The following is a 288358-nucleotide window of genomic DNA, read 5'->3' on the forward strand; positions in this document are numbered from 1 at the left end:
AAGGAAGGATTAAGAGCTTGACTTACCGCTCCTTCCTCCTTTAAAAAGCTTCCTGAACTTTAACCACTTTCATTTACAGCACGAAAGCTTTCCTTCGAAAAAGAAAAGTTTTCGCGATTTTAATCTACCCCTCGGCGCAGCTTGAACAAAGACCTTAAACGAAATATATTTAATTTCATCATCGGCTTCGTTTTGTTATAACTTTTACGAAAATTCTTTAAAATGATTTAACCGTTGTATTCTTATAATTTATTGCGGACACAATAAGTAGATTCGTCCGCCTGGCACAAAGCCGAGCTATAAATGGGATCAGGAAGTCTCCTTAAAGCTCTTTTCAGAAGTGAAATTCTTTGGGACCCATGCAACAAGAAATCCCAAATTATGGATCTCGGACTTTTATTGAACTGTGGCAAAACCGTAATACTTTAAATGACAAAATTTTGATTTCACTCGGTTCCACATAACCTACAAGACCAAAATAGCCAATTGTCACTGAAACTGTCGCTGCTATTCACAGAACGGACAGTTTCAATTTCAATAATTTATTAATTGTTACATACGTGGTGGTCAGCTGAATTGGACAATTGTGAAATTATACTTGTATACCGTGTGAAGTTTAAATTTAGGACAAAATTAGTGAACAGTTTAACTACTAATCTATTTTTAGTTAGACACAATGCTTATTTAAAATAATTATTTTAAACTTTACATTATATAAACATAATTAGTTATAGTCTCGCTTGCATTGATTAATTACGAGAAACGAAAATCTCGGCTTACAGATTTAAAAATCTTATAAATGTATCTGCTTACAAAACGGCACATGCTATCGTTATTTGTGCCGTTAACTATAAATTTCGTATTAGGAATTACATCAATTAAATGTTCGTATTTCGCTAATATGATTAGCTTTTATTTAGATTTTTTTACATAAGTATTTATATTTTTAAAATATTTAATTTTAATCCAAACTGGATGATATTGATTTTAAAATTGCACAATATTCTCATTTGCTCCCTTGGTATCCATTATTGTCTTAAAATGCTAGTACGTGAGTTATTTTGCTGTTAGAAACATAATTTAACCGAAGGATCTTTTTAATGTATACTGAGATTATCGTTCTTATAATTTCGTTCATATAGTTTTTAACTAGAGTCTAGTCTAATAGATTAACAATTATTAATTATTATTTTAAAAAAAGCAATGTACCTTAATTTATTTTCATGTGATCGTTATGGACTTGTAGGGGATTTTTATAATTAATTAATTTTATTAGGTGTTCATAACAAATTATTGTGATCTTTACTTATAAAAATGGCAAAATAAAGTTGTTAAAAGGAAGCTACTGCTTGCTATATAATAATGTAAAATATTTTTCATAAAAATTATAACGTTTCTCTTTAAAAAATAATGTTTTGGCTTAACTGCGCACTCTTCTATTGATGGTGGTCCCCGGAGACTCGAAAGGCAAATTTTAACAATGGTCCAGTTCTTTAAGCTTCCTGGGGGATTAGTTGATAACCCTGGAACTGCCGGTTTGTTTGAGTTTTATGCTTGTTAAATCCGACATAAAGCACAATGGGTATCGCCTAAAGCAATCAAGCCTTTGCAACTTATAGGGTGACCGTTAGTAGGATGCATTTGACATATTGATAAAACGTATAATCCACTGAGTAGTACAGTACACAAAAACAGCGATTAAAATAAAATATGTATTTTCTGAGTGACATTCTGTTAATCAATTTGGATATTAATTGTTTTTAATTAACATGAATTAATAAAATAAAAAAGCTTAATAATATTGTGTTTTTTTTTATTATATTATTATTTTATTTTATATATTTTTCTGATATTTTATTGCTTGTAAAATACAATTATTATAGCTATTATTTAAACAAATTATTATAATAATATGGTAAGAATTGATAGTAACTGCATTTAATATTTATTATTATTATTATTTAATTTAATTATTTTGCTCTATAAATTATATCAACTCAAAAACAGTTATCTATAAGTGACAAAAAATTAATCAATTTTTGTTTCTTTATATCTGCTTGTTTACTGGTATTATCAATATTGTGTCGGATGGCTCAAAAATCCATTTTTCACAGTTTTGATATTTAAAATGATCTAATAGTAATAATTTTGCATTTAAATATAATCATTTATAAGTGGTAAAAAACATTATATTTATGTTAATTCAATTTATTCTCATTTTTCAGTGGAACAATCTGTATTACAGAGAAACGTATATTTATCTTATAACTTCGTTATATTTTATTTGTATCATTGTATTGATAAAGCATTATATTACACTGAATAATGTTAATTAACAGACAGTCTCTACTCTTTGCTTACCCAATTATTTCATAATTGTTTCACCCATCAGACGGTTTAATCGAACCGTTACCGGAAAGGAAGACGGCAAAATACTCGTATCAAGGACTGCTTGTAATAATTGTTCCGGAGTCCGTTATATAATATACGTACGCTGAACATACACACATCTGTCCTAGTATATGGTATAGCATATGTGTAATAATAGCGTATCCTGCGTCGTTTTGTCAACACGAACGTAACAAATAATCCTGGAGCGATCGTCAGGAGAGGAAATCCGCGTCTCAGTGCGGTCTGCGGTGTTCTCTAACTCTGACTGTAAATTATGTCCCAACGCCATTCACAAATATTCCTTTACTAAGAGAAATTGTATTTAAATTATTCAGACGCAAAGATCAAAGCTACCGAAGAATTAATTTAGCTGAAAAAATCACTCTTGGTACGTGCCGTAGGGTATTATTATATTAGGCCCATTGTAAGTGTTATAAACAGTATATTTACCGACCGCAAACAAAACTATCACATGACACAAAAACAATGGTTATATTATACAAATAAACATTATTATTTTAAAAATTTAGTTTATTAATATACCCATGCTTATTTGAGCAAAATATAATCCTTCTCTTGATTAAATATACATAAAGAATTTTATATACATACCTACTTAATATACATATATTTTAAAAGGAAATTTTTAATCCTTAAAATTAAAATTTGTTTTATTAAAAAAATTACATTTATTTCGGAATTACATAACATAATATTATATTAAAAAATGTAAAATATTTTTATTATTATTTTATATGCATAGTAAGAAGTTCCAATGAATGTTTTCACGGCAGCGTTCTGACTTTTCCGAAAGGGGAGGAGATCAATTGCTCTCGAAGTGATTTGAGGGCAAACTAAAATCTCTGCTTTTATTTTTTTTAAATTGCAAATGTTTTCTTCTTGGGTTGAGCCAATATGGCATTAATGTATTTGTATTTTTACTAACTGATGATACTTAGAGTGATCCGTTGGTTACTTTTTTTGTAACTGTTATCTTTAAGAACGCACACATTTAAAAAATATATAATAGTTTATAATTCAAAGAATAAAAGTCTCTCATATATAGACTTTATTTCAGTTTTATGTCTCACTACTTATTTAGTAGTTGTTTACCTTGTTGTCAGTTATTCAGTTTCCACCTGTCATGTTGGAACAATAGATTTACAATAAATACAAATAAATACTATTAATTAATCAATATATTAAACATCTGAAAAATTATAATGGTCTAAATTGTATGGTTATAAGTTAAAGTAAGTTTTTTTTAGTAAGGACACCTAATTATTTTATTGTATTTTTTGATAAAATATAAATAAAAATTTCCTTTAAATATAAAAATATTATCTTTAATATGCATGACGGCTTTTATAAAAAACATGGTTTTGTTAAAACACAGAGGTAAAAAAGGTAAAATATGATACATGGTTATGTTCAATGAAGCTTCAATAATATTCCATTCCACTACGAGTATTATTCACTATTTTTACACCCGTTGGAAAATTGGGTCAATTAAAATTCAACATTGCGATCATTTCGCGGCGAAAGCAATATCTCGGCGCCGCCAAAGGATTCTCCATCGTTGTTGCTCTCGCAGACAATGAGAAGGCGGTTCTTCTTTGAGAATGCCGAGAATACGGAGCATCTTAGTGGGAAGCACTTTTTGCCGCCAGCCATGAAATTGCGCCCCAATTTCCCCATTTCTGGTCCTTTTTCTCGACGACCGTAGCGTTCGTTCCCTGCTTGATCGGTTTGCGAAAAATGTTTTGGTTTTCGCTTGAATTTAATTTACATTCATAGTGAAACAGAGCTTTTTACTATAAATAGCAATATATTTACAAACACTAAAATGTTTTAAATGTTGCAAAAGCGACTACTACTTTTTATTTTTTTTAAATAATATACTATTGAAAATTTATTATATAAAAATGTTTAATATATGTAACTTAAAATATTCGATGTTCATAACAAAAACTTTGAATTTTTCTAACTATAAAATAACAATAAAATCTTACTTTATATGAATTAAAACAGATTTTTTTGATAAAATATTTTGAGAATCAAATACGATTTTACACGTTTTAATTTACGAATTAAATTTATTTTTATTTTTATTTAAATACGTTTCAAAACTGTTGCCAAAGTTATAAATATTTTTGCATTATATAAATATAAAGGGTATAAAAATGTTAATGACACATATCATGACAGTTTTAAAATACGAGAAAAAGTAAGTTATATTACCTGAACCAGCTCCTGTATGACGGAGTTCTCTTTACTTGCTTGAAAAAAATCGGTTATGAAATATATCGGTTATATTAAAATGGACAATAAAATTTCAATGCCAGCTATGCAGTTGTTTCAAATTGTCATAAGTTAATCACTATTATTTTACTAATTAAAAATTTTGTTTTTTTCCTGTACAATTTTATTTGAATTAAGTTGTGTCATAGTATTTCATATTCCATAATATACTATACACGTTTACTATTATTCCTTTATTCAATATGCTTGTTTAAAATGCAAATACTGACATAGTATAAAACAAAACATTTTTTTAATAATATTATTTATATAAAATCGAACTATTTTTAAATTTTATCATTTGAGAAAGGACTGCTATAAGTAAGCCGCTTAAAGATTCTATCAAAATTATCAAATTGTAATTAACACGTTATTTCTTCCTTTTTAATGATAGCTATGTAACCATTTACCAGTACTCAAAACTGTTTATTTTAAAAGTAAATCGCTCACCCCTTAAATATGTACATTATTAAAAACAATGCCCAGATATTAATAATTTCAAACTTAATTTATATAAATATTATTTAACATAGTAATAAATGATAAGATGTGTTAATCTTACATATATCTATCTAAATAAAAATTCATCTAAATTTGACTATTAATTTTAATCAATAATCTTAATATACTGTATTGTATTTATTAAATGCACAGCTAACATCATATATAAGTTATATACGTCAGAGATCCTCGGATCGCAAATAAATTTATCATCTAAAATTTATTTTTACATAAATGTGCAATGATTTATTTGAACTATAATGATGTTTTAGACTCAAAAGTATATTATTATAAACTCGTATCACATTTTCACACAGTTTTATAGCTTGCAAAGAGCTATTGAATATTCGTGATGCATTGTTCTATATTTGCATATTTTTATAGTCTACACCGATAGATGATTTGACTGAGTATCTATTTTATTTAAAATAAAGCTCAAAACATTTTATTAATTATCTTGCTTATGAGATCAGAATCATTAATTATAAAAAAAATAATATACTGATACTGTTTGACTAGGTTTTCCATATTTTTTTGCTCTTGCAACAATTAAATCTATTTTCAAGCTTGAATATTAAAATGTAAATATTATATTTAAAAAATAAATCAAAAGTATAACAAACATTTAATAAAAAAAACTCAAGCAATTATATCACATCAATACAGCGTGTTGTATTTGAGGCAAATGTATTTTGTATTGTTTCTATTTTTAATTCAAATTTTTAAAATAGAAATCCTATTGTATGATAATTAAATAAACAAGCTTATATTTTTAAATGTAATAATAAAGCAAACCCCTTTATTAACACATAAAAATAAGCTTCAGTAAAAATACAGTCGATCAATTCGTAGAAACGCTAATTAACATTTAAATAAAAGTCTCCTTGTTTTATTCCTTTAATTAAATAAAATACTCCATAAAATATATTTACCTACAAATACATAAATAATTCATTTATTTTTATGTTTCACTTTTACCTCTCGCACACGTAGATACATGTATATATATACATATATATACAATAGATATTCGGAAAATAAAATGTTAGTATATATTTTTATATTTTTATCATTTATTTAAATCTATCTTCATGACATTACAACCGCAAAGAAACTATATACCCGCATTTTATATATGCGAACACAAGGCCATAATGTATTCCAAGATAGAACCTCTACAAAACCCATAGGCTCTTCGAGGGCACTCGTTCATGAGCTTAGCGATGTCTCATCGTCTCCCTTATGATAAAATACCCTCAAATCCGCATTCCTCATCCCCCAAGTTCCGTCTGCGACCAATGGTTTTCGATAAGCCCTACGGCCATTTCAGCAAATTCCCGTATCGGTATCCACAGATACTCACACACATAGAGCAATCGACGGTACATCGTTTGTCAAAGGTTCGAATTATCGTAAAATAATAGATCATGTCACCGAATAGCGATATGAATTATGTGACAACGAGATTAACGTCACACGGCCAATTATTCTACATTTATAACACTTTTTGACATTAAACTACGAGAAAATGGTATTGTTTTTTATACATTCATTTATTTTTTAATCATATGAATTTGAAATGTAAATAATTAAAATCGAATTATATAATATTGAGCTATTTGATTCTTTTGATTTCATAATACAAATAATAAATGATGTTATACAATTATAATTGCAAAAAAAAATATTTTTACGCATTGAAAAAACTAGTCAAGTAATTGGGTTTTTAATTTAAAGAATATAAAGTTTCATGATATAATTCGATTCTAAGTTGTAAGCTATACTCATTTAAATTATTCAAAGACCGAACTAACCTTAAAAGTTATTGTATTTTTTGGGAAAAATATCCTTCCAATTATACTATTATTTTAATATTAGTTTTTTGTCACATCAATTAAACATTTACCTTATTAATGCAGTATTTTACGTTTAATTGTTACATACATATGTATATGTAAAAATAAAAAAAGTTTATACTATACTAGCTTTAGATTTAGGTTCAGACTCGTTATTTATTCATTGTAATAAATTTTATTATCCTGTTTAACTTATTTTAAAATTTGGCAATACGTTAATAAAGTAGCACGCAATCGGTCGTCATCACGTCACTGTTTGATTTTTTCAACAGTTTCAATAGCACGTATTGCAGTATAGCACGTAATTTGTTGTCAGTACGTCACTGTTCACTTTTTACTTTCAACTTAAAAGTAGAACTTGTACCAGCCAGAATGACATGTGCAAATGTCACTTCGCTACTGTTCCCCATTTGGGAAAAATTCTTGTGGCAGACAGACAGTATATAAAAATATATCTATAAATGATTTAAAACATTTTTAAAAATACTTATTTTACTAGAAAACCACTAGAAAATTCGTTAATCGTATAGTAACAATAAACAAATAAAAAGTCAAAAATTGTATCGATAATTATCATTTACCAAAATGTACACAGATTATTCATAGTTATATATTCCATATAGCAAAAACAATAATTCTCACCATTATTAAATTAATAAATGTGTTATTAAAAGTGACATAAAGGTTAAAAAAAAATGTATAAAAAGACGCTAAAAATGGTACCAAATTACTGCCATAAAACTTTGACATTTTTAGTTGTGTATATTTTAAATTTAATTTACTATTTAATTATAAATATTTAGTATAAATCTAGACTTACGCTTGCGTCAAGTAACTTGCTCTCTCAGAAAAAATCCTTAAATGCAGCCCAACCCGCTTTCTGCGGGAGAATCTTCAGCAGGGTAGACCGGCCAAGGACAAAAACTTGGCGGTTATACCCTGCTAAAAATCTTTTAATGGCGATTCAATAAGCGAATGGCTTACAGAATCTCTGGTGTCAGACCAAAAAATATACTAAAAATGTAAGCTGTGCTCTCCTTTCTGGTAAATGCCCTGTGTGTCTCACAACTACCATATTTGCTTCATAAGAAATGGAAGGAAATTTTAAAGCACAAATATAAATTGCTAGACCTATGTTTTTCATATTTTTATTGCGATTTTTATTTTTTAAATATGTTTTTAAATAATCGAGGAACATCGTTAACTCATAAGGTTGACGAACTGTAGGGTTAAAATAATATCATTGTGCAACAGCAAAAATACATGCAGATTATATTTAAATCAATATAACGTAAAAGTTTATTGTATACATGATAATATTTTATTTATAGACCAGAAAATTGTTTTTAGCCTAAACGATTTATAAAGCAATAAAAACACATAAAGGGTGAGCTCTTCCGCTTGAAATCTTCACATATTATTTTGTCTGAAATTGAACAAAAATGAACAAAACTATTTTTAGTTTGCAACTTTATTTCCATCATGAGCTATAAAGCTATGAAATATTTATTTAACTGTCAGAGACAAGACGCTATAGTGCAAAACATAAAGAAGAAAACTTTTATTTTTAAAGCCCGTCAGGAGTTAAGGTATATTTAATGAGCTTTTACTTAAGATCAAACTACATACAAAATTTACTAGATGATTTGTTAATATATATAAAATAATATTACATATTATTATCGATATCATAGATGTAAAATAATAATGTTTTAATGTAAAATACGAAACAATATTATTGTAAATATTTTCAATGTTAAATTAATTTAAGTAAAGCTATGCTGAAAAAAATGTTCCTGTCAACGAAGTCATCAAGGCTCGTGCATTATTTTTATGTACATACATATGCATGTGCATCAAGCTTACTTTCAGAGATAAGTTTTTGCGATAAAATACAATTTTTAAAATACCCTTGAAAAATAGATTGCAAACGAAAACATTTCCGCTTCAAGAAACGTAGACAAATATAGGAATGCTGATATTTATTCTTCACATAAGGGTCAGCTACTAGAACACAAATTTATTACGAATCGTGCCAATATTTATGCAAGCAGTTGCATATAAAAATAACCAGCTGTTAAAGTGGTTATGGATGTACCATCACAACTCTAATTATTCAATGGAAGCGGGTCAAAAAAAGAAGCGGAAGATTTTTTACTATCCTCCATTTCTGAAACGATATATAATATAAGCCGAAGCGCCACCTAAAATGAGGCACTAATGGTTCAGTAGATTTCATCAGTACTTTTGGCATATAACTACATTATAGTTTAGATCTTGAACTCACAAAGCAAGTAAGGGTAAAATCGACAATGATGAACTTGTACGAGCCAAGTCTTTCAGACCAACAAGTCCTGACTTTAGACAGCCAAGAAGCCTTTCCTATTCAATCGTTAGGTTTGGTTTAGCCCAGCTTCAATTGAAAGCCGCCAAGAGTAAACTGGAGCTTCAAGAACGCACAAGCACGAACGAGCTATATCTATTAATAAATTATTTTATAATATTTATTGAGCTTTATATTTTAAAAAAAATATTTTTTAATTAGTAAATAATATATTAAAATTAATATAATTTAATTTAAGTTATTGATATACAATTTGCTAATATTAAATTTATATTCTATGACAATAAAGCGAATTTCACTAAACACTAAAATGATATATTAAATCGAGATATACCAGCGACGTCGTGAAAACATTCAAAGAATTTGCCGTATATGCGACCAAAAGTTGCTGATTGATTAGTCGTTTATTTTACATTTAATTAACTACCAACTTTTGCATAATTTTTTTTTAATTTTATGCAAAATTCTTTATACGTAAAAATAATATAATAAAAAATATTATATACGTATTATATTAATTAGAGATGTCACATATTCCTAGATATAATACAGTGTTATAAAAGACATTGCGTAACATCAGAAACATTTATATTATAAAATAATATTATATTACATTTATGTAAATCAGACTGTCACTCAGATAATTACGACATTGTCAACGCTGTCATATAAAAACGCTCAATTTGATGAAATAAATGTTTCATAAAAATATTTTACGAAATATACGTTATTTAATTTGTAAAATAAATTACCGGCAAAAAACGCTAGTTTGCAAAGTCATAAACATTTTCGTGTTCAAACAGAGCAGAGCTTATTTGAGCATAAAATAGAATTTATTTGAGTATGTGCTTAAATTAATATTTAACAAAGAAATAATAAATGACATTTAAGCAACAAAAATACGTCCAAAACTAAAACATTTATCATAAGGAAAATTCACTGACAGGTCTTTGATGATTATATTATACATATCGCTGAGTCAGTTTAAAAATACTTATTTTTTATAACTACAATAACAATGGTAGCTTTATTTTAAGAACTCGTTTTTTATGTATTTCAGGCAGCCGTTATGTCCGAAACAAAAAAGCATTTCTGCGTGAATTTTAAACCGGCGAACCCTAATAAGGATATATTACCCGAGTAAAGGGAATGCTTAATATTTTTTGGAAGCAAAAACTGAGCAAAATAAATAAAACAATAAAGAATTCTGTAAAAAGTTTCAAGCTGAACAATATTTCATGCCAAAGTTAATTCCGTTCGCCGCTCGGATGCACCTCTTAGAGCGGCCGTAAGTTTCGGTCGGGTATTAACTTAGTGTAATAACCGGTTGGTGCATGTATGTGTGTGTTATGCAGGCCGAAAGTCATGCTAGCAGAGTAAAATATGCAGGCAACTTACGAGACGTACTTATTTTAACACATTCGCTAAATTCGACTCGGCTCAAAATTTTAACACTCGAAACTTGGAAGAAAAGCTCACTTCACAACGAAACGATATCCACATGTATAACTTTATTATTATTCTTTAAACAAAAAGAAAATAATATTTTATACTTACAAATTCTACAAAGAGGGAAATTAATAGTTTCGAAAAACGAAATTTGATATTTTCGCATTGTTAATTCAAAAGTTATACTTTTAAAACATATCGTTTTTTGTATTTTATAAAGAAAAATATTTTTCGATATACATAAATATTTTTACTTAACAGAGCTTAACCGTTACAAATTTCCGGAAAAAAATGCTTTTAATAAGGACTTTGTATATTATTATCCTAATATTCCATGAATTTTCACAATGAATATTAAACAAATCAGCACAAAAAAATTCGTAGTAAGACAGATAATATACAAAAATTAAATGATAAAAATTCACAAAACAGAATTTGGAGTATTTCTTTGTTAAATATTTTATATATGTATGTACATATTTTTTACAAAAATATAGAAATTTAATATATATAATATATTATTATGTTCAAACACATATGATATATTTCCTTGTAAACTTTGTCATCAAGATACAATCGTTGGAAGCTTTGAATACTATATATTTATATTGCTTTTTTATTTATTTAATTAAGAAGCAAGTTAAATAATAATAAATATATATGATTTATCGTAAGTATATTATATATACATAGAAATAAATGTATTTAAATCAAACCAATGATTTGTTATAACTGTTATAAGAAATAATATTATTATTTTTTGGATAACACTTACTTTACATTTATTTTGTATTTAATCTAAAGCATGTTTGCGTTTATTATTTTATATTACTTAAATTAGTTATACTTTTTACATATAAACATGTTGAGAAACTACAGATTATTGGCTAATATTTATAAATATGAATCCAATTAAATATAGCTTCGTTATCATACAGAAGACATTATATTCAATCTTTAGGGAAATTATAATATTGTACTAGTAAAATAAATGCGAATTATTAAAAAATTAACTTACTCCTTCACAATATGTTCAATAAAAACGATTTTAAAACATCAAAAATAAACATTTTAATGAAAATTAAAGGTAGGGTTATATCCTTAAAATTATGTATAGTGACTCATATTTAACTTTACCTGTAATTTTAATAATAATATTCAAGTATCTACTTTTTTATTCTTTGCAAAGTAAAATATCTAAAATAGTATTAGTGGCTAATTGAACATACTTAAATCTATGCAAAATACTCAAATAAAATAATAATTAATGCAAAGTTGACTAAATATATTTAATATTAATTTTTCTATATTTTTGATATATAAAAATAATGCGATTACTATTATTTATATTTTATTTATAAAACGTTTTACTACAATACAACTATATATATAATTTCACTAACTCAGATGGTTAAATCTCTATGTTGTATTTTTTAATCTATACTTGAATTGTGAAGCTTTAATAATTACTGAATAATATTGCGGTGCAAATAGGTTAAGAACTTCTAATATAAATACAATATGTTACATGTTTCACATAGACACACTTACACAAATCACATTCTTTTCTAACTTTCAAATATTTCCACACAGACAAACATACGAAGCGAGCAAGTTTTCCGGATAAAAGCTGTAACGTAGTTGGCGTCGTGAAGTTTTAATCCTGCCAGGATCTTATTGCGGCCGTATTTTTCGTTGCCAAACCAACAACTACTGCGGATGCTCGCAGTATATTGGCATTTATTTGGAACACTGCGATGTAATAATGTCGCCGAGCTTTAGTTACGTAAACACGTATTCCCGCTCGCCGAAGATTTCCTAATGAAAGAATTTAATCTTGCAGGTCAAAGCCAGCGAAGAATTCTATTCCGCAACATTCTTTCCTCTCACCTAAGAGAAGCGAGGAATTCGATAAGAACCGGTTTTCATTTCGTTTGGAGACGTAGCGTCGTTCCAGCTTGCCTTATTTTCCACGCCAGGGTGTCAAAGAAAGGCGTGAAATTTTCCGACCGGATTGTCATACGCGCCTTCTGTGGTTTTCCGACAAAGTAAATGTACAATTTAGTTTACGATACCTTTTTCTTGTTATCAGTTAAACACTAAAGCTGCGGTAATTCTTTCCGACACGTTAGTTACTAATCTACATACATACATACCATATAACGATATATTTCGTAGCGTTAAAAATAATATTTACATTTACACCTAATTTTAATTTATTTTTTAACACTATTCAATACATATATAACCACATTTTGATATCAGTAAAATTAATCATAAATGGCAAAAAGCGCGATTTGGTGTAAATCAAAAAGTAAATATATATTTTTCTTGGAATTGCAAAACTAAATTATATTAACATCAGTGAACAAATTTTTATTTTTACGCTTTTTAAAATACGGTAAAGTTTAAAAGCCGATAACCATTTATTTAATCGGTTAAGTTATAGTGTAAAAAAATATTTAAATAGACTCGGATACATCAAGATTTGACATAAGATTAATCCATAACCGTTGATCTGTTGAATCAAAATATTAGAAAAGTTTAAAATAACCCTTGCTTATCTTTTAACTTTTTATATGCAGTCAAATATATAGAAATCAAGCCCAGTCATCCAATATTAAAAACATTTAATAATTAACAACTATAAAAACTTGTTGTTGTGTTAAAGAAAGTGTCCGTTTCGTTTACCTATAAGACATTAGTATACCTTTTATACCATTACATTTTTGATAATCAAATATTTCATAATGTTTGTGATAATAATAACAAGTTTCTTATAATAGTAGATATATCCTTGTTCAAGGCGAGAATGTCCTCAGACACTCAATATCCGTCCATCTGTCTGCACAGTCAGGATTTTGCATAGACAAATCTCGAATATGCGGTGTGAGGGGTTGAACCACCCACCGCCCGCTCAGCCACATCTTGGGATGCTGTGAACACTGAGACTGAGATTTGCGGAAAAATGCGCCAGTTTGCATAAGGTAATGTATCTCCGCAACGTGTGAGACGAAGGCTTATATTTGCTCATCCAAATGCTTGTTTTTCTTTGGCGTAGTGGAATCCAAGGCACTTCAATCTCGAAAAATTACAAAGGCGAGCGATTCAATTTTGATTTATATATTATTATATGTTCGCGTTATAAGTTATTGCTGTTAGGTGTGCAAGTTCAATCATACTTGTAGATGAAAATATGTTCCGATATTTTGCAACGAGAACAAATATTTTGTGAATACTTCATATAATATTTATTATAAAAAGACTACACATCTCGACAATTGATGCAGTAAATTAGAAGACAGTTAATTTTTTGGCCAAATCTAAAAATGTTACCAATGCACTGTTTCATTTTTGATTTCCCTCGAGTAAATATAAAACCCATTCTTAAAACCTATGAGTATGTACTCACTAAGTATACATTCGTTAACCATTACAATTTACATAAATATTTTATATATTTATTTAAAGACGACAATTTTTTCAATCAAACTTATACTTATATGCTATTTATATATTAAAATAAAAGCTTATAACATATAATACATAATAAACGCTTAAAGTTTGATTATAAAAACTTTGCTAAGCTGTTAGAAAAAAAACACAATTTATTATCTTATGCACCAGGTTGTATTTGCTCTATTTTAAAATTGCTAAAAATTTATTCATGTATAATCATGGCACAATATTGAACCAATTCTCATTAATCTTTGATCCAAATCAATTAAACTGCCATGAATGTAATTCAACTGAGTAGAATCTAATAGGTTTTCCTGGTTAGCGGTGAATATACCTTACATCTTGCACAAACCTCACACGATTCAAAGGCTTGTTACTATTAAGGGCTTGATAAGTAATGTCATTTTCTTGAGTACGGTACATCATGCTGTCGATCAAGAGGGTTGTGTTTAAACCTATGGTTTACATTCATCGAGCTAGTAACTACGTTATATTACTGAAATGACCTGTTTGCGGTAATTTATATAATATGTTATTACAATTACTTGAGATGACACAATAATGAGTTCTTAGATTTAAGATTAGACCACAAAAATAAATTTAGAATATTTATATGCGACCAACCGTTAGCAAAAGCTCCTCTGGAAACTTTTATAATAACGGAGAAGGGTTGAACTTTTTTCTAATTGAATAAACTAAACCCAAAGGTATGTCTACACTGTATAATATATTTAAAAAAATCGAAATATAATTTTATAATAATAATCATGAAAATAGAATATTGTGGAAGAACCAAAGTTTAAAAAATACTTATTGACCGTTGTTTTTCTGTATTATCGTTTACGTCGTTTTTTACTCAGAGCAATTTTTAATAAATATCTCGATTGCTTTTCTATCTTTTATTAAAATAGGCTTTTTAACTTTAATGTTACATTTGTGTCAAAATTTATCACAATGACACTAATTCCTTTGAATCAAACTAGAGTTTTTACGTTTATTATATTTTTTTATAAACGTCACATTTTCTTATGTATATATTCTAAGAATATTTCATTTCTTTTGAATATACAGTATTATTTTTCATCTCTGCTAATAATTTTAATATTATATTTGCTTACTACATAGATAAATAACTATTTAAATATTTTAAGTTTAAAGCTATATTAAAAATAATATCTCTTAGAAATTTTCCACTGAGTTTCTAAAAATAAAAAATAAATATCCTTCTCGCAAAAGACCGCTAATGGTGATTAGTTGCGAGAGTACTTAGTAGCCTTCTTGGCATCATAAAATATAAGTCTATTGAAACAATATATAAGCAGCGCGTTAATAAACTAATTATGTTTAAATATTGAAATTAGTTAACATGTTAAATGTTGTATATATTAGTAGTTATAATACATATACAAAAAACTTTAAATATTAATTTATCTCCACGAGTGCTCTCTTGAGACGTGTTACGTTTAGTTTTATTACATATAAGCTAATTATAAAGCATTTCTGTTAATAATGAATCGTTTGTTACTGTAACGTAGATAACATTTTTATTGAAGCTTTTAAATTTAGACTGTAGAAAAATTCATATTTTTTTTATCATATGTAAATGAACCACTAATATGTATTCCATTTCCCGATTCTCCATAAGCATAAGCGATAGAAGCAGCAGGCCGGTAAAAATAAACGTTTATGTTCACAAAAATCACGGCGAGTGTAAAAAATAAGTATAAATTCGTGTCACCGTTCGTCCCTCGTGCACCAACGTCTTGAGGTCGTAAAAGACCCACGGCCGTAGCTTCCTGTCCCTTAGTCGACCCACAATTTACACGGTCGGCGGGTTTTATGGGAGCGCCACATACGAGCCAAGAATCTGTGCAAATATCCTTCGCCGAGTGGAAAATCATCCGCTTACCGTACATTTTTCCATTTACCCCTAAAACCCACGTCGGAGCGAGAAACACGGTAAAACCCGCTTTCGCATACCCGATTTCAAATTGCAAGCCTTGTCTTTAGGAGTGATCGGAACCATATCGAATAATTTAGTAGTGAAGGGATGCTGTAATCTATTATGTGAGGAGTTGTGAATCTTTGTGATGTAACGCTTACAAAGACATCCCCATTGTATATGTTTAAAAAAAAATATTAAAAAAGATTAGAGCAATTATTTTGTAAAATTATTGGCTGATTATTAAAATTGGATATAGAAAAAATAATTTCAAAACGTACTTTAAAAATCGTAACTAACTTGGGAGTAGACTCGAATTTTTATCTTATATATAATTATTCTAAGCAGCTTCCGGACGCGCATATTTTAAAATGAAACATTTTTTAACAGTGTATATAATAATACACGTAAACAAATGAAATATATATTTTATTATAATAACAAAAATAAAAATTGAATTTTTTCCGTTGCTTTCCGAGGCACGGGTAATGCATTCTCTTGTTTCGACCAATCAAAAATAAGCATTTAAATTTAAAACAAAATGGCTGACAGTAACGTGACAACAGTTCTAAATAACTATTATTTATTAATAAAATTTTGCTTCGCGACAGTAATTTTAATTAATTCGTAATGTGCGTTGTTCGATTTGACTAAATATTAATAATCGGATTGTGTGTGTAACTAGGGTGTGCTATAACTATTAAAATTAAATATATATTTAATGTATTGAGGATTAGAAGAATAGATTGATTAACCTATATAAACAATCATAAAACAATCTTCGTATTGAAATCTTCAAATTTTGAATTCCCGTCGAGAGGCTCCGAGGCCGAAAAGTGAGTTTTTTTCTTTTATAATACATAAACAGTTTATAATGTTAGATTTGACTGAACCAGATACGTTTTAAACGTTAACATGTAATATACACTTAGTACGTATGAAGATTTAGGTTAATGTCGATCAAATCATATAAATGCTAATAAAACGTATTTTTTTATCTATTGATATTTGGCGATACTATCTTTCACAATGACATTGATTGTGATGCAGTCGGTTATTTAACTGAAGAAGTTTAGTTAAAGCAAAATAAATTAAAAGCATTATTGCAGCATAAAAAATTCCCCTAGATCGTTTCATTCCGAGCAACGACTCGCAATATATGTAGTTTCTTGAATGTTATATAATAGACGACATTTTACAATGATTTTAAATATGTGATTGCATACTAGAGTCTCCAATTCGAGTAATCGAGTACTCGATACTCGAGTATTTTTGTCTATTTTTCAAGTACTTAATAATCGAGTATTTTGAAAATTACTCGATTAATACTCGAAATTAAAAAAATTTGAAATATTTCAGAAACAAAAATAACTTTAACTCGGTCCGGTAAAGGTTAACGTCTTGCTTTTATTTGGCGTTTATGCCCGAAGTCCCGAGTTAGAGCGGTTACTATCAGATATAATTTTTTCATAGTTCCATAGTTGCATAGTTCCGGTCGTCGGCTATGTTAGTGGGTACGACGGAGAAATTTCTTTGTGTTTTCTGTTCGACGTCCCGACTTATCTAATTTATGGCAATGAACAATATGAAATATCTAAAAAAAAAGTTTGGTTTTATGACTATGCAGTTGTAGCGTAAAGTGTTGTCAATTGTTTATACTGATCCCTCAGCTTAAAATATAAATCAAAACAATTGTGTGTTTTAAAGGCATTTAAAGTAAAGTCAGTTCTTTGCGAACCGTTTAGCTCTAGAGTAACAGGGATTCACCCAAATACATCTTCGAAGGATATAGATTTAAATTCTTCGCATTAATCAGAAGGAGTAGAATATTGTATATTGTTAAGAAAAAAAATCTATTCAAGAAGAATTACAAAATGCTATTTTGTCAATAGTCGAAGGAAATAAGAGAAAAGCAGAGAAGGGAATGAAAGCAGAGAACATAAAAAGAGAGTTCAAAAATTTTTATATTTATAAAAGCGAACAGATATAAATTAGAAGCCTTATCCAACGCGTTAATGACAATAAGACAACATCAACAGCAACGGAAAGGGTTTTTTTTATAACGGGAGTAATAAAACCAAAGGTTAGCAGTAATATTAAATTCGAGACACTTTTTGCATTATTGTTTTTAAAAAGTATGTTCGTGAAGTTAAAATATTTGTAAAAATTAACATACTAAGTATTTTTTTTATTTATTTATATGTGCACGAATTTAAATAATAGCTATTTTGGTACATTTGGTAAATACTCGAAAGTACTCGAGTACTCGAGTGTTTTAAAATTTTAACATTCGATACTCGAGTAGTTGATGGTTCGAGTAATTGGAGACTCTATTGCATACCTGTAATAATCGATAGCCAAAATATCTAAAAGTGAGTTATTTTTAATTCTGGTGTGGTATAATATGTATACATCATGGTTTTTAATCAATTTTTGTTCTGTGCCATCATTCCTCTTTCGGAATAGCCAAATTCAAGATATTCAGTTACATCAAACTTATGTAGTATGTTCTTTATAAAAAGACAGTGATTCATTTTTTGTTTATATCATATTTAAATCATAAACAGCATTTAACACTTTTTACGTATATTTACACTTTCTGTGTTTATAAATTGAATTACAGTTTCTATGCCAAAGTCGTTTATAATGCAAACGTACAATAAAGTAATAAATCATTACGATTATAACAGCACATAATTTGTTAGCAATAGAAAACGCCGTAAATATTATCTCAGGACAAATAAGACAGTTGCACCTTGAAGGGTTAATTAAACAGACTAATTCGAAAGGAAAATACGTAGTTCTATGTCTTTTGTTTACCTTGGCATATATTCTGTAAACGTAAACTCCACCCGCGATTTACACATGTCACTATAAATAGGACATACTACTATACATACGTCTAAAAAGTTCATTGGATACATAATTACTGTCAAAGCGACCCAGATTCTCGGGCAGCTTTTGCAGTATAAGTGCCGCATTCTTGCATGGAAAGAATTTTTATCAGTGGAGCGAAATACATATAGTAAACTACGACATATACCCACAGAAATTTTCATCATATTAAATTGTAAATAAGGGCAATAAATTCACAAGTTGACATCGATGACTTTTTTACGCTATCCTTTTTTTCTGCACGAATCGTGAATCCTCATTATGGTTATTTTGAGAAAATATGAGGCGATAATGTGACTTTTTCAGGTGTAAATCTTCATTTTACACCTCCTTCGCATCGTGCATCGTTAAAGGAGACGCTCTGAATTCTCTTTAATGTCGTAACAGTGTTTTTACAATTCCGCTCTTCTTATTGGCCCTTCTGCCTTCAAACTGCAAAGTTTGTTTATACTCGTTTTAAGTAGAATTTACATACATACACCAGCAGCATCCTTCAACATTCGAGTTCGTTTGAATGAAATATAAATAAATTTGTTACGCGTAATACAGAAGTTCTGTAGTCGAAATAGGCTCATTGTGTTATATAATATATTATGTACATTAGATTTAATACCCCAGCGGGAAATAGTGTTGGTTTTTCACAATGAAAAACCGACCCATTGTTCTGTCGATGAATGGCGGAAATCCTTTGGTGCGATCGTGTTATAATCTACGCAGAAATAAACATTAATACAGAGAATTATTTATTTAGGGCGAAATTGGCGATCTCCGCCATTTATATTCCACAATATTATACTATAAATTATGTTCCGTTTATGCCTTTGTTGGTAGCGAAATAACAACCCAGCCAAGATTTCTCGTTCATGACAAGGGATCTGAACAATATTTGACTCTTCTCTATTGTACAGAATTAACACAAAGCAGGATTTACATAACTTTGTCAGTGATAAGACCTGTCAATCGAACTGCGATAAATTAGATTAATATCGCAGCATCGTCTGCAATATTCCGGTGACGTAAATACAAAGATAAATATTTTACACAGCATTTTATTTTAATTTGCTTGATAATTATAATTGTTATAATGCTTGTATATAGTTGTTGTTTTTACTTAATAAATAAATTATATTTTTTTTAGCTATGATACTAGCAATCAATATCTCTTTGACTGCAATTTAATAAAAAAAACTATTTTTTTATATTTATAAAGCTCAATGTGTCTCATCTATATTATATATAGTACATAGTATTTAAGTATGATACTTTTTATTCTACCTGTGAATCCTTTAAATAACATTTAAAAACCGCACACAAATTTCTAAATTGCGAAACGATGCATATTAAACATAATTGTAATGGTAAAAATTAACGATTTCATAATGTTAAGTGATCCGTTAATTGTATTCGAAATTTGTTTTCCGCTTTATATTCAAAGTTTTAAGGGCGTAATTGAGAAAGTTTCTGTTTGAAAACATATTTCGAATGCTAGTTGTGCGAATTGTTTGTTTGTTGTGCGAATTTTTGGCGTTACTCTCTTTTGCGTAATATTCGTAACATAAAGATTAACAGACGTCTGAACAATTCGATAACAATATAATTAAAACAACACGAGCAAACGTATTTATTTTCATCAAATCGTTATATACATTTTCAACGCCATCTTATAATTTTTCGCAAACTATTACATATACAATATTAACATATGTAATAAAATAAAAATTTTAAAGAAATATAATACAAGATTCATGTGAGTGTTATATATTGATATAAGTCCTGTCTAGGTGTATCATAAGTTGTCTTTCAATGATAGGTTTGAATTTGGTCTTATAAACTAGTACAGCCTGCAAAGTTAAAATTCCAGCTGTTTCCTTTTTGCCTAAATATCGATTCTTAAAGTCAGCCGTCTGTCAAGACAAATTCCAATACATACAATGGAATTCTTTGTGGTTTCTAGTTCATATTAAGAGATATCTTTGTGAAGTGAAATTGTAAGATGAATTGATTTAGTCATATTAGTTTCTATTTGCAAATTAATGAGTCAAGCATGAACTTTTGATATATTATTTTGAGGTCTTTTCGATGCTATTTTTGGACCCATATCAGACGCTATTAGACGTATCAATTCTTATTGAGTTTATCAGATGAACATTTATTGTGTATAGTAAATATAGCAGTGGTCAAAATTTGTTCCAGTTTTGTCATCGTGAAGTGTCTATCTTTTAAGTAGGATGAGATTATTAAACATATGTTGTATGGAAGCAACCTCTTAATTTTTTAGAGTACTTTATCAAAGCCTGAGCTAAAAATAATTGTAAATAATATCTAATACTTTCGAATTACTCATTGATATGTTTTGCCAGTCCATATACGAAAATAATTATTTTTAATAGAAAATTAGTAATTTGGTAATAGAATAGGATTCTTTATGACCGGTTTGATATTTTCTTTGAAAATAAAAATATGATAATATTTTTGCCATAAATGGTGATATTTACTGGATTATCTTTCCCAGTTTCAGTATCGTTATTAATAGAGGAACCTTTCATTGAAGAGTAATTTAATCATTTGACTAATTATTTTCGCTAGATATTCTTTAATAACTTTTTCGCTATAAAGTCATAGTCTTATTGGTTTTATAATAATTTTGTGAGAACTTTTAAAATTATTTTCGTATCCTATAAAGTGAATTATAAAATAAATATTTTTATGTGATTCCTGATTCGTTTCGTTATATAATCTTATTGCTAAAAAAAACTATTTTCTTAGTTACATAGAAATAGGAATTTCTCTAGAAATTTGTCTCTTTATCTTATTAGTTTATTTTTTTAATTTAAAGTTTTTTCAGGCATATTTTCTTTCGATGTGTTTATCTTTATTTGATACACTTATAATTTAATTACTTATTTTATACTTGTGTTACATATATTTTTTTAATTAAATAGTTCTAAAAATAAATTCATGAGAAGTTCAAATTTCAAAAATATTAATTTCTAAGTCTAATTTTTAGCACTTAGCTTTATTTTTAAAGTCAATAAAATATTTTACCAAAAAAATACAAAAAATATTTCAAGTAATGTTTTTAATAAAAATAATAATACAGTATTTACTACATATTTTATTTATTTATAATTCCTTCTGCTTTATACCATTTTTATCTCTAGAAAAATTCTCAGTTTAGTTCGATGAGTGTTAAAGAATTTAATCTACTGGAAGCGCAAAACTATAAGTGAAGCATGAGACTATAAATGTTTCCGCCAGTGGGCCATTTAAAACTTCGTAAGGGGTTTAAAATGCTTGTTCGAAAATTAATCGAGAGACATAAAAGCGTTAGATATAAATTAAATTTTTAATAATCAGAAAAATCGTCAATTACATATATTATTTTATAATCAGCATTACCTAGTCATATTAAATAATTGTCACGCCATTCAATATAATTTTTACGCTAAAATCTATATTTTTAAAGGCAACAAACAACAAGATTACTTATGGCCAAATACTCATTATGGCTGACCACCCCAACAAATAATATACCTGCTGACCATCAATTATATAAAAAAAGCTTTTTGCGAATATATCAGACATTTTGATTCAAGTGACGAATTAATTTGTTTTGTGCTATAATCAACATAATATACAATAAAGATTCATGAAGAGGACTCATGTTTGGTTCCTAAGCAAGAAAACCTATTATTATATTTTTAATAATTATTATCTTCCGACACTATGGGCTTCCGTAAGCCGTCTCCTTTTTAGTACATAAAATTGCCATACTATGTCATTTTTCTTCTTAATAAGATCTAAGATCTTAATAAATAAACTTTCATTAAGATCTTGAAATTTGCAAAAATTCTGGTATGAGGAACGCTTTGACAATCCGTTAATGAGTTATGTTCTCCATGACACTTTGAATCCCTGTATAACTAAATACTATTTAAACATTATTATCGGAAAAGTTTAAAAATGGTTCTTAAGAAACCTTAATACGATGTTTGAGCTAAAGTTAAGGTACTAAGAAAATAATAATAATTCTTAAAATTAACCGTTTGCTCATGTACTCCAAAACGTAGCAGATTATTACTTTATCTTTTATCTATGCTTCTCTCAAAAGTCAAAATTTAGCACTAATAGATGTTTGTGAGTATATTACACCAACATAATTAATAAAGCAAAATAAGCAACTGAATGGCAGTGGTAGAACTGTCGATATTTAAATTGCTTTCTCTCAGATGATTCGCAAATAGTTGTGGCAGCAAAATTACTCTTTAATTATGTTATTTACAAATGTGAAATTATAAATAGATCATCCTGTATGTTCGAAATGAAATGAATAAATTTCTGAATAATTTTGAACCGTCATCCTAACGGCCGCCACTATAATTGAGAGCTTTAATTTCGTCGAGTGCGTAAATCATTTAAATGGCCCTCGAGATAATATCTGTTAACGGTTATAGGTGGAAATTGTACAATTCGTGCCGGGGGAAAGTTGCGACATTGTGCCGTTTTATCTTTTTGCGGTCGTTCGGGGACCGAGCGCTCTATCATTGTCCATTAACACTACAAAAGGTGCAGGGGGTCATTATCTTTGACAATGGCGGGCCCCAAGAGTCCCGGGCCGCGATTTTCTTGTCTCAAGGATGTATGCCCCCGCAGTTAAACTGTTTATTATTCATTCATACAAAAGCCGGCCCGGAATTAAGTCTCAGTCGGAGTTATCTTCCGGGAGATGCCCACTAACGCCGCAACCTTTCCGCTCGTACGACTTTTGCGGTTTGCTCGTATAATATTAAATGTGTTCTCGGCGAACAATTTTCGTATGGCGGTCGCGAAAGGGTTAGCTGGACATTTGGTAACGTTCCGAGAAATTAAATTTTAATGTATTTTTTTTTACCATTCTCACTAAACTCTCCCTCTTCTTTCATGGACGTTTAGAGTTCTTAGAAAACCACCAAATTTCACAGTTAATCTTAAAATCCGAAGTACTATTGAAAATCTTTTAAAATTTGCGATTTAATCAAAACAACTCGTTCAAGATAACGGGTATTATAAATTTAAATATATGTAGTATTTGTAGTCTTGTCTGAATCTGAAAGATTCAATCATTTTCGAATATGAGCCTGAATTCTCACTTTTGGACATTGTAACTGGACCGGGGTTAACGTGAAGAGGGAAGCAGCTACTTTATTGGCATTTTTTGTGTAAATGTATGTCGATGATTGGCATAGCTACACATGGTTTTAAATTTTTTATTTGCAAGTTAATGAGCTCAAGTAGAATTTATTGCTAATTGGTTTGAAATATGTTGGGTCAGCCTTAGAAACTTATTTTAATTGCCCTTTTTTCATTGCAATGACCAATTACGAATATTTTCAGATGTAATTTTATTTTTTTATTAAATATGTTTTTCCTTGCTAGAACATTTTGTTAATCTTAAAACTGTGCTGCTCTTTATCAATATAATATCATATATGTTTATTATTTTATACGTGCGTAAAGGCACTGAAAGCTCATATATCCTTTTAGTTAATCCCTCGGAATTTCTTCTCACTTCTTACTTGTTAAATAAATGCCTAACACCGTGTCTTATTGGTTTATGGCTTTTTTTTCCATAATAAGTTTTTCTCACGATCAATTTTAATAAAAGCGTTCCCTCTTTTTCAGATACTAAAAATCGCTGTTGGTAGCATTGTAGTCATTAATTTTTTTTTTATTACTTTATGCCACTCCTGGATACTGTTCAATTATTTGGCAAATATTTGATGCAACGACTATTTATATCAATTTTTGTGTAAAAAAAATAGGCAAAGAAAATCATAAAAATATATAATAAATAAAATCTACTGTATTAAAAATTGTCAGAATGGCAAGCTTATTAGACTATCCGATATAGGAAAAACCCAAGAGGCTACGCGACTTTTACTTCTTACCTTTTTATCACGGACCTTCCTCAATTACGCAATTATGCACTATTCTCCAGCTACATTTGCGCTGACGATATGGGGTTCTTAATTTATAGAAGGTCTCTGTTCAGCGTAATAATTGTTGTCTTTGCCAATTGTGGCACAGCTGCTTATGTAGAATTGATTACAGTAATAAATGTATTTCGTAAAATTCATCTTTTATTTTTTTTAATTCGCTTTAGTTAATTGCTCGCTGTGCTGTAAATGGGACAAAAATATACTTTGGAAAGTATTAGTTTTGATTTAAATTCACGTCATAAATGAAAATTAATCTCAGCATCAGTTACTTTTGTTACACAAAATAAATCAACCTAACATATATTATTATTATAAATTAACAAGTGTTGTTAATTGAGTAAAAATCGCTTCGCTTATATTATATATTCTAAAAACAGAACTTTTCTTTGATGCGTACATTATATTTATAACTGTTTTTCAATGCTTGTAATTGAATTTTTCATTTATAAATCTTATACTTATTCATTAACATTTATTTCCCTTTTAATTCAATGAAGCAATATTTATAAATAAAATATTTATCTGAATTACAAATGCTTTTACTTTAAAAAATAATAGGGAGAATTTTCAATGCAATTCCCATATGCCCTACTCATTTTATGCTGCTCCATTAAATAATGTTCAACTTTTAAAATATACGTTAATAACTCATTTTAAGCCATGCATACGTGTTTTAGTTTCCATTGTATGCGTACTATACATATCGGTATAAATACATTTTTTCACGTTTGCCGTAAAAGCTTTTTTCAGTGTATCAGTGGTAAAATTTATAATAGGACATTAAAAACGCTGACCACATGCACTATAGAAATTCGAGGCAGAATAGCGTGTTGCTAAATCATCAAAAATGAAATGTTTAAATTAAACCACATATAATTATGTATGAGTATATTCATACATAGTGTCTATAAATAAACACATAATACATTTTTGATATAAAATAGAATTCACGAAGGTATTTAAAAGCTAGTGATGGGCACAACATTTTCTCTTTACAAAGCATTTTTTTATTACCAAGTTAGCAATATAGTTATTTAATGAAAAAACGTATATAAAATATATACATCTAGATGAAACATATTATCTAAAAATATGTAATAAGAAATAAGTGCGTTGTTTTTGTCATTAATCTTTGTTTTTTCTAGTATTTACTTTAGTGTATATTATATGCTAAACAATACAAAATTCTAAATGAGATTTTTTTTTAATTAGCCGTGATAAATGCATTTAGAAAAACACGTTACAAAGTTATAATTGTAAATTGAATTTTGTTACAAAAAAATATTTGTTCATTTTATAATACAAGATTGATGAAATAATCTTTTGAAATATAATATTTATAAGCCATGTTTAAATTTCAAGTTTGGCTATCTCTCATAGTACATTATTAAATCAAACACTTTGCCATATCCATCAATATAGCCGTCAAAATCAATTCAAAGTTAATCGCTAACCTATGTAAGATGAGTTGTTTATATTTAAGAGAATTTGCGTTCAATTCATCTTAAATGATTTAAAGGTCACGTTGTAATAAAACTTTTTCTTTACTATTAAGTATTTATTGTGTTATAAATTGTATTAGAGATAATCGTATATAAAAGGAACGTTTTAAGCTTAAACATACTTCCAAGGTAAAGATTGAGATACTTTCAATTAAGTATAGTGCACTGTAAATTGTACACCGTTGCTTATTTTTTTACTTATTGCTAGTATTGTACACATACTGTACTTTTGAATTATTATGTATTGCTTCTAATAATATTGGTTATTTATTTGGTTAGTAAAAATAGGGCTTATATTTTTTTTTACTATGTTACAACACTGTCATTTTCACTGTTCTTTTTAAAACGCTCAGAAAAATATTAAGCTATCAAAATGTTATGAATAAGTAGATGCAAAACTTTTGTTTATAGACTTAATATCTAAAAACATATTTTCAAGCTCACCAGATGCATCGAGGTTATGCTAAATACAGATAAAATTTATTTTAAATAAGTTTTTAAATAAATTACTTTAAACAACTTTAATGAAAACATAATAATTTTGCTTTTTAAATTGGTTTGAGTGTAATGAAATATATATATGTTAATAAATTTTTGACGTTAAAAAACCAACAATAAAGCAAAAGCTCGTTCGATAATTATTCATATTACAAAGTTGCGAGGAAAAATCGCATAATTGTTTTACATAACCGCTTTTCACGTGGTTTTTCCCGAGCGGTCTTGTCCATTTAAGAGCTTTCCCTGATACTTTCCCGTCGCTAAAATATGCACCGCATAGTCCTGCCATGGCGACAAAGCTTTCAAGCTAATTGTGCAAGTTTCACGCCAAGTTTGACGCAATAAATACATCCCATTTTTAAATGTACCGACTGACAAGCCTCAGCGAGATCCAAAACCTCGGACTTTATTTCTTTCAATTTGCATTTAATTAAACTGGGAGATATATTATATATTATAGAAAGTTGCACTCGGACAAACAAGCTGCCCGTAAAAAGGGATCGCTACTTGTGCTAGCTTTCTCACTCCCGGGGATACTAATAAAGTTTTTCGCATTATTTTTTTCGACAAGCCTAATGCGCGCCCATCATCGCAAATTGCGACCTGGCGCGAATTAAGAACAGACCACTTTTCACCTCTGAACACCGGCGCTGAAAATAACCATATTTTACACCGGTGGGAAAAAACCGCTTTCTGGAGCATTAAAAATAATTTAAAACGTCGTCGTAAATAAAAATAAAAAGTTTTAAAAACGCGCCTATAAAATTACGCTTTCGCTAGAGCGATATATTAATCTTCATATCTAGAAAGCACTGATACATTAATTATTTAATTGTGTTATATTTCAACGTTTTCTTACGATCTAAAAATATTTTTAATATTATTAAATATTTAAAAGAAATGAGGTTTATAATCAAAATACATAATAAAAAAATCATTGAATTTTTTATTTTCCAAAATATGATAATAAACTATAACATATGTAACAAATATAGCTTTAAAAGTCTAAATAATATCAACAATTTTACTGATTAAACAAAATTGTAATAATAATGATCAAAATAATAATATCTCAGAAAACTAATTTTGCAATAAAAACAAAATATATAATTCTCTGGTAATTTTTTTTATATTACAATAATATTAATAACACTAATATATAAAAGTAATATGACAAATTTATTTTAATATTATATTGTAGCCCATCACTTAAAAAAATCAATGATGAATACGCAGAGTAGTATATAATTTACCTAAAAAATAGTTCATGAGCTAATCAAAAGTTGTATATATTAATTACTATAATTTACTGCTGTATTCTTTGAAAATAACAAAACACAAAATCCACCTAATCAAGGACAAATTAGTTCTTATAATTACGGATAAAGCTACCTGCTAAAATATTTCAGTCAGACTATGCACTTTTTAAGGGGTGCCCCATTATTATTTATTATTTATTTATTTTATTAATTTATTTAGCTTAATAGCTAATCTTTACATCTAACAAATTTAGTAAACATATATAAAAATATATAAAAAATACATAACAGAAAGAAAAAATGAAAATATACAATAATAAAGTCTTAATATTATAATTTATTTCTATATGTACGAAGGTGTTTTTTTATTCCATTTATGAAACCCGTTATATTTTTGCTGTTTCGGATTTCTCTTGGAAGACTATTATATAAATGAAAACCTCCGTACATAATTCCCCTAGCCGTACTCGTTTTCTTATACTTAATTTTCTTTAAATTTTCTCTATTTCTAGTATTATATTTATGTACATCTTTATTTCTTATTAAATACTTATTAAAATATTTTGGTAATATATTATTTTCTAACTTATATATAAATACTAAAACATTCATACTCAATATTTCTTGAACATTCAACCATTCTAATCTATCAATCATACTTTTACAATTAGTTAATCTATTTTTATTTAAAATTACTCTCATTGCCCTATTTTGTAATTTTTGCAACATTTGTTTATCTAATTTATTTAACATATTTAATAGTGTTGCACAATAATTAAAATGGGGCAATATTATACTATTATAATTTTTTTTTTTTGTATTTATACTTAATATATTTCTTAATCTAGATAATAAACCTATTTTTCTACTAATTTTTTTTAATATGTAATTACAATGTTCTTTAAAATTTAATTTTGTATCAACAATTACTCCTAAATATTTTATATTATCCACTATTTCTATACTAGAGTTATTTATTACTATTTTGGTACTATTATCTAACACATTTTTATAATTAATAAACATACATTTAGTTTTATTCTCATTTAATTTAAGTATATTATTCTTTAACCATATTTCTAATATACTTAATTCATTATTTAAATTATTTACAATTTCTTTAATGTTATCACCTATGCAATACATTAATGTGTCATCCGCAAATAGATGAATTTTACATTTTTTCACGTTATTAACTATATCATTAATATACAAAACAAATAACAATGGTCCCAATTTAGACCCTTGTGGTACTCCATAAGACACTAATTTCTCTTCAGAATATACATTATTTATTTTAACTTTTTGTTTTCTTTTATATAAGTAATTATTAAACCATCTTAAAACTATATCACTTATACCTATACTCTCCAATTTCTTTAACATTATTTTTCTGTCTATTGTTTCGAAGGCTCTCTTGAAATCCAAGAAAACTGCTCCAATGATTTTGTTTGTATCCTTAGCCAATAGCCAATCATTTATCACTACTTGTAATGCAGTTTCAGTGGAATGCTTTTCTCTGAATCCCGATTGTTGTTCACATATTATGTTTTGAGAAGTAATAAATTATGGCTAAAGCTGTATATGTAAAATAAAAACTTGTATAAATGCACTTTTTTATCACCTTCATTACAAAATAATTTTTATTAAAAAAATTAAGACAACAATTAGATAAATTAAATTATAATTATTTATAATTGAAGTAAATTTGATATTAAGACTGAAATAATAAATTAATTTTTATTTATCAATAATTTAATAGTAAATTTATTGACAAAAATAAATGATTACAATAAATTATAATTTTTTTAGATGTTGACAAAATTTTATTACGTATTTGCTATGTTTATTTGTATATATTTCCTATTGAAATGGATCGAGCTAACGAATTTTAATTTGTGAAAACGGCTCATTCTCAAGGATAAAAGGTCGAAACAAAGTTGATTTTTGGAAAGCTCAAAACCACTATTCGGCATGTTATCCGACCCTATTTTTTTTTTACTGAACTGGACCCGTACAACTGACCGACCGCTTCAACTTTGACAATGGCCGTAAAGATTTAATAGAACGTGAAAACTCCTCCCGAAACCCTCTTGAAGCGAAAATATATAAAATTCGGATTTAATATGCAAATGAGATTGTATCCGAGTTTGGAGTTTTCGTTCTGTAGAAAAAAAGGTTAAATTTAATTCATCGCAAACAAAAGAGGGAATTCTAAATGTATCAACAAAATTAAAGGATTCCCGTGGGCGAGGGGTGGATCCTGTGATTTACCGTCCCTATATGCAGGATCATCTATAAAACATCAATTATATTCCCTGCTGAGAGGGCAGACCTTTGAATTGATCTTTCTTTTGCCTAACGCCCCATGTAATATAAATGATGTCGAGGATCATGCGTTACATGGAATTTGTCGTTTTTGAAGGCTGTCTAGTCTCCAAGCGTTAATATTGAGAGAAGACGCGGTTGCTTGAATAATTGTTAAATTAGTAATGTATAAAGGGCATCCTTTAACTGTATGAGAATTTAAAGGAATATAATTTGCATGCAAAAGTAATGCTTTAATCAATTGTTGAATAAATATTTTTAATTTAATAATCTATATTTATATAAAATAAAGTATTTATATAAAATAAAGTACTTACATAAAAGCTTCTCAGATATATCACTCTATTTATAACTCATTGTTAATTAGAAGTATAAAATCTCATCTTAGAATTTACATATGTACATGCTTATACATATATTTATATAGTACATTTATGGCATTAACGACTTTCCAAGAAATTTATTCAAGCGTAATATACGTATTCCTTTATATTATACATTCCGAGAACTTGTCATAAATAGATTCGCCGATTGGATCATTCCAATACCGTCGCGCCAAATCTCCCAGGTAAGAGCTTTGGCATAATAATTTGGCACACGCGAACCAAATAAAGGCAGCGATGCGACTGTTTGAAACAATTGCGATAGCCTAAAGAGGATGGCTCTGTGCGCTTTCAGCGCCGAATGTAGCGATTACTATAAATCAGAGAGAATGGTTTTGTAGCACGAAATACCGCAGCCATTGCCGGCAACTGTAAGACGGTCCTCTGCAGGAGTGACGGCAGACACTTTGCGCTATCTGGCGCTAATATTTCTCTTGCGCTGATTACCACCAGCCGGAAAACCCTGATGGCTCCCCATTACGCCGACGAATTAAATGCCTTCACGTACGGAAGGCGCCAGGAATCGCGTGAGCGAAGATATGGGTTACCGCTAGCTATTCCAGGCTGGAAGCTAGCTCTTAAAAATATATTTAAAATTCTCAAATACATTATTAACAGTAGCGTAACTACCGCTTGGTCGGTCTTGGCACGCAACTTAGTACTCAGAATTACAACATTATATTAAAAACTATGTGGTATCAGATGTGATATATAACCAGGGCTGGAAAAATAATGCTTCTGGGTCTCATGACAAAAATGGCATTTTATAATTTAATTTCTTGGATAAATATCAATATGAGTTAATCCTTACTATGCTACAAATAAATATAAAAATTAGTTACCGTTGCGACATACATATTTCCTGAAATGTAAATCATCGAAAATAATAAATTAAAACAGTATTTAATATTTATTACTTTTGTGAGGGTTTTACTCTAACGACCAATCAATCAATCGTCTCAAAAGTTGTGTTATACACATTTAATTCACACAACAATTGGAGAGAGATCTTGTGACCAAACAAGAGCTATTAATTTAAAATATTGCATGGGTCACTTTATAGCTCATCTGTCCCGAGACGTTAATTACCCGTAAATACTAAGGATCGAAGTATCCGTTTTGTATCGATTGACTAACGATAATAATCGATAATGAACGATAATTTTCGATAAGATAACGATAATTTTTCATTATAGATTATCGTTCGATATCGATCATAAACGATAATGAATTTTTCTATTATCGATCTCAAACGATAGTGATCGATAATGAACGATATTTTCATTTGTTTAAGCGATATTTGGCGGGAAAGTACTAAATAAAACAATGTTAACCAATGGCGCCCTTTGACTTCACGTTTATGGCTGAACTAGTCCTGGTACTATAAAAAGTTAAAGATGTGAGTGAGGGACTTTCTGCTGATGATTCATTGTCCGCTCAAAAAATATTCCCATTTCTCTTATCTTGGAAAAGTGCTCGCTACTGACACAACAACTCACGAAAGAATTCACCACTGAATTTCAGAGACAAATGAAACGAGTTTTGCCGAAACCTAGTATTGAGAGCATCATGTACGTATGGCCAATCAACTTTACCCGTATTGTAAGGGATTACTTCTTACTTAGTTCAACAAGGAAGAGTCCACTCTAAGAAGATTTCTTGACTCACATCCATCGTCTCAAGAGGAACTCCAACAAGGCAGAATATCGGACTGGCATCAACTCCTGCCCTCGGCAACATGGATTTCATGGATCAGTTGGTGGCTGAAAAAGCTCAGTATGAGACTCTAAGTCGGGCAAAATCGGTAGTGGGACTCCTTCAAGATTTATATCCCGGACCTCCATCTTATAAAATTGATGTATTGACCTGGTGGAAAGACTACAACGGGATCTTCCCGTTGTTGGCGGCTGAATCCAGAAAATGGCCAGAAAAGTGAACGGGTTTTTTCTGCTAGAGGAAACCTTGTAACATCTCAGAGTATAAGGTTTGACCCGTCAAATGTTGAGAAGATCCTCTACATACAACTGAATCACAGTATCATTAAATACAACATTGAAATTCCAATTGTTGAAGAATTACCTGTCGGAGAAAGGGATGATGATGAGAGTGGACCATCATTTTTAACTCCAAGAAGTGGTGCTGGTTCTGCATTCAGTGCAGCAAGGAAAGACTCCGGCAACACTCTGAATGTGACTCCAAGAAAAGCTCAAAGACAGTTACCGAAAACTTAAGAAAACAAGTTACAAAGAATTGTGTATGCTCTAGATTCAGACTCTAAAGATGATGTTGTCAGCATTGATCCTTCAGAGACTATCAGTGCAAGCTACACAGAATCAGAGGCAAATACAGAAACTGATTAAAGACTTATCTTGCTCTGAATGCATCAATGCATCTTAAAAAGTGATTAAAATAAGGTGAATTTTTTGAAATTTTAATATTTGTGATTTTTTTACTTAAAAGATAAAGTAATATTTTTATTATTTAATGTTCTGGTTATTTTAATTAATAACTGGTAATTTCAGATAATTTTTTAATAATAATAATTTAATAAAATTTTGTTAACAATTTTTTTTTTATTACAAACGAAAGTTACAAAATTTATCGTTAATTTATGAGCTTTTACAAAATTAAACAATATTTATAGTAATAATAAACGATAATATTTATATTAAATGATATTAACCGATAACAAACGTTTTATCGATTAATATCGTTCATTATCGATTACGCGAACGGTAATATCGATCAAACGATCAATTTCATTATCGTTATCAAACAGTATCGATCTAATCGATAATATATTTTTTATCGTTTCGTTCATTATCGATTCGAACATTTCGCTCCTTAGAAAGTACCACTAAAAAACCAACTCTTTGTTTGGAAAGGATGCGCGCTAGACAATTAGTTATACCCAGCGCATTTAGTAAATAATGCCATTGTTCTCCTACCATTTGGTTATCATTGACCGAAGTTTCCATCTGGACCGTTTCTCTTTTAATGCGTTACACATTTCGTGGGTGTGTCCAAGAAGCGATGCAATTTCCCTGCAAACATTTTTATTTATGAAATCATTACTTGATCTGTTTTACTTAAAACTTTTGAATTTTATTAATGTAGATTAACTTTAAATTGTTTATATAATATAAAACATTTTCCTATTAATATATCTAATTTTTGGTACAATTTTTGTTAATGACATTTGATAGCTACCATGATAGGATCTTAAAGGACCATATTCCGTTAGAATTTTCCTGAGATTTAATTATTCTACACTAATTACGTCTGCACGATTATTATAAAATACAATAAACCTAACCCAAAGCATAATCCCAAAGCTCACGTCACATTACACTATTGTGGATTATTCAGAGTTCAATTACTAGGATTTGATTTCAATCTATACGTTATTATTACATAATAACAATTATAACGTTCTCAGTCTATGTGACCACAAAACCAATTTAGAGCATTCGCATGATTTCTCAGCATCCATCATTGATCGCCAGATTTGTGGTTTGTATTGTATCCAACTGGGTCTACGGTTAATCCTAGGTAGTTCAATCTGAACAACAACTACAAATCCGACGTTTGTAGAGAAGAGAAAGACAGGAAGCGGCAGATTCGAACGATGCCAACTTTTCGGTTAACTGCTTTTAAGCCGCGCTCGAGACGTGATCTAAATTTCAAACCTGAAAGCGCGGAATAAATGACATTTCGGCCACCCTGTACTGTCGGCCAGCCCGGTAGATTTTCGTGTCGATTTACGCAGATGAGAAAATCCACTGACTTTTCAATGTGGGCAAGAGGCGAAAACTCGGGCCGGGAACTTTGGCTTATGAACTTGTCAATGGGTTCGAATATTGCGTTTGTTGTAGCTAAAGAGAGATCGTAACGTTGATCCCGGTTTGAGTTTGCCGAAAATATGCCTTTTGACGGCTTCCAAACGTCAAATTGAATTTATCCAGGAACAGTGAAAGTCTGTCAATTCAGATTTTGTTTGAGAGTTTTTTTATTTCATTCATCAAAGTGCGAGAAACATCCATTAGTTACATTATTTACATCACTGTTTTTTTTTCTTTGTGTATTATAAAATAATTTTTTTCATTGAAATTGCAAATATATAATAATTATATTATCATATTGTACAAGACAGTAGTACTTAAATAGTGGTCGGCAAACAACGAATTAAAATGGTCTAAAAATATAAGTATAGTATGTATCGCAAAAAAAATAAAATTTTAATATAAAAATAATTTATAATATCTCCAAAACACTTTTATAAAGTTTTAGCATACTCACCATAGAGTCTATAGACTAAATTCTTTACATAAAGTTCGCGAGCGCTCTAAAAAAGTTTAATCGCACTACTGATAGAATTCTGACTAACTCATAACTTGACATTCAAACATTTTGATTTTAATGCAAATTACAAATTTTATTCGCCCGCTTAACGACAGCCTTGCAAAATTTAACGTCGTCGATAAGAGCCGTAAAACTTGACTCTGAGAAAATTTTAAACGCACTACTAATAGAACTCCGCCAGTTCCACAACTTTGTAATATTTATTTATTTTATTCTTTTTTACAAATTGAAAATTGTATTTTATGCAATTTTTGATGACTTTATAAAAATATACGTAACGTAGCTTTAAAATTTAAAGATAAGAATTATTTTTACCTTATTACTTTATTGGTAACCGTCAAAATGTATAATTGCCTAACTTGTGTTAACCATGTTACAGTCAAAGGAAAAGCAATGTTGTGGTTTAAATGTACAAGATTTAATGATTCGACATTTTGATAAATGGATGGTTTTTTCATCATTTTTTATATCCATTTAGTACTGAATGTTTGTCAAGTATATTAATATATTGTTTTGCTAATAAAATTATAATTTTATTATTAAATATCATTGTTTTTTTAGTTTTATGGTATATGTACATTGTCACGTTTTATATTATAACATAACTTGTTTGAAACGACTTCGAATTAACGTTGTTTTATTATTGTATACCCAACGGCTCGACTCTGACAATGTGTTATTGTGTCAATTATTAAAACGCGGATTTACGACCCTTTGAAAAATGCCCATACTCGACGTTTAATGTGATTCGATGCCCATATGTGGCACATGTGTCATAAAATACACATAATTTATTATACTATATATTATCCAATAAAACAATGATAGAAAACTTGTGCATGCAACATAAACTAGAAGCTGCATAATATACGATTCAATATCATTCAGAGTTTAGTTTAACTGTCAGTTGGTTTTTTGTTTACACGGAAACAAACTTAAAGTGTTTTATTTTTTTTTAACAATTTAATTTCTGGGCACGAAACCAAATTCTCCTCTCGGCCAAGGTAGAATTTTAAAATTCGAAAGCTCTTAGCGCCGTGCGAGATAAAGGATAAGAAGGGATGAAAAAATACGTGTATAATAATATAGTCAGTTTTGGCAGTAAAACAACAACGTTTTATTACAAAATATACATCGGAAATAATGTTATTCAAGAACTTTTTATACATCGCAATTATTTTACGAGAATTGATACAAATATATAATAATAAAAATGCTTTCTTTTAAATAGATATAAATTAATTATTTATTATATAATACAACACTTAAATATATCACTGGAAAATATATTTGCATATAACTTATTATACTCTTAATAAATAAATGTATTATATATAAAGGTGTTATTGTAAATATAAACTATATATAGAATGTATGCATTTAAATTATATTATTTTTTGCTCTTTTTATATAAAAATGTGGCAAGAATAATAGGCAAATATATGCTCTGATTAATATGTACAAATATAGATATTTATTATTTTAGTATATACAATATTTATATTCAATTAAAAATTATTTACGAAATTCGCTATAAAAATTCTAAACATGAGTGGTATAATTGTATCACGAGCTAAAATTTTAAATGTTAATAAAGAGAGCATTTTTCAGTAAGACAATAAATTTTAATGCTTTAAATATATCCAACAGTTCAATCCTACTTTTAAACAAGACAATTGATATTGAATTGAATAAAATTTGTACTTAAATTGAACGGAACACAACGTATCGTTTGCTTTCAATGTAGCAAGATTTTTATTTAAAGGTCTGGTGTGAGAAAGAGGTGTATTTAAACTTTTTAATAAGAGTTAACAATTAAGACTTTATTGAAGCGAAGCAAACGCTTCGTAATGCACGACTTTTTTAATAAATATTTAAACTTAGATTTTAGCTTTGTAGCAAATTTTGTGTATCGTTATTCATATATATTGCTACTATTATGCATATTTTAACCGGCAAGAATATGTATTCTTGTTTATTTTATAATAATTTAAATTAACAATATTTTATAATATTCTTTAATAGTATATACAAAAATATTCTAGATATTTATTTTTGGGGTGAAAAAAAATACATTTTTATACGCATTCTGTGATTGATAGGGTTTTTCCGCATACGCATTTTTTGTGAATATCCAAAGATAAATCCCAGCGTGTTCATATTTCTCGTCCAGATCTCGACTCTTTGAAACAAAATGGCGTGACACGAAATGAAACCTCCCACGTCGCATACAATTTATTTTATTTTCCTCGGAAGCAGAGGCTCGCCCTCGGGGGCAGGGCCGCAATCATGCCACGGCGGATATTTTATAATCCGCGTCTCTGCTTTCTGCGTGTCCACGACGATAATCCCTCTTTTGTCGTGTCGGTTCTGGCACCTAAGCCTCCGATTGTTATTGAGCCATTTTTTCCTCGACATTGCGCCAAAGTCACTCGAGGGTTAATCCACTACTTTGTCCTCGGCTCCTCGTCATTTCTTTCATGTGGCAATCGTTATATTTTATGGATACGATAATACCGCAGCGTGCCATCCAGAAAAAAATCCAGACCTATATTATGTCAGCCTACTCAATCCTTAACATCTGTATATATGTACATCTTATACAGCGATGGGTTAGATCAATTTTTGATACTGCATTTTCATTCTTTAGGGTTCGCCATTAATATAAACAATTGCTACTTTTACAACCATTAATGTAATTAAATACTATATCTCAAAATGAAATCCATAAAATAAAACAATAAGACGATCCTTTGGTTTCTTTGCCCCAATGATTGTGAAACATTATAGAAATTTAAGTAAAAAAGTGTTGTTAAAATATCAACCATTCCGAAACTGGAATTCTATAAACTTAATAAAGTAATAAAGATCTTATAAAGTACTTATATTATAATCAAATTCATTTAGCTATTTTTTATCCTCCAGTTGTAAAATAAATTGTGAGTACTTTTTTACATATGGTTTTAAAAACATAAAATAATAAATAATTTGACCTAGAGACTTTTGATAGTTATTGTAAAAGACAATGAAATCGGATTTAAACCCGTAATATTATTTAAAAGTACAGTAAAAATAGTTGATTAGAAATCTATGAGAATTCATCTGAAAAAAAAACATTTGATAATATAAATTTATTGAATATCTTAAAATATTGAAATAATTACCAATGCGCAGATTTTTAATTTAAGTTTTAAATAATTACCTAGATTTCATTTCCAAAAAAAAACTATTTTTATATTTTTAAAATCTAAATAAAATTTTAGAAGTACATTATACTTTATTACTTTAAAAAGTGATGATTGGATTTAATTTCAAAAAAGTAATTTATTGCTAGTAAGTTCCTAATATAAGTAAACAGATTAATCTTTAACATAATAATGAATCTCTAACAATTTTGGGTAGTTAAGTTAATATTTAAGACCAGTCTTTCTAATTTTAGTTAAATGAAATTTATATTTATCGCATTACAAATGGCTGATATTTTAAAGACATGTTTCAAAGTGTTTTTTTACACTTGTCAACAATATCACTCTTAAAAAAATAGACTAGTTATAAGTTGAGCTTAATGTGCGAAAATAACATTATGCAAAGTTTTTTAATTTAACACATTTGTGAAAAGCTCTGGCCCTTCAATCTTACAATATCGCTTATATTGTTCACTAGCTTTTTTGCTGTACCCTTGTTTTATTCCATTGCTCTGACGTGCTAATTTAAGTATCGAGTAGCGAAAATCTACAATATTAACCCATCTCACAAATTACAGTTATAATACACTATATAAATAAAAATTAATTAAATTAACAAATCTTTGACAAATTACCGAATCATCAGTCATACAAAAATATAATATGTATTATAAATCTTTCTCGTCCGAATAGTATATCACAGTTCTGAAGGCATAATTTCTCGCGTGTGTAGCACCATCGTTTCACATTCACAACGTATACCGTATCACGTGACAGTCTCGAGTATCCAAGGCACAAACTTGGATATGCGAGTGCAGACTCCAGGGAGATTAGCTTCGGCGCATCCGATGCCCCAGCTGATGATGCCGGCTAGGAAGTACCTTCCGTCTCTGCCTCGCACCTGTAGGGGACCTCCAGAGTCTCCCTGACAGGAATCCTGCCCACCGCGCTCGTGACCAGCGCACAAAAATATCTCCGGTATGAACTCGTGCCTACCGGCTCGCAGGAACATTGACTTGCATCTGTCGTTGGACACTATCGGAACTTGGACCTGGAAAGATAATACAAAAATATTAACTCGATAGTTCAAAATCTGAGTTATAAGCGCTTAGATAAATTGTTGCAGATTTGCAACACCATGCATTTAAGGTTTAAATAACATTATTTTTATCTTACTAATTTGAAGCAAAAGAGACCTAATTTTTTTTCTTTTCTATACAAAATTGAACAAGTTTTACTTATATTTTTTAATTGTAAAAAATATTTAAAGGAACACTAAAACTCTCACAATTGTAAACATGAAAATTCTTTAATCATATATTTTTTTTAAATGTATTGTATGTCAGCGATTCTCAACCTGTGGGGGGCGCCCCCCTTGGGGGGCGCGGCGTTACTACAAGGAGAGCGCGAGTATATTTAAAAACAAAATTAAAACTTTGTTGAAGGTCAAATAAAATAAATTGTATAATTAAAAAATGTATATATATATATTTAAAATAAGAATACAGTTTATAATTACATATTAACAATAAATAATTTATTATATTTATTATTTAAGTTTATTAGTATGAAACAAATACCAGTTAAATATGTTACTGTTATTAATTAATGACTTCCTTGAGCCTGTTTCTCATTGCAAAGTTTTTGAAATGAAGGAGTAATACCAGATATGGATACCCTAAGTTCTTTTTCTATATTTAGTTGTGATCTGTATTTTGTTTTCAACGAAGCCCCCGCAGAAAATCCGGTTTCGCAAAGATAAGATGTTGAAAACGGTAAAATTATTTGGAAAGCTCTTCGTTTCAATGTCGCAAACTCGTCATCAAAACCAGCCCAAATTTCAAAAATCGATTTCTTATTAAATTGTCTTTTGATTTCACTGTTTGTTGTAAAATCAATAAAAGTTTTCTCTTCAGAAGTCGAGAGACCTTGTGGAACATTGTGATATGGGTCCCTAACCCACTCGTAACTTGCTAGAAGTTTTTCTTCAGCAAAAAAAGTATTTTTTTTAATTTTTTGCTAGCATACTTAGATGTTTGTTTATAGTTAATAAAATCATGTTTATATATACTTCTTCGGTTTTCTTTGTATTTACAAATTCATTTATATTCGGAAACATTTCCAATTTCTTTTCTTTTAAATTTCTAAGCTACAAATCCAATTTTCTACAAAAAGCATTGACTTTATCATTTGTTTCCAAAATATATGTATTTGTTCCTTGAAGTTGAAGATTCAAGACATTTAACTTCTCAAATATATCGACTAAATAACCCAATTTCATAATAAATACAGTATCTCAAAACATCACGGCTTCTTGTCGATTTTCTTCTTCCAGAAAAATACAGATTTCTTCTCTTACTTCAAAAACACGTTTCAAAAACTTCCCACGTGATAACCATCTAGCTTTGCAATAAAAAAGTAATGCTGTATGTACTGATCCCATATCTTTACAAAGTTCAGAAAACATTCTTTATTTTAAAGGTCTCGTTTTTATATAATTTACAACAGTTACAACTGTAGATAACACGATATTTGTCTGTGGATCACTGTGGATCATGCAATGTGTCCAGATACACTGTGAAGATTTTTGTTTTACTAGTGTTTGCATGCTTTGAAATCTTCCAGACACTGAACGAGCACCATTGGTGCATATTCCAACACAATTTTCCCATTCAATATTCGCCTCGTTTATAAAATTATCCAAGATGGTAAATAAAGCAGTTGATGTTGCCCTTTGCTGTATCGGTTTGCCAAAAAGTAATTCTTCTACAGCTGATACACCATCACAAAAACGTACATAGGCTATCAAATGAGCATCTTTATTGTATCAGTTGCTTCGTCAAGTTGAATTGAAAACAATTTTCCACGCAATTTTGCAAAAAGCTGGTGCTGTACATCTTCAGCCATGTCACCAATACGACGAGCAACTGTATCATTGGAAAGTGGAATAGATTTTAATTTTTTTGCAAAATTTGGCGTTGGTATAAAGGGTAGGGATAGACGTATACATTACTGTGCATTTATAGCAAACAGTCGCATTTTACCAATAAAATTAAATGTACGAAGATCGGACCGTTTTTATTATGACACTATAATTTTCGATAGATCAAATAGGAGGGGGGCGCGAGAATATTTACGTTGGTAAACTGGGTCGCAATAACAGAAAGGTTGAGAAGCGCTGATGTATGTTAATAAATTATTTTTAGTAATTTACACTTTGAATTTTACTTCTGTTTTTTTTAAATGAAAATAATGCATGCAATTTTACAAGCATAAAAAAAATTTGATTTGCGTTAATTTATTTTTATTCTGTTTTTTAACTCACTGACAAAAAAGTAGTGAGTTAAAAAACAGAATTTTTTTTTAACTCACTCCTTTTTTATAGCGTCCAAAAATAACCAGTTTAAAATAAATATATACTATATACTATTACTATATAGTATCTATTTATTTTTTATATTATAAATAACAGGTGCTACTAAGCTTTCAACGCCGACGAGACGGAATTTGTGTTATAACAGATTTTATCTCAGACTCCGTTCTGAAAAAATGCAAGTCTGGTCTTTTAAATCTTCTTCGATTTATATTTAATTTAATTTTGGAATCCTCTTGATTTTCAGAGCTGTAAAAATTCTCTAAGATCACCCTGGTTTATAAAAAGGGTGACAAGTCACTGGTCAGAAGCGTTGCTTTCAGCATCTACAAAATTATTTAAAATTATAGTATCCAAATATATTTTTATTCTTTTTTTGTGTATACTTCTCGAACAGCAACACCTTGAGATCCATAATTTTCAATCAATTATAAATAAATTTTACAGTAATAATAAAATACGCGAAAAACATTTATTATATATACCGTTGTAGATTTAAAGCTTTCAAGCATAAGAACATCGATTCTAAAACATGCGCTGTAAAGTTTTCATCGCAGCCTTCGAAATTGCAAACTTAAGCGTGAAACACATAATCCCCGTGTTGTGTTATTAATAATAAATGAGATGCTGGATAATCTGGCTTGTGCATCACAACCTTATAAACACAGCTATGTCACGCTTTCGCAAGTTATATTTAATTATACCCACATAAATATACACATATCAGGCGAGAGAATAGTGTTGTGTGTTAAAACGCACACGCCTAGGTATAATATTCCAAAATTTATTTATACACTAATTTATATCTTGGTCACGTTTTATAATTACGCAAAATAATAGAGCGGAACCGGTCGTGGGTGGGGTGGGGTCCCTAGGCCCCAGCCCTAAATCAACGTTCTTAACTGGTCCCTCGTGACTCGGGAGGGTTTCGCGGAGGCCGCAACTTTCCCGTCGACCGTAAAACGGATTTAAGTAGTAAAAATTGTTGGACATAATTTGCGAAAAGATATTTTCCGCGTCGCCATACATTACCGCGTTTGTTTCCAGCGATCCGGCAATCTTTTATAATGTCCCCGAGAGAGTTTGCCCTCGGGACGCCGCCCGAGGGCAACGATGCTAACTACGATGTAATATAAAAGTTAAAGACAAACCGTAAAAAGAAATAAAGTCACTCGAATAAGAAAAAATAAACAAAGACTCGAAAAAATAAATCATATTTCAATCAAGAAATCTCATGGATTCTAAAGGACCACATATACAAGTATAACAATATTTTTAATGCAATTTAAACGCTATATTGTAATATCATATAATGAAAAACAGCTTACAAAGCATCTAGGCAAAGACTTTATTTTTAGAAAAAATATTAAATATTATTTCTACAATTAATATAGAAAAGCGAATTTAGGCATGTACTAATAGTTGAAGCAATAATTTTCTAATATGGTTTAAATCGCCATAACTAAGTAATATATTGAGTATTCATGCGCAAACTGTTGATTTGGAATACCACACGAATGATTTTCATCAACGCCGTTTTGAGATAATATATTACATGAACGCTGACGTGTTAACATTATTAATCAAACATGAAACTGTATTTGAAACGTTCATTACTGCAAATTTAATGTTTATTAATCAAATAATTAAGTCGTAATATTTGTGTTACAAAACAATTCTAATTACATCATATAAATATATTAATATTTTACATAATACAGTACTCATTACCAATAATTAATAAAAAATGTTAATAAAACGCTTAATTGATTTGAATTAGAGAATAGATGGCTATTTAATTAAACTATTATTGCACATATTTAGAACGACACAAAATTGAATTGCGCTAATTTTGCCCGCCTGTGCAATTTAAACAGAATCCCAAATAATGAGGTTCAAGCCTCATTATTAGGTCACATGACAATTGTGTTAGGTTTATTATTCACTAAATAATAATATAATAAATATTCATAATAGCCTCAATAAAAAATAAAATCAAAAACTACTACAATACAATAAATTGTATCTCTTGTAAGTGATTTTATTTCACGTTAATATTAATAGTTTTAATAATTCAATGGTAGATCTACAGACTTAAAACCCTGGAGACTCGGTTCTCGCAGCCTAATCGAATTTCACCACTTCAAATTTATATTAATAATACAAATAGCTGCAGAATTTATTTGATATTTTATATTGTTAAATACATATAAAATATACTCTATGAGGTAAATAAGCTTGTTATTAAAGTATTTTCAATACCTAATATGTACAACCTAGCACAATTTTAATTATTCGTCACGATATTAAAATTAGAAAAAAACTACGTTAAACTAATCTGAGATTATCGAGCGGAATTATAAATACATTATAATCACTTATCCAATCTCCCAGATGCGATAGGAATTTGAAAACACTAAGGTCTATATGAGATTTAAAAGTCAGGTCTTTGTTAGCAATTTTATTGTGCTGGTTAACTTTATTAATTTAAAAAAAAAACAGAAGTAACCACTTGTCATATTTTATATTACAGCGATACTTTTAAAATATCATTAATTTTAATAAAATACAAAAAAAAATCTACGACTACTTATTTTTTTAATAGTACATGTGTCATTTATATCGATAACATTTAAAAAATGGTACTTGTACTCGAAAATCGAAATCATAATACGCATTAAAACTAGTTTTAAATCAATAAATATATTTTTTAATATTATTTTTATTCACGTTTTAATGTCCTGTGCATTATTATGTTGACAAAAAAGGTATATAGTACCCTAAAAACTAAAATACAATGCGGTGCAGCCCTCAAGAAATAATAATTTGCGATTTGGCGAGAATACTGTTAGTCAGAGAACTGTAAAATGTTGGTTTAATCAATTTCTAACTAGCGACAATAACCTTGAAAATAAGCACATGGATGAGATCCATCTGCTTTTGATGAAAAAATATTAAAAGCAAAATTGATTAATCTAAAAACAGCTCTGTTCAATCCACATATTTAACGATATTTCCTGCAACCGTTTTACGACACCTTGATGCTTTTAAAAAGTTAAAGAAAATAGATAAATAGATAGCACACGATCTCGTCATTTTAGTATTTTGAAAATACATAAAAAAAATATTATCTTGCATACAAAACGATGCATTTCCACCTTCTGTGCTTGTTTTAAATTATCTGGCGCAAAAGTCGGACTTGAACTTGAGTTCAAATCAAAGAAACGATTATTGGCTTTTTCGCTTTCATTCGTGAAAGGTCAAAAATGTTTTAAGAATCATATTAACTGATCGCCGTCTTTTATTACTAAATTATTAATGTTGAGCTCAAAACTCAATATACTATGCACAATAATGTATCTTAAACATAATATACGATTACTGCGTATTTTGTACTGTACTGCGTATTTTTTCACAACAAAATAATAAAGAAATATTTCAGCAGCATCTAAAGTCGGTTTTGATTGGAATAATATGTTTTTGCATACTTAAGTTGTAACAAAGGATTCATTATACATTTTTTCCGCTTTATAGCCGTTTGTGAAGCGCGAATGCTTATTAACATAAGCATTTTCAAGACATGATGAATTTAACCTTACATTGCAAAGTAAAACTTGTCTTATTACCGACCTGTACTCGACAATAAAAGCATTTCGAGGAAATTTTTTTTCAGCTACATATTTGTATGTAAAGCTAAACAGCTTCACATACAAATATGTTTTGCTATAAATAAAAGGAGGAAAGGTTTTGTTTCTACTTGAAATTAAGTCCAATAAAAAAAAACTTCAGAAAACCACAAATATTTTTACTTGCTTGTGAATGTTTTTATTCAATACAAAATAGTGCTCTGATTTAATTATTATTAATGCATTCCTCATCAGAATTTAATTTGCTAATTCCGGTATAAATATATAATTTAGTAAACAATGGTTTTTAAAGATTTAATCTATTTTTTTATTTTTTAACCCAAATGAGAATTTTATTTTTTAAATTTAATTGATGTACGGAATAGTATAGTAAATGCGGAAAAATTGTATGCTGTGTTTTTCTGACCCTTCATAAAGAAAAGAAATATTTTGCCAACCGTCCAGAAAACCGGACAAATTGCAAGTAAAAATATGCCCAGCAATTTTCCAAAACGCTTTCAATCATATACGTACATGTTTTTCTTTTTGTATTTTACAAATATATAAATTTTCCGCTAAGCTTTCGTACTGTTCTATCTCCCGAATGCGACTAGCGTAAACCATTAACCCAAACAAGTTTTATGCTGCAGTGTATGAAGTTACGCACATAAAGCAGTGGTGGCGCACGTGCGGCACGGGGGCGCGGTTTAAAAATACATACATACGCCACGTTTGAATTTTATGCGGAGAACACACAAACGGCGAAATGTTAAAAGCACCCGCTGCTCCCGTGCGGGACATCGAAACTGTCGCATTGTTACGTTATTACCGTAACACGTAAATATGGCGGCGAAATATTAACAAACAACAATAACGCTGTCCGAAATTTACGACGCCGCCGATACAAAACGAACACGTCCCGCGGGACGTGTCCCGCTTTCCGGGACGTGGGCCGCGAAATTTCCCGCGGGACAGCGTAAACGCTCGGCTCGGTAATTAAAATATACTTAACGGACTAACGATCGGTTCTTGTTGGCTTGTTGTGACGATGATTAGAGATGCGTAAATTTTTAAGATTCTTGAATATTTTCTGGACGGTTTTTAGTGTCTCGCATATATAATATAATGGGAATTATATTGATTCGTCATAAATTACCGTCAATAAGAATAATGAATTTATTAAAATAATAATGTAATAAATACAAAAAACGTCACTGCAAGAGAACTAATTTCAATCGCATTTCACATGATGGTATCAAACTTAAAAACAACTTTCAGCATTGGTTATGCTGTTTTCTGTAGCTAGTTAGATGCCAAAATAGCTTTTAATAATAATAGTCAGTTATATTTGAGTCAACCTCCCTTTAAAACCCAGATATGCCCAATGTCCCATGGGTAGGTCACTAAACTTGTGTCACTGTTTTTTATAATTATGACGTTTTTATTACTTTTACATGAGTCAAAACGTGAATGAACTCATAAAAAGGGTCTAATAATAAATCCTAAGCAATAAAATCCGGAATATTGTTAAGTATAGTGTTGTTTGTCGTCTGTTGAAGTTATGCTGTTTTTTTCGCGTCGAAATTATTGATAATGAGTCGTCCAAAGTGAGTTTATTTTTATTATATTTTTATAAAATAAATGTTTTAAGTTTATTATTAGTCTAAGCAAATAGTTTCTGAAAGTATTTTGTTTATTAATACATCGGTTATTGTAGTAAATTGGTACCAAACATCGTTGTCCTACACATGGGACAGTGGGTAGGGGCTTTTTTATTTTTATTTTTTAGGAATATGAAATGACACAAGATCGTAGAATATTCGAGAAATGCAAACCAGGATAAAAGTATAATTAATATACTGCCTCCGATAAATAGTTGTGAAGATATAACTGACGAAGATGATGGAAATTTAACTGATGAAGATGATGGAAATAAAGATGAAAACACAATAAACAGTCTTTCTACCGGCCAACTATTGTCTGAAGGTGAACAAGTGATGAGAAACAATTTTAGTGATAGTGATAGTGATTTTAACGTTCCTTTTTCCATTATTTCTAAAGAGAAAACCAAATTAGCAAGAAAGAAGAAAAAAATAGTTGAATAGAAATTAGCTGATATTAGAACCTACATATGAAAAATGGCCAAATATGCACTTTTTAAATAATAATCTAAGTCCGATGGATATTTTTGTCTTATTTTTTGATGGTCTTATAATTAAATTATTTGTCAATGATTTTATACTAGGTATTCTCAAAAAGAGCGTAAATTTATAAAGGTATCCTAGCCAAATGACTTCAATCGATACAATGAATTTATGGGTGGAATAGATCGTGTTGATCAGAACGTAAGTTTATATAAAACATCTATAAGAGGAAAAAATGATATTTTCCCATTATTACACATGTTCTTGATACTGCAGAACAAAACGCATGGCAAATTTATAAAACAACGGGCGAAAGATCAGATCATTTGAATTTCTGTAGGCGAATTGTGACCAACATATTAGAAGGATATGAACAAAATTCACAACATGTAAAAGGACGAGTATAAACGAGAAACGAGAAAAATAATATTGACATACGATACGATAGAATGGACCATCTTATTATAATTCATCAAAAACAAACCAAATGTGCACATTGCCACTGTAAATGTATGACAAGGTGTAGAAAATGTAATGTTGGATTGCACACCAAATGTTTTATCGATTACCATAAAGCAAATTTTTAATTTTTTTTAATATTTTTATATATTAAAATTTATTATTGATAATTTTGTGACAATGTACATATTAACAACTATTAAATGTGTTGTAATATATGAAATATCTTAATTTTTTTATTATTTTTTTAATACCCCATTTCCCACTGACCTACAGGTAGGATGGCACTTTTCCGGAAAACTAATGGCGATTAATTTTTTTTTTATTTTTTTTATTGATTTTATATATCTATAAAGCAAATTCATTGATCAAAATAAAATTTTAAGAGAACAAAATTTCCTGGGCATATCTGGGTTAAAATATCTTGCTTCACTGCTTTTTAAGCAAAAAAATCACTTAGACACAAAAAGGACACCATAAAAAGTTTTAAAAAATCGTTTCACGTGCTAAATATCCATGAATGCTAAAATAAGTTTCTTGAAAAATCCCTATTGTGCACATTTATGACGCGCTATGTGCAGGTTTGTGCGACTCGGTGTCAAACATTAGGGTTTGGGGTTTGGGACGGAGCGAACGATATATTTATACCAATGTAAGATATACTGTGATTGCTTAAGCAGAAAATACGATAGGATGTTATCCCTAAATTTAGATTCTGAGATCATTCTGGTTTACACGACGTACGTGCTGGCTATCACATCCATATTCCACCTTTGCAGGATTCGAATGTGTTCAATTACTATCAAGAGACTGTTTTCTCCGATGACATAACCTTTGCGGATATTAGACGCCCATCGAAGACTTTTGTTTGTGAATAAGCTTGATCATCCTTAGTTGCCAAGAGAATATATATGAAAGGGTGCAGTTATAATATTTATTTATATAATAGTATTTTCTTATTTTGAAAAAATCAAATAAAAGTAACCATTAAATCCATATTTTCCTTTCAAAAACCATAAGTAACTTCTGCAATGGACTCGCTTGCGCTTGAATGGGGCTATGAATTAGATTTAAATCGAATTTTGTATTGCACCATAATATTAAATTGGTTGTGCAATACTAACAATTTTCTTATTAACTTTGAAGTATCGTAATAAAATATAACTCACAACGTAACCGGATAAATGTCTAAAACTATGAAAAAAGTTTCAGCAATATTAGTTAAATAAATCTTAAGTTATAGTTTATATTTTAAAAAAATACTTGTTATTGATATATGGTCAAATATTTTTTTTTTTTTTTTATTAAATGTTTATTTCAAAAATAATTTAGTTTTATACAAGTTATAAACTACATGTTTCTGGCTTTTAGCCATTATCATGTTTACAAGCGAAATTACAATAGTTTAAATAAAAATAGAGGCAACAATATGCAATATTTAATAAGTAAAATTTAAGGAGAAAATACTAAAACCTTTATACAATAAGAAAAAGAAAATAAAATAAATAAAATATAAGATACATAATTAAAAATAACACTTACGAACTGGGGCTATTGAAGTCGTGGTTACAGATTTGCTATCAAAGCATTATGTGCTTAGGCATTTTATGTTTATACTTGAAATTTAGTGTGACTTTGTCATAGTTACCAATTTTTGCAATTAATTTATTATTATGTTCACGCGAGATATTTTTGTAATAATTTATCGTATTAGTAATAATGTGATTTTTAATTGTAGGTATAGAATATCGAGTGTGGAGTTTCTTTAAATTAGTATAATATGGGGTGTTATAAATTATTTTTACAGCTTTATTTTGAATTACTTGTAACTTATTAAAATTATTTTTACACGTATTACTCCACACTGGGCAAGCGTATGTTAATATCGGTCGTATTAATTGTTTATATAATAAAATTTTGTTTTTAATCGTCAACGCGCTTTTTATGTTAAAAATGGGTCTCAGAGCTGAAATGGCGGCAAGCCCTTTAGACCGTACTTCTTTTATATGCTTTGTATATTTTAATTTAGAATCTAAGTGAAGACCCAGATACCTAACACTCGTTTTCCATTCAATGTTTTTGCCCTGCTCGGTTTTTAAAGGCGGAGGCAACGGTTGCCGGCGCATCGTAAAAATGGTCAAATATAATTATATGTGAGCATATAGCTATAGTAAAATTTTAGTAACTTAAGTACAATAATAGATAATTAACTTTAACTTGCAACTTTACCCTCATTCACATTGTATTTTACAATAATATTTTAATATCATGTACTATAAAACTTTATTTCATGTACTATAAACATGCATACGTAAAACATTGTTTAAGTACATACTTATCAAAAAATACGTTTCTCAAATTTCTACAAAATACAAAACCAACGTAAACCTCATCGTCATAGTGCTACATATATAGTAAACACGAAGCGATACACTAAAATGTAGAATATTCTTGTGAGCCGCCACACGAACGCAAAATATTTCAGAGCTTAAATTCCGCTTGAGAAATCGAAAATTTACACCAACGTTCATCGTACAATAAAAATTGAAGTAAACAGCAAATCGACCGCAGCGATCTATTTTCAAATAAATCAATTTCACAAATCCTCGTTTAGCTAAATTATAGAATAATGAATTTTGTGGAAAGCACAAGCGACAACTGAAGCTTTAAGCCTCCGGGTCAATTACTTAGTAGGCGAGTTAACGTCTCGAAACGCGAAATTTGATTTGTTATAGCAAATTCGTTTACAAATGTTCGGAATGATATTATTTTTTCATGTTATAGGTTAAGTTACGCAATAACTTACTCTTTACTAGGTTTCGTTTTGTTCTCAATTATATCATATTATTCAAGACAATGTTTTTTGCTGAATTCTTTTTGATGTTTTGCTTATGATAATATAATAATATTAAACTCTCAAGTCAACTTTTGTGACATATAGCGATTAGCAAACACAAGTATTGTAACTATGTTGTATTATCATATTGAAAGCAAAGCGTATTGCGTATTAAATCCGCTTAAATCGAAAAGGTATTTCGCTAGGATTATGTCGTGACTATATTAATATTATAAAAGCATGCTCTTTATCTGTTTTGTAATAAAGTAAAAAGCACATAACAATAAATTTGTTTAATTGATTTTTAAAATCAATTAATCAAGTATTGATTTTAAAGAACGGCTTTTAGCATAAAAAAATTCCCCATTCCAATTCTATCCACTGATTTAAAAAACATATTTTAATTCTTACATCACATTATTTTGCAGAAGCCACCATAAGTAAAATTAATTTAAATAATGGTATTGGATCATACATATGATTAATGCAACATTTGCTAAACATCACATTATAGACAAGTATTTATATTCGTCGGCTGAAAATATTAAGTGTGCAAAAATAGTAAAGTAATTACCTCTTGCAGTACTGAAGGTAGCGAGCCTCCCTCAGAGAGCCTCCCCCATCCGGTGACCGTAGCGTTCTCCCCGACCAGGAGATCGTCGCTGGCAGGAAGGCACACGGGGCTGATGTGGGGGGCGAAGGCTACCGGAGACTCCAGCCTGACGAGGGCCAGGTCGTACTCGTACGTGAAAAAGTTGTATTTCGGATGAACGGCTTTACGGGCGGCGCCCCTCTCCGCGTAAGGGTAATCCTCTTGAACGTTTGAAAAGTCGTACTCACCCACCCTTATGCGGATCTGCGATAGCAGCAGGCTGAAAAAAGCAATTTAGAACATTCATTATGTGTATCACTATTTCAGTCACTTTCCTGTCATCTATCAACGCTTAGTTGCTAAAGTACTAGACCCAAAAAAATTGGGTTCCAATTCGGCTACAACTTTTTTTATCGGTAGTCAAATAAGTATATATTATATTTTATATAAAAAAAAATTAAATAATAAATTTATATATAGTCCACCGTCTGCTTTTTAGTGTCAGAAAGTGACATATTTTTCTTGATCCTTATTCACTATCAGATTATTCATACAGATTTTTAGTACTAACCTCTAACAAACCTTCTCAAAAGAAGGTTTGTCAGAGGTTAGTATTAAAAATAATGTCAGACCTTGAATGCTCGGATGATTCAGCTGATTTATTTAAGCGATTGTAAAGAGTTTTTAATTCGAATATTTCTCAAGGGTTCAACTTGGTCCCTCTGCTTTTCTAGTTATTTATTTATGAAATAAATACAGCAATAAATTTTCTGTATGCTGATGATTTAAAATTATTTAAATTTATCTTATAAAATTATTCAAATCTGTTGTGAACTCCTGTGATTTAGATTCATAGCCATCAGATTATTTTTCCAATCTCAGTGGAAACATTTTGTCCAGAGAAACTTCCAATAAAGATCTCGGAATCACTTTTGAGAGCAAGTTGAATATCTTACTATACATAAACGACGTCTGCGGTTAATCTTCTAAGATGTTCGGCTTTCTTTTAGGAACCCATATCACTTTGATGAGTCAGTTATTTGCGTCCTATATGACACTTTTGTTCGCTGCATTCTTGAATCTGAATCTATAAATCGTAATTTCCAAATAACCAAATACTCTTAATTGAAAACTTTCAGAAAATATTTTTAAAACACCTTTATAAAATGAAATTTGGTTGCTGTCCATTTCCAACGCTCCCAAAAGAAATTCAGATGTAATGACGAACTGACAGCTCTCAACAGTTTCACGTTTTGTTTATAAAGGTGAAGTACAAGAGCGGTTTATTGGCTTTACAGACGTTAGCTATAATATTGTCACGTTGTAAATATAGTTGAAGAATTTCAAATTCAATAAAAATTGCTTGGACAGACATGATAGGGCAAGTATAATGAGCAGGCATAATAATGGTTTGCAAACCAAAGTACTTGAAGCTTATCCATTGGACATTTTTAAACATTGTTTTTACACAAATTCAGACATTTATTTTTTTTTATTTTTTGTTCAATCTTGCTAATTATTTTCAATAAACTTTTGCAATAATTGTTAAGCCCAGTTTTAGTAATTCATAATGCAGTATCATATTCTACCAAATATGAAGTGTCATTCCTGGTTTAGGGGTTGGAAAAGGTACTTGGTTTTTCGAAAGCCATCGTTTTTTCATGTCATATTATCATACACTATCCACTTATTATCCAAAAACGGATTGCGTTTTTTCCGTAACGATAGCGAAATGCACATGTTAAGCCGCTGATCTTTATTGTCACTGGATAGTGCTCGCAGGATCTAAATAACCATCCTGTTTATTTTGCCAATCCGTTTTAAATGTTACTATATTGTGGAACATGGAGATGCAAGTCTCTGTGATAATTCCTCGATGGTTTGCCAAGGCTCTGATTCCAATATAAATTTTAACAGATCATCGTTAAATATAAAGGATCAACCTGATTTAGGGGCGTGTTTCAAATCTCTATTGCCCGATTTTAATCGTCAAAAACAAAACTGAAATCTGTTTACTGTCAGAACCGCCCCATATTATTCACATGTTTTGAGATGCGACATTATACCCTTAACTGACTAAATAAACTTATTATAAAAATTGCCCTTTTATATTTAAGCACTCAAGCATAATTAACTTGTTTTCAACGTATATAAATAAGAATAGCACACAAAAGAAATGGAAGCTCGAGCACATTACGAAACTATAAAAATGACCGGCATTATATTTATGCTGAAGGCGTAGCGCATTATTCGTTATATATTTCAATGCTTTGCTAAATAACTATTCATGAGCTGCAAAGTGCATTTTAGCTTGAGAATTTTCAAATTTCTACATATATTTCTTATAAATATGAGAGAGACGTCCGAAATATGAGCTCGAAGAATGCTATTGTTGACAAATTCCCACTTAACTCACAACGACGATGAAAAATTATTGCACTCTACACAACCACAATTTATAATAAGCATTTATAATTTAAATTCCGTAAATGTATGTATATTGGATGTGAAACTAATAACTTAATATTTTTATAACATTAAAAAAATATACTTTACTGGAAGATGAAAATTAAATAAATCACCAATGTTTCTTAATATATTATTTGCCTTCCTAAAAAGCAAATTAATTACATGATCAGAAAACGCACAAAGATACGTAAACATAAAATAAAAAACATAAAAAAAATATTTGCAACTATAAGAAGCTTTAAAGATTATTCGAAGAATAAGTAATTTCACTGGTTTTTTTATAGTATCAATACGATATTTTCTATTAGCTGAAGTAGCTCATTAGTAAAAAAAATTTAATATCTTATTAATACGACCTAGCTTTATTTTAAATAATCAACCCGATCATTATCTGCAAGATTCGGAAATTATAATTATATATTAATCACTAATTGCGCTCTTCCAGCCACAATAAAAATTGAAAAACACTTAAGGTCCATATGAGATTTGCGCCCAGGTATTTCAGGTCAATATTCACCATCTATTGAGCTAAAGCTATATGCAAGAAAGCAGTTGAACCGGAATATATTCTAGTTAAAGTTATAAAGCTGCTTAATGATACTGCAGTATATAAACTGACAAAACTATAAAACGGCGATAATCATACAAAAATAACTAGAATCGATATTTATTACAAGAGCAAAAAACCCCACGCCGCAAAATGTACTTACTAATTATTGACTCAATAACACTAATGGGTTACGTTCTAATGCTACTTTTAAAAGGCAGTTATACTAAATGTTAATCGATTATTAGTTAATAACAATTTTATTTTAGGTGTGGTTTGGGAACAAGATAAGCATTATTTTGTACGTGAGTTTTACTACAAAATGTATGTTTTACAACATATACCTACTGAATGAATTTAATCAAGTAAAACACCATATGATAGTAAAAACTTATAAGCTTATATAATAACCATAAGGCAAAAATCGTAGTAGATAAGATAAAACTAATGTAATGCTCATTAAGTAAGGAGTACGACAGTAATATTTTCTATCACTCATGCTCTTTAATGTATATTATAAAATAAACAGCATAGCTTGAGCAATCATTTACATAATAATTTGTCATATGAATACAATATAGTACTCTTTTCAATATAAACAGAGAATCTATCTACAGAATACATGGTAAATCAATAAGTAGTACTACTTTAAATCTTGTGGTTTTTCCTTAATTGAACGCTCTGATAAAATTATTACTATTAAAGTATAATAATGAATAACAATAGTCAAATAATTAGATTATAGTTATTAAATTCCTGTATTATAAAAATGTATATATCACTAATTATAGTAGAAAAACTAATATACATTAATGTCTAATCATATTTATATAAAAAATATTATCAGACTCGAAACAAACATTAAAATGATTTTCACGGCTTTTTGCCATTAATCAAAAAACACTATGAAGACGTTTATTTATTTTGCAGACTGTGACACACAGCCTAAAAGGCGTTCATTATCGTTAAGGTTACAAAGGCCGTTAATGAAAACCGAGACAACCTGTATCACCTTATTTCGACTTGTTATTATCTGAGCGTTCGCCCGAAACGGAGATAGAATGGAAAATTCGTTTTTTGCTTACTCGGCGGCGTATATCAATGAATATGAATACAAATATTACGCCATTTATTATTCCATCTAGAAAGACTTGATGATTTACATCGCGTCATAACTCTTCGCCTGTGCTTTTTTCTCCCCGTAAAATATGTATGATGCATATTTTTTATAAATATGCGCGTTTTTCTAACGCAATTCCCATTGTGAAGGCTTTGGCGTAATTTATATAGCGAATGAAAGGTAGAGATTTTTACTGCGTATCTTATACCAGAAGCTTGTAGGATTATAAATTTACTGGTTTAGAATTATATACAGTTTTTTACTACACATTGAAGCACTCTTTAAAATATTTATAGCTGCATAATTTGATCGAAAAAAGTTTACTTGGAAGATTGTCGCTTTTAATTTATTAGACAACTTAGAAATATCGCACTGAAGAGATTAAAAAATAGTTGCATTAACCGTTGTTTCATTTGCATATTAAAAATTTAAATATTCTAAATATGCTGTAAAACTAAATATAATTATGTTTGCCTCGCAAGAACCTCATTATTATAAAATAACAAATATATAACTGTTACTAATCTTCTGTCGTTCACCAAAACGGTGACAACTTCTCTCGATGCCGGAATTCAAGTAGACGTCGTGTATACAGATTTTGAGAAAGCCTTTGACAAAGTTTGTCATACGTTATTATTAAAAAAATTGTCGAACCTCGGTTGCTCAGATAATTTAACTCGGTTATTTTCGAGTTATTTAAGCAATCGTAGACAGTTTGTAACCAATGGTGGCCGATTGTCAAAAGAATATTTTACCCCTTCGGGGGTTCCTCAAGGATCCAATCTGAGACCTCTGCTTTTTGTGTTATTTATTAATGACATAAATACAGCAATTAAAAATTCAAGTTTTCTTCTGTACGCAGATGATTTAAAATTATATAAATGCATTCGATCTGTTGCGGACTCCTTCTCTCTACAAAGTGATTTAGACTCTCTGTGGAGATGGGCTTCCGTTAACCGTCTGCCCTTTAGTGTCGGAAAGTGCCATACTGTGTCATTTTCTCGATCCCGTTCGCCATCAGCTTATTTCTACCATCTCGGTGGTAACATTTTGACTAGAGAAACTTCCATTAAAGATCTCGGAATCACTTTCGAGAGCAAATGGAGGTTCTCTCTACACATACACGACGTCTGTGATAAATCTTCCAAAATGCTCGGCTTTGTTATGAGGAATGCCTTTCACTTTGACGATCCGTCAGTTATTCGCATCCTCTATGACACCTTAGTTCGTAGCATTCTTGAATCGGGATCTATAATTTGGAATCCCCGAATAGCCAAATATTCCCTTTTAGTGGAAAAAATTCAAAAAAGGTATTTAAGATACCTTTACAAAAGGACATTTGGTTATTATCCGTACTTATATCCCAGCGCCTTTCTTTTAGGAGCGTTGGGATATGATTCGCTGATTTCTCGCAGAAAGCTGTATGTCGCTAAGCATTTTTTTAAATTACTAAAAGGTGCTGTCGACAATCCAGCTATTCTCGAGGAATTCCAGTTTTGGGTTCCGGAACATTTTCGAGAATCACGATCGAGACCTCTTTTGATGGCCGTTAGGGCTAGGACATCCGCACTTGCCGACTCGCCTATAGCTGTGGCCATCCGGCTCCTTAATACGCTGGCATTACATATCGACTTATTTAATGTTAGCTACGAGGATCTGATCCAGTTTATATCATTTAATTTTGATATTTTATAATTTTTTGTTATGTTTATTATTTTTAAGTATGTTCTATTTATGTATATATACGTTTTTTATGTTTTATAAATTTAAAATTTGTTTTCGACCATCGTGGCGCATTGGGGTAACCTGTTAGGCCACGATGGTCTTAATTTAATCTAAAAAAATAAAAAAATAAAAAATAAAATAAAATAAGTGTGTAGCCTGTATACATATATAGATAAAGTATAAAACTTACTCGTCTACACAGTGTCCAGCTGTAGCAATCCAATCGTGATTCAGCAAAGCACCTCCACACCTGTGAGTGCTTGAAAATCCGAAGAAAGAAGTCCTCCTCACTGATACCTTAAAGTCAAGAATAAAACAATTTAATTTATCACCTCTTAAAGCAAACACGGGTACGTTTCGACACCTTTGACTTTAGCAAAGCTCTACAGAGTACACAGCCACTTAACTAGTTCACGAACCGACGCTTTCGCACAAACATCTATCGCATTACACCAATCATATATGTGCACATACATACATTTTCATCATAAAGTTTATGCAGCGTCATCTGTGCCATATTTCTGCATGACGCGATTTAAATTTTAACGCAAATTACACGTCGTATAATAATGGCGCAATTATACGACTGTGTATGTATGTACGCCCTTAATGGATGATAATTTGTTGGACCAACCCTTAACAACGCTTAATGGCCGAGCATATATGCCGCAAACGTTTTACCCTACAAATTATATTAATTGACAAATTTATACCTTAAACTAACACGTAAATCCACTGCACACGACTCTGGATGATAATTGTCGAATGCTTTTTTATTTTCGCATTAATGCGTCGTTAGAGGATATGTCACGGACGTAAAGCTAAGGTTGATAATGAATTAAATTAAGAATAATATTCATTGTGATATACATATGTATATGTCAACATTTTAATGTCGCAACATCTATATTAATGCGGAAACGACACACTATATACCAAATACAGCCACAACTTAATGTTTAATACACTAGCGGTTCTTACCCTGTATTGCCTGGGATTAAGATTTAATGCAAATAAACCTGTGATTAGTTTGCGAAAGCCATTCATGTAATATTAACATAAATTTAACAATACGGTTTTTTAAAAAGAGTAGACATATATAAACTTGGTTAGAGTCGAATGAATAATTTTTTTAAATATTTGCAACTAATGGTTTTTAAATAAAAAACACTATTAAATCTAACAATAAAATAAATAATCACTAAAAAGCAAAACACCGGTTTATTTCAATAATAAAAGCTTTAAATAAAAATAATGTTTTTACTTTAGGTATTTTAATTAATTTTATATTTATGTACACGTTTCGCTGTCGACCTTTAAGCTTATGTTATTTACAATTTAAATACTTGTTGATATAATTTTAACATTTAATTGCTACTTAATTGATAAACTTAATTTTATCAAACAATTAGCTTTGTTGGAGTTGTTAAAACAATTACAAATACTTAAAAAGAAAATATTCTTTGAATAATGTTTTAATGGAATCGCTTTTTAATATAAAAAGCTCAGCCTGTATTATTTATAATAAATTGCAATATTATAGATTTTATATTTATTCAGATACAATAGATTTTATATTTATTTTAGATACGAAAAGTGTGCTAAGGAAAAATACAGTATATTTTATTTTTCAATTGAGAAATTTTGTTACTGAATTTGTTGGATTTTGTGATAATGAATCAATTTAAATCACGTTAAATTTGTCCTCAATTTCGGAACTCCCGACAAAACAGAAAGCAGCAAAACAAAATATAATTGGGAAATGTCTATTTTCATCCAGACGGACATTGACGCACGCACAAATGGGAGAAGAGAGAGAGATTTCGATTTCTCTGAGTGTAAAAATAATAACGTTCTATGTGTGTGTGTGTGCGTTATTGAATTATGTTGAAAGTGCTCGTTGCGAAATCGCCCCTGAAAGAGTGGAACCCTCTCCGGAGGGCCCCCGGAGACCTCTGTCTATAACAGATCCCCCACCGTCGCCGTCTCGCAGACCACTCGGCGGGATCCTCAACAATCTCATCAACACTACGACGCTCTGTTTTTATTAAATATTAAATTTTCACACCCTTTTTTGCCGGCGAAGCGTTGCGGCGAATTTCATCCCGGCTATGATTGTTTATTTGCAATAAGGCAGATGTGCACTTACATAACTAGAATTTTCCAAAAATTCTTTATATGAATATGTTTATTAGCAATTGAATTGGATATTGTTAATATGCAGACTATGTAAGCAGCAATGAAAGAAATTGAACTACAAATCAAAATTTGGGTTAGGCTTTTAAACGAAAAGTTTTTAAGGCGATTTTTAGAGCGACATGAAACTATATAAATTATATTTAGAGCTTGATTCGGTCAAAAATATAAAAATACAACGTTTCAAGTCGATCGGACACCTACCCGGTATAGTTTTCTTACAGCCTGCAAAACAATTAACTTTTAATATGACTGAATTTAAGAGGAGCTCAGGTTGACATCCAAACACTTTGCACCATCAACTGACTATAAGATATTTTCAATGAATGGATAAAATCCCTATTATTTTAATAAAATAAGATTTAATTAATTGTGAGTTACGGCCTCCAGATAACACAGTTTCTGCCTCAAATAATTCGTTATTTATTTACTACTCAAATTAATAATAAAAAATAGCAAACAGTTTCCGATCTATTAAATAAAATATAAGCTTCTTCTCATTAAACAAAACAGAATGTTTTATTATATAAATATTAGTTATACTGCTCAAAATACATTTTATTATAACCATAGTTAAATACAGCAATAAATTAAAGTATAACTCGTATATTATCTTTTTATTGCGTTGTTATACTTTGTATAAGTTTTATTATTTATATCATATAATATGTTTAATATAATAAAGATAAAACTATAAAAAACGACGCCACATACGCGTTTATCTTTCAAAAAAAGAAAGCATCTCTAGCATCTGTACACACAAGTTAATGAAAAATTTCATCCGTACAAGCAGACCCAAGAGAGTTAATTTGGTCTCTTTTATGACAAATATATTACGACGAAACCCCCGGCTGGGCCTACATATACGGGACGGACCGAAAGATTCAATCAGAAGATTATTTTCGTCAACAAAAAAACGTTTGGTTAACTCTTTCTTTTCCAATATTATCTTATTAATAAAAAAAACGACGTTAATATACTATGGAATATATCTTACTGAATATAATAAACGGACTATTTTCAGTGATTAAATCTTAATTAATCATGTATTACTTAATTATTTATAAATAAACATTATGATAATATATTAATATAAAAAATCTATTTATTGATTACTATCTATTCGAGCATTAAAGTGACACCTTATGAAAAAACTTTATAGTAATATTTCTTTATAAGAATTCCCTCTATTGAAATTTGCAGTTCAACAATTTTTAATATACCTTTAAAAGGATGAGCTAAAACACGTTGTATCTACGTAAATGAAGATCAATCACAGTGTGTGACATATTATACGACAAAAATGATAAACGACTGTCGATGAGGAATGGTGTACTCAGACTACGTAATAGAATTCCGGCAATCGGTTTTAAAAACGAGTAACGAAATGGCCTTAAAACTGAAAATAAAAACCGACGCATTGTATCGTTAACTCTTAATTTCTTTTTCATTTAGCTTTAATGTCTACCATTTGCAGGAAAAGAGACGCGCTTTTCGCTGTAACACCGTCGTTTTCGACACTAACAATTTTTATGTGCTTTCGTTTTCTTTATTCATCTTTTTATTTTTGAGAAATATTATTCCGCTCGGCGCAATAAGGTTGCGCTTTTCGGACCGCATTTTTAATTTTGAAGCTTGTTTTTACAAGCAAACGACGTTATTACGAGAATCAGCTATAAAATTCCTGGAATTTTTATATGAAACGGTTTATAAATATAGCTTTGGTTTCATTATTTCTTAGAAACAACTAGCTTAACTTTGACATTTAATTTATATAATTGATACTAGGAAAATTTTGCTTTATTTAAAATAGCTGATTTATGCTTTAAACAGCAAAATTTTAAATACTAAAATAATGATGAAGACATAACAGTAATAGTAATAAAAATAATTAAGTTTATTTTTAAATAATAAGATGAAAAGGTAAACGATTAGATATAATAATACTAATTCAGCTCAATTTTCATACATCATAATTTAAAAATAATTTATCATCATTTTTTTATTTATAAATCTTCCGTTGTAACCTGACAGACGTAAGCCCAATGCGTTATAACGGGGTCAATCTGTACCAACTGAGTAAGTCAATCAGATATAATGAATATCTACAAGTAATATTAACTCCCAGACTGAAAGTCTGGGAATCTGTGTCATCTATATTAATAATTATAAATTACTATTTGTAATATAATTTATAACCAATAGATGTCACTACAGCTAGGGCCGATTTTTTAATATTTTTTCAAGAAGTTTCTATTTTAATAGCGCATTTTTTTATAAATAAAAATTCGAGTGCCGCTGCCGAGGCTCGAACCCGCAACTTAAGAGTTACTAGTCTAAGACGTTACGGACTACGCTATTACCTAAATAAAAATGTCCGAACATCACGAACTAATAAAATTTGCCTTTTATATATCCAGTTAATTAATAATATAAAAATATAATTATTAGTAGCACAGTATATGTAAGTTATTTTTTTATCGTAATCTATGATTTTTATTAAAAATATATTTTATTTAATTCAGAAACATCCATAAAGTTTTCTGTTTAACACACATATGATTACATACATCAGTTATGCGAACAGTGCACCACATTTTGTCACAGCGTCAAAGCTTTTTTCGTTTCAGTTTTAATTTCAAAACGTTTTTGCGAAGCACGTGCGCCAGCTTCCAATATTAAACTTTTATAACAACGCTCCTTCTTGACAAAATATTAAAAAATTATGGCGACTGAAAATAATATATAATATAAGCAATAAACACGATATCGCTCTCGCTCATCGACAAAATATATATGTATACACAAAAAATACGACCGTTCGTTAATAAAACTTTTCCAATTTGATATTAGAGCGATAGGATTTAGGATTTGAAAATGGGTCGTCTTTCACCTGAAACGGAGGCCAATCACGATCGCTGAAAGCGCGTCATTCAAAACGTGAGTAAGCCGTGAATAAACCGAACCCTAAGGGACTAAGGTGCTTATCGACGGGGAAAGCCCTATTTAAAACCCTATCTTCTGACGACAACCTTCGACGTTCACTACCTGCAAAATACCGTAGCAACCATTGATATATATTAAATAAAATATTTAAACCCAAATTGAAAATTCAACCCAAATGCTCCACGTTTTGTATATGATAAACACACTTGAAACTTTATATGGTAATACTTTTCGCATTAACATGCCCAATTTAGATCGCTCTCGGCTTATATATGGCGTACATAGATTCTTCTTCAAAATGTTGGGTGAAATATTGAAAAAGTTCTTAAGCGATGTGTAGAATTTAGCCAAAAGCACTCTTCTAGCTACACACCAGTATTTATTATAGAAAAAATACAACAAATTTGTCTTACTGTTTTAAAATAAATGGAATAAGCTATACTTCTATACCATCATAATTTTATTGGCTTTCTAAATGTTCATAGACATGATAACCTTTATACAAAAAATCTGTTTTCAATATTTCACGCACATGAATACTCACAAACTAACACATAATATTATTAAATATTTAAAATATATATTTTTATGTACATTCCATAATAAAAATTCCAGCTTCCTATAACTATCGCTAAAAACATCAAGCTCGTTGAGAAGCTGGTTGGCGCTTGTAAGGAAAGCGTTCTTAAGCACGGCCGTTCTGGCCGCGACGGTGAAGAATAAAGGACGCGATCGCGACTCACTAGAGCACTCTATTGTCCGTAACTGAAAATTTGCGCTTTGGCGGATTGTCGATACCGCCCCTTAGCAACTTCAAAAAATGCTTTGCCGAGAATGCACAGAAATGTATCTCAACGCTCTTATCAGAATGACAATAAAACACAAATTTTGATACGACCCAAACCCTATTGTAGAACTATCTGAAAAAAAAAATTGAATCCTCTACAACAATAAGAACCAATTAGCTTTCCTGGTATTCCTGACAATTAATCGATATTAACGAACGAGCATATCATATAGAACGTATATCGACAATAAATTATTAAAGTGGCACGCGCTCCGCGTAACGAATCAGAGCAACTTTGATGATATGCGTACAAATTCTTGCTAAAACATTACTCTCAAGTCAGCTACGGAATTATTTCTGTTTAAAACCTGTCCGCCTAAACGATAAGAGAAATCCACTGGGCAATGGGATATGGAAAATGTAAAAACAATTGTAAATGATAAAAAATAGCCAATTGTAAATTGATCATCTCCACAGTGACTTCAAATTTATTTGTAAAAAAAATAAATGCGCATTTGCTCAAAAACTAAATCCGGATTTGTGCCAGCACACTTTTATGTCATCAGCATGTAATAAATATTTCGAGCTTTTAATTGCAGCATATATGTCGATGAAAAATAAAAAGCAGAGGACCAAAATTAAATCCTTGCGCTACTCCAGAATGAGCAAAATCAAAATCTCACATTCTATACTGCCTCTTAATTCACTCAAATAAAGCTAACAAGACCTTTTGAGAAACAAAAGCTGCTTAAATTCCGAATGAGAAGTTTGACAAACTTTGACAAAAAAAATTTTAAAATAACGATGCAGACTTAATCAATCTAAATTTAACAATTAAAGTACTTCTCCACCACCTTTGAAATATTTCAGTATAGGTACAAAGACTATTTTTAATTGAAGCAACTAAAAAATATAACAAGCTTTTTTAAACTCATGCGTTTATTTTGTTACACTAGATGCAATAAGTTTTCTAACATTTCTAAAGTAAGAAACTAATGATTTCTTTATCGTTCAGTTAAAATAGCTCAAATATTTAATTATTTTAAATATTTATATATTGCCTTTTAAAAGTATATTTTTAAAAAGCTTAAGATTGATATTAAATTTTCTATGACATACTTTTGAAATATGTTTTTTGGTCAGAAAGATAAGTAATATCTTGAAAGATCTTGAAATAGGCTTTCATTTAATTTTATATTACTTTTGTAGCATCAAGCGTCCAAACTTTTTCTGCTTAACTTTTTGCCTCTTCAAGTAACTGTCACGCCTATATAATTTATTTATTTTAGGTATTTTATTTTCTATAAAATTAAGAATATTATAACACTATATTTTGCTGAATAAAATTGTTATATAATCTAGTTAATCTTATAATACTTATAAGTGTATGATGTACACGTACAACATTGTAAATACTAATAAGAAAGAATCAACGCTAGGAATTGCCACCTAGCCACAAGTATTCCAATATTCGTCGGCAATAGCCTTTTTAATATCCGGCCTGGTCGGACGCGAAATTTTCCTTACACCTTTTTTCACTTAACGATTCGTCCTTCTTATTTTTCTGGCGGAAACGAAGTGGGCCGGAAAACGGACGGAAAACAAGCCGAACGAAGAAAACTAAGTTTATATAAATTTTTCGCCCACGTCGTTGTCGTCGTCGTCTGCGAGCGAAGCGGTTATGGAAATTTCACGATGAAACGATTATATTTTTCTCGTTTCGCTTCCCTTCATTCCGATCCGTCGTTCATTGTAAACGCGTACCTATGTGCGTAAAAAATCGATGGTTTAGCAGTAGCGCGTATATAATCCCGGAAGTGGGTATGTGCCCAAGGAAAAGTCGCAAAATATGCAAATCTCCGGAAAATATCGCACTAAGGATTCCCATTTGAAGCCTTCAGCCGGCAATATGGGATGATATGAGACATGGAGAACTCATAAATAGGGATTACGTAAATTGTAACATTTGGACAATACTTGGCAATAAATGGTTGGCCGGAAACAAATATCTAAACTTAATAAATATTATCCAATATCAGAAAAAAACTACTATTTAATAAATAAAAATATATAAAAAACATTAAGATTTGAAGTTAACCTATTTTATGTAACATTTATTGTTATACTTTTTCGTGAGGGGTTAAACATACCGTTCGATTATATAAAATTTAATTACTCGTTATACAAATGGGATACATTGAGTATTGTTTTTTTCTGTGTGAGTGGGATATTAGGGACAGGAAAAATTATTACACCAGGAAGGAGTCGCCTACCAAAAAACACCTAATCACTGGCGCAAAGAATGTTGACCATTTTCCTCTATTCAAATCTGAAGATATCCTTCTTTAACCCTTACACATTAAATTGTGTTTAATGAAAAACTATGTCAACAGCTTGTCTAAAGATGGAGATGAGATAAAGAAGGATCAGCGTTTCAAAAATAAAAGTAGGAATCTTTGTTGGACCACAAATAAGAGAGGTTCTGACTGATCTGAATTTTATTTATTTTAAATTGTCTTAAAATTTACGATGGCAGAATTTTTACCTAATGAACGATTTATAGGAAACTTAATAATATGATTTTCTAAAAAATATATATGCAACTTTGGTATCTAAAAACATTTGTGAAGTGGTATGAAATTCATTAGATATTCGTAAATGGCAAAAGAAATTATGATATCAAGAATAGTCCTGGATGCAAAGATAGGTGATGAAGTCCTGACTGCGTGAATTAAAGCAAATCACACTCAAATTATTCATTAGTTGGCTGAATAAACAGTGCATAGACACATTAAAAATATTGAAAATGCTTAAATACAATATTCCACGCGAATTGAGCAAAGAAAACAAGTACGCATATTCCTTGAACTTTTGAATCATGAAGCTGTATCGCCTTTTCTTTATCATCTGATAACCAAAGATAAAAAATGGGTGTTGTACGTCAACTATCGTTGTAGAAGACTGATTATTTAAAGATCAAGTAGCAAACCCTACCTTGTAGCCCAGGCTCAATATATTTTGAGATCGCATTAGGAAAATTTTAAACGTGGTCAAACAATAACACCAAGCTGGATTCTTTACACGAGAAAATAAAAAGGCCTACATTTGTTAATACAAGGCAAATAGTTCTACAATACGACAATGCGCGTCCCCATTTGTCAAAATTGCCTCTCGATAAAATAATGGAACTTCGCTGAAAGTTTTTATCACATCCATTTTATTCCCTACACCTTGCTCCTTTCTACTATCATATATGTCGATCGATGAAACGCTTCCTAGACTTCAAGATTTTATGGTTAAGAAATAAAAAGAATGAGAGGGAGGAGAAGATTATATTTTTAGAAAAAAAGTATATTTTAAATCATTAAAATTAAAATAAACATTTCAAAGTATTTTTCTTTGTTTCATTAAAAAAAATATATATATTATTTTGAGATGACTTAATACAAATTATAAATAAAATATGTTCTACTATAAATTTTTTTAATGGTGTATATTTATATTTTAAATTAAAAAATGTAATCAAAGATTTTTAAGCGATCGTCACAAGAATTCGATTTTAGTAGTATTAGTATTGTCTACTTCTTATGAATACACTGTATATATTTTTATCATACATATAAAAAATATAAAAAGGTCTAGGATAGAACCAAGAAGTGCTCCACATTCATGTTTTCAATCGAACTATGCGGTCAAACTTTTTTTGCAATGCTGCAAAGTGCCACGAAAGATCTCGCAGAATTTTCCGCCAGGACTCGAAATTAACATCGGCTGCAAAGTTGGAGGCTGTTACGTCGCTAAGTGGCAGCTGTAGTGCAGCAATGCAAAACATTAATTTCCTTTCTGTTCGCTCCGTTGAAATATAAATGTCAACAGGGAAACAACGCAAACTGCATTCGCGCAGATTCATTGTCAACCGGAGCAGTCAAACGCCGAGAGCAATCTCACATTCGAAGCAAACACACTACAGCCATACACACATTTATTATTTTCGCATAAGACCCCATTTGATATATTGGCCTTTGCTCTCTGTGTTCCTGATGACCTTTCAAACGTAGCAAAAGCGCTATTTACAGTTGTACTGTTGAAACAGTTTCCTTTTATGAGAAAATTCTAACCGTACGAATATGTTTTAATTTCTGCAGTAATTAAATACATTTAATAATATTAAATAAATATTTTATTTAATACTTCTAATCACTAGAAAATTTAATAAAGCGTTATTTATCTAATTTCATAAACATATGGATATATAATATATTAGTTATGTTTGGTAAATAAATTTTAAAAAAAACTGACATTATATCGATCGACTTTTAACTTCATAAAATTTATAAGTAATATATGTATTTATATATTATAAATCAGGTTAATAACAGAAGCTATAGGTGAGGTATATTAAGAAATTTTACGGTAAATTTATTTTATTACATCTTATGTAAAACATATTTATTGCGAATATAAAATGTATCTATTCTGTTTTGGGTAATTGAAATCACTCACGAATCAAAAATTAAAATAAATCAATATAATTTAGTTAAGCCTAAATAAATGTAATTTATAGTATGCTGATTTAAAAAATGATTATAATCATGTATTAAGTATATATTATGAAAATACGCAAAAATATATCATTCTATATTAAAGTAATTTTATTACTTCCATTAAAATAATCTAAAGCTCATCGTCTCCCATAATAACGAGTTTTTTACTCATTATTTTTATTACCCAACGTTAACATCCATTCAATTTCATTCGTTTAATATACTTATAGCGTATTTTTATTTCTCTCGCAAAATATAGCTGGTAGAATAATTTAATAATACTCATATTTCAGCGCACTTCAAACTAATGTCTTGAACGAACTGCCCTAACTGGCGCCTCACTTTATAAGTTAAACCCATTAGTTGCTGCAAGCAAACTTTAGTTACTGGAAACTTTGTAATTTCGCACAATATGTATAAGTATATTGAAAAAGTGTTGTACAAAAAAACTTAGATACATTCAACCTTTCTAAAACTGACATATATAATAAAATGTAAATACATATTGTTTGTCGCTCGCGACATCATTTATAATTCAGCTTTTACTTTCGCCTCAATTTTGTATGAAAAATTACGGAATCGAATGCTTGTCAAAAGCGTGAATGATTGATAAATGCCAGTCTATGATTTTAGACTACGTTTGAACCTCTCTCGCTCCGTGAAATATATTGACAAGGCTGCTTCAGAATTTTATAAATATTTTATATAGGTACTATACCCATTCATGTAAATTCAATCATTTGAATTCTTTTGTATATATTTTCAAAATATTTATAAAATTTTTCATTGCGAAATAACATTTAAAAAGCGAGCGAGAGAAATTTACAACTTCTAAGAAGGAAGAACATCACTTATACGCGAGGTCATGGGTGAATAAAATAAAAATATGCATTCCTATAATATGATATGAATTTCAAATATTACATTATAACATCGTTAATATTGAGTCACAAAAGACTTTATTAAATACTATCCTACACATAAAATGTTAATAGTTATCTCATCGAAACCGACCCACCATTCCAACAAATTACGTTTGCTATTCGAACTGAAACATATAGTAAAAAAAACAAAGCTATATAGAACACGTAAAAAATGAGGCAAATAAAAAATATCTGAAATGAAAACTATGCAAACCATCCGTTCGATACTGCAGAACATATAATAGAATTCGTTCTATTTAGTCGTTTTACCTTATTTTGCCCCAGGCGGCCGGTACAACTTTGCAAAATTGCGAACGATTGCTTCGGAATTCATTAATTAAAATTGCCGGCGTTATCTTTGCGAATGCAAAGCGGTTCACGTCGCCCGTACAAAAACGCTATCGGCTAAAAACATCGGAGAGGATTGCAAAAAATAAAGGGTAAAATAGCATAATACGGCGAGCGGAGTGCAGATCGCCGAAATAAATTTCGCTATTCGTGCACAATCCATTGTTCGTCGCAATTTACCGCGAATAATTCGGCCAAAGGAAAAATCGACTTCCGTTTCCGTTTTTACCCCTTTCTGTAAGCAAATGGCGAGCCAAAGACGGCTCGAGGGCAGAAAAACGGGCGTCTCTATTTACCAGTGCCGGATGCGCGGAAAAGTTAGCCATTAGACCATTCTGTGAAGAAGAATCCGTCAAAGGGCTTACTAAAATCATTAAATTTTACCTAATGACTCGACTACAATAGTCTGATTTGCGTTTTATTTAAATTTATTTTAAGCAAATTACAGATTCCACTTCTGGTCTCATCTTTAATATCAATCATTCAAAGAAGCTTTAACAAGTCGTTGAAGAGGATAATTGAAAACCAATTAACTGAAAAAACACCCTTATTTGTGACACATACCAAAAAGAGCAGCTCCAAAGGTATATAATACGAAGTCAAACGTTTTAACATTACTGTTTCCATGAATGAGTGATTATTAATGACTTTTGAAAGTTTGTGGTTATTGTGCAATATATGATATCATGCACGATTTCTATTATTTTTCTTACACTACCTTTTATATAGCACATATTTCGTAATTTAAAATCACTTATTACCATTCGCGTGAGATCAACATTCATCATTGCGAAAAACGCTATCTTCAAAATTTTTATTTCAATTTTAAAAGTCACTCTAAATTAAATAATAGCCCAACCCCCCGCCTTTTTTACACATATGATTTAATTTCTTATCTTTGTTATTTATAGATTTTGAACTTAATTTAGGAGATAGACTAGGGTTGGCGTAGAGTGTAAAGTGGCTCCTTTTTGCTACTGTAGCGACCACACACAGATGACCACGTTTGAAAGGGTCTCTCATGGTTTAATTTACTGTGACCAAAATGATCATCTATTAATAAGGAAACAACACAATAGCATAAAAGATTTTGAACCACACAGCCCTCGTTCAAATTACATAAATAACACGAGTTTTGTTCTTATATTAAAAATTCTCCGTCATTGAGAGAATATTTCTTTGTTGCGAAACGGTTACGGATATAATAAATCAGCGATTCCCGTTGCAATGCAATACGACTTTGGACGAGGCCCATCAAACGAGTGTCGCTTTCTAAAAGCGTATACCTATTTCGTTGTTCTAAGAAGCAACTGCAGCGATTAGCGGGATGATCGCTGCATAATTGCGATTGATCAGCAAGCTTTGCAGCCCCGGACTCTGATGAAGAGAAAGCAGTCACCAGCGGGATTCAAAGTCACCTGGCAGGCGCGCCCCTAGTGACTGACGCAAAGATACGACCTGAGACTCCCAAACATGCTCATTGCAGCAAGAAAAACTACCTCCAGACACTCGCTGCAGGCATCTACAAAAATTCTGAGGATCGTCTGCTGACATCATCCCTCCGCTAACTTTTCCACCACCGCTCGGAAAAACATTTTGCTATTTATTGTCTGTCGCAACATACATATGTAAATATAATCAAATAAAACTCTAACTAGGTTCTACTAAGCGCATCACTGACTACGAAGTCACACCCCAAGGGTTCATAAACCATAAAGTATGAAAAGTCTTGACTAATACTCAAGATAATTCTAGTAAAATATCTGAATGAAAAAATTTCATAGTGTCTGATGGCAAAGTGACTTTCTCAATAAAAAAAATGTAAAAAGTATAATTTAAACAAATAGAGCTTCGGCAACATATAGCCCTTGTAAACTGGGTTGACACATGCTATGAACTTGTTGGTCTTAGCTTGTTTATTGATTAAAGTATTTCTTTGCATAGTTAATTAAACATATGTATTTATTTAATGTGTCAAATTTGCAATCGTTGCATACGTCGGCGTGACGAATACACTTATTTTACAAGTCACACAAAACTAAAACTTTTTCATAAATCATTCTTTGCGATTAGTTAATTAATTATTCATTAAAATTAATTGCGTAGATATTTTTGTCATAATTTAATTATTAAATAAATCAACATATTTACGACTAAATAAATAAAGGTATGCACTAATTTAAAATGTGTTATTAGAAGGGCTTTTTGTTGTAGTGCTCAAAATCTATGTTTTTAAATGTAAATCAGATTATTAAATCTTTGTTTCAAGAAAGTCATGTTTAATCACAAAAAATAAGACATGCGTCAGAATTTGCTGTTAAAATCAATTAAATAAAAATTACAAAAATGTAAAATATGACAGCAATAAAAAATATTCACTCAAATAATTATGAAAAATGGAAAAAAATTACAATTTCTTGCTACTTTAGAGTTACAAAAGAGTGTAAAATGTCTTACGCTTTATAATCTCTAAATAGCCGATAATAAAATTATATTAAAAAATGGTTTTCTACGTATAAATAAATTAGGTAAAAAATATGAGCTTAATAAAAAAAGAATGTACCAAGAATAAGAAATTTAATAAAAATGTCATAAAATAATGATTTTATAATATAAAAGTAGCATATTAAAATGCAAGAATGTTTGTGGCTAAAACACCCGTATATTTTCAACCAGTGAAATGTATGACACGTAGGATTCTTACACGCAATATACGTTGAAGTGCTACTGTAATGGACTAGTTTGTATCTTTAAACTATTTGAAACCCCTATGACGCCAAAGAGAAGAGTTGACCGACTACACTCAGCAACTGCAAAATAAACGATAGAACTCGACCAAAGTTGCACAAGTATAAAAGTTTTACGAGCCTCTTCCGTGAACTACAAGTTATACGCCGCGGGGGGTTTGTCTCTCTGCTTTTTTAACCACCCGCTATCCCCGAAGCGGCCATAAATTCATTTCTCTTATTCAAATACCCATGTTAAGTTATTATAATGGTGGATGGAGCTCGTCAGACGACGCGGTAAATTTTCCGTTCGGTTTAGATTTCCTGGAAAGCGGCGACTTTCGGTTCAATGGCTAAAATAAGGTTTGCGCAGATAGAAATACGTATTCTAAAAATACGAATAAATTTCGCAGTGAAAACCGAATCGAATTGTGAATTTTTAACGGTTCGAAAATATGGAAATGCTAAAGAATAGCAGTTCCGCGAGCGCAATTAACAGAAAGCGTACACCGCAGTCCGAATGTTTTGATAAAAATGGCTAAATAAATATTAGCATTTTAAAAATACACTTATTTAATACTCATGCATAAAATAAATACAGTTAACATGTATATCATGTTGTTTTTACTTCAATATTGATTTATTTATAACATGATATTGTAAATATATAAATATATTATGTCGTAGAGATTCCTCATATAATAATTTAGCTTTTGAACGTGTAATACGATATTATCTGATTAACAACTAAGGCTTTGCATTTATCTAATTTTATATATTTAGAATCATTAATAATATCAATTATTAAAATTACAAAATAAAAAAACAATTCATATTCCTAAATATTAAAAGTGGAACCTGAGCTTTATTGTTTTTTTATTTTAGAATTTACTGCTGTAGAGAACAATAAAAATAATACCATAAGATGTTCCTAATAAATATAACATGTTACATTTTTATGTAAAATTTTATTTTTACATAAAAACAAGATTTTGTGTAGCTATTTTTAAAACTTTTTTCTTGTGGGAGTAAAAATTTTCAGAAGATCAATTACACACGCCTCTTCACTAAAACCCGAAATAACGGATAAGAGAAGCTTTGTGAACGAACCCAGATAATTAATTCATAATTAGTTACGAATATAGCATACAAATACTGAACATACGTTGAATATGTGCTAATGCTTAATGTCCAGAAAATAAATAAAATATGCAATTTAGAAAGAAATTTTAATTTTCGTTCCACTTTTTTTTACCAAAATACTAAAGTCCTAAAATTTATAATAAAAAAAATTGGGTTTGAGCCTCTTCTTTTTTTATATATATTTTTTCTACTTCTATTGTAATTCCGATTCGAGCATTCAATAAAAATAATAAACAACCAGATTTTAAACTGCGTCTTTCTAAGTTAAATTTAATAAATTATTTCCTACACATGAATATTTTATTTTTAAGTAGTTTGTGAAAACAATTGTATTAAAAAATATTCAAATTAATCTAAAAAAAAAGGATCATATAAAGAAAAATAAATTGCAAATATTGATCCTGATGAACAAATATGCACTTTTTTTCACAATGATAAATAAATATAATTCTTTATATTTATGTTTTTAGATAAAATCAATTTACTTATAGTTTTTGCTTTTACACACTTTTTATACATTCGATAAATTTTGTATATATTTTTATTAATTTTTAATTTGATCTAATATTTATAAATGGAATTTTAGATACAAAATTCGCACCAAAATAAATTATTAGTATTTATTTACAAAATTGTCATTTTTACGCTCATCATTATTGAAATAATATATATATTATTCAAACTAGATGGCTCATGAAAAAGAAGCGTTCTCAAGCGCTGACATCTTGGCCGTAACGGTTAGGAATAAGGGACGCGATCGCGACTCTTTAGGGCATTTTAAATCGCCAAGAATTGCTGCATTATCAACACCGCTTCTTAGCAACTTTAAACAGTGCTTCATTGAGTAGATGCTACGCTGAGAATTTAATAAACTGTATCCCAAGGCTTTAATCAAAATGGCATCCGAACTCCCTCTGTAAGGATATTTCAAAATTTTTTTCAACAACAGAGTACTTGAATTTACTTAAATTCCTGATAATTAAGCTATATTCGAGTACGCTACGAACTAGCATATTGTACAGAACGTGAATCGCCCATAAATTATTGAAGTGACACGCGCTTCGCATAATGAAACTGAGCATCGAAAGTTTTTACGATGTCTATATAAAATCTCTCGTCATCAAAGTAAATATTTCTGCTTAAAACAGATCTGCCTCAACTGTAAGATAATTTTTCTGGGCAAGTTACTTTAGAAAATATGACAACGTGACACTTGACAATGCCGAGAGGTAGTAAATTGTCGATCGAACACATCCACAATGATTCTCAATGACTCTTACTTTAAAGCGAGTTAATCCGAATTTGTGAAAAAAGAGAAGAGGACCAAGATTGGATCCCTGTGGTACTTCAGAATGAACAAAATACAGCGAAAAAGCTAACAAGACCGTAAAACAAACTTATTCGAATGCGTTTTTAAAAGTCAGTATGCACTACATCGACCTGTATTATAAAAAAATATTTTGACACGTCATTGATAAGCACAAAAAGTTAGTGACAGAGGTAAGACGTAGACCAATCCCATGTTGTACATATGTCTACTAGCGCTTCTCGACAATGATTGTCAATATATCTGTGAAGAATTATATTAAATAAAGAAGGAACGTCAACCAGTTTTGAGTTTTTGATACACGATTCATTACATTTTTTGTGAATCGGAATGACTTTCGAACATCTTTATAAATCAGGAAATGGAGAAGTCTTAAGCGACAAATTGAAAATTAATCGAAGTGGAGCAAAGAGATTAACCTGACAGTCTTTCAATATAAAGCCAGGAAACTCCATTCTCGTGGAACTGTGCGATTTCTCAAATATAATTTTAAATATAGCCTTATAAAATATTATAGCTAGCAAAATCTAAAATTAACCTAATAAAAATAAATTGTTGTATATATATATATATGTATATATATATATCAAATTGAGAATATCATGGAACATTTAAAAAAAATATATTATATTATCAAACATCTTAATTTTTAATATGCCCGAGCTTAGTTTAAGCGCAACACAAGATACTTATTTATTTTATCTATTGCAAAATACAAGCTTTTCATTTCTTACTTTATTACTCTTTGAGGTTTGAGGAATGTTATTATGTAGTAAAAGTAGGCTCTTAATAACATTTACATGTACATACATATCAAAAACCACAACACGTGTTATTTCACCATCATCATTATTATATTACCGTGTTTATGGGCAATGTTTAATTTTGCCATTATTGAAATATATACAACACATTATTTTTATACGCGCAATCCAAAGAGGAGCTTTTTATACGCGCATTTATGCAACGTTACGTACGTATCTCGAAGCGCTAGCGCACTGCGTAAGGGCTTTATCGCAAAAATATAGCCCGAAACAAGCGTTTCCATAAAGAGAATATACTTTTTTCATATCCCCAGTAAATGACCCGAAATAAAGTTGAGCAGTGCTGTATGTGTGCTGTAGAGCCAGAGCCGCACGAGCGGTTCGGAAAAGCGGCGAGAAACCAAAGCACAACATGAAAATGTAATAAAAGGCGCGAAATGTGTTGACGCCGCCGGAAGAAGTGAAAATAAAGTTTTTCTATTCGGATGCGGAATATTTTCTTATTTTCTTAAGTTTCACCCCTGGCTTTGACTCCCTTGCTCGTTTTGCACTCGCCCACAGTGAACCGAAATCCAAGAATAATATATGTAATCGCCTTGCTAATACAACTTGGCTACAATGTGTAGCCAAAATGCACACTATAACGGAACATCTTATTCATACAACATTGTGATACATAAATAATTGATTTCTAATATACACATGCGTACATATGCTACACATACAAATGAATAGATTATTTTTGAAAATCAGTTACAGCCTAAATCAATATATATGCATATAAATTGCTGTAAATAAAAATAATGGATAAACAATTATTTCGATATTTTTTTATATGAGATATTATTATGATTTTAGATAAAATATTTAATTTATTTATTATCAATCACTTTCTAGTATTTTAAATCTAATCGTATGATTTACATGGCATTTACATAAATACATAGACTCAAGTGTTTCTTAGCGAGCAAACAAATCCTAACGATGCTAAAGACTTATTAAAACATATAATCTTTTTTAAATCATTAATTTATGCATTTTATTGTCTAATCGAAACGAAATTTCAAATTAATCATAAAACACATATTATTAAAAAATAAATTAATGTTAAGCGGAAATCTATGTCGCTTTACTCACTACCTGACTTAAATGCAACTGTGAATTTATTAAATTTTAACCATTTAACTGTAAACTATTTGATATATTTATATAAACTTAATTTTTAACAGCTGTAAAGCTTTTGTGGTACGCAGACGTGTGCATACACATCTGCGGGTTTGTGCTGCAAATCTCATTACAGATACGCTAATTGCAGTGCTGATTATTATTAGATAACCTTTAAACTCAGCGATATTTACATAAAATTAGCAAACCAGAAAAATGATTTAGGTGTGACAAATGAACTGCTAATTAGTAATTTTATATGATATCTTATCAACTTGTACATATGTATAGCGATTCCCAAAACAGTTACAAAAGAATATATTATTGCTACTATATTTATGTGTAGTAGTATTTATTACTATAAATGCATATGTCTATATTTTTTGATTAGCACGTACGTAGAGCTGTATACGACCGTACAGGTCCCCAGGTTGCAAATGGGGAAAATTATTAGGAGTCAGCTATCGTGGCGACGCGGTAGCCCCTGACAAAGAGCGCCGAGAGCAAAGAATTGACGGGTAAACTCGTAGCAAAGCTTTTCTATGACGATTTTGGGACAGCGGCAAATAAGTACAGCTCTATCTAGATGGAATCGTCATTTCCTCTAGAGTAAACAAGACTCAAATGAAATTAAAAACATATAGAATAAGGCAATTTTGAAATTAAATAATATAAATCTGTGGAGATTTTTATTAACATTAAAAGGTAACTTGTCTAGGCTAAGGTAACTCTGAGATCAAATTCCTCATAGGAGCAGCAGCATTAATTGGTACTGTTGCAATGTTTAAGATAATCGACATAGATAAGGATTAGAAAAAACCATTCATAAGTGGAATTGTATCAAGAGTGGCGTTGAAACTGTGGTACAAAATATTAGGGTAAACCACTGTACTAATACTCGAGAACAACCACAGTATAACAACTATCATGACTGATTTAATTAACAACGTGGTCGCCAATGTATGAAATTAGACATTGCACTGAAAGAAAAAGAAAAAAATATATTCAGAAATTGGAATTTTAAAAAAAAACATTTAAATTTCTCAAGAAATGATAAGACATAATTTTTTATTCATCTTGAGAAACACTCATCAAAAACCCAATTATGATAACATAAAAGCGTGAACCTTATCAGTATGACGTAAGAATGCTGATAAATGCAGATATTTTGAGCCAAATGATAATTTCAAATTATAACAGGAATAATAATTTAATTTTACCAAATTTACACAAATATTTGGAAAAGAGTATATAATCATTGTTACATCCTGCACCAATAAAACTAGTGAAATAATTGCATTTCCTTGAAACACATCATTGTTGAAATTAATCATCTGACGTCAGGCGAGAAAAATATTCAATAAAGAGAAGAGCTCAGGATGTAGAAAATATTAAGAAAAATAACCGCCGAATTGGAAGCAGTTTCTTTAAATGTCTTTATTGATTTTTTTAATAACCTTTATTAAATTACACAAAGATTACATATCAAATATTTGCGTTAAAAATATTTAAAAAAATATTTTAAAAAATTAAAAATATACTAATAATTATTTTTTTAAATTATAACTATTATGTTAAATATTTTGACAAAATTGAAATTATTTTTATTTTGTAATCTGGATCCTTAATTATCACAAATGTTTATTGTTGTAATTTTTCTCTAATTAGAATCTGGTTTTGCCCCACTGTGTCTCCGTGCGAGCGAGACAGCTTCGTTCTTTGGCGAACTTCGGACGAATTCAGTTATGGCGCGCCGTTAACCTCTTCAAAAGCGACGTCGGCGGAATTTCAAACAAAACGATAAAAAATATTTCGCCAAGGCTTCCTTCTTCATTACCGGTGTAGCTGGCATAGCCGCGCTACGCCGTAGCCACGCTATCACGTACCACCGAAAGCGATAAAAGTGTCACGCGCCAAAATATCGAATATTGCCGCTCGCACACATTATCGCATTCGTTTCGGCTTTTTTGCGGAAATAAACGCTAAATTATGGCCGCGTTATTGTAACGTCGCCAAAGTTTTGCTGGCGATAAAAAATGAAATGTGAATGTATGTGTGGAAAGGCGACCGGATAATTATTTAACTTGATGCGTGTTAAAAGCGCGTAAATTACGCTCGTAACCGTATGTTATAATGCACGTCGATAAAGTTCAAAACGAGTTTCTGAACGTCGGTTAAATGATTTAAAACGCTTTTGCAGTAGTTAAAGTCGCTTTAAAGTTTAACTATGGCTAGTATAATGTGTGCCGTTGACGGGTAAAGCGGCTCTATAAAACTGCCAATAACACTCCCAAAAGTGTACCTAACGTTAGCTCAAGTTAACAATAACTATATATAAATTTAAATAAAAACTAATACAAAAGAAACTAAAAATCATAACAATTGTTATTTAAAATAATCACATCGGATATTTTATAAATCTATTACAATAATCAAATTTTTAAATTTAACTTTTTTGTTTTAAATCCATCACTGAATATTATTAAAATACTTTGTTAAAAAAAATACTAATGTAATGAAGCTAATATCAAACGTAGTCTTATAGCATTTTTGTACAATTGTATATTTTTAAAATCTCAAGCACTATTTTTAATAATATAGATACTGTATCAAAATATTAAAATAATAAAGCATTCATTTAACGTATTTTATGTATAAGTTTATATTGCATGTAATTTGATTCCATTATTACGTAGTTTCACCTGCGGAAGTCGACAAACTAATACATAGCTGGCAGGGGCGGGCGGTGAAATACTTTCCCACTCGACTCCTCGCGTGTTAAGTGACGTGAGTGAATGAGAGATACGGGCATGCTGACCGTATGCTCATATCTCTAAATCAGGGCTTCTTAAACTATGGGTCGCGATGCCAAATGGGGTCGCGTGATTTTAATGTCAAATATTTAAATACATCAATTTAAATTCAATGTATTTTCAAGCTGCTCATTATGATTATATAACTTTTACTCGCTGCATTATTCATCGGGAGGCCCTTGCAGCAAAAAAATTAGCACCAGAATCGAACGATGTGCTTTAGGATGCTGTTAAGATTATAAATTTTAATAAGAGCCATGCTCTTAACAGCCGATTTTTTTCAAATCTCTGTAAGGATACGGATTGCCACTAGAGTCTCCAATTCGAGTAATCGAGTACTCGATACTCGAGTATTTTTGTCTATTTTTCAAGTACTTGATAATCGAGTATTTTGAAAATTACTCGATTAATACTCGAAATTAAAATTTTTTTAAATATTTCAGAAACAAAAATAACTTTAAGTCGGTCCGGTAAAGGTTAACGTCTTGCTTTTATTTGGCGTTTATGCCCGAAGTCCCGAGTTAGAGCGGTTACTATCAGGTATAATTTTTTCATAGTTCCATAGTTGCATAGTTCCGGTCGTCGGCTATGTTAGTGGGTACGACGGAGAAATTTCTTTTGTGTTTTCTGTTCGACAGTCCCGACTTATCTAATTTATGGCAATGAACAATATGAAATATCAACAAAAAAAAATTTAGGTTTTATGACTATGCAGTTGTAGCGTAAAGTGTTGTCAATTGTTTATACTGATCCCTCAGCTTAAAATATAAATCAATACAATTGTGTGTTTTAAAGGCATTTAAAGTAAAGTCAGTTCTTTGCAAACCGTTTAGTTCTAGAGTGAAAGGGATTCACCCAAATACATCTTCGAAGGATATAGATTTAAATTCTTCGCATTAATCAGGAGTAGAATATTGTATATTGTTAAGAAAAAAAATCTATTCAAGAAGAATTACAAAATACTATTTTGTCAATAGTCGAAAGAAATAAGAGAAAAGCAGAGAAGGGAATGAAAGAAGAGAACATAAAAAGATAGTTTAAAAAATTTTGTATCTATAAAAAGCGAACAGATATAAATTAGAAGCCTTATCCAACGCGTTAATGACAATAAGACCAACATCAACAGCAACGGAAAGGGTTTTTTCCATAACGGGAATAATAAAACCAAAGGTTAGCAGTAATATTAAATTCCAGACACTTTTTGCATTATTGTTTTTAAAAAGTATGTTCGTGAAGTTAAAATAATTGTAAAAATTAACATACTAAGTATTTTATTTATTTATTTATATGTGCACGAATTTGAATAATAGCTATTTTGGTCCATTTGGTAAATACTCGAAAGTACTCGAGTATTCGAGTATTTTAAAATTTTTATATTCGATACTCGAGTAGTTGATGGTTCGAGTAATTGGAGACTCTAATTGCCACTATACAAATTTATTATTACATGCAGAAGTAAGATGGATATCAAAAAGTCAAAGTGTAAGATTATTGTTATTAAAAGATGAAATTGAAATATTTTTAACCGAACAAAAATGTTATCTTGCTGCTTTTTTTCAAAATGACCTATGGCTATTCAAGCTGCGTTATCTGCCAGATATTTTAGAGAAATTAAGCGATCTGAACTTGTCTCTTCAAGGAAACAATTGCTATACATTTACTTCGAATAAAAAAATTGAAAGTGTTATTAAAAATATCAACATTTGGAAAAGTAGGGTAGAAAAGGATTCGAAATGTTTTCTAGTATCGACAATCGAGAAAAATCATTGTAAAACTTTTTTGCGCTAGAAACACAGTTTCGTAAATATTTTATGTTAAATATTGATTTCAAAGACTTATCTTTGATTCAAAAAAACATTTTTGATTGGCTTGAGTGAGATTGATCACCTGCCATATAAAGCTCAAGAGGAATTTGCTGCACCTAACCTAACAGGAGCATTTATTGAATGCGTTATTTTTGATACAGCCAACCTAATGAATTTTTACAGCTAGTATTTATGTATTTTTGTTATAGTCTATCTTATGTTTTATATGTCTACTTTTGATGGAATGAAACTTAAATATTTTTTTGATACAAAAAATCTTGCAGCCATTTTAAAAAGTGGATAGAAGTTTTCGTCAATTATCGTGCTAGCGAAAAAATATACTTAATCCCTTTACATTGCTGGATTACGCACTAACCCAAACCACGTTTGTTAATAGCACAAAAAACGCATTCACTATTACTAATGGTACTAAAAAAGCACATTTTAAAATCTTGGCTCTGTAAGTTTTACTTAAGCTACTTATAACCCTGTTTTCATGTATTTAATATTTATTGTAAAATTAACACGTCATTTACAAGTAGTTGCTAAATACAACATAATATTTACTCGTTTAATACGTGTTACTCTATATACAATAATTAATGCTTTCTCAGTCAAAGTAACACGCCAAAATTATATTGAAACGCGTAAGCTAATTAATACGGTTTCGCAGCACAGCGGGGCGCAATCCAAAATATACTAATTAAATGGCATTGCCTTAACACTGATATTAACACTAAGAATTCTGATTTAAGACATTTTTGGAACAAGACTCCTTTGATGAACTGAGTTCCGAGATTTGTATTTATGCGACTTCATAACAATATAAATGTTCAGCCCGTGTTTTATATATCTACCCTAACATTGATTTTGCTACGATTATTTTAATAACCCCCGGAAATCCATACTTAATTAATTTCAAGATTTCATGAAAAATTTTATACACAAATTAACTTAGGCGACGTCGAACGTGTTAAAGGTGCAAGTCGTCTATAGAGCGGCAGGGATTTGCATTCGGAATGTGAGGCTCAGTTCACGTACTTCCCGGATCGTTACTGGCGCATCAGCTGAAGAACTGCACAAAAGACAACTTTTATATACATATGTATATCGAACAGGCAAATGGTATCGGAAAATAGGGGTATTTGTTTTTATTTAGACAGTGCGCTTTAATGGAAACGGAACCCAATACACTCAGAGGGCGCGACTTACGGCCGCTCTGTTTGCACTCGTGTTCGATATTAACAAAACAAAAGGGAATAGCAAACAAAATATCTGATATTGAAACTGTGATTTGTTGTGTGCTTTGTTCTGAAATAACAGCAAATAAAAACACCGTCGCAAATTCGCGTTTGATCATGCGAGCACTTTTCACTCGCTCGCCGTATTTAATATGTACATACGAGGAATAGAAAGATACATAAAATATATCAAGCACTTTTATTGGATTGACTTCTAACACCTTCAAAACACACATTTATTTAGCTTTAAATGTGCTTAGGAGTTTATTCATTCCTCATAATTTCACAGACTGCAAAACTTCTAATAACAGTCACATATAAAAAGTTCTACAAGAATTATGAATCATACATCTGCTCCTTAAATAAATAAACTACGATACTCTTAATTATATTTTACATCATATTAAGAAGATCACGGTTAATATTTATATATATATATATATATATATATATATATATATATATATATATATATATATATATATATATATATATATATATATATATATATATATATATATATATATATATATATATATATATATATATATATATATATATATATATATAAATTATATATATATTCTGGTACAAGATTATTTTTCAATAACACTTTTCTCATGATTTTAAATCATTCGCTCTTTGAACATGAAAATTTACCCGATAGCGAATCAGGAATACATTCAAATAACCAAAGCTTTATTGGCTGGATAAATTTCAATTTTTTCCCCACATTGACTGATGCACGTCGAGCGTGAAATAGCAAGTCTGAACAAATCGAACCAATGGATAATTTCACGCTACGGTCCGTCGCAGCAAAACGAGGCAGTTAAGTCCGAAACGGGAAGCACGTAGTATGTAGTATATATCTATACAATGTGTGTATGTTTGAACCGAAACGGTAACCATATCGGTTGTGAAAAGTCAACTGACCTACTTTTGACCCAAGACGTTAACAATTTTCCGAGCAACAACAAATTGCGAGCATTTCCCGCGAGCTTTGTATAATATAACAAATCGCCTTAAATTCTATATCTGTAATTGGAAATTAAGTGAATAATAAATTTAAATTATAAGTATCAAAAAATTATATATTTTGGCGAATTATCTGAATTAATATTATTATTTGCAGATAACTAAAAATAAATATTGAAAGCAATAAAAATAATCACGCATCACAGTCTATATTTATAATTAATTATTGCGAAAAAGAGAGTCGTCGTTCTAAGAACTTTAGCCTTCAGAACGATAGAAAAATGTGGTGCTTATAGGGTTATGTTCAATTTATAGTTTTTATACCTATATTTGTATACATATTATATAGTACAAATACTATATTTTTATTTTTGTAAATGTGATCTTTCTTGTTCACATATACTCTTCTATTTCAATCACGCACAAAACCGAGCAATAAAGAGGCGTATATATGTCACGTTTTTATATTTTACACCTTTTTATGGAACGACTAATTCCACAAATTATTATCTTACCACCAAATTAAATTTATTATATATATTTTTTATATTATTAAAATATCAGTAAATGGCAAATAAGATTAAAAATATAATAATATTTTTTTCTAAAAGTATTTTAAAATATTATTAAGCAGAAACACTATTCCTCATTGTTTCAACTATTTTTTAACATAATAGTTAAAAATATTGCTACAGTTAGGTAACAGTAAACTCACGCGTCATAATCTTTCGGGTGAATCTTAAACAGTGCTGAATTTTTAAATAGCTAATGAATATAAAGCATTAAATTAATACTTGAAAATACAATCTTTTCATAAGCAAAATATATTTTTAAGTATAAAAATGTTTTTATATATGAAAATTTTGTGATATATTATAAAAAAGTGAAGAACTAGTTTAGAAATTGCTATAAATTACATACAAGTGTATGTAATTTATATTATAAGGTTCTTAATATCTATTAAAAACCTAATTTATAACACTAATAATTTTTAAGCTAATCTGTGTCAAGTTTTTTGGCATATACAATAGTGTTCAAAAAATCCTTAGTCCTTTCAAAAATCATGAATAATTCTAGATAAATCTGTAATATTTGATTGGCTTTGCCAGAGCAAAAAAGTCTTTCAGGCAGTTAGAATAATCGTTCTGAAGTAATCTTAACGCTTTAATACTAACATATAAATTTGTTTGAATGAACCTGTATTTTTTATTTAAACTATTTTCTAATAATAACAAATATTTGCAAACATCTAAATGTGTCCAATAAGCTGGGACTGATTCTACGAATTGGTATTTGTGAAATATTTGACTAAATTTATGAATTTCATAACCATTTATATCTCCATCATACTATATTACAAACTAACACGTATGAAATAGGTCAGTTGACACTAAAGCTCGATTAAAATTGAGTGATACTACGAATGAGTATTTACAAAAGATTTGACAAATATATGTATATATAAGTTAATTACGCTTACGAGAAGCTTAGCGAAAAGGGTATACTAAGTCGCATAATCCGTTATTGACCGAATAAATGGCAATCTATACAAAAACTGTGCTGTTTTAGATTGAAAAAGAATGACGCTCTCTGATGATAGTAAAATAAATACATACATGTTAGATGGAGTGCACAGTATTCGTCGTCACAACGAAAATATACCCAAGCAAAACCAAGAGAGTCGAATTATATGGGGGTGCTTCTCATATTCCGTAATGGAAGTTATCCACTTCACTGACAGAATAATGAAAATGGTGGATTGAAAAACAGACCTTATTTTTTTTTCATCAATTCGATTTTAAAGCACGTAGGCAAAAATATTAATAAAATATTAATAAAAAAACATTTATGAAACTGCAGTCCAAATTTTAGCTCACGTGCTTTAAAATAGAATTGATTGAAATTAGACACATAATTTTACATATACTATAAAAACACTTTTTATAGCTTAATAAAATATTATTAAATATTATCTCAGTGAAATATTCACTAACAACAAGGTATATAAATATACTGTAAACACACTATAATATATGTATTTATGTTAAAATAAGCCATTCAAATATTTTTTAAGTAAATATTTTCACTCACAGGCACTGTTTTACCATCGACGAAAAATTGCCTCAGTAAGAATGCGACATTGACAAAATTTCATTTATCGAAGTTTTTCACTGGCGTGTGAAATTCGACACTGTCGTCAAAAGATTTCGCATTGCCAACGTTCATGCGTAAAACAAGAGTTAGGCGCAAATACAAAATTTTCTCCCAAATGAAATATGACAGCGCGTCACATTACAGGTAATCGCCGGGAATATTCGCCAACAGGACATCAAAGGACCCTCCTTCTGGCTCATATCTACCGAATAAATTTCTCGTCATGAATCGATTAAGCGACAAACGACTGTCGTTTGTCAGCTTGTCATTTCCCAGTACATCGTGTCATTTTATATCCTTACGTGCGCGGCCGCAATAGTTTTTACTACAGTTTTATTATTCGAGTGGCCATTTCTTATTCACGCTCACACACAAAAAGGGTCTGAAACAAGTGCGGAATTATAGATATCGCTTCTGAAAAATTCAAAAGGCATTACCTGCCACGGCCATCGCCCGAATGATGCATCTTTCCCTCCGACTATACGCGTTTCTGGTCTCGAGAACATGGCAGGCACTCCGCATTCTAGACAGTGAAAAAACAACTTAGTTTAAATAATATATTATATAGCATAGTATTAGTCTAAAATAATCAATATATAAATAACGTTAACCACAATGAACTATGTATATATTTTATCAAAATATTTCAATTAAATACAAATAAATTTCTATATTTTTTGCTTACTAATAAATTTAAAATATACCTATATCTTTGGTTGCAGCAGTCGTCATTATGGAACCTAAAGATGAAGGCGGATTGGGAGCTCCATTGTAGTTCACTGGTGCTACCGTCGATTGAACGCTCGACTGGTATCCAGATGATACATATCTTGTAGTAGTTGAAGGGGAAGGCGTTGAAGTCGGCGTGGGAATCGTCGATAGTTTCATCGGTTTATAATTCAAGGGTTTCGCCGTGTAAGGTTTCGGATGTGGCGAAGTCTTCATTGTGATCGGCTTTGGAGTGGTGGTTGTAAACTTCTTGGTAGGTTTTGGCCTTCCAGTGGAAGGTTTCTCCCACGATGCTGGTCTTGGTTTTGTTATAAAGTTTGCTTCGGTTGTCGCTTGCCAGTGTACAGTATTTACACTAACGCCTGGTCTCGCTGACCAGGCACCTATAAAAATTAAAAAATATATATTTATAAACATAGATTTACATAAAACAAGTTTTTATGCTTAAGTTAATATATAAATAACATTTTCATAAACTATTTTTTCGGTATACATTCATAACAATTTAAATAAACTTAATTTAAAGAAGCAAATACATATTCAATATAAGATCGTGTCAATTATTTTATATATATATATATAAATTAATAAAAACAATATTATAAACATTGTAAAGAAGATATTAAAAGTTTCTTTTGACTACTTGTATCTTAAAAATAAATAAATAAAATATTAAAATATAAGCTAAAAATTCAGTTTTTTAACACTTGTGCTAACATTGTAGATATGTTATAATGTATGTAGGTTAATAGTTAAACACAAATTAATAAAAATCTGTAAATAAATAATTAAATTTTTTTCATGCTTTAATTTATTATAGATTAAATCATTTACTTCTTATTTTTTTAAGATTTTTTTTAATATGAAAGTTATGATCACATTTTATTTAAAATAGCAATGATAATATTATTTTGTGTACTATAATTTCTTACTAGTTTTATCAATCCTAAAACACATTTGTAATAATATTTGCTGACAAATTACATTTTTAAGAAATCATCAATTTTTTATATTGAAAAAATCACAGGTTTTTAAAACTTGTGTAAATTATGTATTTATTTTAATAGGCTAAATCACAACTTAATAAAGCAATAGACTTCTTTAAAAATGTATGTTTGCTAAGTATTTTTTTTATTCACCATTTTTTAACTGTTATGCTTTATGCAGCTTAATAGTTGTATATAAAATGCCGAAATTATCAATATTTAGTATATATGACATGTCACAAAAAATAATAACAAAATAATTATATATCATTAACATAAAATAATAAATTTTCTAAATCACTTTTTTTAAATCACAAAAAAATCAATCAGTAAATAATCACAAAATATAATATTAAAACCCCTTTTTCCATTATATAAATTTTAATTTTAATTAACATATTAAAGTGTATCGTAACTGATTAATTGTGATAATATCTTATTTTAATAAAATAATCAACTATTTAATATAGATTATTTTTTAAAGAAATAAATTGATGATATATTACTTAAATAAATCTTGTGTTTAATAAGTCACTTTTTTTTATTTTAGTCAGTAATAATTAAACGGACAGTAATTAGAACAAATGTTTAATTACCTAAATACGTGGTCATTTATTACACAGTTTCAGTTTGACTTTTTATCAAATGGTAGTTATATTTTGACTAAATGTTGCTATTTTAACAAAAAATGACAGTATACTTTGCTTTAAATTAAATAAATTATTTGAATACTGTGATAAAATGTATCTGACCATTTGATAATAATATTACAAATCATTTTATTTTTAAGTTTTTAACTGTTTATTTACTACTGCATTAATATTCTAAATTAATATGCACGCATTTACTTTTTATTTGTCTGGCAAATAAAATAGTATTATTTTTCAAGTTTTCTAATAATTTAGAATTGCTATATTATATATACTCTTTGTTGCTTTTTTCACCAGTACAATGCTAGTTTCGTGTATAAATAATTAAAAAAAACTAAATATTTGCAGCGTTGTTTCGTTTTTCTTCCGCAAACCCATGATTTTGTTGTTCAGATATATCAGACACCCTTGTTATTTATTAACGCTCTTCTTTTAGCTGAATTAATTATCAGATAAATTCTACGAATTATAAATATTTATTGAATCCTATTTTAAACCTAAATATTATTTAAAAACAATATGTTGCATGTTACGAAAATTCTACATTAGAATAAAACATAAAATATTTAAATGTATTTAATACACAAAACAATTAAATTTAGACATATTGTTCCTCTCGCGCTAAATAAATTAACATGTTTATTTATAAGACATATAGCCTTCAAAAGTTAAATTTCATGCACGCACACATTACGCATGAATTTTATATAAGAGATGTATGTATATTGCGGTGAATTTTTTTTTTGCCCTGTTGAAACACAATAAACCCAACCGTAAAAAATAAAGTAGTACAATAAATTTAACATTAATTTAAAAGTTTAACACCATACTGAATTTATTTTGATATAAATATTAATTTTTACCTAATCCAATACTGGCTTGCGGCTCAATGTCGTTGATGGTTATGGAAGCGGCGGGTCTCGCCGTTCCCCTCTGAGGACCCGAATTGGGTCCTCCTACAAGACTAGGACTAGATGAAATTTTATTACTTGGACTAGTGGCCAAGAGTGGACGGTGGCTCATGTTTCCTGGACTAGTGGCTGAGAGAGGTCTTTGATAATTAACATTAAAATTATTTAAATTGCTAGGTTTCGGCCCCATCTGTGGCTCTGGATTCGGTCTCGATTGAATATGAGAGTTGCCATCTGTCGGCTTTGTTACGAACGTCGGCCTCTGGGATGGAGGCTTGCTTGGAGGTGGTTTCGTTTCGTTTTTGTTCGGCTCTGTGCTGCTAGATGGCTCTCGCGTATGACTTTGCTGATATTGTGGCCTGTACGGTCTTGTCGCAGAGGATATCGGCCTATAGCTGGTTACTGAAAAATAAAAATAAAAATATTTTAATAACATATAGTACTAACAAATATCCACATTATTTTTTTAATCAGTTTTTTTATGGTATTATTCATAATACAGATTTATTCCAATCCAAAATTTGAAAAAATTCGAAGCATTATGATTATAAAACGTATAATTTTTAATAATGCATTTAATTTACTTGCTTTGAAAGTAAAAACAAATTACTGTAAATTTATATTTTTATTTAATAAAACAATATCCGTTGTATTAATGGAAATATTTTCGTATAGTCTCAGTTTAAAAGGCAAAGGTTCATTAGCAAGTTCCTCAATTATTCTGTTAAAACAACGTACTTTGGTATGATTTAATATAATTAATCCATCCATCTGTAATTATTATTAAGCTTACATCACGATTTTAAAACAAAAATACTACATACTTCTAGCACAAAAGACCAGCAGTATAGTCGATCAAAATACCAGGAATGCCTCAGTTCGAATCCCATATGCACTCGAGTATTTTCTCAAATTTCAATCGTTTCTGGGAGATCGAAACTGGTCAATATTATATAATTCAAATTCCGGTGATCGAATATGATAGATTTTCTTTTAATTTGCTGACTTAAGTTTGGTGTCTCGCCCCTTATATTTACCTAGTTGTAACGTTTTAGGCTAACATCTATCAGGTTACAACGAATGATTTACAATAAATTAATTAATAAATTCTAATAGTTTTTTTGGAGCTACGTCATTTATAGTATGTTTATTTTTAATAGTCGATGGAAAATTTATTTTTTTAACCCGTGATTGTCACATGTTAAATTTCTGCATTGTGATTAGTTGTATGCCAAAAGGGATACACCAGTACGTGTAAGATAGTATTGGTTTATCGTTTTTATGGTACGGTTGTCAATATTGTTTTTATATACCATCACTTTCAATTTAATTTAAAAACATAAAAATATTTTCTGCAAACAATGATAATAAGTTTTGTCCCAGATATACTGTGGGCTATTGAATTCTAAACATTTGATGGTGTGACTTCGCAGCCAGTAAGACGCAGGTGGAAACTAATGAGTATTTTATTAGCCAAATTTACATATTGCGACAAACTATGATTGGCAAGATCATTCATCTCCGAGTGGTGGTGGAGAAGCTGGCAGAGGGATGAAGTCAGTAGAAGGTATGGCAGCGACAGTATAGCGGAGGTGTATCTCTCTCTGATGTGGTGCTCGTATGGTGGAGTCCATCTCAGGATGTGGCGAGCCGAATCTGCTAGTCTCTTAGAGTGACTGTCTGGTCCTTATTGGAGAACAACCTTATGTACCTTTTTTTCGAGGGCCTTTGTGTTATCCCACTTATTGATGAATGATAAATTTTGGTCAATGAATGTTATTATATATTTATATTTTTTTATTAAATAGTTATTAGCTATTTTTTTAATAAATATTGTGCAATTTTTATTTTACTTATATTTTTAATGTGTAGGATGGTTCATTGGTAAATAATATAGAGATAAAACAGATTTTTTAAATAAATCATTCATTTTAAAGCAATAGGGTATAGAAAATGCTCACTCAAAATACGATATTGGTACGGAGGCGTACCAAATAGTGCAATTTTAGCTGCCTAAGAGCTCAAAATCAACCCGTATACGATTTGTCAAAGTTTCTGGCCATCGAAAATATAAAAAGGTTTTTGGGAATAGACGTGAATTTCAGACGACTACACATTTGGCACGTACACTTCAAGGATACTCGAAACATTATCAATAAAATGTATGATATTTTTATATTAAACTACCATTTCTTAAGTATATAGAAGTATACTTGTTTATGTAGTGCTAATTTTTTTTTTTAATTAAAGAAAATGGCAAAAGCGTACCGCGATTGCACAAAATTTTTCTTTTGCGTTTTTGACTGCCAAGAATTATATTAAATTTATATAAACTGTTTTATATTTAGACTTTATTTAACAATGTTCTAAAATGTAAGAAACGCAAGATGCATATGAAATTCGCTCCACAACAGTCTCTGGTTTAGATTTTTCGGTACTTGCGCAGTGTTCTGAATATTCAGTGCATCTGGCAGCTCATCTTGAGATAATATTTTTTATAATTTATATACAATAGTAATATTTTGCAATTAAAATTGCGATATTTTCATTAATAAATTATACAAAATATTTCTTACTACGCTACTTAATGTACTTCAAATTTGTTTATAAATATTATTTTCTCATAGGTAAGAGAAAATATCTTCCCAGCCAGTTAGTTTGTTATGTGTAAGCATTTCCAATGGTCCATATCGCACAAGGGCCAATGTTTACCAAGTCGTGCGTTCAGCCCACATTCTACAAACGTGATGTTTATTTTATGCCTTCTGGTGTTTATGGGGTTAAAGGAAAGTATTTTCTATTGTACAAAACGACTGTTATCTTAATAAGAAAGTCGTAGAAAGAGACATCTAAAAAATAATAGTTGAAACATATTTTTATTACATAAATTTATGAGGCGTGAAAATTAATCGACGGTACTATCTAAATGCTGCTACATTACAAAAAGTCGCCACAGCTTTTGCTACTTAAAATAAAAAAGCTTGAATTGTGTTTTTAATATTTACATTAAAATTCAACACATTTATATTATGGTAAAAATGATTATGAAAAATTTACAATAAAAAACTAAATAAATATCCTAAGTTTATGTATAAGATACATTTATCTATAACTTTACTATTCATTTCATACTAGTAAAAATAATATCGTAAGAGGATTAAACTCGAGTCTCAAAAATTCAAAACTCTTATTATAATCAAACTAAATAAAATAAATAATTATGGAATCAATATTTATATATATATACATATAAAAAAAATCGAAAAATACTTTTATGAAAAATTATTCCTTGAATTTCAAATGCATATTTTCCCTTATTTAGATTTATTAGACAATCTTCGTGGATTGCATGTTTTTCTTATTTTCTACCTTAAATTCGGAAGTTCAACTCTATAGGTGTTACAGTAGAAATTTCCTGACAGTAAACCCATAAATAAACTTAATGGCGCTGTTACCAAGTCATTTCACGGTGCTGTTTAATTTTATGGTGCGTTTCTTTTACTTTACTCACTGGTAGTAGGACGATCGGTGATGATGGTAGTCGGTGGTAATTCCTGTCCATCGGCGAGAGCACAACAAGAGCCGAACATGAAACCGTCAACGCAGACGCCCACGTGTCGGCCTGACACTCGATTGCAGTCTTGCACAAACATGCAGGTGCCTCGAGTGCTTCCAACTACGCAGGGTTTTCTTGATATTTGGTAACCTGGAACAATTAAAATAAACTTCATATACTTTGAATGAGAAGACGTTTATAAAAAGAAATGCAAAATATACGTAGATCAGTCTAATAGAACTTTATTTCCCAATGATATATCACTTTATCTATTAACCACTTACTTCCCGTGGTGAAAAAAGTGTATCAAATATCTAGCAGACGAGCTTACTTTTGTATGTGAGTCTTGATCTTAGAAGATTGCACACCAGCGAGATAAATTAAAAGTTTTTCCTGAATCTGAATATCGACGTATTTTATAACAAATTTAAACATTGTTGATATTGTTACATGATTTAAATTTATTTTTTAATAAAAATTTAAACAGTCGGTATACGTAAAATTAAAGTAAAATTTTCCTTATCTCACGGATGAATATTGTGATGATTAATTAAAATCGAGCTAGGTCGTGTATATCTAGTATTGAAAGTTCTCTAATAATTATCTAATACAACTTATAGAGAATATCTTATTTGTATAAAAAAAAATGAGTACGTTTTTTGTGAAATCTGTGTTAGTGCAAACCTGAACTCCACATTTCAGTATTTAAAAAAATTAGAGCACAAAATTTACGATTGCAGAAGTTTTAACAAGTAAACAATTCATAAAAAAATGCATGTTTTATGAACTTCTTATAAAAAATGCCAACTATGGCCAATAAAAACATTTATGAAATTTCAAGATATTTATTAAATATCTACATATGTTGTAGATAATTTAAAAAAAATGAGAAACTAAACAGTGCATAGACACATAAAAACATTGGGAAGGCTTGGAGATAATGAGTATGGGTTCCTTAGGAATTGAGCAAATAAATTAAGTCATTCAAAGAGCTTCTGAATCTTAAAGATGACCGCCTTTTTTCGATCATTTGCTAACTGAAGATAAGAAATATATGTTGTACGACAACAATCGTTGTTAAAGACAGTGGATATCTAAAATATTAGGTATTAAAAAATCTACTGATGAGCTACCTTAGCTCATATAGAATATGGTATATGTATTAAAAAATATATTATTATAGTATAATTAAGATAATTAACAAAATATAAAAATTACGATCACGTCCTCTTCTAATGCACGTTAGATCCAGAACGTCCGCATCAACCGACTTGCTTATGACTGTTACCATCCGGATGCTTAATTAGCTGGAATTGCTTATTGATCAGTTTAATGGTATCTACAAGGAGCTTTGTATCATTTAATTTGAATATTTGTTTTTTAGTACTATGTAATATTTTTTTATCTTACTTGTATGTATTATATTTTTTGTCTGTTGCTATAATACAATGCTTGTTTTTTGACTATCGTGTTGCATCAGGGTAACCTGTCATGATAGTTTTTATTTAATTTAAATAAATATATATAGCAAAACCAATAATAAAGCAGACTAATTACCTCATAAGCTTTCTTGATTGTTATGAATCATTTTTTAAATAAAAACCATGACCTAAATAAAAGTAAATAAATAATTGTGTATTATAAATGCATTAAAAAGTTCATTAATACAACAACAACAATTACACGATAAGCCGATAAAGAATGCCATTAAACAATTTGATTATTTATATTTCTGGTCAGTTAAATTATTATCAATACTATATACATAATAGCGATTTAAAACCAGAAGTCAATCGTAAACGTATTTTATAGTTTTAAACGAGCAAAATATCAAAGATATAAATGTATAATTTTACAGCTACACATCATAAACACTATAATTTTGAATCATATATTTTATTGTTTAATTATATTATCAACAAACATCTAACGGTTAATTTTCACTGCGTTATTATTGCATTGTAAAATAATATTATATGACATTGCTTAATTATGCAGCAGTTTCCGTTTAATTAATCTGACGTTAATGTTGGTGGTCCTAAATATCACATTGAGTTGTATCGTACGTACTGTTTAACGTAAAAAGTGACAGGAAATAAAAAAGTGATAAACTGCTAAAACCCGTTCGTTTTATCGGAAGGACTTAATTGAAATCACTGGCCACATTCTGCAAGGGGTCTCAAACCTCTTGGGTATTAGCGATTGTTTCGATTTATGACTGCGATAAATTCGGGTCATATTGAACAACGGTAGCTGTTTTGCAATATTTCGATTTATTAATATTTTACAAAAAAAATGTAATAATATAATTTAGGTCGATTTGGATGAATGGGGCGACGAGAATCTGTAATATTCTCACGGCAATAAACGAATAAACCAGACCAGAACAAATTTGGGTGGTCAACTTTTTGATAGCCAATATTGGTAAAAGAGACGTAGGCGTTGTCATTTAGTATATGAGTATTTTAATTAATTAAAATATTTATTTAGAATAGTATATATCGCATAAAAAATAACCTGATTTTTCATACATCAATAGAAAGTCTCTATCTATGTTAGATTGACCGGTCGATATTATATTATAATTCGACACCGTTATATGCTGACATTTAACTTTTAGCCAATTCGTATGAAACTTTATTGTTTGTAGTAAGTTTAAATTATATCGTACAAGTCAATGGCCTCGTTGTTGGATGGCATTAAATTATAACACATAACCAACAGCCTCCAGCGAGACATTGCAGTAAATTGGCAAAAATCAATAAGCTATCACCAACTGGCGCTGTTTACAATGATATGACCGGAAGCCTCAGGGTTGACCGCACTATAATCGAGACGATTATATCAGATCAGGTGTAATCTAATCAGAATTTATGCCATTTACACTAGACGCGTAATGGTAACATTGACACTTTCTTGTTACGCGTCGCCTTATAATTTATACAGCAGCGTTTTGCATCGCTGGCTCTGCGCTGTCAATACTGTTTTATTAATATATTATAATAAAAATCTAGATAACCGCCGACAAACAGCTCATTTAATCCTATTACTAAAACAGTCGTAATATGACACCTATGAATAAAAAACTGATTTGCAATTCAATTTTGCATATATAATCATAGCCAAAGAAGTCAATCGAGTGGAAAAATCCAATTTGTCCCATCATATAATAATGAAAGACATACTGATTTTATCATCGGACCTAAAAGCGTTTTGTGTGGATTAAAATTACCATAAGCTTTAAAATCATGATTTTATTGACCATAAAATAGATAGACAAATAAAATTGGAGCTATCGATATGAAGCACCCACAACATTTTTAATTTTTATGTTTGGTAAAACTGTAAATTTTATATGCAACCCACCTACGCAAATTTTGGTATTTCAAACATATAGGATTATTTTTTAAATTTTCTGAATCATATATGTAAAAAAAAGACATACTTGAATAAATAAAAATATGAGCTACACAATATTGAGAAACTTGCAAGATAATAAGAATAATCTATTGTACTAATAAATGCTACAGTAACAACAAATAACATTTGAAATGCAATACAATAGAAATAGATGGACAACCTATGGGTATAAAACAAAAAGATACACGCTTTTCAAACAGTCTTATTCCAAATTAATATCATTAAATTAACAAATGCCATTTTTTATGCGGACTGAGCAAATGGTATTGTCTTAACCTAAAATATAAAGAATGAAGCCAGAATGTGCAAATGACACGTCGCTATTATTTATGATTTGGGAGTTCTTGTGACAGACAGAAAGGTCTATTTTCTGATTTATAGAATAAATAAGTATTGATGATTTATGCATATTTATGCAAGTAATATTCATTTACATAAGCAATCACAAGCAAATATGTAAATATGATTTCCTCTAAGGATTTAACGACTGCAATTTAGGGCAAAATTAAGCTTTTTGGGTCAATTCAAGATTTATATTTATTTATTTATACTGCAATCAATCCAATAATGAATTATAGGTCCATTTCATGTTAATATAGATTGTATAGCTGTAGAAATATCAATCTAAAGCGAGATTTAATTTTTTTATAAGTAAGATACAGAAAAGACCGTACAAAAACAATACAAAGAAATCTTACATCATAACTTTTTTAAGTTAATATTAAGTAAAATATATTTTAAGCAATGACTGTGAGATTTTTAAAACCCAAAATTATATAGATAAGAGGTATCAGATTATGTTTAATCAATTAATAATCAAGCGTACAGAAATTTGCTTTGAATCATCTGTCATACTATTTTTTAATATTTTTTTATACGGTTTTAAATTTTGAATGATATAAGATATATTTACATTACTTTTCTTTATTATATGAGCTTTAATTTAATACATTTGTCGACTACAATAATTATAATATTTTTTGCTCATTAGTTGTAATTTATTTTCGAGCTCGCCCAATCCAATCCCCTTGAACACTCTTTCTTTCTTTCTCTCCCTACGGGTTCTGGGTTTTGTCAATTAATTTATTTTTTTACCCTAATTTCAGCAGTTGTTTTTAAGAAAGAAAGTTAAGTGAAATACAATAGATAATTTTCCTATATGAGAGAAAGCGCGAGATTGAGCGAAACCACCGAAAAGGTTCAAGAATAAAACATAATCTTAAAACACCTTATTTCTCATAATAATAGTTTATATAAAGTTTAAATATTTTCGCTTAAGATTAAAAATCTAAGTCTAATTGCTTTTCACTCGACCACATTCAATTGATTTAACTGACTATAAAAGAGGTAGGTATTAATTTAAGTCTGTACCTTTAAAAAATAGGTTACACATTTTACATATTGCAAAACATATTATTTTGCATCATAAATTGATAAATAATAAAAATCATAATTTTGAGAAAAATATTTGAGAAAATTACACTCATATATAATATAGTATTTAAAAATAGATTTCAGCTACCTATAAGATAAATAGCTATTATGAAACGAGTTTTATTTATTAGTTTTACAAGACTTGTAACATACCATTTATTAAACAATAAAATATTATATTAAAATTGTCTGGTTTATTACTAAAATGGCACTAAAAATTCAATAGCTCTTGAAAATATATTTATAAAATCATATTCTTAATTAATTAAATATTCAATAGTTAAAAGAAATTGCTATTTTTTTCACTAGACTACTTTTTATAAAATTAAAATCGCATTAGTTATTTTTTCGTTAATATATAATGTTTAAGAAAACTAATAAATCGTCGATATTAATTCTACTTATTTTATTTAGTTTGTTATTTTCAATTGTGCTTAGTTTTATATTAACTATAGTCCACTTATTTTTGATAATGTGGATTCTTCATTTTGGTGAAACCATAAAACTCTAAATACAGCCATGGCCATAATAATTGGGCCCCTTTAAAATGGTGTGTAGCTCTTTACAAGTGCAAAGTCTGACCGAAATATTTTAGCAGCTAATTTAAACCTTAATTCTAAGAACAATACAAAGAAATTTATTATTTTTAATTGTTCATTTGAGCTTTATAAAAGGATTGCAGGTCTAATTGTTCAGTCAAGTGACCGTTATGTTCAGTTGCGTGATTTGCCGTTATAATTTTTTTAATTGAATAATTTAGTTTTAATATTATATAAACATTTAAAAGGGCGAATATAATTTTATTGCATATTATTGACTGAATATATCAGAAATTAATTAACACATTATTGTTCACAACACGCTGTTCAAAATGTTTTAAAACGGTTCAATGGATGTGATTCTTGTAAATAAAAGTCAAGATCAACTGCCCCTTAAAAATAATCGAAAAATGTCTTTAAAGCTGGCTGCTGAAGTCTCTACAAGCGGGGGGCCATCGTTGAGAATAAATCTCAACAATGTGGGACTCGGGTAGTGGTTTATAGAAACGAGTGGGCCCAAAAATCTGAAGATTGGGAGAAAGTCATTAAGTCCGATGAATCCAACTTCTAGGTAGTTTTAAACTAAAATATTAAAAATTGTATTTATTAAAAAAATTCTTAAGCAATAATTTTTTTAAATAATTATACATTTTTAACATTTTTTTAAGTTTTTGCGACTTCTTGTATAGTACACATGCATCGAAGAGCTGGAAAAGAATATCTAACTGATCGCGTAGTACTTAAAGTCAAATATAATGGCGGAAGCATTATGGTCTAGGGTTGCGAGGGTAGTATGAATAGTGACATTTATATTTGAATGTTGGAATACACTTTAATGGATTACTACTGGAAAATATTTCAAAGCACAGACCACACTACCATCCGATTCAAGAAAGAAAACTCCATGCCATACTACAAAATGTTTGGCGCTTTTAGAATGGCCTACATAGTCATCAGACCAAAATATTATAGAAAATTTATGGGCAAAATTAAACGAAAAGATTGCCCAACATAATTGCAAATCCAAAATTGAGCTGCGAGAAAAATTGCAGATTGAATGGAGAAAATTAGTTGACAGTTAGCCAAAAAGGGTTGCAGCTATAATTAAAGCTAACGATAGGACGACTAAATATTAAAAATAAGCAATGGTGAAAGAGTGATTATTTTAGTTAATTATTAAGATTTTTATTATTATTTTTTAAATAACTGAAAATAAAGCGCATAACTATTTTATATTTTAAGCCTATTATTCGAAATTAACTTAAAAAAAACTATTTTGCTACTTTATTTATATATAAATATATATGTATGTACATATACACCTATGTCTGCCACAACAAGCAGATGACTTGAGGTAATTAATATATTTTAAATATAAATACCAGTTTATATATATTAATCAATAACCTCATAGTTAGAAGTAGCTGGTAAAAAATGTTCAACAAACTTTAAGATTAGTGACATATAAAAGGAAATTATTTATAAATAAAAAATTTATTTTAAAAGATTTGTTTGTATATTATAACAAATTTCGAATAGTCTTAACTATGGCACAAATCTTCTTTTAAAAAAATGCAAAATACTTTCTTATTTATGGCTTCTTTAATTAGCGTCTATATCACAACAGGACTTTCACTGTTGATTATCCTTAACATTTTTTTCTACACAATAAAATTATCTCGAACGCTCTCTGTCTTTAATTTATAAAAGCAAGTTTTTTCAAGCACTCTTCATCTCGCACGCATGCAAAATATTTGCAAACAGGTGTTTAATTTTTATACGTCACAAATAAAAATTTATGGCCCATTTGTATAAAATATGGTATACTAATTAATTTCGTTCGTTTAATTTATGACGACTATATAAAAAAAATATTCGGAGGTCTCCGCTTTGATCGATGTTAATTAATCGCTTATAATCTGTTCCATTATGTATTAGTAATGTCACAGAGAAAGTGTTTATTTCGACATATGTTTGAACAACGATTGTTCTCTTCGTCACGGAACATCTTCATACGAAACAATCCGAAATCGCGGGATTCGAACCGACAATTCCCCATTGTGAACGGAGCTTTATCGCGGTACACACCGTGAACTGCGGCAGCGATAAATCTTAATCGCGTTGCGCGATTGTTTCAATACCTATTTTAGCTAACAATCGCTCGATTATTTCATATCCGCGTTTTAAGACGATATTGAATGACTACATAAAATATAATACTTACGATTCCAGCATTAAATTTTTACGTAACTCTTTTCTCGTTGTTACAAACTCACGAAACGCGTGCTATGATGATGAATGAAGACTGAAGATCACCCCACTCAATTATATCGTACATCTCAAATTTAAACATAATCTAACACAGTATTTATAGTAGTAATATCAATGCTAATTAAACTTATAGTAATAATACTAATCGATTTTTCACTACAGAAAACAAATACAAAGCCTAGTTACCAAATAAACAAATTTTACGAAATTATGTTAAAACATATGAATAAATTGATTTATAAATATTTGAAAAAAAATATTTTACTGAATTCATAGTTCAAGAACAAAATCAAATTGTACTATTATAATTATATCTAAACTACGAATTCTGCGAATACGATCTATATTTACTATACATATATTTATGTTAGTTTTATTATATAAATAACTTTGCAAGATTTTTAAACTATATGTACCTAATAACTGTTAATAATATACTACACTAAAACCTTGTTTTTCATTATGTTAAAAAACAATTATACAATGGTTATAGTACTGCAATTATATATTTTAATGAATACATAAATAAATTTAACAAACTATCACTAACATAATACGCACTTCGTAATTGATTATTTTACTTATTCTATACCGACAAACGTGTTTATTAAGAATTTTATTACTATAATAAAATACAGTGCCCGTTTCCTGTATAGAAATATAAGAGGTCAATAATTCCATACCAATGCTTAATATTTGCTAATGTTTTAATTTTAAGTACAAATACCAAATTGTGTCACTCTCTTTGTAAAATATTATTAAACTTACATCTTTCTCTATTTTCTTTCAATATTATTAACGCTTTATTATTAGTTAGTTATTGTAAATTTATTTTTCTTTCTTGTAACCTACAACTTTTACAGGTCTTAGTCTAACTACTCTAACTCACAATTACTTTCAACCGATCATAGTTCAGCGCTATGATATTCCGGTTTTTAGATTTTCAATTCATCGTTGAGGTAATCATTTTATCTTTTATGTTCGTCCTTTTAACCTATTTTACTATTGTTTATATTTAATTAACGTTTTAGGTGCTTTGAATGCTTTTGAGCACCTGCTTATTATTCGAGATCCGAGTAAGTGCAGCTCCCTTTTTTCTGCTAATATTTGTATCTTAATTTTTAATTTTACTTTACAAATTTATATTTATACCTAAGAATTTGAAGTCTTCAATTTTTTTTACGTATCGCGTTTTACCATAACCGCTGGTTTTATTGTAGGTGAGCCAATCATGTATTCTGTTTTGGATCCATTTAATCCGTACTTAGCTGCTTTATGTACAATTTGTACATACTATTTAAACGTGTAGTTTACTTTGGATTCCAGACGATGAGCTGAAGCAGATGATGCGAAGAGAGAAGCGGCGGCTTCTGCAATCCTCGAAGGTCTAAAATTAGATCGATTAGATAGTTCAAGTTTAAGAGCTCTTGAAGTGCCTAAAGTCACCGTTAGTTGCCCACGTTCCTGTATTTACACCCATAGTCTCCTTCACACGAGATGTTGTCTTCCGCCACTTTTGCTAGAGCAGCTAATAAATAAAGTGGAGTTTTCTGTTAAACAGATTGCTGTTGGCCGCCCGATCAGATTACAAACGTGTTATCTTTTCTGAATGCGTTTGCGATGAATACCATTATTTTTTCTGATGCATGGTAATTTGGCTATTCTTTAAAAAATGTAATTTTAACTTTGTAAGCCGGGCTTATGATTTTATAGTGTAATATTTAAATTATCAAACTGGTAAATTTGGCTAAAAGCTTTTCGACCTTTTTTAAACTTGTCGATTTTTCCTGACGTATTGAGCTCCAAAGTAGATGTTAGTAGTTGTGTCAGAGTAAATTTCTGAAGAAGTGATCGCCGAATTTATATTTTTAGTTCCCTTGAAAAGTTATTTTGGTTTTCACCCCTTTCGGTGAAACGGCCAATTGCAAAAAGGTTGTTTTTAAAAAAACATATTGCCGTTGGTCACTAGAGCAGATTACGAACGGCTATTTGGGTGGCAATATCAAATGCACGTAATTCAGCTCATTCTCCCAAAAAGGTTTTAATACCATAGTATGTTATTTTAACAAAGAAACATTTTTTGTTTTTAAACCCTACTTTTTTATTTTATTTCTTTAATTATTGGTACTACACTGGAACGCTAACGACTGTCATATATCAACAGGTGTACTATAATTTTAATTGCTTAACACATTTTATTACTACCGCTTTATTTTATGTTACAAAGGGGCAACGATTTTTAATTAATGTATTATTATAATGCTAATGAGAAGTTGTCTTTCAATCATATCTTAAAACAAAAATGTGTTATATTACCAAAATAAAACAAAATAACTAAATGCATATCATTCATTAATACGAGCAATATATTGTACAATAATTACAGATGAGATTTTAGATAGAATAGAGCAGAACCAGAAGCATAATGTGTGAAAATCAATATATTATCTATTACCAATATATCTAGCCTTTGAGTATATTAAAATGTAATATGTGATAATTCAACATAATATAATAAACTCAATAATACATATATCAGACTTTACACATTACTAATAATTATTATTTACGAAGTTAATTAAGAGGCTTTCTAAAATAGGTATATAAAAAGCTTTTAAGGTGACATTTCGATCAACGGCAAAACAATGAAAAATACACACTACATGTGCGATTTCTCTTCGGTGAAATTTCTTCCATATGTTACATTACAACAATGTCATGTCATTGCATGTCATACATGAGCGCATCAAAATTCGTCATACTTCCCCCCGTAATTACATCTCGCACATTTCCTCGTCGCATGTTCGAACAATAACGAATCGGTGAAAGTAACAGCACTTTATGGAATTGACACTGATCTATTATGTGAATACTAGGCATTGATTCATCTCCGATTGCGAGCAACGCGAAAAAAAACGACCGTCCCATAATACACGTACATTTTACAGAGCAACACGAGCGAATCTATAAATAGTCGTTGTGCGAATTGATATCACGAAGAAAATGTGTGTGTGTATGTATAATATAAACAACAAAAAATGTTCCATTAAACGTATCGGTGCAAAAACTTGCGACCGCAAGTATACAGTAACTTTTCTCACAATCAGCTGAAGCTGCCGACAAACTAACATAACACATATTTCTTAACCCATTTCCGAACAACAGACCGCAAATTGTTATCGGTGGAAGCAAAACCGGCTGTGTCTTAAAAGCAATGCACTTTATAGAATACACGTTAGTGTTCACACGATAATGTTGTTTTAAACAAAAGGCATTTAAAAATTGCTTAATTCACCACGCGATTATGCAAAAGCGTAAAAACTACTTTTGACATGTTATTTATAATGTAAGGAACTTATAAATCTAATGTGTGAATTTGTCGGCTCACATAAAATTTTAAGTAACTTCAATTACAATAAAAAAATATTTACAAACACCACAATTAAGTTTACAATTTAAAATGACTAAAAATTGATTCAAAGTATTTACTATAATTAAATTAACAATGATTTTCCACTTTTTTTAACGTTTTTATATCTGCATTTCTTATTAACAATATTAAAAAATTGTTTATAGTAATGTGTGTAAACTTGTTATTAGTAATGTATAGAATATATCATCATTTCGGGAGATCCTCAAGGATACCTGGGCTCATCCCGTTATTTATTAATGACATAAATACGGCACTTTTATTTTATATGCAAATGATTTAAAATTGTTGCGCACTACTTCTCTCTACAAAGTGATTTAAATTCTAGATGAAGATTGTTTTTCGTCTACCGCCTGCCTTTTAGTTTTGGAAAGTGCCATACTGTGTCATTTTTTCGATCCTGTTCGCTAAGTTTATTCCTACGATCTCCATAGAAACAATTTTGAAAGCAAGTGTAGATTCTCTCTATACGTAAACGACGTCTGCAATAAATCTTCCAAGATGCTCGGCTTTGTAATGAGGAAAGTTTTTACTTTGACAATCCGTCAGTTATTTGTGTGCCTCTATGACACTTTAGTTAGCAGCATTCTTGAATCAGGATCTATAATTTGTAATTCCCGAAAAAACAAAACTCCCTCTTAATAGAAATTTTTCAGAAATGATTCTTGAGATACCTTTAAGAGGATATTTTATTATTATCTGCTCTCGTATCTCAGCACATTTCTTTTAGGAGCGTAAGGACACAATTCACTGAATTCTTGCAGAAAAAATATAAATAAGTATAATTTGTTTGTGTAATATTTTTCTCTTACTTGTATTACATTTTTTGTTTATTGTAATAATACTATGTATTGCTTTTTGACCATAGTGACTTGTTATTTCAAGATGGTTTTAATTTCATTTAAATAAATAAAGATAAATATTTTTCTAAATATACTTTCATAATAAGCTGACTTTCATATTAAGCTAATTCATATTTTTCAAGCTATTCAAGTCTGTTTTTTTTATCTGCAACAATTATTTTGCTTAATGACAAAATATATTTAATTACATACACAAGCACAAACTGTACAAGTTATAAAATTACTTATTTTAATGTTTGAGAACCCTAGGGGTGTGACTTCGTACCCAGTGCGACGCTTAGTGGTACTTATTTGGAGTTTTATTGCATTATATTTACAATTTTTGCGACAGATGATAAATGGCGAGATGGTTCTTCGAGCGGTGGCGGAGAAACTGGCGGAGGAATGATGTCAGTAGATGATCTCCGGAGTTCTGATTGGTGTGGCAGCAACAGTATATTCTCCGAGTGGTGGTGGAGAAACTGGCGGTGGATGTATGCGCCAATGATCGTTTGTTTTCCGCGGGCGGCGGGAGTCTGCTAGTCTCTTTTTAAGTATCTGCCGGATTCTGCGAGTGACTGCCCTCTCCCCATCGAAATCTATGCTTAAGTATCCAGAGTTGCAAAGCTTTCTGATCAATCATAATTATGCAGCGATCATCCAGCCAATTGCTACGATCGCTTCTTAGAACGGCGATATAGGTATATGCTTGATGGGCATTGTCCAAGGTCGTACTGAATTGCAACGATAATCTTGTGGATCCGGTGGTTTATTATATCTTTAACAGTTTCGCAACAAATAAATATTCTCTCAATGACGGAGAATATTTACTGTAATTAATGAGGGTTGTGTGGTCCCAATCCTTTTCGCTATTGTCTTGTTTCGTTGTAGATGGATGATCATTTTGGTCACAGTAAATTAACGCAAGTTTTGAGACAAAGACCCTTTCAAACGTTGTCATCTATGTGCGGTCGCCATATTATCAATAACAGATTTTAAATCATGACTTAATTGTACATATAAATACTTATATTGCATCAGTAGCGATTATTTAATAGCGAGTAAAATTCTAGTTTGTAAATATGAATTGGTATAAGCCACATAAATTAAAATCTATAGATCATAAAATAACAAAATATACTTTACCACTTAACATTGTGTTAGATGGTAAAGTGAAAATTATTTTCTCTTGGAAAAAAACGCAAAATTGATTATTCTTATACTCTTAAAACGACTAATACAAAAATTTATATAGAGCCTTTTTTGTTAAAAAATAAAATTGTACTAATATTTTTAAATGCTTTATAACCACTGCATTATTATTCTACATGAAAAAAGATGCGTCTGTGCCAAATGTTTGAAAATATGCATGTTTTCTTGTAAGATTTTAATAGAGATAGGAAGTATTTGAATGGCATTTAATTTCTTACGATTTTCTTAAATACTTTAATCAACCTTATCTTTGCTTTGATAGTATCGAGAATTGGCATATTTTAAAAATGTATGGGCGCTTTCAACAGAGGTTATGCCATAAAATTTGCCAGTCAAAGAACTTCAATCATGTTTTCTCAATTATTCAAATAGGTTTTTCTTAATAATTCAAAGAGATATTTTGAGTTTGTTCAAAATATTAAAAATGTAAAGTACCATCAGCTGTTATGTGCATATTTTCATTACGATTAGCCATATATTCTATCGTAACTCGATCGAAGTAAATCGATCCGTTCTAGTCCTTTATAATATATCATCATTCTATTGAAGTTTGTTGTATATAACGATCATCTAGTTCTCTGTTTATTGATAATATAAGGATATGTAAAATAATTTACTATAATGTTTCAATCTCATACTACATATTACACATATTATTTTAATTATTAAAAATTCTAAAAAACACTGAAACGTGAAAATATAAATTCTCATATTGAGAAACCAAAATGGCATTCTTAACACATCAATGAGATAAATGTGTATTAATTAAAATAACTATGATAATAAATATATTAAAATGCATAAATAAATCTTTAAACCAAACTGATGCATTTCAAGCACGATACTAAAAAAACTAATTACAGATTTTGCATGATGCTGTAATTTTAATATTATTTTAACGCTATAAGTTCAATTTTATATAATTAATCATCATAAACGCTACAAGTTTAATTTTATTAAATTAATCATCATAAACCTTAATAAAAATTGAATATGCAGTGATATGTTGAGTTTTATATTACAAAGAAGTGAAAACAGACATTTGACCGTAGGTTTCTGGTAACGTATTAAGCCGAGAATTTTTTTAAACTGCAAATAATTATAAAACTGTGATTAGAACTAATAAATATCAGACTAGAACCATATATTTAAAATAACTGCCTTCTACTCATCCGACGTTAAATATTGTTATCATTATAAATACTATTCATATTCATAATATATTGCAATAAAATTAACTATATAACGTTACGCAATAACTGTATTATATTACATATATAACAACATAATCTCTAAACGTTTCACAAAATCGTTTAATACAATAACTCATTGTGCCATTGTTGTCATCGCTTAATTTATAGTTTAATTTTGTCGTATTGTGTGTGCGATACGTAGAAAGTCATAATCGTATGATATTATTTCCGCTAGTGATATAACGTTTTGCTTTATTTTTACGAAACGAAAAAAAGTCAAATTTGCTCATGCTAACACATCAATTTAACGATATAAAAGTTAACTGTTAGCAGTATGAATGAGGCAAGGAAAAAACAAATCGAACATAGACATATTATACACTATATGCGGTTAGACAATTTTATATTTGAGCCGATTCACACGCGATTGAAAATCGATAAATTGGGTTAAATGCTTAATTTTCAAACAAAAATAAAAGCTCGTAAATTTTGTTTAGACTATAAAATACTTTCTCTTGTGCTATGCATATAATTAAATTAATAAAAGCTACTAAATTTCGACCTAATGGGTGATTGTAAATTATCCATCTGTCACTATTTGTGCCGCGGAAAAAAATATCAAAAGAGACCCATTGAATTCATGAAATTGCCCTGCAGATATATTACTTTACTGTGGAATCTCAGATTTGGACGATATACAGTATGACTATAAAATATAGATAATGATTTTCAAATCTTAAATAATGATAAAAACACTTTTGATAAAAAAAAATAAACGGTATTCTTTTACTACGATTCTTCTTTAAATTGTATTCTAAGAAAAGGATATAATTTTTTTTTTAATTATATAATAATAAATATTTTTTGCCTACCCTGTATATAGAACATTCGCATTAAGCTATTAATCGCCAATAGATCTAACGTCCGATTGGTCTTGGTCGTTTTCAAATTAATCGGAACATTAAGATTTAGGGTGTTGATCATCAACGCAATGGGTGTTCTTCGGAAGGCTGTAAATTATTGCCGATAATTACCCCTTAGTCGGATAATAGTGAACAAAAAAATGTATAAGAGATTTGTAAGTACGTTTTAAGTGTCATGTACCTTGAGAAATTAATGGCGGCAATCAGGACATTAGCGGTAACATTTTCGTTATCTTAAAATATGAAAGGTAAACATCGCCGGATAACGGTTTCGGTAAGAAAAGAATTCGCACAAAATTCGACTCACGTCGCGAAAGGTTTTATTTAGTGGTTTTTTATCGACGTATCTTATAAAATGATTCAATTTATAAGACGTTTTCGTCTGAGTATAATTTCACAGTAGTATTGGTAATAATATCGTTGACATTTTATTATTGGAATTAACCGTAATTACAAAAAAATATGTTAAATTATTTTAATATTTGTAATAAGTTATGTATAGGTAAAATACTAAAATATCTAATAAAAACGTATGTTTAAAATTTATATAATTATTTATATTATAAATAATTAAATTATATTTTAATGTTATTCTAAGTTTCAAAATATTAAAGTACTTATATATTTGAGAAAATATTTAAAGACAATACGAATTAAGAATTATTCATGGGACTTTTTCTCAGAGTATTTGCCATCTGACTAATTTAAACGGTCGAAAATGACTCGTCGAAATTGCTCTTGAACTCCATTGTAAAAATTTTGATTCAATTCAACGTCGCCAACATAATTAACCGATTCGCTATGCTAATTTGAAAAACGAATTACCATTTATATTATGTGCAAGATGCAATGACCTCTGACTGTTTTAATATGATGCTGTTTCGTCTGGCCTCTTGGGTTTAATAAGTAACCACATAACTCTCAAGATTAATTATTTAAAATATTTAATGAATGATCATATTACCGGATTATTTTATTTTAAATTGTCATAAAATTCACAGACATATAATTTAATATATAATCCACACAATTAAACAATTTTTAAGAGAAGTGAAGAAAACTCAAGGCAAGAATGTGTTTAGTGACATATTTTATATTGTAATAAACTTATAATATCATCACTATCTAAATATAATATTTGCGTAAAAATTAATCAAACTTCATAGTCAAAAATAACCTTAAAGGTTAACGTGTTTTTAATTATCATATAAAATAACTACATGAAAAAAACTTATTTTACCGTAGGAATGTAATAAAATTAATTGAGGTTTTTCATTACAACTATAATTAGCTAATAATAAATAAATTTAGTATTTTTAATTTAAATAGGTGAAATCTGTAGTTTTGCAATGAACTGCAGTTTATCTATTAAAATTGTAAAAAATATATTTCATATGAAAATACGTACTGGTTTTTTTACACATGATATTCTTGTTATAAAAAATACAGGTCAATTTGAAGTGGCTAAATACAAGTTAACACGTTCCTGCCTTAGGGTTTTTTTGTGAATGATCATAGGATTTGTAAAATATAAGCATATAATTTGTAAAGCATGTGCCTGTTATAAATTTAATAATATATTTAATGAGTCTCGATACGGTTTTATTAAACTATATTATTTCAGCACTTTGATAGTACCTTAATTCTCTAAATGGGTTATGTAAGAATTTGGCTAAATAATATTGGCCTTTGAGGAGCAAGACAGTAATAAAAGTTTAAAAAAAGTCGTCGTAAAACTCTCATTGCATCATCCAAAAATAATATATATAAATTCATTATCAGTTGATCCAGTTTTTTTACTGCCTTAAAAATTAAAATTATAAGAAGACTTATAATAGACCCTATATATAATTTTAAGGCTCATTATTTGCTGCCTCTTTTTGAAAAATATTGCTTACTAAAAACAATTTTAGCTTGACATTAAGAGATTCGATTAAAATATAGTTGCGATATATTTTTCCAGTCTTTGTTATTATCTATATCCTATTTTTACATTTAATTTTAATTTTTTTTTAAATATATATAGCTATATGTTGAAAGTTCCTAGAGATTTTTTTATAATAAATTATAAAAGCAAAGCAACATTAAATGATTAGTCAATACCTAGTTATTACTTAAGAATTTTTATGAAGTCTAAAATTTTTTTAAAAGTTGTATGTCGCCATAAAGCTATTTTTTTATGAAAATCAATGATGGCGTATAGGATTTATAAGTGTAATTGAAGCTTACAACTATCAATTTAGAGCAGCCTATAATTTTACTAGCACCACGAATAAATTATATTTTTATTTGTATATACTAATGAAAATATATTTTCAATACTAATACACGTTCACTGTACCATATACAAAAAAAAATATGTTTATTTAAACAGTAATATATGTGTATAAATAATATTGTTTTATAGACAATTATATTTTTATAAAGATTTAGTACATCAATATAATTATTAAGAAAATAATAAAATAAAATTGACAATTACTTATTTACAATAATATAAAATCATAAAATAAAACAATCTTTAAACAATAATATTTAATAATAAATATTTCTTTACAAAAATTGCAATGTTGTATATTTTATATGCTATGATCTTTTATTAATTTATTTTTGAATAATGTATATTATTTTATATTTCAATAAAATCTAAAAAAACATTTTCACATGTATATCTACTAATAAAAATATAATTTTTGTATATTTTATATAATATATACCGAATCATCCGTTTGTAAACAAACACAGTTTTACCAACACTGAGAAATGCAATTTTTCATTAATTATTTAGTAAAACATATCAAATATCTAACTGAATTAGTGAAATTATACTTATACTAGTAAAATAAAAATAAAATGGATTCACTGTTCATTGTGAAATGGCTTTAAACGAACTTTAATTGTTTTTTTATTAGTCTATACTATATATGTTATATATTTAAGCACTTATATTATAATTTGAAATAAATAATAAAATTAAATATTCACCTGGCGCTCTTCCTTGGGCGGTGGCAGGCCACAATGGGGCAGTGCCCAGCGCCACCAATACCGCCCACCACCATGTCATCACACCTAGACCTAAAAATAAAAATACTGCACGTTAAAAAATAAATTCACAAAACACATACTAGTTAAAACTAAGCAATAGCAATTTAAAATAATTTTAATCATCACACTCATCCGCTAATATCGTTAATTGGTACATGCAGCGCATCAACATTTAGATAAAATCTTTACAGATGTTATCCCATACAACACGCCATTGTTATTACCATATCACACCGATTCCCACACGATCTACAATAGAAAGTGATACAACGAGAATAGGTCAATTTAACGCGTCAAAAAAATAAGCACGTAAAAGTTTACTTGAATTACGTGTAATAATGTATGAAAAAAATATCAAAAACGACAATTGACAGCTATCAAATTTTTCTGTGTAAAAGCGTGCTTTTAGCGTGATTTATAAACTGGTATTTTAATGTAAGCGTCTGGTAAATTGATGTATTAAATCTTGTCGAATGTGTTCATCCGTTTTGTAGTATAATCGAGAAACGAGCCTGAGATTGATGATACTTTAGATTTGGATCAAAGGTTAAATCGGTGAAGGAACTACCGGAACTAGACACGACACAAATAAACTATTCAATTTAGAGACGGTTAATAATATATAGATATTTTTATGATACAACAAAGTATAATCGCAATTAAATATAACTCAGTTTTGGTATTAACAATGTAATAAATAATAATCGAGTCATCTTATAGATGCTGTTGTGGATATTACACAAAAACCACATTCCTGTCAGTTGAGAATAGATAAACGCATTAATGCGATATAATTAATCATTTTGCTCTAGCTTTCAATGGAAGCTATAAAGATAGACGTGATTTATAGTGCACCTGATTTCATTATTAAATCAACGGTACACAGTGTTTTGTAATTTTTTAGTAATAATATATTTAGGTATCTATTACGTCTTAATTAAATATTTGTAAAATAAAATCAACTTTGGTTTTAAATATTTAAATGGTACTAATAAAAAATATTTTATTTATAAAGTGTTTCTGATTTATCTATATTTTTGCTTTCCTGATAAAATGTATTTACTCTCAGAAGGGATTCTCTAAGAAGTTGTTTATAATCTAATATTTTTTCAATCTGATATAATATATTAATTTAATACATATTTATTTATGTCATATTTTTTTACATATCAATACAACTTAACTATACATATATAATATAAATTCTAAATTATGCAAAAAATAAACCTAAAAAATAACCTTAAGCTTTCTACTGTTTGATTCTTATAAACTAATCTAGTTAATAAAATTAAATTTATACTAGTGTAAATATAATTTCACTGAAAAATACACATTCACTATAAAGTTGCAAAACGTCTATTTAATATTCAAATCCAAACCTTAGCTCAAAGTATTCACCAAACCTAATAAAAGATTTAATACTAACTATAGTTGTTGAACTTTCATTAGATTAATTCAGTTAAGTTAGGTTTGGGTTTGAACAGCTAACAGACATTTTAGAGCGGCATATAATTTCACTAGCACCTATCAGTGAAATTCAATTTTTTCAAGTAAAAATATATCATAATATATGCATCGGTGATTTTTTTATGCTGTCACTGTAACAAATTTAATAAAAAAAGTTTAAGTAATATTTAACAAAAATAAAAAATCGTTCTTAAAATATTATCTGCGTTATTTCGGAAATTTATGTAACTTAAAAAAGTACTATTGCTGTTTGCAAATATATATCTACTGGTAAAAATGTATTTTTTATCATTTTATTTAAACGTTTAGTATCTTTGTACAATTTTTTATGAAATTTCAGATTAGTTTTTAAATCAATCTGATTGTCTTCAGAACAACGTGGACCAGAAACAAATATATAAAAAATACAATCTAGTTTATTGGGTCAGTAATTAGATTAAATGCTTAAAGAAAAAAAAATAATAATAGATAAATTGACAGTTTTTAGTTATCAAAAATTAAATCAAATGTTAATTATTACAAAAGGGTCTATTTTTAATAATTTAAACGTTCGAGAAAATCTTTTATAAAATATTTGTACATTAAATTCACATATGTGACTGAACTATAAATATATTTTTTTTTAAATTGTTGCTATGACAAAGAATATATCTAAGTTACTGGTCATTGATAAATATTAACCAGCATTATTTTTTCTGTAAATTTTAATCATATTATATAAAAAAAAATACTTTTTTCTTATTTAAAATATTAAAAGCAAGAAAAAACGAATATCAAAAGCCTTTTAATTTAAATTGTTGCAATTCTTTTATTTATTATGTAATTAATTTATTTGTTATTACTCGTAATGGGGTGCTATAAAAAAGTTATATCAATGGAAATTATTATTTAAAATACATTAAAATATACCATAATTTCCCTAATAACACATAAGTCATACACCTTTATTTTATGCTTCAGTTTATTTGCTTTATAATTCCAAACCAACCACAAAATCATAAAAAATGACAAAGCATAATTCACTTTATTGTGCGTCTGGCATTACAAATTACCGCGAAAAGCATTGGCGCCTGAAATTCTTTGCAATAAGGATTATGTTTGCTGATTATTATAATTATCTTCTTGTAAGTTCGACGACTTTGATTCATTTTTTACAATAAAACAAACAATTACAATATGACCTTGAGTGCGTCCAAATATCGATCTCATCACGCGTCACTATACGGAATGATTGCAACCGCAGCATCCGTCATATTCCAATGATGTTTGTTTTCAAAAAAAATTAGAGACGGTTTAAAGTGAAAGTCTCGAATGAGTAAAATGGCATTGCTAATACTATGTTAATCATATTTACAATGCGAAGGCGCAACGCCGTTTTTACACAGTGGCTGGGCAAAGCGAAACACTGTAATTTTTAACGGTACGCCGATGGACTCGTTACGGGTCTCGGGGTAGACAACTTTAATTAAAAATAATCAATCAAATTTTACATAGTATGCGTCTAAGGAGGTCATACAAGAAAAGAAATTGGCAATCGGGGCCTGAAACCGAAAGTTGAGTGCCTGAGGTAAACACATGATGAAGTACTTTTTTTCAAACAAAGACTTCTCAGACTTTTGTTTAACCTTTTTTACATATATATAGAAAGCGATACATTTAATTTGGCTGTGACGAGAAATATAACTTACAACCTATTGACAACATTATTTATATTCCTTATTTGAAATATAATAATATAAAGACATGAACATTTATATATTAACAACATAACAACGAGTATCGGATGAGGTTTCTAAACAGACGATGCATTTTAGTTTTATAGCTTTTATAGTGAGCATTGTGTGTATGTGTATACGAATCAAAATGTTCGCTTTCGAATGATTTATATGAAAATACCGACATTGGATGCATGCATTATATTGTGGCTTAACTTACTTTCTAAAATCTGTCATTTCACCTAATGGACCATTAAAAATTATATCACTAAACCAAAGCGTTTAACCGCAGAGAGAGTGAAACTGTGTGTGCATTAAGAGATATAAACATTGATAATTACTTTAATATAAATGTATAGGATGAACCGGATTTTGGATAAGGAACTTTACCATTGCACAATAGTTTTTATTATGTGATTGAAGAGAAAGCGTCGTTATTATTACATATTAACAGAGCAAGCATTAAATTGAGATGCGTGATCACGCAAGGTCTGAACCTCTATAGTTGCAGTCTCGTCAGACCTTGGCCTTGGGGTTGGACCTGATTAGTGAAAGTAACATTGCCACTTTGCATATATACGTAGGCCGTGGGAACCTGCACCAATCGATATACTATTACCGCACAATTTGATAAGTAAAAATTGAACGATTATATTGATAAAGTATAAATCATTCATTGATGATATTAAAGTCCATATAAATCTTTAAATATCAATCATCAATTCGTCACCGGATGCTAAAAAAATACACGTATGATGAATGATTGATCGAAGACATCTTGCCGTCGAAAGGTCAATTACTAGGTTCATCTACCCGAGTTATAAGCTTGTGTACTCGTTCGAAATGGGAAATTGTGAAAACGACATGACTTCAGACATGCACCATCAATCAGTTCGAATATCGTTGCATCGACGTGACGCAGAACAAGGAGCCAAAGAGTGCCGAATGTTGATTTATTTTGATTGAACTTTGCGGTCGAAGAGACCCTAGCTTCCGACCACCGATGATGGATTAAGGTCTTCGGCTGTCTGCCCACTTTCTTTTGCCGAGACTGCGACCATTACTCAAGTCGCGGCTTGAAAAAAACTAAGGCAATTATGTCAGTCACATCATCACACAAAAAATGGCCATAAATTTTTACGATCAATTTTCAATAATCGCCTCCACAATGAAGACATCTGGATGTTTGTGACGAATGTTATTGCACTTGACATTAACGCCTTTATGATTAATAATAATAACTTAAAATATATTTTAATTGTTATAAAATAACAATTTTAATTTATAAACATAAATTTAAATAAATAATAGTACCTAAAATACTACGCTTAAATATTTACCGGCTATAAACGCGTCGATTACCGTTTAATAGTCACTTGAAAACACAACCGCGACCTTTTCAATTTATAATATTTACATACATTAAAAAGTTAATTTAACGCAAACATGCTCACGCCTTGAAATCGTTTAACCGAAATCACGATCGTTATAAATTAGTCTCATTCGCAACGGAATATTTACAAATACAAATAGTATATGGTTTAGAAACGAAAGTATGACTCGTCTTTCTCGTATTGACGAAATAAAAAGAAACGGTCTTCGTTTCGTCGCAATCACCATAAATTACCTCCCAGAGGGTATTACAACTCGAAGCCCGATCAATTCGTGGGTCGTTATTCGTGCATTAATAATAAATCCGTTGTCTAATTCCCATCATTCAACCGATGCGCAATTGAAGTCATCGAAATTATGTCAGTGAGCTAAGTGTAACTTGCGAAAGACGCTCACACTTATATGAATGAAAGAATGTCACGACTAATGGAGAGCAAGATCTTGATGTTTTTAGCAATAAAACAACTGTATTTGTGCTAATATAACATTAAAAGATAATCGAAACATTATTATAGATAATTAATCAAATAAAATATCGGTTTAATAGCTTTTGTATGGGAAAAGACATCAACGATCAGTTAAGCGCGAAACCTGCACAAAAAAAGAATACATTCAATTCGCATTAAACTTTTTTATCTGTAATATAAACATCTTATTAACACAATTCGCACATTATTATAAAAATTCCTATTGTTTAATGTAAATATGACAAATAAAAAATGAGGTAATAATAACAATGATATCAATAGTAACGTGCATCTTGCATTGGACTTTTTTTCACATTAATACAATGCGCTAAATCATATAAATCAACATTATTATTGAAAATAGTGATAGCAACAAAATATAATATTTTAAATAAATAATGTTATAAAATATTTAAAGTGTGCTAAGAAAAAATAGCGTTTTAGTCAATATTATTCATTTATAGCAATTTTTATTTAATTTTTAATTTTTTCCTTAAAAAAATTATCATGAATATATAAAATGCGTTTATTTATTAACAAACGCATTTTATATATTTATGAAACTTAATTTTATGTTATTATGTTAAGTGTATTAATAATAAAAATATGTATAAAAATATTACATAATTTTATTATTAATATAAAATTAAATGTAATATGTTTCGATAAAATTTTTTTTTGTTGTTATAGTAACGATTATATATAATAGAATAAATATTTATTATTTCATAAAATATTTAAGTGCAAATAAAATGCAATTATTATAAACATTTAAAAAAAAAGGGATAAAAAAATCTTCTATTTCTCTATTGTGTTAATTATTTTTTAATAATTCTTAATAAACTATATATTTACTTTTAATTTATTTTGCAATTTTTTTATTAAATCTTACGTTGTAACTTGACAGGTGTAAGCCAAATGCGTTACAACGGGGTAAATCTGTATTAACTGAGTAAGTCAATCAGATATAATGAATACTAAAAAAGTAATAACCATCAGACTGAAAGACTGGAAAATCGGTGACATTTAAATAGTTATGTGTAATATAATTTACAAACAATAGATGTCATTACAGTTGGGGCCGGATTTTTTTATAAAAGCGCATTTTTTTTATAAATAAAAATACGACTGCCGCTGCCGGGGCTCGAACCCGCAACCTCAGAGTTAATAGTCTGAAACGTTACGGACTATGCTATTACGTCCTTAATTAATACATCACAGCTAAAAATCAGATCTATATTGAATCATAAAAACCTATTTAACAATTATATAAAAAAAATTTAAATAATTTCACTGTCTTTATTAATTTTTAATAAAGACTACATTATTTAATATATATTAAGTGTATGATCTTGAGTCCAAAAACAATGTAAACGCTTCAAAATTTAATTATAAAATAATAAAAATCTGGTTCATTTAACAAAAATGCTTTCCTCTGTATCTATAAGCTCATTTTAATTTTCGTAATATTAATATTTAGTAATAATTTAAAGTCATATCGCACTTTTTCAAAATTTCCATAATTTTTTTGCTACGTATAAAATTAAATTTTCTTAAATACTATTTATTTTGGTAATTAATCAAATCTTTAATTACAAAAAAAAATTTACCTTATTAAAAAAATTAACAAATTATTTTTAAAAAACATTAAATCGGTACATAAAAATTGAGTTCATAAACATATAAATAGCTTTTTAATATTATTCCAATCAAAGACTTTATGTATCATTAAAAAAATGATCTGGTTATTTGCACCTACCATAGGTACGAATTAATGGCTATTATTTGCATCTACTATAAGTACAAAACGTCCATTTACTGTTTAAACCCAAACATAACGTAATAAAAGTTCTAAAACTAATTATAGTTTTTAAGCATCCATTTGATTAATTGGTTTAGTTTAGGTTTGGATTTAAACAGGATGTGCAAATAGCCATATCTTAAAAAAATGTAGGTGTCATTTGACTGATTTTAAAATAAACTTTTTTGTCAGGCTTATATTAGTAAATACAGCAAAAATATGAAACGAATAAAACTAAAATATTGCTAGAATTATAATATTTGCAAACAAATTGAATAAATGATCATTTATTTATACAAATTTATTTTTGCCCCTATTATGTAAATTAGCGTATTAAAATAAGATGTTCAAAATATAAAGGATTAACTCGATGAGTTTATGTAAGATAAAAGATAAGAAATTTATTGCTTGTAAAAGTGTTTTAGAATAATAAAAATTAATTAAATTCCAAGATTTAATAATCATTCTATACACAAAGTAATACCAATTGACACAAATGATCGATTAATATTAAGGGAAACTACGAATGATTATTTACAAAACATTTGATTAGGGTATTTGCAGTCGTATATCTGCCAAAATACCGTATTATTAAATAATGTTAAGTGTATAAATAACTACGATTAATGAAGATTGGGTGATACTACGAATAGGTTTATGAAACATTTAATCAATATATGAACTTGAATTACTCTAATGTAAGGCTTAAAGAAAGAGGTATATGCAGTTGAATACCTCCCAAAAAAATGCGTTTAACATGCATCAAATGGGCCAATATACACAAAAACTAGACAGTTCTAAATTACAAAAGAGTTATGCACTCTTATACGAGTAAAATTAATTTATACAGGTAAGATGAAGTGCATTAAGTTTGCCATCAAAGTGGCGAAAAATTCTCAAAATAAAATTATCTTTGAGTGCTTATAATATTTCAGAATGAAATATATTTACTTTTTCTACGGAAAGTAAAGATGAACAACTCATAGATTAAAATTTCTATGGCAACTTCATTAATGTTTCTGCACCCTATTATTGGGCGAGAATAGTTTTTTATAAAATTTTATAAAATTTAAGTAAGCTTATTGTAGATCTCTATAGCAAAATAAATTAATACATTGATATTTTTCTAAATATTAGCGAAAAAGTAAAGAATATCCATTTTATATAATCCGTTACTAAATAAAATATCACATTCAAGTAAAAGCAAAAAATACATGAATAAAAATGCGTTCTACTAAATAATAAATCAATTTGACTCATCATAAAAAAAATCTCAATGACACGCTTCAATTAAGTGTTGTCAATGAGAATCGGCCGATCAAAAAATATTTTACCTATAGTGGTACCACTAAAAATTAATCACGTTCTACACAAAAAATAAAACCAAAAGTTTATCCATTCCCTAAATAGCATCCGGCCGAGTCATGCCTTTATTTTGTATGTCTTTTTTACATTTAATTTGCGCTATGTGCATTGTTTCGCTTAGGAAAGGGGCGTGCTCGATTTAACTACAAATTGTCCCAGAATTTCAATTATCTGCGATGAATTGTGAGGGGAGACGTGACCACCAAGCTCCCAACAATGAGATGACGCCAACCAGCAACGACACGCCGTATCGTGGCCGACTTGGCCCACATACACCGGGCAATAAAACACGACACGGTCGATATTTAATCCTCAACACTCACTTTTACTATTATTATACGGACGTGAATCTTATCCGAAGCCGACATGTTTATTGTCGACGTGGACCTGCAGGGTCGTTCCGCGTCACGTTAACATCAACCGAAGATTCTTCCACGGCAGTTAATATTATAGTCATTTCTCTATATGGTAAGAATTGTGTTCTAACCATTATGATTATTAAAATTAAAAATAACAATATTACTGTACCGTAATCGTAGATGTAAAGAACCTAATACTATCGATGAAATCCTTACTTCGAATCATTTTTTTTTCACTCAACTGTATATGTATTCAGAACATAATTTAATATGGCATATGTTTTGCTTAAGTGTAAACTGAAGCATACGCTATAGTCCTTAGTAGTAGTTTGGATGTACTACCAAATTTTGAATGGCCCACCTTCAAATTGTGATGCCTAATCTAAGAAAGCATTTTTGAAATTTCAGTAGACTAGGATAGTAACAAAAAATATAAAATAGCACATATTTAAAGAAAATTTTAGACATACGAAACAAACTGAGTATATAAAACAGAGATTAGATCAGAGACCGTGTATGACGGTAAAACTTGGACTAAAATGCAAAGTTATGAATATAAGCTAGAATGCTTTGAAATACAAATGCCAAGAAATATAGCATAACTGGCCAATTTATAAAATGTCTCATACAAAAGATAAATGAACCAAAAACTAGAGAACCTAATCAGTCAGGAGACGCGGTACTATAAGTGCTAAAGATTTCGATGGGCGAGTCATCGCTTATACCTAAGGGCAGACCAAAAAAATGGATAGATTGTGTCAAAGAGGATTGGAAGAGGGCATTCAAATAATATTTGAGGATTGGAAAGTACTGATGAAGGACAGTGTGCGGTGGAGACAAATTGTCGAAGAGGACAAGACTCGATTCAGATTATAAAATTCACAAAAAATAAAAATATATATTTAAACAGACTTAATATTATATTATACACTCCAGATAAATTTCTATATTTAATATCATAAATAAATTATTACTATGTATTTTATTTGCAAGGCGTATTAGATCAGTTTACATATATCATATAGTTTTTTTATATGTAGATAATATTTCGTTTGATATTATAATTACAACCATTTACAAGATACAAATTACGACCTCATGAATATGCAATTATGTTGATTCAAACGTTTAATTGCCGGCTGTTCGATTCAATACTAAATCTTCTAAAGCTTTTCAAAATGCGTCATATCCATTATACGTGTATCCTTTCGCCGCGTGTCTGTGTAATAAAGTCAATGATTTTAAACCCATCATTCGAGAGCTCACAATTTATTAACTTAAACGTTTCGGGGTGGTCCAAGCATTGAAGCTGTAATTATTAACATGTTTTGTACACGGGGGTATATTATTTGGTTTTTTATTGTTATTGCACGTACAAGAAAGAAACTTAATTAATATACGTATAATGTATTATAACGTCACAGTTGAATTGCTTTTTAATGTGATCGAAACACTGATCGAGATAAATACAAAATAAGGCTAATGAATGTCGATTGCTTAATTAAACAATTAATTAAGTTAAATATAGTTGTTAAATAACGGGGACTGATTCTTTTGACTGCCATTCATTAGCATAGTTTATGCATAGTAATGTGATCATCAGATCATTTATAAAGTAAACTTTTTATGTGTGTAAGTATTGTAAACACATATAAAAAAAATGATATGTGTTTAATAAAAAATATTTTTATATGAGGTATTATAAAATAGCAATAAAGTTAATAAAACTTTATAAGACTCGATTTATTATACATATATATATATATTATATTAATCTAATAAAAAAATATTAATTATTTGTCAATTAATTAACTAATCCCAATAATGTTACTTTTGTATTAATAGATTAGAAACCAATAGGAATTTAATATATTAAAATTGCATCTAGTTTCTCGTGTTTTAAAGAAAGTCAACTTTAAATAAAATATTTTCCTTAAAGATCAATTCAACAAACCTCGATAAAAAACTTTTCCGTATCTTTTTTTAAACTTAGAACTGAATATATAATATATTTTTTAACAAAATATACATGACATATATTTGATTATGTATTTCTAATAGGTAGCAGTGAGAAAGTTATTTACACATTTATATAATAATAAATGTAAAAATTATACAAAAATTATGAAAACCGATCGAAAGCTCTTTTAAAAAATGAGAAGAATTAATATGTGACTGATTATTCTTGCATTACTAAGCAAAAAACGATTTAAAAAAGCAATGGTAATTTCAAAAACATTGCTTTAAAAATAAGCAAATTGTTAAACGTTTTTAGCTTTTTCTTTAAACCTATCTCAGCAAATAATACAATTTAAAGTTATGAACCAGAAATACATGCTGTTTACAATATATTTGTAAAATTACGTATCATTAAAAACATAATCATACGGAAAAGAAACAAGTTATAGAAAAAAAATTATAATGTAATTTTTTAATAAAAATAAATAATCTACTTGAATATTTATTAAAAAAAAATTTCTTGAAAACTAAAATGTTAATATTTAATCTATTTTAACACAATTTAGCTTCACAAAGATAAAATAAAAAATATATATAAATATAAAATATTAGCACTAGCTTTAATAAGCAAAATAAATACAATAACATTATACTTTACTTAAATGTATATATAAGCTTTTTTTACTTTTTTCTATTAGATCTCCTAAAATATTGTAGATTTTTTGATTTTTTTAATTGTAGCTTTTGTGAAATTATTGTTTTTTATAAAAAACAATAAATTAAATCTATTGAAATATAATATTTATTTATTACACATAAATATAAAGCGTTTTAGCCTTTATATTTCTATTCATATTTGTTATTGCTTATTTTTGTATAAAAAGTGCTACAAAAATAATTAATATATTTTTTTTAATTGTTGTTTTTGTTATATTATAATTTGATATATTTTATATAATATTAATAATTTCCTGAAGGACGACGACGAATAGTACGCATATGTATGCACATAAAAAAATCCACAAAAACCGAATAATGTATAATTAATATGTAAAATTTAATAAAAGAAAAATGTTAAAATGAATTATTAAAACATACTAATACAAAAGAGTAGTAAAATATATCAAAGCAATAAAACGCTTAATTTTTTCCGATAATTTACTTTAAATTCAATATAAAATAATGATAAATAAATGACAACAGAAACAATTTAAAAAAATACGTATAATTAACTCACTCCCAGTTATAACTAACAAATTAACAAATGTGTATAATTTAACTCACTACACAAAGGATAAAGCATTGAAAAACTGCGTAATCGCTATATTCAATTCCAAAAAGGAGAAACCAACGCTTAGTAGAAAATATAGCATCGAACAATTTAAAATTGAAGACGTGGCAACACAGTATAAACAAAAAATAAAAGAGAGTTTCCATAACTACAATAAAACAAACAAGAAAAACCTGAGGCATATTTGAATTATTGTAAAAATGTTACGTCAGCCGCAAAATTGTCATACAGCAATCATTATTAGAATCAGAAATAGAAACAAGGAATGGTTTGATACAGAATGCCAAGAAACACCTAAAGAGAAAACATGGTATATAAAATAATGCACCAAATAAATAATTTATTAGCATCTGTTAAAAACTTAAAATTACTACGCAGGGAGGAAAAAATATAAAACATATTTAAATACATGAAGAAATATACAGGGAAAAATAATGCTTAGATAGAGTAATGAAAATAGATTATTTTACTGTTAAATTCCATGTATAAATATAATGAAGGCACCGTGGTAACTGAAATAACAAAGATCTTAGACAGATGAATGGAGCCTGTTATAGGATATAGAGAGGAGCTCAAAAAAAACATAAAACACAATTGGTGGTGAAGTAAATAAGGCACTAATGCGTCTTAAAAATAATAAGTAACTAGTTACAGACAACTTTTCTGCATATATGCTAAAATGAGGTAAGAATATTCTTCTGCAACACATACACAAAATTTTAAAACATACTTGCCAATATTAAAATATTTAATATAAATATTATATAAATATTTTTATATATAATACGCATTAACAATTTAGTTAAACATAATTTACGCTTATAAAATCTAAGCAAATTGTATTTATATTTTTTTAAATATAATCGACTAAAATCAGTAAAATTTTAATCTTATCTTTGTATAAAAAATTATGTTATTCAATCTTATCTAAAATAAGCTTACCGGTTAAAACATTAGTATAAATTAAGGTGTTACATAACGGAATCTTTGATTGCCACTCATAACTATTCATCATTACATATTTTATTTATTTTTTGCTCTAGATTCGTACGTCTCAATCCGAGAGCTTAGACAATTTTCCGATCGATTTTTCTGGACGCAGCGTATAATTCTGACGTAGATTTCGTTTAACCTCGATCTCGCTTACGAATCGCCCAATTGAACGTGTGTGTGCACCAAAGTAGTATTATGCCAGGTGAGAGTGGAAGACAAAAAGACCGGTTCATTCAATTAGGCCGCCCGCCACACAAAATATGCGATGCTCTTTTTAATGCAAATCAAGCAAATTACAACGTACTGCAACGACGTTGGTGTGTACACAAAACGATTATTTGGAAAGTAACATTATATTTATATACGTACGTATATGTATAGTTTAACGGAGATTGCGCTTCTGGCCGGACGCTTTATGAGTGAAAAATTGCCTTTTCGATCGATTCGATCCGAGGCAGATAATTCTAAACGCATAAAGGTAATGATTTTTTCGAAAATGATCTTGTTCTTTAAATGAAATTCACTCTTAAACTAGTTATTAATACTTGGTGTGAATAATTTTCAGCCCATGTTTACAACTTATAAAAGTAACTTTTACTGTTAATTAACAATTATTTTAATTGTATTTTTCATATGAAACCTCGTCATTTATTTTCTGCAATAATAGTTAAAATGCTAATTTAATTAACGACTTAAGGAAAATTAGTTAAATATAATTTATTAAAGTTAAAACATATACATCAAATAAAACAATTATACCACATAACTATAATTAATTGGCAAATATTTTTCATTTATATTATGCATTCTGTTTCTCGATGTTTTTCTTTTCTCAAAAAATAAAGATTCCTGTTTTAACTCTCTTTTTCTATAAATTTTATTAAATGTAACATACAGTATGTAATTATAATATAAAAGACCACAACGGTTCGATTTACTTTCGAGCTTTCGTATTCATACTTGAAACACCTTTTGCTACTTTACATTTTTTATATTTTGATCAAGATAAATATAAAAAACCTTTTCTGATTATTGAAAATACAAGAATTAAGTTCGCCAACAGGCAAATTTTATTGCGTAACACTGTGGAAAGCCTCCATTCCTTTTTACAATCTGCCGATTCACACACTAATTTTTCTTATTTGATTATTAATATAGTTTTTAATTATCTCAAGCAAAAATAATGCCGACTAGAGTAGTTGAGAAAATAGTCAACAATTGCTTATCATTCAAATGCTTTCGACCTCTATTAAAAGCTACTGAAAAAGCATGCATATTAAACATTTACCACAGACCCATCCTTTCTTATGCAGAAGTTGTAAAACATTAAAAATCTCTGTACAAATTTATTTTTTAAAAGGAAGAGCTTTATAAAAATTCTCAAGAAATAAAAATTTTAATTTCGAAAAATAATTCCCTAAAAGAAACACTAATTTAAATGATATTTTTTTTTATTTTCTGCTTGTGGGAATTTTTATTTTTCCCATATATCATAGATTATATTTATCAAAATATAATCTATGCATTGTACGTAGAATTTAAAAAATATGTAAATAGAATTAATTAGTCGCAATTTAAATCTTGAAAGATTTATAAACTCTATTTGCGTTAACGCAGTCAGTTCGAGAGCTATCAATTTCGTCATTATTATTAATTGAGAAAGAGATGGCAAATTTGGGTTTATACGCTCCTACTATTAGCACACGATACGTATATACGTTCGATATACCCATCATTAATCAGCCATAAATAAACTTTAAATAGACGTGCTACGGAAAAATATAAAAAATACATAAAATATTTAATTTTTGAAATAAAAAATAAAAATACAAAGCTTAAAACTGTCTAAAAATTTCAACATTATCGATATTAATTTCAAGTTGTTTTTTTACGGAAAACTTTTTTTTTATTTATTTTTTAATTACGATATTTCTTATATTTTCCATGTCTCACAGATAAATAATTCATTGTTGTGATATAATTAAATAAAAACTAATAAATTAGAATTTAATAAATATTTAATAAAATCCTTTCCGCGTAAAAACTTTTAAAAATCTAACTAAAAAATGTGAAATATATATTTATGAATGAAGTATGTTTTAAATAATTGACATATATTTTTTTATATTAAATGTATAAATGCCTAGACGGTTATGTATTTGTATTAATGAAAAAATGCACATGCAAATGAACATTTTTGCTATTTAAATCTGAATATATTTAATTATTTATTACAAAATTGACCCCCATAAATTGACAGGTTTCCTTACTGCGTCATTATCACATTTATATAAAAAGTTTTATTCAACATTTCATATACATATTATAAATATCTACTATTATTATTGAAAATGCATATGAAATGTTCAGTTGTACTAATAAACATTATGGCTCGCATCTAAAATATGTGTGCATTATTCTTCATATTTTGTTCCAGCTCCTCATAACTTTCGTCGAAAACATCTTTGTGCCGGTCATGAATAAAGAAGGCGAGTGCGACTCTTTAGCACGCTCTTTAGTCCGCAGTTAAAAATCGCCGACCTTTTTTGGATTGTCGACACTATTGTAAAGAGAGCGAATCAGCATTTGTTAAAATACTCATCAGAATATAATCATATTATGAGTTCTCAATTGCCAAATTTCTGTAATTGATAAAAAGAAGAAAGAGAAGAGTAGCCAAATTGTATCCTTGCGGTAATCCAAATGAGACGATTACCATAGCTTACAATATGACGGTGGCGAAAACTTTTTTTAATACTAAAATGTAATACTAGTTTTATATAACTTTGCTTACGTCTGATTAGTTATATTATATAGCTTTGTTATATAACTTTTCCATACACCTAATATAATAAACTTACGTTACTTATGTCAATACATAAAGTTCATTTAGCAAACAATAGACATTCTTTCTTAAATTAGTTACTTTTTATAATTATTTTTCATTTATGTTTATATTAAAGAAAAGTTATATATTGTTCACAGACACACAACATATTTATGTATAGTACAGATAATTTATGATTACTTATCATTTAATTTAAAAATATTTATGTAATTGTTCATATATATTTTATTATAACATCCTGTTAATTAAATGCATATAATCTCTAAATATTGTGAACGCTCTGTAGCCGCTCCTCAGAGAATCACTTATACGTCTAAAATAAATCACAGCAAAACAAAGTAGGTTAAACTAGTTCTATCATAATAATATATTTTCAATGCAAATCGATTTTATTACAAGCAAACCATCCGAACAATCGATACAGATGTCGATTTTGCTTTCGTTCCGCATCGCCCACGACGGCCATTGTTTCTAATTTTGCTTTTTTGTGTTAGTGAATTTAGCTCCGTGCCCTTGATAATGGCTACCGTGCTTTTGTTAGTAGAGCCAAGGCTTTCACCTATAAAAAACGATATGATAATTTCAACGGGCAAAAATTACAGTTTCGATTGCAACGACCGCACGATTATTACCTAGAAAGTAATAAGATAGCAGCCGTCTACGACGTGTTAACCATCGCACAAACCATTTCATTAAAAATATTTCGTAACCCAGATATCCGACGACTAGGATTGTTTTTTTGTTACGAATACGTTTTGTGTATGTTTAGATATTTATTTAGAATTATATCTGACACACATCTGCGGAATTAAAATCATTGCGCAACGGATTTTGTTAAACGCTTGCAAAATACCTAATCAGCTCTTAGATTGTATGCTGCTTTTTTGCGCTATCATTGACCATGATTTGTTATCTAATTTATGATATTTTTTCTCGATTCATGATATTCTGTATTATGGTTTTTTGTGCGACTTTTCGACCCGATTTTACAGATAGTTTCGAGCACGAGCTTTATTAAAGTATTTTTTTTAATACATACAAAATGCAACTCATGCATTCAATAGGCGTTTATTATAAATAAAATTGATAAAAACTAACAGCATTCTTTACAAAATTATCCGGTAAATTCAGGTACTCAATCAACCTAAACGATTTGATTATTAAGTTTTTAAAAAAATTGCACCTGCGTTGAATATAAATATGATAAATTTGTGATTTTTAATATTAAATAAACCAAAATTTGTAGCATATTAAATCGTATATTCATAAAACTGTACGAGGCTTAAAAGTATATTATAGTCCATTTGTCAAATATCCGGATATTAGTTGCTCAAAAAATAAACATTTTTAAATTAACGTGTTGCATAAATCTAAAAAATATATTTTATTTTAATAGCAGTTTTTGATTTACAAAATGCCCAAATAATAACAATTGCTTTTTAATTTTCATTCTTAGCTTAATAATATTTGATCAATCAATAAGTACGCATGACTTTATCGAATGCAAATCTTCCACTGCAAAATAACAGGCGTTAGCCCAATGCGTTACAACAGCGTTTATACAATTAACCACTACAAAGTAAATAAAGAGACAATTGAAATAAAAGTCTATAAATCAGTGAACTACGAAACTACTTATTTATCAGTAGAGTCTCCAATTCGAGTAATCGAGTACTCGATACTCGAGTATTTTTGTCTATTTTTCAAGTACTTGATAATCGAGTATTTTGAAAATCACTCGATTAATACTCGAAATTAAAAAATTTTGAAATATTTCAGAAACAAAAATAACTTTAACTCGGTCCGGTAAAGGTTAACGTCTTGCTTTTATTTGGCGTTTATGCCCGAAGTCCCGAGCTAGAGCGGTTACTATCAGGTATAATTTTTTCGTAGTTCCATAGTTGCATTGTTCCGGTCGTCGGCTATGTTAGTGAATACGACGGAGAAATTTCTTTTGTGTTTTCTGTTCGACAGTCCCGACTTATCTAATTCATGGCAATGAACAATATGAAATATCAACAAAAAAATTTTTTAGGTTTTATGACTATGCAGTTGTAGCGTAAAGTGTTGTAAATTGTTTATACTGATCCCTCAGCTTAAAATATAAATCAAAACAATTGTGTGTTTTAAAGGTATTTAAACTAAAGTCAGTTCTTTGCAAACCGTTTAGCTCTAGAGTGAAAGGGATTCACCCAAATACATCTTCGAAGGATATAGATTTAAATTCTACGCATTAATCAGAAGGAGTAGAATATTCTATATTGTTAAGAAGAAAAATCTATTCAAGAAGAATTACAAAATGCTATTTTGTCAATAGTCGAAGGAAATAAGAGAAAAGCAGAGAAGGGAATGAAAGAAGAGAACATAAAAAGAGAGTTCAAAAAATTTTATATCTATAAAAAGCGAACAGATATAAATTAGAAGCCTTATCCAACGCGTTAATGACAATAAGACCAACATCAACAACAACGGAAAGGGTTTTTTCCATAACGGGAATAATAAAACCATAGGTTAGCAGTAATATTAAATTCGAGACACTTTTTGCATTATTGTTTTTAAAAAGTATGTTCGTGAAGTTAAAATAATTGTAAAAATTAACATACTAAGTATTTTATTTATTTATTTATATGTGCACGAATTTGAATAATAGCTATTTTGGTACATTTGGTAAATACTCGAAAGTACTCGAGTACTCGAGTATTTTAAAATTTTAATATTTGATACTCGAGTAGTTGATGGTTCGAGTAATTGGAGACTCTATTTATCAGTCATTTTAAAACCATTTGCTAGTTTTAACAGTGCTTTAATCCTTAGACCTTAGACAATTTTTTTCTCATTTAAAAAAACATTTTTTAATTCAAAATAAATTATCAATAGCGCATGAAACCGCGTTATGAAAAAATGTTTAAACCTTGAAAGTTTGTTTTTTTCTGAAGTGATCAACTTTAAAACATAAAGTTAAGCTACTTTTCTACATACTTTCTCATAATTAAAATTATTATCTTATGTATCTAATGCTTCCATTGCTTTTTTCAGTAAGTTTCAATTACTCTATATGTAAATGTTTATTTGTTATATATCAATCATTAGTTTATTTTGAAAAGACTTTTGATGTCATGTCTTAACTATTAAAAAAAATGGATAAGCTTAGGTTTTCCAATGAAATGATTATTGTTTTTCAATCATAATTCCAAACTCTACTTCAATATGTTTAATATGAACATCACAAGTCGTCTAAATACAATGCTGCATCAGGATTTCCTCAAGGTTTTAATCTTGGCCCATTAATGTTTCTTCTGTTTGTTAATGATAAATAAAGTTATTCGTAACTTAAAATTCTTTAAGGTCATTGCAAAAATGCGTTAACCTTAAAATATTACAATGAGGATTGTATAAAAAACTTCAATGTGATGTTAAAAATCTATGTGCGTGGTCATCCCCTAATAAAGTTTATTCATATTCTAGAGAAAACACACAATTTATATTTGATTATAAAATGGATAACAATGTGCTTTATAACATAGAAATGGTAACCGATTTGTGTGTCTTATTTCAAGTCATTGACAGATTTCATCAGCATATAGAAAACGTATGCAATAAACTCTCTAAGATGTTGGGTTTTGTCTTGCGGTTGGCGCATCATGTGCAATCTGCATCTTGTATAATCACCTAGTGCCTTTAAGTACGCTACAAATAATGTAACTTTTAATACAGATGTCTTAAATAATAAAATATTATATGGAATAATCGCGTCTACAAGTTTACTGGGGTACAATCCAAAGATTCTGGAAGAACAATTTTTTGTGTCACTTGCTTATTAGCGCTTACTCGACTACGTCACAACAATATTGTGCTAGGTTAGTCGAATAATCCGTTTTATGTTTGTGTATAAAATGATAAACTATTACTGGTTTTTCTGGTTTATATTATTGACTTAATGAATGAGCATCTGTGGTCTTAATAAAAAATGTCGACAAGTGTTTAATAATATTATTTATTAGAAAACTCGCGCATTGGGTGCCCAAAAAGGGAGCAGACACAACACTTATAATCAAAATATCTCGTTTTCAAGATCATCAAATTTCTTGAGATATATTGTGAAATAAGGATGGTAGAGTACAAATCCAAAATAAATACTTTGTATATTTACTTTCCGAGTCGCAAAAATCGTTGTTTGCTGCCTGTTTTAAAAACGCCAATAATACAAACCAACGTCCTATTTTCAAAATACTCGAGTCAATTATTCGAAAAGCTCTAAATCGGCAATTAATATAAATAAATAATTGCAGACCGACTTGTTGGTTTTTGACTGACCAACTTTCGCGACCGAATACGTATTACGAGACAAGAGAAAATTTTAATGGTTTTTGTTATCGTTTTTAGTTTAAACTTAATGACGACGCTTATACACATGAATAGCCAACTTCCGCGCCGAGGCAATCATAGATTATTCCACAAAATTGGGCTTAAGACTATGTGTGAATATCGTGCGTGTGCCATTATACTTATTATCAAACCGATCTGATACGATTTGTCGTGAAAAAAAATTGCCAATCCGTCGAGATGCCATTAGCATCAATTATGACCGAAATCAATTTTAGTCAAACCAATGTTCACAGTTAAGTCAATTAAAGCCGCGTTACGACGCAGTAACATTAAATTGCGGCTGGTCCATGAGACTGGTCATGACCACGGCCATCTGGTGTCAGTCAAACCCAGTCGATCGGTATCCGTCTATGATTGCATAATTTCGTACGAACCCTAGGGCAACGACCATAGCGATGCCGAATGGCACATGTTACACATAAGAGACTGATCGATCAATCTTAATATCGAAAAAAACAGAGGCAAATATACTATAATAATCTAATGGAATTGTACTGAAATTACAGTTACAAATTTTACTGAATCAATTAAACCAAATATACATACGTTTATGTATTTAAGAACATACGGATTTTTATTTAAGTATATTAATAAATTATTTGCCTTTTGCTGAAAAATATATTTTTTAAATCTTATAATATAAAATGTATTTGATTCAAGTTGTAACATTATTAAAAGGCTTAACTTATTACTGCGCACACATATATAAACATTTACACCTGTTAATAAGATATAAAATTATATAAATATACAAACAACCTTCGCTAAAAATCAAAAAATAAAAAATAAATAAATATAAAAACGAGTAAAAAAATATTAAAAATCCACATAAAAAAAATGTATAGTTTGCTAATACAAATACACAACATTAGCGTAATACAGTATTTCTTCATAAAAATTATTCGGAAAAAAAATCATAAAACATTTTATGATAAAAATAAATTTGTACGAATATATTCAAATATTATACAACTGCTGCTTAAGTGAGTGTATGGCAAATATTTGAAAATATGGATGCTTTCCTGAAGGCTTTTAATATATTAGGTCAGAAGTATTTGAATGCAAAAATATTAACGATTTTTCCCAACTATTCTAATTGGCCATATCTTGAAAGAAATATGAGAATAACCAGATAAGAAGAAACCGCTCTGCGTGTAAATTGGGCAGATAGCAAAAATGTATGGGGGCTTTCTATTAAGTTACGCTATAAATTTTGCCTGTTAGCGAATTTAAATATAGTTTTTTTAGTAATCCAAAGAGGTTTTTTTATCTAATATAAAAAAAAAATAGCGACTTATTTGATTATTTATTCAAATCTTTTGCATTTTTTAGGCACTTAAAATATTAAGAATGTCGTTCGTCACAGTTTATGAAACAACAAACAGATAAAATATAATAATTCTATCGCAATTATCTAGCGTCACGTGCATTCGTTTAACAGTTGGTACGGTAACTAACTCATCCAGTTAAACCGAGACGCCGGCGCCGCAAAGACCCGACCTACCACACGTGGTCAAGGTCCCATGCCTTAATCGGCTCACATTTCATATTATAATTAACGGTACCTCACAATTTAGCACTCTAACCGCCTGCTTACATAATATTTCAATTATCCGCTAATCGCTTGCGCGAATTAATACCAATACGTAATTCAATAATGACGCGTTGCGCGCGCCACGTCAAATTATGACATTGAATGGTTTTCATACTCTCTAATTTATAAATTACATAATTAAATAATAATTAATCCGTTAGCACAGTTCTCATCTAAATCGTTTCTATGGTGTGTGTTATGTGTACACATTTCGCGTATAGATAAACAATGGTTTGCCCGAGATCGTGGAATCAATCAACAGCTCGAACAACAATACGTGTTGTTACAAAATCTAATCTGCGATCGGGCATGTGCTTATTGAGAATCATCGCACAACACATTGAATAAGCTTGAAAATGTGCACAATGCCTAGAATAAGACGTGCAGCGAAAACCATCAGGCAAATCACTCTCATTACGCCTCGTACCTTTCTCATGCAAATAGAACGTAGCAGTGATTCTGAACATTTTACATATACATATAACTGTGCAATTTTGACATTTTTTACACAAAAAGGAAATAATGAGTCAATATTATAATATAACATCCAGAATAAGCTTATCTTATGGATGAATATCTAAGTGATTAATTAAATTCTAACTACATCGTTACTTACATATGTGCTATAAAGTAATATACAATAACCATTAACTGCTGCGAAGAAACAGAGTTTATAATAATACCATTAGCTAACATTGAAGGTCATATAAATTGGCTTACATAGAGCCTAAAGGTTTTGTGGGAGCATATCAAATACAATGTAATACTAATCTAAATTTTTCAGCGATCGACGCTTTTACAAAATTTTTAATCGCTGTTCCAGAAATCCAGCTTTAACACAATTAAATTTAAAAAAATCTAAATCACAATTGAAAGCAAACTAAAGGACAATATCGTAATTATATGGAAATGTATATGGTGAACAATTCAATGACATATTTTTATTTATATAAATTTCTAAAAATCTTTTTGTCAAAAAAATATATTGCTTTTTTAGATCTTGAATGTTATCCTGCACCCGATCTTAGCATATGTTAAGCCATATCCATTGCAGTTTCTCGCTTTTTCACTTTAAGTGCTAAAATTCTACTTATGGATACAAATGGTCAGATTACTATACTTATTTTAGGTTGATCTAAATATTAAAAAATTATATAAGGACTAAAACAGCGTAGTTTTTAATGTACTGGACTTAATAATTCAGAGCCTAGGGTTCAATTTTTATAATAATACTTTATTATTATAAATCTACAATACAATCGCTTGCCATTAATAAAATAATTACCGCTGATTATTTGACTTCAATCTATTGTTATCATAATGTCACATAAAACCTACCAACGACTGTTTCGCCCACAAAATACCACTTCACACTTATATTTTCGCTATTTGCGCTCATATTTTTATACAACGTAATCATAACTCATGAAAAATTAGTACAAAAATATGTACAGTAGACCCCCCAATAACACGGTAAATTAGAGACATGCTATTTGGGTGTGTGTAGTTGGGGGATGCAATACATATGAGGCACGTGTAGTGAGATATCCTCCCTTTGGCTCCCTCATACATAAAGTAACGGGCACCCGATTTACCGTGTTATTGGGGTTTAACACAAAAAAATACAATCTTTAATATTGTCTCACATTATTGCGTACCTTTCACGTATGATATGCTAATAAAAAATATATAAAAAAAGTTTAATGAAATATGGTAATGGTTTTCAGGCATTACATTATTTTAGCACACGCTCAACTCGAACAAACAATGAGGAGCATCTTGTATAACTTTGACTTTTACCGATTCTTTGAAATGAGAATTCTTGGGCCAGCTATAGTGGCATCATTTTATGACCAAGCGGCTCATAGAATCAGCATTTGTTAAAATGTATTTTTATTGTTTTCCCATATTCAACTTAGCTCTTAGCTATTTGCGGATACATATATTTTTAGCGCATTCTGTTCATGAGCACACTACACGAACGGTCCTTTCATCGCGAAAATGCCGCCCACAAGTATATGCCGCCCGGGGCGGTCCCCCTCTCTGGCTACGCTACTGAAATGCCTTATGAATTAAATTAGACGATGTTGTAATAAATACGAAATAGAGCAAGTATTTAATAATAAATAAATATGTATATAGATTTAGTACTATTTATAAAAAAAATTACATAAATCGCTTATTGATAATTTTATTTTCGTGAGCAATAGCTATCATTGTGTACAATCAAGTGCAAAATTCTGTTTTTATCACTTGGTTCAGTGAATTCATCTTATATCTCACGGCACAAAGGGTTAACCTTTGCGCCGCTATAAATAATATTAACATAGCAAAGCAATAAAATATGGCTTATTTTTTACTAAGAACTATCACATAGTCAAATGAAATTGCTAAGGATGTTTGGAGTAGAAGCTATGAATCTTAATATGAGAAGAAGAGTTGCTTAAATCGTTCCTTGTATGCGATATTTTCAATAAAGTATCCGTTCTCGTCGATAATGAAATAATTTGTATGCATCATCAATCATGCAGTGTGCACGCGGAAGTCGACCATTCCTGATCTCATTAACCGCGGTAATGCCATGATGCAACAGCTTCCGAAGACTGGTTGGCATCCCCGTTTTGAATACAGCAGATCGGACCGCAGAGCCGACCGCAGCCCGACATTATTATATTGCAGAAGTAATATCGCGATATTACTCCCTTCTGCAGCGAGCCGCCGATTTGAAACCGCTGACCTCTGCCCGGCTACCGGTCGCGTCCCAAACAAATTACACGTTTAAAACAAATTGTTCGCATGGTTCCGCTCGACCTCACAGCGAGAGCCTCATTTCGACCATGTGCAGTCGGCATACCGTAAATTCGTCCATTCGATGACACTAAGTCACGATGGAGTCCGATAAGTATCGGAGAATCTCTTCAACTAGACAACACATCTAAATAATACAAATTTATTTTTTTCTAAATCTGTAAGCAAAATACAGATTATTTTAAGTGTAACAATAATGTAACTTTTTAAGAAAATATACTATTATTTAATAGTATCATTCAATGTAAATCAAACTAAACCAAACAACTAACTAAAATCTAAACAACAACTAACTAAAGTCCATGCAATAACTGTCAATTTCAAGATGAGTTTTAATTTTTTTGTTAATATTCTCTTCTACTGTAATTATATATAATAGTAAAGAGGACAACTGAAATGAGTAATATATAAAATAAAATGCGCATTTATGTAAAATACATGTGCATTAAAATAAATAAAATGTGCATTAGCCTTGGTGTGGTTAATACATCAACTGTTAAGGCCAAAATTAATACATCCAAATACCCAGCTAAATTCATTACCCGGTTCCGGGTAATTTTTGTCTACTATATACTGATAGAGAGTTATAATTTATATTATTTAAATACGTATATTATAAACTAAAATATTTGATTTTCGTGTTTTGCTCAAATAGTATTTAATTATAAAATAAAGAAAAATGTCTGTATAAAAAATTAAAACTGATGTATAATTGTTAATATTTTATTTAATCGAAATATTAATCTACACGCATATTGTTTAAAAATTACAATAGATGTAGAAAACAAAGAACATTATACATGTATATTTTACTACATATACAAATTGCTTTACATGGATAATTTTTTTTTTGATTCCAAAGTTATATTAAAAATTTAATTTATTTTTTCTGTTATTTTTTTCTAAAAAGTGACATTTTAAAAATATCAATGCACCTAATATTTTATATTTTAAAAACTGTATTAAATTTTCTACGTCTGAAAGTACATTTTCTACATCAGAAATTATGTAACTAAATTAAGAATTAGGGTGAGTTAGCCTTTATTACAATGGTTTACTAGTTTACTTTTTCAAAAATATAGCACAAAAATGCTAAAATTCTAAATACATAAATATTTGCATAATATTAGGAAAATTTAAGTTTAATAAGTTTGTCGCTGAAATGCCGACATTTCCGACAGTAAAATATTAATAACGACGGCGTAAAATTTAAAAACATGTCTCCGACACACTGCACATTAATTTTCTACAGACATAATCGTTTAATATGCTAAACATATTTTATTTTCAGGCCAAATTATATATTATCTCAATGATTTTTTTAATATACTAACCCTTTTAAAAATTCTAGATTAAATGTCATAATTGAAGAAAAAATTAGAAACATTTTTAATTGGTTGTAAGGTGTTTGATTCAGGGACAAATAACATTGTTTTCAAACATATTTATAACGGTCAATTTAGATATATATTTAGATTTTTTTAATATTTTCTAGAAACTGTTTTTCAGTGAGTAAAATAATAAGAATGTATTTTTTCAGAGGAGAGGTCAGAAAGTCCGGATTAAAAACAAAAAGAGACTGATTTAATGAGCACAAACTTCAGTACGTGTTTTCAACAATACGGTGTATTTACGTGTATTTTTAGTATGTTGTTTAAGAAAACAAAATAGAAGCTTTAATTACTATTATTATTACATTGTTGCTAATTTGATATATTAGTCTACAGTAGTAGACGTGAGAACTACTTTGTGAGCTAATTAAAGCAGCGTGTTTCAAATATAGTTAGAGGTAATTGATTTTTAAAAAAGTTTCGGTTATACTAAATACTTTTTTTTTCAAAAACGTCCATACAAAAATATTCAGAAGCGTTTTATAATCGTTCTAGTGCCAATACTGTTGACAATTTAACACTTAAATGTACTGAATGTTCTTCTAATGTTTTTGCAACTCATTTAAAGTGAGTATTTTTGTCATTTTTTTGATATACATATATCGCTTTCAGTATTTATATGAATAAAGATTTTCTCGCCTGTAGTTTTATAGCTTTATTTTTTCTTTAACATAACATTGTTTGTGTTTATTTAAACAAATTATTATCGTACAATAATACGTTTGCTATCTCGAGATGAATCTATGATGTACAACGCATGATATAAGTTGTTAGAGTGCTCAGCATGCAACTTAAACTTAAACTAGATTGTAGACGCCAGGAAAAGTACGAAGCTGCATCGTACCCGCATGGCAACTTCTGGTTGGATGCTGGCTCAGCGGTGATTCCTCTCAGCATTGTTCGGATCATCTGATTTGTACCGCTATCATTGCGGCCTCAGTAATGGGAATTCAGGAATGGTAATTAACCACTCGACGCGGTGTTTCCATTCTATCGGCGCGCATCCACCTCGTTTGTCATGATCGAATGCTAACAATAAAAAACACTATCTATATACCTCGTTGGATTGGATTATTGGAGATGAAATAATATTTTTAAAGTATCCCATAAGAAGGCACGTAGCCAGGTATTTTTTCCACGAATGTGTGTAATTAAAACCAATAAAAAACGTCTTAAACCGCATATGGTCCAAAAAAATTTTGAAATTCGATAAGGCAGTGGTTTTCGCATGTTTTTATTTGCTCAGTTATTCGATTTACTTTTTCGGCACGTAACGAAAATTACGCGTTCCAGGTGTTTACGATTTATTTTAGTATATTTCAAGATTTTATTTTAAGTATTATATATTAAATTTTTTTTTTATTATTTAATAGCTTTAATTCGTAAATATATATTCACCGCTAACTGAAGGACTTAAATGTACCTTAACGATTAAATTCAATGATATTTTTCTCTAGTTTTTAAATATAGTAAATCAAACATATTCAAAACAAGTACTACGTCTAATATGGTACGTCTTAATTATATATCTAAAAATAATAGTTTCTGTCTTATTTTGCCAAAATTGAAATATAAAACAAATGAGATTACAACCAGGTGCATTACATCCCTTTGAACATCATAAAAATTAAAGGCCGAATAAAAATATAAAAGCATTAGAGTTTATGTGAGTTTTGAACCCAGATCTTTACTTCTTTACACCACTGATCTATTGATTTTGTATGATACTTATAGTACTAAAAATTATATAGTGACTTATAGAACAAATATTTTTTTAACAAGAAAATAAAGTAGGGCAACATATAAACTATTAGAATTTATTTTATATGCGGAGGTCGACTAAAGAGTCGTTTATATGTTACAACATTTTAAAATGTATCTATTTTACAATATATGCTATATATTTTAATAAAATGCGGATATCTATTTATCTAACAAATATTCAAGGTCTTAAAGATTCCAAAAAAAGACTTTATTTTAAACTTCACATTTTTTTTATTGAATTACTCTTTAAACTTAAAAAATAATTTGGTATTACTCAAATTTTTTAACGATACTATATGGCTTTTTGTGCCTTCTGGATTATACTCATACTATACCAATATAAAATATTTATTTGGTTAAACTAAAAAATAATATATTAAATATTTGGATTTCATCAGAACAATTTTTTCTTTAAATTTTACCAAGTTAAATTAAAGCATTAAATTGTGAATAAAATTACAGATTATCAAAATATAATACAAGCAGGTGTAAAATGTTAAATAATAAGCTACTTATACAGCTCATAGAAAATGGAATATTTCTTTTTAAAAAAGTGTCAACCAACTTTATATTTACATAAAGTTGCTTATCAATATTTCTAATATTTAAAAAATAAAATACTTCTGCAAAACGAATATTAAACTGCCATTTTGATGTACTTTAGAATCTCTTACATAGTCAAATTGTATATCTTATAAATTAGATGCAGCTGTGATAACATATATTAAGAAGTTAGGAAGAAAAAGAATGAAAAAATTACTCTGCAAATCGAGAGAAAAAACCTTTAATAGAACTTAATATTAATATACTCAATGCTTCTTTTGGAGAATTATTTCACGAGAATTTCCCAATAAAAATATCATATCGAGAATTCTCATTTCTCGAGAAATTTTATAAAACATTTTTAATCACATAAAATTAAATTTGTACTGATATTTTTAAATATTTACAACCACTGTCTTTTTTATTACGCTGCATAAGCAAAAGCGGGTGCATGCCTAATTTGCATACTTCTTGGAAGGTTTTAATATAAATCTGGAAATGACAAAAAAAATTACAAATTTGTAACACTCGAACTCGCCCAATTTTACTTAAGTAGTAAAAAAAACACAAAACCTTTCTAAAGGTTTCATGTCAGATTAAAAATATACATACTTTGACAGAAAATCGAAAGTATTTGAATGACCAACAATTTTTATTTTTTATTAATTTCTTTTACTCTAACCGGCCGGCGGTTATATCTTTGCTTTGGTGATCTAAGATCGACAGAATGCAAAACAAATAAAAGCTATGTTTATTTTTCGATATCCAAAAAGGTGTTTTTTATATTGTTTTTGTAAAGTAACACAGTTGTTATTGACAATCTCACGATTATTATTGAGAGCCGAAGAGGTCTTAAAAATTTATTTTAAATCAATTTGAAAATATTAATTCTGAGCTAAGCTCGAAATTTTAACGGGCAATTAAAGAAAAATTACATAATCGAAGAAACCAGACATTGATGGCAATAATTAAATACTTGTAAAATGAAGAAATCTTTCACCAACCAAAAAATATTGTTTTCTTTACTTATTCTTCAAATGCAGAAAATAAAATGGGTAAAGAAATTTTTCGCAGATTATTTAATGGCTTGATGAATTCGAAAGACCCTCACGACTTTCTTAAATCATGAAGAAATTGAAAATTTATCATCAGCGCAACAATTAGAGAAAAACATTTCTTTCAGCCTTAAAGAGAGTAGGTTAAGAAAACCAACATCTTACGGATTAATGGAGAAAGAATTCAAAATATTTTAATCGACGGGCTAGCGAACAAATAATTTACAGTGCCTAATTGAAGCTTTACTGTCGATTAAACCAATATCAACACAAAACGAAAGGAATTTTTCCATGGCCGAAAAAGAAGAACGAGGATGTTAAATTCTATATAGTTATTTGAAGCAGGACTTTTTGTAACTAAATTAGAAATCAGGTTGAGCGATCGCAGAATCAGTGGCCTTTCTCTTCCTGAATTTTATTGTATAAATTAATATTTTTGTGCTCGATTAATTTTATTCGTAATTTAAAAATAAAATTTTTTACATGCAATAATTGAAAAAAATATATCATATGACTAAAAATAGTATTAACCATCCTTTTTATTCAAGCTACAGAAATTATTAGATTCTAAGGCAGTGTCCCAAGTATCGAATATTATCTTGCTTTAATCCTTTCTTTCTATTATGCGTTTTCTAAGGTGCGACTGCTATATTTTATTAGCATTAGTGAGAAAGGAAAATTGCAAGTACATACCGCATTAAATATTTCATACTTATTATGAGCGTACATTATCCAATTATCTCGTCGAGTTCGAACCTCTCGCTGGAAAGTTCGTGGCGGCAATATCCGAAGCACACAGTTCCGAACTATCCTTGTCATCAATCACAATTACCAGCGACAGGCTCTTTGTATAATTGCAAGCTCTATTTATTTGTACATGCGAGACGCGAGTTAATCATTCGCGATTGTTGGCGGTGGATCACGCCATTATCTCTACTTTTTTCACCATCTTCACGGGGTGAAGCTAATCTCGGAGTATGTGGGCCAACATGGGAATTGTCCGACACGATTCTCGGCCGTCTAATGTTCGGAAGAAAGTGCTCAGATAATTTCTTACGAAGGTTGTGTGTGTATCTGCACAAGACCGAAGCGAACGCTTTTAAGCTGCATGGATAAAATCTAATAAATTGCGCTTTCTAGCTATATTTTTAATTACGGTTTATACTACTGATTTACCTTATAAAATTCATATGAGTACTGATAATAAAAAAGACGATAAATATTAAAGATGAAAGGCGTTCAGGTTCAGTGGCACATTAGTTTCTCCGTACTTGATTTTTAACATATACGGAATTAAATTAAGTATGAGAGAAGATGAAATAAACTTATTTTACTAGCTATGTTAAAAAAGTATCAAACCTGTATAAGGTGGAAGGTGAAAATATTCAATTACTGTATCATAATATCATTCCTCATAACTTGTACACACACTACACTAAGAAAGGTAGTCAAGAATGCCCGCTTACAATAAACAATCGCTAATTAAATTCTTGACCCTAAAGCACACATTTTATCGTAGCCGGTAGTTTAATTGCGCAAAACGTTGACATGGCGACCGCTTAAAACGAAGAAAGTAAAACGAGTACTAATTTTACGTAATTAAAAAATACATATATTAACATTTTATATACATTAAGAATATAAAAAAAAAATACAAAATATTTGTTTTTATGACAATTTTGCTATATACAACTAATAGGTAAATCTTTTTTTTTTAACAATTTTTTTCTGAAATTAAAGGGCGTGAATTATTATATTTTTTCAATCTAAATAAGTAAAAGTCTGCATTATTCGTTAAAAATCAATGCTAACTTATTTCGAGGATGTAAAATATTAAACGAACAATTACTTTTAATGCATTTCTATGAATCAATTACATCACGTGATTTACAAGACTTTATCTTAACTTTTAATTTTTAATAACATTGCAAAAGTAATTAATCTGTGACATTTATAATATTCACCTACGATTAATTATTATAAAGAGTTTCTGTTTCAATGCAAAAAAAACAGAACTGTATTAAGTATTAAGTCAGCTCAAAGTATAGGAGTTTCATCATCTATAGACTTTTTTGTTGCCGTAATAAACAAACTACATTAAGATAGCAAAACTACTACATTAAATAAATGTTTTGCATTTTCATTTCAAATTTAATAAAATAATATATAAATACTTTCAATTAAAAAAAAAAAAAATATATAATATATATATATATATATATATATATATATATATATATATATATATATATATATATATATATATATATATATATATATATGGTTCATTATGTCGTCTAAAGATTAATAATCATATATATTAGTATATTCCTCTGCAGGATATTATTTTAATGTGAATAATCGATTATCGGCTTTTTGTCACTTTTTCTGTGCTCAACCGGGTTGCGTTCCCGAGCAATGAATGTGAAATTCCATGCTTTTATCTAAAACTTGAGTTTTGCATACGTTTATATATCATTTTCTAAATGAATCTGTATTGTCATTTTTGTATAAGTAACCATGTATGTATTGTCTAAACTAAACAATGTGTAAAATAGTTAATATAAATTCTTTGACACGATGATAGATAGCGAACAAATAGTACAAATCCTAATTTTTTAAATATCTGAAATAAAGCAATACACTATTTGTTTTAAAAATTTAGAGCTACTTTGTTATAAGGATCAACCTATATTATGCAATAAAATAAGTTGTGCGTCAAAACATTGATATCAAATTTTAATTTTCGAACAGACCGACGTGAGTTTATAATATTGTAATTTCCGATGAGTTGTTTTCTAATTACAGTAAATTAATCTTAGGGACAATCAGTTAAAGTTTCTGGGGTAAACTGGAAGTTATTGTGCCTTTCATGTACTTAACTATATGTGGGCACTCCCACAGAATTATTTAATTTTACCCTAGGCAACAAAACAATAAAGCATTACAATAATAATTTTCTGGATTGTACTTATATACAATGAAAACAATATTTGTAATAATTCAAAGCAACTATTGTATGTATGAAAAAAATATTGATACTATTATATATTCAATCGTATTGATAAATAACATTGCATCGTTTATATTTATTTATTAAGTAAGTAAATATATCAATTTTCAATTTCAAGTCAATTAAGCGTTTTGAAAGAAAAACAATTAATATCTTAAACCTTTCCTACAAATGGCAAATTTTAGAAGAAAGCTCCTAAAATGGGCATACAAAATTTGCTTTGTTCTCTACTTCTGACGAAAAATCAGGACTGTCAATTGAAATAATAAATTAAATTTCTAAAAACATATGCATTTCCTGTCCTTCAAATTAAGTCTTTAATTTAGAATAAATAAACAAATAAAACAGCAGCAGTACAACGCACTTGGTTTACAATGCCGCTCCAGAAGCGTATAATTCAATAAGTAGCAGTACTAAGAGATAAGAAACACCATGACGATTGTAATTAGTTCGTGGCGTTTACGATTTATCACGTTGAATGTTTTTTTTATTAAGTTTGCAATAATTTACTTTAAATTGATATTGTATAATTGCGCATTAATTGTTTTATATAAGGACATAATAAATTTAACGAACATGTATGATATTTCAATTGTACGGATGAAAAACTAGTACTCATATTCATCGACCACACGCGAGTTTATTATGTTACACATTGTTATTTTTTACAACACTTAAAATTGACAATTGGGTCGCGTGCAGAACATCAGCTATCTGCTCTCTTGGATTTATGTGCATTTTTGACCATAATTTACGATGACCGAACAATAAGGGAACCCTTCGGAGAGAGATGAAAAAGTTATGAAGTCGTAAAAATCCACGTTAAGCACATACATACATATATAAAAATGCCAAGTTTATTTGCAGAATAAGGAAAACTTCAAAAACGAGCGCGTACCGCTCATTACATTTTTGGCTGTTTCGAAAGTGCCTTTTTTGGTCGTATATTTTATTTTTTACTCAAATTACATACAGTATGTATGACCTTAAATTTCGGTTGTCGTCTTTATTTTAAAATTTGCAAATTATACACCTGTTTTGAGGCTTGTTTAAAGTATGAACCTCCTTAAAGGCATAGCACTGTGTATATCATTAAAAAAAACTCAGGGCAAGAATATTTTCAACTGATTATTAAAGTCGAAAATGTATGATAATGAAAGTAAATGGAATAAGGTAAAATGTTAAATAAATAAAAATAACCATATAATAGTGAATGTGAAATTAAAAATAAAATCTTTATATTTGCTACTTAAAATATGCAATACTTGCTTTAACATCGCTCAAAGATGATTAAAACAACTTACAGTAAGACATCAAATATAAACAAAAAAAACGTAATTATGGGATGCAATATACTTTAAGAACAACAAAGCACACTTTAATAGTTAAATTATTTATTATTTTATTTTATTAATTTATTTAGCTTAATAGCTAATCTTTACATCTAACAAATTTAGTAAACATATATAAAAATATATAAAAAATACATAACAGAAAGAAAAAATATACAATAATAAAGACTTAATATTATAATATTTTATTTCTATATGTACGAAGGTGTTTTTTTATTCCATTTATAAAACCCGTTATATTTTTGCTGTTTCGGATTTCTCTTGGAAGACTATTATATAAATTAAAACCTCCGTACATAATTCCCCTAGCCGTACTCGTTTTCTTATACTTAATTATTTTTAAATTTTCTTTATTTCTAGTATTATATTTATGTACATCTTTATTTCTTATTAAATACTTATTAAAATAGTGTGGTAACATATTATTTTCTAACTTATATATAAATACTAATACATTCATACTCAATATTTCTTGAACATTCAACCATTCTAATCTATCAATCATACTTTTACAATTAGTTAATCTATTTTTATTTAAGATTACTCTCATTGCCCTATTTTGTAATTTTTGCAACATTTGTTTATCTAATTTATTCAACATATTTAAAAGTGTTGCACAATAATTAAAATGGGGCAATATTATACTATTGTAAATTAATTTTTTTGTATTTATACTTAATATATTTCTTAATCTAGATAATAAACCTATTTTTCTACTAATTTTTTTTAATATGTAATTACAATGTTCTTTAAAGTTTAATTTTGTATCAACAATTACTCCTAAATATTTTATATTATCCACTATTTCTATATTAGAGTTATTTATTACTATTTTGGTACTATCATCTAACACATTTTTATAATTAATAAACATACATTTAGTTTTATTCTCATTTAATTTAAGTACATTATTCTTTAACCATATCTCTAACACACCTAATTCATCATTCAAATTACTCACAACTTCTTCAATGTTATCACCCATGCAATAGATCAATGTGTCATCCGCAAATAGATGAACTTTACATTTTTTTACGTTATTAACTATATCATTTATATATAAAACAAACAACAATGGTCCCAATTTAGACCCTTGTGGTACTCCATAATACACTAACCTCTCTTCAGAACATACATTATTTATCTTAACTTTTTGTTTTCTTTTATATAAGTAATTATTAAACCATCTCAAAACTATAAATATATATATTAGTAAATTTATTTATATTTAAATACACTTCAACTGTTTTATGAATTATATAGGTAAACAGTTGAATATGATCGCAATTCAAATTAATTGTTTTTTATTATAAATAATTATCTAGGTAAACAATAATTAAGAAAAAAAAATGTTTTTATGGTATAATATATTTTTTTGCTTAACCAAAATATTTATGTAAAAAAAATATATGTATTTAAAACTATGAATACGTGTCTTTGTTGCTCTTAAAGAGCTGATAAATTTTGGGAACAATAGAAACACGTTTTTAAATGACAAGTATTTATATTTTTTAGTGCTAAATTAGCTCGAACATCGACTCTGAACTTGATATCGAATTGACCGGTAGATTTCTGGGTAAAATGCGGCAATAAACGTTTCCATAAGCGCATTGTTATGTTGTGGAATTAACGCGAATCGAGGTCGTACAAATTGAGTTTTCACTCTGACCACTTAATGAAAAGTAAGAGGCTACACAATGGGCGATTATTTTCCCAAAAAATGCAAAAATCGCATACACAATCAAAATGCGATCAATGCTGTAAAAGTAATTTGTATGAGAAAACAAACGACGCGTCACAATCTGTGTGGTATTCTTTATGTTTATTTTTTAATTAGTCGAAAGAAATTAATCGTTTCTATACACGGAATGATTAATGATAAAGCATGAGAACAATATATAAGGATATAGTTGTAATTTTCTCATGTTTCTCGGTTTATAAAACGTCTGATTCATTTCTCTTGATAAATCCGTATTTGGTTTTGCTTTCGTTTGATGCTATCATGAGTGATGATGGAGATTGCGATCCGCTGGTTGAGAATAAAACCGGTAACGTTATGCATAACGTCGTCCAATCCCATACTAACGCCATTAAAGAGATCGTTAAATACTATTAAGCTTGACTGTTGTGGACGGGAATAGTTGCATATTAGTAATGATACTTGTAATTGAATGCGATTAAAAAAACTGCAATGTCTGTTAAGCGCTAGAGTTAAGTTGTGCTCGATCATTAATCGGATCTTGCAAATTAATTTATAGAGAGTGTGAAATTAAATAATTTAAAAGCGGTGATTAAGAATATTAGATGTACTGAATCAGTTGTTTTAAAATAAGAGGCGTTCATCTTAAGGGTCTAGAAGGTCAGAGATTTTTTGTTATTGGATCGTATCGCTCATTGTATCGGAGACAATTGCACCTTTATCCGGGTCGGCTTTATTGCTTTTTGTCGTCCGCTGCGTTTGATCCAATCATCAACAATGAGGTTCGTCTTTTGTTCAGCTTTGAACGTATCGATTCTCTTTTCTGTATGGAAATGACATTCACACGAAACTCTCTCCCCCTTTTCTTGTGATTACTTTTTTCTTAGGCGCCCGCCGGGCTCATTTTGACCTTACATTGTTCCACGAACACCCACCGTAACCAATATGCTTTACGGTGTACGGCAATAAAAAGAAAACAAACTTTTAACAATGTACAGTTTGATGCATCGAACCTTTGAAACGAGTCTCTTAAACAACCGTACAAGGTATACAAATACAAGATCACTTACTTATAAATAAAGTTTGTGACTCAAAAACGTTGTGAATGTCTTATTTTCAATAATAATATTTCTAAAGAATGAGTTATAGATATTGAAAGGTACATATATAAAAATTAAATGAGTATGAAAGACTTTTTGCGAAAGTCTAATGAAGAGAACCAATAATACCAAAACCAAAATAACTGCAGCAATAAATAACAATATTGTAAACAAGACAATTACCAATGAATACAGCTGTCAATCCACTGAGTATTTTGCATATTTTACTCGAGGATTTACTGTATTTCCATATAATATACAAGACGGGTTATAAAATTTCAATGAAAAAGTCATCTAACTGAACACTCACGTTTGATAGCCAGACTTCAATGGTTCTGACGTTAATTATATTGATATTGTGCAAAAGAATTTAATAAATCTAAGCCTTATAATAAAACTAAGCGTGAATAATTTATAAAATTCAATATTGAAAACAATTCACACCATATTAACGATGCTAGTTTTTTTTTTTAATAAAACTAGTGTTAAAGATATTATTTTTATAATAAAACAGTCAAATCGTAAAACACTTAATACTAGTAGACAATTATGGAAAAAAACTTACTCTATAAAATATTACGTGAACGAAACACTAGCCACTGATCAACTGTTTTATTTTTCTGAGTTTACTATTGTATAACTCTTTTGAGACAAGACTACATTTAAATAAGCAAATAAAATATGAAATTTTATTATTGTTAATGCTAAGAATTTTATTTAGAGTAACAATATAATATAGAATTAAACATTCACTCAAAAATATTCTTGAAATAATATATATAGTGTTTGCCAGATGCTATTTTTCATAACTGAATTTTAATAGTAATATTTAATATTTAATTTACATAAATTTCACGTTATTTAAATCTTATTTAAATCTCACAATTAATCAATTAACACAGCGATAATTACATTAACTTTGTCCGTATATCGAGAGCTAAAAAAATGGGCACTCGATAACAGTGAAAACTGTACTCGCCGACCTGAATATTCACGTTGGCGCGTTGTCTAATTAAGAAAGTAAGTATCTGATTAGCGAATGCAACGCGATGCATCCAAAAAGTGCATTTCTAATCGGAAAGTCTGCAGAAAGGACCGTCTGTTAAAGCATTATGCAAACAGGACACGTAAACGCAAAACGGATTTATTCATTTACGACTCTCGGTCTGTGACTTCTCGGTAATTCATTAGGCACCAGTGTAAATTTTCAAATAAAACATGGTGATTTTACGCCTGATTAAAATCCTGATTCACAGCTTGAAAGATTTTATTATTATTAGTTTTGCACAAACCACTAATGTTCTCACGTTAAAAGAGAAACGTAGGTGTGTGTGCTTCAAACGTTATATGTCACACAATGCGCGAGCGAAAACCGGTAAATTAAAGAAATTACAATTCATCCCATAGAGTCATACCGTTCGTTTGACATGTGCAAACATTCATTTAAATACGCACAAATAAAATTTGCATTCTCATTGTGAATATATGTACCAGAAGAAAGTTAGCGCGGAAGACGACACCCTTGATTTTGCATAGCGTAATGTTAAATTGATTTCACTTGCACTTACTTGTGCAGGTTAGCAAAAATAAATTTGTATATTCATACAAACATCTATTGACACATTATATATTTCAAAACTCTCTGCTAGATATATGTATATCTGTAATGTCTAGAAGCAGTATCATTTTTTGCTGATTCTTTACTATACAAAATATGGTTCCACGACAAAACGTTCAAAAGTTTAAAACCGATTTTTTTACGAAAAAAACGTTTAAGAATCTAATTAAACATGTGGTAACGAAGAATTACATATTGTTCTTTCACAGATTAATAAATATATTTATCAGATAAGCTAGTCTAATCAAAAATTATTTATAAAGTACAAACTTTAAATATAACGTTATTAATTTGTGAAAGAAAAATGTGAACATCGAATTCTTAAGCGTTTTTTTTTTTGTAAAAAAAACGTTTTTGAACGTTTGAACATTTTGTTAGTAAACTTTCTGTTACGTAAACATTTTGTAGATAAAAATTATGTTGCGTGTACGTTTTGTCGTATGAATCTTTTGCTTGGAAAAATTTAGATTTAGCGAGGGCATCGATAATCAAAACAATTATATTTTATTAAAAAATCAAAACTACCACTTCGCTTTCAACTTGAAATAAAACAACTCCGACCAGGTTTTGCAAAATCACCCAAATTCCCAAAAGTTATTTTATTTAATTTATTTTTATTATGAAATCTTCCGTTGTAACCTAATAGGCGTAAGCCTAATGCGTTACAACAGGGTAAGTTAATCAACTGTAATAAATACCTACAAGTAAATATTAACCACCAGACTGAAAGTCTGGGAATCGGTGACATCTATATTATTAATTATAAATTATCATGTGTAACATAATTTATAAGCAATAAATGTCACCTGAGCTGGGGCTGTTTTTTTTTTAATAATAGCGCATATTATAAAAAAATCGAGATCCGCTGCCGGGGCTCGAACCCGCCACCTCAGAGTTATTTGTTTGAGACGTTAAGGACTATGCTATTCCGTCCTTTTTAAATCTGATCTTTGAAACGAATTAAATATTGTAGCAAAATACATAGTCGCTGTATGACATTTTAGAAACGATTTTTAGCCACTATTATCAGAATTTATTACATAAATATGAAAAATAAAAAAAAAAGTGTTCATAAATATTTTGTCTTTATATTGACTTTTTCTACTGAAAAATAGAATCATGAGATAATATTCTTATTCGCATCAACATCTCAAATATAAAATAATTTTACCATTTAAATGTAAATACAACTGTAAATATATCTAAGAAGACAATATTGACTTACAGAAATGTTTCAACTTGATATATTTTTTTCTGATAAATTAAAGTTTTAACTGAATTTAGTTTTGTAATAAAATCGAAAAAACTAGTTTACATTTGCAGTATGCTTAAAACAGATCATTTATTTTATATTTTGATCATAAAAGAGTAAGTAATATATGTTAAAAACTAATAATATCAAATATATCCATTGAGAACTAATAATAAATATTTTGTCTCGATAAAATCGCTGTTATAATGAAACAGATTTTTTACTATTGCTTTTTAAAACCTAAATAAATATCAGTAAAATATAACTATTTCTATATTTTATTTTATATAATGGTTCGATATAACTAAAATTAAATTTTTCTGAAATATTTTTTCTATAAGAAAAAAATGGCAATGAATTAAATTTTATAATTTGTTTTAAAAGTGAAATTATTTGCAGTGAAATTTTATAAAAATTTTAACAATAAATATTATGTTTAAAATACAAACAATTAAAATTAAATTACATAGAAAAAATGTTACATTATATACAAAACTTTGTTTCTTCTTATTATATAAAGCAATATAATAGTTTAAAAAACTCTTTAAATTTATTTTGAAGTCAAAACTTTTGACTAATATTTAATTATATAGAACTATTAAATTTAATAAAATAAGCCATATTATAAAATATATAGTACCCTATAAATACAAATATTTTTGAATCTTCTCTTGTATGGTTATCCGTGATATGATTAGCCAAAAAACTATTTTTGCCCAAAAACAATATGTATGTGATAGCTCTTATAAATATATACTCTACAGTCATAATACGTTTTAAATAGTAAAATAATACTTATAAAACACATGATTATCAAATCGCGTCTATAAGAACAATAATTTCAAAGAGACTGCTTAAATTTATTTTGAAGTCAAACTATTATTTTAATTATATATATATCCATTATATGAAATAAAATGGTATAATATTTAAATTATATAGTATTAACAACTCAATCATACTTAGGACAAATACTTTTGGACTTATCTTCTCATGTATGTTTATCCGTAAGTGTGCTATAAAGGCACAAGTTGTATTTGATGTATTTATACGAACGTAATGCATGGGAAAGACATCGACGATGGAGTTAGCACGAAACCGAACAAGTTAACATCGAAAAGAATTCTTAGAATATTTGCCGATTCAATATTGCAACACGGCAGTTTCCCGTTATATAAGAACTGATGCTGTGCGGATGTTGTAGAAAAAGCAATAAAATATATTCATAATTTTATCAATTACAGATTAAGCATATAATTTTATTTTTAACGAATATTGTAATTATATACATCAATGAATAATATATAAATCTAACGATGGATAAATAAATCAAATATCCAAATAGTGATTAATTAAGATCACAATTCCAAAACTGCACATATCTATTTCATTAATATATTATCTTTTTTATCATCAGCATCTTTTAACGACATAGTAACTCAGCCGATTGATTACATTACAGCCGCTCTAGTAATTACAAACATGCAATTAATTCCTTCCGCGAAGATGGAATCGTTTCATTCAGGACTGAAACTTTGAGCATTACCATGTGCGCACGATTGCAATCGACCTCTCCTCTCTAAGTAATTAATCGCAAGCTGCTTTAGAAGAAACTCAAAATCATGAACCATGAACCACGGATAATCATAGTGGCTGCGTTTGCGAATCAAAACGCAAAATTATATGCTAATCCGATTGTGCCATATCGTTCGTAGCGGAGCTTTCACTCTCATAATTTTTCACACCGTCTTATGATTGATATATTTGTGCCGACGATTCATTATTTATATTACGAGTGGTAAAAAAATAACAGATGTTTATCAGATGCAATTAAAGTCACTTATTATTCGTAACTGCAACGAAAACCAAAATCTACAAATAACATCTGTATAATATATATGTATATCATTTTGCTGATTTAAATGTAGAATGGTTCATTTTTTATGCTTTTCCATGACTTTTTATGATTTTTACCACATTAATTTTTATTTTATATGAATTAACTAATATTTTAAAATAACTAAAATTGAATTTCAACTATGAAAAATAGCATATGATTGGTTCATAAAAAATAACGTATTGATTGAAAGCTGGATAAATTATCTCTAAGTGCAACTCTCCTTATTCGAACTTCACTCATATATCAGATGATAAAAAATAGCATACCTCTCTGCGTCCGTATGAACAATCCGGACGAGTTGGCTCGTGACTATAATGTATTATGGATAAGTTGATATAAATCAATGCTTAAAATAAACGCATGATGGAACAGGAACGTTGTGGTTTGCGGCGGAGAGCCGACGTAGTGAAAGCAATTTTCACTTGTGTCATTTATTTAATGGAACGGAATAAGATGAGCACTATCCCGGTTGCAATTATTTATTAAATTACGAAACAAGCTAACGAACCAAAGACGACTGACTAGGTACGGTAAAAAATTAAAAACGCAAAAAGTACTATAAATTTCGAGACTTTTATACGACACGTCAATTATGGCAGTAAAAGTCACGATTTATGTATGTTAGTAATGTTACACGTTTTTTGCTATAATAACAATACACCGTAACGTGACAGTTAAATATTATACAACATTTAAATGAAGATATACGGAAATAATGGAATAGTGGTTTAAAGAAGAACGCTATTTTATATTAAGCGCACAGTAAACATTTTTTGATATTATCATTAAGTTTGACTATTGATTGTTTTTATTATAAAAATAATATTTTAATATGCTATTTTTAATTCAACTATATATTTTTACCTTAACAACAAACCTTATATGACTGACGACATATTTATTAAAAAGTAATGTTTTAGAAATACAAAGTTTTATATATAACATTGACAAAGTAATCGAGCTCATAAATAATATTATATGAACTTTATATATAGCTCAAATTTAATGATTTAAATACACTTAAATTCTGATCTATCAAATAAAATTATATTTTAATGGATCACAGCAGTGAATATTAAGATGATCAATCTAAATCTAGCTAGGTCGTAAATAATATGCCATAAAGTTCTCTACAGAAAGATCATTTCCTTTTCAGATCTTTAAGCAATAATTCCTATCATTAATAGTAATGAGATTTTAAATGAGAAATATTGGTTACTTTGCATCATATTTTATGTCTGGCATACTTTTTTATATAAATTATAAATAACTATTGTTAAAAATTTTGCTTACATAAGTGAACAGGCAGATGTTCAGACAAACGTATTTATATGGATAGTTTATATAAAAAAAAAAACAACCACACAATAGATCAATGGTCAATATTAATGCTTTTAAATGAAAGGTTAATGATTAAAACTTTAAATGATCACTTATGATTTCCTTATATTTAATAAATATATTTAGAGTTTATAAATTTAAATTAAACCTATATATGCCATGATATTACTGTATTAGTTCCATATATTGTACATACATATGTACAATTTAATAAAAATACGTATTTTGTACATGTTGTACCATGAAACACTAATCCATGCATATGAAAATTGAATAAAATATTTTAATTAAGAATTTACAAGTTTTAGATTATTCTTTCTAGTTAAATAAAAGATGAAATTTCAATGCTATTCATTGACAAATTAAACAATGAATTTCATTAACAATTTCTGCTTTCACACAGAAAAAACAAATCACTTAGTGGGGTCAAAAAATTACAAAGCCATTTTAAACCCACACTGTAAATGAGGGCAAGTAAACTTTACTTTCTGAATATCCCTTCTATCTAATATTTTATAATGATTTAATTTAATATGATGTAATACTATTTGATATTGTGATAATATAGCACATTCGAATAGTCTACTTACCTGTTTAAAAAACAATACTACTGTAATACTTCGGAAGCTGTAAAATGTCTCGCGGTTTCTAACATAAAATATTCAAACAAATCATCGTTAACCGCGACCATCCCAAGCAGCCAAGATTTAATGTAATCGTTTTAACGATTAATTGAAACGGAATTAAATTGCACCAATTCACACAAGCCATACTTCAAAATAAACCCATTACAATTAACCTTGCGCTTTCTTCGTGTCAGACTCGAACAAAGCAAACGTCTTGTAATTGCCAGCAAGTTAGCATGCGAATAACAAGTGTTGACGTGTCCGATATTAGTCGTTTCCCATCATTGTAAGCATTTTTTTAAATTTTTATGTATGACCATTGTTTTGGAGCTTTCACGCCTTTCACCCAATATAGTATGCAATACAAAACATGCGATTTTTATCCCATGCAAATTCGCATTGTATTTATGATACATAAGATTAATGGTGTATCGTAGATGTCCGACGCCTATGATAAGTGTAATAGCTTTCGATTATAATATTACGGGCGTTTATCATTTTAATATTATGTTAATTCAACTACCGGTTTTGAGTCGCATGCCCACAATCGATTATTCGATAATTAAGACTTGATTACAGCCCCCGGACAGGACTTGATTTCTCATTAAAATATTGCACAAATGTGTGCGCGATAAATTGTGCTCAATGACTAATTCGACACATTCGTATGCCATTATGGATGACAATAATTATACATCAACTGCCTTCATCGGATAAAGCAATAAATAACGCATTAACATGATACTTTTATTATTTTTAATATAATAATATATATATGCTCTTAGGAATCTCTTTTTATAGTGAGATTATTACAGCAAATTATTGATAAACCTATTTTTTTAAACTTATCCTAACATATATATTGTCATGTTTAAGCGTTAATTCTTGGAAAACTAATTTTATAAAAAAAATATATCTAAGACACATATAGTTTTTATTTTTATAAAACTATATTTATAGATACGCTGATTTTAAATATGTCATCAGTTCTCCTAGACAATTTTGTTTTGAAAACTATTTATTCATCTCTACTTTCATGTTAGATTTATAATTTTTAACACCTGTGCTTTGCCAAAATAATAATATAAATATCCATACATTTGTATATATACTAAATTAAAATAAGGCATTTTGATTTCTCGATGTTTTTTATTTTTCCAGAAATCAAAATACTTCACGATTAAATGCCTCTTAAATTTTTTTATAAATAAAAACTAATATATCAACAGTGTGTGATTAAAATGATAAAGCATATTATTGTAGGTATTTTTATATAATTAATGGATGATCGTTAAAGATGATTAATTATAATAGACATGAATAATCAGAAGACCAGAATAGATTAGATTAATCACAGTTCGTCCAGTTATGAATGAACTTTAAATTATTAAATGTATACACGAATTGTAAAAAAAATGTTAATAACATCTACTACTACTTTACATTTTTTATATTCCGAACAAGATCAATATAAAAAAAATATTTAAAATATTCACAAATCGAGATTTATGTTTCCGACAAGCGTGGAAAGTAAATCTGTGGAAAGCCCCCATATATTTTTTCAATCTGCCGATTCTCACAAAAAGCAGATTTTTCTTTTCTGATTATTATTAATTCTTAGACTACCAAAGCAATGATAAGTCCGATTAGAGTAGTTAATATTTTTTTGCCATTCAAATAAGTTCGACCTCTATTAAAAGCTTCTAAGAAAGAATGCATATTTTAAAACATATGTTACGGACTCATCCTTTTCTATGCAGTGGTTTAAAAACATTTTAAAATATTCCTACAAATTCAATTGTCAACAAAAAAAAGCTCCATAAAAATTCTCGTTTTTCTATTGTTCTTGAAAAATTCTCGTTTTTCTATTGTTCTTGAAAAATTCTCAAACTTTAATTTGTTTATATTAATTGCTTTATATAGTATTTCGTGTAAGTGTGTTAAAAACATATATACAATACTTGTTTGATAACAATTCTATTCAATTCAGATTTATATATGTATATGTTAAGTTATACATAATTTAAATATGTCTATCTATGTTTTTTCTAGCAATATTGATTTTAATTATTGCCAATTTCATTGCTTTACAACAGTCATAAAATAATAAAAAAATATTTTTTTCATTTTTTTAATAAGCCCAACATAAAAACATGTATAGCATAAAATTGTAATTAACTAAAATTTTAGATAAATAATACACTTAAACGCCTCACTTTTGAAAAATGTAAAAAATAACTAAAAATACTGACTTATATAGTACATAAATTCCAGAAAACAAATACATAAAATAATTCAGTACTAGAGTATTAATTAACTAATACTACTAAATTAGGTAGTTGACTTAAGAGACATATAAATTTGTCTATTAAATCTACAATAAGCACTTAAGAGATTTAATTAAAGCATTTATTGCTAATAATGAATGTTAACCAGAGCTCAAATAAAACTCATAGTGAATCATAATATTTTCATTATAAAACATATCATTTACTTAATAATTTTATAATTTCCAACGCAATAGACATCTGCATTATATGTCCTAATTATAGAAAATATTTGCTCTACATTAATAAAAACACAACAAATAAAAATTAAAACACAATAAAAATACGAATAAAACATTTCATTGAGACCATAAAAATAGTTGAAGCGTAAACGCAACGTTTTACAACTAACGATAAAATTTATGGTTCGGAAATTACCAATTTCTAAATAAATTTATTACAAATAGCACTATAATATACATGTAAATAAACTTCCTACATATCGAAAAGTTTCTTTGATCGCTTTTTAATTTTTAATTAATTAATTTAAATATTTATAATATACATTATCTACTTGCGTATTATTAGCCTTGATGCATTAATACCATATACAATATCCATCGAAGTGTAGTGAGTAGTATGCCGTTTGAGGCGAACAACACTTGTTTTACTTTTATCCGGTAACCACGTGACAAAACTGAATAACTGCGCGTAGCAAACGACATGTCTGCATGTCCTATTAAAAGTTGATGATTGACATTTGTACATTTACTGCCGATGATCGGTTGCCGAGTCTTCTAAATTCAACCCAGATCCGATTCGGTATTAGTATAGTGTTTTTTTATCCTCCTTTCCTTACTTTGTAACGGTCTTTGGCAATAGAAAAATTGTCACGGCAAAATTGTAGCCAATTCGCATTATTTTGGATGTAAATCGAAAGTTTGAGCACGCAGTAGTGGTAATAAATTACATACCACAATTAAATGTTGAAAAAACTAAAGTAAAAAATAACTACGTTGAAGACAATGATTTTTATGCTTTCAATTATTTTGTACAGTGCTGTTCAATTGAAGCTTATATTAGAATCGACTTTAAAGATTAAAAAATCTAAAGCAAAAAGCTAAATAAGTCTAAAGAAAACCGTACCTTAAATTTGTTCATTCAAGTTAAGAGAAATGGTTCTTTTTTAAAGTTATCAACACATATATTATCACATTATTAGTTGAAAACCCTATATATGAAACAAAGAAGATGTTAATTGCCATTAACAATGTATTGAAATAAATAACAATTTGTAAGTGCACCTAGTGAAGTTTAATAGTGAATATTTAATTTATTTTTTTTGAGAAAATAGCTATAGCGAACTTCAAAACTATAGTGTACAAGACTATAATATTGTCTATTCAACCGCAGATAAATGCTTTAAAAATACCACGTTCTACTAAAAATATCTGAGAATATTTTTATTAGTGAAATGCATGATATTTTGCATACTAAATGCAATTTTTTTTAATATTTATTCTAGATTATCCGTTCCAACAACTGGATAATCACAATTAACAACTGCTTACTAAATAATGAGACACTAAACTGAAATCAAAGTCTGTAAATCAGTGACAAATATATTATTAGTTCCTCGATGCCCAAGAATTATTATCTCGAGTCTTGTATACATTATATTTAATTTTTTAACATGTTTTAATTAATCGCAAGTCTAAATATTGTTAGCAAAAACATTTGCTAGTCAATTATTATCTTACAATTAGCTGGTTTTACTTGACTACATCATTCAAAAGCTTATGAACAATAAACTGATTTCAACTTTTAAAAGCAATTTAAATTCAGTTGCATTCATTATTTGTTATTTGGACGAATATTGTTGAATTTTGGACAACAGTTACAATTAAGGTTTTCAAACCAATTCGAATATTAGTTAATTTGCCATTAATATTTTTCTTTAACTTTTGAACCTATTGTGAATAGGGATTCCAATCCCGGGCCAAAATTTTGATCCCGGGATTTCGGTATTGCAATTAGTCGATCCCGGGATCCCGGGACCAGTCCCGGGATAATTTTCATGTTATTTTATCGATAAAAATAATTTAAAATGAATAATACAATATATTTTTACATCTGTTTTTTTATAACGTACAATGTATAAAGTACGTATAATTTTAGTCTTGGACTTAAAATAAAAAATAATATAATAAAAATAAAAAAGGGAAGGTCTTATATATTTATTTGAGAAGAAAAAAATGAACTTTTGACAATGTATGTACATACCTATGTACATTCATAGACAATTAATTGAAAACATTATTTTGAATAAAACTCACGAAGTAACATCAAAGCATCAAGTGTTTTATCATTTAGCCTTGATCTGATTTTGGTTCCTAAGCAGCCTGCTGCTGAAAAAGCACGTTTAGACTCACAGCCTCAAAGATTCACAGATGACACGTGCAATTCGCGCAAGTTTGTACACGAAATATAACGATGTTGTCAATAATAATTCGATTGTGCTTGATAAATCAACCAATCCGAAAAATTCGGGATTATGTTTTATAATCCCGGGACTCATCGGGTATTGAAAATCGTTCGGGATCCCGGGATCCCGGGATTCGGGATCCCGGGATTGGAATCACTAATTGTGAATAATCAATCACAAGTTTAGAAGCATTTTAAAAATGTAGCATTGCTAAAGTTTCTTAAGTAAGTACAAATTTTATACAAACAGTAAGTCAAAAACAAGTAGAAGAAAAGAAACATTCAGAGAGATTTCATAAGAACAAAGTTAGTAATAAAGACTTGAAATTGGAGAGTGTATAATTTATATAATAGTAATGAAATCAGATATCAATCTCTAATAAAAAAAAAATATATTAAAAAAATCGCTTGCGTACATTACACCTTAAGATAAAATGCGACAGATTTTATTCATGAAAAAATATCTTATCTATCTTTCAACTATTTTTTAAAAATCCAAGTAATTCTTTGGAATGACACAGAATTACCCATTTAATTAAGCCTATGCACAATCTAACTCGATTTTATTTTAATTATTTATCACCATTTTCATTCATGAGATAAGTAAAATCTAGGAAAGCATAATATGCGTAATTTATATCTTTCAGACACTATAGAACTTGAAAAACACTAGGGTCTACGTACTATTCAAATCATATTTGGTGTATTAATCAAGTCAATGACTCTAAATTCAAGATTGACTTATGGAAAAGCAGTTAACTTTAAGGTATTTAAAAATTACCTATTTATCCTTCAGGCTCATCCGTTAAATTTAATAGTCAAATAGATTATTTATACATATACACTGTTAGTAAAATACTTTACGGCAAGAATATGTTAACTAACATTGACATAGTTACGAGATATTTATGTTATTTGCCAAATTTCATATTTTATAATGAAATTTTTATAAATTAAATACATATTTATATTTTTAATTGACAATATGTTAAATGCTATAGATATAGTATACGAGATACTTATGTTATTTTCTGAATTTTCATATTTATAATAAATTGTTGTCAATTAAATACATATTTAAACTATAATTATCTATATAGGTATTTTCAGTTAAAAACAATACCAAAATATCTTGATCTAGCTTTAAGCAGAAATTTATTGTGGTCAATTTATTTTTATCTAACGCTAGATCAAGATATTTTGGTAATGTTTTGAACTGAAAATACTTATTTTGAGCATTATATAGTTTAAATATGTATATATTTATTAATACAAATCATCAGTTAAATTTTAAAGTCCATGAATAAATTATTTTTTGTAATAAAACTGTTGTTAATTTAACAACTACAGCTGAATTATTGTGTAATGACTTTTGTTTAATAGAGAGTAAAGGCATTTTAGTATTTTCTTTAATTAAAAAGACTGTGTTTTATGTATATAGCTGACATATTTTTTTTTTTAAATGCATTAAATATCCATAAATAGTATTATATTATATTTTTGAATTTTTTGACTGATTCTTGAAACAAATCAACATTTTTTTCTAAAAAACAGACATACGTCTACAGAGTAGCCTTCATTCCGAATATATTTGCCCGTTTTTTAACTATTCGTTACCCAAATAGTTAAAAAGTTAGTATAAGCTCTTACTATGATTTTAATATTTTAAAATGCTAAAAAATACAAAAAATTAACCAACTTTTAAAACACAGATGTTAATTATTTATTTAAATCTTTACTTGTAACAACAACACGCGTAATCATTTTTTCTTTGCTGTACCATTGCATTATCTAAAACACAGTTGTACCCTATTTTGTTTTGCGAAGTTTTGACTAATAGCCGCTAAAAAAAATAATCAAAAAATACGTTGTTATTGCTGAAATTCAAGAAATTACTAATATATCCGAGATAATATTGTGCAGCTGTGGCTGATATGTATTAAATTAAATCTTCTAAATCAATACAAATAATGTTTAATTTAAATAGTTTTTCCAAAGTAATCATTACTGTAAAATATATAATTAAAATTAAACTTCGTACTAATTAGTATAATTAGTGCTGAACCTATATGTATTATTTGTTTTCTATTTTTCGTAGCTTCACGAATATATTCGAATATTTTATCGATAACTATTTGATATTCGAATTATTGAAAATAATGATTATTTGGAAGCTCTACTGCAACTCTTCAAAAAATCGCATAAAATTTATCACATATAGTTTTTGTAAATTTTCTATACTAATCGCTATATGCTATTAGATACTGAATTCAATAATTGTTAGTTCAACTAAGTGAGTAATGATATTTAAGATAAACTTATTAGAATAATAAATCTGCTAATCGTTGGTTCTATATTTATACAAGGAAATTTAAAAAAATCTATTATAGGATCAGTCGTAACGTGAACATTGACAGAGAGCAATTAATGGAAAGATCCTGCAAAAAATATAAATCGCGATGAGAAAATCGTGACATAATACGCTTTTTAAGATCTTAAGTAAATATTCTCATGTTGGAATATAAATATGTGAAGGTGATGTCTTGAGCAGGACTAAATATTTTTTTGCTATTCGAGTTATTTGATTCTGACGTCATATAATATTAGATTTTATAGTGAGAAGTATTGTGATAGACACTCCAGATTTTTAAAATAGTATAGTAATGGTTGCCGACTCCTGTGCCAGGTATCATGCGTCGATGCGTTATCTGTCGGCCAAGTCTCGGAGAAACATCTCGCCGAGAGCAGATGAATGCCGTCGACCCCATTTCCATTTCGCGCTGTACAACACTTACGGGCCACCTTATACTAATGGCCTGAAAAATGTCCGACGCTAACATAAACCAAACACTTTTTGCACCGACGTGACAGGCCGACGTACTAGAATTGGAGCCGCTGCCGCCGCGAGATGTTTCCGCTTCCGTATTGACAAAAACAACGTCAAACAACGAAAACTGGTATGGTTTGGTATTCCTTGTCGAACACAGATCATTAATATGAAAACCAGGCAAATGCAAAGTTAGTTTGAACGACTGAGAAAATCTCGCTCCACGGCCATGTAAATTTGTATTAAATCAACACTGCTGCTGAAATTGAGGGCCAATTTATTTCTGTAATAGCAATAACGTTATGAAGTAGCAAACTGTAACAAAATCGTAAATTTGAAGTGTAAAGAGGTGATGTTTATGATTAAAAAATGAGTGAAGAGTAATCCGTTGTTACTTATGAACTCATTCATATAATAAAAATATTATTGGTTATTATTTTTTTTTAACTAAAAATTGTGGTGCGGAAGTATAATTATATCCCAATGTGGAAGGTGACAAGACTACAGCGCGCCCATTTCCCTAGTCGCCAGCCTCCCAAATAGGAAGCGGCAATTCAATAAGAAGAGATCTTCTCGCCTGCGTCAATTTATTCGATCGCACATGCGAGTGCAACGCACATATGCGTCCGAGACAATAAATACTTATGTGGCATGTCCATCGCGGGTAAGCTACCGGTTTGATAATTATTGGCTCGTTTGTTTTGTTTCACCGTGAGACTAGTTTCTCCACATTTCTTTCTTACTTAGCCACATTTTTCACGTGCGAATTTCGCTCAATTACTATCCGTGTAATGTGTGTACAACGAGTCGGACGCGAACGATAATTAACTTGGCATCAACGTCAAAATATTTGCATATGCCGAATATTATTTATAGCCACGCTTATATGGAGAGTAATTCTATGTTATTAATAAATGCTAATTGAGTTAAAATTCGTTTTCGTACATTAAATAAATTGGGATAGTTAATCTAATAAAAATTATGATCTATCAATAAGTTTATATTTAGAATTGATGAAAATGCTTATTTTGTATGAATTGTTTTGACATAAATATTGACAAGATATTGACAATATTTAATTAAGAAAAATAAGTTTGTATATCAACCTTTCTAGTTATTTAATTCTTTGTGCGGTATAGCCGTTCAGGTACGGTGGTGGATCTTTCACTGTTTTGAGGTACCCCAGATAGTTATATATTTACATATATAACTAAAGAAATAATATATATTCATATATTATTTTTTATTTGTTCTATTGTAAGTTTTATAAAAATAATATCAATAAATTAAAGAGTACTAAATAAATTAGCATAAAAATATTTAATATTAATTTTATAAAAAATATTAAAATCCTCTAAATTAACATAAAAAATTTTCACAATAAATTAACAAAATTAAATAATAGAAAAGTGGTAAAAACAAATTAATAAAATATACTATTACAAATAAAAATCTCTGATTTTTTCTATTATTTACTATGAATGCAATATAAAATAAAAATAAATAAATAATAATAGAAATATATATGAAAAAACACTCACTCCCAGCTAACAAATTAAAAAACGTGTATGAATTAAAAACTCACTACTCAAAGAGTTAATAGACTAATTATTAATAATATTTTATTAAAACTAAATTAATTCAACTAAATCTATAATAAAATTGTGTGTTTGCTATAATTGAGGTATGAAAATTGCACCCCAGATCATATGTCTAAGATACTTCATCTTATTCCATTTAATAGTTGAAAAAAAGTCTCTATTTCGTCTTTTCATTAAAGACTCTCTTAGCAATGGAACTTTGAGTAAGCATCTCTAAAGCTACATCTCGAACGCTTCTAATCTATTGATTGTATTATTTTATTTTATTAATTAAATCAATGTCTCGCATCCATAAGTGCTTGTTTGTGAGAATAAACCAACTTTAACCTCTTTGTCAGATACATTTAGCTTCATCCTCCCAATTATATTTTTATTTAATTTTATGGGCGCAAAACTCACTTTTCATTTTAAAAACGAAATATTTTTTATTTATTTTAACAAAAAATTGAGAAATTGATTATGAAGCAATACAAAAATGAGCAAAGAACAAAGATTGTAAAATTTTATTTGGAAAACCACGATTCAATTAGGCTTAAAGAAAGAGCATATTGTCGACATTTTAATGCCAGAAATGGACCCTCAAGACCAACCATTGGAAGTATCATTCAACGTTTTCAACAGCAAGAGATAATTTCTAACTTTCCAACGGTCTGAAAGAAATTAGCCAGCTATTGAAGCTGTACATAAAAGTACTGCAAGAAAACCGCTAACATCAACTCGAAGTTTGGCGTTTTCCGCAGATCATTGCAGTATTTTTTTAAGGAATTACAACAAACAAAAACGGACTTGCTATCCATTCAATCCAAAACCATTCAACTTAAGAACAGACTTCACGTATGTGGACACGTTTTCCAAATTTTAAGTCGTTGTTTTGAAATTTACAATGCCGGAACTGCAGATATTTCAACGACATATGTTTCTACCAATGCTTTTCAAATATTTTCGCCAATAGTGTTACTCTAAAGTATTTTTTATTATTGATATTTTGAATGTAGAGCATTGAGAATGCGTAAAAATGGGACAAACACAAGGCAAGATCAATTTCGGCTGTTATTTATTTATTTATTACTTTTATTTATCCTGATTGAATAAATTACTGTAAGCGAGAAAAGGTAATGCAAATAATAAGAGAAGAGACCCTCTTAAACTTTATTGAGTTAGCAAGCTCGCTCATGCGAAAAACAATACCTTTTATTATTGTTGTTGTAATTTTATTTCTGCAATTACTGGATCGCTGTTCGAAAAAATGCAATCAAGATGTGCAGTGGCGCTCAATTTATTAAATAAAAAATGTATAATTCAAGAAAATTTCACATACAAATACGTATGTTGCATCAGACATAGTTAGTTTATATAAACCTATGATGCCCTTTTGAACTTTCCACTCCACAGACACAAATCGACGATCGAACGTCTCTATACACTTCATTATGCAATTGTAGCGGAATGGGCGTGCAAAATTATGGTGCGACGTCTCGTTTTAATTTATGTCTTATTTATAGCATTGTTATCTGCGAGAGAGATCCGTACGTCAGTCTAGCAGTCGATCTCTAAACGCCAGATCTTATCTCGGAGGCTGCCTTACGAGTTTCAGCGGAAGCTGTGTACATCTTCGCGGCGAGAGCAGATTCCACACCCTACGGCCATATCCAGATTACTCCCAGAGCCCGAAGGTCAGGATGTATTATCACTTTCCACTGCTGCTATCGACAACATCTACAGCGATGTTTACTTACGATGCAGAATATCGCTATATATACACACTTTGTGATTAATCACTTCCTTATTGTTTATCTATTTACACGCAAAGGTACAGTTGTAACGTCGAAGAGACGCCTTCAATGTAAACGTTATAAAATATTAAAAAATAAATAGCTATTAAACATACATAGATAAAAAGTCGAAACGACTGACGAATAATTCAATAATGCACTATATAACTCATATGTGTCTTTTTTTAATAAAAAAATAGATTTTATATAAATTATATTTAATAAGACCGTGCTTTCCAGATAAAATCTGTTAATGCTTGTGTTAATTTCTCGTGATATATTCTGTATCTGCTGATCCACTTATATTCTCAACGGTCTATTTTCATTCATAGTTTCAAAAAGTAATGAATGATATGTCAAACCCGGCGGTAGTATATAATAATTACGCACGTATGGTTTTAGCTATTCACGTCTTTAATTAAGCTTTATTATAACGGAGCGTGTCGGTAACCCAATAAGAAAAACTCACCGTATAATTTAATAATCATACACATCACACATTGTGAAATCATGTTATTATCGCGCGGATCATATACATCATTAAGTGCCAATAACTTTTGACGATAACAAAGCGAGATCGATATACGCTCGAATTTTTCAATCAATTTTTTTAACGCACAAAGGGGAACGTACATGACCTAATGAATGACCATTCTTTTCACGTACCATAATCAAAAGTCGTGATTCTCTGAAAATGTGAACAGTTAACTCTCGACGACTAATTATGGGGGAGAAAAATATTTTTTTTCGACGCGAAATCGTGTCAAAAATCAAAGAGACAATGCTTATCGAGCACACAGTAATCGAACTCGACTCAAAGTTCATAATTTCACTGACGCTTAGTAAATGTGTCGTCTCAGTTTTTTTTTCTTCTTAGTTACTCTGAGTTTGTTATTGACATGCAAATATTTAACATACATATTTTTTATCGACACTCGAGATTGAGCTGTATTGCATATCGCGCAAATACTGGACGTGTATCGAAGCACAAACGATCCGGAAGCGCATCTTAAAAAATACAGAGAAAACAGAGAGATTTGTCGATGAGAAAGGTGAAAACTGGATGAATGAAACGCAAAATAAAAACTCGTATGAAAGCGAGCCGACTTATATCCACAATTAAATAAAGAATCGTCCTTTTATCACCAACTATTCTCACGGTAATAAGCGACAGTTAACGGATCGTTTAACGAAATATTTTCGAAGAAATGGCTCCATTGTCAGATAGTACCTACTATATAACGTAATTGATGGCAAATTGCGCGCAGAAAAAAACCACGTCTAACACACATAGTTTATTCGAGACGAATGACTGGCATATATTTTACAACGGCCGCCGTACGTACGATATTAACAAGTGAAACTAAGGTCGTTAGGCCTGAGACAAAAAGAAACCAGCCGTTCGTTCTTATCGACCGAAATGGATAATTTCTATTAATTTCTCTGAGTCGATTTAAAGTAGGCCGCGGCCAGGCGGGACGATTTGCATCTTAACCGGGTAATCGAATTAATTACATAATTTGGCAACTGAACCATATACGTGCGTATTATATGTTTGCAATAAGTGAATGTAATGTGTCGGAATATATACTTAAAAAGTTAAACATAAATAGTTAAGTCTAATAACAAACGTATCTTATAAAAAAAAAATCCGATATATATTCTGTATAAAATATTCATAAATAAGATTTTTTTTTAAAACTTTTTGAGTATATTCTGTATATTTCTGAGAATGAAATTAACTATACTAAACTAGCTTATTGTTACAAAATAAAAAGTAATCAAACAACCAGTGGTGCTATAAAAAAAATTACACTACATAAAGTAAAATTGAATCACGTGCTCAAACACTTATATGTTTGTTTACTCTTATTTATATGAGCTTGCTATCACTTTTCTGATATCATATCTGAATTTGAAGTATCGAATTATATAAATCTGCATATGTAAAATGTGTTTATTTTAAAGACTAGTCTAATAGTTCGTTATTTGGACTAAATTTATTTTCATATGCAAATATAGTAAATAAACCATAAAAAGTAATATGTCTCAAATAAATTATTTTGTCACAAATATAAATTTTATTCATAATAAAAGTTATAGAAAAGTTTTCATAGAATTTATATAACTTTGATATAACTTTTTTAATATCATGTCTGAATTTTAATTATCGAATTACATTAAAATGATTTTATTTTTCAATCATATCTGCAAATATAAAATATATTTATTTTTAAGACCAATTTTATAAATATTTATTTTCTCTACATTTACTTTATATATTTTACTTTTATATAGATTCTGATAACAAAAATAAATATTTGATTTAAAATGAAAATTTTGGAAAAGTTAAATTGAAAGAAAATACATTTGAATGACAGAAATAACATCGGAATTATTGAAAAATAAATTGATAATATATTTAAATACTAAATTAACCAAAATATTTATATTTTTAATACTGATAAAAAACATTATATTATCATTAAAAATATTTTAATTTTAAAATTATTTACTTATTTTATAAAAACAAATTTAAAATCTGCCATATGGACTATGTGCATAATAATAATATTTTAGTATTTTATTTAATAAGATTATATTATATTCGACAAAAGTATTGTATTTTTCTTTTTGGAAACTAGTCTTATGCAAATATGGTTAATAATCCAAAAAAATAAATATGTCTCATATAGATTTTGCTGTCACAGCTATATATTGAATATGTAATGTAAATTTTGGAAAATTTTGTCAAAATAAATAAATATAAAAATAATCTAAAGATACCCTAATTTATTTTTTATGTAAAATAATAATTAATTATCATATATATTTTAATCAAAAAAATATTTTTCTAATCTTAAGTACTTCATAAAAAACAATTTATATTCTGCCAAACAAACTTTGTGCGTGACAATAATATTCTTATATTTTAATAAATAAAAATATTAATAATAGAATTATTGTATTATTTATATAAAAATATCAGCACATGTATTTTTTTTATTTGCTAGTGGAAATATAATAAATATTTAATATGTCTCAAATATATATTTAATTCATTGTAAGTAATCTTGCGTAAGAATAATATTGTTGTATTTTATCAAATAAAATAATAATATTTATATATAAATATATGTATGTGTGATCTTAATAAATTAAACAAAATATAATATTTAATTTAAGACTAATTGTAATAGATATCTATAGTATTTTTTTATGTTTATTGTTAATATCATATATAATTGATTAAAAAAATATTTTCAGCAAATATACTTTTTTTATAATTTTACTATCGATTGATTGCTAAAATTAAACTATATTTAAAAAAATATAAAAGTAAATAAATATTTATTATACATACATTTTTGTTTAATTTATTTATATAACAATTTTAACCTTTTTCAGTATAATAATGATAAATTATAGCATTTATAAATAATTTCACATAAAAGTTGCTTTAAATATTTTATTTATATCTATTCCTAATTTATTGCCCAAAATCAATGCTGTTGCAAATTCAAAGCTATTTTCTAAAATATTTATTAAATTGTAAATCATAAAATATTTGCGTGTAACGCATGAAGTTAGTCGTGAGCGAACTAATAAATATTTTAATAATCATTCCTTTATCGATTCACCAAAATAAAACACTAGTAAAAATATAATGCATATAAATATGTATGCGTTTTTTTGGGTTTTAAAATAATATTAATCAAAAAAATGCATTTAATGCTAAACTGACACTCTTAAAATGTAAATGGTCAAATTAATCAAAAGTGAAAAAGATAATAAAAGAAACGCTTCATTAGTTTTACTTTTGTTTGATAATGTATTATAAATATTTATGTTTCACCCATTTTTTTAAGCTTATTTAACAAAATTCCATAACAATCTATCATTCGTTTCTCTTATGTTTGTTTATACTGCTGTTTTTTTCATTATGGTAATCACTATTTTCTAGTATCGAATCAATGCACAGTTATTTATGTATTGTGTATACATATATCTATCTATGTTCACATATTTCTAATTCACTAAATATTTACATTTGTCAAGCTTCTTTACATATGTATACAGTAACCTACGTATCTATCATACATAGTATGTATATAATAACGACAACAATATCACAAGTCCGTTATCTAAATTGCGCGCAAAACTTTCGTTGCATAAAGCGAATCTTCATCCGGTAAATAATTGGCTTGCGTGTTTATCCGACGAGATTTTTAGTTTCTATACACATTTTTTATTTGATATATAAATCGATCAGCCGACTTTCTCGACTGTAACACGTTTTACGGCTAAAACGCTTTTTTTGTTAACGTATGTATCAATTTTCACACATTAAACTGAATGGAATGTATTGTGAGCTTAAAGTCCGAGCAGTGAGATTGGAACAATTATGAAGATATTGCGACACATTATAATTAACTCACTTTCCGCCACACTTTACGCTAACACTTCCGAGAACGCGTTAATTTGACGCATAAACCCAAGAGTTTAACTGTACACGCGATAAATGGTAAATAATTAAATCTCCATGTAACTGTGTTTAATGAAGAGATTGTGGAAATCATCATCAACGAGCGCATTCGCGTCTTTTTTTTATTTAGATATGTGATATGCATTAAATGTAAAAAACATATTTCATTTTATTTGAGAACCTACTTCTGGGTCAATATTAATAGTATTTTAATCAAGTTACATTTATAACGTTTTTTTATTATTAATAACAATGCTGATATTTTAGTTTATGTTATATCAACACAAGTACTTTTAAAACTGTCACTCTAGAAATTGCTGTATTAATAAAATTGCATTTATATTACACATAGTAAACCATAAATATATATCGCTATCGCTATATAATATTTTAAAATGTGCCTTTAATATATTTATGCAAAATACATATGTCAACAAAAAGCAACACAGCACAGGCTGTTAATAATTGAGCCACCTAAAAATATGTGCAATATGTTGTACAACAAGTTTATCATAATAATTAAACTCTAAATATTTTTGTGCAATTTTTGATTTGTTTCATTTAATAAGCTATTCCTAAATACGCCATTTTTTTCATTTATACCATATATAAAACAGCAATAAAATATGAATTTATGCTACTAAAAATGTTTTACAATTTTTTATCTAAATTTGTAATACATTTGGCTACTTTTAAATGAACCACCTAAAATCACAATTATGTGCTAGTTTGCGCCACTCAAGACATTCGTGATAGAATGATAAAAAGCTATTTAAATTATATAGAAGAAAAAAAATGGAATCAAGAATCTATGTATGTTTTGTATAAAATGCTTCACTATCTATCTCTACGTCTCTATGTTTGTTATGAGCCACTCGAAAGATTCGTAAATCACTATTTGGTGTATAATAATAATAAAATATCTGTTGATAATTTTAATATAGAAATAATTGCTAAATAGTAGCAATGAAAATTTGTAAAAAAAATGTTCTATTATGATATAAACATTATTTGGTATTTTATTAGGAATTTTCTAAAGAAACAGAGATAAAGATTCTTTAAAGATTATTAAATGAAATTTTATACCAATGTGTATGATTTATAAAATATTATAGCATCCCTAGGATAATGCAGGAATGAAAAAATGTAGGTTTTCTGGTGTGAATAAAGAAAAATAAAAATCCAAATTTTAATGTAATGAATTTTCGTATTTTATCAGCACAATCATGAGATTGTATATTTATGTAAATCTACGGCACAATTATGGGGCTAATTTTAAACGCACCTTTTAAAATATTGATTCAATTTCCACTGAGCTTTAGTGCTTTTCGATAAGCTCGTTTAAAATATACACTGATTCACTCTATTTTGTAATTAACGTTCGATCATACATATCGATAGCGGGCACCATCGCGCCAGGATTAATCTCTTTCTCTCTCTCTCTCGTTCTCGAGTGCGGCAATTATCTAATTTTCCGTAATGCGTTCGGACGCCGGCCGGTCGGCAGCCGCTAATTTCGTTCTCCCGGACGAATCGAAAAAACTGAAATTGCGACCGAGAGATGAGTTTCGCACGCGATACTCGTATGAAATGTCTCGGATTACGGTTGCGCAAACCGGACTCACCTTTTACACGGAGACGCATGTGAATGCAGGCAACTCCATGGCCCTAAAGCCGAGGTCCGTGGAACTGGCGCCGGTCCGTATAACAACTCGTAGAAAATAATATAAATACAATAAACAATCTCGATGGAAGGAAAACTGTTCACTGGAGAGGAGATAGAAAACGGTCACGAAGCACGGTCACCGCGGCATGTTTGTGGGCACGTGCCCTGGACTCCGGCGGATGGTGGTGGCGGAGGTCCGACCCGGAGCTCGGCTGAGGCCCGACTGAAGTTGAGCAGAGGCGCGTGGCCGCTGTCAGCCAGTCGACCACCGACGCCGACGCCGAAGAGAGTGAAAGGACGTCGACGCCGTCGACGTAGGAAGCGCGCAACCCGCGACGAGCTGGCCGAAATCACACGGTTTACAGTGTTTCCTGTGCCATTTTCCCGAATCCTATTTTAATGAGCATAGAATCACTGCTTTTTTAAAACCTTCGATGCTACTATATATTAAAAATATTTAATTATTTAATCTTGCTATGAAAATTTTAAGTAAAACATTTAAATTTAAATTTTCATAATAATTCGATTCGATTTTTCCTTAAAATTGGGCTATTTATTGATTGAATTTGAAACAGGTAATAAAGCAGCAGAAACTGTTTGCAATCTAAACCATGATTTAGGTGTGCGTCATGTTATAAAACGTACAGTGCAATGGTGCTTTAAAAAAATATGCCAACTCAAGAGTCAAATTCGAAAGCTTGCACAAAAGTTTAACATTAATATTGTAACAGTTTTTAACTATTTATAAAAACAAGGTTACGAAAATTGTCTTTTTTATAGAACAAAAACAAATATTGATAATAAAACAGAAGCAATAGTATTGTTACTTGCGATGAAAAGTGGATCTTTCAAAACAACATAAAGCGGTCTTCAAAACCAAATTAAATAAAACTGCGGTCTTCAAAACCAAATTAATCCTAGCAAAACTATTACAGCTAAAGTTTTTTGTCATGTGATTGTCAAAATGTTCTAAAAACGACGTCATTTAATCCTCGAATGGATTAATCGAATAAAATTATTTTTACGATAATGCACTAACACTCATACTACAACACCGGAATACATAAACATGTTATTCAAAAGCAGAAATGTGTTAATTAGCTTAAAAAATGAATTCGAATATGAACTTTATAAAACAGTAATTTTGCTAAAAAAAACCATATCACCAAAAATATTATAAGCTTATAATACATGTACATCTCATAAAAACCATTTAAAAACGCTCTTATGTGCATATTAAAAAAAATGTGAAATAATATTTGGTTCAAATAAAATCATTACATCTGAATGTGCTAATAGAAAGCATATTCTATTGAAGCTTTAAATTAGGATTGAAATAATTTTAATTCTAAATTTAAAAAAAATGTCTTTAATAGATGTAATGTTCTTAAAAAATACGATATATAAACCGCAAATGCTATTAATTTTATACAGAACTACTAGCGAGAGAATAAAAACAGGTTTAACCCTTTAGCGCGCAAAGGGCGAAAACGGTCGATATATCGACCGACGACATAACGGTCTATAATTCAATACCTATTCATAATAAAATCTTCCTTAGCATCCCAATATGTCATCGAGGAAGCTCTTTCGTTGATATATCGACCATATGAAATTAAGTTGTTGCTATAGGCCAAAACACGATAAAATCAAAAATCAAAATAAAACATTACAAAACTCTAAAAGAATTATTTTTTAACAATATTTCTTTATATGTGTATATGTAATATATTTCAAACAATAAATTATATTTGTGTGCCAATATTTGATCGTTCATTATATAATAAACAATTTTTTTAAATATCACCCTAAGTGGTCAAAGGTCGATATATCAACCGACAAAATTTTCGAAATTTGCAAAAAAAAAATTATTTTTTTTAATTTTTTTTATTAAAATTATTTTTTTTATATATAATAAAAGTTCTAAAAAGTAATTTTTTAACCCTTAATTCCAAAATAATTAATTTGCGTGCTAAAGGGATAAAAGGCAAAAAGTTTCGAAAGACAGCAATAATTTTAAAGAGTTTTGGCTTGCCCTAAGTTCTTAGATTCACAATATAACATATTCATAACATATTTTTTAAATGATAGTAATTAAAGCTCACATTCAAACACTTATTTTAAGCATAGGTTGTATTTTTTCAAATAAATACAACTATCAAAATATATATCAAACTATTTAGTGACCGTTAAAAAAATTATAAAAATTCAAAATAAATTTTTAGATTTAAGAAGTATGTATGGTTTATTTAACATAAACATAATAAAAAAACTATGAATAACTAAATATGATTGTTTTATTATATCGCAAACCCAAAAACTATAAATATAATAAAATTATAGAATACTAAAAATCAATAAAACCAAAGCCAAACAAAAAAATATATCTAAACTTTCAAGTGAATAAGAGTCAAGATTTATTAATAGAAAAATTATAGAAACTTGTCTAAATACCTAAAATTTATTTTTTAAATTAGAATTAAATTATTTTTATATAAACCAATTTGATAAAAACGACACAGGTAAAAACCTAATTATATTAGGAAGAAAATACTTAGTAATTCATTCTTTTGTGAAATTCATGGATGTAAAATTAAAATAACAATCGGTTGTATTTAGATACATACATATATTTATTTATTTTCGTACATAAGCATATCTATGTATATAAATATATACATAAAAATAGTACGATAATATAGAAAAATATAAAAAATATATTTTTTATATCAAAAATTATTAATCAAAATATATAATATAATTTATCTTATGTATTAAGAAACATTTATTAAAATTTAATATCTGAAATTTATTGCCACATTTTTTTATATATATAAGTGTATTTTTTGTGAAAGGGATTAATGACATAAATAATACTAAATTATTTTAATTAATGTGCTTTTTTTTTAATTATCAATATAATTTTTAATTTTACTTTTATAATTGCTTAAGATTGGTTATAACATTTTTTGTATGGATGTTCATAATATTAATAAATTTTACAAATTTATTTTTTATATAAATAAATATGTCTAAGACATAAGGGTTGACTCTAAAAGTCATATTATTTTTACTATGTAGATGACATTTATGTTATATTTAATATAGTCCTATAAAATCCTAAGAAAATTCGAATCAAATATTGTTTCATATATAAAGAACAATTATTAAAGACGTCTATTGGAAAAGTAAAAGCACAAAAAGTGTCATAAATAATGTAATAACACTATCATAAACTATTATATTTTAAATATTAGGTTAAAGACCAAATAACCAGCATCAATTTGTATACGAAATATAGCGTCTAGAATCATAAATTTTATAAGATATGTTACATTATCTTAATACATAATAATACAAAAATTGTATACTAGTTGTCCTAATTTTTTATAGACAGTTTGTTATATATTTCACATTTAATTTTCAATATATTTTTATTTTATTTATAAGTTTAAGTTTCTGACAAGTCTTTATTTAAAATTAGCTAATTATTACTTATTTATTTTGACAAAAAAAAATAGAAAGCAGTTGAGATAACATAGAAGGGTTTTGACATATTTTCCTCCGCATATTTTCAAAAAACATAAATATGTCAAATTTTACATTACCTACATTAAGTTAAATAGCTTATATTAGATACTTAAATCCTATAAAAATATATGAGAAATAGGAAACAGCTTTTTTTTTAATTTCGAGAAGCATGGAAATAACAGCGAAAAATGACGATAAGACAAATTTAATATATACTTATTTGGTTTACTTTTTTGCATAAATCATAGCATTGATATGTCTAATATTTTTATGTAAAAAAAATATATGCAAGTACTATTTTGCATATACATCAAAATCTTGTATTTTTGTGATATAACAGTAATAAAGATTTTAATCAACAACAGAAAATGGATTAAAATATTAATTATGTATAAAATATATACTACTTACTGCTAGACATATTAATTAGAATTTAATATGTATTATAAATGTCGAATATACATCTGCCGAGTTTCGTGTGACATCTACAATCGCACGTGAAATTATGATTATTTTTTACAGACAGCTGTTATAATGTAGTGCGAAAAAATACATCATTCATCGGCGATGAAGTGGGGAGCACATAATAATTTTCACATGTAAACGAGGTTATTTAAATTAAAATTTCTTTTGGAATTACTAATAATATGCTTGACTCTTCATTAAAATTATTTTTTTTAGATTATGTATACGAAAATAAATGCCATTGCAATAATTATATATATAATTTTGATATAAATATATGTATATGCTTCAATGAAATGTTATAGTATATTAATAGTATATTTAAAAACTAATTATATTTTTTTCATAAGAATAAAAAATATTCATGGTTTTTATGCACTGAAAATTAACACTAAACGCTGATTCAATCTAACGCATTCATTAATTTTACCAGCACAAGCATCGATAAAGAGCGTCAGATTAGAAAGTTATTTTACTGCAATTTTTATGGTTCTAGGGCACTGTTATTTTTTTATTCTTTACATTATAATAAATTAATAGTCCATTTACGTTGCACCGCACTCTCATTACTCTAAAGACAATTAGCACCGACGTTAAATATTCATCGGATCGAAAGTCAACTCTCGCCACCGGCGATAGTGAATCACATAGAAGGGTAATCCGTCTCGGATATTAAATTTCGGTTAAGATGATGAAAAAAGCATAACAAAAACCACAAACATCACTGGGACATGTCGATGAACACTTTCGTGCTTTGATAGGCGATGCGTGTCAAGCCAGGGGAAAATGTAAATTCGAATACTGAGCAATGAATTTCAACTGTCCCGACCTTGAATTAAGCACTATAATTTGCCTAGGCAAGTGGACCACTCAACGGTTAACGAATGGCAACCATAAAGGGTCACCGTCGCTACTTCCTTAGTAAACTGGCTTAAGATTTCAACATTCGGACTACGTTTCATAATAATTGATATCGGTTTTATTACCAACAGCGAGCAACGATTCTAGGGCGCATCCGCGATTGATTTGCAATTTTTATTTTGTAACATTTGATATTTAAAATGTATGTCTTTACACAGTTGTATATTCCAAGTATGTTTCATGTGTAATAATGATGTCAAGACTTGGATTTTCCAATGAGATGATTCGACGTTCTTGACCTAAATATATTTTATTTCGTGTTTTTCCGCAATGAAAAAATAATAACGAATTACATCATATAGAATGTATAAGTATGAGGTGGGAAACGTGATAATAAGGTTCTTCCTAAGTCTGACAAAAAGTCGCGGTCTTTCGAACAGTTTGTCAGTCAATCAGTCATGATTTTATTATATGTATATCTAAATATAATTATATTAAAAATGGTTTTTATTGGAACTATCCTATACCTATAATGTGTAAATAATCAATTTATCCAATATATTTATTTTATTTTATGAAATGTTTATACTTTTATTTTTATTTAATAATGACTAAATCAGTATAATTTTATATATATTTAATGAACTTGTTTACCATTTTTAATTAATATATGCTGCAAAAAAATATGTTTGTTGTTCTAATAATTACCATTTACAATGCAAACAATTTAATGAATGAAAAAGAAACGACACAAATAAATTTCATTTTTAATTGTTTAATCGTCACTTTCACACCATATTTATCTAGTTAAATTTCAAGCGCAAATTGAAAATAAAAGTTGAATTTACATAAGAATTAAAAATATATTAAATTAAACAATATAGTAGTAACCTATAGTATAGCCTTTCCAAAAAAAATAGTGCCTCGCCCAGACAGTCGGGCACCATCATGCATAAACAGTTGCTGCGGATTCGCCGCCGAAACACACCAAAGTCCAAATTGGTATTCAAAGTCGTTTCTTTCGGCGAAATCCGTGACACTATGCGTAGATGACAAAAGAGCCGCGATTCGTGTCACGCGTCATCATCCTTTTTCCGCGGTTAATGTTCGATTGTGCCTTTTGCCGTGCAGTGTACGCGTCATCAGTTACGCGGCACAATTATCGCTGATTAACTGTTACAAGGCAACTTGTGTTTGCATTCATATGAACACGACCATAAACGTTACGCAACTAAGCACTCGTATGCAAATTGAGAACACCCAAACAATGCCTGCCACAAAGGCAGAGAATGGCCCAAAAAACACACTTTGGTAAACATGATGTATAATATTAAGAGCTCATACATATATACAATCATATACTTTATGAATATACCTAAGGAATAAGACACTAATGTTCCTATAATTTGTGATACATATATTTTAATTACGCAGATCGAAATTTAATAAAGTAATTATTCCAACTAGAACTTAAAATTTTGTTCATACAAAATTTTTAATTGTGGAAGGTCAAAATACAACTGTTGCAGTTACTGACTTTTCAATAAAACAATTGATGTTAAATACAGCTGCCAGTCAAAATATCATCTTGCGTATTTTTACTAATTATTATTTTTTTACAAGAAAGATTCGATCTACAACTAACCTAAATCTAGAAATCCATACTAATTTGACTGAAGCCCTATTCTATTAGTATATATCTCATAAAGCAATTTATTTTTAAATAAAATACTTAAAATATTTTAACTATGATCTAAGTTTTTTATATAAATATTATCGAGTAAACTTATTGTAACAATGAGAATTGCATATTTAAATTAGTAAATATTAAACTAGCTCTTTAAAGTAAACCAAAAAACAAGCTGATTTTTTTTGTTACGAAAACAAACACTAAATATAAATGAAATACAGAAATAATAAATGAACTTTTACGAAAGTATTTGATTATTTCAATAAAGCAAGTATTTTAATACATTTTTGGTCGGTATTTTAATATAAAGGTCAGTATAAAAACTGTCGATATAAGTAATTAATGATCAGTATATAAAATGAATGCCCAGTATTTATATTAAATGGTCGGTATTTTAAAAATGATTTGTTCAGATGATCAATATAAAATTCTTGCCATTATTTAATTGCCCACATTGTAAAGCGTTCACGTTTCGGTAAATAAAGGTAAATAAACACATTATTAAAATTACATTATCAAAAAAGTGAAAATTAATCTCAATCATATTATTTTTTTCGTGAAAACAATTTCTACTAATAACAAATATATTACACGAAAAATAAATTATTTCACTAAAGTTGAACAAATATTATGCACACAAAAAAAATATTATCAAAAATAATATGTTGCGAAACGTCCATTTGCCCTGTTTAAACCAAAACCTAACTTAAACAAATTTACTTAACTCAAAAAAATATATTTTAAAGTATTATATTTTTAATGTAAAGGATTAAAAATTAAAATATATATCTAATCAGTTTCTAGAAAACTCGTTGCACATGAAAGAGTAATAAATATATTTTTATAATCACGGCTATTAACTTAATTTTTTTAAATACTGACCATTATAATATTTATACCGAGCAAATATTAGATTTATATTAACCTATTAACTAATTATACTGACCTTTACAGTAAAATAATATTAACCATTTGCTTGATAAACTATTAAATATTGAACTAATAAATACTGACCATTAAAATATAAGTCATTCAAAAATGACCAGTGAACTGACAGTAAAATTACAACATCTACAATTAAAACTATATCCATATAAAACAATCGAAATTTTTCAGTTGCAAATAATTGTATAACTAAAAAACATACTCAAATGTCCAACTTAACGTTAAATGGATTATATATTTTTAATCATTTCTTCCAAATAAATAAATAGCTAATTTTGTAATTTTTATATAAGTGAATATGATTAAAAAAAATGTTTTAATAATATATATTTATTTCATTATTTTTATTTTAGTTTTTTATTACAGATTAAGAATTAGGGACGCGATCGCGACTCTTTAAGGCACTCTAAAGCTAGCAACCAAATGTTGCCGAGCGTTGACGGATTGTCGACACCGTTGAAAAAGTGTTTCATTGAATAGACGCTATGCCGAGAATTTAATAAATTGTATACCAAAAAAGGCACTAGGATACAAATACGGATACTAGCCGTACACTCTATTTTAGAGATATCTCTTTTATATAATTTACAAGAAGGATTACTTTGCCTTTTTTGTAGTCAATGAATCAATATTTGAGGATGCTACGAACTAGCGTATCGTACAGAACACGAATCGCCAATAAATTATTGAAGTCAGTATAACAAAGTCGAGCATCTTCGACGCTTTATTGCAAGTTTTATTGATGTGCATACAAAATCTCCATCTCTGTAAAGATGGGATTAAAAAAAATTAATTCTATAAAAAAATTTTGAACTGGCAAATTTTTTATTAAATAGATAGTATACATTTTTAAATTAAAAATAAACAAATGTCTTATTATTTTAATATAAATTGCTATTCAATTCGATATTTTAGTGACGCATTTTTTCTCAACATTTCTACATTTAAACCGCTCGGATGAATTTATTATAATTATCATCTAACTCTCCCGATACTCTGAAGATTTAGAGCATGTTTAAATTGGTTCATATATCTTATTAAAAAATTTTCCTCCTATTCCTGCGGCATTCTCGGAGACTACAAGCCTTATCATGTTGTCGCTTTCTCTCCGCAATATATGTCCGAAGAACTGGACTTTTGAACGCTAAGCTATTCTATTATATAGACATAGATTCTCTTTCTATACAAGAGACACCGATCATCATTATCCAGTACCAGTCTTTCTTAAGCCTTTATTTCTCAGATCATCAATAAAACAAGAGTTTAATTATAAAAATGAATTCATTTATATATGAACAATCATGATATCCGAATAATATTTGCAATTCGTTTTCGATTTAGACTCTCATTATTAATACATTTCTTGTAAATACATCTAGTGTGTCTAATGTTATTTTTTATAGTAAAAAGTGAAAGCCATTATTAAAATTCTGTTAGCCGTTCAAACCACCCGCGGCTTCTGACAGTTCCGAGGTGTCCGCCTGAAGGTTGAGATTTATTAAAACGTCACGAACAATAGTTTTCGGTTTCGGCGTCGCGAAAAAAAGTAAACAGTCATCCATTATGCTGCCAGTCGATATCGTTGTTTATCTTAATAATAAATTTGCCAAAATGTACCGGCCGATTATTATTAAACATTTCACTTCGACGAAAAAAAATTATGAAAGTGGAAAGAACTTTACCACGGTTGCTTTTTTATCCACCGCTGCAATACGCTCGGTCCATTATATTCGCATAATACGTTTTCACAAATCACCTTTCGCTATGTAAAAGGGCAAAGTTTACATTTGGGACAATCGACGGGATCGTTTGATCTAAAATCATTAAAATATGCAAATGTGCTTTCAATACAGTATTTTGATTATAACAATAGATAAATTAAAAGGGGTGTCAAATAACAATAACAATAAAAGCACGATAGAGAATTGGTTTAATATAAATTATTCTTGTGTTCTAAATAAAACCATACAACACTTTTGTAAATGTTCGATCAGAAGTAAAAAATATATTATGGTAATCCAATTGTTATTTAAGATCATTGTAATTATTGTAAGATATATTGAATGTTTTAAATTGATAACAATAGTTAAATTATAAATGTGATATAGAAAGATCAAACAGAATTATTAACATCAATAAAAATAGCCGAAGTCGTCTAATCAAAGCATTCCTATGTACAATTAATAATATGTGCATATATTCAAAGCATGTAGGCTATACAACATATGCTAAAATTATGGTTTAACCATCGCCATGAATGCAAACGATTGCGGTAACCTCAGTTAAAGCTTTAAAATAAATAGTCATAATATAATATAACAGTTTATGAATCTAACAGCGATAAAAATATGAGAACGAGACTAAAAATATACTGTTAAGCTTCTCCTTTCCTTTCCTGTACGACCATGAATATCAAAGGACCAGTAAAATACTTGATTAGAATCCCTTATAATTCGTCTTTAAAATTGTTTGACAGCAAACAGGCTTACCCCCAGCGTCTGTACATCACAGAAGCTAGCGGTATAAGATCGGGAGTTTCAGATTTATTTCAGTTTAGTTGCCATGTTACAAATTAATTAAAATATAAACATCCAGGAATAAAATCATCGTGCTTGAGCTTCAAACTCACTACTTCTCGCGAGCCCTACTCTTAGAGTGAGGTTACTCACTCGCGCTATCGCACGGCAAAATATTTTTTGGGAGATAATTATCTGGTTTTTACTCAAGATCTCTACATCTCTTCTAATTATCTTAATTACTAGCTAATGTGTTCATTTATGATACAGGAGTATTAAATACAATATATATAAGAATTTTTTGACCATAATTCCAAAATTATTCTTAAAACCATCTTACGCAAATGGCGTAAAAATTTTAAATTATACTTTTTATCGATCGTACGATATGATTAAGAGAATTTTAAATTGACTTTACTGCTATAATCACATAAAATAATAAAAATATCCTTGACTTCCGATCGAACTTGACGTGCTTTTTGGTGTAGTTTTTTTTTATTTCAATACCGGTAATACCAGTATTAGGACAAAAGCTAACCTTAGATACTACCGGTATTACAAAATGAAATACCGGCAATACCGAAAGCATTTTTATTTAAATATTTTAATTTTTTTAAAAAAGGCTTAGAACTTTGAAAACGACGATGCCCATAATTATTTAAAGCAGAAGTGGAGAGTAAAATGATTGTTTTTGTAGAATATGCACCTAAGTCATATTTTAGGAGTAGGATAGCAAAGTAGTGATATTATCTCAAGTCCCACCGAACGATATCACAGATAATTTTTGCAAATTTTTGCAAATTTTTAAATTTTAATTAAACATGCTCGATAGGCGGAAGAAATTCATTTGCTCTATTTCAGACTAGTCTAACTGTATCTAGCAGTTTTAAGTAACAAATAAATTACCTGTCGACTTCTTTCTTATGATAGGGATAGCTGGCGAAGTGAAAACAAAAGTAGGTATTGCATACAATTTTTTATCTCCGTTTAAACATATTTTACCCAAATAGTTCACGGAATATGCATCAATATTGAATATTAGCAATAAGTAAATCTCAAAAATTATATTTAAATAAAAAACGTATTTGCAAAAAAATTCATTGGAAAATCATGCAATGTTTTTTTTCTGTTATCAACTAAAATAGCTTGTACTAGACGATATAATTAAAATATTTTGACGGGTGTTTTTTTACATCTAACTTGATTTATCTTTTATTTTTTTTAAGTAAATAAATTTGCAGAATTTTAACTATTTTTTATTGCTATAACAAATAAATTATTAAGGCAAATTCCCTGGGACTAAAAGGTTTATGCAGTATTTACGTAATTTTTATAATATTCTACAATATATACCTTAACATTTATAACTAATATTTAAGTAATGTTACTTTGAATAAGAGTAAAAATAAATCAAAAAAAATATAATAGAGATATTTATGAATAAATATTAAATGTGCAATAAATAAAATAAAATAATATAAATAAATTACATAAATATTGCAATCTTCTATCATATAAATCTCTATTTTTAAATATATATGTTACATTTTTAACAAACAGATTTTTAAATTGACAAATATAATGAGGATGTATTTTATTAAAATAAACTAGCAAATGGTGCTATGGCAGATGGGTATAAAAATTTTGGAGGCATCCAGAAGCTTCGATTAAAGATGATATTTTGTCAAAGACAGCGTTATTCTAGAGTAATTGTTCCAAAATAAGAAAGATGTGGCACCCTTATCATCGAAACAATTTTTTTTAATTAATGAAAATGTTTTAATTAAAATAATTTGTAATTAAAATATTTAATATACCGAAACAATAGTTGTCTAAAAGTTCTGGTATTATTGCAATCTATGCAACGATTGCGCCTTTGTTTTGATGTATTTTATATTATTTATTTTAACAAATAATAGATACTGTGTTTTTATAATAAACATGCAGATATGTGAGATAATATATGTTTTTATTTATCTAATAGTGTATTTTTATAAAATGCAACAATATTTTAGCAGTTAAAAAAAACATTGAGTTATGAAAAAATTACATAAAAAACTTTCTGTTATTGAATAGGATACAAGCAATACTATAAAAATACTGATTAAAATACAACATAGTTTTAGTGCAAGCAAATAAATTATTAAAAAAAATGCTAAAGATAGAAGAGGTGATTTTTTTAATTACAAATATTATAAATAGTGTACTTCTCTTTAAAAAAACGGTTTTGTACAATGCTAATTATAAAATAGAACAAATGTTTTATTTAGCCAGCTGTGTATATCTTCAAGCAAAAGTTACACATACCAATTCAATGTAAGGTGTACCCAAAGGTATATGGAAAAGGTTTATCGTAAATCAACACACTCACATGGCTTATTGATGATGTCGACGCGATTAAGTGGCGAAAAAAAAGCAAAATGCGGTTTCACATATAAATTCTTTGCTGATGACTTAAAAATGTCGATACCCTTTTAAGGAAAGATTCTTGTTCGCTTTCTGATTCATTCGAACTTGTATGGTTTTACTTTCGTTCACTTTCGAAACACATTCGTCAGTTCAACTATGCGTTCAATTAAATATTCGATATGACTCAACAATTCGCGCTTTATTAATTATCGATATTGGTGGGAATATTTTTGCGGGTCACGATGTTACAAGCCGGGCTTAAGTATTACATCAGATATGTTTGATTAATGCACGGTTCGCGCTAAAGATACTAAGAAGATTATGTACAGTCAAACTCGGCTGTAACGAAAATCACTGGGTAACATTCCAAAATTTGTCCTTCTGCTTATCTCACTCAAAACCCTTGAATAACACATTATAACTTTATGATTTTTTAGATAACGTTCTACGGCAACACTTTACGATAAATATACAAATTACAATATGACTTTCCAAACTTTGCATTGCTTTATCTTCGATAATTATTTTTCCGAACGTAATTCAAATAATTGCGTATCTATAACAAATGGCTTCAGAAACAATAATTGTAGCAATCAATGTAAAAGTCGATTAAATGAATTTCTCAATTTATGAGATGATATTAGTTGCACCACGTTCATTTTTCTCAACTGACAAGATAATGGCCGAAAACGAAACTGCCAGTTATCCAGTAGAGTTTTTAATTCCTTTAATCCAAGTCCTATAATACTCTTGATGGATTTACCAAAAGTATTGGGTTTTAAAGACATTGAACACATGTGTGATTTGAGGCAACGATATTGACCGGCACTTTTAAAGGCAATTCATTCATAAAATCTCGTTGGTTTTATATTAAGTGGTTTTAATTTCTAATTCATATTGAGAAGCAATATGTCATGATGACACCACGACCTTAAGAGATGAATGCTTTTCTCGTGGTCAATTTATATTGCAATGTCACGAGTGGAGTATCCAAAACGCAAGCGAAGTTGGGTACGAATAAATATCTGATTTTTATTATAATATTGTACTTAACATACCAGTACGTTTTCTCTTTAATAGAGCCAGTGAAGATCATCTTCAATCGTTAATGGGACGCTACAATCACCCGTTTTTCCGATAATCACAGCCATAGATTTTAAGCATAGAAAGTGCATTTTCACCTGACATGGGGCTGCTTCGCCACAAATGCACTTTCTTCCGTCTGATGATAAAGATTTTTTAATAGAGACGTCGCGTCAGACCTCTGTTGAACACTTGCCATATGCCTATCAAGTCATAGCCCTGTTACTGGGTCAGTCGCTTTCGATTTAACAAAACCACAGCTATGTGTCTAGATAGATAAGGGAACGAAGATCACGTTTTAGAGAAACCAATATTTGCTTACCGACAAAAAATAAGATCTAACGTGCATTTTTTACATTAGAGCAGAATTTTGCTCTTAGATTATGCTTTTTATAATACAGTACAACACTTTTTCGTTTTAATTTCTAAACGGTGAATAATAACTACTGTTTTAAATCAATTTCACCATGGTGTTTACAATGTTTTTTAAGTGTCAATTATTGTTAATACTGAAATTTATTACTATATCACACTATGTAGTTGTAAATTGTATAACAAAGCGCTCTAGTGTGACTTCTAGAGTCTCCAATTCGAGTAATCGAGTTCTCGATACTCGAGTATTTTTGTCTATTTTTCAAGTACTTGATAATCGAGTATTTTGAAAATTACTCGATTAATACTCGAAATTAAAAAATTTTGAAATATTTCAGAAACAAAAATAACTTTAACTCGGTCCGGTAAAGGTTAACGTCTTGCTTTTATTTGGCGTTTATGCCCGAAGTCCCGAGTTAGAGCGGTTACTATCAGGTATAATTTTTTCATAGTTCCATAGTTGCATAGTTCCGGTCGTCGGCTATGTTAGTGGGTACGACGGAGAAATTTCTTTTGTGTTTTCTGTTCGACAGTCCCGACTTATCTAATTTATGGCAATGAACAATATGAAATATCAACAAAAAAAATTTTTAGGTTTTATGACTATGCAGTTGTAGCGTAAAGTGTTGTAAATTGTTTATATTGATCCCTCAGCTTAAAATATAAATCAAAACAATTGTGTGTTTTAAAGGCATTTAAAGTAAAGTCAGTTCTTTGCGAACCGTTTGGCTCTAGAGTGAAAGGGATTCACCCAAATACATCTTCGAAGGATATAGATTTAAATTTTTTTCGCATTAATCAGAAGGTGTAGAATATTGTATATTGTTAGGAAAAAAAATCTATTCAAGAAGAATTACAAAATGCTATTTTGTCAATAGTCGAAGGAAATAAGAGAAAAGCAGAGAAGGGAATGAAAGAAGAGAACATAAAAAGAGAGTTCAAAAAATTTTATATCTATAAAAAGCGAACAGATATAAATTAGAAGCCTTATCCAACGCGTTAATGACAATAAGACCAACATCAACAGCAACGGAAAGGGTTTTTTCCATAACGGGAATAATAAAACCAAAGGTTAGCAGTAATATTAAATTCGAGACACTTTTTGCATTATTGTTTTTAAAAAGTATGTTCGTGAAGTTAAAATAATTGTAAAAATTAACATACTAAGTATTTTATTAATTTATTTATATGTACACGAATTTGAATAATAGCTATTTTGGTACATTTGGTAAATACTCGAAAGTACTCGAGTACTCGAGTATTTTAAAATTTTAATATTTGATACTCGAGTAGTTTATGGTTCGAGTAATTGGAGACTCTAGTGACTTCTTAATCAACTTTAAAATGCAGTTGCAAGCTTTAAAAATATGGATTAAATTTCTCTCTATAAATACAAATAAATGTAATGTTCTTTTTGTCTATAAATTATTTTTTTTTATTTTTTTATGACAATTCTAGCTCATAAATATATTTTTCTCAAAAGTTAAATTTTAAAAGCAATATTTAAGAGCATAATAATAACAATTTTATGATTAGATTTTTATGAGGATGTAAAAGACATATAAAACAAAATATTTTTAAGAATTTATCTTTACATATTTTATTTCCTTTAAATCGTGAGAGAAAAAATGACGAGATTGTGCAATTATATTGACGAAAGTAAAGTCACTGTAGCCGGACATACAACTCGCTCGGTCGACAAAAGAATAATCTTTCCGTCGACCGACCTCAAGAGTCAGCTGATCTGGTTTCATACCAAATCGACCATTCGCCGCTCATTACGTATACACTAACGACGATCGTGCTGTTGAATCGCTTTTTCTGACCTGCCCAACTAAGAATGATTCCCATATGACGCAGCTAGTTCAGCATAGACGTTACAAATCCTATTTAGCTGCAACTTTAACACCCACTAAACGAATCAATTATGAGGAGGAACAATTCTAGAATTGGTTATAAATTTACTTATGCGGCATACAATTCCATTACGCGTCTTTTTTACTGAACACTACAAGTGTTTATTTATCATGTTTTCGATTTCTAGAAAAATAATAAATTTACCGCATAGTATTACAATGAACTGAGTACAAAAAATATATTTTTACAGTATAATTATTTGTACGCAGAGAATCTTTTACTGATTTAATTTGCAACAATTTGGGTAAATATTTATGTATGTAAATTATATCATATTATAAGATAGTTGATATTAAAAATATAAACGAACACTAAGAATGGTAAAATATTATTAAAACAGACCAGTACTTAACTATTACATTTAATTAACTTCACTTTCCATCTCATGGTATTTTCCTTCATATTTTACAAATAATGATAGCATCTAATCTATTTCCATAAAAACATTAACTTTTGTATAATTTAGCCGGCGAACGAATCCTAGCCAAAGAATTAATTAAACTTAATTGTTTTCTGACCGGCAAATGTTCGAGATAGTCCGAACGAAATATGTTTATATATGTCATTGAACTTATATTATCACGCAATGTTTTTGAAGTATTAATCGGAAGTACTTGTTTTTTCTCACTACCTACAGCTATAAATTCAGCGGATTTCAACCACTACTTGTTGTAATTAGTTTAAAAGTATATTCATAACAAAGTATGTGTATACATATATAATTTATGATTCCATCACTGACTCAAAGCAATAACTGACACTTTTACTTAATATACTAGTATAAAATGAATGTACGCATATACTAAGAATATGTTTAATATATGCGGCGAAAAATTATGTGGCAAGAACTCAGTGCATTCTGTTCCTTAACACATATCATCCTGATTTATGTGGCTTTATGTGTAAATTCATCACATCTCGAAGTTTTACTGTTATCATCACAATAAAAATTAGCATAAAATCCATTGTGCATGTACTAGTATAATGCATTACCTCTCTCTCCAATGTAATGTATCGGATACATCAGATTCGTTTGCGATATCAACAAGCTCGGCCCTTCCACATTATTAATGCTCGACGTTACCAGTGCGCCACCGTTGTTTTCTAAATTGATCACGACGAATTAGTACCTTAATGTATTCAGCCCGCGTTACAGCATACATTTTACGCTCGGAGCGATCGTTGAATCAATTTCTAAACATAGGTAAACAGAAACGCCTTTTTAATTGGCGTCAGCGCTGATTAACAGTCACGTGCCACGCGAAAGACCACATCCGACCAGTTGAGGCAAATGGTAGCCGAATACGAGATCAGTGTGCCATTCGGAGCCGTATACCGTGACTTCTAACCAGAATCATTGTGGTGGTTCTAACTTTACTTTTACATAACGGGTCCGGCAATTCACCACGTGCTGGCGACAGTTCGCCGAAATAAAAAATATACACAGCGAGGATGGTTCGCCGATTGCCGTACACTGCGAGTAAACAATTTCCTGGGGAATCATGGCATCGAGATAATTTACAGCCACTTTGGGTCACCGATGTGTGGTCATCTGATACCACAAAATATGTACATTTGGATGTGACCGAGTTGAGCACCAACACGGAAACTTTACTTGCTATCCTACACTCTAGTAATTAATTGGCGCTCGTTTGGTTCGCTTTTGCCGAAACTGCAAATGTGATTTAAACTATTTGAAAACTTTGCTATCAAATGATTAAATTTTCTATTCAAATATTTATTAATAAATACTCGATAAATTTCTCGGTTAGGGCTTGTATTATATAGAAAATTAATAATGCTTATTCACCAATATATTTGTATTCATTTATAATAAGTAATAGCGAATTGGTAAATGCATCAAAGAGCCAAACACGAGAACATTTTTAACTATCAAGTATAAATTGTTTTTAAGGTACCATAATTAAAACATGGCTGTACAATCTTACCAATGAATATATCTTATGATATAGATTCGTATTACATTGGTTGCACTGATGCAGTCGTCTCAAAAATTAAGTTGATTCAGCGAAAGCTTGGATTAAAGTCAGAAACGAAGTGAAAGTTTAGGTGGAAGTTCCAAATAGAAGTGAAGTTTTAATAGAGGTGTTCACACAGCTTTAAAGCTATATATAATCGTGAAAAAATAATGATATTGTTGGTGATCTTAATCTTGAAACTTGTGTTAATTGCCGTGACAAAAAATGATCATTCATCAACAGTTAAGAGAAACAAGGCATTATAGTGTAAAGGATGGAACCACACAAAAATTCTCCGGTGCCTTGACAAAATATTTCTTTGTTGCGAAACGGTCACGGGAAGCAGTATATCATCGGAAGAAGAAAAAACGCAATAATATCGTTGTTGTGTGTCACTTTTTAAAGGCGTATACATATTTCCTTATTCTAGAAAGCGATTACAACGATCGGCTGGATAATCGCTGCATGATTGTGATTCGTTAGCAAGCTTTGTAGCCCTGAATACTTAAGGCTGGTCTCCAGTGAGGAGAGGGCAGATTCAGCGCGCCTAGCAGACGCGCCCCCGCTGGCAGATTCGAAAACACTGCCCGCCCAGGGGCAACATACGGTCATGAACGCTCACATCCTGAGAGGGACTCCACCATACGAGTACCGCAGCAGACAAAGATCAACCTTCGCTATACTGTCGCTGCCACACCAATCAGAACTCTAAGGATCTTTTACTGACATCACCCCTCCGCCGGTTTCTCCACAACCGTTCGGAGAAAAACGATTTCGCTCACTATAGCAACCCGCAATATATGTATTTTAACAAATAAATTATTACCAGTTTCCAACTGCGTCTTTCTAGCTACAAAGTCACACCCCTTATGGTTACTAAACCTTGAAATACCAATGTCCTTATTGTTCAATACGGATAATTTGGGGTGGAACTGGAATCTTTGCTTTTATCTGATAAAAATAAATTATATTAGGCAGGCCAATAACGTATAGATTTGTAAACGGTGATTAAGTAATAAAGTGTGTGCGGCTTGGATTGCATTTAGCGTTTGTAATTAGGAGTGCACATTGCTTCGTTATATTATATGGGTAATCACCATAGATTTTAGGGCTAATTGCTTTCAAATAAGATGCATATCTGGTGTTCTATTGAACTTCGCTTCATTTAAAAATGGCGCTCTGTTCCTTTGCAAATGCAAGGTACATACATAAATCCATTCTTTTTATGACCCTGATATCTAATTAAAACGCGACGACTATGGGTGGTCCCGACACATATATTTCATAACATATAATATAAAAGTAGTAGAAAATCGTTTCTTTAAAATATTTGTTATTATTTTGTTCTAAATAATAAACAAAAATCTGATTGATTCAATGTTATAAAACTTTAAGTTGCTGTATTATAGTTGTTTTTTTTATAGAAAATTAGAAAAAATGAAACTGGTGTTATTGTTTTGCACACACAAAATTAAAGATCTATAATCTAAACCCATAACATTTTTAGAATTTTTGACAATATTTGAAATAAATAATTGTTAAGCATATGCCACAGTTTATAGTAAAAAAAATAATTGTTTTATAAAATAAAAGCTTATAAAAGCGTTGGTCTGATTCATATTGTTGCTGTTCTTCTTTTACATTCCACTCTCAACAACCTTATGTTTTAATACAATTTATGTATTTAATCTGACGTTATAGCTAACTACAAGCGGTACATAGTAGGTCAATAACAATATATTTAATGGAGATATTTAACGATATCATGGTAGATTTTTACATTAACTCGTGGTTTATAACATTTCTGACATAATATGCAAGCAGAATTGAAACCATGCACAATAAAATCTGCCAGAGCTTCTGTATAATTTTAACCTATTCGCGTTGCCTTTATTTGACAGCTCTTAATTTGTGGCACTGCTTATACAAACATATGTATATCCAAAAACAAACTAACCAGCAATAAGAAATAACATTAAGGCAAAAAATAAATATTTTATAACGCTTCTAAAATTAAACTAAGGAAAGTTAAAATTTATTTGTTTTAAGTCATAAAACTAGCTGTATAATTTGTACTGTATGAGTATAACATAATATAAACATTATTAGTTGCAGTTCTATACTTGCTTCATAAAATCATGTTAGATTGTTCCAATAAGAATATGGATAACAGTAAAACATATTCATGTGAAGATATTACCAGATAAAAAATGCTAAAAAAATAATAAATATTTTTATATTAAAATTCATCTTACATATAATATAAAAAAAAATGAACAACTTCAGCGAATATTTAATTTACTGAAAATTCATATATCATTCTAAAATTTAAATAGCACAATCTGTATTCCAAAAAAGATAACTGCTTACAAGAGACTTTAAACTCAAGACCTTGATTGTAGACATTTTAAGTGAATAAGAACTTAATATAGTTCGAAATGATCAAGAAGACACTAGAATTGGTTTTATAATAACAAAAAGTTTTAAAAGTATGCAATACATTTTACAATTATTTTTATTTAATGAAAATCGTTAGATTAGCTTAATTATTTTTATTATCTCGTATATAGCAAGTAGATATAATTTTGTGAATGACGGGTTTTAGGTGCTCCAACGGAATTAAATTACTTATTGGAGGACAGTTGCCCTTCCTTGAATTTAACCAGAAAAATGCTTGGCATTTAATGAAATACTATAAATCCTAATGAAATCGAAATATTAAAAAAAACAACCACTGACTGGTCAACTTTTGCCACCCCCTCTGGAAAAGTATGAAATGACGTTCCTGATTCTAAACCAAAACTTTTAGGGTTAAAAATCTAAAAAAAAAACTAAAAAAATAATCTCGAATCTATCATGAAAATATTTTTTAACGTATATTATTTTAGTAAAATCATATTGGAATACTTTTCACCGATAGATATATATATTTACTAGAGAAAATATAATTTTTCTGGCAGATGCTAATAAAACTATATGATTACAAATTTGTTTATAGTTAGTAATATACACATTTACATACTTTCATTATTATTTACATGCGATGTATAAGTGTTACAGTGAATGTGTATTTTTCAGCGAAGTTACATTTTCACTAGTTAAGTTCAAATACATTTTTACCAGTAGATATATATTTCTACTAGTGAAAATGTAATGGGCGCTAGTGAAATTATATGCTGCTTTAAAATGTCTATGAAACTCAATTTGCCTGTTGCGAAATGTTCATTTGCTGTTCTAACCCAAACCTATTCTTATGAAAGTTTTAAAACCAATAATAGTTTTACAACTTTCATTAAGTCAACTCCAAAATATTTCTCTCAGTTTGTCGGCACTTGGATATTACAATATGTTTTGAAAATATGATAGCTATCCTTATCGATATTACTATTGTATTGGTTAAAATGTATTCAAACTGAATTTCGGTTTGAATACATAGAAGAACGCAAAAACAATTATCTATTCTCAGAAGTCAAAAATTCACGTCAAAAGCAATAAAATCGTGTCAGCGCCGTGCAGTGGAAACGCTCGGTAACAAGCGTTCCTACTCGTTACCGAGCAAGCAATATATAAATGCAATAAACAAATATCCCTTTTTAGAAGTCAAAAATTCACGTCAAAAGCAATAAAATCGTGCTGTCGCCGTCGCAGTGGGAACGCTCGGTAATCTGGCATTCACATTAAGACTTTTATAATAATATTAAAAATTAAATGAGGAGCAATAAAACCAAATTTTGGTCAATGGGAGAGCGCAAAAACAATTATCACTTCTCAGAAGTCAAAAATTCATGTCAAAAGCAATAAAATTATAGTATTTTCATGGACTGTTAACAAAATAATTTTGATGTTTAATAACATAATTTAAAATCATATCTTCATATGCTTCGAGAAATATCATTCGACGGACAAATATAACTAAACATCAATTATGTAAATTAATATATTTGGTATTTCATATATCAATGCAATAAAAAAACAACAATTAATTTCATGCGATTAAAAATATATTGTGTGAATTAAAATAGTGACCAATTATCTAAATACTATTTACAATGATAGAGCGAAACGTTCGTTCTTTTGACATTGCATTATTGGATGTTTTTCTGGTAGTGGTCCCAACATCTGGAACGGGTGCGGAATATACCTTATTAGGTAAGAAGCCTAATTTTTACGATTAAATAAATTGGACACAGTGGATTCAATTAGAAAAAAAATCCGGTAGTGGTTAAAATTGATTTTAACAATGTATTATACATACAGATAAAAATTATATAATACTTGAAAATAGATGCACGTCTTAATCTCACAATACAAACATCAACACCTACTAACCGTCTGTTTGGCGACTTTTCCCAAAGCAAACTCCGGCAGTAGAGTCTGTTCAAATATTTATATTCTCGTTTGCATTTTAAAAGACTCTCTTAAACACTCGCTTTATTTGTGCGTTAATTCGAACGTAACTGCTCGTTATTAAATACAATAAAAGCTTTTTTAACTCCAGCGTCGCTCTATATCGTCAAAAAAGCAAATTAAATTTTAATTGGCATCTCGAGTAAAAAACTGAAAATGCTTCTTACGAAATTGACAAATCTGTCCACGGTGGATTAATTTGGAAAAAATCTGAGCACAGCCATAATCTCTGACTCAATAAATCTTTCTTGTAGAAATCAGATTTCGAAGTCCGTTTTCAGACCAGTCCGTTTTAATTCTGCACCCGTACATGGACGTCTTCGACCGCATCCGATTATTTATAATAACGGCACATTGTAAAATGCAATGAAATATTTATAGACATATTTACGACGGAGGCGAGTGCTGTCAACGACGGCGGCTACTTAAGTTTCATCGATTTTCATTAAATCACCATATTAGATTTATTACGTAAATTAATATGAGGGCGTACGAGAGTATATAACCTAAATTCTCTCGATTTTTATCCAATTACTTGTTGGTTTTCTTAACAGATACAATATAATATTCATGCATTGATCACTTATTTTATATTAATATTTTAGCAAATTAAATTAATGAATCTACCAATTAACAGCTATTTTATATAGATTGTATGTATATTTGACAAGAAAGATCCGCGTGGGTTGAAATTGCAATAATAATAATGCTAATATAAATAATTTGCATTGCGCATTGAGACCATACCCATAAAAGTGTTTTTTTATTTATTATGATATAATCCAAATAAATATAAAAATAAATTAGTCAAAACCTAATTTGATTATTTGAGAATAAAAAAAAATATTATATTATAATAAATGTTGCTATAATACGATAGAAACTGGCGCAGTGCGTTACAATGCGATAACAATCAAAATCTATTTTATAATGTATATTTCAGATACTGTCAATATGATACTCGAGTTGATTTTTATTGACTACATTATTTGCTACAATTTTCGTAGCAAAGTAGCATTATTAAGTAATTCTCAGCAATTAATACTTAAATCATTATTTACGAAAAGTTAATGTACTTATCAGTTGAGTCAGTGCTGCACTACCTCTGACTTTTTATATCTCGTTACCATTAACAACGTTACGCTTTTATGAGCATGGTTTTATGATGGCACAAACCTTAAATGATCGATAAAATGCTTAAGAAAAACCTAGTTCCGGAAGGTCAAATTCGCCAACAAACGATCAAAATATGTGTAACAGGTTTATTTATTTCAAAATACAATCTTCATGACCTTACAGATTACACCCAATGCGTCACAATGATCTAAAATAAAAGTAATATAATTAAATGAAACATGTTTTATTTAAAATGAATCTGACCAACTCCTCATAACTAACATTGAACAGATCAACGTTTACTTTCAGTTTATTGAGATGGATGGGTACTGCTATAAAGCTAGAAATTGTCGAGGATTATAAACTTATAAAAATCTTGCTAATATTCATACATCAAAGGTTCTAATAAAAATAAAGAAATCTTTTCTGGATTTTCTCAATCATGACAAAATATTTGGCCTCGCAAGAGTTTCAAAATATGGATTACGTTTTAAAATGCTACGGATTAAAATTTTAAAAATAAAGTGAATCACTGATGAATGCTGATCCAAGTAAAGCGCCTTCTTATAACAAAGAATTATAATCTTATAATTCTTGACACTTGACAATAGATAGAATTACTACTTTCTCACTAACTAGTATAAATCTCTTCATCCATTTCATTTTTTTGCCCAGAAAATAAGAAAAGTCCACTTGTAATTAAGATCTAGAAAACGACACGACATGGCACTTTCCAATACTGGAAGGTAAACGATTATCAGTAGCCCATTTTCACAAAAAATCCAGATTAGTCTGCAAGACAAGTTGGAAATCGCTCGGAGGCTTTTGATTGACAAACAATTGAATATTTTATAACTATGTATAGTATCGTTTATGAATAATAGAGACAATAGTGGTCCCAGTTTAGAACTCCAGAAGTAATCAAATATTTCTCTTATTGAAGCAGGACCACAGGATATCTACAGAAGAAATGGATTTGGATAAAAATTCAATTCATAAAATTTAATTTAAAAAACAAACGGAAATTTGTCAGGTTTTACTGAGAAAATTCGTAGTTGAACCAAATTGATATAAAATACTAATCATGGATGTTCAAGTATGACCCTGAGACCAAACGCAGACACACGAAAAGAAGAAGAACGCATGAGCAGGTTTAGCGTGAAATTGATTCTTATCATTTTTCTGCAACCTACAAGACAGACAATCAATCGAGCCTTCTATAAAGATGTCTTGAAACGACTGCGAAAACGAGTCCAACGGGTCCAAAGGGACATTGCAGATGTTTATGTGCTACATCACACCTAAAACATTATTATTTATTGAAAAATTGAGACTGATGAAGTAATTTAACATATTTAAAATGACTTACAGAACTGCTACTATCAATGTAAAAAAGTTTGGAAGCACTGAGCTACTTTATAATAAGTCTTAGGATACTCATACATACATCATACATACAGATATAAAATACGAAATAACTTGTTAACCTCATCCATTCATATGATAGTATTATATAATGAGGGAATGAATTAAAACACTACTCTCTTTCATCTTATTCAGTGATTCAGATATACAGTGTGCTTTAAAGCACACCATTAGATTCAGAGTAAAATTATATGACAGTATGCATATTAATTACAGGAAACCGAAGCGAATCTCTCGGACGCATGTTGCCGACTCTCGCCCGCGAGGTATTCGCTCTTTGAGATAATAATATAATAAAAAATAAGAGAAAAATAAAAGAAGACAATTGAAAAGCGTCGTGGTCGAGAGCTTATCGATCGCTCGATCGAAATCACGTGCAATCGGTATCAGCAGCAGTATGAAGAAGAAGAAGCGGATATTTGAAATAAAAATCCAAGTCACGAACGCTCGCGCTCGGACAGGTACACCTGTCACACCCGTGTGTATGAGCGATATGTCGCCGTGGAAATTAAATTAAAACGGCAAATTTATAAATATGACGCTTCAGAAAAACTACAGACACGCCTGGAATGCGGGCCGGAAGACGTGGACCAGAAACGGCGCTCTTTATGATTCAATTTAACGCCGAGCGAGACGTATATAAGTACTCGATCATTTGCTTGGTGATATCGTAATAATTGTTGAAATCGTTTCATATTTATTTTGATTGCTGAAAACTCTGTAATACTGATTAACTTATTCTCAAACTAATAATAAGACTATCGCGAAACGTTCATGCCAATCTAAAAATACTACATTATATATTAGGGCGTAAATATTTATAAAATATATTTGTATGGTCATGATTAACTACGATTGTGGCTCAAATTAAACTTATGGATAAAAATATAATAAAACACAAATAGCTCTTGCGTTAGAAAAATATACTTCATTGATATTTTTAGAACTAGTTACGAAATATTACAGAACTCAAATATATAATAATTACTGATAAATATTAGCTTTTTCAATAACATTTTACTAAATGTAAAGTTTCTTGCTTGAGTTATTGTAATCTCTGAGATTTTTTGTGATATCCAGAAAATGTCTAGTTTTTCCGGTAAATCTATTTAAAATTACACTAATGGTACTTAAATTTTTAAATATATTTGTATCTAATAAACATTTTATAAAACATTTTTGCCCTCTATATTTTTCGATTTTGAGACTCAATGCTTATTATATTACGTAGTCGTTTTTTTAATAAATAAATAGTCAGTGCTTTCTCCTATTTAAAATATCCATTAAAGCCATGATTGGTTCAAACGAAGTATGCTCATATATAGAGACTATAACATTATGCTTTCTTCGCTGATATGGAATATGTGTACATATGGGTGACCATGGCCTTGCCAAAAGCTTAAAAACTCAGCAAATTATGCAAATAAATTCCGTTACTATTAATTATCAAAAAGCCATATACGTCATATAAGTTTGGATAAGCCTTACCGAATTAGGACTTTATAATTTATACGCTATGCCCACTTAATATGTTAATAGACATATTACTAAATTTTTACATGGCTTTGTGGGTGTTTTATTCTCAGTTATATTCGAATTGTCATCTATATAGATGCTTTGAATGCTCAGCTTATGACATAGCGACATTTATTGATTATGAAAAAAGCATACTCCATTAGAAAATTTTTCGAAAAACGCAAAACAACAATTATTATGAATTTTCTGGTTTTTCTAGAATTCTCATAAAAAAAATTTTTTTGTTGAAAAATAAATAATTTATACAAGTATTTTTAAATTACAATTTTGAAGCCAAATAATAGTTTTAATTTTCTAAATATACAGCTGCATTCAGAGCAGGTAGTAATAAATGGGGCAGGGATTTCCGATTAACACTCCGAAAAGATTGTGCCACTATAAGTTTAATAACCCACTCTAGGAATTACGATTAGCAAACACTGCTTTGACTTCTTTGAACATTTGGTTCGGTCAAAATTAAAATGCAAGGATTAATGCTTAGGCCAGGATTCGTTCACCAGCTAAACAAAACAAAGTCAATGTTTTTCTATCACCTGCCAGATTATATTTTCACTAGTAAAAATATATATCTACTGGTGAAAATGTATTTTGATATCATGGCATATTTGAAATGGCATATTTAAAAAAAAATCTGGATAGATTCGAGACTGTTTTCTCTAGATTTTCTTCTAGGAATATACACATGAAACTGGATGTATTATTTATTTATTTTGCTGCATTAAATCCAGTTGTCAAATTACCGATAATACAGTCTATAAAAATATTAAATTTATATAATTCAGCTGGTGCTGTTGTTGATTTTTCGTTATTTCTTTGCTTCTTCCTTAGGTATTAGATCTGAATTTTCAGATCAAATACTTAAATTTACTGCTACTAAAAAATATTCGTTGAATATTTCCCCTCATGTCTAATATTTTTTAAGCGTTGAAAAAGCAATAAAGTCAACGTTAATTTGCAAACATATTTTAACAAAAACAGAGCCGCGTCAAGAAACTACAATCTGCCCTTTGAATAATAATGTTTATTGTGAAAGTACTATCTAGAAAGTGGGTGCTTTTGAAGGCAATGTTACGCTTTTTTTACTTTTTGTATGTATAAAAAGGGCTGAAGGAACTTGTACCTGAAATACATCAGTACATACATCTCAAACAACTTTAGTTCATACATTATTTGAGGTCAGTTTTTACTTTTTTTATACATATATTCTTGCTATGATTTTTCCCAAAATCAGGCCCCGGGAATTTCTCCTCTCTCCCCCCTCTTATCAACAGGCCTGATAATTACTAATATCGATATTTCAGACACGTTATAAATTGAAAAACACTGGGGTTTAAATATGCTACGAACCCAGATCTTTCATGTATTAGTTATCAACTTATAATATAGATCTATATTGCTGGTTTTATGTATACCTAGGATTGAGTATTCAGTGGCGTAGCTATGGGGGGGCGGAGGGGGCGGGCCGCCCCGGGCGGCACTTGCTTGGGGGCGGCATTTTCGCGATGGGACCGTCAAGTGTGGTTCTTAACCCTGAATGCACTAAAACATATATAAATCCACGAATAACAAGAGCTTAATAATAACCAATTTATTATTTTAAGAAATGCTGATTTTATGACCCTGAAAAAAATGTATGGGGGGGGCGGCAATTTTAAGGATCGCCCTGGGTGGCACATACCCTAGCTACGCCACTGTGAGTATTAAATAATCTACAGCCTCTATACCTTAAAATTATCATTGAATATCTCCCGTTGTGTATTTAGAAAATGATTAAAATACCTAACGTCACTCTGACAAAATACGAGAGTCCCAGTCTTTTCATTATCGGCGACCCATTAAATCAGCATCTGTAACAACAATGCAGCCAGATTGTTCCGCGCGTGAAATTTATGTTTTCGCAATTGTGCAAACACAAACCACTCGAGAAATCGCCATCAATAGCGCGGCGGCAAAACCATTCTACATAAAGTGTCGCTGTCAAAACTTCAAGCATTCCCGGTATATCACGCGCAATTTTGCTTTGACACTCTGAAAAGCCTGGAAACTGAACGCTGTTAACATCGAAGAGGTGCGATTATGATAATCGATGCTATAAATCTGCATTACTTCATCAAATATAAAAATAAAGCTTATAATAATAAACATATAAGAGACGAAACAAGCGATATACGAGAGATCAGTCTTAAGTATATGAACTTTTTGTGTTTTTTATATCAAATCTAAAGAACTATTGTTATTTTTATATTGATTACAACGCTTGCATTATTGTGGTAAAAGTCAGTATTAAGGGTTTGAATTCAACTACCAAAACCATATAGTTTGTTGCTAAAGTCTTTCATAACTTGAGAGGCAAACAAGACACATTTAAATCAGGTGGAGTACCTCAAGGTTGTGTGCTAGCATTGGTACTCTTTTAACAGGAAAAACGAAAGAAGAATCAACCAATAAACTGCAATGAGCTATTGTATGAGTTAAATTAATAAGTGGACTTAGATGTGACACATCAAATTGAATGATTATCAGTCCAGAATTTATTTGTTTTTTCTCTAACTTTTCGATAAGATTCAAAGCTAAAATATGTGTTTTAGTTACCATATTGAAAGAAAATTGTTAACTGTTTATATAATATATACAGTTTGAGCACCCCGGGAACGCAACGCAGCCTCCTCGGAGACAAATAAGGAGGACCGGTGGCCCGAAGAGGTCGCGTGCTGCTGGCCGATTAGTAGCGAGTACTGTTATCAGGGTCTACATACACCTGACCGCGCTTTTCACCTGCCCATCCTCGGACAAGTTTGCGGCCCAACAACGAATCGCCTCTCCTCGGAGTCGGCTGACCTCGGCTCTTATTTCTGTGTTTATTTATCGATGTGTCTCCGACCTGATCCACTTTTCGCGTGGACGTTCCGCAAAATTTATTGCTGCCGATGATGCACAACAATATAGAGATAAAAAGCTCACTATATAAAGAAGCAGCTACTGTGCTTCATAGTCGATTAGCTGCAATGTATCGCAGCTTCCCATAATGCGTCTTGCGAGCTAACCCTAATGAATTGCCTTTGCCTTTGTCGGCGATGCTTTTAATTGATCTTGTTGCTTACTAAGTTACTTGGACAAGACTGGGTTACATTACAACCCTTGCTGAAGCATAAAGTACTCGATTTATAATCTGCACCTTCCTTACAATACCGAGCAATATCCCTTTAATTATTGTATTTTCACAAAAATATTCAACCATAACCAAATAATTAATAAGCGATGATTATAATTTACAAAATTCAAAAGTATTTGTACTGATGTATTTCAAGTATAAATTCCTTCAGCCCTTTTTATACACACAAAAAATAAAAGGAGTGGAACATTGCCTTCACAAGCCTAGTTTGTCTGCATTTCAATATTACACCATGTTTTAAAAATATTATAGCTATCCTTACCGATATTACTATGGACTTCTAATATAAGAGGACCGATCAAAGTATATTCAAATCGAATTTTGAAAAAGGAGAGCGCAAAAACAATTATCACTTCTCAGAAGACAAAAATTCACGCCAAAAGCAATAAAATCGCGACGGCGACGGCACGATTTTATTTCTTTTGACGTAGATTTTTGACATCTAAGAAGGGATAATTGTTTTTTGCGCTCTCCTATTGACCAAAATTCGGTTTAGATGTGTTTTATTTACTCGTAATATTGTTATAAAAAGTCTTAATATAAACGCTTGATAATCGAGGGTTTTTAGCGCGATGGCACGATTTTATTGTCTTTGACCTTGACTGGAAATTCACAATATGGCAACACTGAGCAGCAAAGAAAATACGACTAATTATTAAGTAAATATTATATGTAGATATTTTTAATAATTTTTAATACCTAATTTAAATGTTATTTTAAGCTGCTATTTTTTTGTGAATAAAATATCAATATACTATTACTTATGCACGTTATTTTTTTTTGCAATTAATAATTATTTTCTTTAAATAAAAAGCCTATGCTTTATTAGTCTGCCAATGATTGAAAAAAAAAAGTGCAAATTAAGTTTTAATTAGTTTTATTTCTATAACTTATTTATTGCCATTTTTAAGAGCAATAAATTAATTGGCACGATTTTTAACACTTTGGTTGCCGAGCTTTTTAGGATTATATAATAAAAAAAGAGTATGTACCGAAAAAATATTGTTTAACTAATAAACAAATACTTTAAGGCCAAAGTAGTAATAGCTATATATTGAATATAAGCAACCAAAAAGACTGTGAGTAATATGAATAATACACAGGCTTAAAAAATATAAATGATTAATTTTTTTTATCATAAAATTCAATAACTTTTTGCCAAACAGTCAGTAAAGCTTCGATTTTATTACCAATATTATATTCGAAGAATTGTCAAGGATTTTTGTACAAAATTTTTTTAGCAACGCATATTTGAAAATAAAAAGATCCCTAACCGTTTTATTTAAAAACATGGGATTACGAGAGTGCAAAATGTGAGATTATTAACACATGAGAATATGAAATCTTTGATGCCCTTCCAGTTCTTAATCATCTGGCCAATGTGACGGCTTGGGGCGGGAACAGACTATTTGTTATTGAATAATAAATATCTATCAGATGTAATTTCTATATATTAATGCTACGAGGGTTAATGTACATGTCATGCTAAATACTGCCATTATCACCATTAGTTTAATACAATATGCATTGTCAAATAAAAACCAGGTTAATCGCAATTCACACAACAATATGTCACCAACGTTGAAATCGTATCAAGGCTGCCGTTATATAACGCGTTTTCGCTTTTGGGAAGAATTGGGTTAGCTTTCGTAACATGCATCACACCCAGACGGATGTGATTCATCATCGGTCGGTTATTGTCTCTTCAGCAGCGTTTACGAATTTCACTTTCGCGCAACGACATCTCTAATGTGACGCCATTTGAGGGGGCAGTCGCCCGCAAACAATCGGTTACCGGTTTCCCGACTGACTCATATTCGGAATGATCTTTTTTCGTTTTCATTTTACGTAATCCGTTACGATATGAGAAATTTCCAATGTTGCAATGTACTATGCGTATTATTGGAAGACCTCGTTATTATTGATATATAATACAATGAGATCCGGCATATGAAAAAACAATGACAAATTTTGCATAACGAAGTATGATACATATAATTGTGCAATTTACACAATACAATGTTATAGTAAATTATACAATCTAAACAATCTATTTCAAAAAAAAAACTTATTGAGAAATTATTTTGCCAACTATTCCTGTATCAAATAATCTATATTATTTTAATACCGAAATATCAGTATTTTTCATGTTAAAATTCTATTAAAAAAAAATAAGAATATTAATATTAGCGACGTTGAAAGTTATAAATAAATTTGTATTGTTTTAAGTTTTAGAAATTTAACACATATTTTAGCTTTTTTTATATAACGTCACTCTAAATGTGATAATATCCGTCATTTTGTTTACACGCCTTCAACCGCTCGTCCCAATTTTAAAATCTGACACCATTGTAATATTTACAAAGAGCACACTTAATATTGCGACACCGACAATTTAGACGAAAACATCACATTTTACATCTATCATCCAACAATCGCCAGCTCTCATAAAAAAAATACCAAAAAGGTTGCCTCATTTTTTTCTGCTCTTTCAATAGAAGAATAACACAATTGAATCACAGATACCGACTGAAACGTTTTATAGTAAAATAACACATTTGGTAATAATATTTACACTTGCTAAAGTGTACTATAACGGATACTGTGGACGTGTGTTACGTGCATTACTCTTATAAAAATTACACGGTTAACGGTTACTTTGCACATTAAAGGATGGTTTCGTATAATACATACAGCATACACTCTTCCTAACTCATTCTTAAATGTAGGTGGGACAAAACACGAACTCATGTTTTCCCCTGCCGTCGCTAGTCGATTGCATAGGATGATTGCGCGATATTGTATCTTTGAATGTACTCATTAAATAAAGGACTCAAACATATAATAAATCTGTTTTTTGGTAACTGATTAAACAGTTTTAGCTAATTTCAGCAGAATAGACAATATGTTTTTTAAATTATGATATCAAAACCTTCTAGTCCAATTCCCATTTTATTGTATGGCCACTACAAAAAGTTGACCGAATTTCATTCAAGGTTGCATTGTCTTTTATATATATAGCTCAACCGGACATCTATCCCGAGCAAGGGATTCAAAGAAAATATTTATTGTCGCCAATTAAATACCTCTTGTGAAGAACCAATTGTTATTAATGTTTTATCTGTCTTGGGGCAACTCATGTCAACAAAAATTATGATATCACAGAGTTTTACGATGTTGATACGGTACATTCAGAGCAAAATCTATTGAACATTTTTTATTTATATTTTAAACAGTATTGCAACTATACTAATTATATTATTTTTATCAAAGATACATAAAAAAAAATCAATTCAAGTCGCAAATTTCAGTGAATGATGACAGTAAAGTTTAATTTAAAAGTCATTATTATCAACATTACTTTCTTTAACACTCCCATCTTGTCATTTACCAATATGAAAATACTGGTATTGAAAATATGACACAAACGTGCTTTGAAGATATTTGATTTCAATTTAATTGAAGCGTTTGAGAATAGTAAGGCCCAACTAAATAGTAGTGAGAGTATGAAAGATTATGTGTTGCGGGAAAAGTATTGAGTTTGAAATTTGTCACGTAGTGTTCTATTCTAAATGTTGTATTTTCATCAAACATGTAACACAATTCAATATTATTTCTGTCCTGAACACCTTTATCCTTACAATTTTACAAACATAACCATTTTAATGTTTATAATTTGTTTTTAGCTACAATTTGATAAAAATAAGAATATAAAATAAAACGTTTGTGGTTATAATTTAAGAGAAAAAATTAAAAACCTTTTACAGTTTAAGGGAAAGAAAAAAATAGAAGAAGCAAAAAAATAATAATTCAAGTGATGATTTGAGTACATTTCATTAGAGAACTGGAATTATTGATAGCCTCCTAAGCAATATGTGCTTTGGCACTTTGTGCTTGTACTTAAATTTAAGGTTGTTTATATCACTGATACACGAGATTAGTGTGTTTCATCATAATTGTTGCGCTAAAAGGAGCACAAAACTAATTTATTTGTATCCCTTAAGACTTTCCGAGAAACGAAGATTTTTCTTCGACTTTCACAAATAATGTTGCGTATCCGAGGAGAAGTTACTTAGCGGTTTAATAACAGTTAAACCATAAACCTTATCTGAACAATTACAAAAACCTTGGATAACACGTTTCACATAAGATGACATCACCAAAAGTATCGATTTCGCTTTCATCGTAGGCCGTTGTGTATGCTAAAGAGTCTGATATGATCTATATTAGACAATAATAAAAAGTATGGTACCGCCCCTAATCATTGATATTGGTCAAAGAATTAAATACTGGAGAGACATTGGAATTTCCCTGAATTCTTAAGAGTATAAAAGCTAGAAAACTGCCGTACTTAGGGCCGGCTCTAGCGAATGCGGAACCTTACGCAAGAATAAAGCGCAAGCCCTCCCTTTTCCAAAAAATATTTTCCATATCAAAGTAATACATTTTAGAACTATATAATATATTATATAGCGACAAAGAAATATCTACATTATAGAATTTTAATAAACTTATTCCTCGGTAAAAAATATTGCTAACCTTAAAGAGGAGCTCGACTTAAAAGGTTTACGAATCGCTGCTGACAATCAACGTATGTTGAAACTTGAAACGCCTATTATTTCTGAAACATGGTAACTGTCAGAAGAAAACACAGGATCGAACAAATGCGTCTTAATAGACTATAGTTTTTTGTGCATTTTTTTGCTTTATTGCGACAAAGACAAACGTTGAGGATTGATTCATAGAAACGACACATTCAAGTTGTTCTGGCCTTTGTTTCTTTTACGCAAAAGGTTTCAAGCGCCCCCCAAAATTGATAATGGAGTTTAGATGGAGCGCGTGGCCGACTCTGTCTAAGTATATGAATATTTTTACAAAGATATACAAATTCTAAGACGTTAAAACCGACCCTAGAATTCGCACAATTTTGATATAATTGTGATTTTAGGAGAATAAAATATCGCCTTATTACAACTTTAAATATTTTTTTACTATAGTCATTTTTTAGCCTAAGAACTTGTTTTTTGCTTCAATCATCATATAAATCTCGCGCTTGACCTCTTTTTTCGGCACCCAACGCGCGCGATTTTCGGTAGACTAATTAAACTAACATGACTTTGTAAAGTTTAATTATAAAATTAATACTTTATATTTCTATCATAATGTAAAAAAACAATACTGGTATTTTATTTATAAAATACCGAAATATTGGTATTGAACATACATATACTAATAATAGTAAGTATATTATTTAATTCAAGGCTTTCTCGTACTTGTTTAGACAAAAACACGGTGGATTATATTTGTACGAGGAAGTCGACTTCATTTCCCGGACATATTCGCTATGGCTACGTTTATTTGGATCCCACATATGTACATGAGATGAAATCAATGATGTCGATACGTCCGCCCGGATGGCGAAGAAACTAGACTTGTATCATGTGCCGATAAAGTAGAAATTATATTTTATCTATCGACCTATATGTTATGGCAGAGAAAGTTGTCTTAAATGTGGAAAAATTAAATTGTATTTATACTAGCATATTTAAACGCGTAAGTTGTTTGTCGATATTATTTTTAAATTGCTATATGATGAAACAGTTCTTGAACAAAGAAGATAATCACAGCATAATACTAATAGCACATTTCATTTATTTCTAAAGAAATATATGGACAATATTAATTAGCATATTTCTTAGTTTTTATGTCTTACTAAATAACCTATATGAATCGAAATTTGGGTTAATGATTTTCGCTAATTTTACTAATAACACAAAGTCACTATAATAATACTGCTAATGTAAAATTACGCGCTGATTTAAAATATATGGTAATAATATATATTAAATTAAATTAAGACCATCGTAACCTAACAGGTTCCACCAATGCGTCATGCTGGACGAAAACAATAACTTGTATTATTTCAATACACAAAAAATAATACATAGAAAGAAGCAAACAAAAAATCATAAAATATTAAAATTATATATAGAAGCGGACCAACTTCTCGTAGCCGACATTATACAGATCAATGTGCAATGCCAGCGTATTAAGGCGGCGTTCTACGTGAGCGAACGCGAAGCGAAGCGGCGCGACGTGAAAAACAGTCGCTACCCCTTGTCCTACGTGTCCTACGTGACCAAACGCTCGAGGGTGCAGTGCGGCGCGGCGCGAAGCGAAGCGAACGCGATCAATTAGTCTGAAATTTTCAAACGCGACGTAGACGCGAACGCGATCAGTTGATATATTTTCCCACTTTTTTTTTAAGTTTTCCGATAAAAATCCGTTTTGTACATCAATGGTCAATGTACTATGTCGGATGAGCTGGTTAGAGAAAGATCGAACAGGTCAATGGCGAGACGCGAAGCGAAGCGTATGTAAGGAGCTGGATGGCAACAGCCATAGCCGAGCCGGCAAGTGCGGACGTCTTAACCCCAATGGCCATCAAAACAGGACTAGCTGGATTGTCGACAGCACCTTTCAATAGTTAAAATGAATGCTTAACCATATACAATTTTCTGCGAGGATTCAGCGAATCGTATCCCAATGCTCTTAAAAGAAAAGCGCTGGGATATAAGATCGAATAATAACCAAATATTCTTTAATAAGAAATCTTAGGAACATTTTCGACATAAAGGGAGTATTTGAGTATTCGGGGATTCCAAATTAGAGATCCCGATTCAAGAATACTACGAACTAAAGTGTCATAGAGGACGCGAAAAACTGACGGATCATCAAAGTGAAAGGCGTTCCTCATAACAAAATCGAGCATCTTGGAAGATTTATCACAAAAGTCGTGTATGTGTAGAGAGAACCTCCACTTGCTCTCAAAGTGATTCCGAGATCTTTAGTGAAAGTTTTTCTAGTCAAAATGTTCTCACCGAGATCGTAGGAACAAACTGATGACAAACGGGATCGAAAAAATAATACGATATGGCACTTTCCGACACTAAAGGGAAGACGGTTAACGGAAGCCAAACTCTATAAAGAGTCTAAACCCCTCTGTAGAAAGAAGGACTCCGCAACAGATCGAATGCATTTATACAATTTTTAATCATCTACGTACAGAAGAAAACTTGAATTTGCAACTGCTGTATTTATGTCATTAATAAATAACATAAAGAGCAGAAGGCCCAAGTTGGATCTTTCAGGAACCCCTGAAGGGAAATTATAGGGGTTCCTAGATTATTCTAGAGAATAAGTTAAATCGGCATACGATCATAGATGGACAGGGTCAGAGAGGGACTCCCGGAGACGATCACCCCAGCAGAGAGAAACAAACCTCCACTACACCGTCGCTGCCATAACTACAAGACATCCGATGATTATCCACTGGACATCTTTCCTCCGCCAGCTTCTCTACCAGCGCTCGGAGAAAAACGATACTCGCCCACCATAGTTTGTCGCAATATACATATCTAAATTATACAATAAATTATTACCAGTTTCTAACGGCGTCTTTCTGGCTGCGAAGTCACACCACGTAGCCTGAAAGAACAATAAAAATAATATTAGACGCAGGCCTAGATTTAGGGGAGCGAACCAGGCACTTGACCGGGCGATAGATTTGAGGGGCGGAAAAATTGATATAAAGAAAATATACATTTTAAAAAACAAATAATAAAATATAAAACATGAACGTGTCATACTTTGTCAACACTCCGCAGGTACTTAAGAAGCTGGGTGACCCTTCTATGACATTGACAAATTACTGCAGACCACTTAAAATTGTTGTAAACCACTTAAAAGTATGAAACGTTGAATCGGATAAATATTGTCAGCAAATTAATGCTAATAATAATAGACTTATAGTTAAACTCAGTGATTAAACTGTTAAAGGATACTAAAGAGTATTTTGAAAAATCACATTCAGATGATTTTTTTAAACAAATAATTATCGATGCAACATAATCGGTCTCTGAAATTAACGGTGAAATCAATTTTAACATTTCGAATAAATATCGCGTGAGATCAAAAAATAGACAGCTTAATATGAGTGTCATGCTTAGCCTATTAACGATCCAAAAGAAAAATACAGAAAAATAAACTTAAGAGAGATGACTAAAACATGTTAATCATTGCAAGGATTTGGAACATATTTTAACTGATGGGGAGTCATCTGATATATATTTATTTATCAAAATTATGATCATGGTGACCTCACAAGTTAACTTAATGCGTCACGATGGCCAAAAGTATAAAATATATTACAATTTTAAAATACCTACAAATTCATACATATATGCGTATACATACATACAAATACATATACGCACTCACACACACACACACATAAACACATAAAAGTAAAAGCATGAAAACAAGATAAAAGAACAGACAAATCACCTCAACAGGTGTGCATTGTACCACACGAATTGAACCAAAGCCCCATATGTGCACGAGAAAATGTCAATATCTCGATGCACAGTATTGAGCAGACGAACGGCCTTTGCCAGAGAAGAGTTGGCAAGTGCTCCAGTCCTAGACTTTACAGTCAAGAACAATGGACGCGACCGATAACTATAACCACTTTCCGGAGCCCACGTTTGGAGCTGTTCGAACACCGAAGAGTTGAGTACGATACCTTTAAACAATTTCAAAAAGTGTTTAATTATACAAGCACTTCTGCGAGTTAACACGAAACGAATCCCAGCGCTCCCAAAATAAAAGCGCTGGAAAACAGGAACGGATAATACTAAGTATAAAAATCGAAGGAATTTACGCTGTACTTTTTCCAGCTTCAATTCATTACATTGACTTATTACGCCTGGAATCTAAATAATACAGTTAGTTTTTAGTATGTTGCGGACTAGAACATCATAAAAAGTGCGCAATACTAAAGTATTCCTGAAGTAGTGCGCATTTTTTAAGATAAAACAGAGCATTTTTAACAATCTGCTGTGAGTCTTTGCAATGTGCTGGTTAAATTTACAATGTTCTTCGTAAGTCACACCAAAATCCTTAGTAAAGGAAGACCTGTCTAGAATATATTCGCCGAGATGGTAGGAATATTCCGCCGGCATCGACGACCTTGAAAATGAAGTTGTGTGATATTTCTTTACACTGAAAGGCAACCGGTTATAACAACCCATTTCCATAAAGAATTGAGATCTTCCTGCAGATCGAGGAAATCTGAAATCGACTGCACTTTCTTTAAAATGTTCAAGTCACCTGCATATAATAAAAAAAATTAAGCGACGCATTGCTGTTTCTATGTCATTAATGAACAATAGAAACAGCAATGAGCCCAAGCTAAATCCTTGAGGTACTCCAGCAGAACTCTTATATCGTTCTGAAAATGTGTTTTCATACTTGACGAACTGATACACCTGCAATAATTAAAAATGTATTTATGTAATATAATTTAAAATCATTTTGCAGATGCTGAAAGCAACGCTATTGGGCTGTAATTATCAATGTAAGACCTGTCACCCTTTTTATGAATCGGGTTAACCTTAAAGCATTAAAAAACTCTGGAAAACAGGAAGATCTCAAAATTAAATTGAATTAAATATATTTTAGCGACGGGATGGCGCCGCCAAATTTTGACCATAACAAATCTAGGCTCCCACAATATAGTGAAGAGGGTTCAAACTACCTTTCAGAATGTAGTCTGGGATAAAATCTGGTCCTGATGAAATAATGGACTTCATTTTTAATTTTGATTTTTATCCCCACTGAATAATTATTTATTCTTCTTCTGTTATTTTTTATATGGCAACATTGACCCGCGGCCATTTCGAAACTACGCAGGAATGGACTGGATCCATTGCAATAAGTGTTTTTCGCAACCTGCGACGTCTGGCGATAGTGGCCCTTTGCATCTAACGTCTTGTGGTCATATTTTCTGTCAAGATTGCCGACATGAAGGTTATAAAAGCGTTTTATTATAAACAAAATCCACACACATCAACATGTGCTCAATAAATTTGCAAATTTGATCGACTGTATTAAAATACGTATTCGCAATTACTCGAAAACCTTCAAGATACTCTTATTATATTATGTTTAGATATTATAAAAACATTCATCTGTTTTCTATATGACAATTTGATTAACAATATATTTTGAAAATCATTTTCAGGAATTAAAAATGGCAAATGTAAAATATGCGATAGCAAATGCAATTGTATTCAACTTGTACATGATGTATGTATGATTTATTATTGAATGCACATTCTAAAATATTAATTATAATTGGTAAATATACCATTTATTGCAGATGAAACCAGAAGTACGTGAATTCTTTACCGAACCAGATGAAATGCTCACTAAGCTCATTGACATTATTCAATTTCAAAAACAACACAGAGCCAAATTAACCGCTTATAGAGTTGCATTGGTATTTAGATTATAGTACCAAATCCATAATTGAGATTATTAAATTTATTTAATTACAGGAGTACAAATACAAACAAACCAAAACGCAAATGAAAAAATTGACTCAGGTGTCTCAAAAAATGTACAGCGACTTAATTCAGCTACAAAAGGAGAATAAAGCACTTAAAGCTGCTCTAACCCCTCAATCTCATACTAGTAATGAATCATTTATTCTACAATATATATCAAACTTATCAAGTATTAAACGAAGTAATGTATAATAGGAAAACCTTCCTTCGCCGCTCACTCCACACCCGTTCCAGTATTCCTTTCACCCACCGATAGCTCGATAATGACTTCTCAGCATCTAAAACATCAGGTTTTTTAATTACTACTCAAGGACCAATTAATTTAACCATTAAAATGTAACGATTTTTAGATCTTCCAATCTAAATTGGTGACGCCACATCGAGTTTCACGTTCACAACATTTAGGGAAATTCAAATCTAAGGAATATGTATGTATGTTTAAATGTTGACTATTTATTTTAAACTATTATAAACATTAATACTTTTATTTCAGTTTAATATAAATTCGAATAGCTGCAAAATTCCAGCGGCTTTGCTGACTCCGTCTTCAACGGCCAGTTCCAGTAACTCTATGTGATTATATATTTATCGACTAAATAAATAAATAATACTGTTCAAATTTAACTTAACTATGTATAATAATTTATCTGTACCGTTCTAACAAATAGTTTCATTAAATTTATATATTTCTGGTTATATAAATATAGTATTTTAATTTTAAACTGTGACTATTGTTTGTATTATTTATGCTCATGTTCTACTAATGAAGGTAGTTGTATAACTGAAAAAATGGTTTAAAGTTTACATTCAGAAAAGATGTTATTTTTGTTTCTCGTTGTGAGATTTTGGAAATCTGGCCATCCTCTAGATCGGAGATTGGCTAACTTTTTTACCCATTACTCCAAAACATATTGATTTACTCCGTTACCCCGTTGATTTGAAATGTATAAAATCATATATTATTTAAATTTGAAAAACTTATTAATCTATTTATAAACAGAACCCAATTATAAATATAAAATCAATTAATACCATCAGTATGAAACAGAAATTCGAGAAAACTTTCTTAAATCATTTTTGATATAATGACATCAAAATTGGGGCATTTTGATGTCAAAGCAATTTAATCTTTAATTTAGTCTTTGGGATCCAATCGATTTCTTTATTTTGTTTTTATATTCATCAGAGTGGAAAATCCTTGTTCACAAAGGTAACAACTTTTTGACTGTTTCCTCATTTTGAAAGCCTTTGCAGTTATTGACATTCAAAAATATGACAGATCTAGTTTGTTACCAAATTCAATCCATGTTTCATTATTGGTTCGAAGTTCATGAAGTGCCTCTGCCAATCCTTGACGCTCTTCTGGTAAAACAACAATTTCACATTCAAAAGGATCTACTTAATTTCAATTTTTAGATTATTCTCTCTCGTCAAAACAGGGAGTTATCTGGGGAGCAGGTAGGAGCATTCCCCCCCCCCCTTTGAATTTGCCCAGAAAAATGCATGTCTAATGACTTTCAACTTTTTCATATGTAGTTATATAGTAAACCCCCCAATAACGCGGTAAATTGGGAACGTGCTATTTGGATGCGTGTAGTTGGTGGACTAGAAAATACTCATATATTTTTTTGCAATACGTACATACGAATCAGGCGCGTGTGGCGAAATATCCTCCCTTTGGCTTGCTCACACATAAAGTAAAGGGCACCCAAATAGCACGTCCCCAATTTACCGTGTTATTAGGGGGTCTACTATACATACATTTACATACATATCATTATTTATTTACATTCGATGTATAAATATTGCAAAGAATGTGTTTTTTCAGTGAAGTTATATTAAGTCCAAATTTATTTTCACCAGTAGATATAATATACATTTATATTTTTTTACTAGCGAAAATATAAATTAACTGACTGTTCAAACCCAAACTTAGCCTAATAAAAGTTCTAAAACTAATTATTTTACTATATTATTTAGAATTTTCATTTGATCAAGTCCAAAATACAAACTATCCTTTGCTATCATTACCAATATTACTACAGATTTTTGATATAAAAGTGTTGGTCAAAGTATATTCAAACCGAATTTTGGTCAATTGGAGGGCGCAAAAACAATTATCACTTCTCAGAAGGCAAAAATCCACGTCAAAAGCAATAAAATCGTCACAGCGCCATCGCAGTTCGAGCGTTCCCCTGCGATGATGCCGACACGATTTTATTGCTTTTAATTATTCATAAGTAAAACAGAGAAGACAACTTTAGATGTAACCATCAATTTGCTCTAAATTATAAGATGCGGATATACATTCGATATATTTATCATCTCCTTTCTATACCTTAAACAAATTTATAGAAATTAGAAATGTCACTATATTTTTTTGTATGTTGAAATAGTGAAAATTATAAGTTATCAAAATCAATAGTTATCATTTACATATGTATAGCGATAACAATTTGAAGACGTCCATGCGCTGCGAGTGTCAGAATAACAATGAAGTAGTTGGAACGTATATGACAATTTTTTTTAAGCGGACCAATGAAATAACAATATGAAATAAAAGATAAGTCTCAAAGTGACTCTGTTAAATGAAACAAAGTATAGTTATTATTTACGATTGTTAACATTTAGCGTAGTATTAGTGTGAAAAAGAAAACAATACATACTTTTTAAATAATACGTTTATTTTACAACTAACTATAATAATTACGCACTAATTATTTTTTCGAATACAAATCATCTGAATCAGAATCACTATCCGACGATGAAGAACTTGTGTTTTCTGCCGACTGTTTACTTGTGTTTTTTAACATTGCAGCCTTAAGTTTCTGCTCTCTGAATTTATTTAAACAAAAATTTTAATTAGCACAACCAGTAAAATAATCATAGCGCATTAAAAAAACTTACGAATTGACAACTTCAATTAAATCAGACACAATTTTATCAGAGACCCAAGAAGATGGATCTTTAGTTGCCGCCTGTTGAATCAAATCGTCCACTTGCGATATTGGTCTGTTCAAAATCACTTGCAGAATCTCTTTTGACGTATCGGCGACTTCAGGGAAACCACAATTTGATAGATACGTTAATGCAACCTATAAAGAAAAAACATTTTATAAATATACAATTGAGTCATTATATATTACACTCAGGCCTCATATAACACGGTCATATGGTTCCACAAAAACGCTGTGTTATACGAGGTTTGAAGTTCATACAAAAATAGGGTTTGCGTTCCAAGAAAAAATCTAAATTAGTTAATACCCTTTATTTCTTAAATAAACAATCAAAAAAATATACATTTTCATGTTTATCGAAAAAAACTTAAATATGTAACATATAATAGATCATTCATTCATCATCGCTATCACTTAAAATTCTATATGATCGACTCTTTTTCGAGATTGGTCGTAAGTTTTCATCATCAGAGGACTCTAGAGTATTTTTGGATTTGACCTTTAAAAAATCTGTAATAAGCGATTGTCTTTGTCCATTATAGGATCATTTTCTATAAAAAAAATGTTCTAATTTATCAGCCAATTTCAAGCTATCATTTGTTGTTTTTAATGTGAAACATTTAACTACTTCGCTGCAACTGCTTTCTGAGTCATTAACTATGGTAGTTTCATCCAACATTTCGACTAATTCTTCTTCGTTCAACGTCGACCTTCCAATATTTCTCTGATATATTGAATATCCATATCATTAAATCCTTCTCCACTAATACCACGACAAATGTTAATTATTCTTTGGTATTCATTTTCTATTGGTGGTACAACATTTTCTCCAGTGACTACTTCTGGCCACAGCTTTTTCCAGCAAGAATTTAAAGTCGATTGATTTATTTCTTTAATGGATGCAAAGACCATATCGATACAATTTCGAATAGAAAATTTTTTCCAAGCTTGTGTAACTGTTAAATACTCATCTTGTCATAACGCGATCCATATATAATATATATAAATCAAACATATTAATTAATTTTTAATTGTTGTTTTTTTTTCTGAAACCGCGTTATATAAAACGTGTTGTACAAAAATATGTCATAATTCATCAACCGTGTTATATCAAAACTGTCTTATATAAAACCGTGTTATACAAGGCTTTGGTGTATTATATAAATATTATCAATACTTACAGCTGAATAACTTGGATTTCCTTCTTTCAAAGCTTTCTTTGCAAAATATATAAGCGATTGGGGAGAAGACGGAACTCCAATACTGCCACCAGCATTTGAAAGTAATTCAACGATTACGTTAGCGTCATTTATTCTTCCAGCAAAACTTAGCAGCATAACAATATCATTCAGCATGGAACCAGTCCATCTAAAACGAAACAAAATGTATTAAAAAATCTATATATACATAACCTTAAGTATAATTCTTCATAAAATAATTCATACTCAAATTGTCCTTTCTGATTTTCAGAAGCTTCCACATGTTTCCATATAGTCCATGCAATCTCGCCAAAATTATCTTTGACAGAAAACCCTGGTTTATCGTCGACTGACATAATTTGATTCTTAGCTGATGTCTCTTCTATAGAATTAAAATAGCAAATAACATTTTTTCGATAACAAGTCATTATAATATTTATGAAAATTTTTAATTATTACCTTTAGGTGTTACCATTTCGTCCAATGGAAGGTTACGAACCATCGATTGTAAGAAAAACTGCACAAGCGACTGTCTTACAGAATGACCAAATAGAACGATGTGTGACCATATTAGTGAATAATGCTCGCAAGCACCGCTGATATCAAGTGCTTTCACTACCTAAAAAGCAATAAGATTGTTTCACCTTATTTAATTTTAAATAGAAACTATGACAAGCACATTTTTGACATAATACTAAAAATCGAAGGGTCATCTTATGCTACCTGCTGCATGACAATGAACAGTTTTGCAAGAATTTCGAGCAACGCGAAATTAAAAGAAAAAATGTTTATTTAATTAAAAGGAAAAATATAAAAAATGTCAAAATTAGACTATCAATAGTTTTCAATGTGTGCATCAGCTAATGAGAGTCAAATTAAATTTATCGTATGGTTATATCAGGTTGAAAAATCTAAATAAAAAAATCTCCATTTATGTGTCTCTATTCAAGGAAAAAAAATCAATTAGTGAAATTTGTTTTCATATAAGACAAACATTCCATAAGGCAGCATAATAAGCTGTTGTTTTTGTGGGTATATACTACATAACTTGTAGTTAAACATCAGAAGTCAGAAAATATAGATTCCGCTCGATACGTGAATTACCATCAGCGAACATGACGAGTGAGTGCTATCTGACCTGTTGAGTGTTAAGTAGACAATTTGCTTAAAAGTAAACATAAGTTTTCAACTTTTTGTATGTAAAATATTACTTGTTTATTAGATTAGAATTTTGAATAACTCTCATATATAGAGATAATTATTAGTCCCGCGTTGACCAGAACTCCTCGCCGTCTTGAGTTTGATATATCATATAACATAACTATTAATAAAATTACCTCTTCTATGACTGATGCATCAGGCGTATATAAGTGTGGAACATAACTGTGGTACATTTCCATGAAAGATTCGATCAAATCATATCTAACCATTACAATAAAGTAATTGCGGTAATAAAAGTTTTCATTGTACACATCTCCAATTAGGTTATAGTTTTGTTCGTGTAACAGCAAATTATGTATCCTTTGGGCCAACACGATATCCTAAAATCGACGGTCTAGTCATGAAAATGTTAAAAGATAATGCAACAACATAAAATGAAAATTACTTGAGTATGGTAACGGCAAATTTGCATGGCGGTTGTAAAAAACAACATGTCTTTCGGATGCACAATGCTCCAAGATTTATTTTCAATTTTATCCATTATCGTGTTTAGAACATCAGACTTTTTGTTTCCTAAAAATTCAATATTATATTAATAATCATATGTAATAACGGAAATAGATTGAAAGACCATACTTTCTCTATAGAAAATTTTTAAGACAAAGCACCATGTCGCTAATGATGGTTCAACTTTGCATTTGTCCACCAATTCGGCGATTGTTTGTAAAGCGTAATCTTGAACCAAAGGCGAACCCATCAACTCTATAGATTCCAGAATGGCATTTAAAGTATTAGTATTTGGTGATAATCCCTGCAAAACAATGAACAAATAGTTGGAATGTAAAATAAATAACGAATATAAAATATCGATCGATTCTCACCTCTTCATTCATGGTAATCAATATATCGTTGATCAGCTGCCACTGCAGTTCAAATTTCTCGTTAAGGAAACCGACAATGGATAAGAGTCCATTGTAAGCATTGACACTCAATGGAATTTTCTGTTGCTTGCATTCGTTATACATTTCATAGGCTTTATCAGCCTGAAAGTGTTTGCACATTCCTTGAATCATAGCACAATACGCTGCGGGTGTTTTTTCAGACATACTATGAAAAACTTGGGCTGCCAAACTATCTTTCCTGTAATAATTTTAATTTAAATTAATCAATATACTACAATTAGCATCGTATTTATTTAAAAAATTAGCGGAGAGTATGTTTATAAAATAAATGGATAAACTACTGGGCAAAATCTTTAAAGGAGTATTAAAATGCTTATTTTTTATCGGTAAAAGTGTATAGCCTTTAATAAGGAATATGTTGAAATATGCAGTATTCATTTTGAAGAAATATTAATAAATGAGAAAAATGCAGGGCAATTCCTAGAACTTGGATCAATTTATGACATAATGTTCGCTAGACTACATTTCGTGTGTTCTTGCAAATTAACACTCATTTTATTTGAAAGGCAAATATATAGATATTAAGCAATTAATGTGTTTTGACTTTTAGCTTTGTAGTTAATTTTTTGTAACAACACTGCTGCAGCTTTAATTATTATAGATTTCTCTAAAACTGTTCCGAAAAATTGACATTATAAATGTCTCAGCTAAGACCGTTAGTCAGCTGATCCATCTCTGTTTCAAAATGTTGGCCATTCAAAAAAATAATAACAACGTTAAAAATAAATCCTAATGAAAAAATATCATAAATAACAAAAATGAGAAAAAGCTTTTTTTGATAATATATTATATGGGATATAAGTAGGGATTGCAATAATACCCGGATTTTCAATACCGGTATTACCAAGAGAAATAAGTCAATACCGGTATTATTGACATTATTAATATTTTTTTTACTAATTGGTAAAAAAAATCGAGTTGAATGCTTAATTGCTAAGTTTATACTGTAATATATTGTTGAATGTCGATATATGCTTGCGAATTTTGCAAAAAAATTTTAGGATTCAAGAGTTGAAATTTTTTTGAGGATATTGAATGAGTATTCTAACTATTGCCATCTTCATATATTTTTGTTGTAAATATAATAAACAAACAAGTCAAATTTTAATTTAAGTTGCCGATATTTTATTTGTTTATACATATTTCGTGTTTCAAACAATGAGAAGGTTTTAAACAATCTGCGTCACATTCAGGTACTTGTAAAAATATTTTATATGCTGATCCGTTATTGTGTTGTCTACGAGTACTAATAAAACTTAAGACTTCTTTATTATTCTTCTTTTGGAACAATAAGTCTAGAAAATCATCGTCTTTGATCGACCGCTTAGAATGCCTCCTAAATTTAGCACCACTCGCCAATTTATTGCAATGAAATATATTCTAATATTACTTATTATTTTTTGTCAGTTATGATTTTCCAAAAAAAACCTTATGAGAAAGATGTGCATAGAAAATTGTAAATCTGTTTGTCTAAAATGCGACATATTTTTTTTTAAAAACATATAATTATAGAAAGCAAAGATAGATACTATAAGAAAATACATATTAAACTCACTTCCATTTAACGATTCTTTTGTTAGTATTGATTCCTGAGCTTTGAAAGAATCTCCTTTCTTCGAGCAAATCTTCTTGCAATGGTTCTTCTTCGTTGTAAAAACACATCATTTCCAAAAACTGTTGTCTAGTTTCCGCACTAATACTTACCGGATCTTTAGCATCGAGCAATTTATAAACAGTCATAGCATCTGCGATGTAACGGTTTTGCATCACTTTTATCAAATCGTTTTCCGTTACCTGAATAAAATCCAATAATTTATCACAAATAATCAAAGAATTTCACATATCAAATTAAAGTACTAACAATGCTATCTTCGTTGTAAATCGGTTTTGGTATAAACGCTTCTATCGCAGGCTCCGCATTTTGGTACAAGCTTTTTTGCCTAAGAGGAGGATCAGATTCTGTGTATAAAAATAGATCCCTGTGTTCTTGTTTCACCCATTGCGCAGCTTTCCTTCCAGACTCTTGCGATAATGCATAAATCCTCTTCTTAACATTAGACAATGGATAAAGATATGGATCGTCGTGATACCTGTAATGAAAACGATCCATTAAAATAGCAAATCTTGAACCACAATTATATATTAAAAAAATACTTGTAATGAGGAGCTGTTGGATCTCTTTTGACTGTTTTAGCCAAAGCTTCTAAAATCTCCGTGGGCCCTCGAGGAATATACTGAGGAATTATTACATTGTCAGACTCGACTAGTTCTGATCCTTCTCCTGTAGTTGTTGAATATTTGGCCCTTGTCAAACTCGGAAAATTACCACATGTCGACTTTGCTAGTCTAATAATTATAAACGAAAAGTATTTATGTTAAAATATAATAAAAAATATGTGTATTTATTTTTATTTGTTTAAGATGCACATAAGATGTATTCTTAGCGAAGAAAATGTATAATTATATACTTTACCGCAATTTCCTTAAAATAATAAACGACATTATCAGGCAAATGCACTATTTTGTAAAATTTCAATATTCTAGGCGAGCATAACCTAGAAAATTGACGGTATTGGTTTTTAGTGTTGCCTGTAGAGAAATAGAGAGTTGTCAGAAAAAGTGATAATGATAAAAAATTTTAATAATTTATTTTGCAACAGCAGTTATCGAACTAAGTGTATCATACAGAAATAAACACGCTAAAGAATATTAATAATAATTTTAAATTTAAATACTAATATCTAAGATTTTGTACAGTTAATTTTCCACCAAATAAAAAGAAAATGCACAGCAATGTAAAAATATATATTATTAGAGTATCTTTAATAGGAAAGCATTGTTTTCAAAAACAACTGTATGCATGAATTATTTTTATTTCTACTGCGTAATTATTTGGCCAAATGTTTATTTCTTCAGCATAAAATATTTTTAACGTACATCAAACAAGCAATTTTATTTTAACTTATAAATATAATTTTTATTATTTCCTAAAATAAATATTACAAAAGCACAATAATGTACTCGGCGGTATTCATAAATTATGTCTCAGGTTTAGGGGGGAAAGGAATCTTTTGAAAAATATAAAATCAAAAAGGCAACAAGAAATTATAATTCAATTGAAAAATATTTATTTTTTTTGGATTATTGTACACTTTAAAGCAGGGGCTCCCAACCTTTTTGTATCCTAGAGCGCATTTTACAATATCAGTAGGGCGGCGGGCACCACCTGACTCGTCAAAGATTCCTTTTTTGCCACTTACAGGAGCAATAATAGGAAAAAAGTCGGCGATCTCGGCCGATTTCAGTTGTAGCTTCGGTTCAGACAACTTTGAGAGAGTGTAGTAGAGGCTTAACAAATAATTAAAAATAATATTAATTTTTAATTAGTGTTTGTGAAAAAAATTCCATTGCGGTCGAATAGTGGCGGGCGCACACAAATCAGTCCGCGGGCGCCATGGCGCCCGCGGGCACGGGGTTGGGAACCCCTGCTTTAAAGCAAGAGTGGCCAATAAATTAAACATTTTTCCGGCCTGCGAGACTCATCACAATCCACACATTTTGTCAAATTCGGAATTCAATTTTGGCGATGGGAGGCAACGGGTGGCAATTAGACACAGATTGAGCCGCTGTAGTAATGTTTTATTGAACGATTTGAAATTACATATTTATAAATATACGGGGCGCGCGACGACGCGCGTACCAACGCACAGAAGATTGCTAAGAGAGAGAAAAAATCCGTTACGCTAGTGTTAACAAAGTGCCGCTAAGTTTTGGCCATAACAAAATCTAAATTAATATATATATAAATAGGCCCCCTACACAATGATTGCTAAAATATTTAAATGCAATTTTAGCAGTGACTTGATTGTAAAATATTGTCGAAATGCTTAAATAAGTTATTATACGTTATCGATATATCTGGTGAGTATAGTGGATTTGGCCATATTTCATAGCCTAATTAACTCATTTTTTGTAAGGTAAATCGTGCAATTTATCACGCATTATCGTGTAAGAGAACAAGGAGAATTTAAACAAGCAATATAAAACAATTGTTCCATGAAACGAATTGCTTGTGCATTACTATTGGACAGATTAGGTGCGAGCGAGGATTGGTCAGAACAATGAACATCTTATGAAACAAACTATTTATTTAAATGCACATATCTCTTAAAATAATTCTCTATTATAGAGCACCTTATCGATTGTTCAGTGCGGAAATCGTATAATAAATAATAATTTTGTTTATTGATGGATATTTCGTGAGCTAAAAAAGATCATCTCGGGCACTTTTGTTCAAGGAAGACAAAGAAGCACCAATTTTTTTTTAAATTACCGAAAACAATATGCATACAACACACGGAGACAATTATCTATTTTAATAAAATTATATTTAACTGGTTGACGAGATACATAATCTAATAAATTTTGTTCTCTCATCTAAAAAATATTCATTCTAGTTTCCGATTTTTCTCTCTGGCCATATTAGTATTGACAAGCGTTCTGTAACATTTTGAGGTTATGTATATCAGTAGGATACTAAACCCCATGAGAAAAATTGTCTCATTTAGTAGACAATTTCCACTTCTTACAATAATAAATAGTTAGTACAATATCAACTATTTATGTTTCAAAAACACGAAATATCAATTTGATGAATGTGTGTTTGTTTACAGGTAAATTTTACTCGACAAAGCGTAAAATGGATAAAGCGTACAGAGACAATATAGTATGGGTAGATCTAGAAATGACCGGTTTGGATATAGACAAGGATCACATTTTGGAAATCGCTTGCATCGTGACAGATTTAAAGTTAAACATCATCGCCGAGGGACCTGATATTATCATCCGCCAAAACGACGAGATTCTCACATCCATGGATCAGTGGTGTATCGAACAACACGGAGAGGTAATAACTGCTTATACTGAATATCTTGAACGTTAAATTCATAATGTATATTCCTGTAGACCGGATTGACAGAGGCATCTAGAAATTCAGCAATCAATTTATCAACAGCAGAGGATCAAATATTAAGTTTCATCAAACAATACACTGTAGAAAAAGCAAATCCATTAGCTGGAAACAGTATTTACATGGATCGCTTGTTCTTGAGAAAGTACATGCCTAAAATTGACCAACATCTAAATTATAGAATAATTGACGTGTCGACGATCAAAGAACTGTGTAGGAGATGGTACTCCAAAGTGTACCAAGACGTTCCAGAGAAAAAATTGACTCACAGGTCTCTCGCGGACATAAAAGAGAGTATCGAGGAGTTGAAGTATTATAAAAGTAATATATTTAGAGAATAATAAACATTTATTTATTGCAACTTGTTTCTTTTATTTTTATATATACATATCTATAACATCTCCCAAATATTAAATCGGTTTTATTTTAAATAAAAGCTTAGAAACTATTAATAAATTATTATTTGAGTAATGATTTATAACAATTACAAAGCTACCACGATGGCAGTCAACAACGCCGTAGCTGCCAACATAACATAGCCGGTGTTATATACTCCTTTCACTGTCAAAAAGCTTCCGGTGTCCCATATGAGATGCCTTATTCCGTTGCACCAATGATAGCACAAAGGAAAAGCGAGGATAAACTTGGTAGCGATTAGCACAGAAGGCGATATATGCATTCCTTCCATCATAGTCAAATAATGATTGATGTCGTGAGGTAAAGCCACAGCTCCGATCCCCAATGCCATCATATTAACTGACAATGCTATTCCTAAAAACGTTACGATTCAAATTAGTGATATGACGTTATATAAAGTGTATTTAATATAAACTCTTACCCGTGAATCTATGAGAAATTGACATCATGGAAGTAACCTGCGGTTTGTAAATGGTCAAATGAGGCGATAGCGGCCTTCCTATCTTCATGTTGTGCAAATCATAATCTCCATGCTGATCTTCTGTGGCTTTACGTGCGACAATCGTAACCGATCGAGATGCGATTACCGAATTGAAAGAGTAACGTAGAGCCAACGGATTCAGAGAACGTCCTAACGCAAAGCTGAAATAACACGTGACACATATCATAAAAGTATAGTTAAAAAATATATTACATAACTAGAAAGAAGACCGTCACAATAAAACTGTATTTATCGTTTACGTTTATTGCCGTTCACTCATAATTAACGAGTTAAAATAATAGATTACCTTCTGCAAAGGGCAGACATCTTGACAATTATATATTCTGACAGTTCTCAGTTCAAGTGCCACCCAGGTCAGCCAACCTTCAAATTTTATTTACGATTTGTTACACTTTTTTCTTTTGGTCTTAACGCGATGTTTTAGGCGCTGTCATATTTAGATAAAATTAAATAATAATTTATTTAAATACAAAATATAGAAAAGTTTAAAATTAAAATACTTTATTTCTTGATATTAAAATATATTTATTTAATTTAACGTAGACAAAGATATATTACTTAAAAGTAGATGAGTTTTTATGTAAAAGTATAAAATATTAAACACATCCAAACGACTATTATATTAGCATTATAATATATACAACACCTAGGTTCCATAAAAACCTTTGTGTTTTTCAATTTTAATCATGATTGAAAATAATCAATATTAACTCCCACGGCAGTCTTTATAGTGCTGTTGACATGTGACTGAAAAAAAGAATGAGAAATAAAATCTGAAGAATTCGTTAAAAAAAGATGTTTAAGTACGCCGACACGCATGACAGAAACAGTGCACGCTAAATAGAGGCACAGTAGATAATTAGTTTTAATTTTATTTTTACTGTATTTTTTTAGAAGTAAATTAATTTATATTAAACGTAAATGAGACAAAATAATAGCAGTTTTTATTTTTTTAAATATCATTTTTTTCGAATAGTTATCAACACTTATTCAAAGAAGAATAGACCATTCGAATACTTATTTACATCAGTGTACATGTTCTAATATCACAAATATTTCATCTATAGAATGATCCATTCAAAAAAAGGACAACTTGGTCTTTCAATAGCATTGTGGGGGGCTATTTGTTTATTTATTTTATTAAGGCCAAAAGTTGCCAGCACTCTGGTAACACTGACGTGACGGCGACGAAGGACAGCACATTTCTTTTATATGACGTCGACTTATTATGGCCAAAAATTGGCGGCACTCTGTCAGCACTAGCGTGACAGACATTCTTTTTTTGGTAACTCCGGTGCGGGCCCACGCCCCGTTCAATTGCAAAACACCATGTATCTTCAAATTTCAATAAAAAATACTACTGCAGCGGCTCAATATGTATCTAATTGCCACCAATCACCTCCTGTCATCAAACATACTCTTAAAAAATATAAAATGACAAATTCAAAAAATTATCAGTACTTTTTTACTAACTTAATTTAACTCATAGGACGAGCAGTGCAGTGCTTCAAATATTACTCTGTAATAATATTGAGTTCTAAGGCACCTTTGAGTGTTGTGAATATCATTTTCAGAATAATAAATACCCACTATATTTAATTCATTTCTAAGAAAACTCATCCAGGATTCTAATCATTATGAAAGGGATTTAGTAAATAAATAAAACGAAATCTCACACTTTGAAATATAGGACAAATTCATAATGTACATAGTTTCCGTACAATTCGTTAAAATACGCACGTTTTATAAGTAACATCTTTTGGATATTATTTTACATAAATAAATAATCTCACTAAGTACACAAAATAATACAAGAAATGATCTATTTTTTTCTTTTAATCACATCAAAATCAGTAAATGAGTATTTGTTGATTGTGCGTTCATTAGTAAAAACTGAATCGGTTATCTCACTCATCGGACTGCCAGTATTCTGAAGCCAATGTTTCCTGCAATCATAATTGTGTTACAATTTCTAACTACAGACTAAGTAAATATAAAATTTTGACATACATCAACTTCATTTTATCTTCTGGGCCTTCGGCTTGTCCTTGAACTGTATCATGAGGTGTGTTTTTACACCAGCCTTTGATTCCTAGTCTTTTTGCTTCGTCAACAGTGTGCTAGACAAAACAAATAGTTTATAAATTACATATAATGAGTGTTCAAGGGTGGCATTTTTAACCAATACATATATAATTTTCACTATTTCGGGTATTCCTTCAAGAACAGCGGCTCTCAACCTGGGTCCACAAGAAATGAGCCCATATTTATACTATTTATATTTTGGTTCATAAAAAAAAATTAAATTATAAATTTTAATGGCTTTCAAGGGTTAAAATTTATTTTTAGTTTGTGATAATATACTTTGGGTAAAATATGGGATTTAGCGTCCTTTATTGGTTTAATTTGGCATCACTGCATTCTCACATACACACATTCGTAATTTGTCCCGCTTTAACCCGCTTCGATCCAATTAAAAGTTAATTTTATTTTTAAAAGTGATTTAAATAAGAAAGAAAGGGAACAAACAATATCAGATTTTTTTTATTTATATATGATTAAAACTAAAATAAATACAATAACCTTTAATGGTTTAATTTTTAAAAAGTTTAGTTTTTTTGTCGGTGTACTTCCTGAAGTTTATCAATTATTTTCGAATAATTTAAAGAAATACTTACTGTTAAATTAACTTTTTATATTATTTTCTATATTAATTAAATTAACCTTTAAAAATAATATAGCTTCGTATATCAAAAAAATTGTATTATATATAATTCATAGATGAAAGAGAATGTTGAAGAGGCAATTTAGAACCGGCCGCGGACTTTTCATATCGCACTTGCATGATTTTGTGTACAATAATTATTATCGACATGAAGATATATTCAAAAATTCCATTATAACTTTTAAACAAAATTACCAACAATAAAAAAACTCTTTATTTTATTTATTCTTCATTCACATGCTACGATTAGATTTAAAAGCTATAATAAAAAAGTGGGTTAAGCATCCAACTACGTGTGTGAGTGTGCAATGATGCCAACTAAACCAGCATAATAATGAAGTACGCTAAAACCCTATATTACCATACTTAATCGTTTGTTATAACGATTAAATCGACCAGGAAGTGGTTAATGAATAAAAAAAAAACGAACATATAAATCAGGTTTACTATATCATTCGTTTCATATTTGTGCATTATATAGAATGACGATATAAAAAACATTAGATGCGAAAACTAACCTTACGAAAGAAAACTCCCTGTACTTGACCGAATATTTCAAAATCGAAAGCAGTTATATTTTCCGTCATTTTAATTCCCGATCCAAACGATCTAAATACACAAATCCACGATAGCGAAGCTATCAGAATGTTGTGCTTTAGCATCCAAGGCGACCGATTATAGACCAAGCAAAATTTAACTTGACAGCTAAAAAATAATGCTGCCAGAATAAAAATAAAATTCTACTTTTATTCTTGTAAAATGATACTCTAATTAAATTGCATTTTATACAAACATAATGATAATTCGCTAAAATTTAAATATAAATATTTTAATAAAAGTCAGTTACGATTAAGTTTCATCAAATAAATCATCATACTATTGGGCCCTATTTATATTTATTTATTTTATAATGGAAAAAACTTGGCGTAACTCTGGTAACACTAACGTGACGATGGCAAATTCTTTTGGTGGGCTTCGACGGATAAACTACGGCCGGTGCTGCCTCGTCTACCGTTCATTTTCATATTCCAACATGTAACTATGTACTCTCAATAAAATACTACTGCAGCATCTCAATCTGTGTCTAATTGCCACCCGTCACCATTCAATAAAAATCCAATCGTTCAATAAAAAAATCCAATTTATAAGTTTTAATATAATTTTGACTAATATATATAGCTTCTTAATTTTAAATGTTTTTAAAATTAAAGTAATTTAAAATTATTGAAAAATAACCTTAAAAATGAATGCTATTCCCTCAAATAAATTATATTTTTCAATGGCAAATTTTTGCACTGCTTGGTCAATTTGGCCTGGATTTTTGCTAAATAAAATGCACAAACCTTTAAACTATCGGAAATAAAAAAGAAAAACAGCAATTTATTAGTAAACTATCCAAAGATTCCGCGCTAAGCCGCCAAATTGCTTTAACCCTTTGAACGCGGAAAGCGACTAAAGTCGCCAAATTGATTTTTTTATCTGTTTACGCAAAAATCAGTAAAAAAAATGCTTTACAAGAAAAAACTTTTTTTTGTGAATAAACATATAATATCATTTTAAATGAATAAAAATCAAAACATTTAAACACAGTATCAAGGTAAAATTTGCATTTTTCAAAAAAAAAAAACAATAAAATATAGTCGCATCATTTCCATTAAATTATATGTATTTGCAAAAATAACCAAAATTCCACCTCTATTTACCCCACAAATTAATACTCACAAACCACCTTCGACTTTTAAGTTGCCCCATCTATTATAAATCAATCGACTTAAAATATATATTCATATAAATTAGTCCGATTTATACATCTGAATTGTTCTAACATATCTATTTGGCTCGTGTCTTATAAGTTAGTCGAACCCTAAACTAGAGAAACTCTATTTTTAAGTATTGGGATGCGCGGACTGGTTAATAAAACATATCTGGATCCAAACACGTTTATTTCACTTTCTTAAAGATTTTTCGAACACACAGCCCCGTTTAACTGTGCCAACATCAGTTTTCGCTTCCTGTTCGCCCTACAGTAAGGGGGCGTTTGCAAACACAACATGTTAATCTAGCGTCAACATACCCCCTACATAATGACAGGCACACAGCGGGCTTTAAAAGTGTTTATCTTCACATTAAAACTCAACAACACTATGTTTAATTACAGGTTTTATACGTAACAATTGCAATTCAATAATAATATGAACAAAACAGGTACAAATTCGTCTCTCCATATTATGAAGTATCCTGCTGAGGAAGAATTGTTAAGGCGTGTCAATCAGGAGGAGGCTAAGGTTCGGGTTTTAAAATAACCGTTTTAATACTGAACAACTTTAGATCTCATGATATCTAATGATATGAGCATGGTGGTTCAACAACTTGAATGTATTAGATCCCCAGACAAATCATCACAGGTCTATCTATGGTTTTTTTGTGCCATGGAAAGAGCGTTCGAGGAAACGAAAGTAACAGAACACTAAAATATTTGTTCTGACTCCAAGTATGGTTGACTCACTTTAAGCCATTGCATTTGGCATGAGTTACCGAGACTGAAAGAAGTCAATGTGTTGAAACGCAAACAGTTTGTTGCTTTATGATGGGCTGACATACTTCGAACCATTACTCCGTGGCTTGGAAATGGTGTTCATCAACTGGTACAGAGTTGCCCAGATAGAAGTGAGGATCCTTTAATGTCAACGTGACGACAAAACATCCTAATTAATCACTTTCGTTAGTCTCTTGAAGGAATGAATGATGTGCTTGGGTTTGTAATTCCTCAACTCGACTGAATTTTTGATGTGATTATGATGATGGACCAGAGTCTGCATTGATTGACTGCATTTCTTTGAAACAGTATCGGTCGACTTGTGTGGAACAAGCACTGGCATGTTTTCTGCAAAGATGCAGATGCACAAACGTCAAGCGAAGATTGCATTAAAAATCACTATAAGTTTTCATATATTTTAAAAGATGGTCTTTACTTTTTAATGCTTTTCCAGGTGAGTTTTTAAATGTTTTGTAAGATAGGATTTGCATTTAAATGTTTTTTCACATTTTAAACAATCAAAGTCACAAACATCACTATGGGTTTCCATATGTCGTGTAAGATATTTTTTATAATAATATGCTTTTCCACATTTTTCACATTTATAATTACGAACCCTATTATGAATTTTCATATGTTTTGAAAGTAAGGATTTAATTTTGAATGTTTTTACACATTTTTCACATTTGAAGTCACGTAAATTGGTATGAGTTTTCATATGTTGAGAAAGATAGTCGTGACTTTTAAATGCTTTTCCACAACTACGACATTCAAAGTCACAAGTAACGCTATGAGTTTTCATATGTTTAAAAAGTGAGAATTTAAATTTAAATGTTTTTCTACATTTATCACATTCAAAGTCACAATCGTCACTATGAAATTTAATATGTTGTAAAAGATGGGATTTACATTTGAATGCTTTTCCACATTTTTCACATTCAAAGTCACGAACATCACTATGAGTTTTTATATGATTAAAAAGTGATAATTTCATTTTAAATGTTTTCTCACATTTATAACATTCAAAGTTATGACCATCGCTATGAGTTTGCATATGATATGAAAGACGTTCTTGACTTTTGAATGCTTTTTCACATTTTCCACATCCAAAGTCACGAACATCGCTATGAATTAGCAAATGTCGTATTAGATTTTTTTTATATTTTAATTCTCTACCACATTTATCACAGCCAAAAATACTACGAGATTTTATATGATGTGAAAGTTGTATTTTAGAATTCAGTTTATGACTATGACTTTTCATATGCCATAAAAGTGATTTTTTTGCTTTAAATGCTTTTCCACATTTTTCACACATAAAGTCATAAATATCGTTATGAACTTTCATATGTTTCGAAAGTAAGGCTTTTATTTTGAACGCTTTTCTACATTTTTCACATTTGAAGCCATATACATCGATATGAGTTTTCATATGCTGTAAAAGATAGCTGTGACTTTTAAATGCTTTTCCACATCTTTCACATTCAAAGTTACGAGCATCGCTATGAATTTTCATATGTACCGTGAGATAGTTTTGGCATTTGAATGCTTTTCCGCAAAGGTTACATTCAAAGTCACGAATATCGCTATGAGTTTTAATATGTTTTAAAAGTTGCTCTTGATATTTGAATGTTTTTTCACATGTTTCACATTTTAAGTCACGAATATCGCTATGCATTTTCATATGCCTTAAAAAGCTGCTTTTGAATTTAAATGTTTTTCCACATTTATCACATCCAAAAGCAGTAAGACGTTTTATATTGTATGAGGGTTGGTTTTTGATATTAAATTCATTGATATGCCTTTCCATATGCTTTGAAAGTGAGGATTTATATTTGAATTCTTTTCCACATTTTTCACATTCAAAGCCACAAACATCACTATGAGTTGTCATATGCAGAGTAAGATATTTTCTGGAATTGAATGATTTTTCACATTTGTCGCATTTATTTTTAAAAGAATTGTCCTGCATACGTTCAATTATGGTACATTTATCCCTTTCTAATTTCTAAAATCAAAATTTATTCATAAGATAAGTTCTTAATATCGAAATACCTAAAAATCAATTTGATTATTACTTTGTCGATGTTGAAAATTTGCTGAGATAAATCATCCAAATCGCAAGTATTAGCCTTAAGTATATCTTTAACATCGTGCGTTTCTGAAATCATATAATAAGCAATAATTAATATATATATACATATATATATATATATATATGTATATATATAATAACTTTTAACAGTATGTAGTATTATTAAGTATGATTAACCTATCTCAAACATGTCGTTTACATCGTCTATGTTTGTATCCTTGCTCTCGTATTCACATTTTATATTTAAGAACTAAAAAAAAACACTTATTAAAATCATATTTGTTAATAAATGTTATATATTACGTTTCATTACCTCGACTTTACATTTAAAAGTCTCCGTTAAAGCAAATGTTTCTTCTTCGTTTTCTATGTCAGCTTCTGTAAAGATGAAGTTTAATACTAACAAGAAACATCAAATTAATGCATGCCTTTAATTTAAATACAATAGATTTCGTTTGTAAGTTTTAATATAAATTATTTTTACGAAGAAACGATAATAGCCGACTATCAAAAATTTAAAAGAAAAAAATAGATACCGGTTTTGATAAACGCCATAGTAAATGAGTGTCAAGTTGACAACAGATGTCAAAATCGCTTATAACCAAATACCTATGTGGTCCAAATACGACGAATTATCGAGCTTGCAAAAAGTTCAGGATTATAAACCATTCATAGAATAATCGTTTGCGTGGAATGATTGTTTAAACCAATTTTATTTTTTATGTAAACAATTGTTTTTTTACATTTTTTTGTGTTAAGCATGTAGCGAAGATTCTCTATTCCCCTTCCCACAAAAAGTTAGCGCTTCGGTGCTGGCAATAAATCCAGTTTAAAAGCCCAAGTGTTTTATTTTTACCTTTTAAAGCAAGTTAAAGTTCTTGCGACCTTGACCCTCTTGTAAAGACCGTCTTAACGAGGCTTCGAAAGACCAGTGAAACTCAAAGTTTCCCTTTAAACTGTATACAGCTATAAGCACACTTGTGTGCGATCTGCTAACTCACCACATACGTTATTAGTTTGCATATTTTGTTTTTCTTCTAAAAAATCATCATTTTTTTCTGATTCTCAAGTTCCACCAGAACTTCGTTGCTTAATTGCATTGAAAACGAAATCCTCTTTTTTCAGATTAGATTAATATCCAATTATTTGATAATTTCGATTAGTTCGCTGATAACGTCATCAACTTCTTTAGTTAGCATACTATCTCCGATTTTTTACGTTAATCATCGTGGACACATAACTTTCCCTCCGAGCCCTACCAATATTTTTAACAGATTTGTAAATGTCATATTTTTTCAGAATTACGTCCACAATTTGACGTTTCATCAATTTCTCTAACTAGTTTCTTGAACGTAGTCCGTAGTTATTAATTATTAAATATATTATGGGAGCCTATTTATCCATTAATTTAATCATTTATTATGGGGAAAACTTGGCGGCATTCTGGTGACACTGGCGTGACTGCGGCTGAGGGCAGCACATTTTTTTACTGAACTTCAACGTGAATACAACGGCTGGTGGTGCCTCGTCCACCGTTCACTCGCGTATATTTCAATAAAAACAAGTAAACTAGTATAAACTTTTAATAAAAATATTACGTCACCATCCATTCGCGTAAATGTTAACCGCGACATATGTCCCGACTGTGCAGGGCCAGTTCTGAGCATACACAACCAATTCACTCGCATAGGGCATCATGCTAATAGTAAAAATTTAATAAAAACAGACGTTGATAATATTTTTATTCTAAAATGTGAAATTTCAATAAAACAATAAACAGTATGTTATTATATTTAAAATATTTTTCTTCCTCTTGAATAAGATCAGAAAAAAACCAGACTAAAAAAAAGGAATTTATACATGCTTTTTAATTCGATTTTAATATACCAGTTTTTACTGTGATAAATTAGATGTTGCTTGATTTTTCAATTCCCAGAAACATTTTCACCACATAGAAATATTAACTTTATTGATAAAATTTACTATTGTCCCAATACGAACAATATGCCAAGTTGTTTAAATTTTTCTTATCGTTCAATATGTCTAAAACCTATGAGTCTTCGTGTTAAAAAAAAACACTGTGGCAACCTTAGAAACCTTACCATAAAACGTAAGGCGAACCTTAGTATAAAATCCCGAACGTATTATCTGTGCCGTTTACAATAGATCCCGATTTAAAAATAAAATGAGATACATCACTAGTGCATTATCTTAATATTCCTTTTAGCTAGACGCTAGAACTCTGTTTTATCTGTACGTGTATAGAACGAAAACTAGTTTTAATACAAGTTAATTGTAGAGCGATGATTATGGGTGGTCGCTACAATTTAATCACCCAATAAATTATACATATTCCTTGATCCTTGATCTTGATGTATTTGGTGTTCCTAGGTTTTTTCTTTTTACACCTTTATCTGTCTTATACATATTGTCATAAGTGTATTTATATGTATGTATTAATGGATATTTTTATTTAATGTATTATTTCATTTTACTTATTTATAATTGTATTGTACCGCATATGTATATCAATCTAATGTCCCTCGACGAAACTAAAATATCATTATATATTGTAGATATGTTTTAAACAAATAAAAATAAATGTAATATATTAAATTACTCATGGCATTACGAAAATAATATATTCTCTGTTTCGTAATGCAAATAATGTATTCCTTTTAAGACACAATTATTTCACAACTTTGCGAATAGATTTATTCTCAGTACACTGACCAGATAGCAATGTGACCCCGAAGGGTTCAGTTTGTATCAATAAAACCGGTTATCAACGCACTAATATGAATAGTATATTTGATTCATTAACTGACAACGTAACAAGATTATGTTTTTAATGATGTAATATAACATTTTTACATATTTTTTACTATTTTATAATATAAATTATAATTCTTTATGTGTCAATGGTGCGTTTAACGAAAAAATAGAATTTATATTTTTCGTTATAATTATATCATACGACCTATATAAACATGCAAATAGATATAAATTGATACGAAATTAATAGATAAAATAATCAAAATATTTATTGCTTGTTAATTTTTAACAATAATAACGATTATTTAACGATTAACGTTGTCTAATCAAGATTCGATACATAAGCGCTTGAGCTAATATGTTTATTCGGTAAAATTATCTGTAGAAACTAGTGTCTCAGTGTAATAATAATTTACTTTTTCAAACAAAAATAAAAAATTTGAAATTTAGACTATTTATAAGAAAACAAAAAATAAAAGAACAGTTAGAATCGGAATTGTGTGAATTTCTACTACGTAAAAGAGAATCGACGATCTAGTTAAAACAATATAGAGGTATTTATAAATCAATTAGCACAGTCAATGGCGGAATATTTTGAGTAAAATAATTACTTTGTAGATAATACATCGATACATAAATGTAATCATTATATACATACACACTAAATTTGGTAACTAGTGAGACTAATACACTGCAAAAATAGATCTAATATAGATTAATTTTCCATCGCATTTTTTTTATTAAACCGTCATTTTATTTAAGGATGGGATATATGCTTAGCTATGTAAAATAAAAATTTTGAATATCATAAGATACTATTATTAATAAAAATAAGTAAACATACATATATGTATAGAAAAAGGATGAGCTTTGTTCTTCTAATTTGTCTATATTATGTTCTGTTTATGTCAACAGCAGCCAAGGGACGACATTTCAGCTTTATTTAAATATTTCTAGTTCATTAAGATTCATTGTATTTATTAAATGACATGCATTTTTCTGGCCAAATTCAAGGGGGAGGGGCAAATGTCCCCACTTGCTCTCTCCCCCAGATGCCGTCTCTTTAGCAGCATTATATTTAAATTCGCATTTAACTGAATTGGATGACGGTAATTCAATAAAAAAATCTTGCCACAGCCCATTGTAAAGAATCAAGTACGTGTATATTCTTGGCATTATCTTTAATTAATACCTCTTATAAATGCAATTCTGAATGCACGAACGTGCCGATGATAAATCAGGGCATCATTATTACGCTTTTCCAGTAAAGAAAAAAATAAAAACTGCTAAAAAATTCTCGATTTTCTGCAACACTAATTTCATAACAAACGCAGAAGTTTTTCAGCTTACATTTTCTTAAACTTGCTATAAAAAAAATTCATCACAACTTCATACGGTTCTTGTACATAGAATAATGTTTATTTAAAAAAAATTGTAAAATCAATCGAAATTTTCGTCGTTTTCAATGCAATGCCATACAAACAATCAAATGCATGGCTTCTGATTTGATCATTTGCCACAACTACGTATTGTAATGAGTGATTCAAGCTATCATTAATCTTTTTTTGCAATTAAATGTCGATAAATTACATAATGCATAGCCAATATATCTAGCACCAACTTATATTAACATTGTATTATTGCCCATTCTTGTTCCTCAAAGTCCACCACCATACCTATTTTTCTTTTGACCGGAATCGCCTCTCCTTAGATTCTCAAACGCTCATATCTTGATAATCCATGGTGTATCACGTTTTATATTGAAAATCATAAACTGCTCTAACTTTTTTAATAAGCCCCGCTGCCATAACAGTGTTGATGAGATCACAAAAATAACTGTATAACGATCATAACTTTACTCATGAATATCAGCTAATTGTTAAGAAAATGTCATTGACAGATGACCCTTAAATGCATGCAGAATAAACGAGTTTTATCTCACTGGACCAGATAGAATGGTTAAACCATACGCAATCTAGTATTGCCTGGAACGTTTATCAATTTTTCTGCCTCAATATTCCTGTGCTGAAGCATATACAGCTTACATACATGCGCTCGCTTCCTAGCTTCTTTGACGATCTTCATTTTTCAAGTACATGTGAAATCTCACTGTTTTATAGTATTGTAGTGTTTTCACTCTAGTGAAAGCACTACAATACTACGCAAAATAATAAGCACAACATTATTCTAGAATTATTATTCTAGTTATTAGTGCAACGTTATAAAACGAGCGATGGTTGTAAACATATTAAAAATATTACAGTTCCAGCTACAACGGCGTCAACATGATTTTATTGCTTTTGCCGTGGATTTTTGACTTCTGTGAAGTGATAATATTGTTTTTGCGCCCTCCTATTGATCAAAATTCAGTTTGAATATATTTTAACCAACATTCTAATATCAGAAGTCTGTAGTAGTATTGGTAAGGACAGCTATCATCTTTTTAAGATATACTGTAATATCCAAATGCAGACAAACTATAGAGCAATATGTGAGATGCGACGTCTATCTGTACTTCTTCTTCCGCTTATTTTATCCTGAGAGATGCGTTGGCTTAGTTTGTATTTTGGACTTGACCTAATGAAAGTTCTAAAACTGTAATTAGTTTTAAGGCTTTCGTTATGTTATGTTTCTGTTTGAACAGCAAATGAACGTTTCGTAACTATCAAATTGAGTTTCGTAGACATTTTAGAGCAGCATGTCATTTAAATTATATGTTCGCTAGTAATATATATATATATATATATATATATATATATATATATATATATATATATATAGTGCTATATAACAGGAAATTATTTTGAGAGATATGAACTTTTAAATAAATACTTTGCTCCGTAAAACAGTAATGCACCAACAATTCGTTTTATGAAACAATTATTTTTTATATAGATAGATTAAATTGTCCTTGTAGAAATATTTATCTACTTGTGAAAATGTATTTGGTCTTCACTAGTGAAAATATAACTTCACTGAAAAATACACATTCATTACAACATTTGTACATCTCATGTAAATAAATAATAATAAGTATGTAAATGCATATATTACTACATATGGAAAAGTTGAAATCATATAATTTTACTAGCACCTGTCAGATAAATTATATTTTCACTAGTAAAAATATATATATATATATATCTACCGATGATAATATATTCCGATATAATTTTACTGAAACGATTTATTTTTAAAAATGTTTTCGGAATAGGTTCGAGATTGTTTTTTTCTGAATTTCTTTGAGGGGTTGCTCGAGAATTTTTGGTTTAGAATCAGAGACGTTTCGATTTTATTAAGATTCATAGTATTTCATTAAATGACATGCATTTTCTATGATCTATGCGAATGTCCCCTCCTCCACCAAATGATGTCCATACCCCACGATCATTATTAGTGGTGAGTGATCAGATGGCAGGTTTAACGAGAATTTAACTTTTAAGTAGTTCCACAAAATAATAATAGTTCTTTCGTAACACAAAAGTTGATGATATTTGGGTTTTTCTTGTGTCTGTGGGCCAATAGTTGTCCAGTTGGGAGCTTCTGAAAGTTCTTGATATTGATCGCTTTGAGAAGTTTCCTACCGTGTGGAGTAATCAGTCTGAAGTGTTTTAATAAATTGGTAAAAAAAATGTTTTAATTACATAATTATATTGTTTTTAAACTTAATATGATAAATTCGAGCTTGTAGAATGTTTTAATAAGAGAAACATATGCTTCAATGTTAATTATAGATTGATTAAAAATTAGTCCGCACACGCTCGACACCACAGACGCGAGTCGCAGCGTCTGCTGGTCGCCTGAGGTTTTCGGTTAAATTCCGACCAATCGCGCGTCGCCATTTGAACGGCGTCTCCCTCGCCCCGCGCCCTTCCTGCGGTCGCGCGTCCTGCCTCCCGCAACGGCAACGGTAACAGCTCTCTTCGCGCGTCGCTCAGGTTCGTACCAAATCGCTCTCCGTATCTAGATACGCCTAAAGCCGCATAGAGCCGATTAGAATCGCCGAACGAACGCGCGATGGCGTCGCTTAGCTTTTGCCGCCTAAAATCTCGTCGAGCTTTTGAATCGCATCTATCTTGTTTACAAACAGTTGAATTCAATGTAATCAGCTTACATCCAAACATTCGGCCATTTTGCTTTTGAAATTATTAAAAAAAATATTGAAATACTATGATAGTATAAAATTAAAAAAGTTGCAACCTTGAAGCGACATTCCAATTAACCTGCAGTTATTGTATCATTTTTTAGTAGAACGTTCGAGTGCGAACAAAAATAGTGACCTCAATTTTAGTACGATAATAGAATTGTTTTTTTGCTCTCCGTCTATTTTAAAATGTCTGCTTTCAGAATGAAGCGACAAAGCAGGAAAACGAGAACCGCGGACGAGAGTCCGACGCGAGTGCGGACGACTAGATCTTCTCCGGCTAGATCTCCGGGAAGGCCTCGCAAGAATGTCAAATCGTCCAAGAGCAAATCGCCGTCGCGAAAATCTCCATCCCGCAAATCTCCATCTCGAAAGTCGCCGTCGAGAGCCGAAGCGCTCCCGTTGCGATCTCCGCCCACTAATAAAGCTAAACAGTCCGCTGTGGACGCGATGGACATTACCACCAGCAAAGCCATCGTCAAAGTCGTCAAGCTGACGAAAAACGAGTACGAGACTAAAAACGGCGTCGAGTCTAACGACATCCATTCGCGACTCAGGGAGAGACGACCCAAACTCGAGTACTATCTTCCTTCCAAAAGTGCACGCACCCGGGATATAGAAAACTATGAACAACTACTAAAAATAGCACACAGTACCGAATTGCCCAAATCGGAAGTCTCCAACGACAAGATAGATAACGATATGTCCGAAGACGACGCTCCGTACGCTCTGCCCAAGGCCAGGTTGCTCATTACGCCGGTGAAGGAATTGAGGTCGAGGGGTCCCAAATCGGGAAAGCTGTTGCATGTCGCGTCGTTGATTTTCGAAACCATATTCGCCTTCTGTAGTATTCTCGCCTGCAGCGGTCAAATGTGCAATTTTACAACAATGCCGGACTTGACACCGTACTCTAAAATCGGCGCTTGGTTTACGCTCAGATCGTTATGGCTGACGTTGGGCTACGTGGCCACAATTTTCTTGGCTTCGTTCTTTCCGTACTTTGGAAAAAAAGCCATTTTGCCCGGAAGTAAACGCACGTATAAAGCCAACGGGTTCTTTCTCTTCGCCGTCATTTTCACTGTGACTTTTGCCATAGAAAAATATATTACTTCCATCGCTGATATCGTCTATGAAGATTATGTTCAATTGTGCTTATTGTGGATCATCACATCTTTCGTCTTCTCCGTCGCTATGTTCGTCATAGGAAAAAACACGACTGAGGAAAACAGGAATCATAGAGCCGACGGCGAGAACAAATTATATGATTTTTGCGTCGGCAGACAAATATCTCCATTTGCTGGCAAAATTAATTTTAAAATATGCTTCTTTAGAATCGGCTTGATTTCAATGGTATGTATTGGTAAAAATCAAAAACAACAGCAAGTTGCTTTTAAATTACTAACAAATTTGCTACTTATTCTCATATAACATGTTGACTTGTTCCAGACTCTTTTCAATTTTATCTGGTTGTACTACTCGTTGAAAATCGGAGATCTCCCAGTGCTGACGACAGAGTCTTTGATGAATCTAGAGACTTACGTACATCTGATCCGAGCCTTCCAAATCAATAAAACTCTGGTCGTTTTTGCGTTCATGGAAATATTTTACGGATTGATCTTCCTGTACTTCGAGGAGGACAGCTCGTGGATGTATGAATTTACAAGCGAAGGAGTCGGATTCTACTTTATTTTTGGATACTTTTTCTATCCGTTTTGCTCACCGATGATCACCAAACTAATTATTGATCAGAATATCCAGTTGCCGTATCAATTGCTGACGTTCGTCTTGATTATGTATCTGATCGGATGCTATATAAATTTTGCATCAAACTGCGAGAAAAACTTGTTCCGGAAAAATCCACTGCATCCCAAAGTAGCACGTGAGTGATATTTTTATTTTATATTATGTCTTAATGTTATTTTTAACGGTATAGACTCATCGAAGATAGAAAAAGTCGGACGTCGCTTGTGCCGAATGGCTGTTGAACGCTTGATAAAACAAAAAATGCATTAGAATAAGAATAAATTACTAAATGCAAAGGATAAAAACTCGCCTAATGGGTCATATGAAAAATACTAATATTATACTATACTAATAAATATTGTTTCATTTCTTACACATCAAAATTAAGGTCTTTTGCTATCAAAGCATTTTGGATACTCTCCGACTTCTGTACTTATAAATTAATTAAATTATAAGCCTTGTTCGCAGAGATTTTGCATTTTTATCACTTTATGTTGTTCAATTTCATTGTTCGAACTTCTCAGGATTAAGAAATCCATCTGCAACTACTTAATTCTGGATGAAGTTTCTGACTGAAATGTCTGAAGGAAATGATTTAATTTCTCCATGTTCTGACTTACCATACTTTTTAGAACTGGAGGAGAAAATCAACGTACAGATTTACAATTGTTGTTATGCCAATGAGAAGAAACGTAATTTCTTAAAAGAGACCTTCTTAGCAAGTCTTTCGCGACTAATTTTGTTATATTAGTATACTGCGGTACCAACAATAATCATAAAAGTGTAATTAAAAATATCAAAGCGAGTGTGATGAGTTTTACTAAAATTAATGTATTTAAAAAACAACCCTATTGGAATAACAGTTAAAATCAGCGTTTGGTTTTACATGTTAACCGAGTTATGCCAAAAAGGGCGAAATTATGTCATTTAATTGAAATATATATTTATTTAATCAAAATTATAAAATGTTTTATGCAAGTAAAAACCCCTGTTGGGTTTTTTGTTCATCATTATCACTGTGTTAATTATACGTTTTATTGCAGATCTTCAGACTATGCCCACTCTCACTGGAAGCCGGTTGATCACTAGCGGTTGGTGGGGAATGGTTCGTCACCCTAACTATTTGGGTGATATTATATCTCAATCAATGTTCATATTCGTCTCGTATAACAACCTCACAATATTCTTTATCATATTCGAGGTGTTTTACTTAGCGAAACGAACAATACGCGATGGAAAGCGATGTAGCGAACACTACGGAGTAGCATGGAAACGGTACTGCCAAAAAGTGCCTTATGCCTTAATACCCAAAGTGTGGTAAAGGCGTTTCAGATAATATTTCTTATCTTTGTTTCCTTTTGAGTGTTTTTTTCTTTTAGCGAAATGATCAATTATGTATCATGTACATATCTTGTATCCTGCTACGTTGTGTGTGAACATATCAGTAATTATATTTTCTTATGACACCCTTATAATTATTTTAGCCAATGTATTATTAAGTAATTAGGCTAATGTATTATGAATACATATTTTTAATTTGATGCAGTATTGAAATACGGTAATTCATAACATTGATTAACTGACTTTATTCTTTTCTAAGTTTCTTTTTTGTTTTAAATAAACGTCAACGATGATATAAAAAACTCGAAACATTAACTCGCGAATAACCGAATAGGTTGTATTAATTAAAGCGAAACTGCTCCTACTTGTTAGATGTATAGTAATAAAATTATGATTTATTTACAGCAATTTACATTTCAAACGATAAAGTAATTATTATATGCAGCAAAACATTTTAAAATTCGAAATTAATATTTCCATAATACATTTAATTTCGAACCAAAAGAGTTTTACGGTATGAATACATCATCATGTCATAAGTATAAAAATCAAGCAATCCCAATATTAACTTTGTTTTTTATTACATTGAATATATTTGTGTTGGTAAATATTGTGTAACGCGGGTACTGATATTATCTACAAAGCTATATTGCTATATAGCTTTGTAGATAATATCAGTACCCGCGTTACACAATATTTACCAACACAAATATATTCAATGTAATAAAAAACAAAGTTAATATTGGGATTGCTTGATTTTTATACTTATGACATGATGATGTATTCATACCGTAAAACTCTTTTGGTTCGAAATTAAATGTATTATGGAAATATTAATTTCGAATTTTAAAATGTTTTGCTGCATATAATAATTACTTTATCGTTTGAAATGTAAATTGCTGTAAATAAATCATAATTTTATTACTATACATCTAACAAGTAGGAGCAGTTTCGCTTTAATTAATACAACCTATTCGGTTATTCGCGAGTTAATGTTTCGAGTTTTTTATATCATCGTTGACGTTTATTTAAAACAAAAAAGAAACTTAGAAAAGAATAAAGTATTCACCAGATTTGTAAGTTATGAGTCTTCAAAGAGAAAGGAAATATGCATATCTTTTCAAAAAATAAAATATATGTATTATTCGATGTTATTTAATATTTAATCTGTAACGACACAATCTTTGTATTTTTATATAAAACATTGTATGTTTTTAAATGGAGATGGATTAAAATACATTAACAAAAAAATTGTTAGAACTATTTAGAAATAGTGAGTCACGGGACCAATTACTTATTATATAATGAATTTATTTAAATAACATTATATTTATTATTTTTTTTCGGTCAAAATCAAAAGGAATAAAGTTTGATTTATTAACACTTATTTTAATTGGTATAAAAGTAAAGTGCAATACTTTAAAAATTATATTTTATAAATCACAATTATGGCCATATTAGTTTGATTAAAATAATTAAAGATGTATTGCAATTTGCATCTTGATTAAGACATGATGTATTGCTATGAATTTGTATTTTTATTTGTAACATCATTATGATCTCACCAAGTACAATGTTTTGGTGTTCGGGGCTCAAAAGTGTATTTATTTTATAAGTTAAATTTATGTTATATTTATCGATAATGATTGCCAATGTATCTTGATAGTGTTCATTTTTTCTTTTGATTGTAATAATTTTATTATTATTAGTAACTCTTCTAGTAATACAATTTTAATATTTCTGCCCAAATGCATTTTAGTACTGGTAAAAGTTTTTATACGCCTTTTAGGTATTCAATTAGAGCATAATATTTTTGTTCCGATCTCAACCGAAGTATTTGTTCTCATTATTTAATCTTGCCTGGTATTTCCATTTCTTAATGTATAATTTATTATTGATTTATTGCTAATGACACATACACAATTAAATCGGATACTACTTATATAATAAATTCTCATTGCTATTTTTAAATTATGCTCAATTAATTCATTATGTAATTTAGTTTATCTGGCACGTTTGCAGACATTAAAATGCTTGTTTTTTTAACCCTTTTGTGGGCAAATTATTTATTTCACAAAAGGGTTAATGTATCATGCATATAATTGTATTTTTAAAAGACAATTTGAAATTGTGATTACCACAAGTTATGGATATTAGTAACAATGAAAATATAAGTGTTATTATTGATTATTATTAATATTTACAATGTGGTGTTTCAAGTTTCATATTTTTAATTGAAATTGGTACAAAAATATTTCTTAAATGTTAATAATGTACTGATTATTTGTAATTGTATTTTAAAAGAATATGTAAATAAGTTTTACAATAAATTAATTATAATTTTTTTTCTATTTTATTTTTTATATTAAAGGATAATTGAAATATTTCCGAAAGACAGGTCGCTACCACATATGGGGTATCTCAAAACCTTGTTTAAAAGACACGTTCGTAATATAAAAATATATATTATAAATTAATATAAAAATACATTGATATTAATTTAGCAAATTAACTTTCACACGCCCATGTTATACCGCTTTATCAGAGAATTTTGCAAGAGTGAGATGGGTGAGTATATCTCCTTTTCTCTCGTACGGATTCTATTGTATGTGCGAGCGAGATGCACTAATAAGTCTCCTATCGGTAGATTTAGTAAAAAAAAAACTGTAATTGAACGAAAGATTTAAAAAATAAATCACAAAAGTAAGCGATAAAATTTTTTGTAAAGATTTTTGCCCCCGAAGGTCTTCCTACATCGTATTCGCCCAGTAGTACTCGTAATGTTGAACGAAAACGTACGTATAACTTTTGTTCTGTAATAAAACTACGCGTGTATCGTGTTTTGTTTGTCACAGAGTGTGTCAAATGCATAAGTAAAAAGATGCTATTGCTAGGCATTTAGATTTTTTTAATTTATTATTTTTGTATATTATATGTTTATAGATGTATTTTTTTATTATAAGTAATTCAAGTTAAATTTTTATTGATATGTTTTTTATTTTTTAATATTACTATTTGTAAAGAGGAAATGTAAAAAATATATTGTGTTTTATTGAAAGCGTTTGAGAAGTGCGCACGTGCTTGACGTCATCGAGCTTAGTGGAAATTGCGTTTGTGTGCGTACATAAACAATAACAAAAAGGCGAAGCGTAGTTTCGTTCTACGCTCGATTAAAAATATTTCGGTCTTTCGACAGTTAAGCAAATCAACTCTCCTCTTTTTTAAATTTAATTATACGCTGGTCGTAATAAACATTACTAAGACCAAATTTTATTTGACAGCTCAAATTTGAAAATGCCAAAGCGAACCGCTATTGTGAGTTGTAAAACATATGTTTGATTAAGCGAATTATTAAATAGCCCGAAATCTAGTTATATTTTTGTTTATATTTAAATCTAGAATATTTCCTTTCATATAACCTAAAATTTCAAAATTTTTGAGATATCTATTCAAATACTAAAAATAAATATATAATATATTTATTTTATAGAACCTAATAACACTAATATAAACCTTTTATTATTCTAGTCTAAAATTTTATCAATATGCAAGCTTACATTTGGAGGTGGTTTAGTCTACACCGGTTTAAGTATTCACAACAACAACAAAACGTTTTATGAAAACATCATGCCGATGATATCATACGTCGACCCTGAATTTTCGCATAAATTAGCAGTCAATATGCTCAAATACAATTTAATATCTAAACAAAAAACTATCGACAGTCCTGTTCTTGTAAGTATAAATATGTATTTTGTGTTCATAAATATTCAATTAGAATTTGTTTACGATTATAACGTTTATAGGAAACTAGACTCTTGGATTGGAATCTCACAAATCCTATTGGCGTTGCTGCCGGCTTTGATAAACAAGGCGAGGCCATCGTCGGTCTCAAAAACGCTGGATTTGGTTATGTTGAAATTGGCACTATAACGCCTGAGCCGCAACCGGGTAATCCCAAACCTCGTGTATTTAGATTACCAGAAGACGAAGCCGTGATAAATAGATTCGGGTTTAACAGTGATGGACACCAGAGAGTTTTGCAACGTTTAAATGAACTTCCGACTGAAATATTAACTGATACAGTTTTGGGTGTGAACTTAGGCAAGAATAAGACGTCAGACGATGCAATTGGCGATTATACAAAAGGAATCGAAGTATTTGGAGCAAAAGCAGATTATCTTGTGATCAACGTGAGCAGGTATAACTTTTATATTATACGTTGCGTATTAGAGAATGTAATGTAATTGATTATTTTATTCCTTATTATTTTAGTCCAAACACACCGGGCTTGAGAAATTTGCAGTCGAAAGATAACTTGCAGAATCTTTTGGAGTCTGTCGTTTCTAAGCGAAACTCGTTGAATTGTGATAAAAGGCCGTTACTACTTTTAAAGTTGTCTCCTGATTTATCCAAAGATGAAAAAAGAGACATTTCTATAATATTAAATCAACCTAAATGTAAAATTGACGGATTGATCATTTCTAATACTACTATACAACGTTTGAATCTGCAAAATAAAAAATATTCCGAAGAAGTAGGAGGCTTAAGCGGCAAGCCATTGAAAGATATGTCAACAACTTTCATTAGAGAAATGTACGAGCTGACCAAAGGTAATTTATATGTAAAAATAGTATCGGTTTGTGACTATACAATATTTTGTTGTACTCATTACATCTCCCCAAAGTTCACATAAAAGAAACATTCAAATCTACTTACTTACAAAAAAATCATGGCCAAGTCATGAAGCAATGTACATCTAAAGAACTTTAATATCTCATTTTAATACAGAATCATGCTATTTTGATTCTGAAGTACGCTTTTGTGTAATGATCCATGCAAAATTCAGTCCTGGTAGGAAGTTGTATTGGGTAGTTATATATCATCAGGGTCATAAGGTGCAACTGAGCCAATGTTGGAACAGAATGGAATTCAATATAATATACACTTATATCAGGAGGTCAGTTAAGAGAAGGTTTAAATAATTAAATTTATATTGGAGCACATTTTATTTGTGTTCGTTTCCTTATGTTATTATCGAAAATTTTGTTGAAGAATGTTGAAGAACCACTGCTCTAGAAATCAACAAAAAAAACAAAGAAATTTTAAATACATCACTAACCAATCATAAATAGTGAGAGCAATTGGACAAGAAGTGATATAAAAATCTTTAACTTTTGCTAAACATCTGGAAATTGGGAGTCCAGAGAGTGTAGAAAGCACACTGTGAATTCCCAGACTGAAATCGAAAAAGAAGTACATGAATATCTCGAAACACCTTTCCAGCTTAGCTCACAAATAAGATCGTTTAGAGTTCAAGAAATAAAAACTGTTTTCATAGAACACTACATAGTTCTCAAAAGCATATAAAATTAATTATTAACAACATAACCCAAAATCTCTAACCTTTTAATGTAACTGAATATAACAGTAACGCATAACATTTCAAACCAGCAATAGTTGTCAATCTTATTTTAATTTATTAACATAAATAAATAAACAATTGATTGAAACAAGAAATTAACAAAAAAGGATTAACGCGGGAAAAACTATGTAAAAATAAGTTTATTATTTATTTATTTATTAAAATTATAACCATCGTGACGTGACAGGTAAACCTAATGCGTCACGATTGTCAAAAGTATAAAATACATTACAATAAATATAAATATATAGTATGCATACATACAATTTCATATACGCATAAATACACACACACTCATAAATATATAAGTAAAAACATGAAAAACAAGATAAAGTTGACACGCAGCGGAAAAAATATCGACCCATCCTTAAAGGTTTTAACATAGAATGTCATAGAACGACTAGGAGTCAATGACTCACCGGATTCAGGCCAAAAAGCGTTTTGAATTTCTGGATATGCATTAAAAAATATATATATATATATCGAGCAAGCGTTTCAGGCGATGAAAGACTATTTAAATTTTCAGTTTTGTATGGATGGATTATCTTGAGTTATTGATATATACACATTTGGCGGTCATATTTACGCAGCATAATAGCAAAACTGAAATCTACTCCTTTGGAACGCCTCTGGAACATAAAATATTTCTGTTGGTTTTGGGATTGGTTCTATGGCTATTATTTGTAGTTATATGTTATTCCACACACCTTTATTGGCAAGTAGCTTTTGTTGTTTTGTGAGCAATTGCAGTCAAAGAGCTTAAAGTCTCTTTTCCACGTTTCTATATTTGTATATGTGTACAAATTGCTCTTTTAATAATATAGGTATTTCTCGAGATATTAAGTAGGAAAACCGACTAATAAGCAAGATTTATTTTAGATATTATTAATTATTTAACTCAATTTTGGTAAGATGGTAATGAGCACATAAAGATGTATTGAGTACAATTCCACACTTTATTATTATTACAGTTTAATTTATGTTATTTTAGGTAAAATACCCATTATTGGTGTCGGTGGAATTAAAAATGGAGAAGATGCTTTTGAGAAAATATTGGCTGGTGCTACAGCGTTGCAAATTTACACTGCATTTATATACAATGGTCCACCTGTAATATCACAAATCAAATCTGAATTAGCCGAATGTTTAATTTCAAGTGGATATAAAAATGTTAACGAAGCTGTCGGAAAAGGAATTAAAAAATAATTTATGTAGCACTTATAAATTACATTTATTTTTTCTACCTTTTGACTCATTATAGACTAAATGTATTAAAGTTATTGTACAGAGTAAAATTTAGACAAACTAGTCAAAATTTTATCATTAAGACAACATTATTAATTTTATAAATGTATTTTTTTACATTATATGTTTACATCTTCCGTACTACGATACTAAAGTTATTTTAAAACAAAATAAAATGCACTTTTAATAAATATATACATACATACTAGACTAACATGATGCAAAAATACATAATTATTCCACACTTATTTTGCACTGTGGTATAATTTTATTTATTTCATTGACACATTTATTCATGTCTTTAACAGACATCAAATCGGACAAAAGTAGCGTTTCCAAATTCTCTAATTTTGGCATGTTACATAATCCTGAGTTCGTTATATTAGCACATTTGCTTATTTGTAGATCACGCAGAGACTCTGCATATTTGAGCAAAGGGATGGCTCTATCGCTCATGAGATTACACTTGTGTAAAATTATCTTCCTTATAAATTTACAATCCTCTACAATTGAAATTCGTAATGTAATATATATATATATATTTTATTTTCACTTAAACTCTGCCATCTTATACTTACTCAAATGAAGAAATCCATGGTGGGTTATGCTAGAATCGGATGCGTCTATTTCCTCTATTTTTAAAGTAGAATTTTCAGTTGGTAGCGAATTATAGTCGGAAATCAAGCGTTCCCCGCCAACCCAGCGAACTGCACCGCCGTTTTTTAACAGCCATTCGGCACAAGCGACGTCTGGTCCGACTTTTTCTATCCTCGATGAGTCTATACCGTTAAAAATAACATTAAGCCATTCCCAAATGTGCCTTGATTGTGTTACAGATGGTCCTACTACGAAAGATCGATTAAACAACGGAGAAATTGCGTTTTTAAACATTGCTTGTTACGACAAGAAAACAACACTAGATCTTTCAAGAACGAATGGGGTTTTAAAAACGTCATTCGTTCTAGAACTGTCAAAGCTTTGTCTATGAAAGATGTATTGCTTATGGTAAGATCTAGAGAAGAAAAATTAAATGAATTTAATTTAATTTATACGATTAAATGCCATACTTTAATTTCACTACTCAACACTTAGTAAGAAAAAATCGTGTAATAAATATACTAAGTAAATTTATTTCTAAAACACAAATAATATAACTAAAATAAAAATCGCGTTGGAACTGGTATTGATAAATGTTTATAATAATATACTATTTTACAATATATTTTTACACGTTTATACATATTATATTAAGGTGACCAGATTTTTTAAATAATGACACTAAAAAAATATCATTTCGAAAATGTTTGTTTTTAGGGAGCTCTGAGTCACATTAATACACTTATGGGGGCCAAAATAGATTTGTTATGGCCAAAACTAGAGTAGCATTGGCGTGACGGTTTTCTCTCTCTTTCTCCACTGGCAACCTTCCTGGCTTTTTACAATGTAAACAACTGTAACCGTCAATAAATATACTACTGCAGCGGCTCAATCTGTGTCTAATTGCCACCCGTCACCCACTTTTGACGACGGGTGACAATTAGACACAGATTGAGCCGCTGCAGTAGTATTTTATTGACTTATTAGTACAGTTTACATGTTATTTAAGTGGGCGGTGCGTGATTCACGCACTGACATGCAAGCCCGCCAGAGTCGGCAAGAAAAGAAGTCCGTCACGTCAGTGTTACTAGAGTGCCGCCCCTTACAGGCTGATGGCAATAATAATTAGTGGAATTGTAATGGATCGAAATTTAGAATATCTCTTGCCGTAGTGACTGGTCTTTTATTATAAACCATCAGACTTTCAGTGTGTAAATAAACGTGTTTAAAGCTATACGTTGGTGCTTCGAAGCCATGTGAAAACGACCTTCAAAAGAGAGGCAAGGTCGTAGATGAACAGGAAGAACACCAACACCTCTTAAGGTTAGAAGTTAAAATTTGCCTCTTCGAGCCAGATTTACCCTCAGCATCAAAGCGCATCTCCTCTTCGAGGGGAGAAGTTAAGACAAAGCTTTTGCTAATTTTGTCTTATGTTCGTATTAAAATGCCATCAATATTATATTTTTTAATAAATCAAAAAGAGTAACGTAACTTGAAAATGTATCATTATGCTTGTCCTACTTTAAGCAAAAAATCATAAATAAATTATTTAAACGAGCAAATTTTTATTTTACAATAAATTTTGTCTGAGTTGCAAATATAATTTGATATTTTTATTATGCACAATAATATAAGTGTTAAGAGCAAAAATACAAATGACGTAAAAACAAAAGTGACAGTAGCAGTTCCTAATGAAGTTCTGAAGATGATGTCTGCTGTAAGAGCCTCGCGACACAACGACTCCAACGACTCATTCGGTATTACTTTTTACATTATATCCTTCGTTTAAAAATACCTAAATGAGTATATGTATACGTAAATATTATAGTAAATAAATGACGTCAATTCAGATTCAATAATAAATACTTATAAACCCTAATGTTATATGGGCTATTTCTTTTTTCAGATTACTTATTTAAATTTTTAATAATCGGCAATGCTGCAACCGGAAAGTCGTCGTTATTAGACAGCCTTAGTGGAAATAAATGTGATTATATTCTTGAATATGTTTAAATAAATGTGGTTCATTTAACACTTTCTTATTTATTTAGTCAATACAAATCGGTGTCACACGGTAGGCATTGAAATCGGATCCAAGGTTGTGAACATTGGAGAGAAATCATGCAAATTGCAGATTTGGGACACGGCCGGACAAGAAAGGTATCGATCGATGACGAAATCGTATTATCGTGGAGCAGCAGGAGCGCTCTTAGTTTACGATATAACTTGGAGAGAGTCGTTCAACGCTCTGTCAGATTGGCTCGTGGACGCGAAGGGTTTGTCAAATTCCAACATGATTATATTGCTAGTCGGAAACAAGAAAGACTTGGAGCAATGTAGAGAGGTAACTTACACCGAGGCCAGCCAATTCGCTGAAGAAAACGGTAATTTCATAATCTAATATTGTTTTTGAAAATAAGTTTTGTATAATGTTGAATTTTTCAGAGTTAATCTTTCTCGAAACCAGCGCCAAAACGGGAGAAAATGTAGAAGAAGCATTTTTAAAATGTGCGAGAACTATTGTGGAGAAGAAAGAAAGCAGCGAAATTGAACAGGGGATTCAATACAATAGCCCAGATTTGCAAAGACTTCGTAGGGATGTACCTAATCAGACTAATACGACTGATTGTGGATGTCGTTTTTAATCGTATATATATATGGATTCTTAAAGAATAATTTATTTCTGTTTACGAGGGATGTTATGAAGTTCTAGAAATTTTCCTATACATTTCGGTATAACAGAATCGTCAAACAGATTTATTAGGTCTTTATTTCCTCTTTTCATAAGGAAACTAATTTTGTTGCTCTTTGTGAATTAACTGCGTCTTCCGTGGCTTTAACATGTAAGCAAACCATGTAACAAAAATCTTAGAATTTCGTAAACATCCTTCCAGTTATTTTTTAGTAATGTATATATCTAATATAAAATTATTTTATCAAAATATGACAATATGTTTTATAATATTAATAAAATATTATTTTTTATAATAAAATAAGTTAACATATCAAATTTTTTTAAATATAAAAAATGTTTTCAAGTAAATAAATAATTTTAAAAAGATAATTAAATCTACATATGTATATTTCATGTTGCTACTTTTCGATTGACAAATTATATGTATCGTAAATAATCAAACTCGCTTAAGTCTTTTAAAATACAATTTTGTTTATTTAAAATAACATTTACTTTACTAAGAATTCTAAATATACTTATTTGAAGACAATCTTTTTTAACGCTTGTTGATTTTCATAATCGAATACTACAGACAGATAAGAAAGTATATTTGTATTAGATAACTCTGTGACTTGGGTGAGTTTGGTATTTGTATTTTTTCCCCTTCGATAAAAGTATTTTATGGCTGTGAAAATTATATATTTTAACAATATTTTATGTAATAATCATGCAGGAAATTATTAAATGTTGTATGAATGTCTCATTAAAATTATAACTTCCTGACATTTCTATACATAGTTGATCTACGAATAGTTTGTCTACCCATACATATGTAAAATATTTTATATACAATACTAAGTTTTACAATGTTTGTATTTTTATTAATAATCTAAATATTTTATATGAAAACAAATACCTTTGTGCGCTTTTTCTAATTTTATAATTCAAATTGATACTAAAATACTGCAACATTGTAGGAAATAATTATTTCAGGTTTACAAATGTGAGAATCAATATCAGACATTTACTTATTACAGAGTAATAAAAATCGTGAAATTGTTTAATAATTTTTTTTGAAAAATAATAATCTAACACTTTTTAATGATATTTTTGCATTATGTTAAAATTTTGGCTATATATAACTTGCATAATAATGAATTTTGTCACTAGAATATAGTTTTAAACCCAAATAAGTAATTGACTTTAAATATGTATATTATAATTTTATAAAATTCATTCACTAATTACATAGAATGTAAATATAAATAGTTCTTACAATTTTCATTACTTGGTTGTTCGCATTTAGATAATACCAGGAAATAGTTCACCCACACATAAAAAATAAATAATCTCATCATCCCACACTCGTAGCGGTTTTAATGTTTGCATCGCATAATATGCTACTTTTTACAAATAAATGCATTATTGAACTGTATAAAAAGATTTTTAGTCCTTCATAATTTTTATTTTATAAACTATTATGTATTACGTTTACTATAAACAAAAAATATCATAAAACAACCTGCATATTATTGTATAATAATATAGCACAAAAAATATTATAAAATCATTACTTTCGTCGAAGTTCTTATTTTCTGACTTTATACACGCGGAACAAAAACATTTCAATTAATGGTCAATCATATACAAAATTGTCTTAAATGTTGAGATTTTATTTTTCTACCCTAATAATCATCCCAAAAAATCTTTACTTTGTATCCAACCTTTTTTAGGCTGGGAGCTACTTTTTATTTTAATTTGCATGGCAATTGCACTGCAATAAGAATTTTACATTTATTTTTATACAAACTTCCAAAACAAATTCTAAGATAAATATGGATATTTTACCAGATTCAGTATTTTCCATATATGTATAATAAATTTTCCGCCTCTTTAATTCGGTCGCTATAGGCGGGCGCCTGCTCTGCCTGTGCTCATTATCAGCACTGGAAATATAGCAATCACTTGAACGTAAATTATTTTGCAATATGTATTCATTTTATTATATTTATCGGTTTACAATCATTTATATCGAACTCTTAAAAATTCGCAAACATCAAATATATTTTAGATTTATATTAGTATTGAAACAATACTGGATCGCCTACACCACATCAACTGCTAGTCCAAACATTTAAAGTAGCAATCGAGCTGCTAAGGCCCGAATGAATTCTCTGAAGCGAAATATTAGCTTTTATTTCCAAAACTTCTGCAGTCGGGAGAAGAGATGCTCTTCTAATTATTTATTTTTACTTTTAACCGATTAGGCGTACAATGATTTGGCAACGAAATAGCATTTATAAAAAATGTGCTCATTATTTATATGGGTCCTTGCAATTTTCCATGGTAGCTTGAACAACTAGAGAGGTGGTTTATCTACCCGTCGCCCAAAGATGTAAAGCGGTTTCTATTTTATATTCCTCATCCCTTTAGCATTTTTTATCAAGCAATTTTGAGATTATTGTTTTTAATGCAATATGTAAAACGCATTTCTTTATCGGTACTATTTTTGTTGTCCAATATGATGTATGAACTTTTAGCGAACTCTTTTTGTAATCGCCAATTTTGAAGTATCTATTAAACTTCTCGAAAATTTTCTTCTGTTATGGTAAAGTGCATTTTTATAACATAATTTGAGTCGATATTTAGATGCTTTATTTTAGTGACTCCGTTGTTTGAATGCATTTATTTGCGATTACATAAAGTGGGTCTCGCTTTTTTATGATATCCTTTGCCGTCGGCGTACTTAATATTACGTACGCTACACTTCCATGATTTTATGTAAAAAAGGATGATTTTATTACTGTTTGTTTACACATCTTTAAATATATTTATAATCGAAATTTCATTCCAAAGTTGATATTTATATATGCATACTGAGCAAAATTTAGATAAGTGTATGCCTGAAAATTTAACTTACTATATTTGCTAAAACCAAAATATAAAATAATTGGAAAAAAACATAATGGTGTCATAAAAACAACCAAATTCTATTAAGTATTGATTGATCATGTGACCAATTTCTTGCCTATTATTAATTGTTTTTATTGGTCTAGGTTTAGTGTAATTTTTCTATTGTATTGATATTTTTAATATATGCTTATTTGCTCTACATTTCTACATATATAAATAAAATATTAAGATATCTGATATTGATTCTATATTTCATAAATATTTATTAATGTACAAGTGCACTATATAGGTTGAACAAAAGGGATATTATTTTTCATAATTAGCTGTAAGTTCATTTTCTTTTTGCCCAACCTGTAGCTTGTCAATTAATATTTTTATTGTTTTATGTAGTATGTTTATTTTGCAATGCACTGTTATTTTGTTAAGGTCACATAATATGTAAATGAAAACACAGTTTTGAAATATAAACTTTTATAATATATTTGATTTTTTCAATACATCTCATATTCACTAATTAATTTGTTAAGTCACGTATATCGCCGATTAACATATGTTATGGTGTTCAACATTACAAAAGAAAGTACATATATATTTATATATTGCATTCGTTTAAAACGGCATTTTTTAAATTAGACATAGCTGAAGATCGTAATGTACAAATAATACATAAAAATATTAACAAATCAACAAAAGTGAATCGACAATCAAAAAAATAAGTTTGCATTAAATGTGCGTAAATAAATACTAAACAACTTCCGTTCCAGACGTGAATTTGATTCGCTCAGTCGTATAAAAAAGTGATAGTCAATTGAAGACGGTAAAACAACCAGCGCGTTATACTAACTGAAGCAGGAACTATGCAGGAACTAATTAATTTACAATAGCTTACGATATTTCAGTATAATAAATTTTCATGTTAAAATATACTGTCTTTTTACTGATCAAAAATAATCTTACGATTTCATATACATTCTCGTTTCGATGTTACACCACACCAAAAACAACTATACACAGTCGATAATCACTCAGCGTTGCGATTTATTTATTTTTATCTGATAAGATTTTCAACGCCAGTAATTAAGCACCTTCGTTTTCAAAACCTTCGATCCGTCACAATCTTACACAATAATCAAAGAAATTTCATTAAAGTATAAATTCAACAATTAGCGTCACTAGAGAAGAATACAAATTAAATATTCACTCCGTAATATCAAATATCATTTGCATCAATTCATATCGACTATTTAACGTTTAATAAAATATCACAGCACCAGGCTGTTTCCGTAATGTAAAATTTAACAAAACGAAAATTTCAATTTACCTAAAAAAAATAATACACCCAATCATAAAAAACTCGACTCACACTCACAAACACCGTCTGCGGGCAACTAAAATTTAGAACGAGGAAACGAATACCTTAAATGAAATTAAAAAAAAAACTAAATTTAGTTCTTCGTTTTCGAACTACTCTCGCTTAGAGATCCCTCTAAAATGCAGTCTATGAAGGAATCCAAATATCTAACGATAACATAATTATTAAATAAAAATAATTAAATAATAATATCACTACATATATTCATTTTAAGTTTTCTTTTTAAAATACATCAACACAATTTGTCGTCACCGAGGCCGGCCGAAAGCGGCGCTCATAAGATTAAAACAGCAAAACATCATCTCTGACGGCAGACGCGTCACCGCGACAATATCGCCGAAAGGTTTACATCGATTTTATTCTCTATTACATTTTGCTATTTGACTAATCGTTTTAAGCTATTGGTATGTTACGAAAAAATAAATTAACCACGCTAACGTTATTGCTGCCGACAAGCGACCGCGGCAACCAGCGCCGCACCTCTTCCGCTTCCATCCTCCGACAACATCAAATCAAACTGGAAACAAAGAGAAAGATTAACATTAGAAAAACAATAATATAACATACACCTTCTGCATAAAATCAGGTAGACCAATTTTTATGAGAAAATCGATAAAACAATGCAAAATTAGCAACGCCATTTTATAAACTATATGCACCATCATAAAAACGTATTGAAATATGTGGTAAACAATTCTCTAGAATATTCTATGAACAGCGAATTCTCTGGGATTTTTCCATAATTTCGTTATTATTAAATTTAAACTCCTTTAGATTTAGACGTCAATAATAATATGAGGGAGAACATATTGTAATTAAAATTCTAACCTGAGCAAAATAATATTTTAAAAACATAAAATCAGTATTAAAATGTTCATCAGACGAGACATGTATTTCATTGGATTCTGACAAAATTATGCCCGATTCTATAATTTGCATTGCATTGATCTCTTTCTTTATAATTCTGCTTTCTTTATCTTGATGATTTTTTCCAGTATTTACATTTTGTCTTAGTATTTATAAAATTGTATTTTATTTTTGACTCAACCACAAGTAGATTATAAGCTATAAGCTTTAATTATTCTTCAGTAATTTTTATTGGAAAGAATTGAATATAATTTCTAACTATTTAATTAATAAAATCATTACTGCAACATTTTGGAAATTATAAGATTGGTCCACAAAATTTTGATACAGATGATAAAAGTGAGCTGCATACCTTCAATCCCGGCTCCACCAGTTGTGAGATCTTTGCAACCATAAGATCGTGGAAATGAGGGTGGAACCTGTACACCGAGCCGTCAATGCCCACTGTCACATTAGGTTCGCTCATCTTATTAACGAGGGTCGCAATTCCAGCAGCGACCAGGTGAGCTGCACGCCTCGAAACACACTCGCAAATGAACCTTACATTGGCGCAATCTTGATCTGTAGCATGAGGAAGACCTAAAATTATATTAATATAAGCAATTATATAAATATATCAAAATCAACAAAAACTTTAAATAAAAAAACTTACCCAATTCATCTAAGACGTCTCTGCAATTGGTATAATCTCCTTTTTTGTCAGATTCGATTTCTGAAACGTATTTGGTATAGAAATTGCCCTTCAGACTCAAAAGATCAGAACCGGCACCTCCGAACAAAAGACCAGCTTTAGTGAATCGAAGGATGACCAGTCGGGCTAATTCTCCCATGTACATTCCGGATATCATCTTCTCTTGACTATAAATAAATATCAAATTCAGTTAAATAGAAAATAAATAAAGATAGTTTTTTAATAGATTACTCACATTTGCTTTCCGGGATTGATTGAACAGTTATCGACTTCCCTGTCGTATTCCGTCCTGATGAAATCGAGACTGCCGTTGTCTCCGAAAGCCCCCCATTCAGTATTAACAAGCACGTGATCTTTGGTAGATATGCCATCAAACATTTCGCAATTGGAAGTCTTTTCCACGTAGCATGCATTGCTTCCGGTGCCTGTATAATGAAACGGACTATTAATCTATCATCGACGTATTAAAAATTTATATAGCGGAAAAGGGGAACTCACCAACGATCAATCCGATGCGGCAATTGTGATTTTTCCAAGCGCATGACATCAGAGTTCCGGTAGTGTCGTTCAAAATGGCACAAACGTCGATCTGAACGTCTCCTCGTTTGGCAATCGCGTCTTTCAACATCTGAACGACGTCCTCTCCGATGACGCCAGAGCACTTGAATCCTTTGGTCCACCTCTCTAAGAGACCTTTGGTGAGCCCCAGTTGTTTCAGAGGAAAACTGAATGTAAAGCCTAATGGAAGTCGCTCCTTATAAACGTCATTTTCCTAAAAGATGATATCGAGTAAATTAAATTGAAAAATGGGTCAATGGAAACCATCAAACTCAATCAAATAATGGCCGAATATATCGTTTTATTTTGTAAAAAAATCTGAAATACCTTCATGAAGTTGGCCAAGCACTCAGCGATGTGATCGAACAGAGATACTCCAGTACCGATCATGATGCTCTGTGGTATAGCGTAAATCTTGGACTGCATGTCGAAATGGTTCTCGGCAAGCTTGATGATAAGCACTCTGAAGTTCGTACCGCCCAGATCGAGCGCCAAAAACTTTCCGCGCTCTAAAATAAATAAAAAATTTAAATTAGACATAGATACCTACATATTGCACAATCAATAAACTACTACATATACTAAGACAACCGTTTGAAGTTTATAATATTTTTATGTCAATACAGAAAATGCTTAGGTTAGCACAGTATTTTTTACAGCATTATTATAGTTTTTCAGATAACTTTATTTAAATAGTATCATAGCTTAGTTATGACACTATTTTATAGGAGATTCGTGTTTTCAAAACGTAAAGTATTAAATTAAATACATTTTCGCTTACTCTATTTGAGAAAATATAATCACAGTATCTTTCACTTACGATTATTATCGATCAGATATGAAAATTTAAATGCAGCGCTAGCGAAAGATAATGCATGATATCATCAACACTATTTCAGTTACAGGACATTAACTTATTAATATGTGTAGCACTTAGAATTATAAATGCTGGATATATGTTCGAGAAGACCGTCTGATGTTGAGCAAATTTGTGATTTATTTTTGTAGTAATTACGTTCTTTGATCTTCCGCCAGATTCGGTACTTAAAGAAAAATGCAATTAAATGTTGACGCCGAATTAATGAATTACATAGATATTCTTCAAAGCCTCAATGAGTGTTAATAAAAACTAATATTTATTGCATCTTGTATATGCATCATTTTGCTGCGATTAAACTTAAATATATTTTTACAACAAAGAATAACCCAAAATTTATGTAAACTTATGTGCTGATACGTAATTAGTAACTTGATTTTATCAAATGATAAATATATGTCTGGAATACGGTATTCTAAATTTTGTCATTAAACAAATCGGTTTTAACAAAAACAACTTACACATGCTAGAATAAAGCTAATAATGATTTGACATCACCACATAAATCAGTTAATTGAATCTTTGTTAATCTACGAGATTAGGAAAATCTAACAAAACCTAATCTGTGATGATTGATCGGAATTATAATTTTATAATAATCAATAATTTTTAAACATTTACCAGACACGATAGAAATTGAAAAACAAAGATTCATATAGTATTGACTGAATTATTGCACGAAACGAAAATTTCCCACAGCAAAAATTCTAAACATGAGTGATTGTTTGATTGTCAAATATATTTTACTTTTAATTCCAACTGCTTTGTGTTTTTCTCTATTTTTAAGTAAACATTTATATAATTATAAGAAATGTAAATTTCTAATATAATTGTAAATTTTTAAAAACATATTTTTAAATTAAAATCATATTAACATCTGTTATATATACACAGACATTTTTGTACATACATATATTGACGTATTCTTAAATATATGTGTATTTTGAACATTTATGATCAGAAATTTTGCTGTTTGAAATTTTCGCTGTGCGCAATTATGACCGGACCATTTTTAATAGACTGAAAATAACACATTTTCTTAATATTTTTTATTATTATGTAATTATAATCCCAAAAAACTATGAAACGACAGGTTAAAGGAATCAGTGGTCAAATAAGTAAGTAGCTCGTGTCCTAGTTCTAGTAAGTTATTCAAATTATAATAAGCAAAATATTGTCAATAGCTTTTTTGGCAACTTTTACTCCCCTTAAATACAAATATAACTATACATTAACATTTATACTACATAAATTAATGAATCATATATAAAGAAAAAATTATGTTGAACAAATAATTCGTTTTTTATTTCCTTGAGGATAATTAAATTTGACCGCAAAATTATGAAATTGTTTAGGCTTAATATAAAAAAAATCAAAAAAACAATGCCTAATAACAGATTTAATTAAATTGAAACAGACTATATCATAAAATCAATATCGTTGAAAAAAATGAGTTCAACTTAAGAAACAGTGGATATATAAAAGTGGCAAATAGGTTTCATTACTAAAAATAAATTCTAATTGACAAAATTTGTGCAATGCAATTTTTAAATACAAACATTTTTGTAACCCTTTATGTAGTAAAAAATGATTTCTGTTTTTTATACCATGCCAAAAAAAATCAGGTGTACATTTTTTATTAATAACTTTTTAGAGTGCACAATTTTAACTTTGATACATATAAATTGCCATTAGTGTTTTAATTGGACACAAAATAATAATAAAAAAATATTGTAATAAGTGTAAATCAGATTTTAATAAAATATTTTTGAAAATTCATTGATCACACTAAATTAGTATATTATTTCAAATTGACCACAATTCAAAAAACTTAATCATGCGTTTGGTATGTTACTGTACAATGAGTTGGTTATCGTTCTTCAGCCGATAGCGTTAGTTGAATCAGAACCTCAAAAAATAATTCTAGAGCTCACACAAAAGTTATTTCTCGATCATATTGTAAACGTGCAACAAAAATTTTGCAAGTCGAAATCATAAAATCACACCAAAATAAAATGATAGTAAGAAAAAATATTCCAACGAAACCAATACAGCTAAGCAATCATTCTGTGTTGTCTCATACACCATGTGCTTACTTCAATTGATAGCTGAGAAAGTGTATTTGAATTTGAATTACTAGCAAACTAATAAGGAGGAAATTTAACATTTTTTAAAATAAAATGTAATTATTAAACGTGCGGTTAGGCGCCGTCACTGCACGATGCACGATAAAGAGTACGCGCGCGAGAGAGGGAGAGCGCACCTTTGCCGTTGGGCAGGTCCTGAACGTAGGTGACGAAACACTTGATGTTGGCTTCGTCGTGAGTCTCGCGACTCAGGCCCTTGTTGAGCTCCTCGTTGAGCCGCTTCATGATCTCGCGCGCCTGCTTGTCGGTGATCACCAGCTCCTCGCATTGCTGCTGTATCTGTAACATAACAACGACACATTTAAAACACGAACGAATAAATCGAAACGCCAAAAGAGCGCGCCCCCACCATCAACGCCGGTGTCGGAGCGAGACCCATCGTGCGCGTAAGAAAGAGAGAGAAGCAGAAGCTACACAACCGTCCGACTACGGCGCTAGAGCGCGACTGATTTGGTTGCCCGGCGCTGCGATACGGCACTGCGAGCCGTCGGAATGCGCGCGGCGGACGAGCCCTCCAGTGCGCGGCTGCTATTGGTCGAGACAAAGGCGCGTCCGCCGCGACCCATTCACCGCTACGCTCCTCTCACCCCTTACCCCACACCCCGACACGTTGCAATGTCGCCGCTGTAGTCCAGCACAACGGCGCTGATTGCGCAATACATACCAAAATTACTGACACTACGAGTAGAGCTCTAGCTCAGAACTTGTCCGATTGCGTGTGTGTGAGTCACAGGGTGTTTGATGAATGTTTTACATTTTGTTATTAATTTATTTTCAAATATTATTTTTTTGTAGCATTTATTTTTAAATAATAAATGAAACAGATCGTATTTATGTCAGATTTTCAATGGACTGTTTTTTTGTTGCAATTATGTTCAAACCATTTTTTATACCTGGATAGGGATGGTTTATTGACATGGGGCTGGAGGAAGGGATTTTTTTTGTCTTACTTGTCGCATTGTGATAGTTTTACTAAAATAATATCAATGGTTCTTCCATGGATCTTTAAAATTTGTAAACTTGGTATGTAAATATATGGTGAATTTAGAATTAAAATTTTTATTAAATTATATTAAATACTTTAGAAATTATGACGATTTTAAAATGTATTAAATACGTGAATGACATATATAATTAATACAAAAATTGCAGACAAAATAATCTATCCATCAAAGGAATCTTCTGAATTAGAGTCCGAATCTTCGTTTACATTAAACACTAAATTCATATTATTCATAATATCATCCATGGCAATATCGTTGATTTCATATTTTTTTTTCATTTTTTATTGCATTTCGGCAGACATTACTCCATTCGTTGGCAGTTATGATATTTATTTTTTCTTCCACTTTTTTTTTACTGAATCTATTGTCATTTTATCAATAATTACCGATTTGCTAGTATTGTCCCCCTTTTTTTTTAATATGTATATACGTTTAAAGCCATTTCTTTAGTTTGTCCCGATAATGCTCTTCCTTGCCCTAATTTGCTGTATTCCGACATCTCAATACTTGATAAACACCGTGTACTCAACAGACGACAGCTTCGCTCTGTGCCAATTGCCTACTGACTCACACCCATTCTACTTAGCACCAACAGGCGCGTATGGTGAGATACATTCCCTTTCGCTCGCTCGCGTGTTAAGTGACGAGAGTGTGAGAGCGATAAGGGGATACGGTCCGAATGCCCTATCTCTCACTCACTCTAGTCACTTAACACACGAGCGAGCGATAGGAAAAGTATTTCGCCGCTACCGCTTGATCCTAAACCATCCCTATGTTATCGCCGTCCACTAAAAAGTCTTTACGTCAAAAATTATTTTACTTGGTCCAATCAGTGCAGATTAGTATACATATTTACTCACACTATTGCAATAGGACAAGTTCCATGTCTAGAGCTATACATAGTTTTTGTGAAATTGCGGACACGCGCAATTTCACAAAAACTATTCGTAGTGTCAGTAATTTTATTTTGTAACACGTGCGCTTCAAAAATATTTTTTATACAAATTAAATACAAAAGATATAAGTACCAATAATATACTCATAAAAAATTAAAATCTATTTATTGTATATCAGATACGTCATTGGGGAAATTATCGGATTATCCTCAAAGAATATCTTAAAAAAACATTCTCGAATTAGATTTCGTAATTACTCGTTGTTTTCAACTATTCAATATTGAATAAAAAATGGATGAAGTATTCGAATATATTTGTAATATTTTCTCGGTTTATACCGTAAATAATTTATTTAACCAATTAGTGCAGAAAATCAATTTTCCTATAAATATTGTTTAATTAAAAATAATTATTAGTTAGTAATAATTATTTTAATTTAATCATTAATTACTTTTATTATCGTTATTTTTTTTAATTATGTAAAATATGCATAGCACAATGCTGTACAAATTACTGATCAGAGCATACTTTTTGATGAGGGACGTCATTTCAGCTTATTCAAATCATCAGAATTAAGATCAGTTGAATTAATTCAGGAAAAAATTATGAAACATTTTAAATGCATAATTTTATCGAATTTATTGTATATCTTTAATTTTTAATACAAAAACGTAAAACGAACTTGAAAAAATATATCCCCGAAAACATTATTGGGTCTGGCTAGCTCGTTGAGAATCTGAATGTGCTCGTATAAGGGCTATTCGAGCACTAACATTCTTGCCGTGACGGTTAGGAACAAGGACGTAATCGTGAGCTGATAATATACCAGCACAACAGAGTGCTATAAATCAATGACTATTACCAGAAAGACCTGGGTTTGTATCCGATATGGATTTGAATTTGTTTTTCAATTTCAATTATGATTAGTATATAAATATATTAGTTTTTTTATGAACTACTTTAGCTCATAGAGAATGACATATGTATATGTATAATTAAATTAAAAAATAGCATTCGGTTATATTTGCTACACTACATCTAGCAAAAAATAAATATGTTTAATCTTCTTATTTGAATTATGAAGTATATAAAAATACAACATTAATTTTACGAAAAGCGTATATTCAAAGAAAACCGTACAGATAAACTTTGCACCGAGCTCCCCGATTATCTGCTAAAAATCAATCAATAAAAACCAAACAAAAGCCATCTGGGTATGGTAATAAAGTTGATAGGTTATCAGCGACATCTGATAATATTGAAAAGTATATTCACACTATACCTAAATATTTTACACGACTGAACGTTAGTGGGTCAATTTTGAGTGGGAGGAGGGGGATTGTGACGTCAAGAGTTCTTCGCCCTCTTATGACGGATATATAGGTAAAATAGGTGGGTGTCAAGAATATTTTTACCTCTCACATTTATTGTATAGATTTATAAATAAATCAAATCTGATTGAAATTTTATATATAGTACAAACATACATACATACATATATCCCTTGAATTTGTATTCCATTTTGTTAACATAGATAATTATATTTTCTTTTGTTAGGACTTTGATAAATACTTTTCTCATAAGCAAAACTCATTAATTAGTAATTACGAAAAAATAGCATTATCAATTAAATATACGCTCTAAAAAATAACATTTATTTTAAATTTGAAACGATAAACATACGACGAAAGAATATAAAAGCCTGGACGGTTACACTTTTTGTCACAAAAATAAGATAGCTCGATTTATATTTATATAAAAAAATACCATAATTTTTTTAATTGTGTCGTAAGCTATTTTACTTATTTTTTGCTGCATTTTCATAATTGTGTGATCGACAATAGTTGTGATTTGTTGATCCCTCGATTTACGCGGTAGATATGTTCCAGGAAATATCGCGTAAATTGAGTCATTGTACGAAATTTGTAATAAAACGATCGAATTGTATGTACGTGTATTTTTTAACGTTTCTTTAAAGTATAAAGTGAACGAGCCAAATATTAAGCGACACGCGTGCACCACAAAAAGCTACCCAGGACACACTGCATGGACAGCTGGAGATGTTCCAGGTGTAGGTCAAGTGTAAGAAGTGGGAAGCAATTAACCCATGCGTTTATACTACCCGCGAAACTTAACATGTTTAATTTAAGGGTTAAAAAATGACTTTTTTAACCGCATAAATCGAGGAATTAGTGTAGTAAAAAAAGCTTTTTAATATAAACTGCTCGTTATGTTATACAAAATATTGTTTATATATCGAAAAACACAGTCGCTATCAATATATGTATGTAAATTAATTATGCTAAAAAGTTCAAAGGTAATGAAACGATATCATATCATCGTTAATTATGCGCGGCGATTTATCGTTGTAAATAATAATTTAAAGTATAATTAACATTTATATAATGTCTTAGGTTAAACCGCTCTCGCGTGCCGAAAACCGCCGCGACTTTAGATTGCGAAAATTGACCTTCGCTAATTAAACACAAACATAAATATACAAATGTATGTACATATACATATGTTTACACTGTCGCAAACTTTGCGACTTTTCTAAATCGAACCGGTCGATCATATTTCTTACCGTAGACAAAAAATCAAGTGGTTATCCTTGCCAATGGAACGTTCGAGTTGTCAAAAATTACCCGCATAATATATAACAAAACATATGTATACACACGTTGGCGGAAAAAAACCTCACCGTTTCTCGGAACCTCAACTAGCACTAATCGAAAATTTGTTCGGTCGGCTGGTTATCTTGTGCAAGTAACAATTTATCGAGCCGGTTTTCGAGAACTTTGGAACGCGAATACTTACGTTTCTTCAGGTTGCGGTACCAGTTCTTGTGTATAAGAACAATAAAAAAAACCTGACGGATTGCAAAACTGCACGGAGATAGTCGAGATTTAGCCGCGGGCTATGTTCTACTATCTACTACATAACACTAAGCGTTTAGTATAGCGAAACACTTTGGATCGCGACATGCGTCTCTAGAAAGTAATAACGCGAGGAATACGCGAAGCGAAGATAATATTAGCCTCTTCTTTCTATTTAAATTTAACTCTTATTTTTAGAAGCGGCGACAGAAGAAGTTTGCAGGAGAAAACTTCGGTTAGAAAGAGCAATTGAAATTTCATTAAGCAATATATATATATATATATATATATATATATATATATATATATATATATATATATATATATATATATATATATATATATATATATATATATATATATATATATATATATATATATATATATATATATATATATATATATATATATATATATATATATATATATATATATATATATATATATATATATATATATATATATATATATATATATATATATATATATATATATATATATATATATATATATATATATATATATATATATATATATATATATATATATATATATATATATATATATATATATATATATATATATATATATATATATATATATATATATATATATATATATATATATATATATATATATATATATATATATATATATATATATATATATATATATATATATATATATATATATATATATATATATATATATATATATATATATATATATATATATATATATATATATATATATATATATATATATATATATATATATATATATATATATATATATATATATATATATATATATATATATATATATATATATATATATATATATATATATATATATATATATATATATATATATATATATATATATATATATATATATATATATATATATATATATATATATATATATATATATATATATATATATATATATATATATATATATATATATATATATATATATATATATATATATATATATATATATATATATATATATATATATATATATATATATATATATATATATATATATATATATATATATATATATATATATATATATATATATATATATATATATATATATATATATATATATATATATATATATATATATATATATATATATATATATATATATATATATATATATATATATATATATATATATATATATATATATATATATATATATATATATATATATATATATATATATATATATATATATATATATATATATATATATATATATATATATATATATATATATATATATATATATATATATATATATATATATATATATATATATATATATATATATATATATATATATATATATATATATATATATATATATATATATATATATATATATATATATATATATATATATATATATATATATATATATATATATATATATATATATATATATATATATATATATATATATATATATATATATATATATATATATATATATATATATATATATATATATATATATATATATATATATATATATATATATATATATATATATATATATATATATATATATATATATATATATATATATATATATATATATATATATATATATATATATATATATATATATATACAAAGAATCAATATTATGATTCGGATTTATTTTAGATAAAATTATAAAAAGTTTCGCTGGCGTTTTAATACACGTTTTTTGTATTCCAATAAACAATATATTATACCCAGTAACAGACTTTACAAACACAGATGATGAAACAAATTATTTGATTTAAGAGCAGATGTCTCAAGAAGTTCTTGAATTACACGAATCTAAGTGGATTTCTACAGGACAGACTAACCTCAAGGTTGGTTTGTGTTGCCCAATTTTCTGCTCGTGAATTCATATCTATTACCACTGTACAATTATACGAAGAGCATTTAACACATATTTGTTTTAGACAACGATCCTGACATTTAATACAATTAGAGGCGAGAATGTGTATATTTACAGAAACCTAGCGATGCATTTTCGCATCATGCTGCTTCAATTCCCAATCTACATTGCCTTCGCAATGACAATAAGGTCGCACAATGTAACAGGAAATGCCTCTCTCATGGTCAATTTTATAACACTATCATTTTTTGTAGGATACAATTTTATATCAACTATGCCGAGTACGAAACTAGTGTTGATTAGTAATTGAGCTTCATAAATCAACAACTTTCTATGTTCAAAACATCTGAGTGCTATCATGTTTCATATAATAAAATGATGGAAATTTGAAATAAATTGATTTTATTAAAATGTAACGTTAAAAGGCGAACGTAGCGTCACGTTACTTTGACCTTAAGCGATAACGAAGTGGGGTTTCGCGATTCCGATAAGAAACATCGATTAAAATAAAATATACGTATAAAAAACGGTACAAACTTCAATCGATATTTTTTATACTGCACTTTTTCCCTCTCGACGTCAAATCTGACGACATCCAAGAGCAATAATTTCCACAGTAAAATTAATTTTCCGAGTCGATTGTAAATTTGAGAGCGGACGTAAATACCGATCCAATCAATTCAACAATTTCGAAAGCAAGGTTAACGCCAATTAAGTAACAATAATTACAAACGACCACTAATCTGGTTAGGATTATATGTAAATGAGAGATCGGTTGAAACTTGCGTGCGTTTTCTGCTCGAAGCGAACAGAATAGTTCCGAAATAGATCAGGCACGTGCTCGTTTCTTCGCATCGGCTCGAGTGGACGTAACGTTCTTGCGAATTGTTATATCATAAATGTATAATGAATGAATATATTTGAACAGCCTTAAATCGAACACTTGTTCAATACCAAACAGTTCAAGGCTTAATACAAAATGATTTACAACCACAACCTTAAGATCCAATCATATATATTAATAGTAAATTATCAATAAAACAAAATTATAATAATATTTAATAAAATATAATTAACTAATAAAAAATAGATATCATTTTGTAACAGGTATATTCAATACATTGTATTGAAAAATAACATATTTACATCAGCTAATAAGGATTAGAACAATCATATTTCAAAGTTCACTGCGAATAGACATACATATATATGTATATAATAGAAGTGAATTTTTGTTTATATATTCATGTCAGTAGTTTTTAATGAAATTCCTAAACATAAATTTTATATTCATTATATATAATATAATATATGAAACCTATAAGCTGCTTACTAGTACACTGTATTAGATTCCTATATGACTGAAAATGTTTTTCAATTTAAATTGTTTCTTAGAGATCGGAATTATAATTCAGATCGATAATCACAGATTAGGTTTTCCCAGATTTTTTAGTCTCAGTGATTAATAATTTAAAAAATATATTTCATGCATAGTATTATATGTATTAATTGTAACCAATAATATTACTTTATATATTGATTAAATATATATTACTGATTAGTCTTGTGTTTTACTATCTACTTGTGGGTGTTGATTGTGTTAGCATGGTTGAAACATATTGGGCTAAACGCCATGTTACAACCATGTTACAACCGAAGATTTATAAAAATGTTTTTATCTTATAAGATAAAAGTATTTTTTAATTATAAGACATTACAATGGTCAAAATGTTTATATTACCGCCCCCCTCACCTCTAAAAATTGTTTTAGTACAGAACTAGACTATGTACATTACCACAAAAACAAAAATATACTTTTGTAAAATGATTAAGAAAGTGCTTTTTCATAAATATGACTTAAAACTAAATTTAAGAGTATCTTTAAAAAATATTGTAGCAAAAGCTATACATCTCAAAATAGCGAAATGTTGAATTAATTACCAGGTTAAATACAGAAAGATTTACAATTAAAATACAGCAGTATATGCAAAACATTCCAAATGTTTGCACTGAGCGGTATTTTCTTCTATAAGGAAAGTCTATAAGGAAAGTATTGGCCAAAAAATACATATACTATGAAAAATAAAGTAGTACTAAAACTCTTCATTGTCAGCAACATGTGTTACTAAATACTAACTTAAATTCAGATACCATTCAAATCTGGGGTACAACCAAAAATTTCAACAGCAAAATAATCCAAAGATTCGAGTCAAAAACATTAAGATTCGTCATGTTTCATAAAAAAGTAATGTATTTTTGTATGACAGTGAAGGAAAAGATTAAAAATCTCCATTGCCACTGAAATCTATATTTCAATATAAAGTGTATATTGTATGATCTGATGCAGTTAATTCATACACACTTAAGAACAGCTATATGTATACAAAATATACAAATAATCCAAAGATTCCAGGCAAAAACATCAAGATGCACATGTTCCATGAAAAATTAGATCTTTCTGTATGATGATGAAAGAATAGATAGAAATTTGAGCAAATATAACTCGACACAGTTTACAATTAGCAAATATAAAACAGTGTTGTAAGACGATTACTAACACCGAAAAGACATGAAAACTTTTGTCATATTGCAAAGTTCAATGCTAATAGACACATTTATATATACTATATATATATTTTTATTTATTTATGTAATTCCGCATGAGTAAGAAATTGTGATTATTATATAATTATAATTCTATTTGGTTTTCCTTATTCTTAAAATCAGGGGTGAATATCGGGACGTATAAAAATTGTCTAATAAAAAGCTAAGTTCATCGCATAGAGAAAATTACTAAGATACAAAATAAAAAAATATATGAGTCGTTCAAAAGCAAAACTGATTTTATCAAGAATGACATAAAACGTTTAAATAAATCATAAAGTCTTGTATTAAATAAGCTACAATATGACAATGTTTTTCAATAATTTTGTTAATTTCTGCTTCGAAAGTAATATATATTTCTTTATTAAATATTTATATAATTAACTGAAGTCACTTTAGAAGTTTATCCAACGTAATCAAGTTTAATAAATATGTCAAATATGAACTATTAAATACATAAAAAATCTAAAATAGTTACTTTACCCTCAATTGCCAATTCGAATGAAAAATATATGCAGATAGATTTATTCGGAAATAAATAAGTATAAGTTTTCACCCATTCTATTGTGAATATGTACGTTTTTGTTCGTAACTTTGGAAACAAAACGGTCGCCGACCCGACGACGCTCGGTAGCATCCGTCGTCTCTTAGCGCCGATCCTTAAAATAGCTATCGCGTAAGTAAATTCGTCGAATCGGGAGGAAGCCAACGAGTTGATTGGGTTTTGTTTATTCGACGGCGGAAAAGTTTGACACGGAAAACGAGAAAATCGATCGACCGCCGTGACCTCTGTTATGGCCATGCGCGTTCGCTGCACTACACCCACTACTAGCGGGCGAAAGTGAAAAAATAAAATTCGAACTCACCACGTCTCGCGCTTGGCGCATGTCGCTGAGTGTAGAGCGTAGAGTTTGAAAAGAATCGGGCTAAGTGGAAACGGAGTAACGTCACACACGTCCGACGTAGTGGAAAGCCGATAGCCGACTGAAGCGGCTTTCTCGCGCGCGAAAGGGTCACCTTGAATCGCGCCCCCTCCACGGCGCAATGCGCACCCACCCACACCGCGGTCGATAGATCCCCGTGACGTCACGCGGCGAGCCTCCCGACGCTCCCCCGCGCGCCCCGCCCCTCAAGTCGCACGTCATACACGTCCGCCTCGCGGTGTTATTGCGTCGACCTTTCGGATTTTCCCCGCTAGCTTTTCGGCAGCAGAACAATGAGAACAACGCTACGCTCCGAAGGTGACCTTGAAGAAAGCGAAGGAGTTTTCCCATCCTTGATCCCATCTTTCAGAAAACGAAAAACCTACAATAGCGCAACAATAATTTAAGACTTCATTTTAAAAACTAGATATATCCATAAAACCAAATTTTACAGGAGAGCAAAAAAACTATTTTTCTTCCTTATTTTTAAAAAATACTTTATTTTATATTTTTTACATTTATAAATACGACATATAAAGAGAAAAAGATTTAAAATTGTACAATAAAAATAATAAAAAATAAAAACCGACGTGAACATCGCACGTTTACAGTCAAAGGCTCGTTTTTACAATAACCAAAAAAATTGTTTCGTCACTACTTGATACGCCATCACTGTCTTGTTCCACAAACTCTCGATTATCATTGTCACACGCTAAATTTTCATGAAACTGTATATTTATGGATTTTTAGAGGTGATTAGTGGATGTTAGCAAATCTTTTTATGCCGCTTTATTAGTACCGGCTTAGCCTTTACCGAGAAAATAGTTTTTTCTTATTGAATCCACTGCGGTCCAATTTATTTAATCACAAAAATTAAGCTTCTTACATATTATTTATATATTATTTATTTAGAGTAAACCCTGTACCCGTTCCAGATGTTGGGTCAACAACCTGAAAAAAAACCCCACCCAAGAATGCAATGACAAAAGAAAATGTTTCGCTCTATGATTGTAAAAAGTATTTTACACAACACCAATGTTTCTCAACATATTTTAAACGCACGGAATTTATTACTTTGATATATTAATCACTAAATATATGTATGTATGTAGATCATTCAAATCACTTCCATATTTGTATACTTGATGTTTGATTATATTTGTTCATAGTATGATATATCTCAAAGCATTCTTTCATATGAAGATATATCCTTAGTTTTTATTTCACTAATTTATTGTACATAATATAATAATTTACTATATGGAAAAAATACTTATTTGATAAGCCACGCCTAGTCCACATCGTGACGATTTTTTTATCCTTTGATGCAAATACTATAATATTATATTGTTCATTCGTTTTTATGTTACAACTTCTCCCTCGCTTTTTATTTATAGCTATTGTTTCTTTCAATAGACTATTTCACCCGCTTGTGTTTTAGTTTACAAAAAGATATCAATATATTGCTTCAATACCGATATTTCGGTATTGTATTTAAATAATACCGACATTGAAAATATGATCCGGTATTAAAAGCCCTAATCAGGATTCTTATCGCCAGTCTTGGTGGGCGTGTCGAGGTCAGCGTTAACGCAACTTCCGAAGGGCTGCGATAATGGCTTGGAGGCAATTTAAAACATGAGCAACTGATTATTCAAAAAAAACCATAAAATTTCTTATAACAGGGGCTTAAATAATATGTATTAAATAAATCGATATTTTACTATAAACGTTGTATTATATCATGATTCATTCATAGCAAAAAGGTTTATAAATTACATTGTAAACAGTGGTGTTATCGCGACAATAATACAACAGAATACTCTTTTAATACCTTAATAATCAAAATTTATTTTTATGATAAATTTCATTTGGCTATGGCAGAATAATGGATTCTAATTTAGGACCGAATAAAGCGGTTTTTCCTATATTGTTACCACTAAAAAAATATCCTGTGTAATGTTCAAACACACATAATTACCATTAAATTTGTAATCTTAATTAATGTTACGGATTTACCTTAAGCTTAAATTATCTCAAATATATTCCAATAAAAACGATTTCTGTAAATATATATTTAAAATTATTAAAACCAATTCTAGCCAGTTCGATTAATTAAATTAAAAGATTAACACTAAAAACGTATATGAATATAATACACATAGATTATATCAAAATTTTCCTAGTACACTTTGTGCGCAGATTGTGAACCAAATATAATTTTTTTAATTAATTTTCGAATGTTTTAAGATTCATAAGATATAATTGATAAGTGAAAAACGGGAAAATTCAACAAATAACTTTGGCATGACACATTTTTGCTTATCGCAAATATATAAAATTTAACTTAAGATAAGTTGTATTATAAAAATAATACAATTAATATTTTTAACATTTTATGGATATTTTCAAACATTTTTAAAGGCTATTTAGGAGCATCACGTATTGTCCTTTTATATTTGCCGAACTTCAGTTTTATCCTTATGATCTCGCACACTGTTTTGCCCTATCTTTGCAAGGTCAACACAATTAAATTCAATATAAATTAATAATATCAAAGGGTTTATTTATATTTTTTAGCAATTTTTTTTATCTATTCAAATATGCGGCGTGAGGAACTACTCGTTAAATTCTGGCGTTGATACAATACATGATCGTATGTGTTGATTGCTACATAATATAATTGACCAGTACACATGGTTCTAGGCTAGATTAAAATGATGCGTCGGAACCATTCATAATCGTTGCGACGAAATTAGTCGTAAGGACTTGCTCGTCGGCGTTATACAAACGACTGTGTATCAAAACAGATAAACCGTATCCATATTGATAAAGCACTTATGAAAAACTCGGGAGTACTTGAACAAAGCTGAAAGGTCGATGTATAATACGACGGAATGCATAATATATCTCCGCCGAAAGGTACCAAGCATCCCTCGAATCGCACATACAATTTAACTTGATATATTAATTGGATAATAACAAATAGTATATTTGCACCTTAAATCATTGCATTGCCCAAACGATAGAGAGCCGAAAAGGACGTTAGACTTCCCCTAAGTATCAAGGGTATAAGCTAAAGCATGTAAAGACACTTCAGTCAGGATCCAAAACTTGCTTTGCTCCAGTCTTGGAATAAACGAGAGTTCAACTAAATTCGAATCAAGCTAAGTTCGTAACGCAGTATCCAGGTATTCTGAAGTAAGTTTTTTTAGTAAAATAAGTTTCTAACCGGCAAGACGTCTAATATGTGTTATTCGAGAAAAAATATTTCCTGTGTGTGTTGCGATATACCGTTGGCGTTCCATATGGCAATATGGAACTTTGTCATCGCCATCGCAGTGGGAATGCTCGGTAACGAGCGTTCCCACTGCGACGGCGACGGCACGATTTTATTGCTTTTCACATGGATTTTTGACTTCTGAGAAGGGATAATTGTTTTATGCGCTCTCTTATTGGTCAAAATTCGGTTTAGATATGCTTCATTTCGATTCTCACTTATTGTTATGAAAATTATTAATATAAAAGCGAAAAAAATATTTCCCTTCTTTGTTGCGATATACCGTTGACGTTCCATATAGCAATATGGAACTTTTTTTCACAGTTTGTCAATTAAGATCGTTTTTAAGACTAATCCACTCGAAGCATTTAATGTGGGACGTCATTTGGGGAGGACAGGTGGGGAATATTTTATTCCCCTTTGAATTTTACCAGAAAAATGCTTGTCATTTAATGAAATACTATTAAGACACGTATATATACATACATATATTTGGTATATCTGCTGAATTTAGCACATCTTGTGATACAGACAAAGATGTGCAAGAAACACTCCTACAGTTTGAGGTACCTGAAAACTGTAATTTTGTACATATGTTTATAAAATCGGAAAGCTAACAAGACTTTTTGTAGCAAAACTAAAAGGCAAACTAACTGTTTTCTTAAATCTTGTTATAAAAATAATATAAAATATATGTTTGTATTAGTTAAATTTCTAACATAACGAAAACATATTATAAGGAACTGTAACAGGTAAATGAAATTAAAATTGTATTTCATTTTCAATAGTATGACCTTGGAAAAAATATGTTAACTCAAAAGAGTGGGTATATTTTAATCTAAAAAATTCCCAGTGAGCGAGCTTCTAGTTAATTTGAATTATAAATAAAAATATGCCACAGAAAATATTAAAAATTAGACAAAAGATTTTCTCTAAAATTGTAATGAATTCTGCAGACTTCCTAAAATACGAACGATCAATGAAGCATGTGTAGGTGAGGTCATATCTAAATGGAACACTAGACAGTTCGAGCGAGAGCAGAAGACCTGAGCTTCTACACGTAATTTTGTGCAGTTTCAAAATTACAAAGTCTCAGAATTTTTACTCGAGTATTCTGAGAACGGATCATTCGTTGACGTGATTTCGTTACAACTTTGCTGACGCAACCTTCGCGTTTTACGTGACATACATAGTATGTATGTATGTATATATGTGTAACGATTCAATCGAAGAAATATTCGGTGGACAAAGAAAAACACTTGAAAATTCGATCAGACGCGATCTAGTCGATAAAACGTCTAATGTTATTGTGAATTTTGAAATCGATTTTCCGCGGATGCGATAAAAATGAGATAAAAGTCTAACTTGTGCTGAATAACGAGTTATCGCAGACGATAGTAAGAATGAAAAACAACGAAAACACAGGAAGAGAGATATCACGATATGATCGTTTACAACGATTACAGTTGTTAATGAACATTGTTTTTTACGTTTATAAATATACGTACATGCTATTAAAAAATATCATCATCATAACTCTTGGAGTTACGTGCTTTAGTATTTGTAGATTGGGACAGGTGATCTATTTTTATTAACAAGTGTCGTTGAAATTTATAATCATACCAAACATATCCATTTTATTATAAATACAAGTACGCGCTTTAAGATGATAATGGTTTAAATCTGGCCTGTTTTTCATGAGTTTTTTTATGGTTCGCGCTACTCGTGATTAGAAATATGATTTATTTTAAGCTAATTGTTAATTTATATATTATAAATAAACGGGCTGAATGCTAATAAATTATAAATAATATAGAAAAGCATACAATTTGCTTATGTAACAAAATACAAAAAATTTTCCATAATGATTATTAAGAGATAATCAATAATCATAAACCTATCCGGCAGTCATATGCTTATAAAGTATTAAAACTCATAATAAAATACAATATAAATGTTTTCCTTATTGTGACGGGTATTCCCAGAGTTTTACACTGGGAACACCCGTCACAATAAGGTTTATTTAATTTTACAAACCAGTACTCGTTTTTTTAACATCAAGAGTTAATAAACAAAAAACCTGTATTCCCTTTATAATATTGCAATATGGTGCAACTGGTTTTATGGAATTTCCAAGTATATACACTAAAGCCTTATATATTATTATATAATATATGGAGACAATGACTATTTTTGAGATTAACGATCGCTTATTTTATTTAAAACTATCATCACTCAGAGATGCATACAGCCTTGGCTATAATAATGGGGCACACCTTAAAATTGCGGGTAACTCTTTACAAAAAATGCATGTCATATAATGAAATATATACTATGAATCATAATGAATTGAAATATTAAAAAAACGACCACTTATTGGGCAACTTTTGCTCCACTCCCTGGAAAAAACTAAAATGACAACATGAAAGTTCTGAAACTAATTATACTTTTAGAACTCCAAAATACAAACTTAGAAGAAAGTAAGCGAAGAAGAAGTCCCGAAAATATTTTTAAAAATATGCCATTTCAGTAAAATCATATCGGAATACATTTTCACATATTGATATATATTTTTACCAGTGAAAATATATTTTATCTTTTATAATTTTTCTAGCATGTGCTAGTAAAATTATATGATTTCAACTTTTCTATATGTAATAATATATACAATTACATACTTATCATTATTTATTTACATGCGATGCATAAATTTTACAGTGAATATGTATCTTTCAGTAAAGTTATATTTTCACTAGTGAAGTCCAAATACAATTTCTTCGATAGATATATATTTTAACTAGCGAAAATATAATTGAACTGAGAGGCGCTATTAAAATTAAATGTCTATGAAACTCAATTTGACAGTTGCGAAAATTCCATTTGCTGTTCTAACCCAATCCTAACCTAATGAAAGTTCTCATACTAATTATAGTTTCAGAACTTTCATTAGGTTAAGTCCAAAATACAAACTAAGCCAACTCATCTATCAGGGGAAAATAAGCGTTAGAAGAAGCACAGACAGACGTCGCGTCTCGCTATGTTTTAAATGTTTTAAAAATATGGTATCACTACGGACTTCTGATATGACAGTATTGGTTAAAGTATATTGAACCCGAATTTTTCTCAATTGGAGTGCGCAAAAATAAGTATCACTTCAAAAATTCACGTCAAAAGCAATAAAATCGTGCCGTCGGGTAAAATTCGGTTTAGATATGCTTCATTCGATCTAGAAAAAACTGCAATGACGTCCCTGATTCGCATAATATATAGAGGATAGAGGAAAGATAACATAAAATAGATCAATAGATTTGTGGGTAAAACTTTAAGTCGTCGGGTTGTAATTAAATGTATATTTTGCTTCTACGCACGTGTATATATAAAGCAAAACACCACCACACTTAATTTACAAATTGTAAATACTGAGCTCGCTACCAGTGGAGCTCACGTCAAAAATTCACAACCAAACCAGTACGAGCCTCGATGCAAGAGTTCTTTGAATCACTATCGTTACAACTTAAAATACATTTATTGCACAATATTGTACGGTTAGAATATCAGCTATTGTTTAATTTTAACAAATAAACACGTATACCATGCATTATTAAATAAACACACATGACTGAGGAAATATTGATGTATTTGTGGTAACATGTGAAATTTTTGCTCACGTGTTTTAATGGGATCATGTGAAATATTCGCCCACGTGTTTTCTTCAGCCCAACAATAAAAATATTCTATTCCTGGCTTAACATACCAATGGTATAGCTATTTAGATACTATAAATATATTTGTGTATTAACTATCAAAATATAACTAAGGGGTGGAAAATGATTTAAGTGGCAGAACCTTACCTCAGAAAATAATCTTTTTTTATGATTTTTATACACCGCGGATCAGAAGACATATTTTTTGCATGCATGTTACTAAAATTAAACGCTATTATTGAAAGCACTTGCTATTTATAAAAATAGCTTAAGACAACAAGTAAACCCAAAATGCTGTCGTGGTTCATATAATTAATTGTGCTATGATGCATACGTCCTAAATATATAAATTATTTTAGCATTGTTTGCGACATTGCTGAAATTTTCTGACGAAATGTGCTGCAATTCTTACAAATCAATGTATTTTTCTAGTTTTCTCCTCATTATTATACTAATCTAATAAAACTAGAAAAAAGTAGCTAGAACTAGAAAAACTGTAGCCGGGAAAACTATTGCGCATTTATCGCTCTTGCTACGTATGCACATAATATGCATAGTGTAAATGCAATTTTATCATCACGGTCAATGTTACACAGGGCCGCAGAAGATGCCCAGGGGCGATAACTCGACTAGACCAATGCTATTTTTTAATAATTAACAATATGGCCCTCAGATAATTATATACAATAAGTTAACCTATCAACATTTTTAATCTAATGTTGCCGAAATGTATGTGTGATTCAAGGTTTATAAGTTGAATAGTCTCAATTAGTTCTTCCGCTTGGTTTTAGCAATGGTCAACGAATGCTATGCTATCGATCGAATGTGTGCATACGTCTTTGGTCAAACGGGTCAAGCTGAATGGTATACGAAAGCGACGCAATCGATGCAATAACACCGACAGGTCTCGAAGTGATTTTTATGTAAAAAAAATGCGAACTGAAAAGGTTAAGCGTATCTATTTGCAATTATATTTTTTTGTTATATTAATGTCGCTTTAAACGATCTAGTTTTCAATGAGTTCGCACATCAGAAATTCCACGTTCGTATTGCGCAAACCTTGAACGATCGGAAGAAGCATCGAAGGTCGAATCGTACTGACACTATTACCTACCGCTAATTGCTGCACGAGGTGCTTAACTATAGTTATTAGCGTTCGGTCGTTGCTTTGGATTAGTTAAAAATACAAATCGTACTATGCGACAAAATAATATATTATATGTACATAAAGCTTCCCACTGTACGAAAATATAAAATACGGCTTTCGTCGTGCTTGCGTATTTGTTCTAAAATTAAAACTTGCATCGACCCGAATAAAACTCACGTGCGCCTCTGGAAGCTTTTAAATATATTATTTATATTTTCGCGAAGAGTCATCGATATTGCTATCGCAATTTGCGTTTACTTACTTATAACGTCAATATGGTACGCAACAGATGGTATAAGAATGACGTTAAATACTTCAACTTCGTTTTGAAGAAATTTTGTTTATACTATTAATATATTAATGTTTATATTATTAATTTTTTTTTTTTTGGTTAATGTATTAACCAAAAATTTTGAGCGAAAAACGCGATATTTCGAGCACAAAGTGCGTAGCACGAAATTGTCATCGGTAGTATTATATTGTATTATTTGTTATTTCTCTAGAATTTTTTTGTTATAAATTAAATTTATACAAATATTTTTGAATGGTTTACAACAGATGCAAATTTTAAACAAGTAGTGGATTAAATCTACTTAATTCACAGCTGCATTCAGCGCAGGTAGTGAGAAAAGGGACAGAGATTTTCGATTAACACCCTGATTACAGGAACAGAATTACGATTAGTATATATTTGCCGGTCAAAAAAATTATAATTATCTTATTCTAGTTTTTTTAATAAATTAATAATTTTGAACTTCTATTTTTTTAATAAATGTTTATACGCATACATTTATATTTTAATTATTACTATCATATAATTAAAATGCATACATATGTATTAACCCTATTTTTTTCCGTATACTGTAATAATATAAATACACACTGTTTTTAAATTATTACATAAGTTTAAATTTCTCGAGAATTAGAAAACATCGGGAAATGAGAAACATAAGTTGTAAAGTTACATTTAAAAAAAAACAAGTTTGAGCGCAAAACTATACGTGTTATATAGAAAGTTGTTAAAAAAATATTTTTTTACAACATATTTAAATAGACTAAACACTATTATTACACATACTAAAAAAATAAAACATAGCAGAAATAGAGTACTTAACTACGATATCTAAATATTTCTTTAAAACACTGAACAGAATTTATAGATAAAAAGGTTTAAAAAAAGAAATGCGCCAAAATTACAGTATTTTTAGATGATAAGATACCCAAAGCTTCGCCAAAATGTTTTGCGAAGTAGACTATGAGGCAATGATTTACCGCAACAAAGTCTCTAGCATAGGAACTTGCCCTTGATGATATAAAAAATATTCCCTTAATAGTGTTTTTGAAATGCATAGTTCCAATAAATTTCACAGCTCCTTTAAATGTGATTTTACGATGCCTTTTCATATCCTCGACATCCCTAGATATACACGTGCCTCGATGACCTTGCTAACAATTTCTTGTTATTCACTTCTATGCTAGAATGCCGTCCGCATTGTATACTAATTTATATGCAGCTTAATGTTTTTAAAAAATGTGGACAAGTGGTCTTATGGCATCTAATAAGTAAGTCAATAAAAGCATATCACATCGAAAACACCTCACCTTTAGAGTTCTCATCATGTTTATGATTAAAATATAAACATGAAATTATTCAAAGAAATAATTAATAACAATAAGCCATTTATAAAAATATGATCTGAAAAAGAATACTATGCTTTCATCAGGCGCGGGCGATTAGATTCTGTCCCTCTCGATCGCTCGCGTGTTAAGTGACGAGAGCGAGTGAGAGATAAGGGCATGCGGACCGCAGAGAGGGAAAGAATCTCACCGCCCGCGCCTGGCTTTCATACGATTTATGTCAACTCATATTCCAACATTAAAAGTTTGAAAGGTTTAAAGGTCTAATTGCACGTTTTTTTAAATCAGCAGAAACTCCCAAACGTATAAGCTCGAAGGATGCGCGGAAAGTCCTGAAAGACCTGGCCCAGACTATAGCCTAAAATTTAGGCCCTAAATGAACTTTAGTATAGTATAATATTCCACACTCAATAAAATCATTATACTTTTTAAATAAAATTAAAAAAAACTGTTACAGTTGTTTCTAAGTGGGCCGTATTTCAAGATAATTTCCTGGTTCGTTCCACCCACATTTCCTCTTTAGATTCCTAGTCGGGGTTAGTTAACTGAATTACATTTTGGACTGCGAATAATTTAGGAACTGTTGTCCTAGTGGATTACTATAATATCAATATACACAACAAACAACATGCATATATAAATATGGCCTCCATGAGCCCACTCAACTTCACTAAGCTCTATCCTAAATTCTCATAGTCATGCGGTATCGGTCGTCACCCTTGGTCTTCCAATTGTTAGACCTTAGAATAAGCTTTGCTCATTAGTGCTACACGTCCGGCTTACTGATAAAATGGTATCATGACCATTTAGTGACATCATGGTCTTAGTGACTATTTTTTAATTTCAGGATCTCACTGAAGGTCTGAAAATCCTTCTCAAAATTTTTTTTCGAACATATCGAGATGCTGCAAATTCTTTACAGTCTTATACATAATATAATTTTCTGTATCTCGATAGTATTGAGGCAAGATATATAATAATAACAACATCGAAATTGAAAGGCCGGCAATAAAACCATAACAGAGCAAAACAAACCCATAGATAACGATTATTTACATTTAACACAGAAGTTACGTAATAACAGGGGATATTAACTTGATAAAAGCAAACATATAAATAACCTAGTGCATTTGACAAGTACGGTCATTCCAAATCATGTCACAAAATATACTGCAACTTAATTCCTATTCCATTTATCAAAACATACAAAGGAATGCTACGAATTCTATCAGGATGGATATATAAATCGTTCAGTGGACCGTTGCAATTCAAAAACATTCACCATAAAGCTTTATTGATTAATTCGAATAGATCAATAGCAGAGGCTCCCTTTCCTGCAGATATTTTGGAAATAAAAGCTCATACATGAAACCCTAGACGATTCCTCGCAATCGGATTCGAATAGAAGTTGGTAATTGGATTCAGGCATTAGAGCTGAGCACCACTTTTAGTCAATAGAGATAAGTCTAGATTCTAGGGCTTATTTAAAAATACTTCAAGACTAAAAACTATCTGTGTTATTATTAATATTAATAATATGTAAACTAAATTCACGTAATCATAACTTTACCCAAGAATTTGTATTTTTCGCATTATCTCCTCCAGACATATAAAAAACAAAAGATAGAACATCTCCTTGGCGTACTCCCGATTGCATATCAGAACAGTATCTACATTTGATAATCATATATAGCGTACAAATCAATTAAATATAATTTATATAAAAGAGCAATAACCGACCGTGAAACTATAACTCGTTAAGAGGCCATCGCCCGATTTTATATTTCAAAATAACGCATTTACACCAACGCAACACCGGTGACGGTAAAATTCGTAATAATTCGATTTCACCTTGCAGTAGAGGATCGTGCCGATGTTGATATATGTGCATATCAATCGAAAAGCGAGTTATACGTCCGTTTTTTCCTCTCGCGTCTCTTAGACGAAACAAAACACCATTGACACAATTCTGAGGCGCGTTTTTGCATCCGTTAATACTATTGCTCATATATTTTGCGGTTTGAACTCACCGCTGACTTTATGCCAAAAAAATTGGGAGTTTGTGCGACGGAAGAAAAAGCTTACGTGCCGATTCGCAGTTTTGAACTTTCGTTTATGATCTTCTTGATTTATAGCTTTCGAGTGTTTCAATACTGACGAGTGCGTATGAGCTAACCTAATTCGACGGAAAATTTTCAGTGTATGGTCAATTGAATCGGACGCACGTGAGTAGGGTTGCCAACTATTTAAAAACTTTTCATTGTCATGTTAATCAAAAAAGATTTTATATACGTCGCTAGTGTAAGCTTACAGGACCAATATTAAGTGAAAGCTTTTAATTGGTCAGAGTTTTGGACCATTATCTAACCAAATTGATGAGGTAAGGTCCGACCACCTACCTGGGTTGTCGCGAGTGATCGCGACTCCAAGATTAATGAACCGGTTCGAAACTATTAATGGTCTCCAACCTCAACAATCAATTTAAGAAGACGGATGGAAAATATCATGAAGTTCAATCGCGTTCTATAATGGAAATAACTAAAAGACGCTACTGAAAATAAAATTATCGAACATTACATAAATTCCAAGAAGAGCGCGTCGTTTTAATTTTTAAGAAAGAAATGTGACCGCAATAAAATATAAATTTCTAATAAAGTTCTGTGGTTGATCTATTATGTGCGATAAGATACACTGCTGCTGAAATTCATCACCTACAGGCTTCTCTTTATTACAACAAGGTTATAAACAGGTAAAATGTGGTAATATAGTGGCATGAATTTAAAGCGAGAAGATTTTACGTTCATAATAAGGAAAGGAGTTGAAGGCCATCTGTTGTTACTGAAGAACAAAAATTATGAATTAAGTCTTCGATGAACTTTACAAACTATGCAAATACCCAGAAATGTTCACTGTTTAATTATTTATTAACAAACTAACCATAGTACCTTGAGAAGTTTTCCAGTGCGTCTATTTACATAATATAAATATAAAACGTAAACGACTGAAAATCCTCGCTTACAAAATAACCTTCCTTTTAATAGCTTTCACTACTTATCAATTAGATATTTCTCAGACAATTAAAAACACAGAAAATAATTTAGTATTCTAATCCTATTTTATATCCAACCTTTACTATTTCAAAACATTTAAAAAAACTTAGATTTAATTTTATTATCTCTCGGTAATAAAATTATAAACTAACGGTTTATTTTTTTCGAAATGCACTAAATGACTCATTAATGCTTGGAATGAAAGCATTAGTGAGCTTCGTCATGATCAATTATAGTAAATCCATACTACAAAAAATATAATGGTACAAAATAGTTACCGTAATATTAAAAATATATTAAAAGCTGCGCGCGTTGGGTGCCGAAAAAATGTAGTAGATCGTTTTTAAACCTTAGCTTATTTAGCGCCCCAGACAAAAACTAACTAGGTCCTCCTCCCGCCTCCCCCATATATCATTATTCCATTTCAGCAACACATTAAAACATAATAATAAAATACTACTTCACCGTCAATTATTTTTCGCAATTCATATAAACTACATAGTGTTTTTAATTATATTATAATTACTCAAAAATTTACATATAAAATAATCAATGCCAAAAAACAGCTTCGAAAACAACTGTATGGTAACCACAGAACAAAGAATATAAATTATTGTTATTTATAAAAATGCGCTATTATTAAAAATCGGTCTTAACTGCAAAGTGGCATATATTGATTATAAATTATTTTTAATACACATAATATTTTATAAGATGTAACCGATTTCAGCCTAGTGCTTAATACTTATTTGTAAATATTGATTATATCTAATCGCCTCACCCAGTACACATGTGTTTTGAGCTTACACCTGTTAGGTTACAACGGTTATTTTTTTATTAAAAAAAGAAGGGTCAAGTTTCGCCCCAAATCATCGACATTGGTCAGATATATATGTCAGAAAACTGCCAAACCAAATCATTTTATTCAGACTTATCAGTCAGTCTTGCTTCGTAATTTATCGGAGCTAAGACCAATTGACTAAAACTGGATTAGAAGATCGAGAAAAGCAGCCGCTTTTACATAACCGTTCGATCTAATCCAGCCAAAGCAGTCACCTGTCAGAATCCGAAGAGTTTAACTCGATCTTTGATACGACTTGGACCCTATGTGACGCAGTACTATGTAATTATAAGAATAAACATGAGGTTCCACACGTACGTAACTCAATAATATTACTTTACTATTTAAATTAAATTAAAAAAGATATATTATAACAGTTGACAACCTTACATATGATACTCTTCTACTAGATGTTATTCCAACGATCGTTTTTTTTAAATAAATTACGATTTACGTTGATTTTATAAATAAAAACGTAAACAAAATACTAGTCAAAATAATAAACATAAGCTTTTCCAAATGAATAATCAAAATATAAGGAGAAATCTTAGGTATGTGTTTTTTTTTAGTTAAATATCGAATGGGTCGTCTCAAGTATTATTACTCGTTTTAATATCTAGCGTCGTTACGTTTTAAAGGTTTTAACCTTAGATTCACGACAGTAAGTTTATAGCTAAGTTGTGTAAACAATAAATATTTGACTATAAAACTGTAAAAGTCACAATATAAAATACAGCAATAAGTTGCAGTTTAGTTTAGCAGTATGTATGGCAAAAACCCATCTCAATTAGATTACTAATATTGAAAGTCCACGAAATATTAAAGGTAGAGACAAGAGTAGTCATAACATTTATATAAGGAAAAATCACATATAAAAATAAAAAACATATTTATGTTTTAGTTTTAAAACATTTTTTTTGTTATATATTATATAACTGAAAAAATATAAAAGTTAGCTTGGAATTTAATATTTTCGGTCAAGGACCTACTGAGGTCGCATTGTTAGAATCAAGTCCGATATAAATACAATACAACAAAAAATCGGTGTACAAAATAAATTGTGATTGTTTTAGAAACACGTTGTTATTTTCATAGAAAAGCCTTACGCTTGAGTTGCTAATCTATTAAATTCGCGAGTTTCGCACCTACGTTATTTTACTACGAGATACTTTTGGTAATTAAAAACAAACATATATATATATGTCTTGGCGAAGATTCAAATTTAAGTTATGGAAATCACAAGGCACGTGCACCAACGCTTGACGTCAATCGCATCCAATCATGTGCAAGCACACATATAAATTCATTAAAATAAATCTGTAAACAAAATAAGGCGGCCAAAAGTCTCGTTTTCTTTGGTTGAATGGATGACGATATTTGGGGGAAAACTGTGAAAATCTGACCGATGGCAGAGAAACACTGTAGTCATTGACTATTTGATTAAGTGATTCAATCGGTGTAAATTGCATTATCGCGATACAATAAAATCGTGAACTTCTGGAGTAACAAATATAGGAAAAACCAGAAAAATAAAATAATGGTAATGGTCTAAGTCTGATACAAATAATTTAAATATGATTGAAGTCCATCTAAGATGCTTCTGACACCGAGAGCCCATCTGACGTCTTCATTGGCAGAGTATTTGTACTACAAGGTAGTGGAATGAAAAGAGATTGCCAAGATCGCAGGCATCTTAGATACATCGTCTTTAAAAAACGCATACATATGAAAATTCTGCACATGTTATAACTGAGTTCACAGACATTTTTAAGTATGTGTGGCAGTAATCCAACTCCAATTCTAGAATATTTACGTAAATAGATAGATATATTCACATTTGTAAAAATACTTAATATTCTTATATAATTTTATGTTTATTATTAATTATAATAGGCTATGATACATAGTACATTTTCAATTAATTTACAAGTAAAATTTGCGCTCTAATTTAAAATTGTGAAATAAATTGTGAAATAAATTATACTATAATACCCAAGGTGTATTTATATTCTTGTCTTACTAAAAAGTCGCGAAGAATCCTCCATAGACACGAAATTTTAATAAACTTCAAAATTTTCTAGAACATAATTAAAATAATTATTTTGCTACATAACAAAGAATGATTTAAAATGAAGCAATAAAACTCGTTGTAAATAATTTCTTGGCTTAGAGATACTGCCCAGTTGCAGCACACTTTTTCACAATTAAAAATATACTGAATGAATAAAAAGCTATTAGTTATCCAGTTATGTTCTCAAAGTATCTGAATCTAAATGGATTACCACAGCACAAACAAACCTATGTAGTTAGTAGCACTATTATGCTGAAAAAAATTAGATTCTCTTAAAGTGTGTAATAGAACTGTTTGAGTCAACGATTCTAAAAATCATTTTCCTAGCTTTTCGATTCAAGCGGCTTTAAATGGTAAGATGTTTACCTCATTGTCAATTTTATGTTATGCATTAAAATAAAAGCACACAAAATATATACAAATACCAAAAAACTTATACACAAAAATAAAGTAATATGTATTTGATATCATTTATGATTTTAATTAAATAATACTTGCAAATTTTTATTAGTTAATTATCAATATTTGTAAATATTTTTCCTTAAAAAAATATTTACAAATATTGCACTTCTTATGTTTTATTGCATATTTTTAATTGCACTTCTTAATTTTACATTTAATTTTTAATTTGTAGCTATATATTTTTTTATTTTAAGAAAAGTCGTCATATGATTTTTAGCTATCTTGATTATTTTGTGTCACTACAGTGAGAAAAAAACATGCAAAACAAGTTTATTCGTTATGCCGACGCTCGTGACGATCGGAAATTAAGACAGATTTTCTAAAAAAAGGAACAATCAATGTATATTAATTTACAGTCAGGTTCGTCAATTTACTTGCAATACACTAGCGTACATCTGCGACAATTAAAATCGCAAAACAATGCAATTTTTGAGTCCAAATATTTTGTACCAAATTTACGCACCAGCGTGAAAAATACCTTTGTCATACCAACAGATTCGAAATAAACGGGTCTGAAAATATTCTCACAGTGAAGAGATTAGTCGATTGCGAGATTATAAATATACGTATATGTTATTAAACAAAAACATTACTTTCTGCAAGTGTCTGTTATGTTTTTTTAAGTGCCACCCATAAATCGTGCTTATTGCGAAAACAAATACGCAGCCGCTTCTCTCTTCGCATCTCCTGTCCGGCTTGACATCCGGATCTAGAGCTAAATTTTGCTTCAAAATATTTTGATCAAAATATGGTACTAAATTAATTTTTTGTTTTTATTGAAGTATTGCATTGCAAATTAATTTCACATCCTTCATTTTTTAAATATTTTTAAATCTTATATTAAGATATTCCATGTGGGCAAAAATCACAAGATAACAATAAATTGCTTGCTATTGAATTATTGAAAACTCTATTGCTCTCTTTGATAAGATGGATAACCAGAAAAATGGAGTAGTAGTGAAAACTTTTGCTAATAATAAAGTCGTGAGTTCGATCTCACATTGACTCACAATTATTATTGTTTTCTGTTGTGTCTCTTTATTAATTAATTAAATTAGAATCGATTGAGTTTTTCCAGCTTTTTCAATATCTCATTAATGGATATCTAGGTAAATGTCGTATCATATTATGATATGAAATCCTTTGCTAAAAAGCTTATGCAGCTCATTCGAGTATTCGTACCATATATGCATAATGGAAGTACATATGTATATACCAAAAAAAAAAATATTCATGTTTTGAAATTACTTATTTACCCCACAGTTCAGATGCACAGGGTACTTGTACTTCTTTATCGGTTTTTTGACCTTTAATGTGCAGATTACGGTATAAGTATCTATCTTATACATCACTGACACGATGTATAAGATCGATTCGTACATATATTTGGCAACATGTTTATCGGCACGCGCACTTTACTGATTAAAACAATTCCAGCGGTCACTCTAGGTCTAGGCAAAAGCTTAATGATCATACAGACACAAATCGATCAACGCACGTAAGGGGTAACTAAATTCGACAACGACGAAACGTTTTATAATGATACACGTCATCCAGAATTTTCCGTGTCGTCAAGTGGCAACAATTAATTGAGCACAAAGTTTGCGACTGCATCGAATTTGCCAGACGAAGTTTAAGAAGCGCTGATTGCCGGTCAGTTAACCCGATTGACTGTTGGGCCAACAATGAAGTGCGGCCAATCGAGCTAAGTGACGAAGACTCGATTAATGTATCGCAAAATCTGCGCGTGCTGTGTGCAGATCTTGATCAGATGGATATCTGTAGCAGTAAATCGTCACATCTTCCTTGAACCACGACAATGAGTGCTATACTAATATCTGACTGATTGACCTCAGTCTTGACTAGATGCCGATTGTTAAATTTTAAGGACAACCAATTGATTCGACCGTCGCGATACGCGTCAGCTATCGTCGTTTGCAAAAATATAATTGTTTCAGTTATAAAAACGTATGTTATTGTGTGTGCTACACGTTTTAAAATTGTAGGTACAATGCCATCGGAATACCGCTGGCAATCACATTGCTCCAGTTTCGAACATTGATCGAAGCACATAACAAATAATGTCCAATAAAATTCAATGTTTTTATAACAAGTAACACAGCTTTGCCTGTGGCTAACTTACTACACAAAATAAGACTTATTTTTACATTATATCTATAAAGAAATTATAGTGTCAAGCTCAACGGGACTTCTTTTCAATTTACTTTGAAATAATTTTGAAATACATACATATAATAGTTTTCATATACATACATGAACCAATTGTTGTAAATTGTAAGTGGCATTATATTCGTTGTTTTGTCTGTCTTTTTTATGAGATTTAGGTAGAAATTAGGCAACACTGCATTTGTCACCTGCTTTCCACCAGCTAGCAATACGATAACCTTCTATTGTGTAAAGGCACTGAACGGCTGTTGTTTATGGACCATTTTCTCGGAATCAGCATAACAAATGCACTTGTCGATTGATCGTAAAACTAATAGAA

The 288358-nt window shown here is 29.7% G+C and overlaps 11 protein-coding genes and 1 long non-coding RNA gene across 19 annotated transcripts in view; 5 read left to right on the plus strand and 7 right to left on the minus strand.

Moving 5' to 3' along the window:
• Nucleotides 1-39112: 39112 nt before the first annotated feature.
• Nucleotides 39113-170949, minus strand: Sb (serine proteinase stubble). The gene is made up of 9 exons (XM_088200034.1): nucleotides 170683-170949; nucleotides 110462-110551; nucleotides 92168-92362; nucleotides 88609-89058; nucleotides 86085-86492; nucleotides 85818-85903; nucleotides 57715-57821; nucleotides 51646-51943; nucleotides 39113-39684 (listed from the first exon to the last, which is right to left on the minus strand). The coding sequence occupies exons 1-9, from the start codon at nucleotides 170699-170701 to the stop codon at nucleotides 39400-39402; spliced, it is 1938 nt and encodes a 645-aa protein (XP_088056160.1). The 5' UTR covers nucleotides 170702-170949; the 3' UTR covers nucleotides 39113-39399.
• Nucleotides 170950-209872: 38923 nt separating this feature from the next.
• nenya (RING finger protein nenya) lies at nucleotides 209873-211284 on the plus strand. 3 transcript variants are annotated; one of them, XM_088201027.1, is made up of 6 exons: nucleotides 209873-210017; nucleotides 210232-210296; nucleotides 210370-210489; nucleotides 210548-210683; nucleotides 210907-210988; nucleotides 211050-211284. In XM_088201027.1, exons 1-5 carry the CDS (start codon nucleotides 209903-209905, stop codon nucleotides 210918-210920), a joined length of 450 nt encoding a protein of 149 aa, XP_088057153.1. In that variant the 5' UTR covers nucleotides 209873-209902; the 3' UTR covers nucleotides 210921-210988; nucleotides 211050-211284. The 3 variants fall into 3 exon arrangements, with proteins under 3 accessions (XP_088057153.1, XP_088057152.1, XP_088057151.1); XM_088201026.1 differs by having other exon boundaries at nucleotides 210907-210984; XM_088201025.1 differs by lacking the exons at nucleotides 210907-210988; nucleotides 211050-211284 and adding an exon at nucleotides 210752-210895.
• Nucleotides 211285-213219: 1935 nt separating this feature from the next.
• Nucleotides 213220-219432, minus strand: LOC148228605 (small ribosomal subunit protein mS39). The gene is made up of 13 exons (XM_088201028.1): nucleotides 219309-219432; nucleotides 218990-219181; nucleotides 218697-218925; nucleotides 218391-218629; nucleotides 216755-217013; nucleotides 216510-216684; nucleotides 216319-216446; nucleotides 216050-216253; nucleotides 215172-215331; nucleotides 214959-215094; nucleotides 214695-214881; nucleotides 213464-213651; nucleotides 213220-213391 (listed from the first exon to the last, which is right to left on the minus strand). The coding sequence occupies exons 1-13, from the start codon at nucleotides 219335-219337 to the stop codon at nucleotides 213274-213276; spliced, it is 2244 nt and encodes a 747-aa protein (XP_088057154.1). The 5' UTR covers nucleotides 219338-219432; the 3' UTR covers nucleotides 213220-213273.
• A 1577-nt stretch (nucleotides 219433-221009) lies between these two features.
• LOC148228606 (putative oligoribonuclease) lies at nucleotides 221010-222165 on the plus strand. The gene is made up of 3 exons (XM_088199929.1): nucleotides 221010-221435; nucleotides 221509-221741; nucleotides 221801-222165. The coding sequence occupies exons 1-3, from the start codon at nucleotides 221354-221356 to the stop codon at nucleotides 222143-222145; spliced, it is 660 nt and encodes a 219-aa protein (XP_088056055.1). The 5' UTR covers nucleotides 221010-221353; the 3' UTR covers nucleotides 222146-222165.
• On the minus strand, nucleotides 222152-223132 carry SdhC (Succinate dehydrogenase, subunit C). The gene is made up of 3 exons (XM_088199930.1): nucleotides 223010-223132; nucleotides 222643-222863; nucleotides 222152-222575 (listed from the first exon to the last, which is right to left on the minus strand). The coding sequence occupies exons 1-3, from the start codon at nucleotides 223027-223029 to the stop codon at nucleotides 222289-222291; spliced, it is 528 nt and encodes a 175-aa protein (XP_088056056.1). The 5' UTR covers nucleotides 223030-223132; the 3' UTR covers nucleotides 222152-222288.
• Nucleotides 223133-224395: 1263 nt separating this feature from the next.
• On the minus strand, nucleotides 224396-226178 carry LOC148228608 (acylphosphatase-1-like). The gene is made up of 3 exons (XM_088199932.1): nucleotides 225967-226178; nucleotides 224734-224843; nucleotides 224396-224669 (listed from the first exon to the last, which is right to left on the minus strand). The coding sequence occupies exons 1-3, from the start codon at nucleotides 226108-226110 to the stop codon at nucleotides 224546-224548; spliced, it is 378 nt and encodes a 125-aa protein (XP_088056058.1). The 5' UTR covers nucleotides 226111-226178; the 3' UTR covers nucleotides 224396-224545.
• Nucleotides 226179-227374: 1196 nt separating this feature from the next.
• On the minus strand, nucleotides 227375-230705 carry LOC148228609 (uncharacterized). Of its 3 annotated transcripts, none has more exons than XR_015811637.1 (5): nucleotides 230616-230705; nucleotides 230393-230457; nucleotides 230257-230329; nucleotides 230063-230145; nucleotides 227375-229992 (listed from the first exon to the last, which is right to left on the minus strand). It is a non-coding gene; the product is annotated as an uncharacterized LOC148228609 (long non-coding RNA). The 3 variants fall into 3 exon arrangements; XR_015811638.1 differs by having other exon boundaries at nucleotides 229264-229992; nucleotides 230393-230454; nucleotides 230616-230692; XR_015811639.1 differs by having other exon boundaries at nucleotides 229852-229992; nucleotides 230221-230329; nucleotides 230616-230685.
• A 5954-nt stretch (nucleotides 230706-236659) lies between these two features.
• LBR (lamin B receptor) lies at nucleotides 236660-240208 on the plus strand. The gene is made up of 4 exons (XM_088200397.1): nucleotides 236660-236792; nucleotides 237202-238348; nucleotides 238445-238877; nucleotides 239785-240208. Exons 2-4 carry the CDS (start codon nucleotides 237203-237205, stop codon nucleotides 240060-240062), a joined length of 1857 nt encoding a protein of 618 aa, XP_088056523.1. The 5' UTR covers nucleotides 236660-236792; nucleotide 237202; the 3' UTR covers nucleotides 240063-240208.
• Nucleotides 240209-243124: 2916 nt separating this feature from the next.
• On the plus strand, nucleotides 243125-246928 carry Dhod (dihydroorotate dehydrogenase 2). 2 transcript variants are annotated; one of them, XM_088199608.1, is made up of 6 exons: nucleotides 243181-243277; nucleotides 243364-243397; nucleotides 243611-243817; nucleotides 243889-244283; nucleotides 244358-244695; nucleotides 246499-246928. In XM_088199608.1, exons 2-6 carry the CDS (start codon nucleotides 243377-243379, stop codon nucleotides 246711-246713), a joined length of 1176 nt encoding a protein of 391 aa, XP_088055734.1. In that variant the 5' UTR covers nucleotides 243181-243277; nucleotides 243364-243376; the 3' UTR covers nucleotides 246714-246928. The 2 variants fall into 2 exon arrangements, with proteins under 2 accessions (XP_088055735.1, XP_088055734.1); XM_088199609.1 differs by lacking the exon at nucleotides 243364-243397 and having other exon boundaries at nucleotides 243125-243198.
• Nucleotides 246848-247750, minus strand: LOC148228612 (ATP synthase subunit s, mitochondrial). Its single transcript, XM_088199610.1, has 2 exons — nucleotides 247331-247750; nucleotides 246848-247255 (listed from the first exon to the last, which is right to left on the minus strand). The coding sequence occupies exons 1-2, from the start codon at nucleotides 247641-247643 to the stop codon at nucleotides 246987-246989; spliced, it is 582 nt and encodes a 193-aa protein (XP_088055736.1). The 5' UTR covers nucleotides 247644-247750; the 3' UTR covers nucleotides 246848-246986.
• Nucleotides 247751-248987: 1237 nt separating this feature from the next.
• Nucleotides 248988-250296, plus strand: Rab4 (RAS oncogene family member Rab4). Its single transcript, XM_088199627.1, has 4 exons — nucleotides 248988-249106; nucleotides 249256-249336; nucleotides 249401-249733; nucleotides 249795-250296. Exons 1-4 carry the CDS (start codon nucleotides 249055-249057, stop codon nucleotides 249992-249994), a joined length of 666 nt encoding a protein of 221 aa, XP_088055753.1. The 5' UTR covers nucleotides 248988-249054; the 3' UTR covers nucleotides 249995-250296.
• A 3094-nt stretch (nucleotides 250297-253390) lies between these two features.
• Nucleotides 253391-288358, minus strand: part of Hex-A (Hexokinase A) — a 49187-nt gene continuing 14219 nt past the window's right edge. Inside the window, exons 1-8 of one of the 3 annotated variants that reach the window (XM_088199626.1) lie at nucleotides 269603-269737; nucleotides 259565-259727; nucleotides 256752-256933; nucleotides 256365-256638; nucleotides 256102-256291; nucleotides 255828-256033; nucleotides 255528-255754; nucleotides 253391-254825 (exon numbers count right to left, since the gene is read on the minus strand). In XM_088199626.1, the coding sequence (XP_088055752.1) occupies nucleotides 254748-254825; nucleotides 255528-255754; nucleotides 255828-256033; nucleotides 256102-256291; nucleotides 256365-256638; nucleotides 256752-256933; nucleotides 259565-259727; nucleotides 269603-269623 (1341 nt within the window). In that variant the 5' untranslated portion in view covers nucleotides 269624-269737 and the 3' untranslated portion in view covers nucleotides 253391-254747. Of the gene's footprint in view, nucleotides 254826-255527; nucleotides 255755-255827; nucleotides 256034-256101; nucleotides 256292-256364; nucleotides 256639-256751; nucleotides 256934-259564; nucleotides 259728-259797; nucleotides 259971-269602; nucleotides 269738-288358 lie in introns of those variants that run through there. The other 2 variants (XM_088199624.1, XM_088199625.1) reach the window with 2 other exon arrangements.

Source organism: Plectrocnemia conspersa, unplaced genomic scaffold, assembly GCF_051122295.1.
Source record: "Plectrocnemia conspersa isolate PC_06_02 unplaced genomic scaffold, ASM5112229v1 ptg000012l, whole genome shotgun sequence".
Lineage (NCBI taxonomy): Eukaryota > Metazoa > Arthropoda > Insecta > Trichoptera > Polycentropodidae > Plectrocnemia > Plectrocnemia conspersa.

Excerpts from the sequence above, each read along its gene's own strand:
- SdhC (XM_088199930.1), bottom strand. The coding sequence starts at position 223,029 with ATGTCTGCCCTTTGCAGAAG. Across the intron at positions 222,864-223,009 it reads ATGTCTGCCCTTTGCAGAAG|CTTTGCGTTAGGACGTTCTC; the intron begins GTAATCTATTAT and ends GTGTTATTTCAG. Across the intron at positions 222,576-222,642 it reads AATTTCTCATAGATTCACGG|GAATAGCATTGTCAGTTAAT; the intron begins GTAAGAGTTTAT and ends TAACGTTTTTAG.
- Dhod (XM_088199608.1), top strand. The coding sequence starts at position 243,377 with ATGCCAAAGCGAACCGCTATT. Across the intron at positions 243,398-243,610 it reads TGCCAAAGCGAACCGCTATT|TCTAAAATTTTATCAATATG; the intron begins GTGAGTTGTAAA and ends TTATTATTCTAG. Across the intron at positions 244,696-246,498 it reads AATGTACGAGCTGACCAAAG|GTAAAATACCCATTATTGGT; the intron begins GTAATTTATATG and ends ATGTTATTTTAG.
- LOC148228606 (XM_088199929.1), top strand. The coding sequence starts at position 221,354 with ATGTATATCAGTAGGATACTAAACCCCATGAGAAAAATTGTCTCATTT. Across the intron at positions 221,436-221,508 it reads ACTTCTTACAATAATAAATA|GTAAATTTTACTCGACAAAG; the intron begins GTTAGTACAATA and ends GTTTGTTTACAG. Across the intron at positions 221,742-221,800 it reads GTATCGAACAACACGGAGAG|ACCGGATTGACAGAGGCATC; the intron begins GTAATAACTGCT and ends ATATTCCTGTAG.
- LOC148228608 (XM_088199932.1), bottom strand. The coding sequence starts at position 226,110 with ATGCTAAAGCACAACATTCTGATAGCTTCGCTATCGTGGATTTGTGTA. Across the intron at positions 224,844-225,966 it reads AGGGAGTTTTCTTTCGTAAG|CACACTGTTGACGAAGCAAA; the intron begins GTTAGTTTTCGC and ends TGTTTTGTCTAG. Across the intron at positions 224,670-224,733 it reads GAAGATAAAATGAAGTTGAT|GAAACATTGGCTTCAGAATA; the intron begins GTATGTCAAAAT and ends TTATGATTGCAG.
- nenya (XM_088201025.1), top strand. The coding sequence starts at position 209,903 with ATGGACTGGATCCATTGCAATAAGTGTTTTTCGCAACCTGCGACGTCT. Across the intron at positions 210,297-210,369 it reads GTATTCAACTTGTACATGAT|ATGAAACCAGAAGTACGTGA; the intron begins GTATGTATGATT and ends CATTTATTGCAG. Across the intron at positions 210,684-210,751 it reads AACCCCTCAATCTCATACTA|GAAAACCTTCCTTCGCCGCT; the intron begins GTAATGAATCAT and ends AATGTATAATAG.
- Rab4 (XM_088199627.1), top strand. The coding sequence starts at position 249,055 with ATGATGTCTGCTGTAAGAGCCTCGCGACACAACGACTCCAACGACTCA. Across the intron at positions 249,107-249,255 it reads CGACTCCAACGACTCATTCG|ATTACTTATTTAAATTTTTA; the intron begins GTATTACTTTTT and ends TTCTTTTTTCAG. Across the intron at positions 249,337-249,400 it reads CAGCCTTAGTGGAAATAAAT|TCAATACAAATCGGTGTCAC; the intron begins GTGATTATATTC and ends TTATTTATTTAG.
- LBR (XM_088200397.1), top strand. The coding sequence starts at position 237,203 with ATGAAGCGACAAAGCAGGAAAACGAGAACCGCGGACGAGAGTCCGACG. Across the intron at positions 238,349-238,444 it reads GAATCGGCTTGATTTCAATG|ACTCTTTTCAATTTTATCTG; the intron begins GTATGTATTGGT and ends GACTTGTTCCAG. Across the intron at positions 238,878-239,784 it reads ACTGCATCCCAAAGTAGCAC|ATCTTCAGACTATGCCCACT; the intron begins GTGAGTGATATT and ends GTTTTATTGCAG.
- Sb (XM_088200034.1), bottom strand. Across the intron at positions 51,944-57,714 it reads GCTGGACACTGTGTAGACGA|CCTGCTGCTATCGCAGATCC; the intron begins GTAAGTTTTATA and ends TGCTTTTTTCAG. Across the intron at positions 39,685-51,645 it reads TACCTTCAGTACTGCAAGAG|GTCCAAGTTCCGATAGTGTC; the intron begins GTAATTACTTTA and ends TTATCTTTCCAG.
- LOC148228612 (XM_088199610.1), bottom strand. The coding sequence starts at position 247,643 with ATGTTTAAAAACGCAATTTCTCCGTTGTTTAATCGATCTTTCGTAGTA. Across the intron at positions 247,256-247,330 it reads CCATGGATTTCTTCATTTGA|AGGATTGTAAATTTATAAGG; the intron begins GTAAGTATAAGA and ends TTTCAATTGTAG.
- LOC148228605 (XM_088201028.1), bottom strand. The coding sequence starts at position 219,337 with ATGTCGTTTATTATTTTAAGGAAATTGCG. Across the intron at positions 215,095-215,171 it reads CGAAATGGTAACACCTAAAG|AAGAGACATCAGCTAAGAAT; the intron begins GTAATAATTAAA and ends TTAATTCTATAG. Across the intron at positions 213,392-213,463 it reads TTAATTGAAGTTGTCAATTC|AGAGCAGAAACTTAAGGCTG; the intron begins GTAAGTTTTTTT and ends AAATAAATTCAG.